This window comes from Argiope bruennichi, chromosome X1, assembly GCF_947563725.1.
Source record: "Argiope bruennichi chromosome X1, qqArgBrue1.1, whole genome shotgun sequence".
In the NCBI taxonomy this organism is placed as follows: Eukaryota; Metazoa; Arthropoda; class Arachnida; order Araneae; family Araneidae; genus Argiope; species Argiope bruennichi.
The window spans coordinates 15,106,983-15,321,487 of record NC_079162.1 but is presented as its reverse complement, the minus strand read 5'-3'; the positions used below and the strand labels follow the sequence as shown (position 1 = coordinate 15,321,487).

The 214,505-nt window shown below is 30.0% G+C and overlaps 2 protein-coding genes across 3 annotated transcripts; both read right to left on the bottom strand.

Moving 5' to 3' along the window:
- Positions 1-9,313: 9,313 nt before the first annotated feature.
- LOC129959126 (rho GTPase-activating protein 100F-like) lies at positions 9,314-122,239 on the bottom strand. 2 transcript variants are annotated; one of them, XM_056071946.1, is made up of 12 exons: positions 121,894-122,239; positions 81,282-81,405; positions 61,774-62,238; positions 60,321-60,641; positions 57,729-57,896; positions 56,000-56,286; positions 42,168-42,550; positions 39,264-39,433; positions 33,497-34,430; positions 27,336-27,496; positions 13,391-13,589; positions 9,314-10,430 (listed from the first exon to the last, which is right to left on the bottom strand). In XM_056071946.1, the coding sequence occupies exons 2-12, from the start codon at positions 81,369-81,371 to the stop codon at positions 10,282-10,284; spliced, it is 3,327 nt and encodes a 1,108-aa protein (XP_055927921.1). In that variant the 5' UTR covers positions 81,372-81,405; positions 121,894-122,239; the 3' UTR covers positions 9,314-10,281. The 2 variants fall into 2 exon arrangements, with proteins under 2 accessions (XP_055927921.1, XP_055927922.1); XM_056071947.1 differs by having other exon boundaries at positions 9,314-10,427.
- An 89,060-nt stretch (positions 122,240-211,299) lies between these two features.
- LOC129958501 (uncharacterized) lies at positions 211,300-213,051 on the bottom strand. Its single transcript, XM_056071022.1, has one exon. It carries the CDS (start codon positions 213,049-213,051, stop codon positions 211,300-211,302), a length of 1,752 nt encoding a protein of 583 aa, XP_055926997.1.
- Positions 213,052-214,505: the final 1,454 nt, after the last annotated feature.

Below are 214,505 nucleotides of genomic sequence, written 5' to 3'. Positions count from 1 at the left end.
GTTTTCGGTACATCTGAGTACATAGAACAAATTATCACCGATTTCTTCTTAGAATCAACTTTGTGTATGGAATCTGATAATAATTGGGTGCGTTAAAACAAACGAAAATTTTGGTAAATACGGAAGAGTCATACGTCTATTTGTAAAAGGTTTAAATAAAATCCGTTACCGTGGATTTTTTTGTTTAATGCATATGAATGAATTACCTTCACGATCCTTTCCTTTCTACATATTAACGATGTGCTAGTACTCACATCGGGACTGAAGAGATTTCTTGGAGAATTGGCAGAGATCTAGAAATGTGGGAAAAAAGTTCTGTTCGGTTTGAATAGAAATACCTGAGTCTTGTGTTAAATGTTTCTGCACAGATTAAGCATATTTGTACAGAATGGTCTCAGCGGTTTATACATGTATATTTTTTAAGGTTTTATTTAACAAATCGCCGTGCGAAATATCTCTTGCCCGATGGCTAACGTCTACTAATCGAATTGCAGTTTTGTACGGTTCAGTTGAATCTTTTTTATAACTTGGTAATTCTTATAACATGTCATTAAGGTTTATACTCCAATATGGTTTGTTATCAAAACTCTCCCTTTCCAGTACAGATGGAACACGGCACCTGTTTAAACACATTCGTGCAACTAGATATTTGACAATAGAACTGTAACTGAAAATAGATTCCATAATTCAAAGGAACAGTTACTTCGCACACCTTAAAAATTATTGATCACAATGCTGATCGATTCTAAAAACATTATCTGGGAACTAGCTGTCCGTCGCATCTTGGAAAGCACGCAGCAAATAGAAAAATATATATCGACTGTTCAAAATTTTTATTGTAAAATTTGATGCATCCTCTTGCATTCATTTCATCGACTGATTAATTTTATTCAAGAATATATATCATCTAATAATTTTGTTATCCGTATCTGACAAAGTTACTCGATACTATTCTAAAAATAGAAGGAGAATTGTCTTTTCTATATACTTGTCATGCCACTTACAAGCTATTGAAAGGGTGGTCAAGGCTGTATCAAAAGCTTCAGCCTCATAGTGCAATAATTCATAAAATGCCAGATAAAATCTCGGGAAGAAAATTCGACAAGAAAGATTTTCGTGATACTTGAAACAGTGTAATAATAATAGAAATATCAATCTTTTGTAAACTTTTTAAAAAATAAATATTCTTATAATTTCAACTTTAAATGCTTTTTAAACTTATTTATTTTTACGTGGTTGTCTAAAAGTCCTTATAAAGGTGATTCACCCTTTTATTTAGTCGCCTCTGACGAAAGAAAGAAGTTTAATGTGCTGTGATCATTTTTCTGATGTTATCTGTGTATGACTTTATTTCTAAATTTAATTCCCCCCCCCCCAAAAAAAAAAGCCATTTATCTCATAATTTATAGGCTTTCCAAAAATATTGAAATGTACATAGCTTTGTAATTGCTGGAAATAAGAAGGCACTGTGTAAATCTTAAGTGTTGAAAATTAGGTAGGAAATAATCCTTTTAGTAATTTTCAGAAAATTACGCTTTTTAAAATTTTATAGGATTCCCTTTAGACAAAATGGATAAATCAGAGTTTTTCTTTTTGATGTAACTAAACTATTTAAAAGAAACTGCCTACTTATATCTTTAAAATTGATTGAAGTAAACATACCAGTTTTCCGTACCAATTAAAATAAGGAAAGTATACAAATTTAACAATGGTATTTTTAAAGTCAGTTTAAAATTTGTTAAGCATATTTTTCGGCTGTGAGAGTTCCTATGTGAATGCCTGGCCAAAGGACTTTTTCCAAGTTTCTCACCATAAGAAAGCAGAATTCTTCCTTTAGTTGTTTATTTCATCAAGGCGGGAAAAGTTTCTTGTTAATCCCGCAATAATATTTATGGGTTCTGATTACTCAACAAACGAGCATTCATTTGTTCAAAAAATGCGCTAATTAAAATTCCAGCATCTGCCTTGATGGTTTAAATCATCTGCAGAATACTACATTCTTCCAAAGCTTCACAACTTTTGTCGTCTTTTTTATTATTTTTTTTCCTCTTGGATCCGTGGGATGACAATTACTAATGCTGATAGTTCTCTGAATGATTTATTATCTTTTTTTTTATTTTAGAAAAATAGTTTGTTTCTGTGGAATTTTATAGATGTTAATGCGTAAATTAAAAGATGACCCTTACAATTTTTCATTCCTTTAAAGTTATTTTGGTGTGAATAATTAAAAGTTAAATGAAGTAAATTGATGTGATGTCACAAACACGTGGTGTATATCTTAAATAAATGCACCATTTATTGCATCTGTCATTAATATTTTACACTATGTTTATATTTTGAAAATCTCTTGCATTGGTGGTGGTGGAGGGGCGGATGCGTTATCTTTTTGGAAAAATTAATGCTTTAAAAAGAAGAATTTTTCCATTTAAGAATCTATAACTAAAATTAAAATAAAATAAAATAGATAAAATTAAAAATTAACTAAAATTAGAACTAGGGCATTGAAAATTCGAAGAGATTTTTTTAAAACCTATATCAGAGTGTGAACTGTATTCTTTTTGGATTAGCTTTAATAATGCTAGCACACTAGTTGGCATAGTAATCCTTTATTTTGTAAAAATACGAATTAGTTTATTAGAAATTTAAATATAATATATTTCGTAGCGTCATGAAAAGTACTTAAATTTGAAAATCATTTTTATGCACCTTAAGGGTGCTTAATTTTGAGGAAAGGTCCTTAAAAAGTGCTTAATTTTCTCGTGAAAACGAAGAAAGCTTTTAGGTTTGGTTTGTTTCCTCACAAGTTGAATTTGATAATTCGAAATCATGGTCGTAAAGGCTTGTTTGCCGAATGTATTTAAAAGAAAAGAAAAAAAAGGAAAAATTCGAAGAAGTATTCCAGGGTTCCAGAGCATATCGAGATAACGCTTAATGATTCCCCCCCCCCCCTTTTTTCTCTCTTTTCTTTCCATTTTTTTTTTTTTTTCAACAATTTGCATTGCCATTCATTAAAATATTGTAATAGTTATCTGGAAGGGGCAGTACGAAATGCCATACTAATTGAGAATCGAAAAACAGTCCAATTTCAATTTTTAATTTTTTAGGTGTTGAAGAATTTATTTAAGTTATGCCTGGTAAGTATATATTTAAACTTTAGTGTGTTGTTAAAGAAGAATATGCGATATGGTCCGATCAACGAAAAATATTAAAATAGCAGGATGAATTTGATGCGCCAAAACGATATATCGAACATGGGAAAAGCTGCTTTAAAAACACCAACATATTCGATCATCATTCTCATTAATACGTCGTTTTTGAGCAATCGCTTGAACGACTTTCTATAGGTATTCAACTGTATTATATTGAATTGTAATTAATTGCGTTAGTCAATCGCGTAAAATCTAGTATGATGAAATTGTGTCTTGAAGCCTTAAAGTTTCAATAATCGGGATACCTTTCGCGGTATTTTTTGAATGTCCCTATTCGTTTAAACATTTTTATTTGTTGGACTAACCTTGCCTTTTAACCTTTGCTAATTTATTTTGATTAAAAAAAAAGAAACTGCTGGATCTGGTACTTAAATATTTTTAAAGAAATAAAAAAACTTTTTTGCAATATTTTTCAGGATTTAGGTTCTATTATTTTATCATGACTTTTTTTTTTTCTGCTGGATCTGGTACTTAAATATTTTTAAAGAAATAAAAAAAACATTTTTGCAATATTTTTTCAGGATTTATGTTCTATTATTTTATTATGACTTTTTTTTTCTTCTTTGTCTTATCCTTTCTTTTATCCTTATCCTTTGTCTTTTTATCTTTATATATAAAGTCTTGTCCTGAACAACGCTTAGCATCAAGCCATAGAAGATAGGAGCATGAAGTTTGGAATGTTATTGTTTGGGCATTAGAGGAAGGAAGGATTTCACAAACTTTTGATTCGAAGTTTAATTTAAAAAATAGAATTTTAATGTGTTTTCATCATAACATCAAAGCATATTATCGCATAACAGTTATTTTAACACCGTTTTAAAGGTTAAAAAAAAAAGAATAGTTTTGAATAATAAAAACTTTGTTTGGTTGAATGCAATTTTTTAAAAAGAATTTCTCTAAAATAATTAGTTTTGGACGCAGTTTATAACAAAGATTTTTATTGTAATGAAATTCAAAATGATATTTCTTCTTCGAATCGTTGAATCACATTATTCTGAAGCCGATAAAAATGTAGGAAAAAAAAAATGCTTTCTTTGCTTTTATTTAAACTTAAAAAAATTTTAAGCATGTTCATTGAATAAAATTATTCATTTGATAAGTTTTGTTAAATTTTGAAGCAATGCGATATATTGCCTCGTACTGGCTTCAAGAAAGACCTTTTAAAAAATGCTTCAATTGGCATTTTAATTTTTCGTATTCAAAATTTAGAGAAAATATTGCAATCGTCAAAAAATTTTAACTCGAGATTTTAATGAATCTCCACGTTTCAGACCTCCTTGAATTCGAAAAAACATTTTCAGAAAATGTCTGTCTTAGACGAAGATAACACAGAAACACTTTGAGCTAGATGGACAAAATTTGGAATACAGTCTTCACACCAAACTTGTAGATTTCGATCAAATTTTCATCCACTTTGGAGAAATCTCTTTGTCCGTCCGAGTGATCGAATATAAGTTCGCATGATAATTACAAAATGAAGAGAGCTACATAGTTAAAATTTGGTACACAGATTTAATATTTAATGTATAAATATTTTCCAATTTTTGTGCCAAATCCAACAAGGGATTCACCGCATGTGGTCTGTACTTTCAGAAATATGTAAACGCGATAACTAAAAAATATAGAGTTTCAAATATATCAAATTTGGTGTATAATTTTGTGGCTTTTAGCTTAGTTTTGAGTAAAATTTTTGTTTTAATCAATTGGGAAGAATGCGTCTAAAACCCAAATACGCTTTTCGAATACTTTCAACCGCATGCCAGAGATTAATCCCAAAACACTTGCCGATGATTACACGATAGAATCAGTAAAAATATTAATTTACGCCTAATGTTAATATTCCATAACCATTGTACGTCAATGCCTCACAAGGCATTTCCTGGCAATATGCGAGAATGTTATTAGGGAGATGCTCTGGCTGATTTGTTTCCCTTTTGCTTCCAACTACAAAGCTGATTTTTTTGACTTTATGAATTTGTTTTTTATGAAAACTAGGACTTATTAAAGCATTTTTATTTCTTCATAAAATATATATAACGTTTCTTCTGTAAGTTTTTTTAGTAAAAAATTTTGTTTGTAGATTAAAAAGCAAATTTTCATTAAATTTTAGGAACGTTAAACGTTTAAAAAAAGACTTTTACTACTCTTGAGAAATAAGAGGCGATAATACCATTTCTTTTTAATCTGATATTTTGTGAACGCTGCTATGTTTTTCTATTAAAAATTATTTAAAAAACTTATTTAGAATATGGCATTGCTCTATTATCAATTTCATAGCAGTTTTCCCAACCGTATGATGATAGCCATAGGAATGCTTTAGTTCTTATCTTTATAAGATTGCAAATAAAATTACTTAATAAAATGAGTCAGTGCAGGGAGAAATTTACTCTTTCCATTCCAACTATGTTGGATCTTAATTGTTGCGTATATAAAAATCCCATATAAAATTCTTGGCCATGCTGAGCTTCTACATCACCATCGACATTTTCAGAAATGTTTTTTATTTATCTGATATTTTATTTTAATTTTAAGAAATGTTGAAAAAGGCTTGCAGATCTTAATTGTTAATGTTATAAAAGTTGACTTAATTTTTTTGGTATTAATAGTTTTTTTTCTTTCATTTTTATGATTATCTCTATGTTTTTGTCAAATCCAAAATGCCATAATTTTACAATAGAAGATATTGTGTAAATACAAAAATAAATATTAAAATTTAAAAAATAAGCATTTAAAATTAATTTTTAAGAATTTTTTTCAATAAAAACTATGCATTATTATGAAACAAAAAAAAAAATACTAAACATAGAAAATCGCAGTTTACATATGTATACTTATTTATACAAAGGTGCTTAATTTTGGGGGCTAAAGTGCTTAAAGGTACTTAATTTTTGAAGCAGTTTCTCACTACGCACCCTGATTATTAAGTAAAACAATATTATTGCTATTCAAATGAAACTTATCTGTAATAATATGAACGAATACAGAAGCAGAACAAATTAAAAAAATTTTAGAGCTAATAAAAGAACAAGGCTCTAATTAAAATTTTTGTATTCAAAGAGAGCATGAAGAAAGAAAGAAATATGTATTACAGTCAACGAAAGAATTTTTAAACCATTGCGAGAGGAATTTTTCACAGTACCTAGTAAATTTGAATGGTCGTCGGTAATTTTTTTTATCATGTGAGCATGGGTATTAAGTACATTGTATTTAAAAGAAAAATTCGTCTGTGAACCGAATTTAGCTAGCGAATTTGTGATGATTTTCAGTCCAAAATATATTTTTTGTTTGTTTTTCTTCTCTCGTAAAACAAGAACCTTTGATTGCCTGCTAGAAGTAGTGGTAGTTCAGTTTTCTCAGCATTATATAGTGAATCTTAGAAGTCGGTTGATTTGTTCTATCTTCTATGGTACCTTTTGGGTTTTATGTTTCTCAGATAAATCCTCTACAGATAACCAATTTCCCAAACAACCTGTTTGATGAAACCCAAAGCTCTGGAACATTATTTGTGTTTCTTTTTGGAAAACCGAATAGCCGTCTGTTCCGGCTCTCTTAGTTTCATCATTGAATTTATACTCTGATTTATTTATGGCTGCAAAATTATATGCTATTTAGGGTTACGTCCCCTACTCGTTCTGCTTACTGACTCTCAAAAATCACATTGCGATTCTTTTCGGATCACGTAGTGAACCGAACTCACTTCGACCGCTTGCCTTGAAGTTATATATTTCTGCTGGTTATAAGGAATTATAAATCCATTCATTACTAAAAGTAAATTTAAATTATTGCTAACATTAAGTTTTTAACATTTACTAAAAGCTAAATCATCCATTTCAGAAATTTAAATTTTCTGGTAGCAGAGAGGTAAATGTAAATGTTAGAAAACGAAAATAAATGATTTTAAGATGTTTAAAAATTAAAACTGAATTTACTTTCCTCCCCAGTCTTGATAAGACGTATTTCCTCAAAATAGTTTTGCATAATGTAAATAACATTGAAATAATTGTCGAAAATTGGGATTATTTATAAGATTAATTGTCTTGCAAATCACCTTTGAAAAACTACATCTTATCACAAAAGATACTATATTATTTTAACGATACCATATTATTTTTACATTATATTATTTTAAATTATACTTGAAAACTAATGAAAGAGCATTCCGAGTGGTTATCTACATTCAAAGTAGCGAAATGAATTGCCGATGCTCTTGTAATTAGGAAAATTCGCTCCGTACACAAAGACGATTTACACGCCTGTTTCATTCATTCCAAATGGATCTTCTGAAGGATTCTTCGACACTTTCATTTGCCCTAACTTCTCGCTTCCGGCGATTTCGATTTTTAATCGAAACTGCTGGACTCATTTTTGCATAATATCTAATTTTTTTAAAAAAAATCATCAAATGACGATTAACAGATTTGGTCTGACTTTGCGTCCACATAGGCATTTTATAAGTAGAAAGATTCTTCGGGCGTCTGTCAAAGTTAAACGAAGAAGCCTACACCCTAACAACTATATAAGATATACCTACTCTTTTTTCTAACAACTATATAAGATATACCTACTCTATATAAGATATACCTACTCTTATTGTTCAGAAAACACAAAGGTGTGTGGTCACAATCTACCTTTAATAGCCGCTTATTTGAAATCGGTTGAATTCTTCCAGCTTTTTTTTTTTTTAATCCTGTGAAATATTGATAATCAATTGCAATTAGACCGAAAATAGCAAAATAGAGGGAAAAAACTATATACATATTTTTAAACTTTAGTCAAATATTCCTTTGACCTTCAGGAACTGAGAACCGAAAAATTCCTATATCTGAGGAAGAGCTTCCCCTGAAAATTTGAAAACTTTAAGACAACGAAATTGTTATTCTCATGTTGTTTAAAAAACAAGTTACAACTATGATTATTCATTAATATAGATAACTAATTATTCTACACATTATTAAATTAGTTTAACTAAAAACTAATGCTAAACAGAATTTTCCTGCAGTAATGTATTTTACTCAAAAATACCTGCAAAATATGAAATTCTATCATGATTTATTCTTAAACAACTGCGTCAGATAAAGATTTAATTGGACTGTGAAACTTGAAATGTAAAAATATAAATGCTATTTAGTTAAATATTCAAAACACCGTACTGTTTTTGGTTTTGTTTTACCAGTGATATTCTTATAAGTCGATGTGAACTAGCCTTTTTTTTTTTTTTTTAAATTCTGTTCGTTTTATTTTGGAAAAGAAAACATGCAAGAAAGTTTAAAATCACAGCTTTCTAAACATTAAGCAAATCGGAACTTTCGATAATTGTAAAAATTAGAAAATTGTCTTTTAAATTAAGAATTCATAATTATTGTAAGTGTAGAAAAAGGTTAATATTGCATCTCGATATAGGTTTTTTTTATTAAAAATGCTGTAGTCGTGAATTTTTTTTCTCTCTAAATAGTGTAGAAGAGTTTTTATTATTATTATTATTCTGATTATATAATATCTTCCGACACTGTATGTTGCTTCGATGTTAGAATAGCTTTGGTTTCTGCTGTTCTCTCAGAGACTAATGCAACGCAGGCTATCTGAGGTGTGTTGTCATTTTCCCATTCGAAAAGTTCAACATCATATTTCTGTGACCGTAAGTCCGCTTCTATCAAATTTTGAGATTTCGCATCAACAGGAATGTATCAGCACATGTAAATGTTGTGTTAAGTTTGAAAGTCGAAATATTATTTTCCGTTTAAATGTAGAATTGACGGGTTGATGTTGTGTTAAATTGAATATTTTTTCCTGTATTTTTCATATTATTTCTTTTCATGTTAGGATTCGTTTGAAGTTTCTCTCTGTTCTTTACAGTTTAAAAGTGAAACAAGTTTGGTAAAGTAGCGGTCACTTCGAATATTAAATTGCAGAATTGTCATTTTGAGGGTATTATGTAACCCAGCTACGCAAGTTCTGTTAATAATTTCTTCAATGGATTTTTTTTTAAATGAAAGAATTTGCATCAGTGTTTATAGTTTCAAAGTGAAAGAATAAAACCAATTACGATAATTTTATTTATATATTTGAGTGCTTTTGTGTCAAATAAAGCAAGGAAACAATTATTGGGTTCCATCTAGCACCATAGAGGTCGTTTGGATACTTTATTTATTAACGTTCATACAATAAACAAAATTTTCTGTCTTTGCGTAGAAGGGAGGTTAGGGCACAGGCATACCAACGTCTCTCGGGAGATCTGCTGCTAGATAGAACTAGGGAGAAATTTCCGGTCATTCTTCTTCACCAGAATCGATGGCCACTACTCGTGGGAAGAACAGAGCACCAAGTCCATGGAGCTCATCTCTCACGCCTACCTAGGATACGTGAAAGAGGTGCCAGCACCATCGGTCTGCGAGACATTCCTCAGAATCTATTCAATAAAGTTCTGTTACTTTCCTACACATGATATGCTCTTTCATTTCTGAAGAATGATGTATCTCTACTGGAAAATTAAATCCATTTATTCGCAGGAGTACATCTTCAGATTTTAAGGATAAGGGTATCTGGACAAGAGATTAAAGGCCATAGATCATTTTCTTCCAAGAAAACGATACCTACCTTTTGTATTAAAAACTTTGATGCATTTCTCAGCTCCAGTTGTTAACTAATTTTCTATACAACAGCTTTCTGCCCTTCATAGCTCTGTTAAAAAATATTTTTTTGTCTTTGCATATTCTACAGAACGTATTATTGATAATTCTTCACAAAAAGAAGAACATAATGAAAGAAAAAGAATTTATTACAGTTATGTACGTAAAAACTGAAATGCAGCTGAACCTCACGATTCCCAAGACGCTCAATTCTCTAGATTGTGCATCTAACCTAATTTCAGGACATAAAATAGACTGGGATATTTATAATGACTTCCAGCTTATTGCTCACAGATGGAAAACATCCTAGTTTAGCCATGGACTGACATCAAACTTTGTTCTTCCCACCTTTAAATTGCATTAACTTGGAATTGATTATTAACATAATTTTTCCAACATTAGAATTAATATTTGGAATGGATCACAACTTAATCATGAGGTCTTCGTCAGCAGGATGATTCCGGAAGAGGTCTCTGCCCACCCCAATTCATGGGCTTCTTCGCCGGAGTAGCACGACCCCCGCCTGCTTGATTACGCTCCTCAAGAACACCATTAGAACCACTAGAATTGCTGCTGCCACTTCCAGGTGGAACTGCTGGAAAAAAAAAATTCTTCATTTAGAAAATCTTGCACTTGTGATCAGTACTATAGGAAAGATGAGATTTTTACTGTTTCTCTTCAAGACACTAGTTATAATGAGATAAAGACACTAGAAAATATTAATTATAACAGGGTTATTACTCGAATTTGTGGGGAGAGAGGGAATAGTAATGGAGCATAATTCCACGTAGGAAAGAACATCATAGAGGAAAATAAATATATTCAGTAGATGAAGGTACGAACACAATGAAAGCAAATGGTAAGTCAAATAAGATTTCCATTTTCACAGTTGCGATCATTTGCTAGAACAGAAGGTTGACAGCGCCATTGTGAAAATATTAAATATTGTGTATTCACAAATATTGTAAAAATTGCCATTCACGTCCCACGATTCATGAGATTGTTAATAAGAATTTCGTATACAAGTTTTTCATTTCCTTCCTCCCAAACAAATAACAAATCGATTTATGATAAATCTGGTGTTTATATTTTGATACGGCGATATTCGATGGTTTGAATATCATTCTTTATTCAGTAGCTGAACGTCCGCTATTTTCCCCTCCTTCGCTGCTAAAAAAATGCATTTTCGCTAATCACATATAGACACATTTTGCAACACTAACTCATTCAGTTTGCGGTTGGTTGAATAATGTTGCACATGGACAGAAGCTATTGAAAAAGAAAGCTATCTTCTATGTTATGTGTACATTTGAAATCATACCATCCGATGTGGAAAGCCGTTTTTTTTCTTTCAAATTTGAACCTTAAAACCTAAATTTTACCTTATCAAATTTGAATCATTAATTATAAATCAACCTGCATCACTAAGCACTCAACTAAACTTTGACACTAAACTTGCAACTTTTAGGATAAAGTATTATTTTTAAATAATAATATTATAAATATTAGTTTTAAATAATAATATTTATCTGCTGGATCTAATTGTCGAAGCATAAAGCTTCCTCAAATTTTAGTCAATGAATTTGTTACATTGATATCTATTTCATTGATACCATTATAAGCAATGCACATTTTTCAGAAATATTGTACCTACTCACAAATTACTAGAAGTTTTTTTTGAAATATTCAGAATCATAATTATAATTTTGATTTTGCATAATTCAAACGAGATTTCAAAGAAATATTCTCACTTTTACATAAATGTCTGTCTTAATCAAGCAATTTTTAACATTGTTTTCATCCAGAGATAAAAACAACTGGAAATACTATTGCAAAATGTAAGCGATCTTGAATGAAGTAAAAAGAGAGAGGGAGAGAAAAAAAAAGAATTTTTCCGTTTTTTAATATTGAAATTGTACATCTGCTTTGATTTTAATCATCACAATTCATTGAGAGAATTTTAATTTCTATTGACAATTCCTCTGATTTATATGTAAGATATTCCTGATATATAATATTTAAATATAAATTACATACTTTTGATAGATTAGATGAAGATTTTGAATGAGAAATATGATATATTTTTCTATATCTTAACAGTTTTTATATGCAATCAAAGTTAAGCTCAATGCATATGAAAATTTAAACAAAGCAATCGGCTCTGAATATTATTGATGAGTAGGGTTGTTCATCTATCATGTCACAGTCTTCAGTAATTCATTATTTATTAATATACCATAGCAAAATAATTCAACTTATAATGCAATTTTTCATTTTGTATTAACTGAACCAAAATTTCATATTAGTGTAACAAGTATGAAAGAATCATACAATGCCAGATATTAATCAACTTCAAGAGCAGAATAAAAGATTTCCTTTAAATTATTGAAATCCTTTTTTGTGGAATCAGAAGACATGATTGTGTCTTAAAGTCGAATTAATATGGATAAATACTTTTATGAGAGCGATTTTCGATGTTAAGTTGTGAAACGCTTTTATTTTTTAAATGCAAACGGTATAATGTTTCATCGAAGATGCTGTTACGAATTAATATTGTTAACTAACAGTAGAATCAGAAGTATCGATAATTATTGAAAAATATTAACCGCTGTTTATTTATTAGGAAACAATCTGCTTTTGAAAAAAGTTGAAAGTCTAAACACTTCTTATTCAAAACTATTTATTGATGTAACATTATAAATATAATTTTATTAAAAATAACGTAAGTGCTAATAAAGGGTAAACTCAAGATCAAAACTTAATTGAGCTCATTCTGCTTTCGATGCAAACGATACATCGCAAAGCCAAGTTTAAATATCCTGTAGCGTTTTGATGGGCTTCGATAGCTCACATTCACAAGTGTAATTTTCATATATTTGCCTGTTTATTAGTTTTTTTTTCTAAAATTTTGGAACCGTGAAGATATTCTCCTATATCGGATAATACTGAACTTTTCACTTATTGTAAAAGAAGGTAACTAATATCCAATTGCTTTCAGTTATAGATTAGAAATGAAATATTGGTACAACAATAATGCTTTTCAACACATTGTTTAAATTTATTCAATGAATATTGGTTTTGGGAAAAATATTTTTAGTAAATAAATTATAAATTAAAGAAATGTAATTTTTTTATTATTATTTTTCAAAAGCAAATCTTTTCTGGTACATATTTCTAGCGCGACTTTTTTATTATAATCGAAACCTTAGTCTTTAACTTTAGTCTTTTATTTATGATTCACTATTATTAGTATTATGGAATCCTGTAAAAAATTTCTTGAAGGCATCACTCGCGTGGAAACAAAATTTAACTAAAAATAATCGATTAAGTGTTTTGAAAATATTAAAATAATGCATTTTTATTCTAAAACTATGCATTGTTTTAGAGCATTAGCTGATCAGTAAATGAGCGATTACAAAATTTCATCTTGACAAACATGAAGCAAGCTAAATAAAAGAGTGTCAAAAGGAATAGGCATACATACAAATACTCGATCAAGTGGATGATTACGAAATATTGCTTTAAAAACCTGTTAGAAAGAAGAAATGAAAATACCTCTTTTGGCAGGCCATATCTCTAACAAGTATTTGAAAATTTCAATAGGCTTGCGCAGTTCTGCTACAGGAGCCCCCGTTTCAGTGTGGCACATGACGACGGGGCCAAAACAAATAGCCAGACTCTGACTGCTCATTTTGTTGCGGTCGCTGTGGCTCGTCACTGATCTCAAGTGGTCCATCAAGTACAGTACAGTACACTGAAAGAAAAAGTACCATTTTATATAAGAATGCTCGTTTACCTTAAGGATTATCAATGAAAGAAATGTTAAGGAAACGTCAGCATAGAGTCCGACACATATTTGATTTTTGCGCCAGATTTCAGGCTAAAAAATTACTTTTTATTCTAATGAGATTTATACTCAAATGATTTCCTATTTCAGTATGTCTTACTTCTTTGCTAAACCGAGTTTTTAAAAATTCAAGAAACCTAATGTTTTATGGTTATTATTGTTGTTTAAAATCACTCTATATTTTTAATGAAAAATTAGAACATTTCTTTTCAATTCTTGGACATTCTACCTTTTAAAATCCTGATTTGTCATCTTTCCCTTTTCCGAATCTTTGGTAGTTCGATTCCAGTATATGCACGTTTTTATATAACTTTGAATCAATTAAATTTTGTTTTGATATTTCGGATTAAGTTTTGATTCAGTATTTGGAGTAACAACATTTAGATTTATGAAATTATATAAATTCTTTACTTTTAATAATAAAATGATTTTCGACTGCATATAAACGAGTTAAAATCTTCACTTTTTATAAACGCAATGATTAATTAGAATTAATTTTTTTTGTAAATTTTATTGCTTTTATTCTAAACTTTACATTGCAAAATAACATTTTCATAAAATTACTTTTGCGTGTTAGGATCTAAAAAAAATTTAATGTACTATTTTTTTATTTTTTTTTTGAAAGGTGCTAGGTTGTTTCTTTTCAGACCGCATGAATATAAAAGATAGAAGTTGTCACCGATAGTTCCTCGCCGATTAGTTCTAAATCGGCGAGGTAAAAAGAAATAATATAGAAAAGATTAAAATGGTAGGTAGTTCAAAAAGTTATCGGGAGACAGAATGTTAAAAAACTAATTTAAACTTCAATGTAAAATCAATTAAACTTCAATGTAAAGTCAATATCTTCAGTATAAAAAAAACATGAATGTATAAGAATTAAATCGTGAGAAAAATGGAAAATTATTTAAAGCTTTTGCACAGACATTTTCTTCTTTTCGCAATATATACAGGGATATATTTTTTTCTTTAAAAGAACATATTGCCTCACCATAGACAAAGTTTTGTTCATTTCATGATATTTTAATCTAAACGTTTGATTCTGCAGGTTTATGTCTCAGTGGTGATTTTGCATAAGAATAATTATTGCATAATATAACTTTTGCACTTAATCAGTTGTATATTCTTCCTATCCGATATAGATTAATTGATAGATTCTAGTCCGCTATCTGATTCAGATTCAACTAGAGTACGTGGTTTTTTAAAAATATGTTTAATTAGAGAAATATTTGAGGAAATTTGTAACCGTTTTGGTTATTTGAAATATTTTGAGCCTAGCAAGAACGAGCGTTTGTCCAAGATTTGGTTTTCAGTTTTGAGAAATTGATTGATTGTTCAAGAAATTCATTTTTGTGTTCAGATGAGTATGTGACTATAATGGATTTATTTATTTATTTTTTACCTTTAAGCAGTTTGTAACTCCAGCCTGAAGAGACAAACCCCTCTGGAGTTTAAAATACGGATTAAGTTAAAATTAAGATGACGTATTAAAGTATTTTGCATATGGTTCAAAAGTATTTGGCAAGAATTTAATTGGTCGAGATCAGAAAACTATGTGTTTGGTTAGAAAGATTTATAAATATGAGTGAAACTACTGACATATAGGATCTATTTCATAAGTGATACTGAAGATGATTTTCACCAATATGTAATCAGAAATGTACGTATTTCACGATTTTAGCTTTAAAATATGCAAATCTTGGATTTTCTTGGTGTCCTGAATTTTTTTTTCACGTCATGCAACCGTGGACTGAATTTAAAATTCGAAGGATAGTTCTTGCCTTAGAGGTCTCGATATGTTCTGTGGACGAATGGCATTTAAAACAGTGACTAGGGCTTGATATGTATTGAAGATTACGACAAGATATGTATCCTGCTGTTATAGTTCTAGATTTATCTTTTCTAATTATAATTCTTAAAACCCCTTGATCCCATAGGCGATTAAAAATTTCCGTTTCTGATGAACTTAAAAAGTTCTGTATAACCGAATGGCAAGGATTTAAAATACTGTGAACTTTTTTGCTTCCAGGAACATCTGTCAATCTTAAAACTTCAGAAATGACCATCTTCGTTTGATACCTAGCAACCAAACCAAATAGGTTACTGGGCTATCAGCTGGTTATTATATTGATTACCACAGGCTATCCAAGAATTATTGTTGAAAATGATTAAAATTTTAGCTATATGGAAACTTTTTTTTGCACTTTTGTTATCAAAAGATATAAGATGAAATAAGAAAAGGAATTTCAGTTTCACTTGGAACTGAGGTTTTTGCCCAGAATCGCAATCTGAATCACAATTTTTCTTTTGAATTTTATTTTAAATTCCAAATACACTTTTGATACAAAAAATAATAGAAGTAAATCTGTACGTTTTAATATTATATATGATAGAAATTTAACTCTGTCATCTTATTTTCCTCCATATTTGATTGTGTGACAGTAATTTTTATACATTATATGTACAAGATGCCCACTAAAGTCCCCAAGTTTCTTTCTGGAACTTTAAAAGGGCCACAGCTACAGTCATAGATGTCGCATATAGCAATAGTATATCGATTATGCGCTACATGATGAATCTAATTATAACACCAAGTACCAGCAAAACGTCGAATTAACATTCCTATCTGAAAAATGGTTCGAGATATGGAAAATTCAATTACAAAATTTTACATCATCTTTATTTAGTACTTAAAAATACCTTGAGGCAAAGATACCAACATTCTCTTTGTGATAAAGGAATGCGGTTCATTCATTTCTGTCACAAGGTCGACGATTCTTTTAACATTAAGCTAAAATCTCATTACTTGAAAACCTTCAAAACATGATTAATGCCTTATTTTCACAGACTGGTATCTTTTAATTTCGAACCAGACAGGAATACTTGGGTTCGTTAGTGATACATATCTGGAAACATTCGTCATTACTTATTTGTACAGATCAACCATTCAGAGTGACTGAAGGCTTAAGAAACTTTGCAACCAAATATGAAGCACAATATTCTGGCAATATCCAGAAAGCACTGTTTCACTTTTTTACGGGTCGTTTTATTTACTTTGATTTCATTTAACTCAATTGCAATGAAATTTCTCACAGTTAAAAGTTTTCTTCGCTTATTTCACATAGAATGACGCTAGTCCTGTCATCTGTCTATCCAAGTAACCCGATTAGAAATCAAAAATCGTAGACTATACAATGTTAGGATAAAGGAAAATTGTCGTGTTTTTCATTTTTTCCAAACTTTTTGCGAGAATCGAAAACTCAAGGTAAAATTTTTTCAATATTTTTCAATTGTTTAGTGTGCAAAAATGCAAATTTCTAAGTGTATTAAGATTCGATACTCTGAAAATCTATTCTCTCGCTTCACTCTAATTAATGTACAACAGGCTGTACACTGATTACTGTTGAAAAATCTTTTCAACCAGTAATGCAGGATGTTCAAAGACGTTTAACTCATATTTGAAGCAACATGTCACTTGATTTTTGCTTAGTTTGCAACGAAAATTGCAGTCCAGTCCTTCCAAATGAACTTCATGGGAACAAGAAGGATAAATGAACCTAATGACAAGTAAACCCTTTATTCTTCTGCGTTTCGTTAAGTTACAGTTTTAATAATCGCAACCAAACTAATGTGCGATTTTTAAAATTAATGTGCCTTTTCTTACTAAATCGTTCATGCTCTATTATATTGCCTTCCTTTTCTTTTTTTCTCATATCTTGCAGCGATTTGAGTTAAAAATGTTTCGAGGTTTGATGCTACCTGACATTGTAAGAGGTCTCATCGTATAGAGAAGAGTACTTAATTTTTCCTAGACACTACTTTTATGACGATAACTTAGACCGTGTTGAAGTTAAAGTTCCGGATTTCAACAAGCATCCAGTATATAAAGGTATTTAAAAAATAATCTTATATAAAAAAATAATCTTCAAATATATGTGTGAGCTTTAATTATTAAGCGAGAAGAATAATTGCTTATTATATTGTGTTGCTTTGAGAAACAATTAAAATACAAGGTGATTATATTTATAAAATATTTTGAAGACATAATTTCCTTGCAAGCATATCTTTAGAAAACGAAATAAAATTTTGAAAAGATGTATTATATGGCATCGCTGAAGAATGACGTGAAGAACAATAGTCCAGCTCTCACAGTTAGAGACAAAATTTCGAAATTTTTAGATTGTAGCATCTGCTTTTCTTTCCAAAAAACATATTCCTTGTAGCAAAGAACTTAAAACGGAGATGGAATGGTATTTTAAATGTGAAAAAGGGCGGCGTCCAAGACGAAGAAAAAGCCTAAACAACTAATAAAAGAGAAAGATGCGAAAATGAAGAAAATGTTTTAGATTTCACAAATTTTCGACTTGTTCGCTCTTACGCACTGTGACACTCTGCATATGGCAGATAGTAAATAATCTTTTGAGAGGGATGCTGTAGGCTGAATTTAATGTAGAAACGAAGATGTAATCTGTGATGTCATTGTAAAGGCAGATTGTTCTGGTGGATACCACGGTTTTACTTAGCTTTTTTTTTTCATCTACCTAGCCCCACCCTTTTTTCAAGTTAAAATGCCATTCCAATTCTATTTTAAGTTTTTTGCTGGAGGATCAGGTTTCCGTAAACGTGTTGCGTTGCCGTTTCAAAGTTTCGAAATTTTGCCATTATAACTATGAAAGCTGGGTTATTGTTTCTCAATCATTCCTGACACATACTGTATAATACCTGCACTCAAAGTTTTATTTCGTTTCTTTCGAGTAATATGCTCGGTTGGGAGTCATATCAGCATTTCTTTAAAAAAATTACACTGCTTAGTAACAATAATAATAATAATATATTAATCAGGGCATATTGCTATCAAAAGATGTTCTTTAGTATTTGAAGATATCTAAAAGAGAATAAGAATACGGAGGAATATAGCTGAATTTAGCGACATCTTAAGCTAAAAATAAAACCAATGTCACGAGATTCTTACATATGAAATTCCATGGACGGTGTAACAGAAAGCCTCTTTGGAACTAATGACTGAAAATTGAGCGATTTTCTACTATTATCTGTAATTTGTTAAAATTCTCAAAACAACAACAACAAAAAAAAAAACGGTATACCGTTAAATTGCAGGAATTATTAAAACCATGTTTATAAAAATAAAAATTGAGATTATTTATTTCATTTGTTTCTTACACATAGTAATAAAAACATATGAAAATAAACTGTATTTTGAACATAAACAACGGTTATGTTGAGGGGGTTTAATAGTTAAAGATAAATGGTAATATAAAAGTAACGCCAAAATAAATGATTTTATTATGATTAATTAACTGATTTTGTTATAATAAAATCAGTTAAAAAGGTAAATAAGGTTGTTAGGTGCGTATGGTTAAAAATTAAATTTTGCACGAGAAAAAACTCATGGATTTTGAATAAACAAATGATTACATAAATTCATGACAGTAAACAAGCGGTAGCGATCACCCCAAAACTTTCTCGCATACTCTCTTTTAAAAGTGTCCCCCCCCCCTCCGGAAAAATTGTGGATCTAGAGTAAGGCAGAGAACATCTCGCATGACATTGCCGTACAATTGCCCTGAAATATTAACCTTTGGCGTGAATTTAACATTTTTATTGAATCTATTATGTGATCCTTGGCGAATTTTTTGGCCCTTAGTCCCTGGCAAGCGACTAGCAGTATCCGAAAATCGAATTTGTGTGGGGTATTTTTGAGGAATTTTCCTCAACTGATTCAAACTAAAATCTCACACATATCTGCGATTTCAATCACAAAGTTACATTGCAAATTTGACATACTTAAGTCATCGCGTTTTTGAGTTATTGTTTTTACGTGATTTTGAAAGAATCCAACAACTACCCCTTGTTCGATTTGGCGCAAACTCCAATAGATGTCTACACTACAAATGTTAACTCTGAGTGCCGGATTTTATCCATCTAACTTTCTGTTTTGCAGTTATCGTGTTAACAGAGAGACAAACAAACAAAAGATCAAAATGTATTTTTTGAACTTTGTATTTTAACGTTTAAAACGTAGTATTTGTCAAAAACTCGAGTTCAGATTTCTTGACGATTACAATACTTTCTCTATGCTTCATAAACGAAAATGTAAAAATCAAAAGCAGAAATGGAAAATGTGTACATATTTAAAGAAATCGAAGAAACATCTAATACCAGAAATGGAGCATAATAATAAAAAACGAGGAAAACAAGTAAATATAACCAATATAAAGAAACAGGGTATAACATAGAAATAATTACGTATTTTTTTGTGGTTTTTAGACGAATACACATTTTGTTTAACATAGGCCATTCGGCTAGCTGTTTGGATGTCACGAACTGGAAACTGGAAAATTTTTGGGAACTTTTATGAGGAATATCATTGACTGTGTTGCTAAAGTCGAATTCTATTACATCTTCATCTTTTGACAAGAATTGGCCTGAAGACATCATTGTTGTATCAGATTCTGAAACAGAAGGTATCGGTTGTTTATCTTTATTATGAGGTACATCACCAAGCGAGATTTGTAATGAGATTGGGAGTTTCAGCGGTGTTTATCATCTTAAACATAAATTTATTATTGGATAATGAGGACTGAATAAATTTATTTGAGTTTTGGACCAAAAGCGAGGCCTTCCAAAATTTAGAATTCTCTTGTGTGCATAAAACAACAAGATTGAATTTTTTCTTTGTCTTCCTTTTTTCTTTTTAGGTTTCAACTGTTCAAAGTCAGAATGCTTCTGCAGATTTGAAGTTTATGAAGGAGCAGAACAAAAGTGAAAAAAGGTATCAGAGATCAAGTTAGATAATTGAACAGAAGATTTTTTTTTTTTTTTTTGTGGTACAGGAAGTAGTGACAAATGAAGGTGTATGTTCTTTGGAAAAAGATCTATAGGAGGTAGTTTTTGGGATTACGGATGGAAATTCACATTATTTTGGAACAGTGGTTGGAATGAGATAATTTGCAATGCTTTATTTATCAAAGTATTTAGGCCTTTATTTTGCAGTGACATTGGCAAAACTGACTTTCAAACGCTTTGAGAAGCAACAGGAGTTAATTTAACAATAGATAGACTCTGAACCGGGGCTATATTTTTCTCAGTTCAAGTTTATATAGATAACTTCTTTGAAACGGTTAGAATTTTTGTAACGTTTGCCTGTCTGAATATGTGATTTTTTTTCTCCTTCAGCGTCTCTATAACTAATATTTTGAACTTTTTTTGCTGTTAAGTACTGTGGACAGGACATAATATCTGGAAGATTAAGCCAAAATAATTTATACACTGGAAATCAAGATTACAGTTTGCGAATGTATGGCCAACTGAACTATAAATGGAATATACTGATTTCCCAAGGCAAAAGACTCTTGTGACAGAACCGTAGAAACATCTGATTGAATTTGGAATATGATGAAGCACACGGCAATTTAAATAATTGGCTTTCATTGACTGTGACTCTTCGATTTATTGAAAATCAAAATTATATATTTCATTGAACGAAGTTCGTCACATCTTTTAACAGTTAAACGGTGCACAGGGGTGGCATTCTAACGAGAGATGAATTTCAGCTTCTGAAGCTCGAAATAAATCAATTTCTAAGATCGCAAAGAATCAAGACTTTTATGTGCGGTGGTAGAAACTGGATTTTGTGAAGATTTTTTATTAAAAGATAATTTTTTTTTTCGAGAAATGGACAAATTGTCTATTAGGAATTAGCTAGATCTTCATTTTTCAACTGTCTTGGGTCAATCCCTGATTCTCATTATTCCTTTAAAAATAAGGGGAAAAGAGAAAATGGACAGATTTAGTTCTTTTGTCTGTAACAAATGAGCTAGAAGCAATAGAGTCAACGTCATAACATCCTCTTACATTAACATCTATACCAAATAGAAATCTAACGAATAATTTTATGCAAAGTAATCTCACATGAAAGGCGAATCATCTCATAGTCAGACAATATGAGTAGAATAATCTCACAACGAAAGTCGGGCAACCCCGATACATACACCACCAAACGCAAAAAGGGAAGGCAGTTACCAGCTCTAACTCCTAACTAAATGCGGTCCATCTGCTAAATGCTTCTAACTAAATGCTAAATGCTAACTAAGGCTGTCCAGCTCTAACTAAATGCAGTCTCCCTGCTTCAGCATTTACTTTGCTGCTAGCTTAGAGCTATACTCTCAGAGTCACCTCCAGGAACGACAACCCCTTTTAACACCAAGCCCCGGAGAATGACACTTTTAACTGATCCCTAGTAGAGCAACCACAAAGATGGCTAACTACAAGCCGAACTGATGCACCGGGGGCCACAACGCACCTCCTGTCTGAAGGGTCTTATGCACGGCCAACACGTGGGATTTTCGGCTGTCCACGAGAAGTAACATACAAACAGAGCGGCAACCACTTCTAATGGAGAGCTGTTTCGCTTGCCGTCGAGGGATGGAATTGGAAAGCACAAAGCAGAGGGGAGGGTAAACTTGAAGGGAGACAACACATTCTTGTGTACCTCAGGATTGAGACTCCCATATTCACCTAAAGAGGGTGAGCCCCTGAAGGGACATAAATAATGTAAAGAAAATTTAATTAACAAATTATAATACATTCATAAATAATTTTTCACAATGAGAACAAGTATAAATTATACAATTCAATACATGATCTATTTGCCAACATGTTTGAAAAAGTAAACACGGAAGAAACATAACTGATAAACACATTTGATTCCTAACAAGGATTTAATTAATGCACAAAATAATCCCACAGTATAAGTATCTCTTATAAATTCCATACTTGTTGGTTTAATATAATTATTAAAAAATATCGCACTGTTTGAAAATATTTTCTCCATATATTATGCTGTAGAATATAGTGGAGTTTTTTTTATAAAGATTTTATTAATGTTAGGTTTTTTTATGTATCGAAGATAATTCTCAGTGCTACCAACGGAGCAGCTTGGCGAATAATTAAAAAAAAGTGTATTATATTTAAGAAATAAATAACCTATAAATCCAATGTAGATTTATAGGCAAAAACTTAGTCTAAAATCCTAATTTGTCCGTAAATTAGTTTATCGTATTAAATCTTACTTAGGATCGAAAATTAAATTTTAACAAAATTATTTTATTTTGATTACAGATAGGCGAGTCTTTTATTTTAGGTCGCAACTCTGAAATAAAATAGTCCCTAGCATAAAATTGTTATTCATGCTTATTTAAAAATTATTTAATTGCATTTCTATTTTTAATTGAAATGACGCGAAATAAAAATATTTTCTGTGACATAGATCAATTTCTAAAATAGGTATCATGGAATGCCACATAAAATGGGATTCTTTATTAATCTCTGCACTTTTAACTCCGATATTATTTAATAAAAGTATTAGAAAAGAGCAGTAATTAATCTCATTCCTTTGATTTTCTAATTTTTTTCATCAGTAATTAGTATTCGAGCCTTAATTCTGTCCTTATAAGTTAAATATGCACGGATTTTATACCACTGAGAAGTTATTTTTTTAAAAAATTTAAACTTTTAAAAGAGACAGTTTAAAATATTAGTTTAAAAAACAATGAACCGCAGCTTTGACGCATGCATCTTAAAAAACTTGCAGAATCGGAACAATCCTTTTGAAAATCAATTCTGTGGATCCCAGGAATTGTTTTCTGTATGTCTCGGGAAATTTTGAAATCTTTGAGCTGATTGGCTAGATATTGGAGAGCAAGATAATTCAGTCAAGGATCTCATCTATATTTCTAATGTGAGCATGTTTTTCTGCGCAGTCTGATAGAAAGCAGAATTGATTAGCTTGTTATTCCGCATTAAGTGATCACCGGTAGAAAAAGAAAAGGCTTTGATTATGTTCTCTTTGCATGATATATAAATCTATTTCAGACATTAATTTAAAAATGACGACGAATACCGTTTATTTTACAGGAAAAGATAATCTTGCATTTCTATTTATGTCGGAAATTGTATGATAAACATCTTTACCATGTTTTTACTTTTATAGACCACATTTTTACTTTGTTGTATGCGTCTTAAAATTTTCAAACTTTTAAGAAAACTTTTTTCTGACATTATGAGAAATTACAAGTATGAGTTTTACGAAAGAAAAAGGATAATAAATGTTTTAAAAAATTCCACTTCGAGATAATGGTGAATCTTCTTGTTTTAGACCTCTCTAATTCCGAAAAACTCTAGAATTATGTATGTTTATTTGTGATGATGACTCAAAGCCGAGAATTAAATAAACAACATTTGCTATGTAGTTTTCCAAACAAAATTGTACATTTCTTTCAAATTATGGATGACATCTATCTAAATGTAATCTATTTGTTCATCCATATGTACGTGAGCAAAATAACTAAAAAAAAAAAAAAAGGAAGCAAGTTAGACGGATGAGATTTGGAATTTTTTTATGAATAAAAATTACAGGGTGGTTATAATTAAAGTGACCCTATTCAAATCCCTTTAAAATCCGTTCTGCTTATCGAATTTTGATGAAACTTGATATATACGTTATACGGACTACGGGAAAAACTTCTGCAGTAAAAAAAAGTTCACATTTTTACCACCAGGGGGAATTGTGGCAGCTAAAGAAGGATAAAAAATCTGTCGGTCGTTAAAATTTATTCAATAACAGAATGTACTCACCGTGTGCTCCATTGACATCAATTTAGCGTTGAAAGCGCATTATATTGTTTTCAATGGTAGCGCGAAGAAACCTCGAGGAATTGCAGCAATATGACGTGCAATGGTGGCATTTAACTCAAGTAAAGTCCTAATTACTCTTCCATAAACACGTCTTTTAGTAATCCCGACAACCAGAAATCACAGGGATTTAAGTCGGGTGAACGAGGAGATTAGGCATGCTGTAAAATCTCTGGATATTACATGATTTTCGCCAAAATTAGCACTAAGCAGTTATTTAACTTCGCGCCCGATGTAAAGAGTTGCATGTAGTCTGAAAACATTGCTATTCGTGTAAAGCAGGAATGGTTTGTTATTGAAGGAGCTCATTGTATAGTGCACTCGTGACGGAGCATAGCATGTTTTAGGACCTTGAAGAGATAGAGTTTCAAAGAAAAACGGTCCGAAGATAAAATGAGCACTAAATCCACACCATGCAATCACGTAATCAGTTGTTAGTGGTACAGGAGGTGAAGCACCCCATATGCGGCAATTTTGATAGTTCACAGCTCCATCTAAAGAAAAGTGCGCCTCATCTGACCATGCAATTTGTCAAGGCCACCCGCCATCAACTTCCATTCTCGCCAAAATTCGACAAGCAAATTCATAGAGTGTTTGGAGATGTTGAGGTTGCAACATTTACACCACGTGGATCTTACATACGGATATCATTTTAAAATGGATCACAGAATTTTTCGCATTTTCAACCACGGATTCGCCAACTCACGTGATTCCGACCGAGCACTTGCTGAAGATTAGCTGAAACTGGAGGCTCTTATAATCACAGCAGTTCGACTTTTCCGACAATTTCATTCGCAAACGGTTTTCGCCTCTTCCTGGCAACAGAGTCAAGTCTCCCGTCTCTTTACATTTCATTATCATCTTCATCAAACCTTTCTTAGACTTGGGCCTTTTTCGCCATCCCTTTAAACGACGATATTCATGCAGCACAACTAAGTTATTGTTGCCGTTTCGGTAACCCAGTTTTACCAGTAAAGCTCAATCTTTTTCCCGTAAGGGCATAATTAACAATGACAAAGGCACGCAGAATAATTTTCGGGCTGTGACTGCAAGTCTCTTTATAGATTTCATTAATTTTTAAAAAGAAGTTTTAAAACAATCGCCTTGTGGTGGTCAAAATTTGAAATATTTTTTTATTGCAGACATTTTTTTCTTATGGTTCACATAAAGTGTATAGCATCAAAATCCGATGGATAGAATGGGTTCTAGAGGATCCCTTTAATTAGAACCACGACGTAGATGGTATCAAATTTTAGACCCATTTCAGCATCGGTCACTAATATTTCAACACATCATTGGTATTGATTGATTTTAATTAACTGAAATTTATTTCATTCATTAATATTATTTAAAATTTTATTCTTGTTTCGTTAAATTTTATTATTATAACTTGAATTTAGCAATAATTTTATATGATTTCTGTTCTAATTTATATGTTGATTATTGTTTGGGATTAAGTTGATTTATTACATTTTCCTTTGAACAATGATTTACACTTGAGATAGCTTCATTGAGATTTGATTTTTATGTACATGTTATTATTGTAACTTCATTCTCACTTTACTTCAAAAACTAGAGTCAGATTTGGAATCGGCAACGAGATACGGTTGTAAATTAGAAAACTCAACCATAAATATTTATAGGATTATTAAATTTACTGTATTAAAATAATAAGTTATTTGATTTTAAAGACAAACAAAGAGTTAAGATTGTAAGATTGTGTAAAATTGGATTTTGTAATTTTGAATCACGTTATTTGAATACCGAATCTTTTTCCAATTCCAATTTTATTTTTCCTAACGTTTGATCCTCAAGCCTTGTTAGGAAATATAAAAAGGATGGATATATAATGATGGGAATCTTCAGTGAAATCGAAACTCGAAAATGCAGTTCCTTTCAGGCTCAAATCGTTAAAAGAAAATGTAGTAAAAGCCTTCTGAGTGACGGAGGTGTGGTTGTTTAACACATTATTTTTATTTATTTATTTTCGCATCTGGAAAAAATATAGAGTTGCTCTAAGTATCTTTTTTTTCTCACAATTTAATTGTTTAGACATTTAATAGGAGAAGAAAACCTAACCTAGTTTATACAATTATGTCCGATTTTAAAAGGTTTGTTGGAATAGATGATGAATAGGGATTAATAATAATAGGATATAATGTCTAGATCAAATGTCAGGAGACATTATTTAAGATAAACCGATATTCTCCATAGAACATGAGGTCGCACGTGTACTTAAGCGTCGGGAATCAATTAATATTTTAATTATCACAAACACCTCTGTGGCATCAAACAACACAGAATCACAGAGATACTCCTTTGGAGATTCTAAGAAAGAAAGATTCGTCTCATCATTTCGAAAGGGATCACTAAAGGCTTTGCAAAACTCATCTTTGCTTATTGTTTAAGTTTTAGTGCCCAAATTGCTTTTTTCTACCTAAAAATATGAAGTTCTGACATTGTAAAAAAATGATTAGCAATATGGCCTTTTTTATCTTTCTTATTTTCATTTTTCTATATTATTTCTTATCTCATTCTTAAAATTAAAAAAAAAAACCTCGATTCATTTGAAATCTAATTCCAATGAATATTTCATCCATTATTAGAATCAATTTTTTCAAAATTAATAAAAGATTAATGTCTAAGTTTTGAATATTTATTAACCTATTTTTTCATAAACACATTAAGAATTACTAATTAATTTGAAAAGTTATTTTATTTTAAACAATTTACAAAAAATATATAGTCGATGAAGACATTTAATTTTTTCTCACTGAATAACAGCTGAATCAGAAATGCCAAATAGCTGTTAGAGTAACACTTTCTAAATGATACTTAAAATAATTATTCAAGTAAAATTTCAATACTACGCGTATGATGAAAGCAATCGCATATCTTTTTGTAACTATTCTTCATTGATGAAAGGCTTTTTATTTTACTTACTCTGTTCACTTTCGGTAGACAGTCTAAGATACTGAACATCAGTTTAGCATTGCCTTCCGGATCATCAGGCAGACAAACACTAAAACCATCTACAAGCATATCGAAGAGACCTTTTGTAAACAATGGTTCCGGCAGTTCTCGCAGGTAATCCTTCAATACACCTGAAAGAAAAAAAAATAACTCCAATTGAGTTCTTTTCCAACATCAGCACTACAATAGATGCGCTATTGGAGACAGTGTTGGGAAAAAGCTGATTTTGCTTCACCAACTGAAACATGATTATTACCATTTTGATTTATAAAATGAATATTGCGTGACTTTTCCTTTGTTACAGCAAGTCTGTATTGCTATAACACGTTTCTGTCAGTGCAAAAAGTAGCAGCAAAGACAAATCAGAGACGGTCGTTGGGTATGTAGCAATACTCACATCAGCTAAAAAAGACAGAAAGCTGTTATAATAATTTGATAATTTGTGTGATTTCGTTTTGAGAGGGATCGCGTGTATGTGCTTCCATTTTCCACGGTCACCACTTATATCGCAGCTGCTGCATCGACGGGGACATGCTTAAGAAAGTTTAACAAAAATTCGTAACCAATGTGATTATATCGTAATACAAAAAGATAGCATATTGAACATCTGAGATGCTTCCATTCAACTCTCGAAGAATATTCATTTCTAATAAATACATCAAATATGTATTGAACAATAAGGCTTTAAAATGATTACATTCATTTTTATTTCAATATGTAAACTTTATGCTTTTATTTATTTTATATGTTCAGCGGAAAAGGTCATGGATTCGAGTTAAAATTAAGCTGGTAATGTTTCTTTTCATGCTGTTTGAGTAAACTTTTTAAATGATTGGAAGCTGTCAATGGTTATCTTTAATGCATGAAATTATAAGAAACAATATTCTTTACCAATTCTCGCTGCGTTGCTTCTTTTGCTACGTTTGTGGTCATAAAGGCTCCGCTATAAGACGACACGTGAAGGAAGAAAGTGTGATTAGATAAACTAAACGACAGAAATTTTGTCCAAAGTCTAAAAATTTGGTTATTGCAAATGATTAACTTAAAATGCAGTGAATATTTGCAATAAAATTGATGTTAATTAATAAATATCGGAAATTATTCTATTCTATTCAGAATGTCAAGATATATTTATCGATGGCACAACAATTATTATAATTCGTAGGGTGAATCACAATTCATGGCAAAACCTCAAAGGAAAGTGGAGTACAATGAATAAAAATAAATATTATACAATCATTGAAAAATGTTTCTTCAGAGTAGTTTTTACAATTACGGCTTAAAACTGTCTCTACCAACAATAATATGTGGATGACAACATTAATGGAGTAATTGGTAAAAATTTCAAACACAGCGTTCATTCTCTAAAATGTTGGCTTGCCGAATATTTTAGTGGTGAGGTCCTTTAAAAAATGTACGCCAACTACTTCAATTTGTTGTTGTTTATTTTCTTCCTGTTGTTTTTATCCTTATTTTTATCTGTTTTTATCTATGTATATAGTAGTTGTTTCTACTTACTTCTGTAAGCCTTGTGCTGTACTTTGTGGTGCACAAGGATTGATTTATTATTAAAAATAGTAATAACTACTCCATGTTGGGAAGGAAAATTTTGAATAATAATTATAAGACATGCAACGAAGAAACATAGGATTAACGATATCGTAAAGGAAAAAATATTCGCTATTGTTATATAAAAATGTAAAAAAAAACAAACACGGCTACACATTTTGAAGTATGAATTGGAATTACTAACAACATACGGACCTCTTTTAAAATTGTAACTTGAGTTATGTCGGTTGATCACGTATAAAAATTTGAGAATAGATCAAAATACTTTTAGAAGTGTTTTGCATTGTTAGTTTATTTACTTATTTTTACAAAGTTGGTATACGTCATTGAGTGATGTTCAACGAAAATATATAATAATAATGATAAATACAAAAGAAGACAGGAGATAAACCAATTAGCAGTCAATTAAACGCCCAAATTGGGATTTTTCTGAGATCATCACCAGAAAGCATTTAACTTTTCTAACAACGCAAATATTGTGTAATAAGAGAATAGCAGAAGGAGAAAATGAAAAATTTATCTCGTTGGGTTTTGAGGTGGTTAGGCTGCTTTTATCGCAGAACAAATTTGGCGCACGGCCAACAATATGATGGTCGCTTTTTTCATCTCTCTTACGCGAGGTCCGCCTCTGTTCTTTTGATTTATTTTCCTACGCCGCATGTCGTTACCTATTATTTGGTTCTGGTGCTGCTCTCACTTTGCTCCAATAGGAATTCGCTTTCTTTCGTTAGAAGACATTCAGAGAGAAAGGAAACGTAAATAATTTTCTAAATTACAATTCAGATATTTACAATAAAAAATTTTGGTCCACTTAGAGGTAAAGCTGTTTGTCCAAAATATATTTATATTTCAATTATATTCTCTCGTGAAATAATTTTTTGTATCACTGCTCTTTTCAGAATTGATGAGCCATCTCTGCTTTCGTGTCTATTTTATATGTTTGTACCGCTTGAGCTTCTATATTTCTATAAAAAATATTTGCTGTAGAGAATTTTGCCACTCCTTAAAGTTTTATCTGATTCAATCAATATAATTAATAGAGGAATAACATTTGTCTCTAAAAACGTGCAATGTGCCAAATTTTTCCAGTGTACAAATAATTTTTACATAGTTAATATTATCATCAACAATATCTCGTACTTTACGTTTTAAAAGATTTTAATCTAGCGCAACTAACTAAATTATTCTCGAAAGCGAAGATCTCAAGAAGCAGGTTTTTCTTCATAATGCCAGTCCTCTCATACTGCATGCATAGCACATGAACCTTCAATTAGGATTCCTCCTTCCTAGATTTTGCTGAATTGCATGAATGTTGATCGAGCAGTTCCTTCGGTGAGTTTCACTGCTGTTGTGGTTATTTGTAAGTGTAAAACTTTTCGTTATTAAAAATAAACAAAACAAAAAAATGAAATTTTAAATAAAAAATGAAAGAAAGAATTAATTAGTGATGATTAAAAAAATTTAATATCTTTTTAGCATAGTTAAGTTCGAAATATTTTTAAAAATATATATACAAATGGCTTTTTCAAAAAATTTTACGAGAAATATTGAAGAAGCTAGAAAAATGCGATATGAAAATTCCCGTAATCCTAATATGATACAATTTGGAGACATGACCTATAGTTTAAGAATCTTTGTTCTAAAATAAAAGAGCTTGAAAGAACACAACTTCTTAAAGAATATAACAATAATAGAATATAACTATATTCCCTATGCCTGTAAATAGATGTAATAAAATTTCTTTTTGGTAGTTCCTATTGTTACACCAAATCTCGGTTTTATTTTCAGTATTAAAAAGAATAAATATTTTCTGATACATACTATATTGCCAGGATATTTTATGTACTTATAAAGATTTCAACGAATGAAAAATCTTTTAGTTGTTATGCGAACATTAAGACAAAAATTATCATTAAAGTTTTACTAGAAACAAGGCAAGAAGAGTAAATCTTATTTTTTAAACAAATTTATATAATATTAATAAATGCCATTTATTAATTTTAAATTTAGTTATGCCATAATTTTTTCCAAAAAATTTGAATACCAAAATAATTTCCACCCATCTGATAATTTCAACATTGGTACTAATTATAATGTCATCATTTTGTGAACTATCGCGATTATTTTTGAAATATAAATGTACCAGATTCTGTTATGAAGCATTCATATTGTGCAACGAGACGAAAAATGTCTTTCGTAAGTCCAATAGACGGGTTTTAAATGCTGTTTTTTTTTTTTTTTTTTTCATTTGAAGTACTTTGCAGTTGTAAAAATTCTGCATGGGTAGGCACTTCTATTGACAATAATATATTTTAATATTTTTAGAACTTATTTATTAGTTAATCAATTGATTTTACTTAAATTTTGATTCCACTCGAGATTATTTACATGATTATGAATTTGAGAAAAAAAAATGATTTTAAATTTCCATAAAATTCCTAAAAGTAAATTGTGAAATATTTATAATGACTAAAAAGTAGAAAGTAATAAAAATTAGTCTTTTATAAACATGATTTTATGAACGTACTATAAAGTGGAATAATATTTTTTTTTGTCGAAGATGAGGGGATCAAAATTAAATTGTAAAAGCACTAGAAACTGAAAAAAATGCTACAAGGAAATTAAGTTACAATGGATAACCATAAAGGGGATAGGGTAACTGGGAATGAAGATTGCAGAAGTTACCATTTAATTCGGTTCAAACTATGAGAAGAAAAATGCTTATAATTTATGTGAATTTATAATCATATTCTGAAAGGCACATTAAACAGTATCTTTTTTCCAAATTGCTTTAACTAAAATTAGTTAGTTACTAAATTAATGTTCAGAATTGCCCCGTTACGCTCCCAATTATCCTAGAAACTACGAAGTAATTGAAAACACAAATTTTTGGTTTCTGATCACAGTAGCGAACTAATCTGAAGAGAATAGATTTGACATAAGAATATATTACTTATTGCCTTAGAATTTATTTTACCGCCTGGTGTTAAATACCCAAAACACTATTTTTTTATTGACTTTCAGCAGAAGTATATTTTATTTTAAGGAATATTGCATAGAAACTCTGTTACTATTTAATACCTTCAATTAATAATTCTTAATCATTCTAGCCCAATTTGGTCGGAAAAGTCAGACAATGAACTTTTATGAAAAAGAACGTGGATGAACATTTTAAGACGCGAGGAGGAAATATATAATATTTAAGAAACTTACTTTAAAATGAATAAAGAATAGTAGTTCAATTTCAAAGTAGAAAATAAAATTCCCATTTCAAGTAGAACGTTCAATCTCCAATTAAAACTAATTTTTCTCAGACATTCACACTGTCAGGAAAAATTTACTCAGCGATAGAATCTGGTAGTTTAACTTTTATCTATCTCTCGGCAATCGTAAACTATCATTCACTAACAAAAAATTTAGATTGATCCTCTACAAATTTATCACATTCAGCTGACAATTGTCAACTACATCAATCCTTAACACGAACCAATAATCCTACTTTTCGGTACATTTAAAAAAATCGGTATTTGTTGAAAAATCTACTATGGATATTTCGAGATATTACTTTCTCTTTCCTCACAAACACTGTTTCTAACCGAAAAGAGTCAAAATCACAATTTCCTGATTCAACTTGACGTGGTCATCCTTGATCTCAGTTTTCTTGTTTTATTATACTCGGCGCCAATCAGCATCAATTCATTATTAATAACCGGTTTTCACATGTGAAAAGTTTTATATATGAAGATCATATGGTAAATTCTCTTAAAATATCAGTAGTTAATTTAGCATAAAATATAAACATTCTAAGTGGGACAGGGCATTACCCAGTTCCTAAACTTTAATATCACTTTCTATCATCCAATAAATTTTCAAAAAGCATTAAAATATAGGTTTATATAACATTAAAAGACTATTTCTAAGGATGAAAATAATCAGAGGAAATTGAGAATCCTATCTTGTTTCTTAAGAGATAATCTAAAAATGAGAATTAAATCTTACTCTTAATCGTTATATCTTACAAATTTAAGAAGTTCGTAACTTAGCAACTTACCTTGCAAATAACCAATGTAGGGGCGGAATAATAACTTTTAGAAAAGTTTGGTTTCCTTTTGTTTTCTTTTTGAATATAGTTGCAGCTAAGGTAAAAAACGTTAGAAAAATTTCAATAAGCTTATTGTCTTTTTAAAAAATGCCTTAAAGCACTTGTTTCCCAGCTCGCTAAGACATCACCTGGGCGTATTGTGTCATTATTCCCAGTTATCCTCATTGAGCCTACTTAACTAAAAATACGTAATGAGATTAAAAGGACAATTATTTTACAATATTTCTATCAGTGTTTCATGCTTTTAAACTTTGGTTTTGAAAACAAGAAGAACTATTTTTCTTCTTTATAGTACCTCATTAAATGCGTGCTATTTGAATTTTTTAATAAATTCACTAATATCTCAACAGCATGTATTTTCACCAATGACCCTGCTATAAAATTGGAAGCTTTATGCTGATCGAGTATCAAACCATCGATATGAAAAATCGAAAGCCAATATTAAATCAATAATACTTACTTGTAATGACATTTATATCCGGTACATGGTCTGGAGATAAATCAACATTGTGTGAATTTCTTTCGAAAGCATCTCTGAGAGTTTTCTTTCTGACAGCAGATCCACACAGTCGATATATTCCAACAATATCCAAGCCTCTTTTTTCAACCTCTTCAGCACATCGCTTTACAATTAAGGGAACGGAGAATCCTGAGTTCTCCCGAATGACTAGCGATTCCAAGTCTACTCCGAAGACACCATTTGGATTCTGCGATGGTAGCCTTTGGAATGTTTGTCTAGGATCTCTATATCTCAGCTTCAAGTACAAAGTTCCTCGAGGTTCCATTTTTAAAGCCAAGCTGTGAGAAGGTGATTCTCGAAGTATGGTCAGCAGGTGTACAGAGCCCTTGTAACAGAGTTTGTGCCGCAGTTGAGGGTCCCAGCTATAAAGGAGGAAAGCTACTTCGGTGTTGTCTACTAGCTCTAGCTCAAAGACTTCGTCCCAGTCAAAACTGTGCTCGCCTGTTCTAACCACGGTCCTCGCCTTGTGGACTCGATCACATTCAATGACGCAGTATAAGTCACGGAAGTGATCGCTGTGACTTGTTGATCTCAAGCCACGACCCGCAAGCAAGTGGACCCATAAAAGACCGCTGAATCCATCGCCGCCAAGAACAGTTTCCGAATCCTTTTCTGGTCTATACTTGAGAAATTCGCGAGGATTCAGGGTCAGAAGGTGCAATCGCTCCTCTGAAGGTTTGACAGGAGTGGGATTGGGAATTTGCCTAAGGTATTCAAGGACATAAGGGTGACCAAAAAGTGTTTGATGATTTGGCTGGTGAGATATTGTGTGACGGCCAAGTTCCGATGCCAAATCCGTTGCCGATCTCAGCAACGGTCGTCTTGTGTAAAGGGTTGATACAGATGTGGTTAGACCGACTCCACGTTGTTCTTCCTGTAAACAAAAACAATACTCGTGGTTCAAAATTTAAAAAACTTTTATATGAAGGATAATCTATAAACAAGTTTTCTTAACCTAGTATTGACAAAAACATTTAGTTTAGCAAAAGAATACGAAAATGAACAAAGACAAGTATATGCTACTATATTGAAAATTAATTCAGAGAAATACTTAGATATATGTCATATCGATGAGCACATTTCAGAACGCGTCCTAGTAAAGCTCACAAAATACTGTCAAATTCTTGTAAGACAGAAAATTGCTACGTGGAGAAAAACATTAGAAGCTTTGGCATAAGACTTTCATTATTCAGAAAACAATTCTATACCAGGCATACCAGATGCAATATCCAGGAATTATCCATAGGAATTAGGCTTGGACTAGTACAGTCCTGATACTGCCGTCGATTAGGTGAACCTCAAAATGAAAGAAACATTTGGGGAAATAGGAAGCTACTGTCACAGAAGGAAAGGGTATGGGTTGAAAAATTGAATTCGGGATCAGATTTAGCATAATTGTAGTATGCTTTTAGGATGTTGAATTATAAAAATATTAAAATTGACAACCTATTCAGAGAAAAATAGTCTTTAAATTTTTATTACGGTTTATATAATAAATAGTAAGTTGTCGCCGTTGCTGAGCGGCTGATTAGCACAGTTGTCAAAGTGCTGGCTCCGGTCCCGTAAGGTTAGGATTTCCATCCTTGTTGCGTTTATTTTCTTTTTACAAAATATTTAAAGTAAATTAACTATTTACAACTAGGCATTAATAATTTATAATGAGGATATAAAATAATTATTATGTTATTTTTACAAAGATAAATATTTATTCTCTAATTATTTAAATTACAATTTAATTTTTTAGCAAAAAATAAATATAAATATGAGTGTTTTTTATTTTTTCCAAAATTATTTAATTTTAATTAACAATTTACAAATATTTCCAATTTATATATTACTGTTTATTAGGCGCAGGCATTTGGATTTTAGGTAATATTTTATTTATTTACCTATTTGGCAGATAATATTTTAACTGCCGAATTATTACTGATTAATTAAGTTACAACTCCAACTGAATTAATTGAGTACAACTTATTAAGTTACGGCACTCCAATGCAACAAAATCCAGGAACTGACACGTTTTCTTAAAATTTCTAGAAAAATAAGACTTGTAGGACTCAAGAATTTGAAAATATATTTGTAATGTAATACTTGCTTAATCCTTTGTATATTGATGGTATTTAATGGTATTTAAAAGTACTAAAATCAGGCTAATATCTTCTCAATATGACTATGTTTTTTTTCAGGCGATATACAAAACAAAACGAAGAGAAGAACTCCAACGACAAGTAGCAGATATCAGTTAAAGGCATAAATTAAAAATTTTTAATTATTAATTAAATTAATCAAGTTATTTTAATTAACCTTAAAAGTTTTATTTTCTTTCCTAGGTTTATTCTCTAAAAACTTATTTACTGATGAAAAATAAAATTAAAAAATTGAAGGTAAAATAATTTTGTATGGCTTAAACTTTATTAATATTTTATTTATTTATTTTTATAAGTTTCATCTAAGGCTTTTCGAGAACATTTCACTGTTTGGAATCTTACTGGTATTGTTTTTTTGGTGTTCGTATGAATAAGCAATCTAGATATTGAAACAAATATTTGTGAAAAAACCTTTATTTCCTTAATTTTCGTTTGGATTTGAATGGCCATCTGTCTGCTCGTTCAATAGCTTAATACCTGGTTTCATCTCTTTCCTTTTCAATACTGATATAAGAATTCTATGATGTTTGCTAATGCATTATAATCATGTATTTAATAAATTATCAGCTGCTAGATATAATTTCACGATAAAAATATTTTTGTAGAATTAGAAAAAATATTATGTTACTCTTAAAATCCCAAAATCAAGAATTTCTAATGATTTTAAGATGTAATAGTAATTTAAATTATTTATCACCATTAAAATTATGTTTATAATTATTTTAAATGTTCAGAAATTAAATTCTTATTATAATTCATCTGGTGGGTGCACAGTGACTTTCGCATAAAAAATCAGTAAATTAAAATTAATTTAAATCGTTAATTTACTAGTGTATTGGTCCTGCCAAAAGTTTGACGGTTATTTTCAGGGAAAGGGCTGGCTATTGTGCTTTAATATTTTCAAGATAGAGCATCCTAAATTCTAAATGCTATGCTAAATCTCATATCGAATTAAATTTTCCAACCTGTGTTCTCCCCTTGTCAGTCAGAAAGAAAGTATTATTGTAATCAGGATACGATTTTTTCATTAAGACTATACATAACTTTGCAACAAGGAGTTTATTGTATATTTGGAAATGTGTTAGGATAATAATAACACCATTTTTTTTCTTGTTCACATTTCAGTCATTTTTAGAATCAAATTTCTTACATTCGGGTAGACTAAAGAATATTACATTTCGTAGAAACTTTCTGCAAACTTTATCTCCATTGATATAATGCAATAACACTTAGTAGTAAAACATACGAAATTTTATTCCATTTCGGCTGTGCATAGTGCAAACAAAAGTTTATTCCAAATATTCTTGTATATTTAGAATTATAAATTTTAAAACAAGAAAGATATTTATATTTAATTGAATCTAAGAAATATATGTCTTTCGAATGCATATTTTCATTAAATTATATTATTTCATTTATTTCTGTCAATTGGGATAAATGCTAATATTTCAGTTAAAATGATTTTAAATAATAATTTGAAGTTCTATTTCAACCCAAAAATTTCAAGAATGAATAATCGCCTCATTTTTCAAAACAAAATTCAAAGACATTATATTAAAAATGTCACGTTTATCGATTAGAATCCACATTTTATCTGGGATGTTGAAAATTATTCATTTTTACTAAGGGATAAAATACGACCTACAAGAAGTATGATTAAATGCGGTTATGGACCAAATACACAAGGTCTAAGTGTAAGTAGCTCACAAAAAAGGAATTATTAAACGATTTAATCAGATATTTTTTTTCTAAAACACAGCGTGAAAACCAGGACTACAATATTCTTCCTGACACTCAATACCTTAATTCTGCCATCATCTTTCCTACTGCAATGGAATAATTCAAAAGCGAATGTCGGTAATGATGGATCTGGCAGAAGACTTCTAATTCACAAGAAAGCAGAACCGTTGCTGATTTAAGCCTCGCAGTAATATCAAATGGATTATTTTTTTATAGATTTCAACATATTCGATTTTTATTACTTGGATAATATTCTTTTTTCTGTAGAATGTTATGCGTTGGCTGAATCTTGGATCTGTTATAAAGTGTGTGTGTGTTTAACTTGAACAGATTTTAATTGCCATATTTTTACACCATTTATTTTGTACTTGATGTTTTTTTGTTTGTTTCTTCTTTTGTTCCTTTTATTACTTATATTTGGTATAAAGCATTCTGATTTTTAATTTTTATTTTGATTTATTTCGTGCCTTCTACAATTTTGCGTTCATTTGGTAACCAAAATTTACTCTTAGAAACTGAGTATATTTGTTCAAAATTCTGGTGTGACATATAATTTTTTTCTTAGTGAAATGTTTTTCTAATGTTTCCTGAAACATGTTTTTTCTTCACGCATATGTACATTTCTAATATTTGTAAATCTTAATGATTTTATTTGCAGGAGAATGGTAATTAAGGTCATGTTTGAAATTAGAAACAGTTGGCAAGTCTTGAAATGTTTTAGCTCACCAACAGGACATTGCAGAATCGATTGTCTGGGGAATTATCAGAAGCAGACGAAGCACAATCCAAATATCACTTCCAGAAAATTTAATTGGGTTTTGGACTTTTGGAATGTAAGCCGAAGAGCAGACTAAGTTCAAACTGTGCGGACAAAATTAAAACCCATAATTACGCGCAATGACCAGAAAAAAAAGCGCATTATGAACTGTATCTTTTTTTCAGTAGTACAGTTTCAGGACTACTGATACCAAAGTTTCATCTCAGTTTTCAAAACTGACTTTATAGTGAATATTTGTATAATAGTTAAATATCGTTTGTATAAAACAGCGACTGATCGTGTTACTCGCATTCGTGTTGCATTCGTAAATATCACGTAAGTACATAATTAAAAATCATTTCCAGTATTCGAAATAAAAATTAGATTATAAACCATAAATGCTAAATGTTTCTTATATGTGATTTTTTTTATCAATAATGCGTTAAATTAAAAAAAAAAAATCTTAAATATATATTGCGTAAAATTTTTAAATATATATTGCTTTGAGCGAATTATTTTACTTCAACAATATTGCTAAAGCGTCTCTTAGATTTCTTGCCAAACGTTCTCATCGTAAAGATTGTACAGTTTAGAAGCCACCATAACACTAGAAATCGCCTCCGTAAGTCCCACCGAGTTCAGTTAATCATTTACAATTTCTTAAAGAAATTCACTCATCATGTTAAATCAATTTTGTATTATTGTTATATGCATACAATTTAAAATATGTATATGGAAATAAAAATAATAAAGAAAATATGTTAATTTGAGAGCGGTGATCTTCAAAATTGTGATTTTTGGCTTTTGACGATGGACGATTGAAGCCAAATTTCATTAATCCTCATTTCTATCAGGTACAATCATTTACCACCTACATTTCTATCAGAGCTCAAAATCTTTGGGAACTGATTACAAGGATATACTATACCCAAATATATATTATAATGACGGGGAAAAAACCTATGAGTTTCTATGACAATCTGCATTTCATAAAAAGCCATATATTTTATTGCCAAATCTCCTTAGAAATAGAATATCTAAAATTTAGATGAACCGAACTTACTTGTTTGAGCCTGTCCAAGAGAGACTCGGCACTGTGAGCGCTTCTCGGCAATTGTGGTCGAAGATTCGGGGCTCTTCGTGTGCGGTCATATAAGACGGAAGTGGAAGGGGCTCTTGTTAACCACTGACTATACTCAGCTGATGTGAAAATGGGGGATGTCATACGACGAGCTGTAAAAGCGAGGGAAAAAAAGAACTTTGATCAAATTAAGGATTTAACATTTTTGAACATATGAATGAAAAAGAACAGCCATTACGAAGCTCGGTTAACTATTCTCGATTGATATTATAAATTTTTTTTATCAACCATTTTTATTGAGTTTTTTTTGAATAAATTACATTGTTTTGTATAAAGCAGTTGAAGGTGAATAAGCTAAATACCAGGGGCACTCTGTTGTCTATTTGTTGCATTAATGTCCTATTTTACATTAATGAACCAAATGATGAACTTTGTAATAATAAGCACATCATATAACGAAGACGGCAGCTATTTCAACTGATTTTTCCATCAAATAAATGTGAGTCTTTCATCTGCGATGCTTTTGATGTGCATTACATCTAATTCACGGAAGATTTTCTTTCTCCGGGTCGAATCTCTGTCACCAGCCTCAGGTACACTCTAATGATCCATTTTCTCTTTTATATTATGATAACAGAAATAAGAAGGATAATTTTAGAAAATATACGTATGACTTTTTCGAGGTTATTTGGAAAATGTTTACAAATTTATATTCATTCACTACAGATATCTCATTTTACTCGATTTCTCGTTCATATTTTGCATTGAGGTGGCAAAAATCATGGGATAGCAATATGCAAATATACAGATACCAGTAGTATTGCGTACAAAATGTATAAATGGGCAATGTATTGGCAGGGATTTCATTTCTATTCAATGATTCATGTGAAAAGGTTTCTGACGTGATTATGGCTGCACGACAGAATTAACAGATTTTGAACGCGGAATGGTAATTGGAGCTAGATGCATGGAACATTCCGTTTCGGAAATCGCAAGAAAATTCAACATTCCGAGATCCAAAAAAATCAAGAATCTGTAGATAATACCTAATTTCAAATATAAACTCCCACCAAGGACAAAGCAGTGGCCGAACGCATGCATTTAATGACTGAGATAAGCGACATGTGAATAGAATTGTCAGTGTAAACAAACAAGCAACACTGCGTGAAATAACGTGGGGCGCACGACGAATGTGTCTGTTAGGACAGTGCGGTGAAATTTGGGTTTAATGGACTATGGCAACATAATATCAACTCGAGTGTCTTTACTAATAGCACGGCATCGGCTGCAACGCCCCGCCTGGCTTCGTGACCATATCGGTTGATCCCTTGGCGACTAGAAAACCATAGCTTGGTCAAATAAGTCATGATTTCAGTTGATAATAGATGATGGTGGGTTTCAGTGTGGCGCAGACACCATGAAGCTGTGGCTGTTTTTACATAGAATGATAATAGAATGGTCTTTGATCCAAATGAACTGATCATTGACTGGGAATGGTTATGTTCAGCTACTTGGAAACCCTTTGCATCCATTCATGGACTTCATGTACCCAAAGAACGATGGAATTTTTATGGAGGATAGTACTCCATGTCACTGGGCCACAACTCTTTGCGATTTGCATAAAGAGCATTATGGACAATAATAGCTAATGATGTGGTCATCTAGATTGCCCGACATGAATCCTATCGAACATTTATGGGACATAATTGAGAGGTCAGTTCATGCACAAAATCCTGCACCAGCAACACTTTTTCAATTATAGACTTCTATAGAGGTAGCATGGCTAAATAATTTTGCGAGGGACTTCCAATGACTTGTTGAGTCCATGCAACGTCGAATTGCTGCATTTCGCCGGAAGAGTCCGATACTTTATTAGAAGATATATCATGTATTTTTTCACCTCAGTGTATATCAAAGAAGCTATAAAAAATTTAAATAAGAATCCTTGTTTGAGGATGTTTAGAGGTAATGTTATCCTACATTTTTTGCAAATGGAGCCAGGTAATTTATTAAATTTGAATCCGATTAATCGCTTAACTGTTTTGCCCGTATGCCATACGTGTATCGATTTATCGAATTTTGATAGTTGTAAGCAAAAAATAAACCTTTCATAACGATTATAATTCAATATTAAAATTACTTCCATTGCATAGATAAGTCAAGTATTCAATTTTTCTATTTTTTTTATTTCAATTCTATTTGAATCAAAATAAGAAAATATTCCCAAAATAGAAGGTGCCATCTTATTAGATAGTAAAAAAAAAAAAAAAAAAAAAAAAAAAAAAACAGTCAAGTGGTTCAGCATTAGATTGATACCATAGACACCTGATTTCAGTGGGTAATGGACCCTCACAAAATATCCCAGGAGCTCGAAAGGTTTGTTTGCTTTAATTCAATTTGTTAGATTTATCCCATATTTTGAAGCAGTGAGAATAACATTTTGGAGCGAATCTAAAAATATTCAGACTACGAAAGGCACTTTTAAAAGAGTCTTAAGTAATACTGTTAGATTTTTTCAACGGTTTGATAAATTTTCTGAAATCAATTCATGAAGTTGCATTTTCATCAGATTGATTTTGATACCCAAACATAATGAATGGATTTAATTTCTGCTCCTTTATTTTTTGCAACTTAACAATACAGCGGCGGAGTTATGTGTATCAATAGCTATAGATGTTCCGGATGCCAGTAGTAGGATATGCCAACAAGATAAAACATTAGTGTGTTCATTTAAAGCCGTATATGACAAGGAGACGAAAAAATAATAAGATATCTTAGAAGTCATTTACCCTTGCTAACTCATCCAAAACGATTAGAGGTGAAAAAAAAATTATACCCGGGTGCCTACAACAACGCCGCTGTTCGATTAAGATAATCAGAGCTTACCTCGATCTCTCCTGCCGCTTCGCGTTGCAGGTAGTTCAGGAGCCGAGAGAGCTCCATCACTGTCTGATTGGGAATCGTAGGGCAGTAATCGTACAGTCGCGGAGGCAGGTTGCTGCTGCGTTATCTGCTGGAATCTCCGGAAGTCCATTTCGGACATTCGCACTCTGGGCAGTGAGTTGCTGCGGGCTGCTTGGGTCGCCCCATAAGCCCTGGAGAGAGCAAAGGAGGGCCTAGAAACTCCCCTCTGACGTTGCGCCATGGCGTTTTTAGTGCTTTCGGTAGCTTCAGTATCGGAAGCACTCCCATCGATGGTGGGACGACGGCGATTAGCCAGAGTGGAAATTGCCTGAGGTTGAAGGGGTTGAGATATCTCATCCGCTGCTCTGTAAAAAGGAAGGAAAAGAAATGTGTATTTTTTGGGGGGGGGGAGGGGTTAGAAATACAACAACAAGAAAGGGTAAAAATGAGAGTACGTCTTTTTTGTACACAGAGTACAAGTCATGATGTTAGGAGCCTTAAGTAATAGATTTTGCTAATACAAGCGTGTCTTAAAAGTATCTTCACAGTTTCAAAATAATAAAGACATACATTTCTGATTTTTTAATTCAATAATTAAATATTATTTGTTTTAAAAAAGAAATGAACACTAAGTAGCACCATGTCATCCATATTATTATATCTTTTAAATATGACTTTACCCGAAGAGAAAGCTCAAATTATTGCTTGGTTTGTAGAGATTAAAACTGTAACTCAGTCACTGTGTAAATTCTGAACTATTTACAATATAAATTCACCTCCAAGACTGAAAATTTATGAATATCATAAAAGATTCATGACTATTCTCAAATATTTCATAGAATTTGGTTGGAAATCTTTGATGACTTAATGATTATGTAGGCCTTATGATGCACACATTAAAATATTTTTAATATTTCAATAACAGCTTAACTTTATTAACGATACTTTCTTTAATGAATATGTCCCCCTGAATTATATATATATATATATATATATATATATATATATATATATATATTAAACACAAAGATACTTTTCGAATTCCCATACTACGTTTACTTGTCATAGTTTATATAAAGATATTTTATGTCCAAGCTCAGTAGATATTGTTTGTTAGTTTTCAGTGCAATGTCTGTGCACTGAAAACTGTCAGTGCTCTGTTGCAATTATACCAAGAAAAATTTTTTCCGTCGAGATAAATTTCTCCTTTTATTACTTCAGGCCTTTTTATTTTCAGGCCTTGTATTGAAAAAGTTATGTCTAAATAGATAAGGCAACTGTTAATGTCTTCCTTTCTAAATGAAACAGAAGAATTATATGAAGTATTTAAGATAAGGTGTAAAAATGCGCATTCCTGGTATTGCTTCATAACCTAATACAGTATGACAATAAGTAAATTACGACGTCGAGTATTTTCTTAAGTGTATTTTTCTCAAATTTTTTAATTGTATTCATGTGTATTTTTCCCAAGTGGGAAGAAAATGTATTTTTTCTTTTATTGTTCAAATAGAAGAATAAAAGTAATTTTTCATATTTTTCTTAATGCCAGGGATTTCAAATCAGATCCTTGCAGGATGTTAACCTCGAATAAGTTTGTAAAATTTTAACCAAATGAAACAATAGATCAAATATATTAAAAAGCGTAGAACCATCACAAAATGATTTATCTTATATTAGAGTAATTTATAAGATATGGAAGAGAACTTCAAACTGGCGTAACGATTACGAGACTAACATAAAAAACATCCTTAATAGTTAAAACATTTTTTATAATAAATTTCTATAAGTAGCCGGAAAGAAAAATTTCAAATATTTGTTGAGGCGTTTATTTCCTTTTTAAGTTGGATGGTTTACAATGGCAGAAGTCTGTAAATAAGAATTATCAAATATTTTCCACTTAATGAATATTCTAGATTTATTGTAAGAGTTTTAATGATAGCTTGGTTTAAGCTCCAAAGAACTGTCATAGGAAAAGATTGAGATGAGAAAAATTGGATTTTTTAATGCAGATTATTATTTATTCCTTCTTTGAAAATTTATATCACTTTATAGCAGTTAATTTTTAATCCATTCGTTGCCAAAGATTAATTTTCCAATTTCATTAGGCAATCCCTTCTATATCTGAAAAGTAGAGAAAGATTCAAATCATTAAATGTAGATGTGAATGAAATGGTGTCAATCGCCATCAATATGTTAAGGAAGACCCGAAAAAATTAATTAATTAAAGTCATTTTTAAATAATAAAATAATTTTTAGTTTTTATTCCAGTGATGCCGAAAAGCTGAATTTTGATAAATTCCAAGATGAATAAAGCTCGTAAGTTCTCTCCTATAAGAGCGCGGTGCGTTAAATATTAACAAATTTAAGTTAGTGTGCGTTGAGCTAGTAGAAAAACCAAAAAGAAATCAATAAAATATAAAATCCCATATTTATTAGAAAGCATAAAACTCGTCAAATGAAGTAAAAGGCTAGTGCTGTGTGCACTGACGAATCATTCAGAGGTTGCCACTGTCTCTGAGAAGAAAGGAAAAAATTCTGAAGATAGGTTCTTATTTCTGACCAATATACTATAATCATACGAAGTTGAAGGAAAAATAGAATGGTTTTCAGTGGTAACTTTAAAAATGCATTCTTCTCTCGTATGCTTGTAAACGTGGTAGCAAAGTGAAGATGAATCGAATATGCTTTAGATATTTAGGTCGAAAATTTGATATACATTTAAAATGCGAACACTACACACCGAATTATATGTATTTAACTATTTCAACTTATTAATAAATAACTCTTTTAACTGATTTGTTAAATATTTACTGTTTTGGGAATAAAACTGCGCCAAATTTCATTCATTTAACTCATTGCATTTATGAATTATCATGTTAAGCTTTCAAAATTCGGTCAAAATACGGACTATTTTTAAAACCAAAATTTTAAATTTTGATGTGGAAAACAAGTGCTAACACTTTTTAACTATAACAATATTTCTTCTCTTTCCGTAAAGTAAGAAATTCAGCAGTAGAAATTGGAAAAGTTGTTTCTATTGAATTTGTGAATTTACTTTCAAAGGATTTACTTTATAAATTTATCTCGAGTAATTTATTATAATGTGTTTGCTCAGACATAGCATTTTTACTTTCTCGTGTATGAAACATATAAACATAAAATATTACGAAAGTCCGAAAAAATATAGTTCACGAAAATTGTAGATTTCTATCATCAGAAGTCTGTATATCTTCATGTTATGGGAACTCTAAAACTTTTAAACTCCTGTGAAATTTTTCTGAATGTCACAAAAACCAATTTATTTCTAGAAATGTAGACTTTTATATCATATCCGCCAAAGAGCTCGTTGTCTGTCTGTTCGGGTTATGTGAACGGAATAATTTAAAATTGCAACCTACTAGAATGATGAAATTTAAATAAATTATGGGGTTTTACATAAAAAAATGTAGAACTGTAACAAATGATGGACCCAATAGTCCAAAACACAAAAGGCTCCATATTGTATTATGAGGAGAGCACAGCCGCTGATTTATAGAAAAATAGAACCTGATTTTGATACAATAATGGAAAAAGTGTGTCTTAAATCAAAGGTCAGTTTTATTCAGAAATATCAAATATTTATAGTACATCATCGCATAATCTTTTACTACGAAATCGAGAATTCCCTCACTATGGTTGATTATGAGCTTTACATGTTAAAGCAAAAATTAGATCAACTGAACCACTTATTTTCAAGTCTGATTTAATTTGAATTATTTTAAAACTCCTAGCTCGGATGACGTAAACAATTCCCAAAGAAAAGAAGAAGGAAAAAGAAAAAGAAAAAAAAACTTTTTACGGGCTTTCGTTTGTAAAAGACGAAAATTGGAATGCATTAAAAGCGAAGATTCGTTTTATTTTCTTTTTCCCCTAACTAAAATCAATAAGATTTTAGCTCTTATTTTTTGGCAGTCTGCCAGCTAGCTTTCCTTGACTTTCTATTTAATAGAACAGAGCAGATCCGTCAGCTACGATTCTCTGACGAGGAACCGATTATTTCTGGTCGTGAAAGAGAAGTTTTCTCTAGAGGTAAGAACAATAACAATTGAATAAAGACCCTCGTTCCAGAGTCGTGCAGAACCATTATTCAAATCACGTGCCTTCTTTCAGAAAACATGGTAAAAAGAAATTGCCTTTCTTTGAAAATGATCTTTGAACAAGGCTGAGACTCATTCTGAATAATATCTTGATTTAGTACTAGAATACGAAATCAAAAATTTTGGGTTATAGTAGAAACTTATTTTTGAAACTGTCAATGCTGAAATATCTAGGTGGATAAATATACCATCCATCTATTTTTCCTGAATTTTACAAATGACCTTATCTGCACATTTATCAGCAAGAAAAAAATAATTCTTTCCGAAATAAATTATGCAACCATTTAACCGCATTCTGCAATTTTTTTTCTTGTATTGAAACTCTATTAAAAATAAAACTCTACTCTAAATTCATAAACAAGCAAATGCTTTTACATAAATTAATAAAAAAAATACTTCTGTCTAAATGCACACATTTAAAATTTGCAAATATGGGTCACCATCTGCTTGTTATTTTGACTATAATAATAAATTTAGGATTTTTCAGCCTAATTTACAAAAAAAAAAAAAAAAAAAAAAAAAAAAAAAAAAACACCGTGTTTTTCGAATCAGAAATGACTTTAAAAAACTTGTTTGAGCGTCTTTTAACAGAAAAATACTTTACAAGAGGCTATGAAGTATGAGAAGGGTGTTAATACTTGTTCAAAAACACTTCAATTATGCAACCTCAACTGCTTTCCATGAAGACCGCTTTTAGTTTTAGGCACAATAATTTAAAATTAACTCCAAAATAAAATGAAAAAGCAAATGTAAGTAAGAAGGATTTTAATCTGATCCAAATTCCTCTAATAATGAATCGAAAACTTCTTTTAGTAATTAAAATAAATTTTGTGAGTTTTTTGAAGCATCAAAATCTAATTTACCCTGCTTACACTTGGCACTATTACTTATTTATGCAATCAATAGAGAAACAAGTCAGGATATTTTCCAATATAGATAATTTGTTTGGATTTTGATTACTACAACAAAATTTCAAAAAATTAAAATGCGCGATTCAGCTTAATTGAATAGAATTTTTAACTAAATATTAAATCTAATCATCTCATTACTGAAATAAATTTGGCAGTTGAAAGGATGGTCCAAGTATTCAAATGAAGCTTGAAGAAGGAAATTCATTAGTTAAAAAATTACATTTTGCATACTGTCAAATGTCAGTCATTATTGTGACTCGCTGAGAGAGACATCACGAAGATATCCCATTGCAGGGCTGTTATCACAATCATCAATCATTCACAGGTTATAAATTCTCTTTTTTGTTTTTGTTATCTACATATCTAAGTTTTGGTTGTTGTTCTCTGCAAAGTATGCATTACTTATGGCATAATTAAAGAATATATGTAATAAATATTTTTATCAAAACATAATTTCTGCCATTCCTAGCGTGACGATCCGATAAATTTTATGATCTTCTTACAGAAGCAGCAATTTTTTATTAGTCTCATGCCGAATCTCGGGTATTCCCCGTTCCTCAACCGCTATTAAAAAAATATTTGGGAGTTCTTTTTTTATAGTGTGATGTTTACGTGCTGATTCTGTGCGTAATATTCTCAAAGTGGCTAATGTGAATAGAACCATCTAAATTATCTTCTAAAAATATTGATACATCGTTTTCTGTTTTAAAAACTACGCGAATATCCATAAATTGATGGACCAACACATAAAGCTAATTTTTAAGCAAAATAAAAAATTGTGAGTAGCTTGAAGAAGCTAGCACAGTTATCAGTTGAGTGAAGCAGTGTTTCTTAATTGTTAAAGAATATGCAAGTATTCTGAACCAAGCGATTATTGAAGGGAAAAAAATGAAGTGGGACAATGTTAAAAAGGTATGTGTTATGTAGATGATTTATGTTTTTCTTCTCTTTTAGCAAATAAAATGAATATGCACAAGCAGATAATTTTACTCGTGGAAAAATTATGGATATATTAGAAGAAAGTGGTTCAATGAGAGAAATTGCTAGCAAACCTGGAATCCCTAAAAGTATTACTGAATGGTCGTGGAAAAGATTTTATGAAACTAGAACAGTTATTAGATATCACAGTTCTGATCAAGCAACCAAAACTACAACAAATGAGGATCATAATATGTAAATAACGACTAAAACAAATAATCAAAAATCTATTGTCAAATCGGTACAACGCTTATAGACTACCAAGTGCTTCAGAATATCGAGCGAGATGGTGACCCAGAGAATAAACTGTGTTGGTTCCCTTGCTAGAAAGCCATTTACATGTATTCCATTGAGTATTTCCAATGAAAAGGGGATATATCAGTAGTCATGTCAATTAGAAGGTTCAGCAAAGGAAAAACATATTTTTTTTATCGTCCGATTCAAGGTCCCCGAACTATATAATCTTCCATCGACACTTGGAAATCGAAGGTGGGCGCTTATGATCAGCGAAGATATAATGTTAAATGAATATACAAAAAAAAAAATTGTATTGGAAAAAAGAATTCTGAATGCAAACTTAATTCCAGAATATTACAATGTCTCAAGTAATGCAGTTCTCATGAAGTCATTGGAAGTTGTTTCACTTTTATATATGATATAGACCACTGCCATTTTGCGGTGTATCATGACGATCTTCTTGAAAATGGAGCAAACATTAAATTGAGTGATCAGCACACTCCATAATTTCCATAATATGAATAAGATACATTTGGAAGACGCATAGCAGAGCGCATTTCCATCACCATTTAGTAAAAAAAGATCTTATTCGAGACACATAGATTATAAAGAATTTACTTCGATTTCTCAAGGATAAAACTGGTTTAGAGTATGCTCAACTTAAATTATACGTGCATTACAATGAGAGTGTGTTACATACTTTACTAAAGTTTCTTAAAAGCTGTAATCAATTCTTTTGATGACTTTATTCATTTCCAAAAAATAAATTGATATATTTTCATCTTGTACCTTGTATATAGTGAGTTAAAAATTTTAAAAGTCGGTCTAGATCTCTGTCTATATTGGCAACAGAAGTATAATCGCGGATGCGTGATAAACCTCTACCGCCTGCTATTGTACTGTCAAAAGTCTTCGCATTTTATAAAGTAATTTAAAAAAATAGAAACCATTTCTTTAGAAAAGTAAATTCTTTCATGTAGAATAAAGAGTTAAAATAAAATAAAGAGTTGTAAATAATTTAACGAAAAACTTTTTAAAAGAACAAGTTTTGCGTTACGCCAATAGTTGAAAGAAGTTTACGATATGTTTTGTTGGATTAAAATACATGTTTTCTGCGACTCAGACTTTTTTTTTTTTGGACTGATGAGATCGTTGAAACATGATAAGCTTTTCTGGATGAACGGGGTCATTCAAGATACATGAGACTATTAAGCAAATGCTTGATTTCGTAGCAAAAAAAAAAAAAAAAAATCGCTGGTGATCAATGAGAAGGATAGAAAATTCTTTAAACAAGAACAAAAAAAAATCATATGAAGATTTGGTGTTGGTGGAGAAATCCTGCATAAATATTCGGGTATGACTAAACTCTATCTACATTTGTTTTAACCAATTAACAAAAATCAACCTGAAGTGCTCGTTGTAGTAACGTCATTTTACTCACAGAAAAAGTTTTAAAACTTTTTGAAATCGATGTTATAGGCTGAGCATTTTCAATATAATTATAAAGCAAAGCGGTTAATTGTCAAATGTAACCAAAATTTATCAAGAATTTGTTGCAACTGGGTATCCAATTATTGGTTTATATAATTTGAAGGTTTTGAAGCGTTTGAAACTCAGAATTCACGAGATTCATCCAGAATGGAGGGACGAAAATATATGGCATGTGTTGCATGATTATTCAACTGACTTATTGCCATTATATAAAGAATAAGAACAATTATTCGGATTCCTCTAACTCGAGAGTTGCGGGTGTTGATAACTTTAACATTCAAGTCATGTTAAACATGGTGAAGTTATAGGCATGTTTTTAAAACTAATCACTGGAATCTCTAAGGTCAGTCAACCGGGTTTATGCCCGGAGACGTAGGAACTAATCAGGCCCCTCTCTAAGCTGCTTTATGCGTACATCAAAAACTGTTCGAAAGTTATGAAATATAACCAGATTTATTTTCTGTATTCGCAACCTATATAAACTTAGCAAAGAAATAATAATAATAATTTGTACTTGCTTGCATAAAAAATAAATGCTAAGTTATTGTTACAAAAGAATTCAAAAGTGCAAAGTATGCTTCATATATTTAATTGTTTGGAATATTTCGAGAAAATTTCGAAAATTTAAGAAATGATGTTTTAGTTGGAGTATTGATTCGTGATTTCATTTCGCTGCGAAATAATAGTGACCTAAGTGTAAGAAAATATATGCTGAAATTAAAATAATGAAAAAATTATATTAATACGTTAAAAGTTGAGTATTACTATTTTGACATAAAAAAAAGGTTCTATGTATTCTATTTTTGAAGCAAAAATTAAAGATTTTATTCATTTATTAATTTTTTATTTATTATTGGCTTAACTCTATTTTTGAGTTTTGGTTTCGAATTTAAACAGCGTCGTTAAAAACAATTACAACAATGCCAATCGACTATGTATTAGTTTTATATAAGGGTTAGAAACATCTTAGGAAACATGTTGAAACCGGTACTGATAAAATAATAATTTATTACATTTTTAAATGTCAGATAGGTTGGAAGTGACCAAAAGGAGAAGATATCTTTCGTGCGGTGATTTTGAAATAGTTAAGATTATCACATCTTCTAAACGATTAAATGAATGCGAGATGCATAAAGTTCCTGATTTAACTTCATTATTAACATCATTTTAAAATCAGTAAATTAAGTTTTACGAATAGAGTTCATGTTTAGCATGTTTTGATTAAGATAGTTTAAATCACATTGTTTAATCATTGAACATTAAGATTATATTCTTGTTATAAAGATAATTTTTAGAGTACAGAATTTAAATCAATATTTTCAGTCTATAATAGTTTATTGTAAATGCTTCTGTTTTATTTAGCTTGAGAAATTCTATTAAAAAAGTATTGTGATCAAATATGTCACATATTTCAAGGTCTTAAGGCAAAAAGCAGCATGCGTATTAAATCAGAACACATGTTTAAAAGTCTGTAGTCAGAATAGTTGTTTATAGGGTCTTGAAAGAAATAACGGTTCTCAAAAAGAAAACTCATGACCAGACGCGAGATCCTTCTGAATGTCATGTGTACTCAAAAATGCAATCTGGCATGTAGTTTCATCACTAGAAATGCAGAATTTTAGATTAGAACAGCCAAAGGTCTGTCTATATGTGTTATATGAACGGAATAATTCAAAATTGTAACCAGTTAGGATGATGAAATTTAAATAAATTACGTAATTTTATAATCAGAATTGTAGAACTGTAACAAATGATGGATCCAAAATATTCTCTTTGCTGTCGTACGAAGTTGAACGCAAACACTCCATATTGTAAAATGGGGAGAACACACACGCTAATTTATAGAAAAAATAAAAATCTAATTTTAACGGAATGATCAAAAATATTTGTCCTAAATCAAAGGTCAGTTTTATTCAGAAATATCAAATATTTCTAGCGCATCGTCGCATAATTCTTTTACGGTGAAATCGAGAAATGCATACTCATTACTACCGTTGATTATGAGTTCTGCATAATGGAGTAAACAATAATTTGATCAACTGAACGGTTTATTTTTAAATATAAGCTAATCTGAATTATTTCAAAATTTCTGAAAGAAAAACACAGCAAATCTGCCAGCTATGATTCTCTGACGAAAGTCGCGAAAGAGAAGTTTTCTTTTGAGGTAATAATTAAATTAAGACCCTCATTCCAGAGTCATGCGGAATCGTCATTCAAATTATGTCCTTTCTTTCAGAATACATGGTAAAAATTAATCATTCTTTTTGAAAATGATCTTTGAGCAATGTCATTATAAATAACATTTTGATCAGAGTACAAAAGTATTCTGATTTAGTATCAGAATACAAAATCAAAACTTTCGGGTTATTGTGAACTCACAGTTCGTTTTGAAACTGTGAATGTTCAAGTATGTAGATACATAAATACGTTATGATTTAGTTATGTTGAAGTTTACAAATGACCGCTGTCTTCAAATTTGTAGCGGAGAAAAAAAATCGCTGTTTGGAATATCGAATTTCTGTAGAGCTCAAAAGTAGCGTCTTTGCATGCTAATCTACAGAAAAATATTTTTAAAAATCATGCTTTGAATCTACAATTCGTACAAAAGTTCTAAACCTGGAAAAAATCAACAAAATCAACATTTACTCTATAAATAGGCTGACTAAGGGTTTTAGTTATCTAAAGCGTCCAAGTACTTTATTTTAATTGTCGGAGGGCAAAATAATTATATTTAAAAACCATCCACAACATTTTGAGGTCGTGCGGGAGTGCTAAAATTTTCAAACTTTTATGGAAAATCGGAGATTTACTAATACACAAATATACTCAATTATTTATTCAATATACTCAATATTTTATTATTTTATTAAAAAGTAACTCTATTGGACAATATATGAAGCGGCTCATAACCGGCAAAAGATACCCATTTTGATGGTAAAAATAATAATTTTTTTTTACGTGAAAAATAGGAGATAATAAAATAAAAGTGAAATGAGATTGATAGGCGATAGATCACTCATGTCACATTAACCAATGGAATTAGTATCCATATAGCCAAGTGAGACTGAAATAGTTTTAAGACAATGATATTGATATTAGGGCACTGGAAGCGACTGATCGTAATGTCACAGCAACAAACACAGGATAGAAAAATCCTGTTATCTGCTGTATCGACAGCACCTATTGAAGAGTTTCATTTTTTTTTTTACTTCAGTTTAACGAGTTAACATTCAGATATGTATGTAAATATAAGAATGGATTGATACTGAGATCACCGTCACTTTTTCGGAAATTTGACAAACAACAGCTTAATGCAGAGAAAATAATCGTTATAAATTTTTAAACAATTACATTAAATGAAATCAATGGAAATAAAATTGATTTTAGTAAAGATCAGCAATGCGTTCAAAATAATTCAGGTAAGACAATGTGCTCCAAATCTGATTCTACGAGATCTCGGACCTTTCATTCAAAGTCAATGGCTGACCTGCACAAATAGTGTCGGTTTTGAAAGATGTTCTAGCAAAGAAATGTCAGCCAGATGACATCAAGACAATTATCGATCCTGTGATTGAATGAAATTCGTTCTAGGATAATGAATGAGAAACAAACATACGACAGTTGGATGACAGGAGGGTACTAAAAGCAAGAACGTTAAACCTAAAGTCTGTAAGAACTTTTAAGACTTCCTAAATATTTGAGGCCACTGGCTGCATTGAGCTGATTGAATGAAATGTAAGCTGCTACCCTTTCCACTGACGGGAAACTTAAAAAGACAGACTGTTCCGTCAGTTCTACAAGATAAAATCCCGCTGAATTTGAGTTTTAGAGCTATAATAAGGACACTGAAACATACGTCAAGCTAGTCATAGCATTTGCAAAAAAAGTTTGTAAAAAGGAAACAGAGATGGCTGAAATAGATTAAGTTTGTTCGAAAGATTAACTCTGTGAAAATTCAATAAAAAGTCTGGATTTAAGTAATTTATCTGACTTAATAAGCATAGTTTAACACACCCTAATTGGTTGAATTGGCATGAGTTTAATCCATATTACAACTGTATCCTCATGTGTCATTTCACAAAAAAAATTATGAAATCGGTTAAGAGCTGCAAAATAATGTACTCTTATTAAAACAAAATATATAAAATCAGTACCATTAATGAATTATCCAAAAAGGCTGGCTCTTATGATTTAAAATTAGAGAGTACATCTATTTGAAAAATTATAAAAGTCTTAATCTTTCATTTAAATTCTATAACTAGGTTTTTGTGCAAACTCAAAATGTAGCGCATGGTTTGCAAATATAAATTTCTGGTTTCAGACAACTAAAATGAACTAATTAGAAGCTATTATAAACACACAAAACAAAACATAATCTGTATAATTTTAGTTTAAAGATAATTTTTTTTTTTGTTATATTTTCCAAAGTTTAAACTTTTGCGGGAACTAAAGTTACAAGATATAATTTTTTTTCAATGTTTTCTATAAATTTATATGCACAGACGCAACATTTAAGATCTCTTAGAAGTCAATACTCGATAAATAAATTTTTTTCGCTAATATATAAAATGTTAATACGCTCTGCCACTGGATCTATCTTGCTTGAGAGTGATTCGAAAGCATTCTGGGTAATTAAATCAGCCTAGAATTCCAGACTACCAGCGTAGCAAAGCCGTGATAAAACCGCAGAATCACAATTGTGCAAGATGTAACATATATTCGATGACAGGCTACTATCTAAACAGCATTGCTAATTTATTCCGTCCATGTAATTGAATTTCTGTATTCCGCCCAGCTAAAGAAGGGCCCTCCAGATTTGCTGATTTTTGATATTTCTTTGTTATTATTCATATATTTCCAGGCATTTGCACAGATGACTTTATAAATTTTTCATTGCACTTCAAACCTAAAAATATCTATAAATTTACTGAATTTATAAACGATGTCTCTATAAAATTGTACAAATTCATGCTAAAAAGTTCCCTAACTTAGTAATTTTTGATTGCAACAATACCTTGTATGTAGTTTTTGGTTGGAATTAATATTTAATTTTTTTTAAACCCAATGCTTTTACAGTTATAATACATAATTATAACATATTTTCATTTTATATTAAAATCTCAGCATTTTTCAAATAATAATGACTTTCTTTTTCCGTCCTTAATTGAGGCAATTGAATATCTTAAATAAACTTCTATTTCGAATATTTTAGAAATAAAAAAAAAAGATAATGTGAATGCAACAGAAGACTTATTAATTTTTTATCATAGAAAACCGTTTATCCTTCATTATTATGAAGAATAAAAATTAAATTGAATTTCATTTTTATTTCTGTTTTTAATATCCAATTATTAAAATTTTTTCATCACAACTGAAAGAAAGTTTCAATAGAAGGAAAGAAATAGAAACGTATGAAATGAAGACAAATTATTCAAGCCGTTTCTTTTGAATGAAATATATCTCTATTGTTGATATATTTTCGGTCATTAAGATGCAAATTTATTTCAGGGACTTTTTTCACTTCTAAAGATTCATAGTTTTTATATTACTAGCAAATAAAAGATTTTGATGTACCATTAGTAGTTTAATGCATCGCATGGTTGATTAACTTAAGTGATTGATTTTTCCGGAAGAAGCTCTTTCCTCAGGCTTTGCTCTTATTTAGCTTTATTCAACTGTTATTTCAATTGTGTAACTAAGTAATTATTAATTACTTTTTGCTGTTGGACTTACTGCTTTTTTTCTAATTTTTCTCCTACAAAAACACATATGTTGCGTTTTTTCTGTAAATTTTCCAGGAGCGGAACCAACTCTTATATACTGAAGTTAAAGTTCAGTTTCCAATCCTAAATACTACCTAGGTATTCCAAGGTCACTTTGACTCTCAGAAACTGCCATATTTCTCCTTTACTTTGAGTCTTTGATTCACGCCTTGGCGAGTTACTTTAGACCAAGAGAGATTAGTCCCAACACAACAACAATTTTTAGGTACATTTTTGACCAATTCGATTGTTGAACTGCGAGAACATAAAAGAATATTTGATACTGCATGGAGGCATACCTTCTAGGTCTTCCTCTTCTCTGCATAGTGATGGACATACCCGATCCCGATCGCCTTAGAGGCCTACCCAAGGAGTAGAATCGGTCATAGGTGTCCGAGCCCAGAGTTGAGATGCGCTGTTCACTCTCTGTCCGAAGGAGTCTGGTGGAGCGGCTTCTCAGAGAGGGGTCTTCCAGGTAGCGATATCTTTCGGGTAGACTGCGTTCGCTTCGGGGATGGACTTGCTGCTGATGGCCAGAAAAAAACAGGCGACGGGGATCTGTGGGTTCTGCGTGGAAAGTGTGAACCTATGGAAATAGAAATCCCCTTATTTTGTATGTGTGCGTGATATCAAATGTTTTTTGTTTTTTTTTTATGTCTAAATTAAATTCAGATAAAAGACTTTAGAGAACTGAAAACATTTGAGGCTGTATTTTTTTTTATGCAATGATATATATCGGTTTGAAATTTTTAATAAAATGTTTTTCTTGTCTTCACGCAACCCAGATATTCATTGGAAGACTTCATTTGGGGATACATAAAAAATATTGAAAATTTATCAGATTTCTACCAATTAAAACTTGGGATTACGTCTGCCACTGTGATTTCTGACGTGTTTGAAAAGACATGGGTGAAGGTTATCCTCTGGATATCTGTATAGCTATTAATAGTGGTATGTCGAAACGTGTATCTATAATTTTTAGTATTCTATTTGTCTTACTACAAAAATCATATTCATATATTTTGTTTATTTTCCTGATGTGAGTTTGGGCTTCCGGTATCCTTCTTGGATGCATATGTTTATCGCAGTGATCTTTTGAAAATTTCTTTTGTTTATGATGCAATAAATGAGGGAAATACATCTTTTTCCAAAAATATTTTTTAAAAGTACTAATATCTTCTTCTTAGGCTTCAAAACAATAATTTTAAGCTTTGTAAATTAGATTTACGATTGTTAAAGGATTTTTTTAATCATATACTGAACGAATCATGAAAGAAATTTCGCATATTAAATGTGATAGAGACTTGTTATTTGCATATAATTTATAAAAATCATAATATCTTGTGAATCATATATTTTCAAAAACAGTAAGAATATTTTGAGGTCGGTAAGTAGATTTACTTTTTCCGTATTAATGGCCGAAGTAAGGTTAAATCACCGCTCTTATACAGTAGACTCCCGATTATCCGCGGGCGGGTTATCCGCGTCTGCCGCACAAAGTTTTTTTTTTTTTTTTTTGACTGATTTTTTCAAAAAGGTGCAGTTTTACAGTTATGCTTTTGTAATTTCATAATACATCACAGTATTAAAACAGTACATATGTATTAATTTTTCTGTGTATCCTTGACGCCTCTCGTAAGTACAAAGCACTTTTCTGTTTTCATTAACAAAATGCATTTTAGGTTAGTTTTGAGTGATATACTAAAATATTAAGCTTTAGTTAAGCATTTCCTGCTGTTTATTTTACGTTTTATTGTACATAAAACGATTTTTCAAAGTTGGAATGACTGTTTTCTCTTTTATTAAACCCGTTTTTAGCTTTTTTCGGATTATCCGCGATTTTTATTATCCGTGGCGGCCGCGCCACCCAATTCCGCGGATAATCGGGAGTGTACTGTATTTCTGTTTGAACAATTTTAGATATTAAAAAAGATATTTCTGCATTATATAAATTCTTTGCTTTTCTGCAGAATCTACGTTCCTAAACGAAATACGGATCTCTTTCAGAGTTGTTTTTTGAAAACTTACTGGATGTGTGCCCACTTGTTCAGCCAGCGATTGAAGAGTAGTTGGGAAGGTCGGTTGAGGTTTGGGTTGTCTCGTGAGAACGGCTTGGGAACCTCGCTGCTCTTCCCACATCAGGCGAGTGTCCTCCTGGGTTTTAGGGGGAGGCATATTGTAGTAATAAGGAGCGACCTAAAAGAGAAGAGGATCAATTTAGTGAGCTTAACATTTGGTGTTAGATATTGAAGAAAAACTTTTGTACTTATCATAAATGATGTTGAAAATTGACGAACGATTTTAAAAAATAAAAGTATTTAAATTCCTCGGTTTTTTTTTTTTTCGTTTTTCCCCTCCTTCATTTTCATGTTAATAATAAATAACAAACTCAAAAATTTTATCACAGCAAAATTTTAAAGGAAAAACTTTATTATTATTAAGGCAACCAACGATCTTAAGATTGCGTTTTAATTACGGCAATTCGCTATAACGAATAGAATACTTATTTTTTCCTTTCATATCTGAACCGTAGGCAATCACAAAAAATCCCGATTAAACCTTATGCAGGGTGACTCCATTCAAAGCACTTTAAAATCCGTTCTGCTCATCGGATTTTAATGAAACTTGGTATATATGTTATATGAACCATGAGGGAAAAACTCCTGCAGAATAAAAAAGCTCAAATTTTGACCACCAGAGGGAATTGTGGCAGCTAAAGAAGGACAAAAAAAATCTGTCACAATCATTCAAATTTATTCAATTACAGAATGTACTCACCGTGTACTCCATTTACATCAATTTAGTGTTGAAAGAGTATTATACGCCATGCAATCACGTAATCAGTTGTTTCTGCAGGCTTTTAAGAAGTGAAGCACTCCATATGCGGCAATTTTGATTATTCGCTGCTCCATCTAAAGAAAAGTGCGCCTCATCTGACCATAGAATTTGTCAGGGCCAAGCGTAAACATCGACAAGCAAATTCATAGCGTGTTTGGAGGTGTTGAGGCTGCAGCATTTGCACCAAGTGGATCTTACATACTAATATCATTTTAATATGAATAACAGAATTTTTCGTATTGTCAACCACCAACGTATTCACCAACTCAGGTGACACCGACCGAGCACTTGCTGAAAATCAGCTGAAACTGGAGGCTATTTTAATCACAGCCGTTCGACTTTTCCGACAGTTTCATTCGCAACCGGTTCCCGACCTCTTCCTAACAGCACATTCAAGTCTCCAGTCTCTTTACATTTCATAATCATTTTCATCAAACCTTTCTTAGACTTGGGCCCTTTTCGCCATCCCTTTAAATGACGATATACATGCAGCTCAACTAAGTTATTGATGCCGTTTTGGTAACCCAGTTTTACCAGTAAAGAGGAATCTTTCTCCCGTAAGAGCATAATTATCAATGACTAAGACACGCAGAATAATTTTAGGGTTGTGAGTGCAAGACTCTTTATAGGTTTCATTAATTTGTAAAAGGAAGTTTTAAAAATCGCCTTCTGGTGGTCAAAATGTGAACTATTTTTTTATTGCAGAAATTGTTTGCCCATGGTCCACATAGTGTATGCCATAAAAATCCGATGGGTAGAACGGGTTCTAGAGGGTCTGAATAAGGTCATTTTAATTCTAACCACCCTGTATCTAACATTACAAATTACATTGTGCATTTGTAATTTAAATTTTAAATGTGTGTTCTTTTTTTGAAAAATAAACTTAGCTAATTACTACATTAATTTAATTTTCCATATCGAATATGAGTGGAAGATATTTATAATGTACCTAGTAATCCATGACCTCTGAATTGGTATTTTATTTTCCAAATCTCTATACTTCCATTCACTTCTATACCATTTCACTGCTGACGACAGTTTTAGCGTCTCTCAAGTTCAAATTTATTGCGATTCTAAGGTGAGATAGGTTTGTGAATTTAAAATTCTTTAAACTTGAAGTTCTGAAGCTCCTTAAAAGCAAGAAGTTTTTTCACACAGTTAAATTGCCCTAGCTGTTTTGAATGATCGTTTTAACCAATTATTTGTCTTCAATTTATAAAAATAAGTTTTAAAACTCAACTAGGTGAGAAAATAACATACGGAGCAAATCATAACTCACAGGCAAAGCTCTAAGAGTGTTTCAATAAGCTCTTTTTCTTTTAAGAGTGTATGGGGTATAAAGTTCTTTATAACAGTACCGTTAAGGAGAGTTTCTTCACTATGATTTTTAGAATAATAATTTAAAACTGCTTCCAACAACAGTAAGACATCCTTTTCAGCGTAAATGGCACTTTTTAAAGACGTAGCTAGAAACGAGCAGCTTCAATTTCCGACTGATGAGGACCTCAGCCTAATTTGTTTCAAAATGTGTGCCAAACATTTTATTGATGGTTTCAAGCTTGTGTTATGATTGGTGTTTGCAATTTTGAATAATAATTGTAAGCCTTAATATGAAGAAACACAAGAGGAACAATTTTCGTTTCATGCTCAGTCTGTTTTCTGTATTTGTAAGATCATTTGTGTTTACGTAATGCTATCCAAAAAATATTTGCTATTATCTTTTAAAGTTTCCTATATATATTACAAAATGGGGACTACTGTATAATTGATAATGACACTCACATCCGGTTGCTGTCTTTGATTGGCTGCTTGATGGTGGGGTTCCAACATAACTTGTGTCCTTCCAGGAGGCCCTCTCATCCAATCATTTGCCCCAGGATAGTCATCGTTGACATCTTCGACAAATTCTTTCTTGACGACAACTACAGGAGGACGAACTTCGTCCATCACAGGGCGTGCTGCCATAGCTGCTGTCATGCGGCCACTGATGCGAGAGCGGATAGTTAACACTAAACGGCGAGGAATGGACATGATGATGACAACATCGTCCAAACTCACATGACGAACATCCACCAAATTTACAGCCAATATCTCGTCTTCAACCTGTTAAAAATAAAAATTTAACTACCAATACAAATAGAAACATTTATCTAATAACAACTTAGTGATTAAGTTGTAGAAAACGATTCCAATTTTATAACTGAATAGCTGTTTTATGATCGAACATCTGTCTTTCAATTGTTATATTTGAAATTTCAAATTTATTCGAATATTAGAAGTTTGTGAACGGATTCCTTAATCAGTCTCATCTGATTTCTCGCAGGAAAATACATTTTGATTCGCGTATCCAAAATATAAAATTGCTTAAACAAATGAAAAAGTGGACAGTTTCATCAAGCGTGTTTTTTTCATAATTGCACAGTTTTGGAGAAATCGGATACAAGTATTACTCAAATTATTCAAAATTCAGCTTATATTAAGAAGAAGATGTAATATTATAATTTGTTTCCATTTCTGAAGTTTTTATAAAAAGAACTAGCTATGTGATTTCATTGCAAATTGAAAAGGTAAAAATATTCTCTTTTCTAAAGTATTGTTGCCGAGATTATATTGTTTCTATATTAATTTCTCATTTTTATTTCTTCTAATGACAAAATCCAAAAGTGGCATTAGCTTTTATTGTCTGTTTTGAGAATAGTGATATGTATACACACTTCTTTATTCTAAGTTAGCAAACCTCATACCAGTGACAATGTCTGTTTCTATCTCTAAATATACATAAGGCGTATTTTCGATGAGAGGTATTTTGAATACAATAGTATACTTGGGAAGAGATCAAAAGGCTTTTGCAATTCTCTTCCAGATGTGATACTCTTAAGCAAAGAAATACAGAAGTTTGATTATGTGTGCCAATGGCATTTTTCTAGAATTACTATCTGCTATTCCTAAATCGTTTTTGTTTCGCGGCAAGGTTAGTTTAATAACGGTACTTTTTACTGTTTTTCAAACAGTTTCTTCTCCTTATCTTTAGCTTTTTTAAAATTTTCCGTTAATCTGACTGCAACATGACAACCAGTTTTAGTTGTAAAGTAAAAATAAATTAATATATTTACAAATGTTAAACTTATTTTATTGTTATTTTTGATGTGAAGTATCGTTTTTAAAATTTAGTCGATTATTTATTAAATTTTCAAAGGGTAGATGAAGGAATTTTTTTGAGAAATTGGTTCCTTACCTTGAGAAGTCCACTGCTATAGACAGCACTTTCGAGGGCAATCCTGGAGATGAAAACTCCGTCGCTTTGCGTGAGTAAATCTCCTTCCCTGATATACAATCCCAGTGTTTGGCCTGGTCTCTTGATGATCTCCACAAATTGCACCACGTGTGAAGCATCCGCTAAACGCAGGTACCGTCTGCAGGCCTCGGCTCCGACTCGACCCAAACTGGCTGGATCCAACAATCGGATAATCATCTCTCCCCGCTTTTCCACAGCCTCTGCGGCTTGTGGGTCGAAGTCTTTTTCCACAGCTTCGATTTGGCGAAAAATCTCCGTGGAAATACCACTCACTTTGCGGAAATCGCTCTGTACTACCATCTCGGGCATCATTCGGGCGGCTGGACCACGCAGCAAAGGGCGGGTCGGCCGGCGATTAGGCGTTGACTCTTCGCACATCGCCTGAGACTCCACTTCCCTTGTCTCCTGGAAAAACACACACACATACAACAATGTCAGTTTTTAAACAGAAATAAGAAATATTTTTATCGATTATCTTTTTTAGAAACAATAGAAAATAAATAGTAAATGATATATATATATATATATTTTACAAACAAGACATTTAATACAGAATTTTAATTAATATATGAAACGTAGCATTTATCAAAATTTATTCATACTTAATTAGTTGGTAAATGTACTGATAAATTTAATTGAGAAATCTTTCAATTAAAATTTTTAATTTACACTTTAATAGCTTTTAATAATTTAAACACATTTTCTTTGATACCACGAGATACCAGTGTTTATGAGTTTAAAAAACAAAAGTTGAAACAGAATTGATATGATTTTACTACTGGATGCCTTTCCTTCTTTTAACAAATCCACGTTTTAAAAAATTCTGTAGTTTATAAAAATAACATGAAAAAGAATACTTGTCTATATTACTCAAACATGAATAAAAATAAAATCAGCAGGATGGCTTTTCCGAAATTTTATCTCAAATAAAGATGTTATTTCCCTCACACCGCACAAAATTTTGAACTTTGGGTAAGTCCACAAATGCCTTGCATAACATTAGCGCAAAATAGTTACGAAATATAAATCTTTGACGTGAATCTAGCATTTTTACTCAATATATCGTGCAAATATGTATTTTGGATGCTTTGTATCCGACTGAACCAAATTTAAACCAAAATTTGACACAAAATTACAGTGGTATGCACATAGTCATATATCGAATTCCACTAATACAAGTCATTGCATTTGTTAATTATTGAGTTTATATCCATGTGAAAATACAGACCGACAGACGATCCACTGTTTGATAAATTTGTTTCAAGATTTGATAAGAATCTGCATTTTAGATACTAAACCTGTGTACTAAATTTTATCCATCTAGATCTATTGATTTTATAGTTATCGAGTTCATTTGTACTCGAACAGCAAGAAAGACAGATTTCCTCTAAATGTTCGAAATTCGACAAAAATCTAAAAATTTAATGTAAATACCATATATCAAATTCCATACGTCTAACTCAAAGAGTTTTTGAGTTCAAAGGCAAACATAATGCTAAAGAGTATTTTTTAGAAAAAAAGGTCTAAAACGTGGAGATGCATCAAAATCTCGAGTTCAGATTTTTGATAATTGCAATACTTTCTCCATACTTCGTATACGAGATAATCAAAACTATGTTAATCTGGAATATCTTTAATGGTTTTAGTAAACTTACGAAATTGTCTTTCATTTGTCATAATTGGAAAATGAATATTATTGAGGTCGAAAGTGGTTAAATGGGGAATTTCTGCGTTTTCTGAATTAATGTATTTCTGGAGCTATCGACTTGTTGAAGGATATCTTTAGGTTTTCATTAGAGTGATCACTGATAAAATTCTCTGGTATTGATATTTAGAAGATGGGTGTGTCATTTGAAAGAGGTCTCCCTTCTCTTAAGAAGATTGAATTATAATTAGACATTCTAAATCAATTATAGTACAAATCGTGAAAAATCTTTTAAAGATATGAAGAATTTTTGTTTGAGGTAGTCATAGCACGCAGTTGACGGATAATTTATTTTATTCCTACAATAAAGAAACGCCTATTTCTCCCTTCATGCAAAATACAGTTTTAACTGAGATCTTCATCCACTTCGCCAAGTGTGATTATTGTTTACTTAAGGCTCCGTCAAAGTGACACTCTGAAGGGCAACCCATAATCTTGTACAAATCCCCTAATAGCTATCAGTCCTCTTTTATATATCAACCCCTTAAGAAAAGAGCTGTCATTGTGGTTTTTTAGGTGGGGGGGGGGAGGGGTAAAGAAATTTTATGATCTTTGTAAGAGGTTCTTTAGCGCTTTATTCTAAGATAACAAGGTTCCCAGATTCATAAAACTCGGAGAATACTATTTAAATTCAGAATTGAATCCTTAGTAAAGTAAGAGTCCGTTTTGAAGACAGTGTCTGGATTGCTTTAGTACCCATCTCCCCTAAAACGCAAACAGGAGCCCGAAACCGACTGACTTGGAGGTTATAGGAAAATTTCCAAAGCGCCCCAAACCGCCCGGCTGGAAGTGAAAGGGTTTTAACGTACAGCGAGTTTAAAACGTCGAATATCGAAGAAACATCATACCAAAAGATCAATATTACTTTGTGAAGACTTCATTTTACTAAACTTTTGAAACATCAAACGGAAATAAATGAGTCGTGGTGGATAGTTTATAAAGTGTTGAAATACTTTATAAAGTTGAGGAAAATAAAATTCCAGAAATTTTGACTTTATATCACTCTTTCCAAAACTCAAATGCAAAACTTAGGATAAATAGAAGAAAATGGATCATTATGAAAGCTAATTCCTCAAAAAATTTTTTATTTGTGTTTAGGTTTAGAGCTATTTCCTTAATAATTTTTAAAAATTTATTTTTATCTGTCAATGAATACGATACACATAACGCAACTCGCTAGATTATTTAAATTTGGTATGTGATTCTGTATGTATCTCTGCTCATGTACATGGATTCAATATTTCGAAAACACCAAGAGTTAAATAGATGAAATTAGGCACATGATTTCATCATAACCTAGGTGAAATCCGTCAAAGGGTTGGTCATTTTGAGTACATATGGATGTCACATGTTATACCAAATTGTACATCTCAAATGAGAGGTAAAAATGATTTTTCAGTCTTCACTATGATTCCTTCCCTTCGATTAACGACTAATGAATTTCCCTTTTAGCAAAGTAAATTATCCCTTTTCAGTAAAGAAATTAAAGTTGATATCAGCGATCGAATAGCAAACAACCGACAACGCGTCAACAAATTGCTATTGGAGAAGCTTAGGATTTGGAATCCACTAGAAAAAAAATACAATTTATCACTGAAAAAGGGATAAAAATTTTGGAGACTCATTTATTCTAGTTGTTTATCAAGGAGTTAAAAAAAAATATTATTTTCCTATGAAGAAATTTTATGGAAATCCAGTTGCCAGATAAATTTACTTGGTCTTATTGAAGCTATTGACATCGAAATATATCGGTTTCGTACAACACTTTTATTTTAATATGCCTTAAAGCTGCATTCTTTATGGAATACTTTTCTACTATTTAGCTGTTTTCTGATCCCCAATTGATTAAAAATATTCTCATTTTTATACGCAAAGCTGGGTCTTGATTTTCGTTATCCTTCCGATGTAGCAATTAAGTAACCAAATGAAGCTCATTGAAAACTTTTTCTTTACTAAATGAATTTCTTCGCCATTTGTTAGACAATAAATAGATAAAGATGAAGACGTTTTTTGATCCATTCCATATTTGACTAGACGCAGGCATATGGAATAAGGTCAGCTTTCGAAAATTCTTTTCCCAGTGAAAAATGGATTTGTAACGCATTTTCGTTTCTTACAGTACTATTCGTGAGAAGGAACCTCTTTTGATTCTAATCAGAATTCATTTTAGCTCCTAAAATTAGAATGGCATATCTATATGAATACAATACCCGACGCATCATTCTAAGCATGATCTTAATTTATTCCTTATAAAAATTTAGATCTTAACGTGGTTAGCTTACTATGTTACTATGCATTAGATCTTACTATGCATTGTGGTTAGCTTTAACCACAATGCATAGTACTGAATAATTTTGCTTCACATAAATGATTAATAAAATCTTTTATTTAAGAAGAGCCAATTGAAAAGGGGTTTTAAATATGCGGATATAATTTGTTTTCGTCATTTCGGAAGTTACATTTTATACCTGTGGGACTTTGTAAAAGTATTAAATATAAATTTCAGAGCAGAAAGGTTTAAATTGTCTCACAAATGATACCGAAATAAAACTAATAAACTAAAGAAACACACTTTAATGAATGTATTGAGAAGAAAAAAGAACATTTTAATCAAACATCAAGAGCAAACAAATCACAAAAGTATTAGGAGATTGAATTTTAATCACAAGCAGAATTGAATTTCAATCACATTTAAATTGTATTTTGATCTTTAATAAAATGAATGCTTAGGGGTTTTTAGTTTCTAATCATATTCATTGTGGCTTTATGTCCTTTCTTTTTGTTGTGTGCGTCTCACATTTTTACGATTTCTTACAGATTCTTGTTTTTAAAATTTTTTTTACTAATTTAAAACAAGGGAAAAAGCACTTTTTAAAATTCAGTAAAATTACTTTTATCGCTTTGATTTCAGAAGAGAAAACTGTTCATTTGAATTACATGCATAAAAATTGTTCGGAAATGTTTTTCGAAAAACGTTGTTCCTTTAATTAGCAACCGGTGATAACTGTAGCTTTCTCATACTTTATCTTTATTTATTATATTTTTATTAATTTATTAATTTTACAGAGAAAATGAGTTAATACTATATCAGTTTCCCATCATTGTTTTCGAACTATATATTGAGCAATTATCACTCAGTTTCTGTTTTCACTTTTTCTGCAATATAAAATATCTATAGAGTCAAAAAATTCGTCAAAGATGAACGAACGTTCACTTCAACTGACGGACAATATCTTGATCCAATCGAGATTGGAATTGGATTTTCATTTAATAGTGACTAATAGTTGTTAATATTTCATATCTATCCTTTAAACTATTTCGATAGGAGGAGCTTTGTTTAGGAAAATATTTTACGACTTATTTTTATTTTTCATATTTCGAATACAAATTATAGGTAAAATAGGAAATTAATTAAGTAGTTAAAGTAAGAAATGAAGAATATCATAAGGCAAGAATTAAAATATGTATCCCAAAGAGAAAAATTTTACTAATGTGAATAGAGTGTTTAGTATTCTTTTAGGATATTAAACATATAGTTTATGCGCAAATTAAATTATTTATTTTTAAAAATATAGAAGTTTAATCAAATTGTTTAGAATACAGATGCGCCGGCGTCCTAGCATAGGGGTAGCGCGTCTTCCCCGTGATCTGGGCGTCCTGGGTTCAAGTCCCAGTTCGGGCAGGGTTGTTCTTCAACTGTTCTATCTGTGAGATGCGTGAATGTGCCCCCCTGTAAAAAGGGGTTGTGCAAGCTAATGTGATGCGTGAGTAGCTAAGACGTACTCTTGGCCCTAGTTGGCGCTACTAAAAAACAAGAGGCGCTCCCTTGGCTTAAAATCGCTGACTTCGTCAGCGAGCTTGTCCATGGCAAGTGCCATTATCAACAACAAGAATACAGATGTAAACTTGAAGAAAACTACTCGATTTGGGAAATTTTGTGTGTTCGGCTCTAAAACATCACCTTCATTAGTGATAATTATCTTGGGACTAAAATCTAAGATATAATAATTATAAAATATATTTATTCCTTCATAATTTATATGCCAAAATATCACTAGAAATGATTGCAGCAATTCTATCGTAAGATTTTTAATACCCACTGTCTGAAAAGGAGCATTATTTTTCGAAAGAAAAATGACTTTCTGTTTAAGCAGTGATACCTTTGAATTTTAAATTTATAATGAACAAATAGAATATACAGTTTAATTTGTTAAAAGGATCATCTTTTTAAATGCATGATTTGTTAGAGCTCTGAAATTTTAAATAATTGAGTGATAATAAAACAACATTTTAAAATTTCGAGACCTTAATAATCCTTTTAATAATGGATTATTAATTACATTTGGATTACGATCATTTTTGTGGCACCATCTAGTAGTGAATTTGAAGAGATTAAGAATTAAAAGTAGAAAATGATAAAAGTATTTTTAAAGCATGTTTTTTAAATATATTGAAACGGAGAAAACATTTCTAGAAATTGAAGTAAATATCCTAAAGACATGATGCGCTGAATACAATAAGATAAAAAAAATAAGTCACGGACAAGAAAGTTCTAAAGCTTTCAGTAAAAATTAAAACGTGAGAATGAGTAAAATTCTAATCAGCGCCGCTTACTTTTACGCTTTGATCTTTCAATTTTTGATAAAAATAATTTAATTTTCTGTTTTTCAGCGCTTAACTAAAAACATTTAAGCACCAGTTTAAATGTTTTAATTGGTGCTTAAATGTTTTTAAGCACCAGTTTAACCAATACTTTTTCGTATACGAAGTATAGAGAAAGTATTGTAATCGTCACAAAATTCGAACCCGAGATTTTGACGAATCGCCACATTTTAGACCTTCCCGAGTCCAAAAACACATTTTTTTGGAAAATGTCTATCTGTGACTCATAAACGCTTTTTGTAGATTACTATCAAATTTTGAACAAAATCCGTTCAGAAGAAATTTGTCTGTCCGGTTGGTCGAATATAAATACAAAACGAAAATAGCTAGATGGATAAAATTTGGTACACAAATTTAACATTTATAGTGTCGAATTTTGAACCAAATCGAACAAGGGGTTGTCCATCTGTACTTTCGAAAGCATGCTACCCTGATAATTCAAAAACGGAAAGACTTAACTGTATCAAGTTTGGCATGTGATTGTATGGCTACAAGAGTAGTTATGTGTCAAATTTTTATTTCAATGGGATATGAAAAACTCATCTAAATCACAAATTTAATTTCCATACACTATTCATCACATGCCACGGATAAATCTCCAAAAAACTAACTAAGGCTCACACGATAGATTCAGTAAAAATGCTGATAAAAAATAAATATTATACGCCAGTGCCATTCAAGGCGTTCTCTGGTATGAAACCTTTATTAGAGAATATGCGTGAAAGTTTCGTGGAGACCATTGCGTATTTTATGAATGTCAAACATCCAGCTTTTTCAAAATGCTGCACTTGACAAAGAATTGCACTCGCAGTTATGATTCATACTGTCTCTCTTCTGATTCAGTTTGAGCTCTTATGAAAAGACATAGGAGAAATTCATACGTTGTAAAATAATTAAGCTTGGTACCTGAAGATCGAGACGCACATTGGACATTTTTCAAAATTCGATTCTATCAAAGATACACACTACATCTGATATCATATTGATATGGTTGATATGTGATTCAAAATGATAAATTACTTTTAATAATTCCCATGTTGCTTCAGAACGGTAGAATAAAGCTAAATTGAGAGCTATAAAAGTGATCGGCTCACATCCTTTGAACTGGTATCTAAATTTGAAGTGTGAACTTAATACAAAGTAAGCAATTGCGAAGTTTTTATGCTGTACGGAGAAATTTAAATGTGTATTACGTGAAAAATTGGAAAATCACTAGACGACCGTCACTTAGAACAGATGCTTTTAATAATAGAAAAAAAATTTAAGCACTTTTGTTTAACTTGACTTGTTTTATGTTTATAATTTCTAAATTTTTAAAATCTATTTTTTTTTTCTGAATTTTTAAATTTTTTTTCACTGTTTCCAATATGTTCCAACATTTTTGGCATTACATCTGCCAGTTTAAGAAAATGGAAACTCAAAAATGAAACAAGTTAGAGCAATTGAATTTCATATGTAATCTTTTCAGCAAAAATGTAGTATTGTATTTTTTGGATAAAATATGAGTATGTGAAGTTATTATATCTGTCTATCCACCACATACATCTGAACGCGATAGATTAAAAAAGTATGGATGGGTGACAGTTGATATAATGTTTAATCATAAGGCTTGAATATTAGAATCAAATTTTGAGCCTGCTCTGTCAAACGTTTGATTACCTGCGATTCTTGAGTGTTCAAATTTGATTATTTAGAAATGCAACACGAACTGTGAAATATAGTTTTGACATTCATTTAATATTTTGATGGGAAAAAAAATACTTGTTAATATGAAGGGCAAAAATGTATTTGAAATCCCTGTGTAATTCAAGTAAAGCTCAGATGCCAATATTTTATTCAAAAATTCATAATTATACAGATTATTTGCAGAACTAACTATCGATAACTAAATCTCAACAAAGAAAGAAAGATAATAAATGATTTTTTAAAAATTCAACCGAACAAAATATCTATTCTTTCTTTTAATAAGAAGTTATTAATTCCGCTTTATATTTAAATCATCTGATTTAAAAATTATCCAACAGTGATTTTATATAGCACTTAAAACTCATGCATCACGGCGAGTACATCGATAGAAATAAATAAAAATAATAAACAGTTCTTAAAGTAGGCGCGTCAAGGCATTACCGCTCGGCAGTGGGAATTTTGTGGTTTATACTTTCTCGTATATACAGTATAGATAAACTATTGCATTTCCTTTACTAAAAAGTATTTTAAAAGTCAAAAAAATCAAACTCGAGAAAAATATTTTGACGAATCGCTACATTTCAGAACTTGCTGAGTTCGAACAACTCATTTTTGGCATTATGTTTGGCTGTCTATCCATCTGTCTGTAACACTATAACTCAAAAATTTTTTTGAACTAGACGGATGAAATTTGGCATATACACTCCACACATGAATGAAATCCATTCTGAGGAAATCTGCCTGTCTTGCTATAACTACAAAATATAAAGAGATAGATATTTCAAATTTAATGCTGAGGTTTAGCATCTGAAAGGTAGATTAGCATCACATTTTTAACCAAATCTGTCAAAGGGTTGTCTGTCGGTCATTATTTTCGCATAACTCCTGAATTCAATGACATAAATTAGTGTCATTTGACACCTGATCTTTCGACAACTGTAGTTCCTTATTCAATTTTGTTTTCAATGAGTGGGACATAAAACATCGAAAATGCATATTCGCATGATAGATTGAGTAACAATACCAGATTCATGCCAAAGATTTATATTCGAAATTTATGCAAACCTTCGTGAACTAACCCAAGGTATGCAATTTTATGCCAGGTGAAGTGGGAGTGGGATAAAACCCTTGAAAACTATCTAGAAAATTCAGGGAGAGCACTCCGGCTGGTTTGTTAATATTTTTAAAAAAACTATTACAGATGCGCACATAATTTTTAGGATTTCGAGTTTTTTAATGCCTGAGCTTTGCAATCAAGTAAAAATTTTACTATATTACAATCCATTTTTTTTTCTCATTATCTTATTTAAAAATTTGCAAAAGATATTTATTTTTTATTTCTGAATTTATTTCATCTATTTGTGAAGTAAAATTATTTTCTTTTAATGAGTAAAAAATTTGAGAAATAGAATATATTTTCCTAGATATCGCTGAAGGATTTTTACATTGGATGCGTCGTTTTCAAATCCTTATGATTCTCGGAATATTCATCAGAGACTTATAAATTCGTTTTAGAGGTTTGTTCCATGACGAGTAATCGATCAAGCGAAAAAAATTGGCATAATGAGAAAATTTCGAGATACCAATTAATTAATTATAATTTACTCGGATAATCAATTTGTCTATCTGAACAATTTTGTACTTTTGAGCCATGTAGATGAAGTTGTCATGATAAATGAACGAATTATAAAAGTGACCCACTTTTTTGTTGTAGTTGGCGACTCTATGTATTAAAGGAGTGTGCAGTAAAAAATCGTTCATTTAATTCAAATATACGTTAGTTTGTCACTTTCAGTATCAACACACTCTTAAATTATTATTGAATATTATTTAAATTTTTATAATTGCTTCGTATTAAAAAGTATTATTTGGGAAATATTTACCCACGAGAAGCAGTTATTTTCAAGGAAGGCAATTCCAATTCTTCTGAATAAATCCATATCCAAAACTGAAGCCAAGCCATTCCGGTAATCTAAAATCAGAGTCGAGCACAAAAATGCGTCTGACTTGCTTTGGAATACTTCTATCCTAGCATCTCTTTCACATGAGCAAAACTCAAGCTCCATACTGTATTGGGAATACCGGAGATTCATTTGGGTATTTCCCTACTGGTTTTTCCAACTCGCGTAAGTGCATCGGACTATTTTCACCGAAGTCGTTGATTTGTACGGGAACTCAGTCAGTTTTAGCTTTCCAAGCTCACACATAACTAATAGAGATGCGTGACTTCGCCATAAAAGCTTTTGACACATTCTAAACCCTCATTCATCAAGCTGCATTCGTGCTCATTTCGGAATCAGCTAGTTTTACGAAATCAAATACGCTAACACATAATGAATCGTCTACTTTTTTACAGAAAAACGCAATTCAAATAGTTAAGCATTATGCCATCCTTTCGAAAGCGGAATGAAGGAAAAATGAAAAGAAAAAAAACGCATGATTTAGATAGTTGTAAAACAGATTTATTTTTCTCCTAGACATAATTTGAGAATTATTTGAAAACCGCATTCGGAAACCTAGAGATTATTTCAAATCAGAAATTAAACTTCAAGATATCATACTTTGGAGATAAGCCAAGTTTTTGAAGTGGATCTTTTTGTCTAAACAGAATTTCCGGATTTTGAATATATAAATGATGCTACTAATTAATTTTTTTCTGTATATGAAGCAGACAAAGGAAATCATTTTTAGATTGTCAGAAAATTAATAATTAAGAAATACATAACCATAAGATTTTGATAAGTCACCTCGTTTTAGACCCTTTATCTAAAGCAACTTATTTTAGAACTTTGTCTGTGATAGATGGCGTTGATACGCCACATAACTTGTTCAGTATTTAATAATTGAATCATGTAACTCACAGAGTAAAGATGCTAGTTTTGATGCATCATATTTCATATATGTTTGAATAGCTTAATATTGTGTTTCTACTCGTCAAATAATTTATCATTGTGTATAAAGTTTGTAAGTTTGATTAGAAAAAGTAAAACGCAATCATGGCAACCATACAAGACCTCGTTTGATTGATGATTGATTTTTGATCCCTCAACGCTTGGAGTTACGGATTTGAGCCGATTCCTTATTTGACGGTAAGACTTGACATTTTTTTTAATGTATTGATCTCAGAAATGAAATATAATTATGGAGTTAGAAAAATTAAAAAAGGAGGTTCTGCTGTACGTGGTAAAATCATTACAATCTTGAATGAATTTGAAAATATATTTTCTTCAGAATTAACTCAACAACATTTAGAAAATTCAAGCTCGTTCCATAAACTTTTGATTGAATATCAAGATAAATTTTGAAAAAAAAAAGGATTCAAATATCGATGATTTAATAACAGATGTCCTTGAATATGATAATTACCTATTAGTATGTTAAAAGTATAATGGAAATATCCTGGTATATAAATCTAAAGTTCTCCGCAAAAAAGAAAAAATTCAGTGACAAAGTGTTTGAAAGGCGATATGAACTTGTGATTAGTAGATTAGTAATAGTATAAGTAGTATTTAAAAAGTCGGCAATATCGTTTCGAATTGTACATGAATAAGACTAACGAAATTAAATTAAAAACGATCTGAGTAAATAGCTTGAGTTAATTCATATGACAATGAAATTCATTCTAATTAAGGTTTATTTAAAATTAATAAGTTTACTTATTTTAAAGGTTTATCGTTTGGTAGTATAACAGTATATCTGGTAATATTTTAACTGAAGAAAGCTATGACATATGCGAAAAGAAAAATGTTTAGGGCAGAGATTTGATCTTAAAAATGCGATGTCATATTGATACGATATTATTTTTAATTTGTTCTTACAGTTAGAATCAGTTAAAAGTTCTTCTATTATTTTTTGGTTTAAGAAAAATCTATAAGCAGTCATAAAAATGTGTTAGAAATTTAAGTACTTTGGAAATCACCAGTGGTTCATTTGATCAGTTAGTGAGCCTTCACTCATTCTTTACTTGTCACCTGAAGATTTAGTTCTTGTATTTGAAAGAAACAGATAATCTAAACAAAATATTAAAGTGACTGTATTAATAGAATTCGTTAATCAAGAAATAGAATATATAGAATTCATCACATTAATTAATACCCTCGTAGAGTTACAAATATAAGGAAACTAATCCAAAATAATAGCTCAAAAGTAATAGTGATCCGATTAAAAATAAATCAACTTCCACATTTAATAATTCTGTTTTTAAACTTTACATTTTTCATAACATTTATAATGAAAAATAATTCTAATGAGCATAAATTAAAAAGGAAGCCACGTAAAAACATTTTTGTAATTGTTGCTTTAAAAAAGTTTTTGTAGAGCTAGTATACCGAAGCTTGTGAAATTTGTAAACATATATCCCATTATAAACTTCGTTTATTTTAAAGGAAATCCAAAGTATTAATTCCTACACGTGAAGTGAGTGCAAATGAAAATAAAACTATTGTATCTATTAAACAATTGCATAAAAAAATCCATATTGTTGCAAACTTGTTCTGTAATTGCTCAATATGAACAAAAATGAAACATTTCTCGAATCTTAATCAAATAAGGCTCCGAAGTGAACTACTTTTCGAAATAATTAAATTTGCCTATAAAAAATGAAAAGTTTATTCGTTCGGATATAACTGCGAAGAAAAGGAATTTCCTGTTTGTTCTATAATTCTCAAAAGTTGAACCGATCCTTCAAAAATCATATTTTATTGAGGTTTACATAACAAATAAAATGCCACACGATTCGAGTAATAAGGCCAACTATCAGCATTTATTGTGAAATTTATGAGAAAAGAAATATAATGGTATGCAGATCACACAAGTGAAAACGAAATAAGTATTTTAATTTCTGTGCATTACTTTTGAAATATTCTCTTGAGCAAACAAACAATCTCTTGAGTAACAAAAAAATCCGAAGAATTGCATTTAATTGACGACGATGTCCGAGGAAACGCTGTGTAGGCGAACATCCTCAAATCAAAACATTTCGGCTATTAATTCATGTGATACTTTCGTTAATGAAATAGATGAGTCATCAATCTTATTTGATATTCAATTTCTCTGGCATTTTGAAGAATCTTTTATGAGAGACAGTGATTCCTTATCGAGAGAGGATTTATAGTCATTGAATTGTTGAACTAAACAGTGCGGTTTGAATGCAAAATGAATCATTGTTCTTTAACGAAAGGCTGAATGCCCGCTTATTTCTTAATTGCTACACAGAGTTTTAAAGTTAGCAAGTCAGTAGAAAAATAATGAATGGTTATTTAATGTATACAAGAATTAATGAAAAATTTGAAACAGGGGAAATTGAAAATGGCACTATTGTGATAATTGTGAGCATGAACTGTTTCATTAATAATCTTGCATATGACTATGTGTATCATATATGATTGTCCGTCTAAGGATAGCAGTGCCGAATCTTTAAACGGATATTTAATTAAGAGGGAAAACTTATATAGCTACTTATCATATATCATTTTTAGATTCAGACTGCATAAAATACATTTCGGAGCAAATATAAAAAGCATATTTTATTTTATTTTGTTCAAGGAAGATTCGAAAAATTATTTAAAATTTATTTGATTTGGAGGTGATGAAAACTTAGAATTTTAAGTATACAACTTTACCTTTTAGAATTTGACAATCATTTTTGATGTTTGCGAAAAATATTTAATATCAGATAAAATTTAAAGAGGAACATAGCGATGTTTTAGAAATGACAGAAAATTTTTAGTACACAGATGACCTTCTCCAAAGGGCAGAAAACGATAGTAAAACTTTTGGATTGTGAACTACTATTTGTAGAGACTCTAAGAGGCAATATGCATCTTTATACAATGAAGACCCATTCTAAATTTGGGGGTTAAAAACGGAATAGGCGTTGAAGAAAATAATTTGAATAAAACATATAAAAATTTCTGAGTTTGAGTCGGGATATAATTTAGGATATTTAAAGTTGGATAATAAATAATTCAGACTTTAATGAATCAAAAATAACAAAAAGGCTCAATTTACAAATTGTAGACATTTTTTTCCCAATTTGATTAGTTTTAGAATATGTGATGAATGCCAAGTTTATAATACAAGAATTATGGAAATCTGTCAGCGATTGGAATTATGAGATATCAGATGGATTAAGAAATAAATTCTTCACTTCGCATTCTGAAGTTCAGGAATTCGTGAGCATAAGTATTCCTAGAAGATATTTCTTAAGTGGTTCAGTTATTCATACAGATGGTATGATCCTAATAGTGTTCGCTGGCACCAGTGTCCGAGGATACAGTAGTATAGTGTACTTTCAAAATCCCAGGAGACTGCTATTTTTATTTGTAACTGCTCTGCTAAATGCGAAATTATGCATAGACTGGAGCTGTACATGCAATGATATCTCTTAATTTAAATCTTAATTAATTTCTTAATTTTTATTTTGAGCCCATATTATCTTATTCTAAAAATTTCTTTTATTTCCTTGTCCAAATCTCACTTTTTATTGAATTATTTCTAACACACACTCTTAAAAATTGATGACTAATGCATTTTGCACACCCCGAGCGAAAGGAATGAAAATCTCTTCCACCTATGTATTACTTTGCAAAATATCTACGATTCCCTTTCCCATGGACACGTGTCAATAAATCTCTGTCGGTAAAATCACCAAAGAGAAAAATTTATTTCACTTTGCTCTTGTGTTTTGGTACGAACAGTGTTCCGCCTTTCGTGCTCATGTAAAAATTATTGCCCTCTCGTGGTTTGTAGTTTATTCCAAAGGTGTCATCTTTTCGTCCGCGCTTCTGCCAAAATTATGTTACAGACATTTAAATAAAAAAAAATTCCAAGATTATGGAAACTAATCAAATATATTATTTTCATCAATTTCATTATGATTTAACTTAATGACAGCATTGCGACTTGTTCTTATTCTGAGTTTAATATTAAGTACGTATAGATAGAGAGTATAAAAGACGATAGTGTGGGATTTGTTTTCAATTGTGACGAATCTCAGAATTTGGAACTTAATAAATCCGCACTAACGAAATCGAATTATTTTTAAAGAAATCATTCCATTATGTGAATGAATGAATAGAACATTGATTGTAACATCTGATTGAAATGCATTTCCTTTAAAATAAAGTCTGACATTTCTCCTTCTATTGAACAGATCTGAAACTTTATTTTTATTACTAATTGGAAAAAGAAAAAATGAAATACTTTTATTTTCCTAAATACAAAGTGAACTTCGAGTTAGCTTTCATCCGAATTAATTTCCTATAATCAGTGTGTTAAAAGCAGATTACAATTAAAAATGATAATCCAATAATGATTTACTTTAGACAATGTATTTTGATGTTTGAAGCTAGTTATCGTCCAACTCTAATATCAGTTCATTTAAAATTCTACAACTGTTAAAAAGGTTTTCAAGTTCAATTAAATATTTAAGGACAACAGAAAATTCAACCAAATCAGTGTGAAAATAAAGGAATTATTTTGACATTTTGGAGACATCAAAGTAGTAATATTTAAAAATAAATCCACGCACTTTGTTTAAGTACATGGAATTTAACAATAAGCACACGATTGTAGAACAAGCAAAATTATTTTTAAATGATCATTAATAAATAATATTTTATGAAAAAAAGAGCCGTATTCCCATTTTTAATAACTTATAGGCCGAAGAGAACAATTTATGGCAAGGAATGTCAGTGGAGAAGGCAGGATGCAACTGGTGGTGCAATCGGCAGTCCTGTGCAGAGAGTTGACCCTCCGAAAAACAAAATGTTAGTAGATAATTTTACTTTTTAAATCCAAATATCACGCTGAGTACTTGAGGGTAGCGGTGGAAAGGTCTTGGTTTCGGAACCGGAAGGTTTCAGGTTCGAGACCCGATTCTATCTAAGAACCGAGTGTAAGCTGGTCTGGTGCCTGTTAATTCGTCGGGACAAACGCCCTCCCATTGGTATGGAGCGGCAATTTGGAGAGAAGGGTGCTAGCTCATATGTCATCCTCGTCATCTGATTGCGATTCAAAATAAAATAGCCCTAGTATTGCTTTAAAACGCGAAGTTAAAACAACTAAACTACAAAAAATACGCGAAGTAATTTTTAGATTGTAGTTGTTCAATTTTTATGTGGTTTGCCCCAAAGGGACATAAATATTAAAATAATGTATTGTCATTGGGCACGCACAAATATTCAAAATTATTTGAATATCAAGATGAGAGGGAAAACTTCATAATTCCAACTTTAGAAGCATAAAACAAGTTAATTAAAAAAATTAAATATTTCTAAAAACTAATAGTTTGTAAAGATAAAAGCATCTTTACACGCACTGCTTATATGGGTGCATCTTGTTACTTTTAAAGATTATAGCAGAATTATCCATGAATTCTGCATCTTTTAGTTGAGAAATGGCTTACAGTGGAATAATCGAGGCAACATCAGGACCGTCGGGATTGCTTATCATGCTTGAAAGAAGAAAGATGGCTGAACACGATTCTGTGTTGATTACAGGAAATTACGATATGGCTTTTTATCTTCTACCACGAATTGACAACATTTTGGATGTTTTGAAAGTCAGTGGTACTATGCATTGAACTTCAAAGTCGGATAGTGACAAGCCGATGTTCCTCTTGAAGTTAGAAGAAAGACAGCCTCTAGCATCGGGCAAGGTTTTGACAATTTAAGAATAATTTTAACCTTAACCTAAGAATAACCTTTTGCAGTTTGTAAGGTCTCTAAGATATTTGAAATATTAATGGAGATAGTATTATGTGGATTTTCGCCTGAAACTTACTTTGTATATTTAGATGACATTATAATAGTAGGATGAGCATTTGAAGAATATTTAAATAATGCCCGTAAATTAGTCTATGGTTTACAAAACGTTAACAGAGATTCTTAATGGATACAAAGCCAATGATTATCGATTTTAGAGACAAACTTCGTAGACATTTGGCAAAAAATAAAGGTTCTGGAAAATTTAAGAATTATGGCTCTATCTCTCTTAGAAAACCGAAATCTAGGAATTCTTCTGCGAGTTGTAACATCCTGTTCAGTCAGAAAGCTATATATACACGTGGTGATTAACCGAGTTAATAATATTGCGAAAATCATCCAGTAGGGGTAGTAAATGTAGTTTAATAAATAGGACTATAAAAAACGGCGCTCACGAAACAAATACATCACAAATTAACAGTTGCAGAAATTAATGTAACATGCAGACAGCAAACCATTAATTTAACTGCTGTATCAACATTCTAGTTTACCTCTCAACCAATAGCTATCAATATTGTATCTCTGTAGAGTTTTATTTGTAGTGCGAGCTAATAAGCTACTAGATGCTGAACCCTATTAACCATTGATCAGGTGCGGATTAAAAGCTAGGCCCACTTGCCACCTGTCAGGGGTCGCAGGCTGAAAGGAAACGCCGAAATGAAGGCTTTTTAAAATGTCAAGGAAGATTTTTTTTTTTTTGTTTTTTTTGTTCAAGATTCAGTAATAACAATCCCCTCAATAATAGCAACGCTGATTCTAGAGAAAAAGAAACATCGGAAATCGATGATTGATGTAAATGATTTTTTCTCAAAATCTCTTCCCTTCAATGATAATTCCCTTCAGTCTTTTGGCTTAAAAGATATTGTTTATTTTATAATATGGTTTTTTTAAATATTTTTTTATCATTTTTGTATCTAATAAATTTCTCCTTTTTAATTTCATTTTTCTGCCTTTTCAATTATACTTTCTGAATTTCATTTTCTAAACACTTTTATGCATAATTTCATGTCCTTAATACTTTTAAATGTCTAAAACGAAGATAAATAAAAGGATCTATGGTATATTGTGCTATATTAAAACGAGTAAAAAAAAAAGGGAAAACACACATTAATTTTACTGGAACGAAGACTTAAATCTTGCAAATCTTATTTTCTGTTTATCCCTTTATCGTATTTCAATACTTAGAATTAAATTAATTATTTTTTATCTTAATTATTATCTGAATATAATATTTTTTTATTCGATAGTTATAAACAATATAATTTTGCTATAAAAAAGCCATTCCTTTATAAAATGAATTGTATATTATTTCGGTACTACTTAATATAAATATTAGCATATACGAATTATAGTTATATATTTCTTAAATTCAACGACTGATTTCAAAATATATTAATTATTGACTAAGGTTGATTAAACTATGCAACTAGGTAAATATAATGAAACGATAGAGAAATTATTAAATGAAATTATTGTTAAGAGAAGTATCTATTATGAAATAAAATATGCTAAATCAACATAAAACATATTTCAGAAGTGGAAATTTTTTAGTTTATATTCCTTTTCATCCTTTTAGAGTGCTTCCAAGAACTTTACCTCTAGAGGTCTCCAATATGTGTGATCTGCCCCTGGTGCATTACTGTCTGTTTGTGCTATTAATTTCTACAAGTGAAGATCTTTGAATATATCTTGGTTTTGTAATTTGTTTCTTGTATTCAGTGTTTTCTGGAATAGTCGTGGAATAAAGCGTCGTTTATCGTTATACAACATGTTAAATTACGTTTACCTTACAACTACAGGACGATTTGCATAATACTGGTGTCAGAAGTGAGATCTGTAATGTATGATAAAGAAGAGATCACTCAAAATCTATCACAAAATTCCATTTTTCAAACATAAAAAAACGTAACAAATATGAACATTTAGAAGGATTTTTGTCACAAAGCTTTTCGATTTCTTCTGTTGTTACAGATTAGTTTATATTCCTATTATTATTAGTAGTAGTTATTATATACACTGGGAAGAAGTTCTTAAAATTCTTTAGGAGAAAAATGGGGTTCGAGAAAAAAAATCTGAACAAAGCAGATTTTTAAAAGATAGATGAATGTGAAAAACACGAATAAAAAAAATACTCTTAGCAAGCTGGAAGGCAAAGGTAGATTCCTTTTCATCTAATTTAATATTTCATGATTCTGATTTCAGGAAAAATTAGGACTTGAAAATCAATTTTCAGTCCCTAACTTCTAAGATATTATAGTTATCGAAAACCTTTAAACACAAAAGTTATTCTTTTTAATGAGGTGCTAATTTGACTAATTTGGTTTATTTTTCTATCTTCAATGATAAAGAAGTTATAGCGAAATGCAAATTTCCCCCCTCCCACCATTTCCACCCCCTTTGAGCTATAATGGCCCATTTACGAACTCATCCGTTTCTACATTTCTAACAACATATTCCAAGCCGGTTATAATCTAAGCGAAAAGCGTTACATATATATAATCGGTGAAGATCTGCAGAAATTTTCCAAAATTCATGGCATGAGAGCCTTTGCAATAGGTATTCTTCCTATAGGAATCTACCTAAAAGAAACAAAGGCTTTTACGATGAGATAAATAATATAAATGACTCACTTTCTTTCTCCCACAACAGAGCATGGTTGAGCTAAGTATATGCTTCATCTTGTATCGTAGACGCGGGGGATGACCAATGGAGGTGGACATGTGGGCAGTATGGTAGTCGCTTGCAGATCAAAACCTGTAAAAAAAATATGGAACATAAGAGCATATCAGAAGCAATTAGCAGAAACAATAAATATTAATGAATAATGAATGCGATACCATGAAACATCCTGAAATTTTCTTTTTAGAATAAATCTTGTAGAAAATTCCTTGGTAAATAAATTTTAATTAATGAATATTTAATTTTCTTGGGAAAACATGAATCGCGTGTTTAGATGTTTTCGCGTTATATTTTCAACGAGATACTAATACTATTTTGAAAATATTATTTCAAGAAATAAAACGAGTTCTTAAATAAAAGTTAATAACTATATATAATCGCATATTTATTAAGATTGAATTTAAGATGAAAAACAGAGAGCTAACAATTATTAAAATTGATTTCTAATTAGAGTACTGTTTCTGAATTGTGAAAAAGTTTCTTTAACGGAGACAATAAATTTTCTCAACTGAATTCTTTTTTCTCCTTTCCATCCTTATCCTTACTTGAAAAAAAATTAAAATTTTAAAGTATAATATGAGTGGATAAATGACTGCCCATCACTTCGAACTTGCTTTCGATAGCATTTCAAGACTGCAGCGTTACATGACTCATTTCATTCATTGAGCATATGCTTTAGATGACGTCTCGTCTAATGGTTCTTATTTTTTTATATTCTATGCTCAAAAATAATCCAACTTTAGGAATCAATAGAGAGGCTTAAAACATGAAGATCTCAGTTCGAAATTTTTTTTGAAATATAAGACTGAAATTTAACACGTAGTTTTATGATATAAATTGCAGGTCTATATCAAATTTTGGCTGTAATTAGGCGAAAGGAAAACGGTCAAAATGCATACTTGGTTTTCCTTACTTGCGTAAAATGATTAAATATTGTTTTAGTATTAAAGAAAGGCGAGAGAAGAGCATTTCTATTCATTCTTCTTTTCTCTCTCAAAGTCGTGATAGAAGTTCCCCCTGAAAAATTATAACCATTCATTTTCTTCCAACATTTTTGGACAACTCTGTGCCCCACATGATAATCTTAAATCTGGGAAAAGGGAAGGGGTCCGTTAGAAGTTTCCTCATTTGATCCTTACTTCTGAAAGATACATAATCAACACACCAACCGTCTTGTGGCTCAGAAGTGACACAATCCCTGTGAAACAATTTGAATAATACCTATGGAATACTATGTACAATGATGGTGGCAAATGTCACTAGATCTTTAATATTTTTTTAGATGGGAAGAGCTAAGAACAGAATATTTAATACTCTAAGTGAATACCAAATTGGTTCGAATAAAAATGAAAAACATTTAATATTTTTTGCTATAAAAAGAATATTAGCGGAAACGAAACAATAGTCAGTGCCCAGTCTGTCATAGCAAGGCATAAGAAATTTGCTGTTCCGAATCCCTAGCGATGTTTTTAATGAGAGCTGTTTCGTCATACAAAAACTTCCCTAGAATAGGAAGGATAAAGTAAAATTTTAAAGCTTTGAAAGATAATCTTTATTTTGAAAATTTTGGATTTGATTTCGAATTGGAACGTTTGATTTTATGTTTTCAAAAAAAAGGAAATAACAAATGAATATCGTTTTATGATTGTATGTGTTCTTCTTCTGCTCATTGCAATCTGTTCTGTGAATTTTTATAACAATGAAATAAACTACTATGTATTATTTTTAGAATTTTTTTACAAAGTTATGTATACATATATATTTTTTACTTAAGATTTAAATTAGTTTCTTGAAAAATTTGAATCCAATAAACAAGAAAATTTGCTCATTTAATTTTTAAGAACAAATATTTATTTTCCTTTTCATGAAGATTATCCTTTTAAAAAAAAAAAAAAAAATGTGCTCTTAAAATGTTAAAAAGTATATTTCTTTCTCCATTTAAAATAAAATTTAAAAAAAAATGCCCAAAATATTCCTGGTGTTTTCAAAATATTTATTTTCCTCTCGAAGAAAACCATGCCCGAAATCCCTGACGTGTGCTCGCTGTATCAATTTCATAATTTATCAAACTGACTATCCAATTGTAGTCCTTTTCAGTGATCGTTTCATAGCAATCTTCCATTCGTTCTTGGCAACTTTCCAAAAGCAGCAGATTGCTCTTTTACCTGTGTGCCGCAATTTCGCGCCCTCCATAAAAATCAATAGTGACAACACACAAGATATTCAGAAATTCGTCTTTCACAAGAATCTATATACTACGATGGTTTGATCATTCACTGACCTATACCTTTTAGAGAGTTCAAGAGAAATGTTTCAAAATAAGTTTTATAGATAATTGCTCAAAATATGAAGCTCTCATTTTCTTGAGTTATCACAATATACTGGGAGTGCTCATAAAATATCTTAGCAACTTAAAAAAAAAGATAGTTAGTGAGATCAAATTTGTGTCTTATCTTAATCATTATCATAGTTAACAATCGCATTGAATTGTATAGGTCAGGCGCCTGTTGATGAAAGGGAGTATGCTGATAAAAACCGATAAAAATAAGAGCTTCCAAGAAAAAGCACAATGAGATGTGCATATTTTGGGACTGTGTTAAAAATCATAAAAATATAGAGCATCAATTACCTGAGCAAAAGAAATTTATTTACAAAAATATTTATTTATGTTTTGTAATAAAGATACGTTTTTGAGAACATGATAAGAAATAACTTTGGTGCAGTAATGGTGCCGATGTATTGAAACAGAATGTCCATATATATTCCTAATTTTCCCCCCTGATTTTTCTAATCATTGTTTATGAATAAAATTCTCAAACTGTGAAGAGACTCGTGAGCATCTTAATTTTCGAAGAAGGAAAAAAAAGTTTATGAATAGATCTTCTAACAAAATTAATCACAACCATTTATCGAGTATTTGCAAAAAAAAAAAAAAAAAAAAAAAAGATACTTAAACTAATAATTAAAAAACTTTGGAAATATTTAAACGATGATAAGTAACAAAAACAAAGTTAAGTTTAAAATTCAACTAAAAATTACTTATTGTTTAAATGCTTTAGGAGGGCACTTGCTTTTTAGTAAACTCCATACAAATGGCTTCTTTAAACATTTTCATATTACGAGAGTGCTTCTCTGGGAACACTGAGTAGTCAGTGTTCCCAGAGAAGTGTCTAGCAACAAATCTTTTTTATTTTTCTCTCTTTTATTTTATCTTCTCTCATAGAAGCCGTAAAGAAAATTTGAAAAGAGAGTTTTAATTACCAATATATTCCCAGTTTACCAATAGCTAAAAGCTATTTTTTCATTGTGGAGTTCAATGGCTCTACAAAATGCTTGACCAGAGACTACAGCATCAATATTTGTCATTAAATTTTAGGCCTTTCAAACGGTTACTTAATAAATTTAATAAAAACTCACATTTATTTGTGAAGCAAAAATTTGACTTTCTATTATTTAATTATTAACGTCTAAAATTTGACGTTTTAATTATCTTCAACTTCTTCTATAATTCGATATCGTAAATCTTTTAAAATTTCGAGATTCATTTTTTCTCGCATTCACAACGAAGTGGCTCCACTCGTGTAATAAAATTTTAAATTTATTAACTGATTATTATGGTCAGAAAATATAAAAGTAATGTATTGATACCAAGAGCATTTAAGTGTACGAGAAACTTTAATCATCACGAAATGAGTGCAAAATTGATAATAAAAATTCCATCTTTACAGCATAAAAAATCCAGTAAATTTTCAAACATTAGAGCTTGCAAACTCAGATTTCACAATATATATATAAAATGAGGAGCAAAGTTCTTGCCAAAAATGATAAATGGCTCCAGTTGAGCTGTAATAGTCATGTTTACAATTTAATTTGCATAATGGCGCTTATTTCGAAACTCTTAAGATTTTTTCTAGTAGCATCAACATTACTTGCTTGCAACTTTTAAGTTTAATACGAGACATTTAAAATGCCCGTTGAAAAATATAGGATTTATAGAATCATCTGGTTCCACTTGAAGTTAAAACATGTTGCTTTCAATGCTGCAACCATAATAAATTACATCTAAGAAGAATCCACTGTCTGAAAATAATCGGCTACTGGTTTAAAACCTTTAATGATGGTGAAGAATCGCATGAAATCCAATACCAGGTGAATAAACTATGAGGAAATGGCTCGATTATTTGAGAATCGTCCTTGAATTTCCATTGAAGAACTCTCCGATCACCTTGGAGTAACTCTCAGAGGTATGTAAAAACTCACGATTACATCAAGACATTGAAAACGTTTCGATAAATGGATTCAGCATTAATTTACAAGCTCTTTCTTGAATAAGAGAATGCAGATTTGCCAATCACTGCTGGAAAGAGGGGAAAACGATACATATCTCGAAGGTATAATCATCTGTTGTGAGAAGTGTTTCTACTGTTTATTTTCTCCTAGACAATCCAATTGGCGATTGACTTGCGAGGACAAAAATGGTCGTCAGATGTACATTAACCTACCAAAACCTATTTTCTGATTGATGGGATCGCAAGGGATTAATCTTGTATCATTTACTTCCCAGTCGGCTGACCGAAGTGTATTGTGACAATCTGAACTATGTGCATGCAATTTTGAATTAGGGAAGGGTGTCACTTGTGGAAAGCAAGGATGCTCTTCATTTCCAAGACAGCACTAGACCGCACATCATGAAAGATACAAAGACAAAGATTCAGGAATTGGGTTGAGAACTTCTGGATCTTTCTTTTCACTCTTTCAAGGAATTCTACCTACTCCTGTCTTTACAGAATTAATTGAACAAGAACAAACCGAACACTTCTGAAGAGACCAAAAATAAGATTACCACTTTTCGAAAACTTTCGATGTTTTTTTCGAAAAACTGAAGCAAAATTGGTTAAATGTTATAGAAAGCGATGAAAATTATTTCTGAGAAGTTGTTTCTTATTTTTTTTTTCTTCTTTTCTTCTACATTCTTTTTTCAAGCAATAAATTTCTGAATAGAGTTTGTGCCTTATCTTAAATTACGCTATCAGTTTTATTGTTATATATTTGTTTCCCCATTGATGGCCAATGTGAACTATAAATTATAACCTAATTATCTTCTTTACAAAGTTGCAAACAACACTTTCTTTCAATCATCAGCTAAATGCAATAAAGTATCTTTCATTCATTTTTTGGCATTTAGTGAGAATTAAATTTTTACCGATACAAAATCAGTTTTTGATTAGATGAATTTCACTTGGATTTATTATAAAATACTTTGAATGTCGATCTGAAGACTTTAAAAGATAACAAATACTTAATGTCCTCCACAAAATATTTCCTAAAAATGACTAAAGAAAATTTTTGATTAATAAATAATTTAGGAGAAATTTTAAAATACATTACATTAATTCAAAAATTAGTTTCTTACAAGTGCAATAACAAAAAGATATGGACATGCAACATCAATTCATGATATATTGCTACGAACAAAGTATTTTGAAAAAAAAAAAAAAAAAAGGTATTTAAGTTTTCTGTTTAATGATGCACCTGGAGTAAAGAATGTAACTGGTTATTAATTTTTTGTTTCAAGTAATAATTTGAACGATGCAGAATTAATACATAATTCGTCGTTAACACGGTGCGTTGCCAGTACCTGAATACACGTGCTATGAGCACGTTTGAAGGATATATAAAACGTGTTGTAAGCATACGGGAAACATGCTTTCGAAACTGCCACGAGTAGGTGTAGTCTGTTAAAGATTAAACAAAGGACATTTATTGGCTCTCGAGGCAAGGGTCTTTCAGAAATGGCTATTTTAGGGCCTATTCCTGCGCTGACAGTTTCAAATTGTATAGAGAATAGCAAAAGAGCATTACTACGAAGAAATGACGTGGGAACTGTAGAACATCAAGATTCTAAATCAGAAAGGGGTGCAGAGGTTATAGTGTTACGTTGAGGTCTAGTAATACATGCTTTAGTGATGGTAATAACGACCGGAATGTACCTTAGAAATTACCAAATGTATGCCGAAAACGAAAATTCAAAGAGCATTGTTGCATATGAAACTTAGAAGCAGAATGGTCAAAACGCCTATGCTAACAACAGTCAATCGGCGAAAAAAGCTATTTCCAATAATTACGTATCTCCAAAAGTGGGAACGAGTTGCCTGCCCAGATAAGTCATGTCTCTTGATCCATCAGAAAGGTAACAAATTCAGCGGCAAATAAACATCCTTGAACCCTTTGTTGATAACTGTTAGTTTTCACTAGCGGCATTATAGGCGATGGTTGTTCACGCGGTGAAATCATTACAGAGGTAGGCACAATTTATGTGCGTATCGATTCTTGTAGATCACGTTTACCATTTCATGTAAATAGATTTTTTGAGAACAGATAGCAGCTTCCAGCAAGGTAATGCAATCTGGAAAACCGCAAAATCTGTTCAAGAATGGGTAGAAAAGTGCGAAAGCTATTTCATTAATTTTTTCCTTCTTCGAAATTTCCTAGTCTTGAAAATGAATGCAAATTTGTAAACAAGAGGTTTTTAAACAGGAAATAAATTTCCTCATAACAATAGAGAAATAATATTTTGTTGCGTGATATCACTTATGTAGAATATCCTCATCAGTTTTAAGATAATCTGTTAATGAATATTAATCCAGTGAATTATTAAAATTTAAATTTTGGTATTTTCGTAAAAGCATTTTTGAATTATGTTAAAATAAACTTTCAATTCCAACAATCATATTTAGGAAGTTCTAATATAGGCTTGTAGAGGTTGAGATTCAACGTGTTTTTCAAGTCCTGCTCTAATAAAAACACTTATGATGTATAATATTAAGATGAGTTTTTAAAATGGATAATGTGCCCTAATATAGGTTTTAGATAAAAGGAAAATAATGAATAAGTTTTGAGCCTGCCAATTTGAAAATAATTGTCGTTAATGCAAAATGCTGACTTTTTTTTATATAAGAAAGCTTATTTTAAAAGAATAAATTTTCGATTAAAAAATGTTTCCGGTCTTCCAACTACATGCACTCTCGGAAACTGAATTTCGAGAATTATTGCATTAAATTGAGGAAAGTAGGAACATCAAAATTGAGTTACTTAGAAAAGACATCTTGTACTCTTTTCCAAATACACTCTATGACGTTTTTGGCAGTGTTCCGATTTTGCGAAAACGAGAAACCAGTTATCACTTAAACAACATTGCTGAAAGACACAGTTACAGAGAAACTGGATCAATGTTGGGAGCTCTAATCTTTTTGGAAGTAAGAACTGATTGATTATAATCAAGAAATGGACTTTGAATGGTCAAAGGAAAGGTGATGAAATTCTCGATCAACATATGAGGCATTTTCAGGGATTAATTCATTCTTGTAGGTGATAATAATTTGCCTTTTCGAGTTTAATCTCTTTCCGTCCTGCTTGATGAAAGTATTCAAGCAAATGTAGATGTCAATAGGATCTTCCGATTTGATTGAATGGTACCGCAAGACGGAGAAGCTACAGCTCCTTCTTTTCTTTTAACTCAGCAGCAAGAAGGGTTCATCTACATGTGGTTTCCAATCCTATTCACGAATTTGACAATTTGATGACTAGTATAGAATAAAACCCTGATGACTAGTACGGAAGAAAAAAAAAGAGGACTACAAAAAAGAGTCTTTAGGAGGAAAGAGTATTCTTTGATAAAACTGAGATTTATCAAGAAAAATTATTGTTAAAAAGCACAGAACTTCTTTATAAATATGATTTTTTAATTTATAATTTTTCATTAACACACAATTAGGGATTGCAATACCGGTATACCGGGATACCGAATACCGGTATTTTGAGCCATTTGTACAATTTTGTAATACCGGTATTCACAAGTTTAAATACCGGTTTTTCGGTATTTACTAGAAATTTTTAAAATCGTCTCCACTATATGCTCAGGTATCGCGAACATAGCAAAATAGTATACGTTTTTGTTTTTATGTCTCCCTAACGGGCGAAATTAATTAGCTAATTAATGGCTTAATTAATTGCTTAAATCTAAATTAGCGAAACATGAATTATCCCTGAAAGAAAATATTGTATCCATAACGACTGATGGAGCAACAATTATGAAAAAAGTTGTAAAGTTCACTGGTGCAAATCAGCAGTTGTGCTATGCACATGGAATTCAATTAGGAGTAATAGATATATTATACAAAAAAATAAAGAACAGAAGAATCCAAATACTGTGCATATAGAAACTTCGGATTCCAACTTTGAAAAGAGTAAGAGTGAGAGTGATATTGACAATGAAGATAATGACAATGTAATTGTTGAAGAAGATGTTTCTAATAAGGATGAAATATTAACCTATCAAGAATTGCTTCCTGTAATTTATAAAGTTCAAAAAATTGTTAAGATATTTAAACGTTCCCCTATAAAAAGGATATATTACTAAAATATATACTAACTGAAAATAAAACAGAATATATGTTAATATTAGATTCTAAAACATGTTGGAATAGTTTACTCCTAATGATGAAACGATTTGTGAAACTGAGAAATCCAATTCAAAAAGCAATAAACGACCTAAACCTGTAAATTAATTTTTCAGATAGTGAATTCGACTTAATATCCAGAACTACATCAGCTCTACCTCCAATAAAACTGACTATTGAGGCATTATGTCGGAGAGATTCTAATTTATTAACAGCTAATGCAACAATAAATTTCATGTTGCAGTCACTGAAAGAACAGCACACATCACTATCTGAAGAATTATATACTGCACTGAAAAATCGCACAGAAGAAAGGCATACCGAAATAGAAAATATCTTATGGTATTTACATAATTATAAGGATTTTAAAAATGAAAATGAAAAAAAAGGAAAAAAAATAACCAGTTCAAATCTAAATAAGTTTAGAGTAAATTAAAAATTTTTACCCACAAACCAATTCACATTCAGAAGAATTCGGTTCAATTATCGAAGATTATGATGTCACTACTGTGGATAGTGAAAAGGAATTATCTCTTGAACAAAAATTAGAATTAGCGATAAATAAAAAAATTTCAACGAACTAAAATACAATACAGAAATCAGCTATATCCAAAACCATCCGATGAGAAATTGATTTATTTGAAGATGAGGGATTTAGAGCTAAATACTTGGAAAAAGTATATCGCGCATTGCTAACAGTACCGTCAACTAGCGTAGATGACGAAAAAGCGTTACCGACAGCTGGTAATTTTTACACAAAATTACTTTTCAGGCTTAATGACAGTACAATCGATGCATTATGTTTTTTAAGATCACATTTCAAAAATTTGTAATAGTACCTCAGACTGAATACTTTTTTTGTGATTTAAATAAATAATATGTTTCTTTATTTTTTTGTGATTATATACTGTTATAATTTATAAGTTACAAATTATTTTTTGTGATATTTACACTCTCTAACAAAACTGGCAAATAAAACAAAGAAACATCTGTGTTTTCTTTCTTTTACTAAAATTTCTAATACCGGTATTAAAACCGGTATCCCGGTATTAAGATTTAAAAAATACCGAATACCGGTATTGAAATTTTGTTCCGGTATTGCAATCCCTACACACAATAATAACGATACATAATAATCAAATGTATATTAAATAAAATATTTAATTCCGTGAATTTATCTAAATGTATTTAGAAACTAATCAAAAGAAACCGCTTAAAACGTATTTACATGTTATTGTTTTTAATTTAAACACTTGATTCTGAATTTGTTTGTATAATTCTACACAATAATTATAGAGCATTGAACACTGACCATTTTATTTAATAAAAAATAATTTTGGATGGAATTTGTTTTTATTCATTGGAATTTTCATTAATTTTATTTAAATGAAAAAAAGAAAAATTGGAGCGAATTAAAATTTCTTATGTTTATTTTGAAATTAAAATAAATTCTGACTCTTGACTTTTAATCGTAAATGAAAAACGGGTAGGAAAATATATCCAACAAATATCTTATAAGCATGATGTAATGTTTTGGAATTTGTGCAAAAAAAGGATATTTATTCTAGAAGGAAATCTCGGGGGTTTCGACTAATAGTAAATATTCCTTAAAACCAATTTTCTAACTGTGCACTCTAAACATTATGCTACAAATATTCTTCTATCGGATAATTAATTTATTCAATAAGTTGTAAAAATCAATAAACGAAGTAGATAATCAGTATATAAAATTAAATTAGTTTAATTTTTATATTCAAATTTAGAGAAAAATTGCTACAAATTCAAAATATTATGGACATTCCTGGATCTGCAAGGTGTTATGCATTTTTTTAAATCTTACATTGTTTTTTGTTCGTAAAGATGGAATTTTACAATCGATTATTTACTCACTTTTTGATATCATAGAGTTTTGAATTTTATATACTTATGTGCTCAAGATATTTTCATCTTTTCAAAGCTTAATAATCAGCTAGTCAATTATTGCATAAATTTTCCTTTCATAAAAGTGGAATTTGATAGAAATAATTCAAAAATTCTATAATTTTTATAATAATAAACAGTAAATTAAAGATAAAAGTTAGAAAATCACTGAAATAAAAGAAATCTACTTTTCAGTACATTATTAAAGTGTGTTTAAAATCGTTTTTATTAAATTTATTTGATTCTTTAATCTATTGGATACAAGAATGGTACTTCAGAGGTATTGTTTACTCGTGCAGCAATCATTTAATACGAAATACGCTCTGATGAGTTCTTCCAAAGGTTTTCTTTTTCAGAATCGAAGTGAGTATCTCACATTAAAGAGCTTCACATTCTCAAAATTGCGAATGAATTTCCAAGTAACGCTTGATTCCAACACAATGTAAGAGATAATTTTCTTTTCAAGTTCTTATGAGCGGCCGAATCCCTCAATTACCGGAAATTGTAACGATCAGTAGTGCTTGCGTTCCTCAAGTTTTATTGATGAAAGGAAACCCATTTCAGGCTGTGATTCACGATACAGATGTTTGTCAATTGAAGAGTAAATTTCAAGAAACCTACTCAAAATTTAAAGAAAACATGAAAATATTTCATGTTAAAAAAATCTATTATTTACAATTTATTTTTTACAAAAAACGATAGACCTTATGCTTTAAATATAATGCGAAATAAACAAAGAATAAATCATATAACTATAAAAATAGAGAAATGTTCTCAAGAATGAATAAAAAAAATTTAATGAAATATTTTGCCAATAAAAAATATAATTCTATATTGGAAGAAAGTCTAACTATTTCTTTAAAAAATATCTTTCCACATATGTATTGGCATTTTCTGATAACAAACTATAGTTTATATATTAGAATTTAACCATCTATCATGTACCAATATATAATACAAATACCAATTAGAACATAGTTTCTGAAAATAACTGACAGATGTGTATTTCTTATCTAAATTGAAACATAACTGCTGTGTTTTTTGAATAATATTAGTTCCAGTTAGATCGGTCCAGATTGTTAAATTCTTTCTTGAAGCATGAAAATGTTGACTATAACTTTATCCATTTTATATTATACTTTGTATGTCGAACAATCCTTTTGATAATAACAGTGAATAAGCATCAAGAACAATCTTGAATTTTCTGTTGAAATGCAGATTTCCAATATTCATTTAAAAATTTAATTTAATGAGGTATAACTCTATTGATATAATATAGTTCATAGTAACTTTTGCCATAAAATTTATCAGAACAATTCGAAATGGTCACTGACGTTTCAATTTTAAACATCACATGTATGTATCTACAGATGACACCGTGTCCTTATTTTTGAATCCCTACCTAATTGCGAGGGTAATCAATTAATCCTTGAAAAATCCAAAACTAAGCCAATAGCTTAGTATTAGATTTTCCCAAGTAGTAGTATCCAATAGTAATCGCATACAGAAATATTTAAGCAGGTCTGTTGCCAGCTCATAAGACACGTTTGAGCTAAACTAGGTCATAAGAATAGGTAGCTTAAAGTTTCTGGTAAGTGCAAATAAAACTTTAGAAGCAAGGGATTACTGTTTTTAATCCACGTGAATTCACATCGAGTTCGGCTCAGAAGCACGAGTATTTATACTTTCTCGTATGCGGATGGAGCCCACTTTTTTCCCCTATAGACTTTGATCCTTTCCAATCTTCTCCCATGTCTGTCCATCCACACACATGGGAGAATTATAATTCACAAATTCTCTGATTTCGAATGGTGGAATGTGTCGTATGATTTCGTCATAAGAATTGTAAGTGTATATGGAATTTTGGGATAAATTCATCAAACGGTTAAAGGGTTTGTGAATGGGACGAAACAAGCTCAACGAATGAAATTTGCTTTCAAAATTGAACATTTGAGTCAAAGAGTAGATAGATCCTTCTCATGAAGTTCAACGGTCTAATGTGTGCGTATATGACGCACTTCCGATTGTTTCTTTTGCTTATGCAAATGCGAAAGGAAAATAAATTAACTTCATGCAGCTATCTTAAAATTTAAGAAATTACGAAATAAATGTTTTTAAACCGAAACGTTTAATAAATGTAACAGAAATGCAACACAACGAAAGTTAAACTGCACGTTTGGAATAAAACTGAATAACTGATGTAGTGCTTCAATTAAGTGATATTATTTCACTCATTTATCAAGAAAAAATAGTGATTTTTACATGTGACTGCATATTTTCACTTCGAGACGATTTTAAAATCATTAAGGGTAAACCAAGCAAATCTTTCTGTAAAAAGGAAAATGGATCAGCCAATGAATTAAGTAAAAGAAACACCAGATTAAAGGAATACAAAGTTTCTCAATAAAACATATGAAAAATGCTGAAAATTTTATTTTTGATTCTGAGTATTATTTGCCGCTGGCGAATTTCCAACTAGGCAGCTGCTTAGGGCCGGTGGACTGAGAAGAGACCGCAAGTACTTTCAGTAAAAAAATTGATTTTCTTATTTGCCAAATAAATAAGTCTATGGAATATAAATTGAATGAATGATAAAATATTAGAATAATATTAACATTTTATTAAACGTAATTGGTCAGGTTCCTATATGATATCTTAAGTTACGTTCACTTAGTTATTAGAATAATTACAAAACCAAGCATGTGTTTTAATACTGTGTAAAAATTTAGATGCCGGGCAGTCTGGAGTCGTAATAGGTGAATGAAAACAAATACCTACTCAAAAATAAAAATAAAAATATTAACTTGAAGTAATATGTTATACATATTTTAGGATGAGGAATTAATTTAACCATCTTATTAAAAGAAGGGCCTTGCAGTATGCCTGCCAAACGCTGCAAAATGCTCCAATCCGCCACTGATTGCATCTGTCATGCTTAGCACGATATGTTCCGATGATATCCATGCAAATGTCTTATTGAGAATTTCTATTTCTTTGTTACATACTTTATCTAGTACATCCGTTTCTTTTCTTAATTCACTGACAAAAAGGCCCTGTAGTAGTCTTGTATATGTTTGCGACTTAAATGTTCTATTGTAGAAACGGTTTTGGCATTCATTTTCGACCAATCAGCCAAAGGCAAAATGCATATTCGATTCTCTTCATTACATTACGGAACCGAACAGAAAAATACCCTATTGTATAATATCTGCCTTTGGCGACTAGCTAACGAGATGCTCACAAAAAAAATTTTCCAATTTAAATATATTATGTAATTTGGTCTCTTAATGGCTTGTTCAGCAAAATATTTTTAAGCTTCAAATTTTGATAGACATGTAATTAATATTATTATCAAAACCTTACGATATACTGTTCAATGTATTAAGTAAATATTTCTTTAAGTTTCTATTAGTTCCCGTAAAATTTGAACTTGAAATGGAAGCGTAAGCGATAAAACTTCGATAAATACAAAAACTGTTTTGCTAAAATCAAAACTGTTTTGAAAAAATATGACAACAGAAAATCGAAACCTCAGCACTGAAATCTTATGAGTACTACAGAATACTTTTTATAATTTATGCAATATCTCAAAGAATTATTCAATAAAAGATTCTCCGATTCATCATAAAATTCAATTTTCAGTTTTACTTTCAAAAGGATGTAAATGCGATAAGTAATATTTATTTTATTTCAGTTGGTAAATGCAATTCTGAAAACAGTTATGAAATCTAAATTTTATGGAGTCCTTCGATCCTAAGAATCATATTCAGTACAATAATCTTGACTAATAATAATTACATTATGTTAAGTCAATCGACTCTGATTGGAGTATTTTCTTTAAGACGTGGATGGAGAAATCTAAATTCGAACGTTTTTATAAAATATTTTCAAATTTTCATAATTCAATTAGTTTCATAACTCAATAGTCGTCAAAGAATGGAACATTTTTATTTTTATTTTAAAGTATTAGTGTCTCAAGAATATGTTACTAAATATGACTCACAAGACAGAGAGTCTATAAAAAATTAAAATTTGTAATTCATTAGAATATTTGTTGATACAAATTACATAAAATATAATTATTTACTTCATTTAGACCATTAGACGTACATGTCTATTACTAAAGTTTTAGAAAAGTTTAAAAAATATCACATTTCATATTTATTTCATCTTATAAAGACACACGCAGAAAGTTACACTTTTCGAAGCTTAGTTTGGAGTAATAATTAATTTAATATTTTAATTTGAGATCTTGCCAACGTGATGGAAGCGGTTAGATAAAAGCCATTTTCCCATGCATGTTTGATGTACTCATGCAGGTTAAATTTTATTTTTATTTTGTGCGGAATGAATTCTTGGACAATATATTAAAATATCTTTTTAATTCATTAAAATGGATACTTAATTCATAAATTAAAACATTTAGACAATACTCATCGCTATTTAATGGAATACTTATATAAAATTAAACATTTTATGAACGTCAAATTAGTGTTGCTTAAAAATAACAATTTTCGTTATAAATAGTTCAAAAACATAGAAAAAACCCACCGTTAGTTATTAATGAAAATGTCGCTTTCAAGATATCTAATTAAAGCAAAATATATATTCAATTTCTTTATGAAAATATTTAAAACTTCAGTATTTATCCACTCTACCATCGTTTGTTCTCAGGTTATTGTTATTTATCCATGGGAAATTTCAGCATTCGTTTCAGCAATTGGGAATTATTTTCAAGCGAATAATACAGAGTATTCTAAAATAGCTTTTGAAATAGGATAATAAAACAACAAAGGCCATTACTACAGTTATTTTTGCAGGAGATAAGTTCTTGATGTCACGAATAATTTTATTATTGTGCTGTAATAATAAGTAAAATAATAAGGAATAATTCACATGATGTATAATTAAAAATTTAAGCACATCTGGCCTTGAGAAATGATTGCATAAATAACTAGGCCAATAAAAATATTTTGATTTTCTTTCATTTAACCTAGAAGCACTCAACAAATAAAAAATGTTATGAATAGAAAATACTTTTATTTTTTGAACCTTTGTTGCTTCTACTATTATTGAACGATTCGAGTAAGAAACCCGATGACGAATTAAACCTAAAAATCAGGGGTTCATTAGCATCGTAAATTGTTACTATTTATACAAAATTTCATTGATTTGTTCTGTGAGAGGAAGTGGATATATATTTTCAGTTAAAGGTAATTTATTATATGGTGTGGCTAAAATACGTGATTTTAAATTACATATAAGATATTTCCGAAAATGAAAGTTCAGAGTTCTTTCGGGATCTTAATTCCATTTCGACTTCACTTCTGAGTCATTTCTTTGTTCATTTGAATTCCTCAAAGAAGCGATTTCCTTTTCATTAGGAAAACGATATAGTTTGATTTTTCAATTATATATTTGCTTTACAGAGTAGACATACTCCGCGATATCTTGAATTCAAAATATATGTGTTAAACGGTCTTCTCTCAGGAGGCATATCCATAATGATCTACGTTAGAATGAAGGTGAGGAGCAAGTAATGCCAAATGATGAAACACGCTTGTAAGCAGGTGCATCTTATTCTATAATGAATGTAAAATATTTCTCTCATTGGCCACTTTTTATTTCTAGCATAATACCTTCTCTCGATCTAACCATTTGATGTCCCATAAAAGTGCGAACATCTCTTGTTCGTTTGCATTAGAATGGTAAACTGAATCTGATAGTGAAAGTTAAGTGATAACATAATTGAGCAAAGTAGTTCTTGTAAATAGAAGTTGATAAAGTAGTAATGAAAAATCATTTAACAAAAATAAAAAAGATTAAGCTATAATCCTCTTCATAAATACTAAATTTATACTCAGTCTTAGTCCATTCAGCAAATTTATTTTGGTTAAAATCTATCAGAACAAAAAGAACAGTTTGAAGTGAAATTGAATGTTATTTTGGAAATGAACTTTCTTCCACGAATCGATTCTTTGGACGCAGAAACCAGCTTAATGAATAGTGTCTAAATTGATCAGTGAAGATTTCAATGACAGCTTAATCACGACTACAAACAGTATAATGAAAGCTATTGAGCTCCAAGTAGATTTCTTTAAAAACAAAAACAAAATAGACTTCTAGAAACTTGGATTACATTCCAGATAAATTTGATTTTTTTTTATTGCAATGTCATTAGCTTGCCATTCAAGCCCTCCGGATCTGGAAGATCATGTTCAAGAGAATTAATAAGATGAATTACTTTTTCTTAGTTGCTGATGCCAGATATCTTCGTTTCCTTTTTCTTAAAAAATAAATTGAGAAGCTTATTTAATGTCTCTGCAAAACAGTCAAACTCTGGTTGCTGCTCGGAAAAAATGCCAATTTTGCTTCATGTGAATGTAATAATCGGATTCAATAAAATCGACTTTTTGCATTGATATGCAGATAGTTTTTAGTTTTGCTTTAAATATCCCCAGCCATTCTCTTGATAGATCAGATCGCATAATAAATACGATTATTGGACAAATGATAAAGATATACAATCGATTGCATACAAATTCGTAATCTTAACGAAAAAACAAATAGTCACTGAGAAAAACTAAACAGAGAATTTTTTTTTAAATATAACACACTTAAATTTCTATAAGCACATTTTTTTTATAGACTGACAACAATAATTATTTGAATTGTGTTTGCACCGCGTGGTGCAGCAAAATAAGAAAAACCTGACAATTTTTCTATTATTAAACTTTAGTTCAAAGCTAAAACAAATAACCAGGGTGCATAGAATAAATACAATTTACGGACACAATGAGATTTGTAATCCTAGAAATGACCGGATTAAGTTGTATAAAACATTGCAAGATTACTCATACCTTAGATGTCAATCTTGGAAGACGCAGTGATAGAAAAGGTTTTTAACAATAAAAAAAAAGTGTTTTTAATATTATATTCTTTAGATTCTTAAAAATTACCCAGGTTTTTTTTCAATTCCAAGATGGATTCTATTTACCCGAAATTTTATTAACTGGAATGTTTTTTCTCAAATCTCCCTCACGTTTGATCCAATGACCACAAGGGAGTAATTTTTAAATCTCTTCATTCACTGGAAGAATCGCAGAAAGTTTTCGAAGCGATACTTGAAAACACATTTTTCGTGATTGGAAATCTAGTTTCAGTCAAATTAAAATAAATATTCTCTTTCCCCACCTGAAGCTTTCCTATAGTTATCTATGAATTTTAATATTTACAGTTTGACTGCAAAATCAGAATATCACTTAAACTTACGTAATTATGACCATCATTTTCTTATATCTTTCCCACGATTAGGGCTTATTCAAGAATATTATTTGAAGAAGCTTTCAACGTGGCAACAAATTCTGCATAATTTTTGAAACTAGAATTTTAGAGAAATTTGAAATTGTTTTGTAAATGGTGCGAATTCATGAATGTAGATTTAGTTTCTAAAAACAAAATCTTAAGAAGATTTTGATAATTTTAATTCTGAATTAACTTTCTTTTACGTATAGAAGCTTTTTCAATAAGGGTTTCAATTTGAAATGAAGCAAAATATAATAGGAATCAAAGAAATAAGATTCCTTATTTAAATAATGAAGTGAAAGGAATACCATACAAACTATTACATTTCCAGTATATTTATACAAATAAAACATTTTTTCAAGTAAAATAACAATTCCTGCTTATTATGCCTAATAATTTATTTCTGCATTTCTATAAAAGTTAATTTTGAATATGCTATTATCGTCATTTTATCATCATTGGTATCATCGATTCTCTCATGATTTCTCTTAATGATGAAAGGAAAGTTTTACATCGTAAGGCTAATAATATCCGAAAAAAAGAAAAGAAAAACCTTTGTTAATACTAATGAATGAAAATTGTAACTTTGGAAATTTCTAAATGTCCTGTTTGTAATACAATTTGAAATTTCAATTGACTCGATTAATACGCTAAGAAAATAAACTTTTTGCCGATGCATTTCATTAAATCAAGACAATCATTTAGATTTAATTAAAATGGAGAGGTACAGTTTTCATCCCGATAAAATCCAGAATGATAACCTTGTTTTTATAGAAAGTTTCTAGCAAATATATTAAGCGTAATAACCACACTTGTTATGACGCTTAACCATAATTGTTTGATATCGGTAACAAAAGAATTGATCAAAAGGAACTTTTCCACACTTGATTGAAAATTTATGTTATACTAGATATTTAAAATTATCAGACGGTTTTTTTTTACAAGAAAATAATGAATGAAAATATATTTCAACAAAAGGTATTTTTGATTTAATTTTTATATGAATTTTCACTTTTCACAATATTTTTGGATAGAAGCAAAATACTTCGTTGCAATTTTTTGAATGATGCTTATTTTTTCGAACATTTCTCTCAATAATGAAAGCGCGTTCCAATAATCGTTGAATATTCCTTGTTGATCCATAAAATCAATTTTTAATAATATTGTATTAGAAAAAGTATAGTAAAATTTTCATGGAAATATACATACTTATGCTCTTGTAAACAGTTTACTTCTATATACTGAAATCATTGAGATAAAACGCTCTTTAAAATCTGTATAAAAACAGCTAAAGAATAACTAAAATATTTTCAATTATTCGAATGAATTTACTCTAGATTTTCAATGTTTGAACCTTTTCAAAAAATTCTCTTTTCGTTTTCAACAAAGATAAATAATCGTTCAACCGAATAAGTAAAAACATGGATGGAATCTCTTTCAGTTTTTTCCCCAAAAGAATTAAAATGCTTATATTTTGAATTGCAAACGTTTCTAAAATCAGTAAGAAGTGTTTAATTTTATAGATATTTAAAAGTAGCTTTTCAATTTTAAAATTCTTTGCTTCAACATTCAAAAATTTTTCTAGCATCGCCTTTATCTTGAGGATTCTGTGAAAGAATTTAGTCCATTGAATTGATTTTCAATCGTATTCAAAAGAACGTAAGTGAATTGAATCTGTTTGAATGAATCAATGTTGCTGTTTTCTTTAAAAAACAACAGTGACAGATTTCACATTTGTTATATAGTAAACAAATAGTTTCAATTAAAGTTCCGTAAAATAAGGAGAAGCCAAAATTTGTTTTAAAGAAGAACTTTTTAAGAAGTATTATTATTCATAAAAATAAGTTTATCTTCATAGAATTTCACGTGTTTATTATCATTCATGATTATTTTCTTTTTAGATTACTAATTTTCTGAATACTTTTAGAACTTTCCTCAGATCCCTCGTGACTTTTCATCGGTTACGGTACAGTAATAAATTTTTCCATATAATATAATCTTTGAATCGAATTTTGAATTAAAAAAAACATTCGAAAATGATTAATACATTGAAAATGATACATACACACTTTAAAATAAACATACATTTGTAAATTAGATATTACGAAAATAATATTTATTTCTGCAACATTTATAATTAGTGTGTGGCCTCATAATGAGATTCTCCCTGTGTCTCTGGTCAAATTAGTTTAACAATTAATAAGTAATAAATGAATGGATATGGAACACTTGTCGGCGTCAAAATTTTAAAGGAGATTTAATCTGAAACAATTTTAATAAGTAAGAGGAAAAAATTTCTTTCGATTTTCTAAGAATAACCTCTAAAAATTTAACAAATTTTCACAGCAATTCTAATGATACAAAATAAAATTTATTTTAAATTTAAGTAATAAAAATAATATGTAAAAATAACATTACATAAATATAATAAAAGAGAAAACATCTTAAATAAACTCAAAAATTTTCACAAATTTTTATTGGTGTATTAAAATGAAGAATTTTCAGTTTTAACTATTTTCTGCCTTTAATTTATCCCACTGGGGGTTACCTCAGATACAGGGAGGAGGAGTAGATCCGTAAATAAGCAGGTTCTTTCATCCCTTGGAAGTATATTATGATGTGGGATGAGCTACCTCCAAATCGATGTTGGGTCGTATCCCTTCTTGGATGATGAGTGTATGGGCTGCACGATGAGGTAGCTTGATTTTTAGTTACCCTGTCTTTGATTTACAATTCGTTATTTTTACTGACGCAATTTTTCACAATTACTACCAGGTGGCACCACTCATATTGAGTCAAAATTTAACTATCAATTAATTCATAATTAAGTTCTAAAAATATTAAACTAGTGTGCACACAAGTATATAAAATTTCAAAATAGTTGAGGTATAACGATTCCAAATTCCATCAATACAAACACGAAACTTAATCATGCTAAATAAAAGTAGATAAAAATAAATAAATTGCGTGGTGTTACAAGACCATAATAAGTAAGATATAAGTCTTAATTAAAAGCTCCATCAAAATATTTAACGGACAGTAGTCAAAGCTTTCGTCAGCCTGGAAGCATCCGTCAGCAAGAAAAGGCGTCTGGCGCGACGTCTGTGTGCTCCCCCCTCGCTTGTTGTCATAGAAACAGATATGAGATGGCTCCCACCAGCTCTATTATCCCAGCGCCATTTTAATGTGTATGTGAAGAGGGGGGGGGGTAAACATACAAGCGGCGAAGAAACCAAATTTGTCATTTTTCTTATGAATAGGGCACAATTTCATGCTCTTGATAGGTATTTAAAGATCTATTAATGATTAAAAGTAATAGCTTACAGTGGATCCAGACATCTGAATTCACTTTATACAGATTCCAGATTTCAGGCTAGCTGCCCTTAGAGACCAGTTTGTTGGCACCCAGTGATTGTCAATTTGCATATTGATTTTCCGTCATTTCAACTACTTATAAGAAATGCACAAATGTTTGCAATTTACCTTCTATTATTTGTTAAGATCGAAAAATATAGATATAATGTAATTTATGCAAAAATAATTTATTTATTTATTTGAGATAAAAGTTTATTTATTAAAAAAATATATGAAGTTTTTAAAATTAAATATCACGTTCGAATTTAGTGCCAAAAGAAAATGCAATTTAGAAAGGTTGAAAATATATCTTCGCCATCCTTACATAAAGGAGACTTTTTTGAAGAGAGAGAGAGAATGAAATACCACAAAAATGAAACAAGTTCCTAAAATGCTATCAAAAACATATTAAAAAATGTAAATGTCACAAGTTTCGAAATGTTTTATGAAGAGGCAATACTTCTCCCTGATTTCTTAATTAGAATCTGGAAAAGAAAATCGTCAGGATTTGTTGTGGCCGACTGCTATCTTAAGCATAGTCCATCCATAACACTGACCGATTCACCAAACTAGCATCCTCTTCGAGACATTTGGTCCCTAGTCACAAAGTAGTCAATCGCTGACCTTCCTCCTCATCTTCCCGAAACACCTATCTTCCTATTAAACAAGGAACAGGTCTTTACTTAAAGAAAATCTCCTCGAAATTCTCAATATTCCTCCAAATTCTCATTTCACAACAACAGAAATCCAAACACTTTCAAACAGTTGGTAAAAAACTGCCATTTTTTAATATCGTGCCCTTCAGAGTTTTAAGATGATCTGCTAGCATCAGTACTGTACTTGAGTCATCTTTTTCAACTTTCAGATTCTTCCATATTCCGAATCTTTGGAAATATGAGCGAAATCTCCCAAGTCCTGATGTAATTTGGATTACGAGTGGACTGTATCTTCTTATTTTTATTTCTGGGTTAGGAATTAAAGTATAAGTTACTCTTCCTTTTTTTGGACATATGCCATCTGTCTAACCATTGTAGCTTTATTTCTTCTCTTAAATTCCATTTTAAGATACTATTTGATTTGGGGACAATTATATCAACACTCTTTGTGTGCCGCCAACTTTGCATATTGATCTGCCTTTTCATTATCATATTTTTCCCAAGTTGTATTGGAGTCTTAAGAGTGTCTTCTATTCGAAAAGCCTACTCTCAACTTTTGAGTCATAAACGAGTCAGGGTTTTCAAAATAGGTATAAAGTGCCTTTTTCCCATGCACGACTGCAATTTGATTTCGTCTTATTGCTCCGTCCCTTTCGAATTTCTTGAAGGTATCGGTTCCCTGCTTCAGGAAGGTGAAAAAGATCGATAAGCTGAGTATTTTGAATCTATTCTTATTTTACTAAATTTTTATCTTTCTCTTTTCCAGCAATCGTCAAAATCTCGATATTTTGACGATTCTCGATTTTCTGAAAGGAACTATCTGTCTATAATCGATGTGGTCATTACACTAAATTTGTTTCAAATTTTGGATGAAATCTGTGTACGGGAAAGCTAACCATCCTATGAGCAAGGCTGATCGTCCTATGGAACTTGATTATTAAGAATCAAAATGAACTAAGTAATTTGGGTTCTGGATTCCATTTCTCGAATTGTTGATCTATATCAAATTTTAACCAAATACTTCGATACGTTTGTTTGGTCATAAGTCTCGATCATTGAAAAACGCTAGGAATATGAGACTTATAGGAATATGAATATGAGACACCATAATGGTAGATCTGTATTAAAATTTGAGCCTCATTTCATTGGTCTTAATCATAATTCGATTTTCTTCTATATACTACGAAAGTTCCATATTGAAGTATAAACTTCCATCAGCTTTTCTGATAAATGAGCAGAATTTTTGCAGATTCTTTGAGAAATACGATGTACTTGTTTAAAAAATATTAGTTTTAACTAAAAATGTGTATTCTGAAAGAGATTTAAAGCGTAAACAATCGGGATACATGCAATCAGATGATTATAAATTCTGACTGCAATTTCTATTGGTGTCTGTCTCAATGATACTGAGCTGATGGTTATGAATTTCAGCAATTTTTACAATGAGTCATTTTTATTAAATTAGATTTTGAAATAAATTTAACACAAATAATAACATTTTTTATTTCTGCTCCAAGATTTAGTAAATTTTTATTTTACTATTTTTTACTTTTAAGTCTTTAATTATTAATTCATTTTTATAAATATTATTTAATCTTGACGTCGGTTTTTTTCCCTCAAATTCCTTTTCAGGTGATGCCACTGGTTTGGAAGTAATTTTGTTGGACAAATTGATGAACTGATACTAGATTCTAAATATTTGTATCAAGAAAATTCAAAACCCTTGCACATAAGGAAGATTGTAGACAAACAATTAGAAATATCTTTTTTTTAAAAATATGTAACATATTAAGTAAAAGTAAACCTGTCTAGAAAGAGCTGGTGCTTCGTTTTGTGTCTAGTACCACTCTCACATGAGTTTAAACCTAAAAATATACAAAAAACGATGTTTTTTCTTACATACATTTAAATTTTACTTTTTCTGAAATGCTTCTATCATTAAATTTTCTTTAAAATATAATATAAATAATTTATTCTGTGAATTCATTAAATTTTCTCGCTGGTACTATTACTTCAGCAGATTCTTACTAAACAAGAAATCGGTAGACTGCTTTTGATTTAAAAAAACCAAAAACAGGAAAATTTGTTCTATTAATAATTGCTTGGAATAAATATCTGTTATAGTTATAACTTTTAATTGAAAGGTCTTTTTTCTTGAAGAAATTTTAATTCTATCTCTCTTAAAAATATTTGAATAAAACTATGAACCTTATTCAGAATAATACATTTTTACACAAATCAAAACTTAAATAATAATAATAATAATAAAAATAAAAAAAAAACAGAACGAAATACAATCTCCTAAAAAATGAATTAATCTCCTAAAATGAAATCTCCTAAATATAAACGCCCAAAACAAGAAAAGCACCTGCAATTTTTGCCATCATTAGAAACTTCGAAAAACATCAAAATGTAAGTTGTTCTCATATTTCATTGCTGAAATTTTAAAAGTATTCATTTTTCAATAACTTTCATCATGCTTTCCTGCATAAATACTCTTATTGTACAAAAAATAGTTGTAGAAACACTTTTCACTAAAGAAAGAAATAACTGAAAAAAAGTTTTTTTTTTTTTTTTTCGAATATGCAACGGCAGAAACATGCATATATCTATTTTTTTTAAAAAAATTCTTATTTTCGGAGAATCAGTTGCATTTTATACTGAAAAAAACATCTGTTTTTTGGTATCTAACTTATCAAATTTAATTAAAGACCAGGGAAATGCATAACACATTGGCTATACGCGTATTTATTAAGAATTTTTTTTTTTTTTGAAAATCGTTATTTATTTTTGAACAAGTACCAACTAAGATAAAATCGTTGCTGTGGTGAATGATGTAATAACATGCCGCACTATTTTCTTACGGAATTTTCGGGGACAATTTTTTTATTCAGTCTCAGTTGAATAAATAATACACAAAACTTCATTAATTATTTTGCTGTATGTTAGCAGCTGATATCTTTAGAAGAAAATAAAATCTTATGCAGTTAAAATATCAATTACCAATCATACATAAAGTTTAAAAGCAAATTTTTTGCGAGTTTCATATATGTTGTTAATATGAAAATACCCGTTTTGAATATCATATTTTTTCAGAAAATAATTTATTCACTTATTTTTCAATTCTGGAATTCTTTCTGATTAGATGCTGAAGAATCATTATACTCTAAATTATACTGCCATTTAATTATTTTCTTTAGTTTTATTAGTTTTACTGATTCCTTCCCCTGCTTTTCTGCTGCGAAGCAGTTTCAATCGATAGCATAAACATGAATGATGTCTTTGTCCAATAAAGCAAAGAATGCTGAGTCTTTCAGAATAACATATTATCATTCATTTTTTAATTTTCAATTTATCGGTTAGTTTATTAAATGTTGATTCCAAACGCATGGTAAGGAATTTGAGAAAGAAATTCATGACAAGATTCTATAATAATAAAAATACGGAACTATAGCTGAAGTAAAATGGAAAATATGAAAATTTTAAAAAATACTCAAATAATCATGTATGTTAAAAAGTCCTTTTTATTAAAATTATTATGCCCAGAAAATAAAATAACAAGCTAAAATGATTTAGCTGAGGAAACACAGCTAAATAAGGTATTTATTACCGTTTAATAAATAAAATATATTTATGGAATTATTATAACATAGCAATCTATTCACAAATATTAATGGCAGAGAAACGCTTGTTTATTCATACAAAACATGCGATTCTACACGGAAAAGTTTCACAATATAAAGCAGAGAAAGTTTCCACTTTTAGGCTTATTTAATTTTAAAGCATTAAAGTATAGTCAGAAAGAATATATTGGAACAAACTGCAGCAAGAAACAATTTTCTAGTAAATATTAATCCTACATCTTTAATATTTAATTAAAATTTCAATTATTTTCGTCCATTTAAAATGGTCAGATTTTTCACGATTTAGAAAGTCACGAAGACTCATGTTCCTGTAAAAATGCACACTAATGTAAATAAACTAAATTAAAACAGCTTGATTTATAGTCTGAAATGCAGAATGTGAGAAGGAACTAAAGCCCATTTCTTCTGTAGACAGACTGGGATAAAATTTGATAAAAATCTAGATTTTGGGTGTCGGGACCCATTTCCTTTTTCTAACTTGTAGCGTTTATAATCAAACAGTTGACAAGACAACCAAAATGTGATATTGATCAACAATTCTCGTGATGAAACCGGACTCCAAATTTCGTCTCTTTAGATTGCCGTGTATTTGAGTTCATGTATGGGCAGATAGATAAACTTCCCACTGATGTATTTCAGTTAAACGTTGATAGAATGCTACAATTTCGGTTAAAAGATAGCATAGCAAATATCATTCTTCTAAATCATTGCATTTCTGAGCTATTGGGTTCAGACATAAATCCAAGAACGTGTTTTTCGGATTCAGAGGGGAGATGAATCAACACCTTGAAGCAAAACTTTTTGTCAGTTTGAATTTTTCTTTTTATATATTCAGCGTAGCAGAAAGTAAGATAATTTTTCCAATTTTAAAAAATAATCATGAATAATCTTCTGGAAAAACGAGAAGAAAGCGAAGGAATAATATTCCTGCCCATCATCCTTTACAATGCCGCTTATTGGTATTAGAAACACCTGCCGGAGGGAAATAACTGTCGTGTCCACTAATGGCTGTGCCGTTATTCCCTGAAAAAAAAGCAGTCTGAATTCGTAGAAATCCCCCTATATTTCGCCTAAAAATGAGCGAGTGTTTTGGAGTCAGTGAACCGTGGTTACAAAGCATCAACAGATCAATAAAATATTTGCGCCAGTGAGTTCGAGATCGATACTCAGCTCGTTTTGGAAGGATTCTTGGATCAAAATATTTCCCAGGAATTTCGGAACCATTTGATTGTTGCTGCGGAGAAAAAGTTTTATGCCTCTACCAGGAAATGGAGAATTAATATGAGACTATCCATTATGCTAACTTTTAAGGGCTTAAAGTATATTTCTGAGGGGCTTTTATATGACTTAATCATCAACCTTTATTTCAATATAATCTTGTAGGATTCACTTCGTTAGAAAGGAATCAGAATTAAAGAACTCATTTCAGTAGATCCACAAAATAGGTTTGAATAATATTTTCAACAACACAGTTTAATACAGCGTAGAGGGATGCTTTTTCTTACTGATATATAAAGTGCTAAAAGAGAATGACTAATAGTTTTCGAGATTTCCATGTTTCAGACTACTTTAAGTCCGTCTTGGAGATTATGTCTGTCTGTCTCTGAACTCAAAAGCATAAATATCTGAAATTTGGTAAGTGATTGTAGATGTGCCGAAATTGTAAATTTCCATTAAATGTTTGACAAAATCTAACTGCGAGAATGTCTATACATGGACACGATAACTCTAAAACGCAAGGAACAACATGGATGAAATTTGACACATTATTTTATAGTTTAGTTTTAGACACAAAGTTATAGTTTTTAGTTACACATAGTTGGCACATAGAATGTATTTACGTATCAAATTTTGGTACAGAATCCTTCGAAAGATTTACTATCAGTCTATAGGAGGGTAATAGTTTAAAAACGCAACAAGCTAGATAAATGAAATTTGGCGTGGTCTTTGCAACAAAACTATAAAATTGGGCCAGAATTAGGACGCAATGGCAGAGGTCTAAATGCAACAAAATCCATGCGAGTGAAATGCAGAAAGAGTTAACAGAGTTTTAAAAATAAAGTAAAACTAAAATAACATTCAAACTAATGGATAAAATAATATTTATTGAAATAAAATGTTTTATTAAGTAGGATCGCAAATATAGAATATTAAGTTCATATGTCGAAAGGAATGTTTATGTTAATGGAAGTCATGCTAAACTGAAAAATTAACAAGTATCAAAAAATTCTAAAGCTCGCTGGTCTTTAAATTTACGGCTATGAAAAATAAAATATTTTAGCCAATAAGTCTTTTTTACTCTTAAGAACTGAGATGCTAAATCTGAAGCTAAACAAACTTTTGGTATATTTCGCTTAGTTACACAATTACAATTATCTGTAAAATGGTGATATTATCTGTAAAACGGTGATATAAAAGAAATATATATTTCTTTTATATATTCAAATAATGTTTTTATTAATTGCTTTACGCAAACTTGTTTTAATTTTTAAGTTTAAATATATTCTTGTTATTTACTAATGGAAATTTTATATGGATTATATATAAAACATTTCTAAACATTGAACAGACAAGTATACAAATGAACGCTATGGCATGGCATAAGAAAGACGGACAAAACACCTAGAATCAAGGTTTTAGACAGTCTCAAGATTTTACAATATCATAATCCAGTCGGCCCTGTTATTGTCCTACTCTCCAAGATTAAAAAATAATCCCCTTCTTAAAAATTTGCCAATGGTTCCATATCCTTTAATCACGCAATAGTATTGTAGATTGAATTTCATTCTACTAGTTGGAGAAGATCATTAGGCAAGAAGCCAAAGTGTTGCTTACCATCATTCAAACAAACAGGAGAACTTTATGTACATTTTTGTAAAAGGAACTGGTAATATAAATGCATTCCTCTATGTATATAACAAGACGATAGATTGGAACGATAACTCAGAAAGAATGTAACCCCCACACTCCCCAGAAAAGTAACGATGGCGAAAAGTAACGATAACATAAAAGTAACGATGACCGATTCTCGGTCCTGAATTTTTAATTATGAAACTTGCATTCCAAGGAGATTAAGTTGTCAATCAAATTAACGAATGAAAGGTACTTTGGAGTTGACTAAAGATCCAGAGACATTTAGTTTCAACACATCCTCAGTTTTCTGGTGGGTAAAGTGCGTCTTCTCTTCTATCTTTTTCAAATCTAATATTACAATAAAAGAAATATGCATCCTAATCCTAGTTTAATCAGAATTCAAGGAAAAATCCTTAAGAAATTATCGTATGTATGTAAAAGCATAAACGAAAGGAAATAATTAGAAGGTGTCAATCATACCACTGATATATATTATGTTGATAGACTTAATTTCTATTATCGTAAAAGTCAATGGCTCTATTTATAATTCATTTCTGTGTCCTCTGTTTAACGTTTTGCCCTCGTTTCTGATTGCCAGTGTAGAAGGTTTTGAAAAAATTATCCACACTTTAAATATTTAAATAACGACTTACTCACCCTTAGATATATGTATAGAAACGAAGTGAAGCAAGGAAAATATATAAAATATATCAACTCAGTAACCGTCATATTGGCTTAAGATATTCTGTAGATTATCACGATAATCGCATCAGAGGAGATAATCAGGATTTTCTCCATCTCTTCGCAGTAGGCTTTTTGTTGTTGGATAAATAAGGTCTTATAGGAAAGTATTACTCTTGTTAAAGAAGGGCATTAGTATGCGACTATATTACATGTAGCTGCTTTTAAGTACCATTTCCTTTTCTCTGTCTTTTTATTAGAGTTATCTAACCTCTTTTATATTTATAAAATTACAGTAATAAAACACTTAGACCTTAATTAAATCTTAATTTGCACAGTATTGCTTTATTATCTTTGAAAACATCTTGGGATTTTGAGATATTATTGAAAAATGAAAACTGTTTTGCTTCAATGGAGTCCGCAAAAAGCTAAACATAAATAATTTTCTAAAATTTTATTTACTTTTCATATGGGATAAGTATATTGATTGCATTATTTGTAATAGCATTTTTTTTAACTTCATATTACAATTGTCTTGTTTAATTACTGTCTATATAAAATATTCCGAAGTATTCATTTTCCTCATTCATATCCTTATTCAGTGATTAAAACTCTTTACTAAAAACGCCTTTCATTTTGGGAGTATTATTCATTAGATTGACAAAGAATAACTAAGACCATTAGAGAAAGTTTCCTTTTAAATGGTATAATCACGAATTTTATCAAACAGTTTTTAACATTAAAAAACATCAGAAATATTATAAATCTGACATAATCTGTTATGTCACCATTGTTATAAAATAAATTTTCTTGAAATAAAAAAAGGACAAGAAACTGGTTAATTTCTTTGAAAAAAGATTATTGAGAATAATTAAGTTATTCAATAATCCTTCTTTTTCATAACAAATGTTTGGATTCAATTTACATTTATTAGCATTTACACTGAGGTGCCAGAAAAATGGTACACCTATCTAATATCGTGTACTGTTCGTCAACGGATTCTGAGACGACCACATTTCGACGACCTCCATCTCATTAAGGAGTGAGACGCGGAACGATGAGTGCATTTCCGGTATTCTCTTTGACCTTGGATTTTACCTATTACATGATAGTAAATGTAAACATATCCTCCTTTCATCTTTCCTTTCACCCCTATTTTGAAGAATTAAACCCATCCTAACGCATGCGCAAAAACGCGGAGGGTTTTACAATCCATTGCTGAAATACAGAGCCCACGCGAGTACGCAGAAGTGCCGCAACACAACGTGGCATGGATTCAATTAATTTGTGAAGATATTCTGCAGACCGTTCCCATCCTGATTCCTGCAGGGCATTCTACAAAGCCATGGAAATGCGAAGTGGTGAAGATCTAAGGACAACACGTTGCAAAACATCCCATATATGCTAGATAATGATCATGTCACTGGAATTAGGTGATCAAGAGAGGAGACAAAATTCAGAAGAGTGCTCTTTAATTCTTTTCGGTAGCTACTGTAGACCTGTGGGGTGGCCCATTATCCTGTTGGAATTGTATACGTCAGTCGAAATGCATACAGGACATGAATGTATGCAGGTGGTCAGAATGGATGTTAACGTACCGCTGATCTATCATAATCAAGTCTAGACGTATAAACGGTCCCATTGCAGTCAACTGCACACGCCCTATATCATCACAGAGCCTCCACCAGCTTGAACAGTTCCTAGTAGGCATGAGGGATCCATGGATTTGTGGGGTTTTTCAACATCCGTGCACAGACATCTGCCCGATACAATTGGAAACGTGACTCAAAAATTTAGGCTCTAGTTTTCAGTGCATATCATTTTAGGAATTACTGAAAGGTACAGAGACAAATTATTGCATCAAATAATGAAACGAAATAAGTAAAGTAAAGATTTATAATCAATGGTCAATTTTCTGCATACAAGATTTGTTCAAAAAGTATCCGACCTTTATTTATAAGCAATATTCATTCTTTCCTCCAATTAAATCCCCTTGGGCTGCCCCATACTTTTTCCAAAGGTCAGAACCAGCGTTAAGTCGCCTTATTCTGGATAGTTCACAGCTGGTCAGTTGTAAGTTTTATACAAAAACTGATTTTTTGAAAAAATGGTTTTCGAATTCAATATTTCCAAAAAAAAAAAAAAAAAAAACGGTTTTAGCCGGTTTTCGAATTTTTGTCAAAAAAAATATATAGAATAGGGAAAATATTTAATTTATATAAAATAACAAAAAACGAAATGAATGTCCAAGTCAAAATATAAAAAAAATCAAGAATTACATATACATATTATTTACACAAAATAACGAAAACTCAAACAAAAATTTCAAATAATATTCATATTATTTTCACTATTTTTAATTTCTCCTAAGAAAATGGGATTTTAAAAAACATAAAATATCCACTGAATGGTGGCTAAGTCTTGTTTTTATTTTGGACACAATATTGCCTGAAATAGAAAATATTCGTTCACTAGCTACTGAGCTTGGTTTAATAGTCTTCCTGGTATCAAAAAACAAATCTAAGTTTTTTGTTCTTTTATTCGTTGACTCAAATAATGAAAATTCAGCTTTCAGTGTCTGGATTTTTAACTTTTTCTTCAGGGTCTTCAAGAAACTTTTGAATTGATTTTTCCATGGCTTCTTTTAAAAAAACATTACTCTGATGAATAGTTTCTTCGATTTGCTCTTCATCAGAATTGGTTTCCATATAAGAATTCGGAAATATTCTAGACAGTATCTTTCCAGGTAACTCAATAATTTCGGTTTTTGAAGCTAAAGAAAGTACACTAGATTTCTTCCCTGAACTAGAAATGTGCAAATACAGCAAAAGAGTTGCTAATTCTACTTCTTTCTTGAATTCGTTCTTCTAAAGCATATAATAATTTCAAACTTATTTCAGTATTTAAATTTGTTTGTTTATTTAACAGAAATTCAGATATAACTTTTCTTGTTAATAAATTGGCATCTCGTCGCCTGAGCTTTCAGCTGCTAGACGAATAGGTCCCAACCAAATTCAAAATATTTGTATATTATAAAATTCCAAATATTTGTTTGTTTGTTTGTTTGAAAAAGAGGAATATCCAGGCGTTCAGGAAAAGCGGTTTTCTTAATTTAAAAACAGGTTTTCAAATATGACAAATTACTTTAAAAACCGGTTTTTTAAAAACGGGTTTGAAAAACCGTCATACCCTAGTCAGTTGCAATCTGTATGATACCTTCGTTAGATTGAAATCTTTTCCTTTTCAGAATATTTTAAACTAAAAATTCAAAATAATAATAAAAAATTCAAAGATATGCTTTTGAGCTGTCGCTAATTTCATATGTTTTCGAGCAAAAAATGATGGTTCGGATACTTTTTGAACAAACATTGCATATGCATATTGAGAAGATCTCCTAGATTTTTATTTCTTGTGTATCTAAAGTAATTTTGGTATGAATTACCAATATTTTCCTATTCGGAGGGTTATTAGAATAAGAAATAATTTAAAATACGAAACACGAGTTAATATTGGAAAATCTGGAGATGATATGAAACTAAGTATGAAGACGGTTCCTGAAGCTTATGCGATTTACATATATTTGAAGAAGATGCATAAATAAATCAAATCACAAATTTAATTTAATTTTAATTTTCGTTGGTTTGTGAGCAATAAGAAATATTCAAATACTTTGTTAACATATTATACAATATAAATGATAAGCTTAACACTTTAACTTAAAATATATGTACTTTAGTTAAGGAATCAATAATTTGCAACTTCTACAGAATTGATATTTTATAGAAAATTCTGAAAAACAGTAACCACCAAAAATTCTTAAAGTGCTAATACTGTTGTGCATAAAGAGTTGTATTATCTATATAAATAATTCTCTTATGCGACTCTCAAAAAAGGCGTTATTTAACTATGCGATTTGTAGCACTTGCATTTTTTCCCCTATCAGAACAAAGGCGATTATTAAAAAAATACTAATGTATTCTGTTAGAACTCTAATTCAGTCTAGAATTACTTTTATTTTTTCGTAAAAGAAGTAATTAGAATGCAAACAAATGAAATCGTTAAAAAAATGTAAATATATTTTTATAAGTTCTATAATATTTTCATTCAGCAGAAATAACAACATTTAAGAAAAAAGTATTTTACTTTTATAGAAAAACAATTTTGAATCAATAAAACCTACTTTATCAGTGGATTATTTTGATGGAACATTTTCTAAAATCATTCTTGCGTTTCATTATATTTGAAAGAAAGTTTGAAAAAAATCGAATCATTAGATTTAAATTTTTATTGCGTGCAAAATATTTATCTTTTATTTTATTCATTTAATAAGGCGAATGAGTTAAGTGAATAAATACGTTGCTACTTTTTCTATTCATCAGATTAAAATAACACTACGTTTTGTTAAAGGATTATATTTCTTGTTTGACATTTTTATTTACTGACAGAACTTATTAGTTTTATTAAATAAATTTGCTCGTTTCATTATCGAATGTGAACATTCCCAACTGTTGCCAAAAGTAATTATAAAAGTCAATATTTTATCATTTTTACTTATAAGTTCAGAGGAAAAAATATCATACAGGATAGAAAATTACCTAAATGGAAAAAAAATATATAGCATCAAAGACAGTTTCAAATTATAAAGTTTAAAGTAACTATGTAATTTAAATGCTAAATAAGATAAATAATTTCCTTGCATTATTTGCTCACGGTCGTGACTTCACTCCTAGGCTTATGATATTCATAGCAATGTTGCAAAATTTTCAGTTGAATTCATAATAAAAACAAAGCGCCACTAAGCTTAAGAAATTGTCGCTGTCTCTAAGTTGCTGTTAAATATTACAGTTGACCAAACCCTATTTCACTAATCAATGACTTAGTTTCTTGTAATTCTGCCAAGAAGACTCGGACGTATTATTGTTAGTGATAGTACGAATGTAGTACGTCGAAAAGCCCGTCTCTATTTCGTTGTATTGAATCCAAGTCATTCACATGGAAGCTACGTGCAAAAGAAAATTTATGAAGACAGAATCGATAAAAGACCCCCCAAACGTGCAATCCGATTCATTTTTGGATTAGAAGGCGAAGCAGTTCACTGACATTGTTTAAATCGATACGCAATGGTCTCTTTCGATTGATTTTTTTTACAGGAAAAGGGATCGTAATATTTATTACCAAGTTAAAAAAAATTTTATTTTAATTCTGCAGAAATAGAAAGTTACTTTTTTGACAGCACGCACATACAGAAGAAATATTTTTTATTAAAATTTTGGTTTTAGTCAGTGTAGAAGTCTAAACGAGCGAGTTGCTAACCTGAATTCTTTAGAACTGAAATTTTGATTTTTTTGAAATATAATTTTGATAAATATTGTAGAATCTTTTATCTTTTCATGCACACTGTGATTCACCTTCCTGCATTTTATTCAAGTCTTTAAGAATTTACGATTTTTGCTTTGTTTTCCAAACTTTTGATATTTAAAAAAATATTTTAGTACATTAGCAGAGTCATGCTTTTTATAATTTGTAATTCATTATTATAATAATCACGGAACCTTGTTATAATTTTTTATTAAATTCACCACAAGTTGGTGCCTTTTGCATTTAATCAAAACTTCATAAAATTAATTAATTAATTAATGATTAAGTTCAGGAGAAATTAAAATACTGCTTTGTCATCAGAAGCAAATAGCTATACAAAATGTCAAAACTCTAAAACATAAGCAAGTCAGCGAAAATTTCATCTTAACAAACATGAAATAAGTCAAAAATACAGGGTGATTACAATTAAAGTAATCCTACACAGATCTATATAGAGACCATTCTGGTTGATACACTCGATTTATGCGTTTTATGGGCCATGGGAAAAAGAAAACTGCAAACTAATAATAGCTTACATTTTGAAAACTAGATGGTAATTTTCATGCAATGTAGAAAAGTTGTTATGCAAATTGAGAAAATTTAAAAATTTAGTTGTCAATGCCGTAAAATCATTCTTTAGTATGCTTTTAGAGAAGAAAGATCTAGTTTTACTGTTCATTTTTTTTTATTATCAGACTGCAGTATTAATTTAACTACACTGTGAAAATATTGAGGCTTAATCGAAGAATGGATAGAAAAATATTATTGCTAAATTGGAAGTCGAATGTGCTACCAGGAAGAGGACAGGAACGGATTTCAAATGAAATAGTGGAAGAAGTCGCTGTGATTGAAACAGCATCTGGTTCCAAATATTCTTCGACAAGTACTCGGACGGTGTCACTTCTCTTCCTTTGTTGTTTACGATTCGAAAAGTTCTTCCATCTATTTTGAATTGATATTCACAGAAGGTGTTACAAAATCTGCACCTTCAAGACCCGGAACAATATATTGATTTTGCTTATCGGATTTTGCCCTGAGTAGCCTTTAAAAGTGACACATTTTGTGGTCAGATGAATTTCATTTTACCCTATACAAAGCAGTTAATTCTCAGAATTGTCACATATGGATACTACATGTCTCAACGTGGTAGATGAGAAGCCATTGGATTCTGATTACATTACTGTATGGTGTGAATTTACTGCTGGTTTCATTCTTTTTTTTTTTTTAAGGAACAATTACAAGAACGCAAATGTTTAAGCACTACTGTCTTTATGCAAAATGGTGTAACATCCCATATTGTCCGAAAAGTGGGGGAAAAAAACTGCTTCGACTTCACTTGAAGATGATCGGGTAACTTCGTGGCATTTTCCGATTGTTTGGTCTCCTCTTTCTTCATACTGGAGTCCTTGTTGTACTGATTCCTGGATGATCGCGCCTGTGGAGAAATCAGGCGGTTTCTATCAAAACAAAAAGCTATCTTACTGCAATTCCTCAAAAACTTTTCGCGTTGTCGTTGAACACGTGATTGATGCAAATGCGATGCACACTGAACAAACGATGTTATTTAATTAAGTTTTGTGTTTCAAATCTGTGCTTTTTTTTTCTTTGTTCTTTACGTGCCATCTTTTTATCGAGTGATTGAAATTTCAATTATCAATTTTTATTCAAATTTCTTTTTCCTATAATCCAAAAAACATATATAACAAGTTTCATGAAAATACGAACAACTCTATATAAATAGGGTTACTATAATTGTAACCACCGAGTAAAAAACATATTTAAAAAAACAAGGTAGAAAAAATTAGTCATATTTTTAAATTTTCTGTTCCTTGCTAGTCACAAACTACAAAGAATATTTTTTCTTCTCCTGACACAGCCGTCATTAAAACGAAAGCAATCATTGTATTGAAAAAAATGTATATATTCCAACGTAGACATCAACTTGGCGGAATACAGTTAAAAATTGTCTCGTTTTTTTCTGAGAGGACTTTCATGAATAGTTACATTTTTTACATGGCATTTAAAAAATATGTTTTTGAACCAAATAGTCACTAAAGAATGAACTGAACTAATGAATGAATGAAGAAAATTTACAAAATAGTATGAAATGAAATATATTATTCAACTTAAAATTTTAACAAATTCATTTTTGTTCCAATCATTATCGTTTTCTGTTATATTTTTTATAGAAATCTTGTAGGAAATACTCAAAAAAGAGGAATTCAAATTTAAAAAAAATAATTTTCTCAGTCAAATTTTAAAAGGGAAAATGACATCGTTATTGTTTTATGTTATTATTTGATAACATTCATTTCATTTTTATTTTGTTTCCCTTAGTTTGATCGCAAATTTTTGTAGTTTCTAATTCTTTTACTCATTTAAATATCAAGTGCATATTTCATTTCATGTAAAAAACATTCTCTGAATATTTTAATATTTTTTTCCCATTTTTTTATTTAAATGTTAAATTATTCCGTAAAATTTGTTGATCTATTATTACTACGTTCCATTGACCAAATTCAAAGTTATTAAGATCTAAAGACACATTTTATATTGATATACCAAACTCCCACAATAGAAATTTATCAGAAACATATTTTGAAAATATACCTTTATATATAGAATTTTCTTTATTTCAATAGACTTTTTAGTCTTTAAATCATAATTCATTATTACAAATATTATAGAATCTTAAAATCAATTTTTCTTAAATGTAATGCAAAATGGAGCCACTCGTATAAAATCAAAATTAATAGATAAACTGTGATTCTGAGAATATTAAAATAGCGCAATATCATCAAGAATACATAATTATGTACAATTTCAAAATTCTAGCACATCAAGAAGAGAGCGAAAAATTGATCGTAATAAAAATGAAAAAATTCCCGTTAAACAAAAGAATTTATGAAAAAGGAAAAAAATGACAATCCCTTTCGAAGTGCAAGCAAATACAGAACTAATGCGAAAACTGAAATTTAAATTTATCACTTTAAATATAAATTTTTAAATCATATATGGCATAATGATTACTGATTTTATTATTAGAATATTACTGGTACCAACGCTTCTGGTAGAATCTGATAAAAATAAATCTGTTGAGAATAGGAAACTGAAATAAAAAAAGTGCATTCTTATTACAAATGAGAATCGAATTCAAAAATGATGTTGAATAACTCAATAGAAAATAGTTTTCGCTGATATTTAAATACCATAATCATTTAAGATTTTCGCATCTTCGGCATTTTACTAATGATAAAGATATTTTTATATTCAACTTATGTCGAAACAATAGAATGTGATGTCTTATTCTAATGAAACTGACCGAATAACTTATCATTTGTTAATCCGTTCAATGAGATTTTGCTAAATAATAATAAAATTCGAATAATACGATTTAGTTGGAAATAATAGATTTACACACAAGCGAGATTTTTCTAATCTTTACAGTATCGTAACATCCTAATTTCTTCCGATGCTGTACGACAGCTAAACTTAAAAAACACACAACTTTTAGAGAATGGCAAAGGAGATAAATGGAAGAGAGATGAAATGACAATCAATGTGTCAGGATATTGCAAGATTATCGTTAACGCAATGAATGTGTCAAAGTAAAGACCGATTATTTTTTAACACGGAGACTTTCAAATTTTTTTTCACTAACTGACAGTTATCAGTAAATTTAACTTGAATATAGCTTCTACAAACAAATATTGAATATAAAAAGGATACTTATGTATTTTAAAACTCTAAAATTTCCATTAACATAAAAAAACCTAGAAAATAGTGGCTGCTGGGATTAATAATAACTTCAGTTGTTAATATATTTGAGAAGATGTTAAAAATAATTAATAATTTATATTCTCTGATTTATGTTTATGGAATATTTGGTAGTAATGACATAAAAATATCCTCCAACATGTAAGACGAACATTATTGTCCTAAATACCAAAAATTGAATAAATAATTTAATGAAAGGAATTGATTTAAAAAAAACATTTCGGTTTGAAAAACATATAATCCTCTATATTTTAATCTTTCGTAAATTATAGTGAAAATAAAATGATGTCGGATATGTACAAGTTGATGGGAATTGCTTCACATAAAATGAATTCTAAAAATCACATTTGTTTCATATCTCATTTCCATATCTTATTATTTCATATTTTGGGGATAAAATTATACGATTTCTGAATAATATGCTCTTCGATATAAGGTATCGGAGTATATTGATATTAAAAATGAATTTCGAAAATGTAACTTTCCTTTACATTCAAACTTGACGTTCATTCGAAAGTTTATTTAATGATAAAAGTTTATTTCATCTGTGAAAACATCGGTAGTTCTATGGAAATGTTTTTATTCACAAAAGCCAGAAACAAAATATAATCTTGTAACCCTTTATTTGATTCAATGCTCAGCCTTTGACGATTTACTTTCTACTATATTCATAAAATATATCTGTTTGGAGCGTTTATTATTTATTAAACTTTTAATTATTTATTTTATAAAACTTTTTAAACTTTTAAATCCTGTAAGTACTATTAGGATAATAAATTAATATTTTAGCTACACATGAAATAACGAAAGAATATTTTATCTAATAATTGTTTTAAATTAATATCCATGGAAATTATTTTTCTGTAATCTAAAATTAATTCAGCAATCAAAGATTTCATTTCACATTTGAGACAAAGGAAACAAAAAGATTCGAGAGGAAAATCTTACAAAGCTTTTTTACTGCTTTTACAAACTGCTTTTTTTGAATGATTTATTTTAAAGGCTTCAAATAAATAGGTGATGCACTGAAAATCCGCCAAAAACCCCATATCTCGTTTTTTCTTTTATCAATACATTATCCTTAGGAGAGAGAGGAAATTGAATTTCTCCCACTCAGTAAAGTGATAAGATAGCCTTCATTTTAAATCCACTAGTAAAAAATATATAAATAGGTATCTTAGATAATACGACATTACATCGTTATTCTTTTCATTAATAATCTTCGGATTCATCATCATATATTCTGATCTAAAACAAAAGTTTTTTGAGATTTGTATTTCAAAGAAACAGGAATATTCGTCCAAAAATTATCCTTTCCTTTGTAAGATTTTCCCATAAGAATATTATTTTCAAAACAGAAGATAAATTTCAGAGAGAGCGAGAGAAGATATCAGCGGATACAGCGATTTAGATCCCTAAATTCACTGATATTTGACTGATGCTTCTACGAAATATCAGTCTCGTCTGCGCAAAACTAAGGAAAGAGTTTATCTCTGCACCTATCGATAAAGAAAAGGAACAACGCGATACGATAGTTGTTTTTCTTACAACAAAATTTATTTGGTTTCGATTTATTTTTCTTGCATGTTGGTTTTTCATCAAAGCTCCTTTTTAAAGATGTAGAAATGAGATTATGTACCATTTCATATATGATTCAACTTCTTATCATTAAAAAGACCGCCATTTAATATATATATATTTTTAAATTTCTGTAAAATATTTCTCCCATAATCAGAATGGAATTTTTTTTTTAGCATTCGAGCATATTTTCGAAGAACATTTAAACATACGAAAACGAAACGAGTGGAAGTAAACATAATAGTAACAATTTATAAATAAGTAAGAAACACTTTTTCGTTATATTTTTGGCATTGATATATTGCAGCTATTATGAATCCCCATTTAATTTTCTCACATATGAATGATGTGCAAAAAATATACTGAAATACATCTTATCAATACAAATATGTATATATCAAAATACTTACTGATTAAATCATATTTACAGAAATTTCTTTGATTTATAGATGTATCCATTGAATTAGAACTTTTACAATTCATAAATATTTGTGTGTGTATATATATGAAATAAAAAATAATGATTTACTCTACTTAAATCCACTAGTCTTTCTCGTCAGTATTCAATATTTAAAAAAGAAAGAATGAAATTCCATTCTTTCTGAATCCCACAGTACTTACAGTTAAAAATCACTCATTTTCCCCTGTATCATTTGCTCCGAATGCTTCATACCTAGTCAAATGATCCATTGTATAATAAAGGGAGATATCTCTTATTACTTACTCATGTTGGAAAATATTATCAAGTATTCTAAAGATCTGAAGCATACTAACTCTTCATTGTGTTCCATGTTCCAAAAAATATGCTAGAAAAGTTTCTAAATAAAGCGAAAAAAGTGCGTTAAGGAAAAACGAAGATTTTTTGTGTGGGCTACTTACTGGAAAAGAAGAATGCTAATAACTTAATATGTGTTTAATATCCCATGCACTCTCGGTTGAAATGAGAGATTACTCTTATCCATGGAAGAAACTACTTACTGATAAAAAGAAGTCAATTCCTAGAGGTCTTCCGATAGGGATTGTGTGCAGTCCACCTCAAAAGTGCTGAGAGAAACGGAACTTCAGGCCTCCCTTGGGCGTTTCTCTGTGGAACTTCCCCCTTCGTTAAAGGCACTCGAACATAGAAACGATGATACTAAGATCACCATAAAATACAAAGAAACGTCACGGGGACTCAACTGACTAGACACTAAAGGAACGAAGTTAGAAAATCTTGCAAGTCATTTGGTATAAACGTAGAAAGAATTCTTGATTTGACTATTTGGTAGGAAAGGGGGCGTAGCAAACGGCTTAGAGGGACCGGGTCGAGCCCATGACCCGTCGCGTTTGCATCGCCTAACTCCAATGAAAGGGGTTGCCATTAGTGAGGTGCCGTCCGTTTCGCCAAAGAAATCGCCAAAGTCACCAGGAGAAACGAGGAATTATTGGATGGATATCCAATGCAGCGAACCCCCACTCTCTGAATATTTTAATACCTCCCTAGTATTCCATTGCTCTGATTTCGCAACAAATAGCTGATCCATAATTAGAGCAACTCTGGTGCTCATTTATTCAGATCACAAACTTTTTGCGCTGCTGTGTTAGTCTCCATTTACGCAAATTTACGTAGGTTACAAATCAATCGTTAGTCAGATGGGGGAAAAAAAAAGAATGAAAATTTAGTGTCAAACATCTCTGTGTGGGATAAAATATTTTAATATTCCATGGTAAGCAAGAAATCTCTTTTATTAGATAACAGATTCTCACGCATTAAACGAAAAATACTGCCTGATTGGAGCTTGGGAACAGAGTATTCTTAACGAAATTCCTTAAGACGCCAAAACGCGCATCTTTGAATTGTCCTTGAAATTTAAATAATATTGTTAATTTTAAATATTTCGAGATTAATTTAAGGAGCGATATCCGCTCAATAAATTAAAAGCTTTGGAGGATTTTGGGCTCTTAAAATTCTAGCATTTCGGAAGAAATTATTGGTGTGGTGTGAAATTTGAGGTTTTTGGGAATTCCGCACCGTATACTTTGTTTAAGCGAATGAAAATTAAATGACTTAATAGAATGGAGTAAAAAAATTCAGAAATAGTCTATTTAAGGATTTCGGAATTATTATAATCCATCAGCTGATTAGTCAATCTGAGTTTTACAAAAACTTGGCATAAAATTTAATCTTTTTGAGTTAAATTTGCACAAACCAATAAATCATGAGAATTTGTGCTCAAAAATTTAAAATAAACCTGTCTTTAATATTACATACAATACTTTAAGAGACTTATTTGTTATAAAACAGTAGTCGCTTAGTTCTTTTTACATTAAATAACTAAATGAGGTTGAAAAGTTCCGATGATTTATATTTATTTATATTTATATTTATCTTATTTATATTTTGAATACATAAAAACAACAACATATTTTTGTAATTTTGAATTTTAGACTTTTAAGAAAAACTTTGTTTGCCGAACTTATTTTTTATCTTATCGCAACTACTTTGCTTCAATATTATTTCGATTGTTCCCTGTGCTTTAGTTCCCTGTGCTTTGTTTTACAGTAATTAATTATTTAAAAAATGGCTGTAGCACGGATATATTCCACGAGAAAATAAATTTAAGAAAAATAGTCTTTGAAACCTACTTTTAGCAGCATATTTAAAAGAGAATTTGTTTTATTTATTTTCGAAATTTTGTTTCATAATTTATAATTCATTATTATAATTATCATGGAATCCTGAAATATTTTTTTTTTCAAATTTACTTTCAAATAGTTCCCACTTTTATTCCAATTTACTTTCAGTTGGTTTCCACTCTTAATTAAATATAGTCAAGTTTTGAAAATATTAAAGATGTATTTTATCGTCGAGAATGCACAAGTGAAGCTTATGTCAAGATTCGAGCACATCAGAAAATGAGCAAAAAAAAAAAAAAAAAAAAAAAAAAAAAAACATTATAGAATTCTATTTTCACTAGAATGAAAAAAGTCAAATTAAATAAAAGTATGTAAAAATTGGAAAAAAAAGGAAAACGGTTTATTTATTTATTTATGTTGATCATCGGTTCAAAATTACGATATATTTATATGATTATGAATGAATGATGAATATAGACTTCTGTAACTATAAAATAATATAATAATTTTACTGAATAACTTCATAAAACAATTAGAAAAGCAATTTTAAATAAAATCACATTATAATCAATGAAAGAATTTAGATCTTCCCTCCAAATATAGAACGAATTCACAAACTTAAGAGGAGTTAATCAACTGAAGGGAGGACCCTTCTTTACATCTTAGATTGGTAAATTGTTGCAGGTAAATAAGATCTTCTATTAAGAGATCTTATCAATTTTTTTTGTTTCATTTTCTTTGTAATTATCTAGTATTTGAAAACGAAATGTTTATTCTCTTTCAAAAAATTGACTATTTCTTCTCTTTAGAAATCTTCCTTTTCAAAATAGATTACTTGTTAAAAGAAAAAAAAATTATAATACACTATATAACTAATTATTATACATATATAATAAATTTTAATACAAAATTATAATTATAATACACAATATTATTATTTTTTACTTCTATAATTAATCTATTTTAATACACTGTATTGTGAAAAAACCATTTAATTATAGTAAAAGATCTAACTGAAAATACATAATAGCCATTAGTACTTTTTAAAATAGTTTGTTCTTGGATATTGAATGCATTAAATGCTACTAATTTTTCTTATTTCGAATGAATAAGCAGTTTTTATTCCATTTTTATCGAAATTATTCAAATTATTTGGCTACATATGAAAGGAGTAAAATGTTTTATCGCTAACTCTGCACCTAAAAACCATAAAGGTTTAAGAATAAAAGGAAAACTGATTAATAATTTAATATATTAGATTGGACAAAATAAGCAACATTTCAAAATTTAGTATAATAAATAAATAATTAAATATAAGAAGAAAAATATTTTATTGTTGTCAATGTGTGCACAAAAAATGATTACAATTTATGAATATATACTGTGGATGGTTTAGTTAGTTAGAAACATGGCATAAAAACAAATTTCAATATTATAGTCAGTTTTAATTTTGTTATAATGGTAATGTTGTTGAAAGGGCTAAGAATATAGAAAAATGTTAGAGGATATTTAATTGATATGTATGACTGAACTGATTATTAACTTGTTAATTGATTGAACTGATTATTAACTTGTTAATTGATTGAACTGATTATTAACTTGTTAATTGATTGAACTGATTATTCAAACACAGATTATCATAATTAAAAAATCACTTGAAATCTCAGTGAAATATGTCACAGTCCATTTTTTGTAACTTGATCATTTATCTCTTGAAACAAACTTCTGCCAAATAAAACGAAAGAGTCTGTGATCTCACGTAAAGAAAAAGTAAGTGATTTTTCTATTTCTTCTCTAAAACAATTTTTCTTCTGGAAGACAAATTTTTAGCGTGTAAATTAATGAATAATCACATTGATATGAATTTTGTAGCTTTTTTTCTGTTCAGTCAAGAATGAGGCTACATTACATCAATAGTTATAACATTAAATAGAAACAAAATCACAAAATCTTATCTACATTTGGTATTATACAAGGTTATTTTAAGAGGAGGTGTTTGGAATACAATTAATGAAAAAAATTCCCTTTTCTGCAACCAAAACTGTTTGTCTATTTTTCAGATAGTTGAATTTGATTGAAATGTCAGAGATTATTTAGTTATTATTTACAGTGATCGCCAACAGGAAAATTGGCTTTGCATATCGTATTCATAGGCATATTCCCATGGTGAGATGAAATTATCTAAATTTAGATTATGTAGATTTATATTGACATACTCTGATTCGTTTAAAATTGCTTTCGATTTGTATACATTTTTTTGAGAAAATCTTTTTTTTTTTTAAATTTTAGCTTATTTTATGATAGTATAGTATAATTTTGCAATAAAGTTTTCAGACACTTTTTGCTATGCTAGAGTTTTGAAATTCAGTACTCTTCAACTGCATAAATTTTGGTGACAATGTACATTATTTTAATATTTTCAGAACTTTATTATCAATTAATCGATTAATTTTTATTTGTCACCGGGTAGTAATCAGAGAAAAAAATTCATTTCAATTTTTACCTTATATTTGTAGTAATGAGTTATAAATCAAACAAAAAGTAAAAAATAATTAAAATTAAAAAATAAAACTTTTTGATACACTAATAAAAGTAAATTTTCAAAAAAAATTCTATATCAACTCTATACCTTTTCCATCTATTATTATAAAACGTTTTATTTAAAAGATAGTGCTGTGCTCGAAACTATATATTTAAGTAAGTTTGATCCCAACAGACTAGTTTTATTACGGCAATGAATTATTCGTGATGTCTAATTCCAGCAGCATCTAAGTCTAAAACTTTCTAAAAAAATTTAAATTTATTAATAAAATTTTCAAGTTATTTTAAATATTTTGTTGCTTAATTTAGTTTATTGTAATTTGGAAATGTTAATTTAAATCCGGTATTAAAAATGCGTCATAATTAGAGAATAACATATAATGTTCGACGAATAACCAATACCATATATAGCGAACTTTTCTTAAACAAGTTACTACTACGAACAAGTTACTATTTTTAAAACTTAATTTACTCAACATAAGACAAAAGCTAAAAGCCTTTAAAATAAAGTTAAATATTATCTTTATTTAATTGTCTAGGCGATGGAATCAGTTTAAATATTTCAGAAAAATCAAACAAAGGATTAATTCTGATCTCTTACTCAGCGGAAAATAACTAACTTTTAATTCAGGGTTTAGAATTTCAACTATTTTCTCACGATATTCATAATCCTTATATGAAAGCAATACATAGACGTTCAAAATCACTGTTATTATTTTCAGCAGCCCGGGTACAAATATAGACTGGGTCCAATAGGAAATAAGAAATTCATTTCAAAAATACGAAAATACGAATTCATTCCCGAAATAAAATCTTTAATTTTTAGCACCAGAAGGGAACATATAGAACATCTCTTCATATCTTAATAATATAACTTTTATCACGTTAATATTAATAAAAAATAATGTAATTTTATTCTCATTAATTTGATTTCAGCAAAATTGCAAAAAATATAATAGTTTATTGCTTAATAAGCATTTCTTCTCAATGAAATAAAAGCACGAATCTTATTCCGACCAGAACAAATTATATATTAAAACGTTACTAAGCAAACAAACAAAAAAAAACTCTTGTAAAAAATATAAAATTGAATATTTCAGTGCTAATCGCAGTCGGGATATTCAAATAAATGTACAACGAATAAATTTTCTATTTTCAATTCTGTTACTGTAATAACTTAATACTTATTGTTAACTAGCCGCCTTAGCGACCAGCCGGTTCGCCAATCTTAATGCTCGTTAAAATTTTAATAATTAAAAATATTTTATGTAATTCCTACTTTAATAGCTTCTTCATTAAAATATTTTAAAATTTCAAATTTTAATTCACTCATAATATTATAAAGGCCTTCAGTCATAATGTAATCTGTATCTCTCTAATTTTCTGTTAGCTCCCGTAGAATTTATGCTTTAAATTAAAGTGGAAATGGTTAATCTGCAATTAATTTAATAATATTTTTTACTGAAACAAAGCATTTTTTTTTTGTAATATGATTACGGAAAACAGAGTCACTGAGCCTTTAAACTTTATGGGCACTAAAGAATATCTTTCTTAATTTATGTAATATCTCAAGAATTTGTCAACACAATTTTTTCAGATTCATCATGAGCAGGTCTATTAACTAACAATGTTTCATTGTAAATGCATCAAACACTAAGAAAATAAACAGAATCGTTTAAAATAATCGGTCGAAAACAGGTAAAAAAATTACTTAAAAAACGATGAACTTAAACTAACATAAATACAATTTAATTACAAAAGCATACAACTAACCTAAAAATAATTTAAATCAAGAATCATCCGTTGATAATATTGTCAACAATCAGAACACAATGCGCATGCGTGAATTTTCAACGCCAGTTACGGTAACGCAATTTCGTGAATTTTTCTACGCCAGTTAGGGTAACGCTATGCAGATTAGACATTTTTAATTTCCTTTATTCTGGTTTATTTTAATTCAAAAGTACTTCAGAATGAATCTGAGAGATCAATTCATTAACAACGTTTAATTTTAAATGCATCAAACATTAAGAAATTAAACAGAATCGTTTGAAATAATCGGCCGAAAAATGTTAAGCCTAAGCCGCATTAGAGTGGGAAAAAAATGCCGAAGCCTTACTCATTTGGCGGTGGGGAAATGAAGATTTTTTTTAAATTAATAATTAAAATTCTAATTAAAATTTCAAAAAAGGGACCCCGGGGGGCCCATTCCCGACCTCCAAGGTATGCACGTACCAAATTTGGTAGCTGTAGGTCAAATGGTCTTTTCTGTAGAGCGCCAACACACACACACACACACACACACACACACACACACACACACACACACACACACACACACACACACACACACACACACACATTGAGCTTTATATAAGTATAGATGTAGCAGGCATAACTTATAATTATTTCTTCTCTAAGTTATTTTGGACTTGGGAATACACGTAATTAATTGGAGTAGGCTTTATAATGTTGTAGTAGTTTCTGTTTTGCGTAAAAAGTAGCCCGGTAAACGGCTCCACTTGTCGCCAAAGCTCGAGCATACGCCCAGTTGGTCAACTTTAGTGACTCTTGTGATGAGTTTTAAAAATGCCGTCAGATCTTCGACTTATTCGACTTGACATTAATCGTGAATAGAAGAAGACATCTTCTTTTCCTTCGATTCAATCTAAAATTCTTCGCATTTCTACAATTTTATCTACGTCCACTGAATTTCCTTTGTTGAAATTGTTGCGTTTTTGAGTTCCAGTGCTCATATACATGCGAATATAAACCCATTCCAAAATTTGAAAAGCTCTTAAGTACGTGTTAAAACACTGAACATTTTAGAGTTATTTCTGTTCGATCTCCATCTTTTATTCACTTAAGTTTGAAACTTAAAATTGATTTCTTATCAAAGATTAGATATTAATCTTACATTAAATCGTAATTATTTTTACGAAAGGATCTCTCTGCCGTTAAATAAAAGCAACACACTTTGATATTTAGCTGCCTCTCTTTTCGGATCCCGGACTCGAACTGATCTCTCTTTTATCAAAAGATGTTTAGTTTTAATTGTTCTGAAATAAAAATATTTTTATATTTAATCAGTTTTAATGGCAAATTGTGTGCCTGGTTGTACTAAGTGTTTTATTGATAGTCACTTCTAGAAAAGTATTCTAATTGGAGTGAAACTAATACTTGTGCGATTATTTTTTTTCTCACGATTTTCGGTTTTTTTTTTTGTCTTGTTTTAGATTTTTAATGAATTTTTGCTTTCAATAGTTGTAAAAATGAATAGATTGGCATTTTGTAAACCCACAAGTTCATTGTAAATCACCCTGGCGCCTATTGAATAAACTGATTCTATGTAAATAATTCATTTATCTTTTAATCTGTGATTGGTAAATTGGCATCTAAATCAATCTCAGTAATTATTATTTTATTTATACTGTTTATAATATTTTTTATTCAATTTGTGTGTTTTTGTAAATAATTTCCGCCCATTTGTGAATGCATTATGTATAAAAGAATTTGACTTTCCACCGATCCGGTCCGGGCCTTACGCCCAACCAGCTAGACTGAGTCGATGTGGGTGATAAAAGAAGGAAAAAGAATAATCAAATAGATAGATAATAGTTAGATACTTTCTTTTTTATTATGACATTTTAAAATTTTTTTAAATTATCTATGGACGAAGTTCTTATTTTTTCATCATTCAAGCTTCTTTCTAATGAGCAAATAATTTTTTGCGACCCATCACTTTTATTTTATTTATGAGAGGTTTATTTTTTTTGCGTTACATTCAACGAATCTTTTGTATTTAATGGAATAGACTGGTAACCAAGAGTTACTTTGACTCTTGTTAATCGAACTAAGACCTATATATTCCGAGAGAAGGAAAACCCACGTTTTCTAATTATGCTATCTACAGATTTTGAGATAGTTGAGAGCAGGTGAATTCCGCTTTGAAACAACTTTTTAAAAATAAGTCAAATCGATTTCTCACTGGCAATAAATGATATAGGGTGAGATCAGTGTATTACTCGTTTCCATTTGACATTATTCAAAAGGGATTAGCTTCATTCCTTGTCTCCATTCCATACCCTTTGGATTTTTGATATTGTTTCACTAAGTTATGCAATTAGCTTATCACATTTTTTCTAGTAAAATGGTGTCATTTTTAATAGAAAATTTTAATTCTTTCCTGAGAACAGGTCGGGAAAGAAAATATGAGACTTGTGCGATTAGAAGAGCTATTATTCTATAACCAAATAGGATGACTGTTTCAAGATGATAATTTTTAAATACTGTTAAACATCATGAAGATTTTCTAAGGAATAAATAGACATTTAAATCCGGATAAGGATTTAATTTTAATTATTTTTCTTTTAGTTTCCACAAATATTTTTTAAATTAACAATCTTCATATAAATACTTATGTAACTTATAAGGTCAACGTATTTCTCTGAAACCAGACGTTAAAAGCACTTTCGAAAATCAATTTTCATTGAAAAAATAACGAAGGATTCTCTTTATGAATTTTCGGAATTCTCTCATGGATTAAATCTCGAATATTGTGTCGATTTTTATTTTTTCATTTTATTTACATCGTAATTATACTAGTACTTTACATATCTGCCCTATCATAATACAACTTCATTTATTACTTTTTGAAAATGTTTAATCAAATTATGTAACCAAAAAAAAAAAAATAGAAATTCACTTTTGAATATAAAACAAAGACTATCAGTATGTAATATGCTACAATATTGATAGACCTGCTTTTATTTTAATGATACTTCGATTTTATTTTAAATATATATTGCACATTGGCTTTTATTTTAAAAGTAATCAGCTAATCCTTATTGTGTTTTACTTTTATATTTATAATCCCCAATGTCATTCTTTGAATTCTTGTATTTCCTTGAAACTTTAAATGCATAATCAATCTGATATTTATATGTTTCTGTAACATAAATGAAAATCCGCCTACACTTATGAATGAACTCAGAATCAGCGTTTGCAATAATGGGGGTGACGTAACTATTTCAGTCAAACAATAGCAATAATTAAAACAAATGTTTAGGAGATTTCATTATTAGAGCCATTTTTATCAGTAATCTTTAAAATATAGAACCTTTATTCTATAAATTTAGAATAAAGTGATTAATATTTATATGATTGTGTCGATTTATAATATCAGACTGTAAGGAATATATTAACAAATATTAGTAGAGGGATTCACTACCTTCAAAATTAAACTTTTTTTCAATAGATGAAAAAAAAGTGAAAATAATAATTATGATCTCGCTGATATTTTTAGTTAACAGTTTTAAAACTATTACCAAAATTAGCTGCTATTTTCAGTTTATAGTTTTTATAATTAAGAAATATTACTTCAATGCTTAAAATTCCTGATAAGAAAAGTACTTTATATATTGGGTGTGAAATAAGCCTGATATAAAACGTTTCAGAGAAATGTCATGTACTTCAGATTTATCTTACGCATAGAGAATATATAACCAGAAGGCGAAAGAATATGAAAGCAAAATCATATAAATATACTAAAATTTAAATTTTGGAAACATATATAAGGGATCAATGAATTCATGAGGAAAATCTTTTACAACTGTACAGAACAATTTTTAATTGAATGTATGTTTCCATTGATAAATGAGATCTATAACTTTCCCTATTGTGGTATCTGATTCCTTTACAATGAAAATTGAAAATAAAATGAGGGAAAAAATAAATAATTTATTGTAATTAAGGAAATATGTAACGATATCAAAAATAACCTCAAGGCTCAGGTATCAAGAAAGAAAGAAATCCAAGTTACATTACGATCTTCGTTTATTCTTTTTTTCATTGAAATAAAAAAATATGCATCTTAAAAGTCCAATCTATCGACAAAGTCTTTTGTTCAAATTCTATCTTTCCTCCTTCGATCGAATGATATTTTAAATGAATCCTATTAATAAATCAAAGTGTTTAAAACGGACGTGAGTTTCAGTGAATGAGCTGAATTTAAAATCTAAATTCCCAGATGAAAGTTTCCTGAAATATACATAGATTATTTCAAGCTGGAAGTGGAAAGGAATGAGAGCTTTCTAGCACTATTTTCTATAAGTATGCATAAGTATTCTCTCAAATGGGGATTTCTCATTTTAACCAATGGAAACAAATATCGGTTAAGCAGAGCAGAACATAAAGCAGACATTTGAGTAATCTAACATTTTTATATTAAAATTAGGCTTCAAAAAAAGATCAAACAATTCATTCAGAAATAGATTCGATTTTAGCAACAAAATAGTTATGACGTATATTGAATTAATTGTTGCATTTGATGTGTTATATAAAAGTAAACAAAAGTCTTCTTCTAAACAAATGAAAAGTATTGTAAAAATATGAACGAATGAAACAAAGCTATGAATGAATTAAATATTAGCATTCAGTTTTAATATAGTTTTATCTTTAAAAAAGAAATAGAAATTGAAAGATGTATAAGCCCATTTCTTAATTTGAGAATCTTTCTACAAAAAATGTAACTAAATACAAATACCATATCAAAAAATTTTAGTAACTGGTAATAACTAATCACTTAGTTATCTTATTTCAGATTTATATTTTAAAGGTTTTTTTATCCATATAACTTATATAGAACAGTTTAATGAAATGTAAATTCTTCGTTCTTTGTTAAATCTGTAATTTTAAATTGATATGTCCGAGGTTTATATATGAATAAGGAGACGAAAATGAAAATCTTTTGATGTAAACTTTTTTTTCTGAATTTGTTTTTATAAATTAACATGAAAATAAAAATAGCAATTTTTGGATTCATATTTTTACAAATGGTTTGTAGCATATGTTTTGGTTCACATCATTTTAAGAATTACTGAAAGGCCAAGGATTAAATGATCGAATAAACAAATGAAAGATTAAAAGCAAAAGAAAGAACTAGAAGCTTCGCCTATTTCTTACATATATTGAGAAAACTATGTAGATACTTTTTTTTCTTTTTTATGGTTCAGGGAAGATGAATTTTTATATTCGTAGGTTCTTTAATCTGCTGAAAAGGAGAAAACCTAAGGCTACCGGTAGGAAATTTGAAGATAAAAAAGAAATATGAAGATAGCATTCGAAAAGGATTTTTATATATTTAAAGAGAACATAAAAAAAAATCAAAAGGCAATTTTTTTAGCAATTAGAAAGTTTTCGAATATTTTTATTTCGAACTGTTCGAAGATGTCGTTGCCCCTCCCCCCCGAAAAAAGGAAATGAAACCGATTTTTTTTTTATTATCATGAATTCAGAATTAATTTGCTATATAGTTTACAATCTAATCAGTCATCTGTTTCTGCCGTTATCATGACAGAGAACAAGAAAATGAATGAAGTACGATATTAAGAAATGACATGAATAGGTCTAGCAGACGAGAAACCGGTTTCGAAGTCCATTAGTTAATTCTTAGATCTCCATTCACTGGCTTCCTTGATTTCTAAAGTTGAAAAAATTTTAGATAATTTTTTTTTTCAAATATTCAAAAAGATCTTGAAATTCTTTCTCTCTAAACTAGAAGAAAATTTTTATCCTCAATAGAATTAAGCTGCCATTCAATTGACAGTTTCAATCTAATTCAGAAAACATCGTATTTATTTTAGTTATGTACCGGCCAATGAATTTCGTTACATAACTGTTTGAGAAATGGATGACGATGAGTTAGTTTCACGATGCTATTCTGCTTGTGAGTCGATAAAATAATACCAGGATTAACGTAAGCAATCGACTGAATGCTTCTTTCGTCCATAATATCGATTGAAGTATCAAAAAAGGAATTTCATGAAAATGAAATAAAAGTCAATATTTCAACTGTTGATATCCTGTTGAGCAAATGTTTTTGACATATTTGAATGGAATCAAAGCAACGGAAAATTTTTTCCGATATGTGTCTTCATTCATTCAACATGGAAAGTTTTGGCTTCGCATTTTCGATATCTTTCCTTTGACAAATAATTTGATAAAGATCTGGAATTTTTGTGACAAGACCCCGTACTCTATTTTATTTTCCAATTAATTGAGATCGTATACACAAGACCTATAGATGTTGATGGATTTGGTTTACAATTCTAGTAATTTAACGGTATGAAGAATTTATTGAAATTGCATTATTTTTAATTACAGTGTTCGTATAGAAATGGACAGGCAGACTTCTTGTCAAAAATTTGTTGGAAATCTCTAATCTTGGAGCAAGACAAATTTCGTCCTTCCAGTTCCTATTTGAGTTATCATGTATACGGGCAGAGAAAATTCCAAAAATATTTTTTCTTTCGTATATTTAAAAGGAAAAAAAATCGTACATATCAAGAAATCTTTTTTTTTTTTTTTTTAGATTCTTAAAAGTCTCGAAGTTGAATTTTCTGACGATTAATATTTTTCTCTTTTTTCGTTTATGAAAATTAAAAATAAGAATCATCTTGTGAGTGAAACATTAAATAAGTTATCTATATCAGGCTCTAAAAATTAAAAAAAAGTATATTTTGCCTGATAATGTTGAATTTAATAATTATAGTAGAATTGTGTTTAAAGTGTTTCTAATAAATATTATTGAGCTATGTAAGTAATCTTTTTATAAGCGAAGAAGATGGGCAACTTTTCGAAACTTTTGCTCTCATCAATTTTATTTCTTTCCATGCACAACCATAATCCTTTATTTATTTTATAAGAGTTATCATTTTAACGTATCTTTATTTAACTTGACTTGTTTCCTATTTTAAAGACAGACTTCCGTAATTGATTTTTCTTTCATTTCCTGTCTAGCTGAGATTTTTATGTTTTCAAATGACAATAGGCTTTTTTAATGTATTAGCATTTGAGTATCAGTCAGCAGATAAATAATTAAATCTTAATTCAACATAAGCTGCGTCATTTTGACGTATCATAGATGCATAGTAGTACCAGAAACCAATAAATACCGCTATTTGAAATAACGATAATATTTTCATTTTATAGAAGCAGAAAATTAAAGAAAGAAATAGTTTTTTTTGTTTTTTTTTGTATGAAGAAAAAGTTTTTAATTTCAAAAAAAGAAAGAATGAACTGTCATGAAATCTCCTTATGTTTAATAATATATATGAGAAGCTGTTTTAATTACGATATACAAATTTTCACTAGTATTTCTAGAGACAATTGCTGCTTTTTTTTCATTTATTTCCCTTTCCGTGGAAAGATGGAATGGACCCAAAGAGCGATGAAGCTTCAAATCTAGAAGTCTACCTTCTCCAGCTGCGCACAACAGTATGCTCTTAGAATGAAATTGCTCTCTCTTGATTGGTCTCCATTTTCCCGCTCCTGTGACGTTACTTTCCCGGATTCTCTCAAATAATGGGAGACGTTAGTGCAGCTACGGGAATGGTTTTTGGTCATATGACCTTAAAGAATATCCCTAGTTTAGATTTTACTCTATTTACTTTTCACTATTTCTCTAGTGATTCTCTAAAGAGTCATTTGTCCTCGACGTCGTTTTTTCATTTTTTGAGGCAAGCGAAATGAATACTCTCTCATCAAATACTCCATGCCTATAAATAGCTCCAGCCTTTCATTTCTAATTCACGAGGCTCTGGCGCGTAAGAGTGCGTAAATTTAATATTAATTAGATTCTGAAAAACGGCTGCTCATTTGAATACTGTTTCTGCCTCGAGTGAACAATGAAGGGGATTTGTTCGCACAAATTATAAAGCAGTGCAGCTGGAGGCTAATTTCATATGGAAATTATTATGATTAATGTACTAAGCTCACTTCTTTACAAATACTGTTATTTCAGGATTATCACAGTCAATATATGGATGTTTAGATTTCGAATACAAAGAAAGTATTGACCTACATGCAAAGTAATATTGTATGCCTACTATTTCAACTATAGGGAATCGATTTAAAATTATTTCGGATTTTATTTATAAGAATGTATAAATAAAATTATAAAATGTTTCCCATTTTCAGAATCAGGGGCAAAATAAGCGCCGCCTATTGAATTTGGGTAATAAAATGAACGTAGAAATTAAATAAAAGAGTGGTTCCTTAAAATTTAACAGACATTTTTATGGCAGAAATAAATGTTGAGCAATTAAATTTTATTTTAAAAATTTATCAGAATTTTTGTACATCCACAATTCATTTGTTGAATTTCGAATTTGGAGCTCACTTGTTTAAAACGTTGAGGGCTTTTATTTCGTAATTAAATTTAGAAAATATGTTCAATACGGTTTTTTTGAACATGTGGTATCGTAGTTATTCTGAATATGATGTTATCTACTTGCATCCTTCTATGTCTGATGTTGATCTGTTTGAGCAGCTAAATTCTTCACATTTCCGGATTACCTAAGCAGTTTTCATCACAAGGAGTAAGATCAAGTAAGGAGTAAGATCATCCCACAGGAACTGCACGACTAAATATGGTGGAATGCTGCTTTAAAACTTATTACACAATATAAAGAGGAGCGTCATAGTGCATGAAGACTGTAAATATCTACGTTAACGAAAATCAAGGTCAGAATATTTAGCGGCATTGCCAAATGTTTCTTCTCGGTTTCATTATGAAAGATGGCAAAAAACCTCTTGGATGACACGAAAGTTCTGTCTGACAACATTAAGATGAATATGCGCTGCATAAAATATTCCAAAATCACGAAGCATCAGAGACAGATTTTCCTTTTCGAGGTGGATGAAGAACGCCATTGGGTTCATTGAGATACAACCGAAAGGACACAAAAAATTTTATTTTACTAATTTCATCTTTATTTTGAACTGAAATTTTTTAAAAAGTTATGCCGTTTGAGAATGATTTTGAATGTTACATAAATATGCATATCTGCTCAAAAATGGTTCGTACACCCAGTGTATGAACATTTTTTTTATATTTAAAATGAAGCCGTTAAATGAGTATCTTGCACACTCTTAGGATTGTAGGAAGGTAGCCTCTCAAAATCTTATTGTGAAAAGACCCAGAACTGAAAAATTCCAAGGCCTTCATCAGCAAAATTTTTTCTCCTCTATTCGTTTATTAGGTAGATATTTTCGTTATATCAGAGGCACTCAAATTCCTTCAGATGGGACGTCAAATGTCTCTCGCTCAGTTCGTTGAAAATTATTGAGTGCATCATTTTTCATATCGGCATGTCTAGTGCCCTAGAAATTAAATCGTGCATCGCAGACATAACTTTTCCATACTGACATAATTTTTTAAAGACGACAGATTCCAAATATTAAAAAAAAATGTGACTGCTAAAATGTTCATTATATATTAATCGATCCTGTAAGATGTTTTAATTTTCACGCCTATTTTTTTATCCTTTTGGCATGAATAATATATTTTTTCTTTAAAAATCAATTCCCTTTGGCACATTTTTTTTTATTTAGATCAATATATTAGATTATAATTCCAATTAAAAGGTCTCTTCATTTTACTATCAAGTAGATGTAAAAGAAATGCTTCAGTAATATATTTTTATAACATATCTTTCCTTTTAAAGATGCCTCTTAAGAAGCAAATTGAATAATTAGGTAGATTCCTTAGAGAAAGATTACCTATTGCAATGGTTTTCATAACACTACTTCGGAAAAAATTCTATAGATCTTCACGATCATATATATAATATAATATAATATAATAAAATATAATATAATATAATATAATATAATATAATATAATATAATATAATATAATATAATATAATATAATATAATATAATATAATATAATATAATATAATATAATATATGTATGTATGCGTATAATGCTTTTCCGATGTTATCTTGTGAACAAGATAACTAGAATAATTTTGTTTGGATTTTAACCAAATTGAAATATGATGTAAGAAATGTAAAAATCTCGGGTGAGTTCGTAAATGGGCCATCTAGCTCAAAGGAGGTGGAAATAGTGGAAGGTTGAAATTTTCATTTCGCTATAACTTCCTTCATATCGAAGATTGAAAAATAAATCAAATCAGCCGAATTACCTTCTCATTATGACGAACGAATTCTACATTTAAAGTTTTTTAAAGGCTGCAATTGTTTCGAAGTTAAGAGATAAAAACTGATTTTCAAGCTCTTATTTAGGTTTTTTGAACATCGACTGTGACTTGCAGTTAAATTTTGGTGTAAATCGGTCTGCAAAAAGAGTCCAAAACACGTATTCTCAAAATAGATTCAGTAAAAATGGTAGATTCAAGCCAAAGCTCTCTATTTTGTAATTATCACCAGATCTGTAATTTATAATTACTTTGCATGGCGTTAGTGAACGCTACTCAAAATATATATGGCCTTATCCAAGATCCACAATTTTATAAGAGAAGAGGAGGGAGAATTCAATGGAAGGTATGCCAGAATGTTACGAGAAGTTTTTGTGTAAAGATTGAAAGGAATTGGAAAACTGTAACTTAGATGATAAGGAATCTATCTTTGCTTTCCAGCTTGCCAAGAGGAATTATTTTTCATTTTATATCTTTCAAAATCCTTTTTTAATAGTAAATTTCTCAAAATTATTAACCAAAATTTAATTTGACTACTTTTTTTTGTATCATTATGTAAGAGGAAGACAATTTTCCATGTAGTTTTGAATCAAGGCAATCGTTAAAAATTTTTATATCCATGAATTTCCACATATTAGACTCCGAAAAATGTATTTGTAATTAAATCTGTGAAACACGCAATGAGTTAGAAAGATCTCCCACATATTGCATTAAATTTTGTAGGCAATCTGTTTGCTTGTAGTCCATCAGTCTTATTACATGATATCTCACAAACGCAAAATGGTATTATTGCTCGAACTGAAGATCTGTATCAAATTTTAGATCAAATCCACCCAATGTTTGACCCTATATGAATTCAGAAACGCTGCAAGCTAACAAAATGATATTTGATAAATGGTTTTCATATCAAGATTTTGTTCTATTCTAAATTTTTCGTATCAGGATCGATCTGTTTCAAATTTTTGGTAACAAGATCGGCCTGTTTCAAATTTTGTATATTCAGCGGCGCAGACTGCACGATGAAACTGAATTAAAAATGCTTTATAATGCCCGAAAGTGGATGGGAGAACACGTCAACTTGTTGTTCTTCGGAATAGAGGGATTTATTATGAAATCTGAATATCTGAACATTTTTAAATGATAATTCTTAAATTTGCATTATTATTTATTACTTAATGAAAGAAGTCGAGGGAAAACGAGTGGCAGAAATAGTATTTCTCACGATATGCCTTTTCCCTCCTTGTTTGGCGGTGAAAAGAAAGCTTTAATGAAAACGGAAATGTTCGTTTTTTACTTGACGGTTTGAAAGCGGGAGGATTAAGCTGAGCATTTTTTTCTATGACCTTTGCAATGCAAATATTGTTTTTGAAAATTATTGTTCACCCTTAAAGTGAAGCAAATTGGACATTTTTGTATTTTTTGTTTAGCTTACAGAAGTTTTGAAGTTGTCAAATTGAAGATTCTGTGGAAGAGCTGGCAACTGTATTCAACAATGTCATATTAATTTTTTTCATTTAATATTTTGGATAATGCACATTACTCATTCGTTCACATTTTTCATTAATATATCGAAATCATAAATAGATTCACTTAATTGAATGATTACTTAAAAGATCTCCCTGTAAAAGTGTTTTCTGATGAATATATGTTTTAAGAAGGGAAAGCGAGGAACACGCTAAATATCCTTGGAGTTCGGTTGCGGTGTTGAGATATGATCCCGCTTTAACAGTCCATTTCCGCACACTTAGATTTACACGAAAAAATACAAAATAGTTTTTTGAATCTGAGAAACCGGCATTACAGTGGTGATCCACATTTTTAAATTTTCAGCTTGACAAAGGTAAAATTTGATGGTATATTTTTTTTTTCTTAAATTCAACAACAAATGGCACCACGTGAATGAAATAAAGCTTTAATTAAATGACTCTTAAAGTCTGAAAAAATAAATATCGTATTGTTATAAATCACATGAATATATACTAAATTTTAGAACTCTAGCACAACTGAAAGAGAGAGGAAAACGAAATTTCAACTTTATAAACACGAAATAAATCAAAATAAATAAAAGTGTGTAAAAAAGCTTTAATTATAATATCCAAAATGAATTTTAGTGTATAACATTAATTTTAACTTTATATTTTTGGTGTTTCGAAACTTAGTTGAAATTCTAATAGAGCAAATGTTTTACTTTAGAATGAGTGCATGGCAAATCGATTTTGAAAAAGTTTACTAGAAGATGATTTCCTGCGGAAATATTCTTAGAGCATAAAATGCTTTTCATTTATTTAGAATTTAATGTAAAACTAATATTTAAAAAAATGTAATAACGAATAAAATGCTGTTAAAATAAAAGCACTGCTGCTCAAAATAATAATAATAATAATAATTTAAGCTGAAAATTCCTAATGAAAATACAATATTTTGTTCTCAAAGCTGTTGAAAAAAAATGGTTATTATATTTTATATGAAAATTAATTTAGAATAATTCGAAAGTATAACTTTAAATGTTATACTGTTTTGCATTTATAAAATCTATATGTGTTTTGTTTAAAATAAACGCATAAAACTGTAATCTTCTTAAATTTATTCATATAATATCATATTATTTACCAGCTCGCCAACTTGTAGTACAAAACATTCACTCATCTTATTTCAGTTTTTGGTAAAGTATTTCCAAGAAATATGAGTTTAAGAAAATTTAAGGAAACTATGATGTTGGCTGACTGTTCTTTTAAACTCTAGTCAAGAGAATTTTATTCATAAAAGGAATTTTAATGTTCTCTAATTGTCACATAAATACTTCATAGACATATCTTTATTCCGCGGTTACCTACCAACCGACTTCTTTTCATTTCTGAATAGGTAATTTTCATAAACGAAGAAACGGTTACACAGTTGTTTAATGCTTATTTCGTTTGCATATTTCAGTGAGTATGGCATAATATATAGAGAGAATAAAAAGCATTAGTCTATATATCTATAGTCTATTTATTAAGAATATTCAATAATCATTTAATTAATGTCATATTTAAGAAAAGTCAAACTAAACATTCAGTTAAAGTATCTTTTATTTGTAAAGCTTTAAATTTAGGACATTTTTTTTAACAAACCTGGAGATAAAAAAAAGGTTTTCTTCCAAAAAATAATATAATTATAGAAAACTTTTTCCTCTATTTATACACTTTTATTTTATTTCATTTGTTTCATATTTGAAAAGAGGGAACTTTATAGAATCGTATTTTAGGTGGCTTCCACATATTCCAGAGTTCTGAATTTTTTTTACAGTTTGTAAGTTTTCGATAACGGATATGTTTTTTTAAAGAATATTTTAGAATTTAATTTTCAATTAATTGATTAATTTTAATCGAATTTTAATTTCATTCGAATGGAACTACGGGGTAATGTTTATAAGAAAAATTTATTTCATTTATAAAAATGAGTTATGAAAATATAGAATATGATAAAACGTCAAAACTTGTTTTTTAAATACACTTTCATGGATACGCTAAAAGATCTTTGATTAAAAAAAATTCAGTACTCCATTTAAAGTATATTTTTAAAACCTTTTTACTATTTTAATATTGCCATAAATCTTCTTACTATAGACGAAAACAAATGGATAAAAGTGTCTTCAGAAAATTTATTAATCATATTTTAAGGCAAAAAAAAATTAATTTCGTGCGAATAGGGAAAACGTAAATTTTTTTTCAATAGACTGTTGAAAATATTAATTAAAGTGCTCCAAAAAAGAAGAGAAAAATGTGTCTTTCTCACTGTAATAAATATTTTTCCAATGAAAACAAAGAAATTCTCTTTAATGATACAAGTTTTTGGAAATAAATTATTTCAAAGGATTCAGATTTAAATTTTAAATACTTCTAATATTAGAACATCTTTTTACCTTTGAAGAAACTTAAATGCGACTCTCAAAGCAGTTGCCTGAAAAATAAGGAATATGTTTTTAAAAAATATTGAAATAGTTCTTAATATATCCTGCTAGATTAAACCAATTCAGTCCTCGACTTCCTCATACATTTCCACAGTATGTCATATCGCCGTTAAATGAAGAAATTCGAGAAAGAATTTTTAATATCTCTTCCGACTGTATCAAAAAATGGACGAGTCGATAATTTGGATGTCAAGGCCCAGAATCAAATTTTATTTTTCTAGTTTTGAGTTATTATGTTTACATTTAAAAAACATTGACAAGCAGTTAAATTGTGCTAAAACAATAAGACACTTATCCATTCGTATTTTAGAGTTTCCGTTTCTTCACGGAATCAGACAGGAAAATCAATTTCCGTTCAGGGATTTTATTCGAAATTTCACAGAAATCTGCAGCTTTAGTGAAAAGACTGAATTTAAACTTTCTATTTTCTAAGGTTTTTTTTTTTATTTAGAGAATTGCAAAAAGTATTTTTCAAAGAGATCCAAAATGTAGTCGAAACTTACTTTCTCTCTAGGCATTTCTTATTCGGAATAGTAAAAAGTGGATAAGATAAAGAAACCAACATTAGAATTCGTGAATAACTTTTCCTTTTGTAATAAAACTAAAAGGAATCTTGAACTTATTTTTACAAAGACAACTAAAATAAATAAAACTAAATAGGACAATATTATTCAGCTTTATGGATATGGATTTTTTTAATGACTTACTGATTAGATTATATGCTTTCCAGTCATAAGTAAATCTCATCACCGGGTACTCACTCAGTTCTTTTCTAAATCTTAATCATGGGAAATGGCGTAGCATAAGTTTCAGTCTCCCCGGATGTAGGCCAAATTAGCCGCTCCCTTTTTTTCAAGTATTTAAATTGAGAAGATATCAATATTTACATAAATTCTAAGGAATTTTTTGCTCAAGCGTAGTTTTGTTATTGTGTATTGTACAAGGTACGAATAGAGAAGTAATTTTTGTTTGTTTCATAATATAATAAACGCGTTTGTTTCAAAAGTTCTTTCATATGTGCCACGTATTAACAAATACACAACATTTATATTATATGTCGAAAAAACATATTATTACATAAAATTAAGAACCCATAGCGAATAACAGATAATATAATATAAAGCACAAATAAGTCCAAATAAAAACTAAAATGATACTTTTACGATATATATCTTTTATTGAAAAATGAATAGAATAATTTAAAATAATTAAAAATTAATAATATAAAAATAAATTAATCATTCTAATAATTAATAATGATTCGTAATACTAATGTAATGATTAAAAATTATTAACAAATAAAATTATTTTTTAATAGTTTTATTAAAATGTAAAACTGTTGCTTTTTCTAAGAGCAATTTTTCTAATGCGTGTCTTTTTTATTGGTCTATAAATGTCTATAGCATCACATAATACTGGTTCAATAGACAAAATAGACAGATTATGGTGCTTTTTGATCGAATTAAAATTTGAAAGGTTTCTCTCACAACTGGTATTGTTTGAATGTCCGGAATTTTTTTATAATATTGGACAGAGTATCTTCCAGCTTATATTTCAAGATAAATTGTAATTATCCTAATGGGTCCACTTTTATTATTTTTTTCTTTACTTGCGGCTGCGATAAAAGCTCGTGAACGAACTCGTTCGAGTTTGGAAGTCCTGTTCACAGACTAGATTATATTCAGCGTCTTCCGAGTAGTAAAACAGGCGTTAGATAGGCAAACTTTTCCGCAAAAATCCCCAACTACTGAAAGCTCTGGCGAATTTCTACAATTATTTTATCTAACAAAGAAAGCAGCTTCCATTCCAACTCATTTCTATGGTACAAGTTGACATCTCTAGTTCCATCTTCAAAAATGTGTCTTCGTGTTTTGCAGCTCTGAGGTATCGTATGAGGAAATATTTATGTCTTCAAACACATTTTTTTGCATATCTCATAGCGCCTTTTATCAATTCCTCTCATTTTTCAATTAGTGCCGTCTGCAAAGTTCTTATGTTCTGAGCGCTCAATTTCATGCCGAATGCCTTTGTTTGTAAATATTTTTGTGCATCGCTCATTTCATGTAGCACAGATTGCCAGGGGCCCAAGAAACAAAAGAAGGAAAGCGAGTGCATCATAACTAGCAAAGTTCCTGTGTCAGTTTTTATATTTAAGCTTTCATCTGTCTCTACCAATTTGAACAGACTGACCAAAAGGTCTTTGTAATGATTCGGACTTATATTTATGCTATCTCCTCTTGTACTCCACCGCTTTTAAATTTTTGACTGTAGCTGCTATCAGAATTTCCCAACGATGTGTAGAAATGAAAAAACAGGTGACAGTGTACAGAAAAAAGTTACTGAAGCCTCAACTGAAGCAGCATGCAAGCAATGATTTAAACAAGATACGAATACAACTTTGAGATTTATTTCTATTATTTTTTACTGAACTCCTGAATGACCTCTAGCCATAAAGCAACATTATCATATGCTTGTCTTCCACAGTTCTTTATATCGAGACCATCAGCTAAAAGCTTGCTCGAAATCATGTTTTTTCAGCAATTTTATCTTTGTTTTAGCGTTCATCTATAAAAGATTCCACTACTTCTACTTTCTGATTTTCAGACACTGCATATCAAAATACCTGATTTGTTTCCTCTTTGTCAGAAACATCTGGAGTGTAGTCGAAGATTATTCTGCTTACTTGTCAGATGATATGTTGGTGAACTGTATCTCCCAGTGCAATAAATTAGTTTTGAATTTCTGGTGACATATAAATGATTGAAATTTTGCTGCACATTTTAGATCTCACAAGATGTTTACAAAGTACGGTCCTGAAAGTACGTATTTTGAGATTAAATGCACCAGTTCTAAAAAGTGTCTCAAATAAACGATAGTATTATTTGATTCTGTAATCATGCAGTACAATATCAAACATTCTGATAAGAATATCTCGTCACAAGTGCAGATAATGTTGTCAGTCCCTAAAGCGAGCGAGATGACTACACTCACTTAAAGAAAAGGATTCTCTTGTTCCGTCTGAAATGAAATAATAAAATGTTCAGTGTCCATTTTTATCGATTAGAATTGTAGATGTAATAAAAATGAAAAGAAAGGGACCAAAGTTTCATTACAGATTACAAGATATTAGTGTTATTCACTGAGAAATTTTATCACCCTCAAAAAATACTACCGGGTAACCTCACCGGCTCTACTACCGGTTAGATAATATATGCCACTGATCACGTATCAGTGAAAAAATAGGCTTTATAAAAAAGAATAGCACGAGGAATTTTTTTCAAAAGTTTAAATTATGTTTTATTACGACATTAAGCTCAAATTAGAAACATATTTAGAATCAATGGTATTTGAATTTTGTTCTTAAAGTATTAAATGTTGCATGATAAATTATTTTAGAACAACATTGGCATGTTTAGCTTAATAGAATTTTTTTGCTTTACTTTTATCTAATTTAAAACTATTTACCAATAAAGAAAGGATAGATCTTTAGCAGCTAAAAAAAAGTTTTCAAATAATTAGTATCTTTGAAGGAAGCACCCACTAACCTCTTGATCTAAGAAATTATTTAACCTTTTTACTTGGGACTTTTATTGTTCTAAAATCTATCCAAGTGATTTTTGCTTTTAAATTAATCCTTACTTTGAATTAATTACAGATTCAAATATCAAAAGCTTTGTGATTTGATGCAGCAATCATATCCATTGTTGCATTGAAAGGGGTGAAGGCAATTAATATTAGAAATCGTTAAACGTTTTTATCCTGAAATATGGAGGGTAATTCTGAACAGAGATGAAAAAAAAATCAAAAGGAAAAATCAAAAATACGGAAACAAAGAATACCATGGGAACACAAGACCAAGACATACTTCTGACACACTTGACGTCTATTAAAATGATAAACAATACAAAAATACTATAATCAATCAACAAAATTTTATTCCCACTTTACTACAACAAAAACTTTAGGGACATTAATAATATAAGTAGGGTTTAAAGTCTTTACAAGAAGCATTGATGCCTGCAAAACATTCTAACAATATATCATAGCGCATCTGTGTGCATTTTGGATACATCTCGTTGCCCCTATAATTCTTCGTATAAAATCTTTGACAAAAGAAACAGGAGCCCTTTGGGAAAATAGAAAATTAATAGAAGCATTCTCCCCTATATACTTTCATATATTACGGCGTGCATTGCTCTTTGCAGTAGAATGAAGAACATCGAATAATCATTATGGACGTCTGCTTTTCTATTATTTAAGCACAAAATTTGATACCTTTAGTGATATGACTACATACCAAATTTCATTTATCTAAATCACTGCAGTTTTGAGTCATCTTGTTTACTTGAACACGGACGATAGGATAGATTTACAGTGAACGGGTTTTTAATCGTAGTCAAGTAATGAGGATGACACTGGAGCTTGCAACCTACATTCGGGCGAAGATTTAATACGTTCTAGAATAACTGAATTTTAGGGAAAAATAGGAAAAATTTTAAGGAGAATAGGGAGAAATCTAAGGAAACATAGAGAAAAATAGGGGAAAATTTTGGGAAAAATATGGGGAATTTCAGGGAAAAAAACAGGAAAAATGTTAGGGAAAATAGGGAGAAATCTTAAGAAACATAGGGAAAATTTTAGGGGAAAATAGTGAAAATTTCGACAGCGGATTTTTCATGAGTATTTCCCCAAGATCTTCTAAACCTAAAGCAGAAACCTCACTATCAAGCTTTTAAGGATATCATCTTAAAAGTTTGATTTCCAACTCTACTGAATATTTCAATATAACTGGTAGGAATAGATTCTTATTGCTCATTATTGTAAAAATAGATTAATTGGAATTATATAGTTATTCAGTTCCAGAAAAGCCATCTTTATACTAGTTCTATAAGACAACACAAAAGTTCGTAGAAAATCACCAGAAGTAATACGACTGGTGCGCAGGTTCAGTAGGACTGACGACTCAACCAGCATGTCTCAGCATAAGTATGAGGAACTGTATTCGATGCCCCTGATCATTTTACTTCGAATCCCTAAATATTTACATCTGATAAATTGCTTCCTTCTATAGACCTGCCATGAATCTGGAACAATAGGCATAGTACGGAGCGAAAAAGTTTCTCAAGATTAAAGAAATAATAGCTGAGTAAATAAAATTATTTTTAACCTCGCATCAAGCATGTTTAGTTAATACATCGAATTCAACAAACATTATATCAATCTCACTTATTACGGAAAACTGAAAAAATTTTGTTTACGATTACACATTAATAAGATGTATTTCTCAAATAAATTGAATTTTGTTAAGAGTACATGTATATGTTTAACATGAAACTAATAAGACGCTGTAGACACACAAAACAATAAAATGAGTGAATACTTTCTGTATATAGAAAGATTTTCACAACAAAATATTTACTGCAATTGTCTGTAAGAAGTTTAGCGGCCTCTTCGTTTCTTACAAGATTTCTCTTTGTTTCCTATTTTATTGTGAATTCTTACATATATTTAAATCTGCATATTTAGCCATTTCAGTACCTCTTTGCAGATTAATGGCAATAAATCTGTTTCTCATTGTTGATCTGTTTGTGAAGCTAATAATCAGGTAACTTTGAACCGTTTTCAGACGATCCCGCATTTTCAAGATTTCTACGGCACACTAAAATGAGATTACTCCCAGTCAATCTTTAATGCCCTCTCATCCCAAAGCATAAAAAATTGGAATAAATTTTAGTTACTTTTTTGTAAGAAGATTAGTTTTTAAGTAAGAAATGTAAGAATAAAGATGTAGCAAGTTTTAATTTCCCTTCAATGTCATGCAAGAGAAAATATTGCAGTCTTCAAAAAATTTCCTCGAAATTTTGATGGAACATTCCTGAATATGAAAAATACAATTTCGGAATCTGTCTGTGAACATGATAATATAAAACACAAAAGGTTAGGAGGAGAAAATTTGGTATAAGACTATTATACCGATTGAAGATCTGTAACAAATTTTAAAAGAAATTCGTCTACGAAAAGGTCTGTCTGTCAGTCCGTCCGTCCAAATACATAGACTCAAAAACACAAAATGGGTGGTGTATAGTTTTATTGTCCTAAATGTAGATGTGTATCAAATTTCATATCATTATTGATCGATATTTTCATGTGCATGTGAACTTGAATTGAAAAAGCTAGGAAAAAAAGAAAATGCGATCCAAATTGGATCAAAATTTGGATGGATAGCGGGAGCAAATGCTCATTTAATTCTCTTCATTATACAAAAAACAAAATGCTTATGTGTGTACAAGTTGAAGGAAAGAGGCGCAATTTGATTCATCTAAAAGCGATTTCATTAAAAAAATTATTCTTCATATTTTTTTTTAAACTCAAAGTATTGTAAATGTTTTTAAAAATAAGACAGTTTTGTTTTGTAAGGCATACTTTTTAAAATATATAAATGTTAGTGATTATCGAAAAATATACATTTATTTTTGAAAGATTTTTTTCTTGGCTCTGCTTGTTATCCTTTCCCATCCATTCGAAACTCCCTTGTTTTGGTTTTAAAGTCAAATTCTGCCTGAAGGCATTCTTGCCCTGATATCCAGTTGACGGAAATCGATTTTCGGACGGATTTTCCCGTCTCTCGCGGGGAAAAGAAGTTCCTTTGCTCATAATAATGGAAGTTGCTTTTTCCTTCGAATTCAGGTCACCGAAATAATCATTCTGAATTTGATCTTCTTTAACGACTGCAATTGAGAGCGATGTTCATTCTCGGTACAACCTTTTTGACTTTCTCGTTTATAAATGGGAAGTATTGTACTCATCAAAACATAACTTTGGGAATTTACATTCTTCTCTGGCTCCGTAAAGTCAATTTTTCAAATTATAATCCTCTGTTTATCTCTCAATACAGTAACTGAAAAATACAGAAAAAATTGATAAGTGGTCATGAAATAAAAATTGTAAATTTCTTTGAACTTTTTTACGAAATCTGTTTACGGAATGTCTATACTTATATTCGTCCACATGTGAACACAATGGCTAAACATCGTAAGGAGCTAGAAGAATGAAATTAAACATGTACTTATATTATCAGTTGTAAAATTGTATCAAATTTTAGTACAAATATTCAGTGTCGCATAGGAAGTCGCTTTATGTATGCACAGTTTAAACGGGAAAAACCGAATTGTAACGTTTTATTATTTCATTGCCATTCAGAACACAAGCGATTGTAGCAGGAATCTGTGTTCCACAGATGTTGTAGTGAAATGTTTCTTATCTTTTCTCATCCATATCTTGTGTGTTGTTACATCCATATCCGGATGTAACAATTTACATAAAGAAAACGGCATCTAACTGAAGCACCAAGTAGAGTTTGTACGCTGGATATTTATTGGACGTCATCACTCCTACTAATACTCAATTTGCTGTCAATGTTTTTTTTTTCTGATAGGTCCAACTTTTGTATTGTCAATAAAAATGAAACAAGTAAACAATAAAAAAGCCTATAGTAAAATTCCATAGAAGATTCTAGTGGACTAGCATGAACTGCCCCCTCTACCATGCATCTATTATCTACCAAGCGTATAGTCACCGGTTTTACGTGTAACTCTGTAATTCGTAAGCAAAAATATTTAACATATTTTGATTGTTCATATAATTGAGGTCATATAGAAAAAAGCCAGAAATATTTTGAAAATATTTTATTATCTCTTCTCTACTCTGTCAATTTCAAGTATTTGAAAATGATAGTAACTTAAAAAATTAATTTCATTCCCAATTTTATGTATTATTTTTGATAAAATAATTTTTCAAGCAAATATAAAACTTCATTTTCCAAGAAATTTTGACATTCAAGTAGATACAAATGCATTATTTCTAAACTTTATTCTACCCTTCATTTAAATATTATTGTCAGTACTTTTATATTAACAAAACAGTAGTAAATTAAAATACTAATCAATAAGTCAGAAATCATTGATCAATAAGTTAGAATTCTCATGTATAAAGAATAAATGTAAGTTATAATTTGCATCCAAAAAATTAATACTAAATGGTCTATCCAATAATATTTTGATGCCTGCATTTTTATCCCATTCATGATTTTATGTATTATAATAATTACTATTACCACAGATTAATTTTATGAAATTTGAGATTTTCGCAAGAAATATTGAGCACTTAAACAAACATCAATAAGTTTAAACAAACACAAATTTCTTTTTTCTAGTTACAAAATTAACTAGAAAAATTAATTGGAAATAAAATTCATATTTTTCAGTAATTTCATAAATTCCATAAGTGATATTATGTGAGCAGACGAGGAAAAATTCTTGCTTACAACAGGGATAGAGGCTATCCTTAACGTTTAAAAATAGTGACTATTAATAAAATATTATGGGAATGGAAACAGTTTTTTTTTTTTTTAAACTTTGATTTCATATTATTTTGCCACTGACGAAATTGCATAATTTCATTTTAGCATCATCGCATCGGGTTAAATAAAGCTGATTGTCTTATTAGTAAATTATATTGGCTTTTTATTAGAAATTCACGCTGGCTGTTTGAGAAAATCGTGTGAAATTTATAAAATTGAGTGATCTTTGCTTTATTATAATAGTACATCTGCCTTACATGTGTTCACTTTCTATAAATAATATCTTCTAATATGATTGTGGAATTATTAATGTAGTTATTTTTCATTGTGAAGTGAGAGCAGTCTTTCCATTTTGTTTTTTTATTCATGCGTGAATCAGGTCAGCGTACAGGAATGAATTTCTCGGGACTCACTTCATCGAGAGATGCGAAAGAGTCTTTTGAAAGGAAAAGATCTGTTGTTTATGATAAAAGAGTTAATGCAATATTTACTGTCAAAGAATTGGATACTTGTTTATTAAAAGAGTGCAAATATTGAAAAAGAAAAGAAATCGAATATGCTTTTTTTAATCTGCCTTTGTATATGAAAGATATGTGCTTCTTTTAACGCTGCTCAATGACAAAATTGAATATTTTATTCAAAAAGAAAATACAGCATGTATAATATGAGAAAGTCTATATATCAAGTAAAAGATACAGTAAATCAGATTTTATGTGGGAAAGAATACCTACTTTGAAAAGAAATCCCGATGTGACAATACATTGATGTGGTTTTGAAATTCATTATGCATAACCTAATACTGATACTGACTCTATAGCTTATATCATTATGTTTTTACCTAAAGATATCAATCAATTAAAGTGGCTTTTGAAAATAGTACAGTGTAAACTTAAATTCACTCAAAATTTCTCAGAAACTGGAGAGATTGGACTCAGAGACTGAATGATTCGGAAAAATTAGTGAATAATTTAAAATTTGCGGATAAAATTTTTTTTCTATTAAATATCTCCGATTGAAAACATAAGTTTTGTGCAACACATTAGAAATTGTTTTGTGACTTTTGAAAAGTGAAAGTCACACAGATAAAGTTTGTAGATTAAAAATTTGCAAAATTCTATTCTATTTCATTTCTGGTCTAGATTTTTCAAACAAAAAGTTTCAAAGATTGTAACAGATTCTGGCGAAAAATATTCATGTTGTGAAACACTTTTGGCTGCAGGAGTTTAAATGAAATGAAATTTATTATTGACTCAATTGTTTTTTGATACTTATGGTCTTCGAAGGAATGGTACAGTTAGCTGCAACCAGCACCAGGAATTATAAAGTGTGCATCTAAATTTACAGTTCTATAAATTCAAGATATTGGAGATAATAAAGGCAAATTTGACCATAAATATAAATTTAAATATGTGCTTCCAATCTTCGTAAAAGATGCGCTTCTAAACCTAAATTGATATTTGATATCAATGCAAAAGATAAAGTCTACAGGATTTCGTGTTATCTTCAAAAATGGGGAGCTATTTGTTGAAAGAAAAAACAGACGGTTATTATTTGGCCACCAAGAAAAAAATGGGCAGTATATTAAAGAATCTTACTCCAATAAGAAATTGTGCTCAAGACACATATTAATGCTTTGCGTCACAAAGCTCATGTATCCAAGCCTTTTAATAGTTAAAATTAAAAAATGTCTCACCATTTTGTAAATTGTGAGCAGAAGCATTTTGAAAAGGTACATTAAAAAGATAAGCTGATATTTAAGGACAGATAGTGATGATTCATGCTTATATTTGGAGGCTGATAAAACCCACGAATTTTTCAAGTATGCAGTATTTCATGAAAGCAACAAAAGATTTTTCTCTCTGAAATGCAATTACTTAAGAGAAAAAGGAAGCAGCTACTGAACATGAAACATTCTGCAAATAAAATCTTCAATATGGAAAATTAGATGTGACAGTGAAAAAGAATATGGCAAAGATAAAGAAAAAGTTGAACATTTAAATTCTGTAAATGAAGCCTGCTGTAAAAATTAATCCATCTCGTATATCTGATTTGAAGAAAATTTACGCAAAAATTTCCTAGTGGAAGATTGCAGTTCTTATTGCATCTTATATAAATCCATTGACAGTCAAACATTATACTATTTAAAATTCAAAATTCATCCAAATATAAAAGCATTTAGAGTATTCGGCTGTGATGTCCTTGCTCTTATACCTAATGCTTGTCTTTTTGGCAGAAATGGTGGCCATCAGAAACGCTCTGGAGTTTGTCGCTCAACGCAATATAAAAGGGGCAAAGATAATTCCTGATTGAAGATCGACTTTAATGGCTCTAGATTCCGTAGGTGAAACAAAAGAAATAATATTGGCTGTAAAAGAAAAGGCTGCTGAACTTGGTGTTGAAATGATCTGGATCAGAGCTTATCAGGGGTATACTGGAAATGGAAAAGCAGATAAACTAGCCAAGGAAGCTTTAAACTTAAAAACCTTAAAAATATCTTTCCATGAGTCCAATATCCAACTCAGAAATGAGACTAAAAAACTAATAATTAAAGATTGGTAGGAGAGATGGAATAATTCCATCAAGGGGCGAACAACCTATCAACATTTTAAAAACATTTCGGTTAAACGAATTGAAGGTGATTTTTACCTTAACCAAATATACATTGGCCATGATGTATTTTCTGTGCATTAAAGTCGTTTCTTTGACCAAATTTCGACTTGTCAGTGTGACAGAAGAAGAATCAATAAATCACGTGATAAAAGTCTGTGCACTATGGCGAGAACACAAACTCAGATGGCCAAAAAATTGGATGTCTCTTGACGTAGAAGAACTCATAAAAATTCCAGTTATTAAATCTTCTATGAGGGACTTTTTGTCAAATCTTTTGTATTTAGCTCTCTCCTAATGTAAAAAGTTAACACTTACTTAATGTATTTTATCATTTTTAATGTTTCACAACTTAAAATGTAATGTTATTTTTTATTCTTTTTCTGTACCAATATGCGTTTTCTCTAGAGGGTTCTTTATTGTTTACAAGTGTCTAATGTCGTCAGGTGTAGTTTGTTCCTTCGTGGTAGACGAGCTTGCTCTTCGACGGCCTCATCAAGTTTCCCGCATGGCTTTTGGTTAGGCCGAGGTATCCCACAGTACACCTAATGCTCAAACGAAGAAGTTAAATGAAAAATGATATTTATCAATAATTCGTTAATTAGATATCTGTTACTAGATCCTACAACCAAGTGCATCATTACATGCTTTTCCTAAAAATTTTTTAAATACAATGAAAAGAACTTGGAAACACTTAAATATTTTTCTTAGATCATTGTTGAAAATTAGTTTAAGAAATAAAATCCAGTATGAATAAAGTACAACAGATAGTTTTCTGCCAACTACGGAAAAATTGATGATCCAACAGAAAGAAAAATCTTCTAAAGAAAGAAAATAGCTTATTAGGATTTTAGAACCTGAAGTTCATAGGGCAAAGCTTACTCATGAAGATGCCTTATTTTGATGACTTTACCTCTTAATGAATAACAAAAATGGAAATTTAAAAGAAAATGACGTGCAAGATTTAGAAAGCTTATCACTTAATAGAAATGCAGAAAGGTGCTGCGGAAAAAAAAAGATATCTACAAAGTTCAGGGATTCAAGCGAAAGACGGAATATATTATATTTAGAACTTTTCATCTGTTATAAATATGCCTACTTGATATTTATAAATAATTATAAAATAGAAGGGAATAGTGGAAATAATAATAATAATTGAAAAAGTAAATAAGTAATAATAGAAAAAGTACGCTTAAAAAGAATTTGTATGGTATAAAGCAGGAATCATGTCAGTAGAATCAAAAAGAATTTTTTAAATTTGTGAATAATTTATATTTTAAATAAATTAATTCTGAATCTTATGACATGTAAAAAATTCTGAATTATTATAAGACATGTAAATTCATAGAAACTGTTTATGACTCTTTATACTAATGATCTGTAGAATCTCTAAAAACGTTGACAGGCGTTTTTAACTTTTTCTTCCTATTGGAGATAAGTAAGAAGTGTAATTGGTTAAATTAGCTGTATTATTATTAGATGTAAAAAAGGAAGAAATGTTTGTATTAACGAAACGCCTTGTTATTAATTTGCTAGAAGTAACACTTTTTACATTTTTATACAATCCTTCTAGATAAAATTAATCAATTAGAAAACTTTTTCTTCTTCTGGAACTAGAACCATACAAAAAAATGCATAACTGTACTTTTAAAATTGACGAAATTATAACGAAGCAAAAAAGATATCTTTCATCACTTTTGCCAATTAAAACATTGAAAGTAGGGATGTTATGCAAATCTACAATGGAATTCTTTAGATCAATTACAAGACAGTTTAAAATATCCTAAATATGCTGTTTTGAGCTGTACCTTTGTAAATTATTGGAGCAAAGAATTTTTCAAATTTCCAATTAAAAAAATGTGCTTTGATAATGTAATTTTTACAAAAGACAATCTTCATGTTATTCCAATAATGACCTTTGTAGGTTCTATTCTATCCCCACAAAAAGCATTTATCCCAAAGAATCATTTGAATAAAATTCTAATGTTTGATGAAGGTTTCATATCATAAAAGCCTCACGAATCGATGCTCGCCTTCTTGTTTTTGGATTCATGGGATCACAAGAACACATACATTCTGAATGACTATATATTGCTACAAATTAGTAATGTTGTTTTCCAGCCCAGTTAGTTTTATGTTGAGAAAGACAGTGTTATAGATAACCTCCAATGGATGCCGAATGGAGACCCCGCTTTGGTGACTAATTTGGCGACTTTGGTGAAAAAAATCGAAAATTCCAGAAACAGAAGAATTTTGGCCGTAGTACATTCAAACGCGAGTTATGTAGAACTTTCTAGAACATTCTTTACCCTATCACGACAGAGCTGAATTCAATCAGTGTTGAGTAGTGTAGTTAGTCAGTTCTGTCTGGGCTGTTACGATTGCTTATTACCAATTTGCTGCCTGTGTGCTGCTGTTACTGTAAATACTGTTGTATATACTTTCTCTGTGTTCTGTTACCGTAAATTTGTATACCATATAGAATAAATCGTCTATATCCATTAGTGAGAATGTCGAACTCTATTCAATGTGCACCCACTGCACAAGATCTTGATTTACTGATTTTGGGTTTCCTTAAGAATATATCTCATTTTCTTCAATTACAGAAGGCGTATTTCCGTGGAATGTTGAAAAAGTGAGTAAGTGTTGAAAGGTTCATCGTTTGCAGTTTATTCACTTTTTAACAATTATTTTTCTATAAATACTCGAAATACAATCTTATGGCGAATGTTGCTACCCATATCCTTAAGAAATGCATCCCTGTCAATTAGATTACATATATTTGTCATTAATATCCAACGCATTTTCTTACATTTTGACTAGAATTTTAATAGAAAAAATGCAACATTTATTCAAATTTTTATTCCGGTAATATGGAAGAGAAAACAATAACAGCACGAAAGCGTTTTGCATTTTCCGCTGTACAATATTAAGTTAACATGGACTGTGAAACCTTGAAAAGAATTTTTTTACCTATAATGGACTATAAATTATACTCTTTAAAATCTTATTCTAATAATTCTGACTAATACACGAGTGTGAAATATTATTAATGAACGTTAAAAGTTTTGGTAAAACTAATTAAATATATTAATAATTAAAACATTTGCAATGCCATTTAAATTAATGTAAATGCGAATGAATTGTAAATGAGAAGAACATTGATCTCATTAATGAATGGAGATTGCCTTATACATTCTCGAATGACTTGCACTGGGATTGTTATTTAGTATATTTTTTTATTGATTTATGTTCATACACGTGGGCAACTAAAAATGACTGCCCTGAATATTTGTCGCTTATGGTATTCCCATTCGATCTTATTTATTGATAATGCATCATAATTCTCAATTAAATTAAAGCTATTGACAATATTTGAGATAATGTGAGTCAAAAACTTTCTTTACTAGTTTATATTATTTGGTATTTTTTTCTTGGGTTTATCCGTTTAGTTTTGTCCCTATCAGTCTACATGAGTTTAAACACATAAATGATAGTGGCTGTTGGATATGCGATGAGTGAGGGAAAAGTTTAAATGATTGCATATGATTTTCGCTTTATTGATTAAATGAGATGAAATGTGGCCTATATGGTCCTTCAAGATTACTAGTAATGGTTACTCTGAAGGAATTATTTTGATGCTTTTTAAAAACCTTTTATCGAAAATTTCTCAAGTCATTCACTTATTTTTATGCATTCTGTCGTAAGATGTATCAGAGTCTGACTCTCCGAACTCTTGTATCCATTTGCACAAAATCTTTTTTTAGAATGGAGCAAGTGTGAACTTTTATATTGAACAAAGAATTTAAAATTGAGTATGAATTGAACCCTTTTAGCTTAAACTTTAAAATAATCTTGTTATGTTTTATGAAATTATGAAATTACACTCATTTGTATCGTCTGAATTTTCTCATGCTGAAAGCAACAAGGCTTTTTCCTTTTATAAGTAATATATATTCTCAACTTCTTTAGTATGATTAGCACTCTGGCCGTTGTTTTAGTGGGACGAAATATTCAGAATTGCCATCATGTAGTGTAGAAATTTCTTTTATTCATAATTTAAAATATATAAAGGGAGTGATCAAATGCAAGCGCACCTATTAATTTGCTCCACTTTATTTTCCTTCAGCTCTTAATACTATTTTCAATATAGTTCTTTCAAGTGACCTAATTTTAGGAAGGAATATTCTTATTACAATCAAAAATTTATTTCACAGCAGAAACTAAAGACCACCGTTAAACTGAAAGGATGGAGCCCACATTTTAACAATTTTCAAAAGGAAATAAAAGGAACACGCACTTTAAATGAGTTAAGAAAATGTGTCATTCCTTATTGAATAACTAGAGTAATAAAAAACTGAAGGGAAACGACAGCGAGAATGTGACATTTCTTTGGAAATTGCATCAAGAAGTAGGAGGTAACTGAATCAGTAGAGATGCAGCTAAAACCTCGCATTCTGGGAAGAAAATTCAATTAATACTGTGCAGGAAGCTGCTAATTCTAAGAAAATGAAGTGGAATTTTTGATGTATTTCTTAACTACGGCAACCTTCTATCGGCCATAATAATTTTCTCAGTCTTTTAAATAATATGAAGCAGCTATTGAGAAGAATCGGTAAAATAATATCTTCAAGCCAAAAATTGCAAATTAATATTTTTCCTGTATTCACATAACTGTTATCCTCACAATAAAACTAAAACAAGTGGTACTTTGCAAGAAAAATTGAAATCTCATTGAGATAGACTGTGAGCAATATTGAAAAGAATCTTGTGAAGTGTTCATCAAACGCAGCTTGTGATTCTGCGCTTCATCATTAAAAAACGATCATTTAAATTTCTTTTTCTAACGCAAAGAATTTTTCCAATTCGAATTAGAAAACCTTCAAAGTACTAAACTTTTCGAAGATCTTCAAAACTTAAGATAGAAATAAATGAACATTAAATAAAAGCTTCACTTTCAATTTTATTCATTACATTTATTTTAGGAAAGTTACATTTCGTGTTTCAATACAGTGAGAAAACACATGACAATTTAAAATAATTGATTAAATTCAGAACAATAGTCACGCAATGACAGAAAGAAAACATTCCAACATAACAAAGAAAGAGTGCTTAAAGTTTTATATGAAATAATTGCTCTCACACGAGCAACCATCTAGTAGCGATTATCCTATGGGAAGCATATTTATAAACATTGATGTCTCTTTGAAAATCACATTTAAATCCTAGATTGCATGACTTTTTATTTATTTATTTATTTTGAAAAAAAATATATGCGTTTTGAGTAGCTGCATATAATTTAGGAAAATTATAAACACATTATGGATTAAGCAATTCGTGTGACACAAATCACATTATAATTCTGAAATAAAAATAAAAGTCCCCTTTTATCAATGTATTTTTACAATATAAAAAAAATTCTTGATAATATTTTTAATGGTAGAACTATGCATACTTCAGCATTTTTGACATTTTTCCAAATTTCCAGTTTAAATCTAATTCTGGTATTACTATTGCCATATACAGGTCTTTTATTTACCAAAAAACATTTAAAAAAGGATTTTCAAACACTTATTATTGCCCTTTGGAACAATCATGTGAAGCTTGTAAATGGAAATAAAAAAAATGTAGCCACATTTAGGTTTAGTGTAGCTAATTGTAGGTTTCATATTACTTTCATATTGAGCATGCATGCTTATAAAAAGATTCATTTAAATACACTCCGTAAGAATAGGATATACATAATATACATTCTTTGGCATGTCATCATCTAAACCTTCTGCTATAACTTCTTCGTTTCATAGAGGATATGTCGTACGAATGTTCTATCTCACTATCATGGGAAGTATTTTTATTCAGAATGCTTCATAAAGTAATGAAATCTGCCACTGTTGAGATGCTATCCTTGTCATCAACGATAATAATATGGAGCAGTTTTTAAATGCGGAAATAAAACTGTATCATGTTCAAAATTTTCATTTGTTTACAAAACATTTGTAATCAATGCAATCATTCTGAATGGCACTATATTATGACTTTATCAAATAATATTTGTGGATTGATTTGAGGGGTATTCAAATGTTTAATTCCATTTTCAATTTTTGTTCCGTTCATGATTTCACGCAAGAGTATCCATTTTGCTGTTCCATTAGCAAACAATAGGAAACTTTTTTAGTATTGCATCGGCTCCAGGTTGAGCATCCCGCCGCATACTAACTACGTTCTGTCATCTACTTTCTTAATACTAAGAAAATATACTAAACTGAAAGTCGCAGAAGAATTTTTCAAGTTTATGGATTAAACGTGATGAGTGATTCGATGTGAAGGAGGTGGGCGCGAAATTTCGATGAGAGATGAAAATATTCGCGATAAAGAAAGAAGTGGGTGGTGATTTCTGATTGAGGGTGATTTTATAACAAAAATTTACGAGAAGGTTAAGGAGAATCGAAAATTCACTATTATGACACTATCAATGCATTTTCCTTGGAATTTCTAGTTCACTTCATTATCTCAGACAGCATCTTTCCACGTCGAAGGCTTACAAAATCTCCTACCTCATTAAAATAAATGCTTCAAAAATGATGGAGACTATGTTGAAAAAAAAGAAGTATTTTTTAATAATCATTTTTTTTCTTTTTAATTGTTTAGCGGAACTTCATTTTTTAGAGCCCCTTGTGAAACAATGAGTCATTACAGATTCTTTAGCTTCTTTTCCCCCTTAGTTTCTTTCTCATTTCGTGCATACCATAAATAAGAAAGAAAAATGTGATTTATCTGACAAAAATTCTATTTATAGTCCGTCAAAAAGGATCGAACACTTCTTATGGCAATCTACAAATATTAATTACATAATCAAATGAGCATTGCGTGTCATTTGATATTGTAATGCACCCTCTTTCAACGCATGCAAATCGTATTTGCTCAAGGGACTCTGTTTTGATGTTTGTTTTCACAGCACATTCATATTTTCCAATGATTTCTTCAAAATGACTTCTTGTAATAAGAAACTTCTGAATTTTATGTAAACTGGACATATAGATGAAAGAAAAATCTGAAGAATTATTTCTATAAACATAAATGATAGAAACAGGCATTCTTATAATATTCTCTTCTACTTTTTTAGATTCCATTAGTTGATTCAATTATTATTTCTGTATCTTTAAACTATTAAGGTGCGCCCCGAAAAGTTCAAAACATTTGTCTAAACGTGAATCTAAAATTTCATATTCTTATGGTAATGTTCTTTTATCGAAACGAAACTAAAAAAATAAATAAAACAACAAATATTTAATCTATACTTACATAAAGCTAAATGTGTGTGTGTGTGTGTGTGTGTGTGTGTGTGTGTGTGTGTGTGTGTGTGTGTGTGTGTGTGTGTGTGTGTGTGTGTGTGTGTGTGTGTGTTGGCATTCTACAGGCCAGACCGTTCGGCCTACAGCTACCAAATTTGGCACATGCATACCTTGGAGGTCGATAATGTGCGTCTGGGGTCCCTTTTTTGAATTTTTAATTAGAATTTTATTATTAATTAAAAACTAACTTTCCCGCCAAAAAAATCTTTTCATTTCACCACCGCCAAATGAGTAATTCTTCATTTTTTTTCCCACTCTAAAGAGGATAGGCTTAAGAAATTTTCAGCAGATTATTTCAAAGGATTCTGCTTATTTTCTTAATGTTTGATGCATTTAAAATTAAACATTGTTCATTAATCGATCTTTCAGATTCATTCTGAAGTACTTTTGAATTAAAATAAAACAGAATAAAGGAAATTAAAAATTTCTAATCTGCATAGCGTTATCCCAACTGGAGTAGAAAATTCACGCATGCGCATTGTTGTCTGATTTTTGACAAGTATTTTCAGCGGATATGGACTTGGTTTTGATGGTTTAATATGTTTTCGACAGATTATTTAAAACGATTCTGTTTATTCTTTTACTGTTTGATGCATTTAAAACTCAACATTGTTAATTAATCAATCTGTTTATGGTGAATTTGAGAAAATTTTGTTGAAAACTTCTTGAGATATTATATAAATTAAGAAAAATATTCTTTAGTGCACATAAGGTTTAAATACTCAGTGACTCAGTTTTCAATACTCATATTTAAAAAAAAGGCTTCGTTTCAGTAAAAAAAAAAAAAAAAAAAAAAATTATATTCATTGCAGTTTAATCATTTCCACATTAATTTAAAGCATAAATTCTACTGGAGCTAACAGAAAATTAGAGATATACTTATTACATTATGGCTGAAGGCCTTTATAATATTATGAGTGAATTATATGACTATTAAAATTTGAAGTTTAAAATATTTTAATGAAGAAGCAATTAAAATGGGAGTTCCATTAAATATTTAATTATTAAAATTTTAACGTGCATTAAGATTGGTGAACCGGCTGGTCGCCAAAGGCGGCTAGTATTAACATAAAAAAAAACCTTATTTTCATTTCCTTATACATAAATAAACATAGATATAACCCCTTGAAATTTATTTTTTTAATCTTAACATATAAAACTAGATTAATGAAGACTGTAATCTAACTTTTCATCACACTATTCTTTACATAATGATTAGAATAACAAAGTTATCGAATATCCTGAAAATCTTATATGGATTTATTAACTGGTATTAAATAAAAAAAAAGGTTGCTATGAAATACTTTTTTTTATCAATTTAAAATAATTTTCATTTGATGAAGTTCTCATCAAATGAAAATCAATATCAGACATGAAAATTTTCATGTGACATTTACATTTCAGTTCAAAGAGTCGCAAACTGACTTATAGCCCTAAACTCCTGTTTGATTTTTAGATCTCCGACAAAAAGAGAGCGAAGTTTAGGAAATTCAGTGCGGGAAGAGACATTGTATATTAATAGTATAATTTTTAGAAAGTTCATTTATTAAAAATCAAAGTAAAATATTCAGCAAATTTGAGAAAATAGCTTGAAGCTTTTGACTTAGCTCATAAATTTTTCAGTTGTTCATACTGGTCATAGGAGAAGCAATATGGGCGGTGACAGAGCAGCTGATCAGGGCTCGATCATGCATTGGCTATTTCTTTATTTATTGAAATTATTTTAACTATTATGAATATTTTCTCTAAAATATTAATATTCATAAAATATTTTTTTATGTATATGATAAAAGAATTACAATTAAAATTAATTTTTCAATAGTTAAAGGATTATATAAACAGCTTTAATAGTGGTAAATAATAATAATTATTGTTCTTAAAAAGTCATTCAAATTGTTAAATTGTTTATGATAATGACTCTTCTTTCTAATTAAAATTAATAGATGCAGAAAAAATTTCCAAAATTTACGAATAAAAAAAGTTATACAATTTTTTTTTTCTTGACGAGAGTTATTATTCATCACCTTTAAAGTTGTATTTAAAATTATTATCCGGTTTAAAAATTAAATTTTAAATATGATTCAAATATCATAGGAATGAAAGGCTATGATATGGATAAGAATAAGGAATATTTTGATAAAAATATTGATAAATTGTTCATTTAACTTTCGAATCTTGATGAGCTGGCTTGCAGTTTGTTACGCTATCACCTACGCAGCTCAGCATAGAGGCAGTTTAGTAGTATATTTGATGGTTGGGTTCTCGGAGTTGGTAGGCTAACGTGCCTTAATATTTTAATGAATGAACAACCTAAAGCATACTAGGGCCCGATTTTACCGAAGAACCGTCGTGTAAGCGGGTCTGGTACGCAGGGTGGGGCCAAACATCCTCCACTGGTGTGGTGTGTAAGTTTGGAGAGGGCGTACCAACTTAGGGGTTATCCTCGTTATTTGACCGCTGTTCAAAATTACGAGGTCCACCTCTAAATAGCCCTAGGGTTGCTTTAAACCGGGACTTTAATATAACTAAATTAAACTAATCCTAATGCGTTCTGCTGATACACCACGCTTTACTCTGAACTGAATCTCCCACCAGCGAATAGTGGAATCGGCGTTTCCTCTTTTTCATTCTCTATTCAAAATCAGATAATTCGCTTTAGAAGCATATTTTCTTCAGCGTTCGTGTATAAAATATTCTTATATTCTTTTATAAAATATTCTTGATTCATAATAAAATATAAGAAGTTCCGGTTCATTAACTTTAAAAGCTAATTTTTCTAAGCTAAAAATTATAAAATTAAAATAAATGGGCTCTAGATGGCTAAATATAATGCTATTAAATCGAACGCCAGCACTGAATTCATTCATGGATTTATTATTTTACTTTATTCTTGCAATTGTATCCATTTGTATTTCGTTCTATCAAATTTTCAAAAATGCGTTTTTACCATAATTATTTTATAAATCTGAGGATTTGACAGTCTCCCATGCTAATTACTAACTATTTTTTAAAAACGGATAAAGGCAATTTGTTCAAATGCTAGCGAATCGAATTTGTGGTATCCCTTATTTACTTTGTTTGTGTTTTGTATTATAATTATTTTAAAAAGAAAATATTAATTAATATTATTAATGCTTCATTGTTAATTTGAAGTAACATCCAACGATCTATTTTGTTGTCTGTTACATTTTAATTTTCTCCCAACTAATACATAAGTCAAATTGTGATGATCCGTCCTAAAGATTGAAAATCAAAGTGTTCGGTGTGTTTTAGAATTTCGCCGTATATAAGTGGAACTACAGAACGGAAATGGCTAAAATATCATATAGTACTCTGAGTTGCTACCTTTTCGATCGGCATCGGTATATATTAATGTTTAATAATTTGTAAGATAAAAGTTTGAGGTGTATGTTGTCCTTTTGAGGAAACATTGCGAGACATACACTCAATGAGATAATTAATGAAGATTAATCATTCTTTTTCTCTCTTGTAAGAGAAGTTGGTAAAACAATAGTTTCCATCGTCTAAAGAAAGTAAGCCTTTGATATCTGGAGGTAGCGAGCAACAAATAACCATTCTCTATAGAATATATCAAACATTCCATCCTATTCGGGAAATTCATTGGCCAGCCGAATATGATATAGTATAGCTTCATCATCCTTAAGAATGAAATTATCAGCAGATGATTTATTTTCTCATTTTGTGTTTTTACATACATAAGATACTGCCCTGCCATTCGGCCTTCTGAATCTTCCCCAAAATAATCGATTATACATTTTTAGAAATGATACCTAGGGACACTTTAATGGCTTCTGCTTCAAAGGCTTATGTTTCGTCTGTTCTAAGGGTAGGATAGCATATCAGGGTATCAGCTGCTACGAAGCGTTCGGTGCATATAATTGCTTCTAAATGAGGGGAACAAATTTCCGACCTCTTCCCTTTGACCGATTGGATATAAAATTTGAAACAGTTTTACAATAATGATTATCAAGATCACATATCAAATGCCATTCTTTAGTTGTCGCATTCTAATTTCCATAATAGGCAGGCTGACAGAGAGTTGACGAATTTGATGTAACATTTGAGGAAGCTTTTTAATTCTGAAGGTAAAATCTTGTGCTAAGTTTCGTCCTTTTTTTTTTAAACGATTTTGATGTTCAGACCATACGAACAGACTTCTTTTAAATGGATTTCGTCTTAAAAGTCAAGGAGTTAAAGATATCCTTTCTTGAACAGGCTCAACGTGGAGATTTATCAAGAATAGTTTTTGCTTGCTGCATATATAAGAAAGTAAAGATGTTCACTCTCTATTGTAAGAGCACAACTAAAACACTCATACAAATTTCGTGCATTCTAAATGCAAAAATAAAAAATTCTTTTGTAGAATCTATCCTTTATTTTTCAAAAACCTTTCTAAACATAAAACTTATAAAGTTCTTTTATATCAAATTTTCGACATCCGGTAGCTTCATTCTTTATATTTATTTTGTTTTTATTATCTGTTTTCTAATCTGCTTTCTTTATTGTTTTTATTTATTATCTGTTTTCTAATCTGTTTTTTTTATTCTTTTTATTTATTATCTGTTTTAATCTTAATTATTTCTATTAATTTGAAAAAAAATGTAATCCCACCAAGGAAATACAAAAGGCCACACAACTGTTAACAACATATTGCAATGTCTATTCTAAACTGAGATAAATTTTTATTATATTTTTATAATCACACTTCATCATATATTTTTATACTATTTACAACTCATACTATTTACAACTTTCAATTTGACAACTTATACCCGGTCTGTTTGAAGACACGTGCTTTTCTTTTAGCCTGAGACATCTTATTTTGCTGCCACAAAACGCAAGAAATTGATAACAAACTACAAACTCTGACCAGAATGGTAAAAGGAATTCTAAATTTCTTTATTTTACAAGCATAATTTGCTTATCTTTTATTTTAAACTTAAAGTAGGTATGCAACTCAGGGTCTAGTAAAGAAATATGAAAGGTAAAAAGAAGGAAGAAAATCTTCAAAGGTTGAGACTTCTGAAATTTGATTCAGACAATTCAATTTCCAGCGACAACTGTTTTATTCCTATGACAGCAATTCGTTTAATTTGTATTTAAGGGAAATAACTACGATAACCAGCTGAGAGTTGAATGTATTGAAGAATAATAAATTTAATAAAAACAGTTTTTAAAAATACAATTTCTCTAATGTACAAAAAAAAGGATATTTTTTTTTTTTTAAAAAAAGCATCACTCTGCTTTTTTATTTTTAATTCATTTCTCAAATTTACTGCCAGGGAGCGCCACTTATATGGAATCAAAATTTAGCTAAATAAGTCAATTAAATGACAATTAAGTTCTGAAAATATTATAAAAACATTGTCTTCGAAAATAAAAACATAGAATAAAATTTAAAACTCTCGCACAGTAAAAAAATGAATGAAAAACCTTTTCTTTACAACCTTGAAAGAAACCAAGCCAAACGAAGATATGTGACAATATTGTTGATTGGGTAGAATAGCATACCGGGGCAGACAAATGTAACTAAATATCGAATTTCTGAATGAAATACTTTTTATGTAATTGGAAAAATATATCTAATGGCTGCAATTAAGCTTAATCCATTACTCTTTAAACTTGCATTACTATTTGTATTATCCTGGTAAGAAGAAAATACACTCATTTTAGATTTCTACCATTAATAATTTGAATTCGATTATGCGCAAAGAAATAACCTATGATGAATAATTTTTTACTTTGATATAACATGTTAGGTAATTTTTGTGCGGTGGTCCACTGTGAGCAATTAATTTGCATCCCACGCCGATTATCTTCGCTTTTACATAATTTTCCCACAGTTCATAAAAGAAATACCTCATGTGCCTTTCAAAAGGCGCAGAATGTTTTGCGTATTTAAGAAAAAAATTATTCATTGGAATGAACTGAAATTTTTTCAAAATCACTGAATTTTGAGATTCATTGTTTGTCAAAATTTAGTTTGAATATAAGCTAAAAATTACTTTTTACCAAAAAAGGAATTATTTATCTTCAGAAGACTTAACTAAACACCTCAAGGTTAACATGAATATTGTTTTGCATGAGTTGAAAAATCAATAATATTGTTTTAACTGTAGGTATTTAAAAGGTTTTTATCTTAAGTGGCCAGGTTTGATTGATGAATTTTTGTTTTGAAAACTTGTAAAAAAATAATTTAGTTGTTAATGGAAACTTTGAACTCTAATCATTCTAAATTCAGCTTAACTGATGGAAATTTTTAGAACAAATAGTGTTGCTCGTAATAATTAGAACAGTCTGTAAAATATCAGATTTTCAACTTCTGATCAGAAACTTCTAAAACTTTTATAATTTGTTTTTTTAATATTTTCCAGTACCTTATTTTATCCTTCTCAAATGTATGTAAACTTTACTTATTTCTTAGCATATGATTATTATTTTAGAAATTGTTACATTTTATTTTAGCTGTTCATTATTATAGAGGCTGATTACTAAAGGTTATATTTAAATGTACGAATTAGAATTATTTTTATTTGGTTGAATTATAAAGTACTTAAAGAGAATTTTTTTGCTTGTGAAACTCTCGATCCAACAGTAATGAGTGAAATATTTCTTTTGATCTTTGTCACCGCATCGTTAGCAATCAAAGAAGTTTCATATGAAAACCTAGAAAAAAACGGATCAATTATCAAAATCTAGAATTTACTATTTGAAAATGAGAAGAAAAGATCTATCAGAAACAAGAAAAGTCGAAGCAGAGTAAAACGAAAAATAAGTGGAAGGGAAAACACTTTGGCTGTAAGATTGACACAGAAAAAGCATGATTTAACTTCAAGAGAGACAGTGAAGGATTTTAAATTGAATGTGTCGGCTCTAAGAGTTTGCCACCTGATCAAGAACTCAGTATTAGTCAGCTATATACAAAAAAAAAAAAAAAAAAAAGAAAGAAAGAAAGAAGAATGGGAGAAAAAAAAACAAAAACGGACACGCGTTTGATCTTAGAAAAAAAATGATCATTCGAATTATACACAACTATGGGATAGCCCTTTATAGTCAGAAAAAAACTTTGATCAAAAAGGCATAAAAATGAGTGGAATGCGGCGTGCTTAAAAAGATGATACATCCTAAAAACAATCTAATATGCAGACTGAAATGTGATGGTATGGGAATGATCTTCCTTTAGAAATGGTGGGGAAATTGTAAAGAACGATGTTAAAATGACTAGAAGCTTATTTCTAGTGTGAAGAATCCAACTCATAGTGTGAAGAAATCCATCATAAACATGCAAGTCAAGGCATTTGTTTCAGAAAGATAGTGAGCTAAAACACTCGTCTAAGATAACTGTCAAACAACAATTTTGAAGAATTTAGGGACCAGTATGTACTCAGATCTTATACGGTCAGATTTAAATCAGAAATTGTATTTGGAAGAGAAAATAAATGCAAATTAGTTTTTTAGAAAATCAAAGAAAAGTGGCTTTCGACCAGGAACAATAGCATACCTACATAAAATGTTTCCCATAGAAAAAATCAAAATAGCACACCATAACCCTTTTTCTTAAATTGCAATTAAAGCTAAACATTAAATAATATGATTCTGCAGCTTTCGGTGATGATTTTGTTGATTGATTCATTTCGTGATATTAACTGACCTAAATTTAGTGAATGAACTTTTTTAATTTTTAGTATGCTGAAAATATTAGTTACTACAAACAACAAAAAAATAAACTGGAAAATAAGAAGAAATATTGGACAAAGATGTATTACTGTTTGAGTTAAATTTTGATATGTAAACAAATTAAAAATTTAATTTTTAATTTAAATGATCATAATCATATAGTCCATATATTGAGCTATAAAAAATGCGTTAGGCGAATGAATTACTAAAAATGTAAGATTTAATGAATATTATTTATCATTTTGATCAAACAGAAATTTAATTTAAATTAAAATGATTGCATATTACTTAATAAATTACAAAATAATATTCAAGCAAATTATAACACAACGCTGAATAACAAATGAATTGAATCTTTTACCCTCAAACTAAACAAAATGACCACCTTATGAAATGCACATCTAGAAAATAACATTCGTCTACATAAAATATTGCACATTCACAAGAAAACAAATCATCGCATTCAGGGTTATACTTTGACACATTTTAATTATATTTTATTTAAATAAAACAAAATTAAAATGCGTTTCCTGATTTAATTAATCTCTTTCGATAATTATAATGCACTGATTTTAGCAATTTTATGTGCTATGCGGATTTATATTTATTTGAAAAAGTCTTGTTATATATATCAACGATATGTTTTACGTTAACGAAAGAGCGTGTTCAGGTCGTTTTGTTTGTAATTTGCTTGGATTTATTTATTTTTAAGGCCTAATTTCGAATGTCGGAGAAGAGAATTACTAAACAATATGTCATTTATGATTTACAAATTCATACTTTAAAAACTGAGTGTGTGATGGTTCTTGTTATTTTTAGGAGTTTTTCCAAGAAAAATATATGAGCTCAGTGTCAGAAATTGAAATTGAAATAAATAGATATTTTTTATAAATCAGATGTTAGAAAATATTTTGAATGAAATGCAAAAAATAAACCTTTGATTTTAATTTAAAAACGGAAATATGTGACTACAACGATATAATAATGTATTTACATTTTTCCTCATTTTTGTTCTTTTATTAAATGTTTACTCTGAAGCCTTTTATTTTTGCCTTTGGAAATATATTTTAGTACCTTAAAACTCTTTTTGCATAGTTTTAAGATCCTGATGAGATCCTAGAGATCCTGATGAGGTAGCCTGTGAAGTTAATCGATGTATTATCTTTTCTCTAAAGATCGTCCCTAGTGAAACTGAAAAGTGCTTTAACGAGTTTTCCCTCAAATCAATTTGATTTCCATTTCTTTACGTACAGTTGTTTGTTATTTTGTTTGTCTGCCCCATTATTTTAATACCACTGACCTGATGACAATGTCTTGGCAAACGTAGTTGACTGCATGCATCAAAGACTGCTAGCAATTATTCGTGTCGGAGATGATTCTATTAAATATTAAATACTGATAAGGGATTTCAAAAAATGTATGGTTTTTGTTCTTTTCAAATTTCTGATCATTCAAATAATTCTGAAAAATACCTAATTTAGATTTATTGGAAAATGTTCCTATGCTGAAATATTATTTGATAAAGTTGGAGTTATTTGCAGTTTTCCCTAAAAAATAAGATAAAATTAATAATCAATTCTATATATTTTAGGTATAAAAGATCAATTATTTTTCTATAATATAAAGTATAAAATTTCCAATGGCGTTCTAATGATTTTAAGCATCTCTATATTACTTCCCGTTTCAAATAATTTATTTTTTACAAATAATTCTGATGAAAAGAAGAATTTTTCGAGTTCTGGTAATTTTCAAATGTAAGCTTTGAATGTGAACCTATTAATCTAAAGACACTTTTCATGAAACCAACCAAAAAGTTTTTCCCTCGTACGAATTCTGTGTTTCAAGACGCATGCATCTCATCTGATGCAATGGCGGTTTTGAAACGAATTCGAATATCAAGATTTTTCTGTCTTGAATACATAAATAGATAATTCACAGATAGACAGACAAAATTCCAAAAATGTGCTTTCCAGATTCAGGATGATCTAAAATACCGAGGAGATTCTTCAAAATCGCAAATTTTTTGGTAATTACAAAACTGTCTCTGAGTATTCTTCGAAGACAGGAAAATGAAAATGATTTTTCTTGAACAGCCGCTACTACAGCAAGCTAATTAAAGTCAATGAGTTTTAATTAATTCGCAATTACTTTTAATTCTTGTAGATTATTAATACTAAATTACTTTTAAAATTCTTAAATTAAATTATTTGAAATTTTGATTTCAAGTATAATTCTTGCAAAATTCCCTACCTTCAAAGGCAAAAATTACTATGGCACGTAATATCAGATAAACAGTCAGTTTCTATCCGCGAGCCCAGCGCAGATAGTCTTTCAGGAATAATAATATTTGATTTAGTAAATGTAAGATATTCAATAAAAACAGTTTTTTCATGATTTTTTTTATCTGTACACTAAAAAACAAAAATTAATTTTTAAATCAAAAATATTGACATCAAAATAACTGTTAAGTGTCGAGACACGGATAGAAATACTCAAAACAACTGATAATTTTAATTCATTTTTTTATAAATTCTTTGGTATGTCTTTCTTATAAAATTCTTTTCGTAATTCCCTTATCATATAATCGCTACTCAACGACAAGACAATAGTATTCAAGATAATGAAATATGTTAATCTCGTCTTGTATATACCTAAGAATTCTGCTAAGAATTGTAAAGCTCATAACTGCTAAGAATTGTAAAAGCTCATAAAGCTCATAAAATTCGAAATTAAGTTCTACACAAGTTTTTTGCAGTTGATGCTTCGATAGTGCAGAAGATAATTGAATATCTTCAATATCTTTCAATAAGGTACGTCCTTGAAATATTTCCTTAGTACCCCCAACCCCCCAAGTGACAGCATTTAGGGGGTTTACGCAATGAAGCATGTAATAGTACCGAAATCATTGGTGGCATTTATCCCATATAAGAATGTCATTCTTTCTAATTATTCTGTTTTTTTAACAATTGTTTTATAGGTTTCAGTGGTCATTTTTCTTTCACCCTTTTCAAAATTCTGTTGAATCAGGTGAATCGATGATATATGCTACCCTCCTTGGGGATTCGAACAGATATGTGTCGATTCTCTATTGATGAAGTACAAACAAGTTGCATTTTGAGTTTTAAACAGTGATGGACGAGCTTGTACAAGAAAACCATCAAAAAATGTCAGGAAACGAAACAAATGTCAGAACTCTATATAGAACATTCGTGCAAAATACTTTATAGTCAATTATGATTTGCCGGTAAAATTGGAATCCAAGGCATTCGTTGATGGTAATATTTTCTCTTAGGAAGACCTCATGAACTACAAAATATGAAAAACTAGCTGAAACAATTCCAATCAAAAAGAAAAAAAAATGAATGAATCGCAGAAGCTCGCTGAACATATCTCATACTATGTTGAATTTTGCGCAATTATTTTGAATCGACGGAGAACTAAAGTTGTAAGAAGAGAAAATTTTCATTAAGCGGTGTAGTTAATGCATCCGATTACACTAGTTTTATTCTTACAACATATCTGTTATTGGTCAAAATAAAGTTCCATGTTTTTACAAATTCAGTCTTGTTGATCTTTTATGCCCAGATGAACTCATTAATATCATATAAATAATAAAACATGTTGTAAATTTTTTTATTGCAGAAATCTCAAAACTGTAGTGAGTCGATATTTTTTTACCCCTTCCACTGAGCTTTAAAGAAAATATTATACTTCCATTTCAATTATTAACTTATTCTTTACTTTCAGGAAAATAACTTATTTTTGTTAAGGTTTTGCACTTACTGGGTTTCTGAAATAAACGATTCAGTTCTTGCAAGAAATTTTATCTCAACAGGAGCTATCAAGGAATTTCTCAGTTTAAATTCTATCATTTTTACAATCGATGTGCTTCTTTTGTGCATAATGATATTGTAATTTTCATGATTGTGTTTAAAAATGGAAGTTTAGAAGACATTAATGGAATATATGGAAGTTAAGTGTCCACTTTTGATCTGAATTCTTTAGCTACTTAGTAGGAAAGAATATACGAAATGCGATTTCTATACAAACCACTTTCCCGGGCTGAAACTTTAAAGGAGCAGCATCTCTTTAGCTAGTTTTTTAAAACCTAAACGTGTCGTAGATAATAGTCGATAATAGTTTTACAGCAATATCTATACCTCATTATCTCACAAAAATATTTAGGCTCAGATGAATATGTGGTTCGTAATAATAATTTTTGCATCCACGAAATCAATCCTGCGGGCAGTGTGTGCAATCACGAAATCGAATCAATGATTAATAGAAGCTCTTCGGAATATATCAGTTTTACTAAAAATAAGTAACATTCATAATCATATTTCTTGACTCATTACAAACCATTCCTCTTAATTTAATTTGATTAGAGAAGACCTTTAAGATAGACAGTTTCTATTTTTTCTCTGTTCCTAACCACTGCTTTCAGTTAGATCAGATCAATCTGTTGCTGCTATAATGAAATCTTTTATTGAAGAATTTAAAAAAAAAAAACCTCGCAAAAAAAATAGTTTTTGGGCTTTTACTAATTTTCTTTTGTGGCCTTCTCGGACTGGCATATCATTGCGCCAATTTCTTTTTTAAATAGCTGAAAAATTTTCTGGAAAAGAACTATTTTTGCCTCATTCGAATGATCTGCATTATATTGTCGTGGATTTTCAAATTCCTGTTTTTTTCTTCATTTCAAATTTTTATATGATTTTATACCTCTGTTTTAAAATATATTGAATATTTATTTTCATTATCTGTTTTCACTATATGTTAGGTGAAGAATGACCGTTAAAAATATTAAACCTGCCTTAAGGCGATAAAGCCTTTAAAAGGATAAGTCCAGAGTAATTATTTTTAAGTTACAATAATAATTCTTTTCCAACCGTCTGAGAATCAACACGTATTTATACACGAAGTAAAAGCCATGATAGAAAACTAGATATACTTTTTTTTTTTTTTTCAAAAATTATAACCATTTTTTTTTCAGTTCTGCAAAGTAATTGAATTTAAAGAATTGCATTCAAAGAACGTACTTTTTTTAAATAGCAATTTTATGGGACATTTTCAAATTACTTTAGTGATTCCATGTAGATAAGTAAAATTTGACCCAAGGATAGATTTTTCCGAATCGAATTAAGGATATGACTCTATTACAAATAAACTCACTCTTCCAGCGCTCTCAAATTATACTCCTTTTGCACGATTCAGAAATTTTACAAATAATATTAAGATTTCTATAATGAAATTTTAGTGCAGTCCAATATTAACCTAGACAATAGCTTTTCCTTATAGTTGAGACTAATAAGTTCGCTAGTTTAGAGACAACTCCTGCTAGATTTCTTGGTTGATCCTATTTGAGTCACGGGGGCGATGTGCTCAACCGACCACCCCCAAAAGAAATAGAACCCTTCCTCCCTCGAAATCGATGCCATCGGGACTGAACCGTGACAGTCTCTCTAGCCACAGGGTTTGGCATAATAAGCTCTCTTGGCACAATTTTCACTTTTTGGCTCATGTTTGGGGTCAAATGAGGTGGACGGTCATTGGACCGTTAAATAACAACGTTTCCACACTGCAAACATCGCTTGACCACCGAGGGATTACGGTTTTATTGAGGAATTGGACTGTGAATGGGTGGAATCATTTTGCTTCTACCCATGGAATGCATATCGGCTCCTCCCTCTATAATACCGATAGTGATCAACTTGCTGTTGGTTGATAGGTATTGGGAGTAGTTTGATTTAAAAGAAATTATTCAGCATTCATTTAGCAGAAAAGTATTTCGAATATAATATTATATATCCGGGATATATTCCGTATATTGAGAGACAAATATATTGCATATTTTCCTTCCTTTAAGAAGTACGTTTTAAAAAAATTTAAAATATTCACATTAAAAGAGAATTAATAATGAGTTATTGCTGCATTGGCATGTTCTTCTTCATGAGAGAATGAACACATTCATTCATTCTCGAATTAAAGGGAAAATATTAATTGATGTGTGTGGGGGGGGATAATTTTATCATTAAAAATATTACATATTTCATTTCTTTTGCATTTGGACTCAAATAAACATTTATTAAGCATTAGTGCAAGGACCAAAACTATTTCATTTCATTGGCCTATGGTTTTGATAATAATACCATTAATTATAATGAAATGATAAAAACTTGATAGCAATTTTTTCTCATGTTCACTTGAAACTGCCGTTACCCTTGCGAAATCAAAACTCAAATATATTAATAGATAAAGTCACAATAAGTCACGAAAATATTAACTAAAGTGTTTTACCAAGAACTCAGCGATATATAAGATTTTAAAACCCTAGCACATTAGAAAATGAAGGATCAGTCTTTTACAAACATAAACAAGTCTAGTTAAATAAAAGGGTGTAGTACAAATAATTATTTAAAAAATGTTTGTTTCAGTTTAACTAAGCTGCATTGCTGATAATAAATATTTTAACTTTCAAACTGCCTTCTCGTTTTTCGAATTATTTTATTTGAAAACACTTTAATCCCTTCTCCTCTGTAAAGTTTTTTTTTTTTTTTTTTTTTTTTTTTTTCCTTATCTGATGAAGAGTTTTTTTCTTCTGAGTGTTAAATCAAATAGTTTAGGATTTCTCAAGAAATTCTTCCCTTTTTAGGAAGCCATAAAGTGATTTTTGTGTCCTTTCTTTAGATAATAAAATAGCAACTCGGAATAAAAGGTTGCATAAATAGCAGCATTGCAGACCTTCCAAGTTTCACCTATACTTGTAACCATGATGCTTTCGCACCGATCTTCGTCGAATAGAATATGCATTTTGGACTACTGAAATTTGAGAAAGATCTTGAAAAAGCATAAGAAAAATTTCATTTTCATTGCATTTTCAAGTTTGTTGTGTTCACACGTATATGAGTATATAGACGAATTTGATGAAAACTTTGGTACAGATTAATAATTCTAGTGATAAATCCACGTGCCAAATTCCCTCATCTAGCTCGATGTAAACGAAGTTCCTGCAGTCCGAAATTTTATATAGATATAAAATTTTGATGAAAAGAAATTCCACCCTTCTATTTTATAGCTTTTTTGAGTTACCGTGTTCACAGATAATGTGCGATTTCTCAACATTTTGAGCTCGAAATTTTTGAAAACATTTTCTCTTTATATAGGAGAAAGTATAACAGTTAAGTTATGTGAAAGAGTACCGACTATAAAAATTAAGTTTTTGAGATAATACAGAGAAAAATATTAAGTGTTCTTCTGTAAATATTAGTCATAATAAAATATTTTATACTTATTGTGCTTTAATAAATTCTTTCAGCCAATTTTAAATCTATATGAGTGGTTTTGTTGGTAATAGCCAGTACTGTTCAGTAAGTATCAAAAAACACGAAAATATGTATATAACAAAGCTTATAGAACGTGATACATCGGCTTTATATCAAACAAATAATCATATCCTATATCACGATATCTCCTGTTTCAAACATAATGTTATATGTAACTGATAACTGCTGTGTGATGTCATGAAATGTTCCGCCTACAAACACATAGCGTCAACCATTATCTTAGCCTATTTATAATCTTAGACGGTGAGAGAAATTTGTTGTCCTGCTATCAATGAACTTCTTCAAAAACATTTGTTTCACGGAAATCTCACGTGAAAATTCTTCTCTCGTTAATATCATCTTACGTGTCATTAGATTTGTTTATTTGAAGATAAAATAATGCAAAATATTACATTAATGATTAATTTTTTAGTACATTCAGTTTTATTTTTGCACACTTTGAGTTAACTTGATTTATTTCATGTTTGTAAAAATTGAGTTTTTGACTCATGTCGTAACTCTATTTCAGTCTTGTCCCCTTTCAGTATTGAAATTTTTCACAGTGTTTTAATATCTTTGAAAATTATTTATCAGTTAATTGATTTCTTAAACCAAATTTTAATTCTATATGAAGGATGGCACCTAGAACATTTGTAAGAAATTAATTTTAAAATTTCATTTGCAATAACAAATTCTAAATCAATACCTATAAAGTAGAAAATAATTAAAGGTAGAATACTTGTCAGTACACTTGTAAAAGTATTTTTATTGTGAAGAACTAAAAGGAAAAACTGAGATTATTTTTTTATGAATTAATAAATCGAATAATGAAATTTTTACAAAATAGTAAGAAATATTTGGAGATAAAAATCACTCTTAAAAAGTTGTTCAGAAATGTTGGATGTATTCGGATAGGAGATCATTTAGTAAGTGGTTATTCGAATAATTTGGATTCCTAATTCTGATATATTTACAAATTTCAATTCATTAAAGTGGTATTTTTTAAGTTAAATAATTTCTTCTAATTAAATATATGTCCAAAATTAATTTTATAGCAACGAAACTGAAAAGAATCAAGTTATTCTTCTATTATATGCTGCGACAAATTCTTTTTAGAGTATTTCCTCCCTTTATTACTTATTTAGAACACTCTGAAATCAGCTTACAACTACTTTAAGAAATTTCAAGGAAACATTTCTGCAATTCTTGGACTGCAACCAGCAAAAGTTGCCTGGTTTCATATTCTATTTCTTGGCTTTTCTCAAAGTACAGGCATGAAGTATATATATTTAAATTGTTTTGAAATACTGGACTTTTTTAATCTAACCGATTAGAAATTTTAATGGTTTTAATTAACACTATAAAAATAGTTTTAAAAATATGAGTTATGCTATGCGTTTAAAGAAGGATGCAAAATATTAATCATAACAATTTAATAGTGAATCAAGTTTTCTTTTGTAAAAAAAAGCTCAAAATGAGAGTCCTTAATCGTTTTTTTCTCCCTTTTAATCCTTCAATGCGCGTCTACTTTTTTATTCGCTACTTTATTATCTACTTTATTATTCAAATTAATTTAAATAAAAAAATTGTTGATTTTTTTTAATTAATTTTCTTCCATATATTACTATATTTATAAAGACGGTCAATGAAGAAGAAAATGATCATGAGCTGAAGCGTAAATTTTAATATATATCTATGGAATTATTTTTTTTATCAAACTCTGTCATCAAATACTGAGTTCTAATATTATTAAGAATTAGTGAAAATCTATCCTATTTGTTTCGCTCTCAGTAAAAAGATTTAAATTTTTTTTTACGTACATGCAATGCAATCGAATGCTATTTATCCAGATTCATAATTTGTCTCAGAAAATATTTGATATTTTTTAATGCTGGAAGCAGTGGTCAGACTTTGATAGAGTAATAACAATTGCCAACAAGTTCGGCTTTTTAGTCCATTGCAATTAGATCGAAATATGATAAATGAAAAAAAAATATCTATTTTTTAAACTTTGATCAAATATTCCTTTGACCTTCAAGAATCAAAAACCGAGAAGCTGTCATGTTTGAAGGGGGCACTTCCCTCTTTCTTCCGCCTCTGAAAATTCGAAAAAGTCAAACCGTAAAACGGTTATAATTTATTTATGAAACAAGTTAAAACCATGATTTTTTGTAAATATATGTAATTCAATATTCTATGTATTATTGCATTAAATTAAAACATATCCGCCATCAATTTCCTGTAACATTATATTTTACATGAAAATACCAGTAAAATATGAATTATTCTCTGTGATAATTCATTTTTATTTCAATGCGAAGAACTGTGAATCTTGAAATGTAAATCTTGAAACTGTGAATTTTGAAATGTAAAAATATAAGTACTATTTAATTAAATATTCGAAATATCGTACTTTTTATGTTTTGTTTTACCAGTGATGATCTTAATAACCTAAATGAATTAACTTTATTACTTTTGGAGCACATCAATTTGGAAGAGAAGACGTATAAGAGAGTTTGGATTCTAATCTTTTTAAACACTGCCTTTCTAGCAACGCAGAATCTTCTGAAAATGTAATTTTTGAAACATAGCCTTTTAAATTAAGAATTTATAACTATTGTGTGAAAAAACATTTAAATTGTACCTTAATATATTTTTTATTTAAAAATACTGCTTTTATTAATTTCTTTTCAGTCGAAATAATTTAGAATAATTTTATTGATATTGTTCTTATTACATAATATTATTATCATTATCTTTTCCTACAATGATGTTTCTTCGATAGTTGGACTGCTTTGGTCTTGGCAATTCTCTCAGCCTCTGAGAGAATTATTGAGACCAAAGCAAGTTATCATTCATACACACAATGCACAATGCAGGTCATTTTTCATACGCATGTATTTTTTTCACAGTCTTAATTGTATCTACAGATAATTAGAAATACTACATTAGCTATTTTTGTTTCTTTAGTAGAGAATTGAGTGCCATTGATTTGCACACACATTTCCATTTTCAAGCCGATGGATTCAAACTATGTCTCTACCATGTATGCATTTGGTAGGTTGTCCATGGGAAATGTCGATTTTTTTGGGAGAAGACAACAGCAGCATTCGCTTGAACTTCTAGTTTATTAAAACAGTAATATTTCATATCATGCATGTTTTTATTCTTCATCATGTTTTACAATGCGATTATGAACCTCTTTAACTTGTTCAATATTATTGTTAATAGAATGAAGGGCTACTAAAGTCGATAATAACTTGCAGGTATTCCGGCTGAACAAATGTACTGCCTGCGGTTTTTCCTTCCCACAGAACTCAGAATTTTTTTTACAAAAACTAATCACTTGATGGAACGGAATTGAAGTTTTTATAATCGGTCAGAACATTAGAATTCTCCCGACACTGACAGTCATAAAATATATCAGAACCGGAAATTTTACCTTTTTTGTACATGAAAATATTTATATCCTCCGGAGTAACAGTAGAAGGTAAAAAGGGAAGGATAAAAATTCTAGCAATGATAACCTGTTTCTTATTTTTTTCGTATGTTTCTATTGCAATATGAACATTATGTACAGTAGCATTTTCTGCTACTGTATGCTTGTAATAACCAGGTAGCTAGCGGACTGCAATATAAACTTTCCTTTTTTTTTCAGAATTGCTTGGAAATTTATTGTTAGTCAACAAGAATGAGAAAACATTTAAAAATTTTCTCTCGAAGTATCCATCATCCGGCTCTCGTTCAGATTTACAGATTAGAGGCTGCCCGATTTCGTTACTTCATTGCGTAATGATTCTTTATGTAAAATGTATGCAAGTGTAATTAATAAGACCGATTTCCCTAGCTTTGAATATACTACTGAATGAATGAATGTATCTCCAACATTAAAAGCAAAATGCAGGTTGTCAATGATACAAGTGATGATTCTGGAACTGTGCTAAAAACATAATAAAACGCTTTCTTTGCCTGTCTCATAATGCTGCTACATTTAAATAAAACTATGGGTACAATTGCAAGCTAGAATAAGTTTTCATTTGCAAACTCTTGCAATTTCAAAGTGTATAAAAAGTATTCATTATTCTCTAGAAACGCTGCTTTGTACTGATTGAGAAAGGCATTTTCTTAATCACTCCACTTCTCTTTTTCTTGAGAAAGTCAGATTTTATATTTTTCTTTGCAAAGACGTTTGCAGATAGAGCTTCTTAGGAGTTATCGTCATCTTATACAACTGCCCCTGATGCCAACGAGGATAGACTTTATACATTAAAGAAACGAGCATTGTCTCAACATTGCTTTGAATTTCTTGCATCATATTTCATTAAGTTGTTAACTCTTCTTAATTCAACATGTTTATTGGTACTAATTGAGAGCATGTAACTGATTTTTTTTATTTGATTCACAAATATGTTGGATATGGACCAGAAAACCGCTCAGTAAGAAATGTATCATAAAAACTTCGCCCTTGGATAACACCTCCAACACTTTTAAAGTTTTTCATTAATGTTTCGCCATTTATGTAAGGACCAAATCGTACCTGCTCATGTTTAAACCGCAAATTGTAAATAATCTGTTCCCGGGAAATTTACGAATTACTCAATTTGTCTTTCCAAGTACGCCCATAAATAGGGTGAATAATTGACAAGAATTGGTGTAAAGAGAATGTGCGTTTGCAAGAACATGCATTTTTCTAACATTTGCCTGAATAAGACATAACGCTAAGGTTACTGATTCAAAGACTGTATCCATGGTTAAAATGTTTTCTCTTCTTAATTGAATCTACATTGTCGAAAAAGTGTTTCCATCTTTTTTTCCCATACAATTAATAACAGAAAATAGACGTCAAATCTGCAAAGGAGAGTAGTCTACTGTATTCAAAATGTCCATTCTGTCTATTATTGTTGTTGAAATGGGTTTAGAGTTATAAAGTGTTCTTCTATAAGCGTGTCCATGGGTGATTCATTCTTCAGATTATAGAATTTCCCATCATTCAAATATTCTACTGCTTTTTTATTAAATGCCGATTGATTCAAGGTACAAAATCCGAAAGTCGAAAACCTCTCAACGAATGATGGCATTCGAAAACATTTCATTTTCAATGCTTCATAATCTGCATTGCACTATTAAATGCAAGAACTGTCCTGGACAACATTATAATCTCTAATACAATAGCAATATGCGCTGTCGAGGAAGATGAGAATAATATTATACAATAAAGTAAGGAAAATTTTATTATTCTATATTATCTAAATAGGAAAAAAATTAATGATTACAATATTTTTAAACAAAAACAAAATACAGTGAGATAAATTGAAAACGTTTTTTCTCGCTTACGATAGTTATAAACTTATCATTTAAAAGACTTTGTTCCAAATTGTACATTTATAGAAGATTTTGATTTTCTTGCCGTTTAAAAAGATTTGATTTGAAACTTCCTTACTAGTTTTCTCTTCCAAAATGAGATGTACACAATTAAAGAAAAGCCGAGATCTCAAAAACTTTTAAATTCATTACTGATGAAACAAGACATTTAACAGAACTATATTTCGAGTATTTAACTTGTAAGGAAATGCTTGCCTTTATATTTTTACATTTAAAGTTTCGCAGTTTAATTAAATCTTTATTTCATGCACTTAAATAAAAAAAAAATTAACACAGAATGTTTTTGCATTTTGCTAGCATTTTTATGAAAAATATATTATTGCAGCAAAACTATGCCGGATATAAGTTTTAGTCTAATGTAATAAAGTACAGAATATTTAATTGCCTATAATTACGAAAAATCTTAGTTGCAATTTGTTTTATAATCAAGATATAATTGTTTTAGGTTTTGAGTTTTAGAAATTTTTAGTGGAGGGAGGGAATAAAGGTGAAGTTTCCTCCTCAGAGCTGGGAACTTTTTTGTTCTCAGATTCTGAAGACCAAAGGAATATTTGACCAAGGTTTTAAAAAATATCTGATTTTTTTATTCTATTTTGCCTAATTGCAATGAACTATATAGTCAATTCTGTACTCGACCTTATTTAAATGAAAAGAAAACAACGAATGTTTTGTGTACAGCTACTATATCAACAGACTGTTTTAGTAATCAATACCTTGGGAAACTTTCATTGCTGTATTAAACTGAATGAAGAACAATCAGCGGCTCCAGCTTTAAAAGTATTGCGTTGCTAATAAAGCTTGTGTCGAAAAAGGTGTGAAACCGACATTCGCCTGTTAGTATTTCGTTTCCGGTTTGTGTATTTTCGTTTATTTTCCGTAAACAATTTATTAAATCATTACAGCTTTCGATTCTTGGAAAGACATTGACAATATTTTCCGAGTTTTTGAAGACAGAGAGTTTCTGACTTATAGAAATACACAAATGTAACTTTGATTTTAATTAAGAATATAATTATTTTCAGATCATAAAAATTTATATTACTTTCAATTTTAAATTATTCAATATTTCATTTTCCTTACATTTTAAACAGTGGCGTAAAGAGGGTAAGTGATCCTTAGGACATAATGATTTTTTCCCCAGTTATCACCCAGTGACCAAAATGGCACCCGAGGCATGCCATTATTTTTTGCCTCTCGTAATATTTCCCTCTAGAAAGCAACATAAACTCACTAATGTTTTGTCGCTATGGCACCCTTAAGATTGGTGCTGGAAGCATCTAACCCCCCCCCCCTACGCACCCCTCTAGCTGTTACGTCTCTGATTTCGAGAATCAAAAAATATATAACACATTAACTTAGTAGAAGAATAAATAGCTGTAGCAAAGGAAGTGATATGACAATTTTTTAATGTTGATTTTTGCAATATTAGCGTTTTTTTTATTTTTTTTCATGTCTTTTTAATCTAATAAAACTTTTATGAATTCTCTTAACAAAAAATGGTAACAGAATTATTTAACTTCCCCTAAAATAAAACCCCTTTAAAATACACGCATATAGAAACATCAAAACTTGCAAATAATTTTTTAGTAAAAGTTATTTTGTTCATTAGCTTTCATCACAATGTTTTTTAAGCAAAATGCTATTTATAATACAAAATAGGAACAAATTCTAACTCAGTTTGAAGGTATTTTTTATTTATTTATTAGAAGAATATAAATGTTTTAATTGTGCAGGTGCTAAAAATTATTACTGTCGAATGAAAAGCATTTAAAAGCGTCACTTTTCAACGTTTTTTCTATTGTGCTTATTTGAATGAATTTATTTCTTTCCTCTCAAATTTAAAAATTTTCTTCAGACACTGATTTGACTTAGTGATTAACAGTAACTTTAATAAATTACATTTCAAAACTGAAACACCTTCCTCCTGAGATTTTTCAAGTATTCGACCCTTAAAATCTGTGTAGTTGATATGTGTCACTAATAACATTATTCGAATCCGAAAATGATTGAAGAATTTGCCATAACTGTAGAACAATAACTGACAGAAACTGTCATAGCAGGAACAACAATCTATTCCTTAAAAATAATTTTTAAGGTGTTTCGTAAGCATTTTTTGAATAATTAGTTATTTTTTTAATGCTTTGTAACATTAAATTTTTTTCGCCTTAAGGTTGATGACAACATTGAAATGTCGATTTTTGGCGAAAATATCTGATACAATTTTATTCAATAATCTTGCTTTCTGAAAAGATTTTTTTATAGAGTTATTTGTGTTTTGTTTCTGCTTTCATTCTTTGAGAAGATATATTGATTTTTATGCTTACGTAATTTAAGATTTAATGCCATTTACATCCTTAAATACTATTTCTTTCTACAAATTCTAAATTTTGGTAAAATCGAATAAAAATTCTCCTAAATTAAAATGTAATATGTTCTGTAGTTTCTGAAGTGAAGAATAAGCAATATAAAGAGTTTGCGGTTGTTTTAATGATTCATGATGTGAAAAAAATTGAGAAGCCAAAGTTTTCTAATAGTCGCATTTAAAAACTAAATGATATATTTTGAAATTTTCAGCAATATTTTGAACAAATCATTCAATAAAATTCAAAATAATTTTGCTTTTAACCTTTCTTACTTTCTTGTATATAAATAAAGAAAAAAAATATTAAAATTGTCAAAAAAATTCGAATTTGAGATTTTGACGAATCACTACGATGCAGGTTCCTCTGTGTTCGAAAAATACATATATAACATTATGTTTAGCATCGTTTCATTGTCTGTGAACACGATGACTCAAAACACTTTTAACTAGAAGGATAAATTTGGTATATGAAATTTTGATCAAATTTGTAGATTTCTGTCAACTTTTGAGCGAAATCCGTTCAAAAGACGCATGTTTGTCTGGCTGTTCAAATAAAATAAACTCGATAACTTTAAAATGTAATGATCTGAATAAATAAAATTTGGTCCACAGGTTTAACATCTAAATTATAGATTTTTTATCAAATTTTGAACAAAATCTGTCAAAGTGATGATCGCCTGTTGGTTTGTAATTTCGCAAGCATGTAAACGCAATAATTCATAAATCCAGTTATTTAAATTGATGAAATACTGTATGTCATCTTATGACTACAATTTTAGATCTGTGCCAAATTTTCCTTAAAATCGGTTGGAAATAAGAGATTTAAAATACATATTCTTATGATAGATTCAGTAAAAATATTAGACTTACTCCAAAGGTCTCTATTCCGTAATTAATGCACGCCAATTTCATTCAAGACATTCGTATTCATATAAAAGGTCCACAATTTCATGCGAGGAAAGGGGAGTAAGACTTTTTTTTGGGAAAGTTTCGGGAATGCCATCCTCGTCATCTGACCAAGGTTTAAAGTTACGAGATCCATCCCAAAATACACCTAATGTCGCTTTAAAATGGGACGTTAAAATAACTTTAAGCCCATATATAGTGAATATATAGGAAAGTCTGATTCAGGAATGACAATAAATACATTGGGTATTCCAGTATTAAAGTATTTAAATACTATGAATGATTAAGAATGTGTCATCTACTATGAATGATATGAAGTTATGCTATGTCTTCCCAAAGTCTATGCTAAAGTAAAGATTAGAGAACAAAGGCTAATTTCCATGCTAATCTGCTTTTCTCACATATATCTTTTCATATTCTGTTCATTATTATTATTATTATTATGAAAATAAAATTAGGGGTATTTATGGTTTTGTTTCTCATGGATATATTTTTTTAGTGTGATGCATTTTAATACTAAAAAATAATGATTTCTGAAACAAAGATTAATTATTGAACATCAGCTAAATCCCTTTGTATTTTGAAAGTAAAAATGGAATATAATAAAGAATTCTTCAAAATGTTTTTGAAAAAATGTTATTATTATATATAAAAAGAATAAATTAATAAACAAAACATTGAATAATAAAGAAAAAGTTGTTTAATAACACGCATTCATTAACGTACAAAATCAAAAAATTAGCCAAAGGTCGTAAACACAAAATCGTGAAAGCGTAAGAGGCTGAAAACAACATTATAAGAAAACTTTAATTAATTTATAGTTGCAAAGCATTTTAGTTTTTAATGAAAGTTTTCTTATGATATTCAATGTGGCTTAATTTAGCTTATTATTAATTATTTCAATTTTAAAAATTATGTTGTCATTAAAGAGCACACAAGTGTGCAAACTTTGGAAATACCAGTACATTAAGAAAACAATGAAAAATCGAATACAAAATGGCCTTTATAAAAAATATGAAACGTCAAGTTAATAAAAGTATGTGAAACGAAATTCTCCATCCACCGTCTCATTTAATTCTTTGAGTTCCAACTTCACAAGCTAGTACTATTTGAATACTCGACTCTTTTCCAAAATTTTGTCAGAGATGAATTTATAAACATACAGAGGCTCCTTCACATTAGGTCTTCCTCTGGCATTTCAGGAAATACAATGACGCTAATAACAGTAGTAATTGGTTTGAAACTTACTCAAAAAAATAATAAATCGAAAAATTTCTGTGATTTTTCAAACTACCTCGTAGATCGCTTTATCTTTAGCTCCACATTTTCCAAGTCACTAAACAGAGTTACCATTTTAATGTAGATCTTAATGTTCACAAGAGTTTATTTGTTTTTCTCAATTGATTAAAGTGTTTTGCAAAATTTATTAAAGAAGATTTTTTTTTTCAAATTTAGTACTCACAATCCAAGTATACTCAATTTGAAAGTTTTTCTGGAAATCTGACCTACTGAAGAATAACCGGTGAACGATTTCACCAGGACATAAAGATTGTGATGTACTAGTACCATGTCAGAGGATATACTCCTAAGATAATATATCATTGTTGTAATTTGTGTTGAATCAAGTTTACTTAAAAATGCTTTCGACGTGGAGCATCTTTTATGTTTGATTCTTCCCATTTCTCATTTGCAATTAAAACTATTTTATTATTACAGAATTATTACTTTGTTTCTTCCAATCAGTTAAACTATTTTGTAAAATTTGTTAAGAAAAGGAGTCTGATTTATTGCTTTTACCCTAAAATTAGCTTAATATGTTAAGGAAAATGATAACATCGTCATGTTTTATAGATGAGAGCTGATGGACAAAATATATATCACATATATATATTTGTTTTCACATTTTGGAATCATATTTGTTTTTAATGCATGAAGTAAGTATAACCAAATTCTCAATTCGAATAATCTCAAGTTATAAATTAAATAATCCCAAATTAATGTGTAAAAAAATAATTAATTTTGCTGCACTCTTTTTTTTATACGACTAATTTCATACATGTGAAACTTAATTTTCTTATCGATTTCCTAATACCCTAAAATTGCGTACTCTCGAAGAAAATAAATTATTTTCATATTAATTAATTAATCAATTCCATACAAATGACACTATCATCACCTAAGAGGGAATTTGTAAAGAAAATGCTAAGAAAAAAACCTCAGCAACATTTATAATTATGTATTATATATCAAAGCTAAGAAATAGGATATAATTTTAAAAAATTTAAAAATTGTTTTTTGGTACACTAATGAAAGTGTGCTATTGAAAAATTCTTTTTATTTAGCTATCGAATCTTCATTTCCTAATCATAAAAATAAAAATGACATAGTAAACGAAATTATTTTGAATTGCTTTCATTTTCATATTTCTTATCTTTTGCATCTCAGATGGTGCATACAATCTCGGTTGGCTTTAGATACTGTCATTAACATTTCTCAAAATCTTCCTTCAAATTGAAAAGTCCAAAATCATGAGTCCCATTCGAAACCGTCGATCGATTGCATGGGAATGATGAAATTCTTCGAATACCAATTTCTTTTTTATTTCTCTTCGAACTTTCAATAAAAAAGTTTAGTAATTCAAAATAGTTTCAAGGAAAGCATAAAAATCTTTTTATAATGATGACATGGAATCAAAAACGTAAATTAAAGATCCTCAGTTACGTAAAAAAAATATTTATACGTAATTATTACAATTGCATTAACTATGCTGTAAATAAAGGCAGCAGAAAATATTAAGAAATTTCATTTTGTATTCATAAATATTAAATGTGTATCGATCTTTTACTCTGTTTTTATGTACTGTAGCTCTAAAATTTTGGACAGTCGTGTATTAGTGATGACAAAGCAATATTTTAATATTTTTAAACATAATGATCAATTAATTAATTTAATTTAGCTAAAATACTATTCCTAAAAAATGGTGCTCTCTTGTAGTGGATTTCAGATTTGATTACAAGATTCCATAATATTTATAATAATTAGGAAATTATGAATTAGTAAAAAACAATAAAATTAGTTATGAATTAGGAAAAAAAACATGTTTTTATTAATGAAGTAAAAAGGGGATTTTTTTATCAAAAATATGTGAGTCAAGCGAAACAAAAATTGGTTTTGCAAAAAGTTATTTTTAAATACCTAATATTATTTGCTACTCCCCTCAACCATGAATGGAAAAAGAATTTTAAGAGCATAAAATTATAAATTTCTAATTAAAATGTTACTGATTCCCTAAAATAGAATATTCTTCGAAATATTAGATAAACTCAAGGTTTTTAGGGAAAATATTCAATTTACAAAATTTTGAAAGGAATTCTTCAAACAAAAAATTACCAAAGACTCCATAAGATTTATTCGCATCTGTAAGGTTCTCAAGTTTATTTTGCTGAAAGTTTTTTTTTCTTTGGAAAGGAATAAATCTTTTGGAGAGGAATAAATTTTCTTTGAAAAGGTTTCAGGAATGAGAAGAAAAAAATGGTAAGCATAATTTTATAGCAACTGCATCTAATGTAACTGTCCAGTGATTTTCTCTTCATTTATTTTCACTTATTTCTTCCTCCAATGCAAAGAATTCGACTTCAGGATTTTAATGAATGAATAAAGTATCTGAAAAGTCTCTTTTGACACAACTTGAAAATGCGACAAGAGAGACGAATGAAACTTTTTATATAGTCTTTATACCCAAATTGGATTTTTCTGTCCACATTTCCTCGAACTCTTTCAACAGATATCTGTTTGTCGTCCGTCTATGCATATGTGGACGCAATCATTCAGAAACCGCATAGAGCCAGAATAATGAAATTTAGCATATAGTTTTCTAAATCTCCAAATCCAGGTTTGTATCTGATAGTTCAAAAACGTAACCTGATGTAGGTCATATAAATTGTATGAAATGGTGGCAAGAAAGGAATTTTCTGAAACCAAAATGCGCGAAAGGCCTTTCTCGAAGGAAAGAAAAAGAATCTTCAGATTTCCATTAAATAGTCATTTGAGTAGGACTTCTGTCATCCGAATGGATTGGGACTCAAATAAAGATGAACAGAGATTCCATTTTAAATCGTGATTCGGCTTTGTTTTCCAAAACAGAGTATTTGAAATTATAAAAATAGGTCCGCAAGCTACGTTTGCATATTAATATTAAAACAGACTTTTTAATGAGTCAAACTTCTTGAATTTTTGAAACATTCATTCATTTTGTGATTGGATGAGTCGTTAGCATTTTTGATTTTCACCATTTCTTATATATTTTTTAATACTGCAATATTTTTTGCCCTGTTATATTTTTTTGTGTTCATTTTTAATTTAGGAATTTTTTAATTTATTTTCATTATAAATGATATGCTGTTTTTCTTCATCAAACTATTTTTAGAGATTCAGTGTAGCGAAATAATATAATGCTTACAAATTTAAAGAGCAACTTATTCTCGAATAGAAAAATCGCATGAAAGAAGAGAAATATTAATGCTAGCCTCTCTCAGAAAATTCTATATTAAATAATAAAAATTAAGAAAGAATCAATCTGATCCCTCAGTTTTGATAATGGCGAATATTAACGAACACTAATGGGCAATCTGTGAGGACTTAATAAATGTTTAACTATCCCCTTGTTCAGCGAGGGAACTATATGAAATTTTCTTACTTCATTTTACCTATGGAATAAGAGAATCGAATAACATCATTAATTAAGAAAAGAGACCAGAGAGCATGGATGTGAGAAAAGAAAGTTCATTAGTGAATCGTTATAATGCAGTAAGTACTTTAGACAAAAAAAAATGGCTTTTTCTTTGGAAGATTTTAAGCTAATGGTTATTTTTTTATAATGATCGCATATATGCCATTTTAAAACATCCACTGACATGGACTAAGCCTGATATTCGAACCACCTATCTAATTAGATGACCCTTTTTTGTTGTCTCTTAATTGGGGAAGAGAAGGATTTATCTAATTAGATAAATGGATCGGTGCAATTAGAAAGTAATTGTGACTCATAGTTGATGCTTATGAACGTATTAAATGATGTTCCAAAAGTCCCCAACATTTTGCTGTTCGCTTCTCCATTTTTAGGAGGAGTAAAAAAAAAAAAAATGTATTTTAACAATTGGTCCATAGACTATTGACCGAGAATTTTAAATCGGGAAAAATTATGGCTAGAATTTTATTATTGATTTAATCATTTCAGTAAGTTTCTAGTATGACTTTCCCAAGTACCCTCTCCTACTAAGAGATGGGCAATAGGTACAAGGTAGAAAAAATTAAGAGAAATGAAGAGGTTTTTTTCTGAAATTTTTCGAAAAGTACACATTTAGAGTGGCTATCCAAATATTTGTAGAGCATAAAACTCAGCATAAAATAAATGATGTTTTGTTTCAGAAGTATGAGTACTAACTCTTGTCAAAGTTCCGATTAATTTGTCCTATTAAAAAAAAAAGTTTTTCCTTCGAAAGACGAATCATGAAAATAAATAAATTGTTCTAATTATTTCTCTCTCTCTCTCTCTCTCTCTCTCTCTCTCTCTCTCTCTATATATATATATATATATATATATATATATATATATATATATATATATATATATATATATATATATATATATATATATATATATATATATATATATATATATATATATATATATATATATATATATATATATTATATATACGTGTGTGTGTGCGCGCGCGCTTGCGTGCGTATGTAAAACAGAACGCTAGAATGGTGCGGATGTTTGGAGAGGTAATTCCAATTTTTTGAGCCCCATTTCTTTTATCACGATGATTCAAAATTATAAAATCATATTAAAATATCTCCCATGTTTCTTTAAAACCAAACATTTAACTGTATAACACTAAAACACTGTTTTAACATCTGGATGATATATTTACATAAACACAGAAATACATGCAAGCAATGGCACAAAAGACGAACTGTTACTAAAACTCTTTAACAAAATTTTGTTAAAACACAACTAAAAAAGTTTATGCTGATAGGATACCTCATTTTGAAGCTTTCTAGGAAAAAAAATAATGGTATGGGTTGCATGATGGTAATTGGAATATAGTTTAAAAATAAAAGTTGTGAGCGCAGTAAGTGCTCCATGTATCTGTCTTTGTTTAAGGGGTCTCAGGACACTTAAACTTCAAATTTCGATTGTTTGAGTTTGAGTTTGATGGAGTTTACAGGCGCTAAGACCATTTCTGATTATGCAGCGCCAATCGATTATTTGAAGAAGAAAAAAATAGTTAGATTCCCACATTTTCTCGGTATTTTGGTGCTAAATCTAAATGATATTATCAAAATTTCTAGAGTTATCGAGAAGGAACTAAAACAACACCGATTAAAGATAAACAGAAACTTCCTGTGTCAGAATGTCAAAATACACAAAACCACAACAATCTTTAATACATATAAGGACAATTTTTATTATTATTATTATTTTCAAGAGAAATGGAACAATTTAAGTTGACTAAAGGCAGTGTCTATGCTTCTGTGGTCTTTTAGTTTGCCTTACTTTGTTCAAATTCTTTTTTTATTATTAACGCGATTTTTCTCAAAACAGAAAGTGAAGCTTGTGTGCAGGATTTCTCAAAAACCACATACTCTATTAATATGAAATTTCATGCAAGCGTTCAGCTTTTGACTTTATTTGGGCCGGTTCAACCTGCATCACACACGATGGAGATTCTTTAACCTCTTGATGCCTACTATTACCCCACTGAATTCGTCGGTCGAATTCGGCAACATCCTGCATTACTTTCATTTTTTATCGCATACCTTTACTATAATATATATCAAAACAATATTAATGAATCATTATGCAGCTAATATAACGACCCATAAGTTAACCATAAATTCATCATTTTAATATTTGTTCAAGATTTAAATGCATCTTTTCAATTATTCGAATTTATAAGTGTTTTTAATTTTTTTTTATTTGCTCAGTATTAAAGAAAATATGCTTATTATTTTTAATTTCTACTTTCAAATATGCGTTAGATAGAAATCGATTATCTAATTATGAAAAAAAAATAGAATTGACACAATATTATAATTGCATTAATTTTATTATTTTCAATACGACTGAAATTTTGATACATATATTTAATATGAATTTTATCAATAAAGCTCATTTTTTACGATTCAAGTGGGAAACTTATTTCTCTTTTTTATCATTACTGTCTGCAATGTAGAAACATCAATAGATGTTATTATGTCATGTATGGTTTTTTTTTGTTTTGTTATCCACTTTGCTATTTTTGCGATTGCTTTAACCCTTAACTGGGGAGGGGAAATATTACAACTTAACTGGGGAAGTGCGGTCTACGAGACCGCATTTCATTTACACTCAAATTAAATTTTCTAGTGAATGTATTAGTATGAAAAACTGCCAATATATTTTACAGATATTTTTCTTGATATATTGATATGTTTTAGAAATTTTTTAAAATATATTATTATTGAAAAAAGTAAATGCGTTGGAACATACATTTTCTTCTTAAATTTCATGTTACAATAAATAATATTCTTGAAAAAACATATTACTTTTTACTTTTTAAACCATATTTTTTTTACAGTATATGAAGGTATATAGAAGACCATATAATGTAAAATTCAACAATTATATGAAAAATAAAAAAATTGACAATGGGTAAAATTGGCTTGTGTGACTTTCATAGCATCGTTTTCTAGGGCATTTTAAACATACAGGTTAAGAACTAGTATAAAAATTCTGTATATATATCTCTTGGTATATTAATATATTTTATAAATTTTTCAAAATACGTTATCACTAGAAAATTACTTATGTTTGAACATACATATCAGAATCAGCTGAATGCGAACTTTCATCGAAAAACTCTTCTGTACAATCATCCTTATCACTGAAATCACTTTCTGCTTCATTTAAAAATGTCTGGAGCACTGCTTCATAATAGGATTAGTAAATTGGATAATATTTCGGGGCCCAAACTTTAGAGCCATCTGCTAAGGCTTGTTTATCACTGGAACACTAACAGGGAGGAGCGGTCTTAGTGACCGCGCCCAACGAAATAACTAAATTATTTTAAAAAGCATCTGCTGAAATCGGTTGACAAAGTGCTCGTGTATTGAATGTAACAAAGCAGAAAGCTACAGGGTCAATCCATTCAATTGAGCCAAAAATAGAATAGGGGTGACAGAAAATCTATCACTAGTGGTCTCACAGACCATACATCCCCAGTTAAGGGTTAATTGCTGAAATTTTTTTTAGATTTCCATTGAAGTCAAATATTTTAGTTCTTTTAAAAAAGTAATTAGTAATAAAACAATTACTCTGTACACTTAAGACCAAAATACTGTGATTTGTAGTTGTTAGATATTAACTGTACTGAAATACAAATCTCAAAAATATTTTTCAGATTAAAAAATAAAATTTTAACAAATTGGAAAATGTAAAGAAATAAACTTGCATTAAATGATTCTTCTGACTCCGCTTTTAATAGTTTCTCATCCAATATTTTAAAATATTTTCAAACGACATTTAGTAAAATTAAGGTTTCTCTTTTGAATATCTAAATTAATTTCTGAAAAAATTCTTTTAAAAAATGTGAGTAATTTTTATGGAAAATATTGGATACTTCACTTTATTTAACTTTTCTATTAAACCTTTCATGAGACTTTAAAATAGTTTAGGAAATTGCTTGAAAAATATGACATCTGAGATATTTAAATACGAAATATATTGAAAAAATATTCTTATTACAATGAGGAAGGCTGCTGCGGGGGGGGGGGGATTCTTCGAAAGTAGAACACGAAAATTTTTTAATGCTTCTATATTGTAATACTTTTTCTGATTCTTATTAACTATCACACTGCTTGAAATAAATAAAAATAGAAATGTTATCAGAAGCAAATAGCTATATACATAATTTCGCTCATCTACTTTTTATATTCAGGATATTTTAAAGTTTCCGAAAATGTCATAGAAGGCATTTCCCATTTTGCATAACATATAGGTTTTTTTTGGGGGGAAACCAAATGCTCAATGAAAGCCATGCTGAAACTTTTTGGAAATATATCTATAGGAGAATATTTTATGACAAACAAGCATTTGTGATAACATTCTAGCGAATTTTTTTCCTTCTACTCATTGCACACTGGAATTTTGAATAATTATACGGGGGAGCTGCTATATGTGTAAAAAACACATGGTTCATGCAGGTGAGAAATACTATAAACGGCTTTTTTTAATAAAAGAATTTTATTGGTGTCTTTTTTGAAGACTACAAAGAAACAAGAAATCATGATTGTAGCAGAGTGCATATGTATTAAACTGGTCATTATATACTGATAATCATTGAACAGATAAAACGAGCACTACTTCAAATGAGATCGATATTTTTGAAGTAATCTTTGTCGAACAGAGATGATTTTTTGAGAATCTGTGCTGAGAATAATTAGCCACTTGGAGAGTTAAATGTGATAGCAAAGCAATTTTAAAAGAATCAAAATTAGAATAAGAATTTCATTTAGAAATAATAATAAGTTCGATGTAGAGAAATATGAGTCAGTTTAGAAATTATCCCTTTTCACTGTTGAAATATTCAGGGGAGAGGAAAAATATACATTCTTGTCCATAAAAACGATTTTTAAAAATTTGTACAAACTAAGCGAAAAAAAAAGTACAATAAAAGACTCACTCTAAACACAAAGACTGCTTAACAAATGGAATGTACAAAAATAAAAGGAAATTAAGACAGAAAGGAAAAGAAAATTACGATATCATACCCCACAATATTCAATAAAATAAGAGAAACATTCCGTGGTGAAAAGAGACAAAACATATCGCATCTAGAAAAACTAACATCGTATAATTTTTACGGAGGTTAAAAGTTTATATTCTGCCACAATATCCACAATATACGTTTTAGCATGCTGAGGATTAAATTATTTGGTTATTCTTGTGGTTCTATTCGTGAATCGATGTTTTCTCGAATAGATATGAGCGGGGATAATCTGTAATTAGAGCCACGTATGCTCAACAGGATCCATATTGGGGCAGAAAGTAGGTCCACTTCAAATGGGTGGTATCCTCTTTTTGAAGGCATTCGTCTACACTGATTTCAGAGGGAGCACTGTCATCCACAAAGATAAATTTGTAGTCCGCTGCACCTCTGAAAATTTTGCAAGCATTTTATTGAACGATATTACGATAATTCTTATCATAAATCGGTGTTAGGCCTGAAGGCCTATTCGAAAATTCAAGCCTATGCCTTCGCAATTCAATAGTCCTTTGCCACCATGATGGTGGTTTTTAAAATGTTACCTCCTTTATTGCTAATTTTAAAAAATTTCACTTCCTTTCATCCTTTACGCAAAACATTTATATCTTTCACACGCTAAATTAAGCAGTTTTGACGAATCGCTCATTCGAAGTCCAAAGTCAAATGCCGTGAAAAATTAATTCGAAATATGAATAACGTAATTTTTTATTTAAAAGTATTAGCGGCAGATTTAGTTTAAATGGGCTAGAATTTTAAATAGATTTGTATTGATAAAATTATTGCAAGTAAAGAGGTTTGAGCATAATTTAAAATTTTATAAATTAAAAAGTAATTGAAAAATAGTAATTCCGAAATGAGTAGAAATATTAAGTAATATGAAGCGTAAGTGCTTTATGAAACAATATTACAACACGTTAAAAGTTTTAAAAAAGGCTTTTAATTCTGAAGTAGTTAGAATACATGAAAAATAAAAGAAAATGCTTTCATACACATCATTATTAAACTCAACGAAAGCATCCAAGCCAAACATGATTGTTTCTAAATATTTATAGACATCCCGGCTATTCTATCAACATTAAGATATATTGTGAAAATCAAATTATAAAATTGAAAACTAGAATATTAAAAAGTGTTATATAAAAACAATTTTAGATTTAAAACTACCTCTAAAAATAACCTTTATTATAAAAACATAGTGCAGATATGCTTGTGCTAATACGGGAACTTACAGGACAGAGATCTATAATTTTATTATTAATTATTACAGAAATCTATAATTTTAATGTAGAAACCATGAACCATCCGTCTATCTATTTCTTTTTTGAAATTACTATTTCATAAAGTAAACAGACAAACAATCCCCCAAAAAAATTTTCTCGAACTAATTTGATAAAAATCTCGAAGTCAAAGTTTATTTTTTAGGATCTTTAGCATCGTAAAACGAATCAAACCAACCTCTTACGAATTCCAGATTACTTTTTACAATCTGTGGTTAATTATGCAACAAAAGAAAATCTAAATGTTTCTCAGGATTAAATTGAAGCAAGTAAATAGATAAAATCGGAACTGTTTTGCGCTTTATTCTATGAAATCAACCTGTATATTCTAATCATTTCACTAAGTATCCATGAGAAGTTATTTAAAATATTAGCATTTAGTTTGAATCGAAAACGAAGTTTCATTTTATTATTCATGAATTTATTATTGTGCATTTATTCTGAAATGAATTGTTAAATTTGTCATTTCTTCTGAGAATGAAACTCTATTAAAGATTTTTATCATAATTGCATTTTTCAGTATTTAAAAAGGATAAAGTTTTACGTTTAACAATCTTACATTTTTCTCTTTAAGGGGATAAAGTCTTCATAACTGCTAACATCTTCAGTCACTAGCACGACTCGGTCACTTTCGTTTCAAGACCCATGCTGCCATCTACAATCATTATCTTCAACTCATACTGCCTATACAATAAAACAATATACGTTTATACGTATAATGTTTGATTCACAGAAAAACGCTAGTATTAATTGAACTCGATGGATGAATTTTCAATAGTGATTTCAAGCAACTTCATACTATATAAATGTTCCGAATGAAAAAGATATAGAACTCTTCAACAAACAAATACGAGAGAGAATTCCTTTTGAAAGTTCCTTCAACTCCATGCTCGGAATAGTGAAATCCTCGATGAAAGACTTCAAGGCATTGAATGCTTAAATTGACTGATTTTTAGTAGCCATAATTATGCTGAAATAAGACGGATTTAAAACTCTCTAACAAAAATTTTCTTATATGGTATCTGTAGAAGAGTAGGTGCTCGTCTTGCAAAAGACGTGACCAATGCTATCATTGTTTGATATAAATGCTAGATGAGATCGAATAAGAATGATACATTCAGCTAATGCTGGTTTCATCCAATTATGATGGCTAAAATTTAGATTCCCCGCATTATCACGAAACCTGTCATAAGAAAAATATATGATAGATTGTTTTAAACAGTTGATCAAGCACTAAATAAACTAGATGCTAAATTTGAGCAACTTAGTTACTACTTAGTGTATACCAAAATATTATAAAATGTGAAATATAATTTAACTGATGGTGATTATCAATGGGGTAGAATTACCAGAAGAAATTTCAGCAGTATGTGTACTTTTGGACAAAAAAGAAAGCAATGCACTGAACTTAGTGACAAAGTTAAATCTTTCCCTTAACTTTAGTATTGCCTTAAGACTATTTCTAATAATACTAATAACTGCATCAAGTGGTGAAAAGAGTTACTCTAATTATAATTAAGAATTGATTTTTTTAGTTTCAAATATGGCGTGAAATCGTTTTAAAGGTTTGGCAACTTCGGCGATCGTGCATAAAATTGCGGAACAAATAAATTTAAAAGTTGTGATGAAATGTTTGCAGAAATAAAAGCAAGAGGAAATTTTCTTGTGGTTTTAGCATAGTTGATGTTACTTTTGTTTGATTGTGCAATATTACATTTCTTTTTGATAACATTAAAAAACTAAAAAATGGTAAGCAAATTATCTAAATTGTGGTTAATTACAGATATTTCTAATTAATTAATTTCTAATGTTCTGTACTACTTGATAGTCAACTTTATGTTATGCTGCATGTTTGTTTGTTTTTAAATATATGTGTTTTTTATAATTTAAAACAATCTGCTTTTTATTTAAAGTAAAGAAATGTAGCAAGTATTTAAAAAGTATATGTTTAAGGGATATCAGTATGTTTTTTCCTTGGGGTGACGTAACCGCTAGAACAAGTATTGTTCTCATCAAAACTGCGAGCTCTTCCTACACCCACTTAAATAGATTCGTGATTTTATTTTCCAAATCTATCCACTTCTCATTTCAGGAATGATTTTTTTTTCTTATATAACACTTAGTTTTGCACTTATCAAATTTATGAGGAGTGTTCAAATGAAAAGGTACAAAAAGTCATGAAAGCCAGACCGGTTGAAGCTGGAATATGCCGGTTTGGGATAACGTAGTGTGACATCTAGAGAAGCGGAATGTAGTTTCCGGTGTGGTTGTACACATGCACGGGTACCTGCACATGATGCAGGAGAGAAGCAGATAGTTGTGTGTTCCGTTCAATTGACTCGACAGTGCGTATAAGGACACCGTGGTGGAATTCCTCGAGACGGATAAAACATTAGTAAATGTGTCTATTCTGACACTCTTCATAACTGACGCAAGTCCATCAAGAGGAATCTGTCTTGGCTACTTACAGAGGGAATGATTCTGTTCTATGACACAATCGTCCACATATCGCCAATGCCGCACAAAGTGGGCTGACCAAGTTCAAGTGAAAGCAGCTTAAGCATCCGTCTCACAGCCAGGACATGACGCCCTGTGACTTCCATCTGTTTCCTCCGTCAAAGAATCATCCCAAAGCGAAGAACTTCGTACGATAAACTGATGGACACAAAAGAGGAATTTCTCCTGTCACAACCACAAGAATTCTCAGCAAATGGAATCCTTTGCCTTGTGCAACCGTGGGATAGTTGTGCACATACTTCTGTTGATTACTTGTGAATAAAGCTCTTATAATATCAATCAATTCAAAGATAGAGCTTGCTACTCTCGGAGGAAACCATAACTTGGCCACTCTGACCTACTACTAAGGCACACTGATTATTCTGACTGACCAGACCACTACGATAGCACTGGCGGGAAATAAGGCCAGTCCTAAGGGCCATCAATGGCCACGGTGCAACCCTTCTCGTGGGAAGTACGTGTTGTCATCAGTAGGAGGTAGCCGAACCCCACCATTTCTGCACCCACTCGGATGGTGAGAAACAACCATCATGCGGAAAGCTACTCATCTTCATATCTGTGTTGCCCCACGGCTGGAGTATCCTCGGACGAAAGAAAACTTTAGTAAAAGATTTTACTTTACTAACTTTATTGTGCACTTTATTCTGCACAAGGTTACTGATAACAGAATAGTCCTGTCGCTATCCATTTAAATGCAATGTTAATATAACTCCATTAAACAGATATTACTTCTCCTTTAATTGAGCTATAGTGTGGTGTATTCAAAAATTTGATCTTAAAAACTAGAAATTACATATGAGCTTATGCTTCAGTCTCCGAGAAAATGTGCAGCAAAATTTTGAATTGAGGATTCCGTTTTGATGAAAAAAGATTTCTCTGAAATAAGCTCCTAAATAATTTAAGATAATTATCTATGAGATGGTTCAATAACTAACAATTTAATAAAGTTTTTTTTAAAAAAATGGAATTGGGAGATTAAGAAAAGGGTTCTAACATTGAGATTACTTATAGAAAGCAGGGATTACTTATAGAAAGCAGGATATAGAAAGCAGGGATTTATCCAAATATAATTTTGTAAATAAGCTAAACAACAGTTGGATTAGATGAAAACATGGAAGTAAAATACTGTGATTCAACTAATTAAATAGAATGAAATAAGTTCAATGTTATAGGTGATATGAATCACCAAAATGGTTTAATAGAACATTTCAATAATATAATCATAGAGCATGACTTTAATTTGGGCAGGCAAAAATCATACTCTGTGATTATACTATCGTAAATTGTCTCACAAGATGAAATTGTTTGTAAGAAAAATACAGCAAATAAATTCGACTATTAAAATCCTGATTCAGCTCTCCCTGATCACTTTTTCATCACTGTAAAACATTTAATTCTATTTATATAAAAGAAAACAAGTAATGCTTGTGCTCTGCTATTATTCTTAAAAGATTTTTTATAATAATACACTACCAATCTTAATGTCCACTTTAAAGAGATTTTGGAAGCAATTTATTTTATCCGGTATCACGAACGAATCAAACATGTACTGGAATTTATAAATAGGCATGTAATGCAATCTATTACTTTCTGAGTAATCAGATTACAAAGAGCAGCAAAAGTGAGTATGATACATCCTTGAAAGGATGAAAATCTCCTAAGATTGTGACACAAATACAAGCAATCAGATGTCAAATTTCACCACGTTAATTCTATTTTAAAGTATAACGCATGTTATATGGAAAGCATGTTATCGTCGAGACATGACGAGAAAGACAGTTCAAATACTTTAGGTATTCATCACTCCAATCTATTTGATAATTATGAGCAAGATTTCAGAATGCAGATATTTACTACGTTCCCCTTTATTCCATGTCAAAGAAAAGCTTTACATCGAGAGAAAGAATGAGAAACCGCTCTATAAGTTGATAGAATCTGGATTTCTTTAGTTGCATAAGTGGTGTTATGTTTGCTGACTGTCGCATTCCTAAAGATGTATCATACCACTTTTCAAGAAATGCGATAATTATATTTCTTCTAAGATTCTATTCTTATTTGTTATTTCTTCTATTGTTATTTCTAAAATTGCCATTTCCTAAATATAGAAAAAAGTAGACAGACTAGAGGAAAATTCTATACAAATCAAGATAAAAGATTAATGACGAGTCTCTGCTTAGGTATAAGGCTACCCCTTTGCAATTGTAAGGCGTCAACTCTCAAGTGCTTTTCTAGGCAGTGCATTATTCTGGCAATGCTTAGTTTCGATAGCCATAAAATATTCAAGAATTACAAGAATCTGCTTATTAATTTTGTTTGGGAAAAGAAAACCATAAACCTTTATCTATTTTATTTTTTTAGTTTTCGTAACACTAAATTACGTATATATTTTTGTACCTTGGTTGGTCATGTAACTGCATAAAAGGGATTGCACATGGAGCAAATTTTGAAAAATAATATCATTCTCTTGGATGATAGATAACAATACATTTAAGAAAATTAATACACTGGTGTTGTTGTTGCTTCTTATGGTACTTGCCACGGACAAGCCCGCTGTTCAAAGACAGCCGATTTAAGCCTAAGGGGAAGCGCCTCTTGTTTTTATCGTACAGCCGACTTGGGCCAAGAGTACGACTTGACTACTCACGCATCATTCATTCGCTTGCACAACCCCTTTTTACCGGAGGGCACATTCACACATCTCACAGATAGAACAGGAAGAAGAATCATGCCAGAACCGGGACTCGAACCCGGGATGCCCAGATCACGGGGAAGATGTGCTACTCCTATGACAGGACGCCGCCTGCACTGGTGTGCAAAACTTAAGCAACAATGTAAATTTTAAGCAGGTAGCCATGAAATTGCAGAAAAGGGATTATTGCCATCAGTACAATGAACACTCTATTCAGTAGAAAGGTGATGCGTATGCAAATGTCAGGAATAAAACGTCATAGGCCACGTAAGAGTACGCTAAATGCGTATAGTCGGTCCGCACAGCTCAAGGCTACAGGAAAGCAAGAACGGAGGTGCAATTAAAGACATTCGCTGCAAGTGCAAGTGAGTTCTTTCTGGAAATATGACTAGAAGAAATCACCTAGACGACTTCACACGTGGAAGAATGATTAGAAAGCTGGAGGAGGGGCGCAGTCTGACCAGTGTAGCTAAAGAGTTCGGAATCAACAAAAGTGCCGTTTTGCGCGCTTAGAAAGCCTTCCAACCATAGGTACAGTTGTTAGAAAGGTTGGTGGTGGCCGCCCTAGAAAAATAACTGCAGTGGATGACCGATATGTCGTCCTGCAAGCGAAAAGAGCCAGATACCAGTCATCAAAAACCACTGCTCAGCGACTATGTACAGCAACAGGATGACAAGTGTCGCAGTTTACTGCTGCCAGACGCCTTCACAAAGGTAGCTATTCGTCCACCGCCCTGAAAGCTGCATCCGTTTGAAAGTTAGCCATCGGTGGCACTGTTTAGAATAGTGTAACAAGCACAAAAACTGGACATCTCTTCAATGGAGTCGTGTCTTCTTTACGGATGAGAGTCGTTTCAGTGCTGAAAGTGATTCTCAACGCCAGTTGATTTAGAGAGAGGTCAGGGCACGGTTTCATCCCAGAAACATCACGGAAAAAGACCACAATAGTAGTCCCAGAGTTGTCGCCAGGAAGGCATTATGCTAAACGGGCTGACTGAGTGTTGGACAAATATTTTACTTATCGACATTTTTTCGCTATAGGACCATATAAAGTTTTTTTAAACTTTTCACTATACCCTTCACAGATGTCAAAGCGTCTTCAAACCATTACCCATCTCATAAAATGAAATTTTGTAATTAGAAGTATATATCTGGATGCAATATTTAGGGAAATGAAAGATTTTTTTCATTTTTTAGGACACCCTGTATATACTCTGATCGATTATGGTCGATTATTAAATTGATCTTACAATATTCAGTTCTCAATGTGCACGAGTAATTGTTAGAAAATGTGATTATAAATTTCCATTCTTAATAAGGATGGAAGTAAAAGCATTAAAAATATAGGATTCATATTTGAAAAGGAAAAGGGAGGAGAGCATAATTTTTGTAATTGCTTAAAAGTCATTTTTTGTGGGTAAGCCACTTGTTATAAGTAGTCGATGAAACTCTAAATTATAGTTTTATCATCAAGCAACCCCCTTTTTAATTATTAAATCTAACACAAAAGCAATTGTTTAATTAATCGTTTATTGTTTACTTAATTATGGATATCATACTGCCCTTATATACCGAATTGAACCTATTGCTACTTCTGAGGTGATTATGATCCAGATATTGATGGAGTTCCAGATTTTTTACTCTCAAAACCAAAATTCGGAAATTTTTTAACTCTCGACTGTATGGGTGATATTATGACAAAATCTAGAACATCTAAAAAGATAACAGCCTTAGTTGGTTACAAGTGGAAACTATTACATATTCTCATTAAAAAAATACATGTGAAGTTTTTTGCGTCTATCTCCAGACTCTACCAGTATTGACTTTTAGGGATAATTTTTTGAATAGTTTGACAGCTTATCACGGCCAGTTTTACCGTCTGGCATTTTTGAACGACTGCTTCGGGGGTCGGTTAATAGAAATTGTCGTTTTTTTATCCGACATTCGTTTTTGAGGCCTGAAAAGAAACTGAAAATTCGGAGTCCTCTTATTTCTTTAATCGATTTCCGCGCTTTTTTGAAATTTTGAATAGGACTCAATTGAATGCTTATGTCATCCTTTGTCGTCTGGCCAGTGGTGTGAAAAGGATGGAATCAACAAAGCAAATGCCCTGAGCGCTATTACCAGGGGCGTAAGATACAAGTATAAATCAGCTGCATTTAAAATAAAATAAGTTTTTTTTTTTTAACTAGCGTTTTCTCTTAAAATTTCAATTGCTCTATTCAAAAATGGGGAACACATTATTTCTATTTTCAAAGACACAGAAAATAATAGTTTCTTTTATGCATTTTCAAGGAAGGATCAAACTTTGTAGAGGCTCATAGGCAATGCAAATTTGGAGCAAAATATTTTTATTAATTTGATATACAATCTATGAGAGCAGTTTTTAAGGAAGGAATTGAAATAAAAAAAAACATTTAACTGCTTTTTACCTTCAAGATGGTTGGCTTCAACATTTTGTGTATAAAAAAATTAAACTGAAAAATAATTTTAGATAATAAGACAAGAAAAAGAAACTTTTTAATCCATTCTGAATACTTAAAGTTAACCAGGGCTTGTTAGTCAATCATCCAACTATAAAGATTTGGATCATTTTATTCTGCATTCAAATTTGAAAACATAGTAAAAAATCATAATGCTCTGAAATTTAGAATATACTTAATTTTAATTTTAATACGTTCGAATATGTAACCTTTGCAAATCAAATGAATTCATAAACGTCCAAATAAAATGAAATGAAAATTCCAGGATTCTATTTGTTAGGAGATTTTCACAACTTCTAAAGCAGCTTTATTGTGAAAAATGGTAATTTTCTTACATTAAAAATTTAAGTAGCAGTAGCTGTTCAATTATATTATACATTTATGCGATATGGATAGATTAAATATGATCTAGATATTTTACGATTTATAAATGTTGGGTTTTTTCCGATGTTCTTATTATGATCATATGATAGCTTATATTTCAGAATTGTATTTGGTAGGCGATATATTTAGTATGTCGATAAGTTATTTAAATGGTGTCTATCATATATTTCTTTTATTTTTTAGAGATATTTAAATACACATTTCATAAGATAGTCATTTCGCTTTGTTTCAGGGAAAAACATATACTCCAACTAATTTAATGTTCAATTGTATAAGTTTCTTAGATAGTAATAATTTGCTAAGAAATGCAGAATTACTGTAACTCAAATGAAATTGTTCAACCAAAGATAAATGGTCTTAAATAAATCTCATTTTTTTAGAAATTCATTCTGTCTTTTTTATTCTGAGCCTCTGTTGAATAGATTTACCAAACGCATCACACAGAACAGTTTTTTTTATGCGTGTTTATTTAATTTCACTGATTTCATGCTTTTAGAGATGAATTTTAAAATTCTGTCTTCTGAAATTTTGTATACTTGTGACAATTTTCAGTTTCAATATTTTCAGAATTTAGATATCGGTTATTCAATTAATTAAGTTAAATCTTGTCTCCATACATGTGGTACCAGCTGGTAGTGAATTGCAGAAAAACAATTGTATGATCCCATTATACTTACATAATGAGTTGCATGCTAAAGATTAAAATGTGAAGAATATTTGAAATAAAAAATGCGACTTTTTAATTCCCTAATAAAAATGCTTTTATTATGTTATTAAAATAAAAGATTACATTTCTTGCATCTTTAATAAATATATAATTTTCATGGTTAATCATATCAATATTGCTTATTTAATACTTTTACTTTTATACTTTTTATTTAGTAGTACTTTAAAAAACTTCACTGCATAAAATTTATAGCGGAATCATTTTAATTGTCTTGTTAAAAGAACATGGATTTTGAAATGATCTTGTTATACTCCTTTATTTTTTTCTATTTTATTAACTTTTGTTTTCCATTATCATGCTTCATATTGAAAAATACATGCGTGCTCAATTTTTTTTCGGTCATGCAACAAAGCATAACGGCAGACTAATGGATTCATATTAATTAAATTCATATGCATTACAGATACAGGACCGTCTTAACAAACAGAGCTACAGTATTCTATCAGGACCGTATTGGGAGTTTGGGCCCAACGAAACTATCTGTCTAGTAAAATAATTAAAGAGCAAAACATAAAGTCTGCTCTCTGATTAGAATTTTGCCTTTTTAAAAGTTGATTTTGCCAGCCAGTTCCCATCCTTCATCGAATTCATCGTATTCATTTCAACTATTACATTATTTTAGAAAAAGTATTCATTTTTCTTTTCTGTTGAAAATATTCATTAATACCAAAATACACTAAATGTTTAAAATAATATAATGAAACAAGTATGAACTATTTGCATTTTATTTAATATTTATGTAATAGATACAAAAATATGCATTTATTTCATTATATAGGAAGAGTATTATGCAAGTAAACAAATTTTATATATTTAGAAATTTTATACATAAATTAGAATAAAAGTGATAGTGAGCATATATTAATATAACAATAATAATTTACAGTGAAATTAGAATAATAAATTTTTATTCTCCTAGGACCTACATTCCATTGGAGAAAGCGACCCTGAATAAACATATTACAAATATTCTAGTGTCTAGTGTGTGAATTGATTAGGGAGCGTCTAATGTTGGAATATGATTCATCTGATTCAAAGATGCGATGCAAGAGCTGTTGGGAGAGAGCAGTGTTATTTGGAACAAAGGTAGCACTCTAAATTCTACAACATACAAATGAGAGCACATGACATTTTTTTCAATTTGAAAAGAAAATTTTACGTAATTCATTTGAAGAGAAAATGTATCACATCATGAATTAATGATTTTTTTTTTTTTTACATACGAATGGAAGCTCAATTAGTTTATGATATGGCCAAATTTAAAAAAAAAAAAAAAAAAATGTGGCATAGCATCGTATGCTGTGACTGAAATTTTTTTCTTCTTTGAATTAGAAAAATGAGTAGATGTTTATCTTGATTGATATTTAAAAGTTTGACAACGCTCATTTATGAAATTCAGGAAGCCCGTGTGTGATACGGAAGGAACTTGAATTAGCTCCTTCGCTGATTTATCCTGTTCCCTGGTCTTCAAATAGAATACCTTCTATTCAATAGAATAGAATTATTTTTTTTTATTTCTCCTCTTATGGAAAATGAATGTTTCTAGCATCTAAATTCCCTAGCACAGTGATGCATACATCTTATGACATGTTTATGGTAAGTTCCGATAAAAGCAACCAAAAAAAAAAAAAAAAAAAAACTGTCGAGTTATATTTTCCTGACAATATATTTTAATCGCATCTTTTTTGACAAGGCTAAACTTTATCAAGGAAACTAAAACCTTTCAAGGTAACACATAAGTTAATAACATAGTTTAGTAAATTAAAGAATATCTCGCTATCAAAAATGTTATCACATGTTATATTAATAAAAATAATTCATCTTTATAACACATCTTATGACAAGATTATTGTTACAATGAAATCAGTTAAATAGGTAATTTCTGCTAAATTGTTAATAATAGGACTCAAATGCATGATTATTGAAAATACATCAAATTAAACAAAGCGGATAAAGCTGTGATGTTAAAATGTATATAAGCTTCGAGCTCAAAATGAAATACCAAGATGATTTTTTAAAAATTGTGAATTTATTGAAAAAGTTTAATGAAATTTATTGATAAAGTTTCACCATGAAAAATTATACTCTTACGCTTGTTGATATCAAACAAAACTAATCAAATACATGATTGAATTGAATCGATTGGCAATGGCTAAATTCAATGGCTATTGCAATGGCTAAATTCTTTTCTAAATGATCAGATGAATATTTAAAATTACTTGCTCAGTGAGTGGCTCGAACACATTCGTAGTCTATTCAATAAATTCGCTAAGGAAGGTCATAAAAACTTCATTTTTCGAAATTTAATTACATCGATTGTTTTTTCTTCCAGATACTTCCCAAATTTCCCATATCTGTTTTCATTATTCAAAACAATTATGAAGATCCTCAGAAGGTAGATTCTTCACTTTCCTCATCATTACATATTTAATCTCCTCCAAACTGTCCAATGCTCCCTTTTTATGACCATAAAAGGATTTTTTACGAAAAAAAAAAAGCACAGGAGCTACATCTACTATTAGGGAAATCATTCTAGCGTAATAATCGCAGAACTAATACAAGCAGAAACTAAGGCTTGTCACGATTGAATCTGTGGGACTTACAGTTGTTTGATTTTTACGGTTTTCTCTAGTTTCAAAAATTTTGTCAGAATTCTGTGTACAAACGATTTCCGAAAACTCATTAATTATCTGGGCAGGAATTAGTGACATGAAAAACAGAGAAACAACAAATGTTCAATATTTTCATCAGTAAAAAAAGGTCGGTATTGAATCTTCCCGGCCCTCTTTGAAATATTTTCTCTATTTGGAAAAAATGTATCTTAATTTTGTTATCACTATAAAGAATTCTTAAAAATAGACGGTTTTCCCCAAATTTCATCAAAATTTGATAATGAGTAGTTGTTCATCAATCTCTGCTGTTGACAAAAGCCAAAAATACGCACCACTCTCACACAAAAAAATCCCACTCTTGAATCAAAAATCGGACGGTGCTGAGGTTCCTTTGGGTGTTTTGCCATGGTGAGCAGGGACAGTTGGGTACGCTAAGAAAAAAAAATAAAAAAAAAAAAATTTTTTAAGACGCCAAATTGCGGTGGTGCGAAATATAATGAGAAAAAAGTAATAAAATTAAATGAAATCTTCCGTTCCTGAAAAGGACTTAAAAATCGTAAAAAGAGGTGAAAGTTGACTGTTTTTCAATTTAGAAAAAACTAAAATTCCTCCATACCTGTCTAGTATAGTGTTATCTGTTAAATTCTTAACTTCGTAAGAGTAAACATTTTTTTTAATTAAAATCGTTTGTATCTCCGAATGGCACACTACCTTAAAACAAACAAACAAAAAAAAGAAAAGAAAAAGAAACTTTCGTGAAATTACTTTAAAATGAAACTTTTAGCTTCTAATCATCACTATAATCTTCACCAATCATCTGGTCGATGATTTAAAATTAATCTATACATATACGTAGCAAAAAACTATTTCGGTTTTAAAAATGCCAACTTTCTGTTTTTTCTTTGTTTATGGCAACACATTGTCAAAATAGGCCCTGATACTAGAATATCATTTGTTAGCAGAGAACGAATGATAAGAATACAAAAAGCAACTACCATTAAGGTACTTTCAAGAAAACATTTCACCTATAAGAACATTTTTATGTACCTTAAAATAGCTTTCCCTATTTGGCGGCATCTGCAGCTAAAACGAATGAACGGAATGAAATCACATTTCATATACAGACTGTGGAAGGCATGGGAAGATAAATTCCACAGAAGAAAAGAAAATTAGTACCAAAAGTTGTGAATAAAGGAAATATTGGAGCTGTAGGAGCACAGTTATGAATGAATTCATGAAAATCACAGAAAATAATCTTTTGTTTATCAACATTAGGATCCCCTAGATTCCATGCAGCATTTCCAATATGCTGACCTTCCCTACGTACAACATATTGCATACGGTGTATGACGTTCTCTACTGCTGCGTGTAAACTGTCAGTTTCAGTGTTCATAACAATCCGTCTTATGTTCTATTTCAAGACATGCAGGTTTGCACTACGGACTTCAGGTACCCTCACAGCCAAATTTATATATGGTTGATGTCCTGGAAACGGGGCTGACATTCCGTCTGAAAATATTGATTGATAACTCTCTCGGAATGAAATGCTGTCTTAAAAGGCTCTGTACTGAAAGATGAATATGTGACCATGCTCCATTTTGCAGAAAAATTAGAGTCCAAGTGTTGTTTTTGCTGCAACTGCGGAATAACGAGAGTTTGCAGCATTTTCCCATATTTTTCGCCATTAATGGTGAAGGTAATAGGACCTGTTTGAGTGAGATTCTCCCAAAATTACGGTCCAATTATGAAAATGGCCGTGAAACCGCACCATACGGTCACATTTGGGGAATGCAGTGGCATTTCTTGGATCACTGTGGGACGTTCAAGTGCCCAAATACGGCAGTTCTGAGTATTGACAGACCAATTAAAATAAAAAATAAGCCTTATCTCCCCATAATATTTTCCAAGACCAGTGAATGTCGATCCCCATTCGGGCAAGAAACGTTAAAGCGAAAGCGAGGCGCGTTCTTCGTTCATACGTGACAGTTGCACCAATATTTCTTCTATCGGCAACTTTTGATACCAATTCTTTTTCTACCGAAATCCTCTTCCAATGCTTTCTACAATCCGTATATGAAATATAGTTTCATTTCTTTCATTCGTTTTAGCTTTAGATGCCGCCAAACATCGAAAGTTATTTTATGGTTACCCTGTATTTAAAATTTTTTTGTATGGTACCTTAACTTCTTCTTCCTAAATTGCTCTTGGAAATCTTATTTATGGAGGAAAATGGACATTACATATTTTGTTACTTTGTGGATCAAAATCACTCAACAAAAATTTAAAATAACTTATCAGTATTTCATTTGCTATAAAATTGGTAAAATGTTTAGATGAATTGGTTATCCACGATCCTGGCAATGTGTCATCTTTCAAGTAATTAACAATAGCAAACACAGTAATAAAAAATAGTGAGAAATATGAATAGTCTATGCAATAATTTTAAAATATAAAAAAAAGGAATACTTCACAGAACATTAAGCAAACATTTAAAAACATTGAAATAACTTCTTACTTTAAAAAAAATTTATTTAAAACTATTAAGCCTATATAAAACAATATAATGCATTTTTACCATACAGAAAATAGGATGTTAATCATGACACTGGATAACATGTTCACCATACATTTTAGTGAATTCAGTATTAGATAGATTTTAAAGTCGAATAATTCAATTGGAAAGAGGAAAACAACCAGGAGCCTCGTGTGATAATCATTTGGAATCCCCAACTGCAAATAATGTTGAATTGACTCAATGTTATTTCAGTTATCCAGTTTCATTTTTTACCTTTTAACAAGATTTTTTGTCGGTTTTTTTCAAGTAAGTTTAATATATAGTGTTCACTAGCAAAAAGGTATAATTTTCTTTAGCAAGAAAATAAGTTCCTAGATTGATACTCAGTTTTTTTCTTCAATCCGAAATCACACTCCCCAAACTCAAAAAAAAGGGGGATTCACTCAATATTTGGCTTCAAACTCTAAAGGGTTCAAAACGGATAGCAGAACTGAGTCCAGAGATTCTTCCATTAATCAGACTTTCAAATGTCATCTAGTGATGTCATGAAAAAAGTTTAAAATGCATAAAAATGTTTGCTTAGCACTCTGTTAGTCGCGTGTGTTTCCTAACACATTTGGTAGCGCTGTATCCGTCAGAAACATCAGTATATATTGTTAACATTAGTTATTATATTATAGATATGTAAACACAATTTAAAGTAGACACAAACAAAAAAACAATATTTTTTTTCCAAAACAAAATAGGAAGATAGTAAAAAAGAATTTTCTCTCAGACATAGCATCATCTAATCATTGAAGAAAGAAGTAATCGTGTACCTATCAGATAAGGCCGACTAATGGAATGTTAAAAGTCTCTTAATTTTTGTTAATTTCAATATTCTTACAGTTCGTTCCTTGCTAACAAATCGTATTCTAATTTTAGGGCATATATTTGCAATATATAATAAAAAACAAAAGAAATAAGTGAATTTAATAACTTCTTGCTATACATATGCCGCGCACTGTTATAAATCTTTGACAAAATAAGACATCAAAATTATATTGATGGTTTTGAACTAAAAATTGCAGATTGAAGTAATTTTACATATTTTTGTAAGCTTTTTAGGGAATGTGCAACAGGAAATTATACACATATTTTAGTAAAATAAATTTTACTATTTCTTTGAAGTTCAGCACTTAACAACTAATGCTATAATCAAGATATAGAGAAAAATCTTAAATGTTAAAAAATAATGACCAAGAGTCAGTTTCCAGTTTTATTTATGACTTTTAAAGCCTTTGCTGGAGTGGAAGATTACAATCTATTTCCTTATCTTTTTTCCTCTTTATATTTCTAAAAATGTCACAACTTTTCTGTGGTATAGAAAAGTGTGGTTTGTGTGCGTGTGTGTGTAGCCCTTCCTAATGGACAAATATAATATTCGTTCGCTTATTCGTTGTATAAACTACGGATTACTTTTATATAGTTTTTACTTTTATATGGTTTCATAAGTCATTATCTTCAGCTGACACGTTTGATGTGTTTGTGAGTTATAATTTCATTTATCGTTTCTTCTATCGCATAAAATTTTGACTAGAATTATTTTTTAAATGTATAAATTACAATGGTACGAATATGGACGTTGGCGTAATTTAATCTTCAAAGTTCTTTTACTATTCTAAATTTCTTTTTCAAGAAGAGTTAAATTTCAAAATCATTTGGAGAAATATTTAGTTTATTAATTCAATATTAGTATTTCTTATGAATTTCATAAATAAATAATAGTATACTTAAATTTAATATTATAACATTTCTATGTGTATACCTTACAAAGGTGAAACTCTAAATCTGTTAGAGTCAATAAAATTTTGGAAATTATTAATTCAATCCGTGATGACATTTCTACGTGCTGTATTCATTCAAGTTCATTGTGATTATCGATCTGAAGTTAATTGTTTATACGCATTTTCTATCATTTAATTATACTATTGATTTTTTTCTCATATCTCAGTTCACAATACTCAGCTTTCAATAATCTCTGTCATTAGACAGTATTTTCTTCACAAAGATGCTTCAATTCATAGAGTGTAAATGATTTTTCCCATCTGTTTCTGTCTATCCTCATCCAAATCATGGCAGAGTGAATTCTATTCTTATCATCGCGACTTAACTAAAACATGATTGAAGAATATTTTCTGTTTATCGACTTACAAATGAAATAAAATCTATTTTTTTATTTATCTTTTAACCCTACTTACCTAGAATAAATTACATGAAATACTTCATTAGTTCTTGATCAGATTGGCCTTACAATAACAGTATTTCGTTATAGCCGGATCATGAATACAATCTGATTCATTACCATATTTATTAATTCTGCTAACTTCATCTGAAACTGTGAATTGCTTCTTCTTCCCTTGAACAGTTGCTTCAAAAATAGCACCACTTGGGATGACAAGTAAAGTGATCAAATAGTCCTTCGGGAGTACTTCCACTAACAATTCGTTAGGCTGAACTAGTCTCGCATCTAAAACTTTGCTCAATTTGAGCGGGGCGCACAATCTGAAATACGGCTTCAGAAGTCGATTTAATTTTCGTACCACTGCCAGTGCTGCTTGGCGGACATTGCCGTCGTCGGATGGTACAATTTGGTGAGTCTGGCAGGTACACCAGTGTTTCGCAATCATTGCATCGGCACACGTTCGTTCAGAAGATATTTCGGTCAGCAGACTTTGCCCATGAAGAGTATAAAATGTCTCTCTTTCGAGGTCTAGTAGATGAAGAAGCGTAGCATGTATATCGTAGGGTGTAGTCAATCGGTTTCTATTGATTTCCAAGTTTTTGGCAAACTCAGGATACTTTTTGAGAAACCATTCAGGAAATATTAGAAACATAAAAGGCATCCTTTCTTCAATTTTCCCAATGTAAGTCCTTCGTATATCTCCAAATCTGATCCCGTGGTCACTAAAGAATATAAAAAGAGACCGGTTTAGGATTTCGTTCTCTTTCAAATAAGAAACTAATTCAAAAGCCGGCTTGTCAGCAAACCCGGCATATTTAAAGATGTCGTGAGTTAATCTGGCGACGAAAGTGAATGTAAAATATAGTCTATTTTCCATTGTAGAAACAAAATTCCGGAGATAATCGAAATAGACTTCCATTTCAAGTTTTGAACCAATACAATGAGTCTTGTGCCTCGTATTAAGTGCTTCCACTGCCACCGAATAGGGCCGACTATAGTAATCTGTAGGCGGGTTTTTGAAACCTCGTCTGTTTAGAACAAAGGCTCCCATATTTGGAGCGTCTTCTGAAAACAATGTCCTATAACCTACTGCCGCATATCTTTTCCATATGAAATCGACATCATCGAAGAAACCATATCTCCGTTCTTTCGCTTTAAAATGATTTCTATGACGCCCAGTTAAAAAGGGAATTAAGTTTGGATACGTATTATCAGCTACTTTCACAAATCCATGCAATTCGATGGCCGATACATCAGTGCGTAAATACTTTAAGGTGTTTTGAAAATAACGAACAAAATTAAGTTTGGATATAGAATCGATTCCTACGATGATAACATTTAACTTCTCCTTCAAGTTAAAATTTTTCTTTAAATTATTTTCACTTCTTACTTCAACTTTGGTTTTAATAGGTGTCAAAAGCAAGGGGGTCTCTATAAAGGTTTTGTTTTCATTTTTGCATTTTAAAAGTATAAAATCATCTTCAATTGGCAAATTAAATATCATATCGTGTTCTCTACCAAGGTAAAAATTATCATCGGGTTTTCTACCTCTGTTTTTTCTAATGATAGGATTAAAATAACAATCCATTTGATCCATCCGAATTTTATGCTGTCTGTATAATTCTTCTTCATCAACGGTTACAACGCCCTCTTTCTGAATATGAAATATAGGTTTTTTTGGACCACAGTTATAAGTATATGGAGTTTTGATGTAATATCGTCTCACAGTGAAGTCGAAGGGGTCATATTTGGGTATTCTGCAACCGGAGGTGTAAACTAGAAAGTTTTTATGCATAGTTTGATTATTCAACATATATACTAGCCTTGGTCTTTTAAGAGGCATAATAGCTTCTCTATAAAAGGTGTGTAAAAAGTATATGCTTGAAAATATCAAAAATATTGCTAAAAATACTATTGTTTTTAAGACACTGTAATGCATTCCTGAATACATTTACTTAATTTTGATAAAATTTACCGATTTTTTTCTATCTATTGCTGTTGCTGTAAAATTTCTTCATACTATTTTCTTAACGAAACGTAGTACAGCTAAATATTTTGAAACTATAATTAAATTATATTATAGACTGTAAAAGGGCAAAAGGAAACAGTTTATAAAAAGTTTAGTATAATTTTCCTTAGTGTACGCTTAATAAATCATGTCTTTTTGAAATCTGAATGATTTTTAAGCAATCATCATGATTTTATAAAAAATTATCAAATAGAAAATGCATGGAGAGAATTTAAATACTGAATTTAGTGCAGAAAACTATTTATAAAATAATTGTCAACCAGCTGATATCCACTATATTTGTAAAAGATGCATTTGTTTCAAATCTGTAATAAATATTCGACTTTACAAACATTTCACAATTCTTTTGTTGCTCTCCAGAATTGACTATTACTTTTTAAACTTAGTAGTGGTTTGAAATACACAAATAAGAAGATTTAGATTTTTTGCTCTTTGTTTCAAAGAAATCAAATGCTATCAAAGAAGAGAGTTCATTACACCAAATTCCTTTTTCTCGACGAATCCTTATGGTCCTTTTTTTAAAAAAAATGTTAAAAAACTAGTCTTCGTCAGATTTTCTAAAAGGATGAATTCTATGGCTTCCGAAATCCTCTTCCTGTAAAGATGTCAAATTCGGGTAACTTGAGGAACAAAATCCTGTAATATATAATACATTATTAATATATAATATTCATAATTTTAATTCAAGGAACATCACTTAATTTTTCCATACAAATATGTAAACAAATTTTATATGAGTATTCATATTTACATTTAATACGCATAAAAATTTAAGTCGTTTCATGTATCATCATAAAAGAATAAAGTCATTGCCAAATGCAATAAAATCTCTATTGGACTGCACCTAATTAACTTTCAATATAAAAATAACGGAAATTCTGAAAGTACATATTTATATCTGAAATTAAGGCCAACGATGTGTGTGTTTGTGTGGACAAAGAGATGAGAGCAGACACTTTGAATTTTTAACTTAGTTTTAATACATTCCAGGAGGCACAATTAATGTACAAGAGGCCCTGACAAAACAGGTCCGTTCACAGCGCGGCACAAGAGCAGAAGACAGCGAAAAAAGGGCAAAAGAGCGAGAATATTTTTCCAAGTGCTTATATACCGTGAGATTCTGTTATGGATTTCTTTACACGTGTCGATTTCGATAGGGGTATCTTGGCATCTTTTAGTAGAATTTGTTTTGGTTAGCAATTTTTTATTCCTTCACTCTG

Coding starts and splice junctions, on each gene's coding strand:
- LOC129959126 (XM_056071946.1), bottom strand. CDS start 81,371: ATGTCCACCTCCATTGGTCATCCCCCGCGTCTACGATACAAGATGAAG. Junction 42,551..55,999: donor AGAAGAGGAAGACCTAGAAG/GTATGCCTCCAT, acceptor TCCTTTTTACAG/AGCAGCGGATGAGATATCTC. Junction 39,434..42,167: donor AAGCGGCAGGAGAGATCGAG/GTAAGCTCTGAT, acceptor TCGCTTTTACAG/CTCGTCGTATGACATCCCCC.
- LOC129958501 (XM_056071022.1), bottom strand. CDS start 213,051: ATGCATAAAAACTTTCTAGTTTACACCTCCGGTTGCAGAATACCCAAA.